Source organism: Budorcas taxicolor, chromosome 8, assembly GCF_023091745.1.
Source record: "Budorcas taxicolor isolate Tak-1 chromosome 8, Takin1.1, whole genome shotgun sequence".
In the NCBI taxonomy this organism is placed as follows: Eukaryota; Metazoa; Chordata; class Mammalia; order Artiodactyla; family Bovidae; genus Budorcas; species Budorcas taxicolor.
This window is the reverse complement of record NC_068917.1, coordinates 104,083,894-104,372,251: the sequence shown is the minus strand read 5'-3', so window position 1 is coordinate 104,372,251 and position 288,358 is coordinate 104,083,894. Positions and strand designations below refer to the sequence as shown.

At 41.1% G+C, this 288,358-nt stretch overlaps 4 protein-coding genes, 1 non-coding gene and 2 pseudogenes across 7 annotated transcripts; 5 read left to right on the top strand and 2 right to left on the bottom strand.

Annotated features, from left to right (window-relative positions):
• Positions 1-36,874: 36,874 nt before the first annotated feature.
• Positions 36,875-36,977, top strand: LOC128052931 (U6 spliceosomal RNA). Its single transcript, XR_008199882.1, has one exon. It is a non-coding gene; the product is annotated as a U6 spliceosomal RNA (small nuclear RNA).
• A 4,034-nt stretch (positions 36,978-41,011) lies between these two features.
• Positions 41,012-76,993, top strand: PTGR1 (prostaglandin reductase 1). Its single transcript, XM_052644848.1, has 10 exons — positions 41,012-41,192; positions 42,391-42,506; positions 52,595-52,640; positions 53,568-53,624; positions 55,925-56,092; positions 60,120-60,237; positions 62,833-62,988; positions 66,131-66,239; positions 73,154-73,272; positions 76,640-76,993. Exons 2-10 carry the CDS (start codon positions 42,401-42,403, stop codon positions 76,748-76,750), a joined length of 990 nt encoding a protein of 329 aa, XP_052500808.1. The 5' UTR covers positions 41,012-41,192; positions 42,391-42,400; the 3' UTR covers positions 76,751-76,993.
• On the top strand, positions 44,683-46,113 carry LOC128052325 (pleckstrin homology domain-containing family A member 1-like; annotated as a pseudogene).
• A 16,284-nt stretch (positions 76,994-93,277) lies between the features above and the next one.
• ZNF483 (zinc finger protein 483) lies at positions 93,278-109,587 on the bottom strand. The gene is made up of 6 exons (XM_052644563.1): positions 109,517-109,587; positions 106,970-107,373; positions 106,434-106,522; positions 103,260-103,386; positions 102,801-102,884; positions 93,278-94,800 (listed from the first exon to the last, which is right to left on the bottom strand). The coding sequence occupies exons 1-6, from the start codon at positions 109,585-109,587 to the stop codon at positions 93,278-93,280; spliced, it is 2,298 nt and encodes a 765-aa protein (XP_052500523.1).
• Positions 109,588-130,241: 20,654 nt separating this feature from the next.
• On the top strand, positions 130,242-242,195 carry ECPAS (Ecm29 proteasome adaptor and scaffold). Of its 3 annotated transcripts, none has more exons than XM_052645398.1 (49): positions 130,242-130,515; positions 155,400-155,530; positions 164,466-164,582; positions 166,088-166,206; positions 167,500-167,649; positions 170,429-170,597; positions 173,220-173,359; positions 177,531-177,612; positions 179,968-180,087; positions 185,844-185,929; positions 186,159-186,237; positions 188,068-188,117; positions 189,143-189,209; positions 189,304-189,426; positions 191,899-192,002; positions 192,386-192,509; positions 193,710-193,790; positions 194,802-195,027; positions 195,459-195,550; positions 198,259-198,393; positions 199,183-199,345; positions 199,786-199,958; positions 201,248-201,349; positions 204,069-204,192; positions 205,943-206,088; positions 206,516-206,570; positions 207,505-207,619; positions 208,182-208,250; positions 208,962-209,079; positions 209,371-209,538; positions 213,353-213,432; positions 214,074-214,179; positions 214,904-214,951; positions 216,043-216,164; positions 217,747-217,897; positions 219,602-219,667; positions 221,356-221,445; positions 222,206-222,272; positions 222,968-223,059; positions 223,139-223,205; positions 223,439-223,630; positions 224,501-224,709; positions 225,556-225,599; positions 225,694-225,886; positions 227,411-227,549; positions 230,312-230,417; positions 230,624-230,712; positions 233,031-233,102; positions 238,975-242,195. In XM_052645398.1, the coding sequence occupies exons 1-49, from the start codon at positions 130,494-130,496 to the stop codon at positions 239,112-239,114; spliced, it is 5,523 nt and encodes a 1,840-aa protein (XP_052501358.1). In that variant the 5' UTR covers positions 130,242-130,493; the 3' UTR covers positions 239,115-242,195. The 3 variants fall into 3 exon arrangements, with proteins under 3 accessions (XP_052501358.1, XP_052501356.1, XP_052501357.1); XM_052645396.1 differs by lacking the exon at positions 130,242-130,515 and adding an exon at positions 131,090-131,174; XM_052645397.1 differs by lacking the exon at positions 130,242-130,515 and adding an exon at positions 139,117-139,220.
• Positions 242,196-251,903: 9,708 nt separating this feature from the next.
• LOC128052528 (olfactory receptor 2K2) lies at positions 251,904-252,860 on the top strand. Its single transcript, XM_052645109.1, has one exon. It carries the CDS (start codon positions 251,910-251,912, stop codon positions 252,858-252,860), a length of 951 nt encoding a protein of 316 aa, XP_052501069.1. The 5' UTR covers positions 251,904-251,909.
• A 22,508-nt stretch (positions 252,861-275,368) lies between these two features.
• On the bottom strand, positions 275,369-275,472 carry LOC128052918 (uncharacterized; annotated as a pseudogene).
• Positions 275,473-288,358: the final 12,886 nt, after the last annotated feature.

Here is a 288,358-nt window from a genome sequence, read left to right as displayed (position 1 = left end):
TCACTCACTCAGTCCTGTCTGACTTTGCAACCGCATGAACAGCAGCACACCAGGCCTCCCTGTCCATCACCAACTCCTGGAGCCTGCTCAAACCCATGTCCATCGAGTTGGTGATGCCATCCAACCACCTCCTCCTCTGTCGTCCCCTTCTCCTCCCACCTTCAATCTTTCCCAGGATCAGGGTCTCTTCAAAAGAGTCAATTCTTTGCCAAAGTATTAGAGTTTCAGCTTCAGCATCAGTCCTTCCAATGAATATTCAGGATTGACTTCCTTTAGGATGGACTGGTTGGATCTCCTTGCAGTCCAACGGACTCTCAAGAGTCTTCTCCAACACCACAGTTCAAAAGCATCAATTCTTTGGTGCTCAGCTTTCTTTATAGTCCAAATCTCACATCCATACCTGACCACTGGAAAAACCATAGCCTTGACTAGATGCACCTTTGTGGGAAAAGTAATGTCTCTGTTTTTTAATATGCTGTCTAGGTTGGTCATAGCTTTTATTCCAAGGAGCAAACATCTCCAATGATTTTGGAGTAAAAAAAAACAAAGTCTGTCACTGTTTGCATTCTTTCCCTGTCTATTTGCCGTGAAATGATGGGACCAGATGCCGTGATTTTAGTTTTCAGAATATTGAGTTTTAAGCCAACAATTTCACTCTCCTCTTTCAATTTCATCAGGAGACTCTTTAGTTCTTCTTCACTTTCTGCCATAAGGGTGGTGTCATCTGCATATCTGAGGTTATTGCTATTTCTCCCAGCAATCTTGATTCCAGCTTCTGCTTCATCCAGCCCAGCATTTTGCTTGATGTACTCTGCATATAAAATAAGCAGGGTGACAATATACAGCCTTGATGTACTCCTTTCCTGATTGGAACCAGTCTGTTGTTCTACATCCAGTTTTAACTGTTGCTTCTTGACCTGCATACAGATTTCTCAGGAGGCAGGTAAGGTGGTCTAGTATTCCCATCTCTTTCAGAATTGTCCACAGGTTGTAGTGATCCACACAGTCAAAGGCTTTGGCATAGTCAATAAAGCAGAAATAGATGTTTTTCTGGAACTCTCTTGCTTTTTCTGTGATCCAGCAGATGTTGGCAATTTGATCTCTGGTTCCTCTGCCTTTTCTAAAACCAGCTTGAACATCTGGAAGTTCACGGTTCACGTATTGCTGAACCCTGACTTGGAGGATTTGAGCATTACTTTACTAGCGTGTGAGATGAGTGCAATTGTGCAGTAGTTTCAGCTATCTTTGGCATTGCCTTTCTTTGGAGTTGAAATGAAGACTGACCTTTTCCAGTCCTGTGGTCACTGCTGAGTTTTTCAAATTTGCTGACATATTGAGTGCAGCATCATCTTTTAGGTTTCGAAATAGCTCAGCTGGAATTCCGTCACCTCCACTAGCTTTGCTCATAGTGATACTTCCTAAGGTCCACTTGACTTTGTATTCCAGGATGCCTGGCTCTACATGAGTGATCACACTATCATGGTTATCTGGGTCATGAAGATCTTTTTTATATAGTTCTGTGTATTCTTGCCACCTTTTCTTAATATCTTCTGCTTCTGTTAGGTCCAGACCATTTCTGTCCTTTATTGTGCCCATCTTTGCACGAAATGTTCCCTTGGTATCTCTAATTTTCTTGAAGAGATCTCTAGTCTTTCCGATTCTATTGTTTTCCTCTTTCTTTGCATTCATCACTAAGGCAGGCTTTCTTATCTCTCCTTGCTATTCTTTGGAACTCTGCATTCCAATGGATATATCTTTCCTTTTCTCCTTTGCCTTTCACTTCTCTTCTTTTCTCAGCTATTTATAATGCCTCCTCAGACAGCCATTTTGTCTTTTGCATTTTTTTTTCTTGGGGATGGTCTTGATCCCTGCCCCCTGTACAATGTGATGAACCTCCATCCGTAGTTCTTCAGGCACTCTATAAAATCTAATCCCTTGAATCTATTTGTCACTTCCACTGTATAATCATAAGGGATTTGATTTAGGTCATACCTGAATGGTGTAGTGGTTTTCCCTACTTCCTTCAATTTAAGTCTGAATTTGGCAATAAGGAGTTCATGATCTCAGCCACAGTCAGCTCCTGGTCTTGTTTTTGCTGACTGTATAGAGCTTCTCCATCTTTGGCTGTAAAGAATATAATCAATCTGATTTTGGTATTGACCATCTGGTGATGTCCATGTGTAGAGTCATCTCTTGTGTTGTTGGAAGGGGTTGTTTGCTATGACCAGTGCGTTCTCTCGGCAAAACTCTATTAGCCTTTGCCCTGCTTCGTTTTGTACTCCAAGGCCAAATTTACCTGTTACTCCAGGTCTCTCTTGACTTCCTGCTTTTGCATTCTAGTTCCCTATAATGAAAAAGACATTTTTGGGGGGTGTTAGTTCTAGAAGGTCTTGTAAGTCTTCATAGAACTGTTCAACTTCAGCTTCTTCAGCATTACTGCTCTGGGCATAGACTTGGATTATGGTGATAATGAGTGGTTTGCCTTGGAAACAAACAGCGATCAGTCTTTTTTGAGATTGCATCCAAGTACTGCATTTCCGACTCTTTCATTGACTATGATGGCTACTCCATTTCTTCTAAGGAGTTATTGCCCACAGTAGTAGACATAATAGTCATCTGAATTAAATTCACCCATTCCAGGGTTTTAAATCTTGTATCTCTTTATGAGTTCTATAAAAGAAGAAATAATAAACATAGTAAACAGTGATTTCTTCACAGAAAACCTTCAGTTAAATGACCTCCATGAGTTAATAGACATATAGCCTAAAACAGAGTTCCTGAGCAGCAACTCAATCACAGATGAACTTTGGATTCTAGCAACTGAGATTGATCCCTACAGCATTTCTAAGTTTCAACAAACAGTATTGGGAAGTCATATGGAATATAATTAGTTTTCTAGTATCAATATGGACTTGAAACTTCCATAAATTTAACTTTATTCCATTTGATGTTAACTTGCCACAGACCAAACACACATACTTATTCCAAAAAAGAAAGTGAATGTTGTTCAGTCATGCCTGACTCTTCGTGACCCCATGGACTATAGTCCATGGAATTCTCCAGGCCAGAATACTGGAGTGGGTAGCTGTTCCCTTCTCCAGGGGACCTTCCCAACCTAGGGATCAAACCCAGGTCTCCTGCATTGCAGGAGGATTCTTTACCAGCTGAGCCACCAGGTAAGCCCTCCAAAAGAAAAGTCTTTATTAATAGCAACATTTGCGAATTTGTAAGTACATGCACAATTAATTCATGCACATGCAAGAAGTCTCAAAATCTTTCTTTTCCAAATGAAGAAAAAATGCTGCAATGCATGTATGTTTTAAAACAAAAGTCACAGATTAAAAAGCTAACTCAATTGAGTATGTGGGTGAATTTAACAACACAACACCAAAAGCACAATGCATGAAAGGAATAATTGAGAAGCTGGACTTCATTAAAATTTAAAAACTTCTGCTTTGTGAAAGACAGTGTCCAGACGATAAGAATATAAGCCACAGAAGGGGAGAAAATATTTGCAAAAGATGCACTTGATAAAGAACTGTTGGAATATACCGAGAACTCTTAAAACTCAGCAGTGAGGAAAGGAAAGTCCTGATTAAAAGATGGCCAAAAATCTGAACAGACTCATTCAGTTCAGTTCAATTCAGTCTCTCAGTCGTGTCCGACTCTTTGTGACCCCATGAACCACAGCACACCAGGCCTCCCTGGTATTACCAGCATTACCAAAGAACATATGCAGATGGCAAATAAGTATATGAAAAAATGTTCCACATCATATGTAATCAGGGAAATGCAAATTGAAATGACAATGAGGAGACCTCCCTGGTGGTCCAGTGACTAAGATTCCACGCTCCCAAAGCATGGGGCCCAGGTTCATCCTTGGTCAGGGAACTAGATCCCACATGCCGCAACTAAAACAACCAACCAACCAAAAAACAACAAAAATGAGATATCACTACACATCCATTTAGTTCAGTTCAGTTCAGTCGCTCAGTCGTGTCCGACTTTGCGACCCCATGAATCGCATTGGGAAGGCTAAAATCTGTAATACTGACAACACTGAATGCTGAGGAGGATGTGGAAAAATGGTAGTTCTTTTTTTTTTTTTTAGTGAGAATTTATTTATTTATTTTTTAAACTTGGGGTATAGCCAGTTAACAATGTTGTGATAGTTTCAGGTGAACAGTAAAGGGACTCAGCCATACATATGTATATGTATCCATTCTTGCTCAAATTCAGCAATGGGAGTGCTCATTCATTGCTAGTGGAAATACGAAAAAGGTACAGTCACTTAGGAAGATAGTTTGGCATTTCTTAAAAAAACTAAACGTACTCTTACCATACAGTCGAGCAGCTGCAATCCCTGGTATTTACCCAAAGGATTCAAATGTGTCTACACAAAGAGCTGCATATAGTCGTTTATAGCAGCTTTATTCATAATTACCCAAACTTCGAAGCGCCAAGTTTGTCCTGCAGTGAGTAGATAATTGAGGTACATCCAGGCAATGGAATATTATTCAGGGTTTAAAAGAAATGAGCTACCAAGACATCGAGGAAGCTTAAATGCATATTACTAAGTGAAAGAAACCAATGTGAAAAGGCTATATACTATATGATTCCAATTATATGACATTCTGGAAAAGGCAAAACTATGGAGACAGTAAAAATAATCAGTGATTGAGAGGGACTGGGAGAGAGAGGGATGATTAGGCGAAGCACAGAGTTTTAGGGCAATGAAAATACTGTGTATGATATAATAATGATGGATACATGTCATTATATATTCGTCCAAACAAATAGAATGAGAGAATGCTTTAGAGGAATGAATGAGCCCTAATGTAAACTAAGCACTTTGGGTATTGTGATGGGTCAATGTAGGTTCATCAGTTGTAACAAATGTCCCACTCTGGTAGGGGGATGTTGATAATGACGGAGACTGTGCATATGTGGGGAAAAAGGCATAGGGAAAATCTCCATACCTTCCCCTCAATTTTGTTGTGAACTAAGCTGTTCTAAAAATGTCTGTAAATAAGTATTAAGGCCATGACTTGTAATTTTTTATATTTCTGTAATGCCTTGTACATAATTAGCATTCAGTGGGTACTTCCTGAATGATGACTAAATTGATTAACCTTACAAGGCAAATAATCTGGGTAGAATAATTTGGAGTGAAATGACTTTGGCTGCATATCCAATGGCAAAACAATAAAGATAAAAACTGCTCTAATCATAAATTTTAGCCTAACGGATCTTCACTGTCATAATTCATACACGTAGAGAACCCAACACTTGTACACCTGTGCTGGGTGACTACTGATTGGCTGACCAAAACTCATAGACCTGTGCGCATGTAGCTATAATCTCCACTTACCTGAAATGAGAGAAGACCTCTTATTATAATTTCTAGGTATAAGACTTTTGAAAGGTCTTCCCATTCAAACTGAGTATACTTTTTTCATACTTCCATTGACCTGCTTGGCCTAAAAGTTGACTGTATTGAGTGAGCAAGAGTCATAACCTACACACTCACAAATCAATAGGTGAAAAACAACCATTCTACATATGACTTTGGGATATTGCAGTGTTTTAAAGTTCACTGTATTTATAAGGCATGGCATTGATACTACAAGATTATTTTTTAAAATTTTAAACTAGGGTGAGGGTGGCTAACTAAAAGCAAGCATTGCTCATCAACTTTCTTTTGGTTTTGTCTCCAGCACAGAGGTCTGCTAGTGGGAGTGAGTCAGTTTATGTAGTTGGAACATCATGAGTTTCATTGCCAATCCAGTTTATAAATTTTGTCAGACTGGTATGACTATAACCTCTCTTCTGCTCCCTTGATACATGCTTCCTTTTAAAAAAGAGTTAATATCTGTTTCTTTCTCTTCTATCAGTCATCCACTTGAAGAATGGAGTGGGGAGGAGATTCTGAAAATATTCGTTTCCTTTTTTTTTTGCACTCATTTGCCCTTTGCTGTCCAGCCCACTCAGTCACTTCTATGGAGAAACTCATTTACAATTCTCCCACTCCTCCAGCATTGTTATTTTAAGCAAATGAAAAAATCACACAACTCACACAGTCCACTCCTAGTGGGTTTATATCCTTGACCCACTAGGTCATCAAGGAGACAGAAGCCAGCTGCTTATTTGCTGACCACTAGAGAACCACTAGAGGCTTGTCTAGCCTGTCAAGACTAGAGGTCTTGACAGAGATCAAGACCATCTCCATGGAATTTAAATAATCTGTGAGTTAGGCAGACAGCCTTTTCATAAGGATTCTCTATAATAAGGTTTTACATGGGAAGCTTAAGGACATGTGATTACTATAAACTCCACTCAGGTGTCTGGCTCCAGACCTCAAGCAGAGGAGCTTTTAGTCTACAAGTAGTTTCTGTCTCTCTATTTGCAGTGAAAAGCTTCAAGTTGATACAGAAGTGGTTGGCTATGCAGGAAAAAAGAAACAATCCAAATAAGCCTAAGAACATTAGAAGATTTAAGATCCAATTATTACATTAGCCTTTTCTAGGAGGAGAGACACTTCCTCCATCATTGTAGGAAGAAACGGAGAAGGCAATGGCACCCCACTCAAGTACTCTTGCCTGGAAAATCCCATGGACGGAGAGGCCTGGTGGGCTACAGTCCATGGGGTCGCTAAGAGTCAGACACGACTCAGCGACTTCACTTTCACTTTTCACTTTCATGCATTGGAGAAGGAAATGGAAACCCACTCCAATGTTCTTGCTTGGGGAATCCCAGGGATGGGGGAGCCTGGTGGGCTGCCGTCTATGGGGTCGCACAGAGTCGGAGACGACTGAAGCGATTTAGCAGCAGCAGCAGCAGCAGCAGGGAGAAAAGAAAAAGTGGGTGTAGATGCAGAGAAGTTGGTAGCTTTGACCTTGAAAAGACAAGGTCTCCAGTCTAATGGCTTCTATTTTCCCAGTGAAGCATAAGGTAAGAGTATCTCTTGAGGGCTGAGAATAGAAAAGAAAATATAAAGCTGTAGCCACAGTGTGTGAGAAAGCAAGCTTAATAGAGAATCCTGGAGTTTCTGGGCAGGGTTGAGTGTGCATACACATTGTCTGTGATAATGAAAGTAAAACCAGCTAGTCTGGTTTTGTGGTTTGTCACAATGTTCAGCTGTCCATGGGAAGAAATGCAAAAGTCAGTAGTTGCTTTTATGCAGGAATTTATGCCAAGGTAATTGATGAACAAAGAAGCAAAGAGGCTGAAGGAATTTTCCAGGGAATAATTATTATAGGGCATGTTGGAATCTTGATTATAGTAATAAAAGGCCCAAATGTCAAAACAAGGGAAAGATGAGCACATAAAGGGATTTCTTCTCAGTCCAGTGGTTAGGAGCCTGCACTTTCATTGCTGGGGATCTGTTCAGCCCCTGGCTAGGGAACTAAGATCCGTCAAGCCATGCAGCATGACCAAAAAAAAAAAAAAAAAAAAAATAAAAGCACATAAATTAAAAACCCATGAAGAATCCTTAATAAGGATATTAAAATTGAGCTTTGTGCTCTGCCAACTCCTTATTGCTTGTTCCTTTCTTGGTAAGAGAATTTTTAACAATCCTGACAAGTGTGGTTGAGAGCATTAGTAAAAAATACCAGCATTGCATTTCAGCCTCGCCCAAAATAGGCACTCCCAAATGTGTCCAGGTAGACCGTTAAACCTCTGCTATGAGGATCCAATGAAGAGATGTTTCTTCTCCCAAGTCTTTCAGAAAGATCAAAGAATATAGACCACTTTCTTACTGAATCATTTTTTCTTGGCCAAAAGCTTCTAGCTGAGCAGAGAAACACGTTGGTTCAGTTCAGTCGCTCAGTCATGTCCAACTTTTTGCAACCCCAGGGACTGCAGCACGGCAGACTTCCCTGTCCATCACCAACTCCTGGAGCTTGCTCAGTTATGTCCGTCGAGTTGGTGATGCCATTCAACCACCTCATCCTCCGTCAGATGGCATCTGACAAGAGAAGCAGGAACTTTCTATTAAACCCCACACCAATGTATGCAGAATTAGGGAGGGCCAGCCTGGAGCTTGTGGGACACAGGCAGAATGAGGTTGTCCCATGGCCATGTGGAGGTAAGGAGATGCAAAGGTGGAATTGTGTGTAGTAATAAGCATCAGGTGCAAGATAAGGAGATGGCAAGCAGAGACCCCAGATTTCATGACTGCAGAATGCTGGGCAAGGGGCTTTCCTGGTGGTCCAGTAGTTAAGAATCTGCCTGCTAATGCAGGGGATACAGGTTTGATCCCTGATCCAGGAAGATTCCACATGCTTCAGAGCAACTAAGCCCTCAGTTTCTGAGCCCACGTGCCCTGGAGCCATGCTCCTCACAAGAGAAGCCATGCAGTGAGAAGCCTGCACACTGCAACTAGAGAGAAGCCCTCACTCACTGCAACTAAAGAAAATTCCACGTGCAGCAGTGAAGACCCAGTGCACCCAAAAATTAATAAATAAATGTTTTTTTTTTTTAAAAAAGCCAGGCAGGAGCTGAGAGACATTTCCTGGGGTGCTGGAGTCCAGTCCACAGTGATGTGGAATGAGGAGAGTATCAGAGGCCATTTAGATGACCTTATGTCCACTCACATACAGCCTCCCACCCGGATCACCATTAACAAAGCAGAACTAGATTTCCCTGGTTTCCCCACATTGAAAGCTTTAACACTGTACTTCTCAAACTGTACAATGTTCATTAGAATCACTGATGGATCTTGTTTAAAATCTTGTTTCTGAATCAGTAGGTCTCAAGTGAGACTTGAGATTCTGAATCTTTAACAGGCTTGCAGCTGATACCGTTGCTGCTGATCTGGGGACCACACTTGGAGCAGCAAGGCTCCAGGACTCTTCACAGTGTCCCATCCCCACGACCATTCCTCTGTGTCCTGGGATTTATGGTGAGTTCAGCTTCTCCTGAAAAACATTCTCTTTATATAAGATGACTTCATTGAATTTGGCATGCCAAAGAATAGTCAGAGACAGAGTAGATACCATGGGCTCAAAGGGCATCAGCCTGAGGATCTGCATCCTTTGAAGTAACCCAGGTGACTGTCCTCCAGCTTTGGACGTGGCCACTTTTGTAAACCGTGGTGGAGAACTAGCAGTGTACACCACTTGGATTTCCCTCTGGAGCTAGAGCGTGCATGCTAAGTTGCTTCAGTCATGTCTGACTCTTTGCGACCCTATGGACTGTAGCCGGCCACGTTCCTCTGCCCAAGGGATTCTCCAGGCAACAATACTGGAATAGGTTGCCATGCCCTTCTTCAAGGACTCTTCCCAACCCAGGGATCAAACCCACGTCTTTATGTCTCCTGCATTGGCAAGCAGGTTCTTTACCACTAGCGCCACCAGGGAAGCCCTCTGTAGCTGGTACCAGTCATAATTCTTCAAATAGTGTTTGACTCTCTGGAGGATTTTCTAGATGTTCTCCTGGGTGGCCTATATTCTCTTAGGAACAAGTCAGCCATCAAGATGTCAGTGGTATTGAGTGGGTTGAGGAAATAACAGAACAAAACTTCTACTTGCTGTGAAATGAGATGCTTTGGAGGAAGGTGTTGCAAACTCTGCATCGCATGCTGGAATAGTGAGCAAGGGGTCAACTGATATCCCAGAGGAAGTTCAGAAATGCAAATTCTCTTCAGACCTTCTGTGGCTGTACCATTTGGCTACTGATAAGTGGTTTTGAATAATGGCCAGATGGATTTAGATTCCAAGAGTCATTAACAGTACCCTTCAAACCAGAAGATAAGATGGAGACTGTGGTTGCATGTAGGAGAGGCTGGATGGTGCTGTGGTTGTTTAATAAGAAAATTATGAATTGAATCCTTTCAAATATTCATCTAGAAATGGGAGTGAAAAATAAAATAACTTCTTTTCAGCAGTGAAAGCATGGAGTCCTAGCCATTGGACCACCAGGGAATTCCATGAAATCATTTTTAAATTACTTTAATTAAATTACTTTTGCTTGCCATATTGCACTTCTTTAAACACAATTGCATGTTCTGTACTCTAGAATTATCCAGAACTGTGAGGGGCCTGAGATTTTTACCTCCCTTTGCAAGCTGGTCAGTCTGCCACACAGATGGTGGTAGAAAACACCAAATTCTTGGGTCAGAGACGAAGAGCTTTATTACTCACGGCACAGCAAGCAGCATGCAGTTCATGTTCGTGTTGATTTCCTCTTGCAAGTTCACAGACAAGACAGAGGGGCCCATGTGAATGCCATGCTTGCAGAGGATTTGCATTTCAGCCAAGAAGCTCTGGACTTAGGGAGCCCAAATCTTTTATAAAAGACATTTGCACCAAAAGGAGCCATCATTCCACTAGACAGAAAACCAACCTGCCCCCTGCTCTGGAGGGAGACCCTATATCTTCCAAGGCCATTTGCTACAAAAACATCCTGGAGAAAATGGGCCAGAACAAAAGTGGTCAGTGACCCTGCTTGCAAGACCGGCAGAAACATAGAGAATTGTCTCAGGACAAAAATAAGAATAGCTATACTCCTATAGTACTTACTGTGCATTAAGAACAGCTCTAAATGCTTTATATAGCTTATCCCAATTAATCCTCACAACAATTCTATGAGGTTATCCGCATTTCACAGATGAGAACATTAGATCCTATAATGATACAGAATGGTGGAGAGTCTGTAACGATTTAGATCACTGCAGACTCTGATCCTCCAGGTTTGGAAGGGGCTTGATGTTTATTTTTAACAAGCCTCACAGGTGATTCTGATAGACATCAAACCTTAAGAATGACTTATTTAAAAGATAAGTATCATCTCTTTAATCTCCTTAATTATTTAGCCAAACTTTAATTTTTCTCTATATTTATTCTTTTTTTTTTAATTTTTATTTTTACTTTATTTTACTTTACAGTACTGTATTGGTTTTGCCATACATTGACATGAATCCACCACGGGTGTACATGAGTTCCCAAACATGAACCCCTCTCCCACCTCCCACCCCGTATCATCTCTCTGGATCATCCCCATGCACCAGCCCCAAGCATCCTGAATCCTGCATCAAACATAGACTGGCGATTCATTTCTTTACATGATAGTATACATGTTTCAATGCCATTCTCCCAAATCATCCCACCCTCTCCCTTTCCCTCAGAGTCCAAAAGTCTGCTCTACACATCTGTGTCTCTTTTGCTGTCTTGCATACAGGGTCATCATTACCATCTTTCTAAATTCCATATATATGTGTTAGTATACTGTATTGGTGTTTTTCTTTCTGGCTTACTTCACTCTGTATAATCGGCTCCAGTTTCATCCATCTCATTAGAACTGATTCAAATGTGTTCTTTTTAATGGCTGAGTAATACTCCATTGTGTATATGTACCACAGCTTTCTTATCCATTCATCTGCTGATGGACATATTCTTTCTTAATAAAGTCAGGAATTTTATCTCTTTTTATTTAAAACATGGGATTTTGAGTTCTTACTGTGTAAGGATGATTTGGAACCAAAAAGGAAAAAAGCATAGATTGTTTGCAATAAAACTGTTTTTAAAAAGTACAAACTTTGAAGGGACTGGCTCATTAAAAAACACACTGGGCATTCAAATGAAAAGAAAATTACAAGGTTGCCAACATTCCCAAGTTTACAACTCAGGATGTTCTTAATGGAAAAATATATTTTGTCACATGATTGTGATACTCATGAAGGTTGCAAATTTGCAAAAAATTCAGCATTGAAAAATGCTAAGGATGGAGTTATGTCAAAGAGTAGGGAACTCACAGGAAAAATTCAGCATTCATTCATTTTAGCATGAAGAGTATTCAGGGTAAATGAAAGAAGTGTGTCGGGTGAGGACCTTGGGTTTCTGTTTGTTTCCTGTTCACCGTTCAGAGTGCAAAGTGGGTTAAGAAAGGCAGTGTACGTATTTCTCCACTCTGGTGACATGGCAAGATGTCATTTGCATCCATATATCTTTGGAATGGTTCCTTTTCCTGATTTTGTTAATTTAAACCATTTGTCTAAAATACCTTAAAAAAAAATTTTTTTTTTTCTATCCGTGTTAGGCTTCCCAGGTAGCTCAGTGGTAAAGAATCTGCCTGAACATGTAGGAGATACAGAAGACACGAGTTCAATTCCTAGATCGGGAAGAGCTCCTGGAGAAGGAAATGGCAACCCACTCCAGTATTCTTGCCTGGGAAATCCCGTGAACAGAGGAGCCTGGCAGTTTACAGACCATGAGCTCACAAAGAGTCAGATACTACAGAGGGACTGAGCGCAGCTGAGTGACTATGCATGCTCACAGCCTCCTAAGCAGCAGTCAGACAACTTACCCACCCAAAGGGCAACATGCAGGGAAAAGGGGAACCAACTGGGGCCTGGGAAGACCTCTTGGGCCCAAAGGGGTCAGGGCAGCGGGGCAGGCTGGGAAGGGGTTGTTGCCCAGCGGCTGTCTGAAAGAGCTGTGGCTTTTTGTTAGAAGGACACGGCCAGCCCTAAGTAATACAGGGAGAATCAGCACCAGACCCACCCAAACCAAGCAGAAGCTTGAGAAAGGAGCTGAACTTGTGAGGAACCGGCTGGAGAGTGGATCTGCAGGGGAAATGGAGGAAATGTGAATAGGATCGGCCGTTCCTGCCTCTCCCAGAAAGCGGGCATGTTTTGACTGTTTTTATCACAGATCACTTTGGGCCTATGTTATGAACAATTACTTGTACACCCCTTTGAGTTTGGAGGGCTTCCCTGTGTCTCAGACAATAAAGAATCTGCCTGCAGTGCAGGAGACTAAGGTTGGGAAGATTCCCCTGGAGAAGGAAATGGCTATCCATTCCAGTATTCTTGCCTGGAGAATCCCATGGACAGAGGAGCCTGGTGAGCCACAGTTCATGGGGTTGCAAAGAGTCAGACATGACTGAGCAACTAACCCTTTCACACACACTTTCACTTTGAGGTTGGAGATTGTTTCTGTGTACATTGTGTCACAACTCTGTCAGGTACAGGAACAGATTTGTATGATCTGGAGAAAAGATGTGAGTTACTCAAAGGTGCAAAGCAGGTAAAACCAGCCTTCAGATCCATAGTCTTCAATGAGAAAAATAAACTTTTTTTTCATATATTTACAATTTCAAACAAACAAACGAAGAAGACAAGGGTGATTAAAAAAAAAAAAGTCTTTGGTTAAGGTTAACCAAATAACAATGAGTTCTTGATTGATTATTTAATTTCTTGCCATGTCAGAGGCTGATTCAGAGAGCTGCTGCCTGAACTTGACTAGAACTGCAGGAAGACTCCCAATTTAAATTACGTTTTCTTTCATTCAGCAAATGCCTAGACACAAAAATACCATAGCAATTTATGTTAACAAAGTGTTACTGTATAATTTATGAACTCTGTATCACTGGTCACTTCAATCCCAACAGCATGAGCATTCTAAAAATAATTTGCCTTCAGGATTCCCCTGGTGGTCCAGTGGTTAAGAGTCTGCCTTCCAGTTCAGGGGATGTGGGTCTGATCCATGGACCAAAGATCCCACATACCATGCTCTGCGGTCAAGAAGTAAATAAATAAAAATAATAATTTGCCTTCACCCAAAGTTTTTGCTTTAAAACAAACTAAAAGAGCTTTGGGACAGATTTCCTTCTATGACACAAGAAGTTAGGGCAGTTTTGAAATGCCTCTGAATCCTGCCTCCTTGCCTTCCAAAATTTGGGGTAATTTCTCTTTTCTTTCCTCTTTTTGACTCCTTTCCTCTGTTTCTCGTTCTTTCCATCCCTCCCTTCCCCTCTTCTCCCTTCATTCCTTTCTTCCTTCCTTATACTTACTCTGGGACACAAGTGTTCCTATGAGTCAGGTGTATACATCAAAGGTTCTCACTGAAAGGTGATCTGTAGTAATCTATATAAGAGTAGCCGGCTGTCATCTGCATTTCCCAGTTATCTGCATGAAAATCTGAAGCAAGTTTGCTCTTGTCCTGTTGCTGTCACATCTCCCTCTTGAATCTGTTTACTCATTTCTCTGTGTTTTCTTTTGGGGAGGCTTCTAAGCCTTGACAGTGAAAAATGCCCTGAAAGAACCCTCGTACACTGTTGGTGGGAATGTAAATCGATGCAACCACTATAGAGAACAGTATGGAGGTTCCTTAACAAACTGAAAATAGTGCTACCGTATGATCCAGCAATCCCACTCCTGGGCATATATTCAGAGAATACCATAATTCGAAAAGATACAGGCATCCCAATGTTCTTTGCAGCACTATGTGCAATAACCAAGAGGTTTAAAAAGCAACCTAAATGTCCATTGACAGATGACTGGATAAAGCTCCGGTACACATATACAATAGAATACTACTCAACCACAAGAAAGAATGAAATAATGCCATTTGCAGCAGCATGGATGGACCTCGAGATTACCATACTATGTGAATGTCAGACAGAGAAACACGAATATCATGACATCACTTACACGTGGTATCTAATAAAATGATACAAATGAACTCATTTACAAAACAGAGACTTAGAAAACAAATTTATGTTACGGAAGGGGAAAACTGTTGTGGGGGATAAATTAGGAGGTTGGGATTAACATATACACACTTTGGGTGTGCTCAGTCACTCAGTCATGTCCAACTGTTTGCGACCCCATGGGCTCACAGACCAGCTACTCTGTCCATGGGACTTTTCAGGCAAGAACACTGGAATGGGTTGCCACTTCCTCCTCCAGGGGATCTTCCTGACTCAGGGGTCGAACCCAAGTTTCAGGCACCTCTTGCAGTGGCAGGTGGATTCTTCACCACTGAGCCACCTGGGAAGCTCCCATATATACATTACTATATATAAAATAGATAATCATGTTTGGGAATGCATGTAATAAAGATTTTAAAATTTAAAAAGAAAAAAGAAAGAACAGAGGCAGGTAGAAATAATTTATTAAAAAATAAAATGTTGGGGAGGGAGATGGGAGGGAGATTTGGGAGGGAGGGGACATGGGTATACCTATGGCTGATTCTTGTTGATGTATGACATAAAACCACAAAATTCTGTAAAGCAATTATCCTTAAATTGAAAAAAAAATTTTTTTAAAGAATAAATAAATAACCTGTTAAAAAAAAAATAAAATAAAATAAAATAGATAATCAACAAGGACCTGTGTATAGCACAGGGAACTCTACTCAGAACTCTCTAATAACCTATATGGGAAAAGAATCTGAAAAAGAATAGATATATAAGTATGTATAACTTGATCACTTCGCTGTACACCTGAAGCTAATGCAACGCTGTAAATCAACTATACTCCAATGTAAATTTCTTAAAAAATAAAAAATAAAATTAATTACAATCCAAAGAAAAAGTGATAAATACATACAATGAACTATTATACAACCTAAAAAAAGAAATCTTATTACATGGTACAACATGGATAAACCTTGAGAACATTAAGTGAAATAAGCTACTCAGAAAAAGACAAATATTGTATGATGTCACTTATATAAGCCATCTAAAACTGTCAAACTTATAGAAATTAAAAACAGAATTGTGGTTGCCAGTGTCTGGGGGGAGAGGGGAATAGGGAGTTTTTCAGTGGGCATAGAGGTTTAGCTTTCCAAGATGAGAAAGTTCTAGAGATCTATTACATAATAATATGGGCCATATCTTATAATGGCTTCCCAGGTGGCACAGTGGTAAAGAATGCAGGAGGTGCAAGAGACACAGGTTGGATCACTGGAAATGGAGACTCACTCCAGTATTCTTGCCTGGAAAATTCCATGGACAGAGGAGCCTGAAGGGCTACAGTCCATGGGGTCTCAAACCGAGCAATTAAGGAAAAAAACAAACAAACAAACACTTAGACATGTTCAGAATGGTAAATTTTATGTTACACTCTCCACCACAAATTTTTCTTTTTATTGTGAAAACCGTTCTTAGCTTGCAAGCCATACAAAACTAGTGGGCTGGATTTGACCAGAGGAGCATGCGTAGTTTGCTGATGCCTGATCTAATCTATGGGCATTCTGATTTCACAGTTGTTTCAATCACGCCCTTTATAACTATCCTTTTGCCCCAAGTCCAGTCCAGGTTCCTGCACTGCTTTTAGTTTCCTGTCTCTTTAGTCTCCTCTAATCTAAAAATCAGTTCTTCAACTTGCCCCTGACTTCTATGAACTTAAACACTTTTGAAGATTACCAGTTAGTTATTTTGTAGAGGGTTCTACAATTGGTATTTGTCTGGTATTTCCTCATAATGAAATCCATGTTATGCATTTCAATCAGGAGGCCACAGAATTGGAAGGACTGATACAGAAGCTGAAGTTCCAATACTTTGGCCAGCTGATGTGAAGAGCCTTCTCATTGGAAAAGACCTGAGGCTGGGAAAGATTGAAGGCAAAAGGAGAAGAGTGCGTCAGAGGATGAGATGGTTAGATAGCATCACCAACTGAATGGAGATGCTGCTGCTGCTGCTAAGTCGTTTCAGTCGTGTCCGACTCTGTCCGACCCCATGGATGGCAGCCTACCAGGCTCCCCCATCCCTGGGATTCTCAAGGCAAGAACACTGGAGTGGGTTTCCATTTCCTTCTCCAATGCATGAAAGTGAAGAGTGAAAGTGAAGTCGCTCAGTCGTGTCCGACTCTTAGTGACCCCATGGACTGCAGCCTACCAGGCTCCTCCATTCGTGGGATTTTCCAGGCAAGAGTACTGGAGTGGGTTGCCATTGCCTTCTCCGTGAATGGACATAATTCTGAGCAAATTCCATGAGACAGTGAAGGACAGACCAGCCTGGTGTGTTGCAGTCCAGGAGATCACAAAGAGTCAGACTCGAATTAGCAACTGAACAGCAACAATCACAGAATTGATGTTCTGTTCTCAATGTACAGTATCAGAAAGCATAAGATAATATCTGTTTGTCTCAAAACCCATGTTGACATTAACCAGTTGTCTGTGTGGTTATTCCACTGTAAACCTACCTTTTCTCCTTTAACAAATAATTTGTGAAGTTATTTTCAGTTCAGTTCAGTTCAGTCGCTCAGTCATGTCCGACTCTTTGCGACCCCGTGAATCGCAGCACGCCAGGCCTCCCTGTCTGTCACCAACTCCCGGAGTTCACTCAAACTCAGGTCCATTGAGTCGGTGATGCCATCCAGCCATCTCATCCTCTGTCGTCCCCTTCTCCTCCTGCCCCCAATCCCTCCCAGCATCAGAGTCTTTTCCAATGAGTCAACTCTTCGCATGAGGTGGCCAAAGTACTGGAGTTTCAGCTTTAGCATCATTCCTTCCAAAGAAATTCCAGGGCTGATCTCCTTCAGAATAGACTGGTTGGATCTTATTCCACCTCAAGTTTCACCTGCTTTTCTAGCGTCCATGACTTTTGCCTGAAAGAATTATTAATACAGTGATTACAAGGTGGTGACATTCTAATTTCATCATTTCACTCACATTTATTAGTTAGTACTCTACTCTAAGGAAGATCTTCTCTTTTAATATATATGTGTTTATTATTTGGCTGTGTTGGGTCTTTATTGTGGCACATGGGATTCTCAATGTTTGTTGAAGCATGCTGAATCTTAGCCATAGCTTACAAACTCTTAGTTGCGGCATGTGGGATCTAGTTCCCCGAGCAGGGAGGGATTGAACCTTGTGCCCTCTGCACTGAGAGCACAGAGTCTTAGCCAGTGGACCACTAGCGAAGTCTCTGTAGGGAAGATCTGTTCCTTAGCTCTTCATTTATGAACTCTTGGTAACTTATTCAATGGGTGATAGTATATTTGGAACCCAGCAGAAACCTGTGGGGACCCATCCCCCAGGTAAAAAGGATCTCCATGTTCCCTGCCTCTTGTTTGTAGAAAAACTGAAATCTCTCAGCCTTCCCTGAGTCCCAAATAAGCAGGCTCCAACAGTTAATGATTGGGACAATAGAATCACACAATTCTTCAGAGTTAGATGCACATCCCTGAGTGGTTTCATAGACACTGTAACTGCCTGCCAGAGGGAAAAAGCTAACTGCATGATGACCAGACTACAGCCATGATATAAGCTGCTCCAACGTGAGCAGTTCTGAATCTATGGCTACTGCAGTTCCAAGAACTGACCTCGAGGGAACGGAACTAACACTATTGCTCACAATAGCCTATATCTCTGTGTCATCAAAATAACTGGACCTTGGAACTCCCTTGGTGGTTCAGTTGCTAAGACTTTGCACTGTCAGTGCAGGGGCCTGGGTTCAGTTCCTGGTTGTAAAAGTAGATCCCGCATGTCACAACTGATAGTTTGCATGGCACAGCTAAATATTCCTTAAGCCCCATGAAGAGCAAAGATCCAGTGTGTTGCAGCTAAGACCTGGCATGACCTAATAAGTGAATAAATAAAAATAAATATTGAAAAAATAATTGTAGGGCTTCCCTGGTGGCTCAGTGGTAAAGAATCCGCCTGCTAACGCAGGAGACACGGTGTCCGATCCCTGATCCAGGAAGCTCTCACATGCAGCAGAGCGACTAAGCCTGTGTGCCGCAGCTGTTGAGCCTGTGCTCTAGGGCCCAGGACCTGCAGCTACTGAAACCCATTAGCGTGGAGCCGTTGCTTCTCCACAAGAGAAGCCACCACAGTGAAAAGCCCATGCATTACATCTACACAGTAGCCCCTGCTCGCCACAACTAGAGAAAAGTCTGCTCAGCAATGAATACCTAGCACAGCCAAAAAGCAATAAATAAATAGAATCTTTTAGAAACTGTTGCTGATTCTGTCCATAAATGTAAGAGGGCAATGAAAATTGTCAGCAGAGGTGCTATACACCCATACCAACATTTTCCACTCCAAGAATATGGTGCTGTTACATCATTCTGAAAAAGTTACAGAAGACAGAACTTTGCCCATAAGTCCAAAGAAATGGAATGATGTTCTGACAAGTGGGGATCTGTAAGCAGCTTTTAGCAGGAAAGAACTCTCTGCAGGAAACCCCTCTTGTCTTGTCACTTTGGCAAAGCTGTATTGTAGCTAACCATTAACCTGTCACTCCATGCTCCACTCATCTCCAGCCCAAAGACACCTTTCAAATCTTTGGAGCCCATAATACCTTGTGTAACTTGTTAGTTCCTTCCATAGATGAGAGAAGTAGAAATGAATAATAAGTAATTAACAGATGGTCAGATCTCTTCCCTAGTTTTACAGTCAGTAATTTCGTGTTTAAACTGTGTGAACAATATCCATCTAAAGAAAGATCACAAGGAATCAACAAGCCTGGATGCAGAGGGAGATGGCTAAGTGCCTAATCCCCTATCTCAGTGATAACTGGGATTACTTCCCCTTTCCCTTTAAAAACTTCCACGAGTAGGCAGAACCTTCAGAGTTGCTTTTGAGACATTGCCCACTCTTCTGATGAAAGCAACTTTCCTTTCCGCTAACACTTGCCTCTTGAGTATTGGTTACTAAAGTTAAAATTAGTCACACAGTCATGTCCAACTCTTTTTGATCCAGAGGACTGTGGCTTGCCCAGCTCCTCTGTCCATGGAATTCTCCAGGCAAGAGTACTGGAGTGGGTTGCCATTTCCTTCTCCAGGGGATCTTCCCGACCCGGGGACTGAGCCCAGGTCTCCTGCATTGCAGGCAGATTCTTTACCAACTGAGACACTAGGGAAGCCCATTGGTTTCTAAGTGGCATGTCAGCGAACCTGAGTTCAGTAACATCTTTTCCTGTCTAAAGTAACATCACTACTAGTAGTTTTCAGATCTCTCATAAGTATAAACTTTCCTAAATTTGCTTTTACCTATAAAAGGAATCCGTCTCGCCTGTATTGGAAGGTAAAATAGAATACTGTATAGTATAGGGCCTGGGAGCTTGTTAACTCAGATTCAAATCTCAACCCTGAGACTGATTACTTACATGAGGAGTCTAAGTTATTTTACCGCTTGGAATTGCAGTTTCCTTAGGTTGTGAGGAAGATAATAAGAACATGGGCTGCCAAGGACTTTTTTGAGGACTAGAAATACTAGGTTTCAAGAGCTGGTCTAGGGTGAGGCTCATAGTCGGTCCTCCACCAGCACATCTCCTAGACTGTGGAGAGAGGCATAAGTGTTCTCTTCCCAAATACTGTTTCCTTTGTGTTTTCAGGGGTTCTTTCAACAACGAGAACAATAATCCTACCCAGTTTTATAATTGTTCCCCAAGCATTATCTTACCAGGCCGATGCAACGGAAGTGGTAGAGAAGGACAAGGAAGTGAGTGTCTACTTTGAAAGTGCATGGCCAAAGAAAAGCAATGGAAGGAATCTCCCCAAACAGATAACAAAGGCTTGTTCTTCTCACAATGTGCACATTCACATTGTCTGAATTTTTTGACACGAGGCATTCTCTTAGTACTTGTGTGATTTATTGTTTTGAATGAATTGTACCCTCAGCTAGCTAGATCAGAGCTCCCTGAAATCTAAGGCTGGGTTAAAGTTTTATCTTTGTAAAGAAAGGGGAAATCTTTTCCCTTGACCTTTTACCTCACTTTCTAACTCTCTGTGTGTGATAACAACATTGACCTAATCATCATGACTTGGCAAATCTCATTGATTAAGTCTGACAGAAGCATGATGCCTAGGGCCTTGTTTGACTCGGTGTGGCCAGAATTTATCCATACCTTCTATTTGATATCAAGTAAGTAAATACTTACTCTTTTGTTGACTATGAGGGCTACTCCATTTCTTCTAAGGGATTCTTGCCCACAGCAGTAGATATAATGGTCATCTGAGTCAAATTCACCCATTCCAATCCATTTTAGTTCACTGATTCCAAAATGCTGATGCTCACTCTTGCCATCTCCTGTTTGACCACTTCCATTTTACTTTGATTCATGGACCTAACATTCCAGGTACATATGCAATATTGTTACACCATTGGACTTTACCTCCATCACCGGTCACATTCACAACTGGGTGTTGTTTTTACTTTGGCTCCATCTCTTCAGTCTTTCTGGAGTTATTTTTCCACTCTTCTCCAGCAGCATATTGGGCACCTACCGACCTGGGAAGTTCATCTTTCAGTGTCCTATCTTTTTGCCTTTTCATACTGTTCAGAAAACTAAGATCATGGCATCCGGTCCCATGACTTCATGGCAAATAGATGTGGAAACAACAGGAATAATGAGATACTTTATTGTTGAGGCTCCAAAATCACTGCAAATGGTGACTGCAGCCATGAAATTAAAAGACACTTATTCCTTGGAAGAAACACTATGACCATCCTAGACAGCATATTAAAAAGCAGAGACATTACTTTGCCAACAAAGATCCATCTAGTCAAAGCTATGGTTTTTCCAGTAGTCATGTATGGATGTGAGAGTTGGACTATATAGAAAGCTGAGCACTGAATTGATGCTTTTGAACTGTGGTGTTGGAGAAGACTCTTGAGAGTTTTCCTTGGACTGCAAGGAGATTCAACTTGTGCATCCTAAAGAGGATCAGTCCTGAATATTCATTGGAAGGACTGATGCCAAAGCTGAAACTCCAATATTTTGGCCACCTGATGCAAAGAACTGACTCATTAGAAAAGACCCTGATGCTGGGAAAGTTTGAAGGCCGGAAGAGAAGGGGACGACAGAGGATGAGATGGTTGGATGGCATCACTGACTCGATGGACATGAGTTTGAGCAAGCTCCAGGAGTTGGTGATGGACAGGGAGGCCTGGCGTGCTGCAGTCCATGGGGTCACAAATTGTTGGACATAACCGAGTGATTGAACTGAACTGAACTGTTCATGGATTTTCAAGACAAGAATGTTGTAGTGGTTTGCCATTCCCTTCTCTAGTGGACCACATTTTGTCAGAACTTCCCCCCATGACCCATCCATCTTGGGTGGCCCTATACAGCAAGGCACATAGTTTCATTGAGTTAGACAAGTCTGTAGTCCATGTGATCAGTTTGATTAGTTTTCTCTGATTGTGGTTTTCATTCTGTCTGCCCTCTGGTGGATAAGGATAAGAAGCTTATGGAAGCTTCCTGATGGTAGAGACTGACTGGGGGAAACTGGGTCTTGTTCTGTTGGGCAGGGCCATGCTCAGTAAATCTTTAATCCAATTTTCTGTTGATGGGCAGGGCTGTGTTCCCTCTCTATTGTTTGACCTGAGACCAAACTATGGTGGAGGTAATGAAGATAATGGCAACCTCTAAGATATGTGGTATCAAAAAAAGTGATACAAATGAACTTATTTACAAAAGAGAAACAGACTCATAGACTTAGAAAACAAACTTATGGTTACCAAAGGGGTAAGGTGAGGAGGAGGGATAAATCAGGGTGTTGGGGTTAGCATATTGGATATAGGACAGGCAACCAACATGGTCTGCTGCGGAATATACCTGGCATCAAATGTTTTTCAGAGTCTTTATTTCTGGCTCTTTACCATTAAGTATACATACCTGTTACACTTTACAAAGTTTCTGCTACTTTGCAATATTTCTGTTAGAGAACAGAAGAAACCAAAAATTCTCTGTGCCCCAGATGGAAAAAGGAATGTTACAATATTCTGCAACTGGATGTCACCATTTGGGCTAAACATCTCAGATGGTAAGAGAAAAGCAGGTTGTCTTATGTCCATGGATCTGGACTGAAACAAAATCTCGCTCTACACCATGCTAAGAAGATGGAGGAGGAGTGTCCTGGTTTCCTCACTGCTGGTATTTCATTTTGGAGCTGAGAGCCAGAGGGTTTTGAGTTCTTCATACTCATCAGAGTTTACAGTATAATGTCACCTCTAGCCTGCCAAATTCTCTCTCCTTCTCTCTCTCATTAATCTCTGTGCCTTAAAAAAAATCCCCATCCCCTACTCTTGTCCTCCTGATACCATAGGCAACTACTGTGCTGTATTTAATGAGTAGCTTGTTTTGTTTTGTTTTGTTTTGTTTTTGTTTGGTAAATGTTCTTGCATAATGGGCACTAAGGGTACCTGCTTTTAATTTATAGGAGTGATATTGGGTCACACTTGTCTTTCTGTTCCTCATGTTTCTCATACAATGTTGTGCTTTGGGGCTTTCCAGTTGGTGCTAGTGGTAAAGAACTCGCCTGCCAACGCAGAAGACGTAAGAGACGTGGCTTAGATCCCTGGGTCGGGAAGATCCCCTGGAGGAGGGCATGGCCACCCACTCCAGTTTTCTTGCCTAGAGAATCCCATGGATAGATATGTGGTCTGGCAGGCTACACTCCATAGGGTAGAAAAGAATTGGACATGACTAGAGCTGAAAGGGATTGGGGGCAGGAGGAGAAGGGGATGACAGAGGATGAGATGGCTGGATGGCATCACAGACTCGATGGACGTGAGTTTGAGTGAACTCCGGGAGATGGTGATGGACAGGGAGGCCTGGCGTGCTGCGATTCATGGGGTCGCAAAGAGTCGGACGCGACTGAGCGACTGAACTGGACTGAGAGCAACTTAGCATGCATGCATTGTTGCATTATGGTTGCATTGTTCCATTCAGGTTGCATTATTTCCATCTAACCCAGTGTTTCTTTCTTTTTTTTTTTAACCCAGTGTTTCTGATGGCTGCTTAATACCTCCTTGTGTGTGTCCACCACACTTCATCCTTACACTTTGTTTTGAGCTGAATTGTGTTCTCCCAAAATTCATATGTTGAAGCCCCAACCCCAGGACCTGACAGTGTAATCACTTCTGGAGACAGAGCTTTAACGAGGTAATTAAGAGTAAGCAAGATCCTATGGGTGGGCTCTTGTTCACATATTTGGAGACAGGGCCTTCAAAGAGATGATGAAATCCAACTGAGACTGTTAGGTGGGGTCCTAATCCATCATGATTGCTGTCCTTAAAGAAGAGAGATACTTGGGATGTAGGTGCACTGAGAAAAGGCCACAAGAAGACAAAAAGGCCACCACCTGCAAGCCAAGAAGCAAGGGCTCAGGAGAAACCAAACCTGCCAGCACTTTGATCTTAGCCATCCAGCCTCCATAACCACAAGAAAATAAATGTTTAAGCCACACAGTCTATGGTATTTCGTTATGGCAGTCCTAGCAAGCCAATATACACACTCTCAGAGACACTCAGATTTCTTTCAACTCTTTCATGGAAAATTTTTTTAATTTTATCTTATTTTACTTTAATTTTGGGGCTGCAAAGAGAGAGATGTGGGATTTTAGTTCCCCAACCAGGAATCAAACCTGTGCTCCCTGCTTTGAGTCTTAACCACTTGACCTCCAGGGAAGTCCCTGTGGAAAACTTTTGAAGTCAACAGTCTTTACTGCAAAAATGGCAATACTCTGTAGCTAACATCTGATTATTACTTAATGCTATCTTATACAGAAAACTGAGAGTCTGTCTCTTAGAGTTCTGAATTGTTCACTCAGTGCCTTATTAAGTGAAAGTTAAGCAAAGAGAAAAACAAACTGTATCCCAGATGTATGGGATAACCTAGACAACCTAGGGTTAGATAAACCAGGCCTAAGATATTTCATCTGGAAATTACAGTTAAAAAAAAAAAAAACCATGCATGATACCATCTTTAGAATGATCCCATATTTGTAAAAATGGAGGGGAAATTTTCTAAATGTATACATCTGCAAGACTGTGGAGAAGGGAGGGAAAGGGTCAACAGTGGACAAGTAACATTTGTTACCTTTCAGAGAAGGCAATGCGGGAAACGGGGCAGAGTTCTTTAAACATCTCTGCATTATTTCACTGTTTGTATGACTGATCAGGATTGGGTTCAGAACTGGAGGAGTGCAATTGAGTGAGACAGTGTGGGATGCCAGGCCAGTGGGAGGTGAAAAGATTTTTCAAGATCCAGCATTTATCGAGCTTACCATGCACCTGTACTTGCCTAAGTATTTGGTGTTAACTCATTTTATTCTTCAAAAAGACAATTTTCTTCTTTTAATTGAAGTATAGTTGATTTATAGGTTTGAGCTAATCTCTGCTGTACAGCAGAGAGACTCAGTTATACACATATATACATTCTTTTTTGTATTCTTTTCCATTATGGTTTATCATAGGATATTGAATATAGTTATCTGTGATACACATTAGGACCTTGTTGTTAATCCATTCTAAATGTAATAATTTGCATATAACAACTCCAAACTCCCAGTCCCTCCTTCTCCCTCCTCTACTCCCCCTTGGCAATCATAAGATTGTTCTCTATGTCTAGGAGTCTGTTTCTTTTTTAGGTTCATTTGTGCCGTATTTTAGATTACATGTATAAGTGATATCATATGGTATTTGTCTTTCTTTTTCTGACTTACTTCACTTAGTGTGATAATCTCTAATTGCACCCATATTGCTGCAAATGGCATTATTTTCTTCTTTTCTGTGGCCGAGTAGTATTCCATTGCATATAAGTACCACATCTTCTTTATTCATTCATTTGTTGATGGACATTTAGGTTGCTTCCGTGTTCTAGCTATTGTGAAGAGTGCTGCTATGAACACAGGCATACATGTATCTTTTTGAACTATAGTCTTGTCTGGATATCTTCCCAGGAGTGTACTTGCTGGATCATATGGTAATTCTATTTTTAACTTTCTGAGAAACTTCCACACTGTTTTCCATACTAGCTGTACCAACTTATATTCTCACCAACAGTGCAGGAGTGTTCTTTTTTCTCTACACCCTCTCCCACATTTGTTATTTGTAGACTTTTTAATGATGACCATTCTGAGTGGTGTGAGATGGTACCTCATTTTAGTTTTGATTTGCATTTCTCTAATAATTAGTGATGTTGAGCATTTTTCATGTACCCACTGGCCATGTGTATGTTTTCTTTGGAGAAATATCTTTTGAGGTCTTCTTTGGGTTATTTTTTATTATTGTTGTTGAGTTGTATGAAATGCTTGACTATTTTGGAAATCAAGCCCTTGTCTGTCACATCATTTGCAAAATATTTTCTCCCATTCCATAGGTTTTCTTTTCACTTTTTTGTTTGTTTTTATGTTTTCCTTTGCTGTGCAAAAGCTTGCAAGTCTGATTTGTTTTTATTTATATTGCTTTGGGAGAAAGGCAGTCTCAGGCCTGTGTCCCTCGACCTAAGAAAACATTGTTACTTATGTCAGAGAAGGTTTTGCCTATGCTATCTTTTAGGAGTTATATGGTGTTATATCTTATGTTTAGAGCTTCCCCAGTGGCTCAGCAGCGAAGAATTCACCTGCAATGCAGGACAAGGGGGCCAGGGGAAATCCACTAGAGGAGAAAATGGCAACCCATTCCAGTATTCTTGCCAGAAAAACCCTTTGGGTTGCAAAGAGTCAGACATGACTGATCACGAGTATGTCTTATATTTCAGTCTTAAAAAGATTTAATTTTCATGAAGTACTATCCACATCTTGCAGATGAGTGAATTGTCCAGGAAGAGGTTAAGTAGCTCATTCAGAGATGCGTCTTGATGAAGTGGTGGGTGTGGTGGGCATAGGCCTGAAACCAGAGCCCTGGAACACTTGCTGGATCAACCTTGCTGCACAACCTCTCCCTTAGACAACTCTGCTCCCTGAGGCCGGGGGAGAAAAGACCCTACCAAGGGCTGGATATTGTAGGGCTGCAGTGGAGTGGGGCACCTCAGTGACAGGGATTGCTCACTGGTGCCTGGGAGACTTCAAGACACAGAGGAGGTGACCTTTTGGCTCTTGTAAGGAAAATAGGTGTTCATCAGGGACACTTGGGGCAGGAGGGCAAGAGGCCAGCACTGGAGTGCCAGGGTGGCAGTATAGAAGCTGGCCAAGCATAATAGTCAATAAGAGTCTGAAATGCAGTACTTGGGTGCCATCTCAAAGATGACAGAATTATCTCTGTTCGTTTCCAAGGCAAACCATTCAATAGCACCATAATCCAAATCTATGCCCAACCAGTAATGCTGAAGAAGCTGAGGTTGAATGGTCCTATGAAGACCTACAAGACCTTCTAGAACTAACACCCCCCCAAAATGTCTTTTTCATTATAGGGGACTGGAATGCAAAAGTAGGAAGTCAAGAGATACCTGGAGTAACAGGCAATTTTGGCCTTGGATTACAAAATGAAGCAGGGCAAAGACTAACAGAGTTTTGCCAAGAGAACACACTACTCATAGCAAACACCCTCTTCCAGCAACACAAGAGAAGACTCTACACATGGACATCACCAGATGATCAATACCAAAATCAATTGATTATACTCTTTGAAGCCAAAGATGAAGAAGCTCTATATGGTCAGCAAAAGCAAAACCAGGAGCTGACTGTGGATCAGATCATGAACTCTTCATCAAATTCAGACTTACATTGAAGAAAGAAGCGAAAACCATAAGACCATTCAGATATGATCTAAATCAAATCCTTTATGATTATACAATGGAAGTGACAAATAGATTCAAGGGATTAGATCTGATAGACAGAATGCCTGAAGGACTATGGATGGAGGTTTGTGACATTGTACAAGAGGCAGGAATCAAGACAATCCCCAACAAAAAGAAATGCAAAAAGGGAAATGGCTGTCTGAGGAGGCCTTACAAATAGCTGAGAAATGAAGAGAAGTGAAAGGCAAAGGAGAAAAAGAAAAATATACCCATTTGAATGCAGAGTTCCAAAGAATAGCAAGGAGAGATAAGAAAGCCTTCCTCAGTGATCAATGCAAAGAAATAGAGGAAAATTAGAATGGGAAGGACTAGAGAGCTCTTCAAGAAAATTAGATATACCAAGGGAACATTTCATGCAAAGATGGGCTCAATAAAGGACAGAAATGGTATGGACCTAACAGAAGCAGAAGATATTAAGAAGAGGTGGCAAGAATACATAGAAGAACTGTACAAAAAAGATCTTATCATGACCCAGATAATCATGATGGTGTGATCACTCATCTAGAGCCAGACATCCTGGAATGTGATGTCAAGAGGGCCTTAGAAAGCATCACTACGAACAAAGCTAGTGGAGGTGATGGAATTCCAGTGGAGCTATTTCAAATCCTTAAAGATGATGCTGTGAAAGTGCTACACTCAATATGCCAGCAAATTTGGAAAACTCAGCAGTGGCCACAAGACTGGAAAAGGTCAGTTTTCATTCCAGTCGCAAAGAAAGGCAATACCAAAGAATACTCAAACTACCGCACAATAACACTCATCTCACACACTAGCAAAGTAATGCTCAAAATTCTCCAAGCCAGGCTTCAACAGTACATGACCCAAGAACTTCCAGATGTTCAAGCTGGTTTTAGAAAAGGCAGAGGAACCAGCAATCAAATTGCCAACATCCGTTGGATCATCAAAAATGCAAAAGAGTTCCAGAAAAACATCCATTTCTGCTTTATCGACTATGCCAAAGCCTTTGACTGTGTGGATCACAATAAACTGTGGAAAATTCTGAAAGAGATGGGAATACCAGACCACCTGACCTGCCTCCTGAGAAATTTGTATGAGGGTCAAGAAGAAACAGTTGGAACTGGACATGGAACAACAGACTGGTTCCAAATTAGGAAAGGAGTATGTCAAGGCTGTATATTGTCACCCTGCTTATTTAACTTATCTGCAGAGTACATCATGAGAAACGCTGGACTGGAAGAAACACAAGCTGGAATCAAGATTGCCGGGAGAAATATCAATAACTTCAGATACACAGATGACACCACCCTTATGGCAGATAATGAAGATGAACTAAAGAGCCTCTAGATGAATGTGAAAGAAGAGAGTGAAAAAGCTGGCTTAAAACTCAACTTTCAGAAAACTAAGATCATGGCATCTGGTCCCATCACTTCATGGCAAATAGATGGGGAAGCAATGGAAACAGTGAAAGACTTTACTTTGGGGAGCTCCACAATCACTGCAGATGGTGACTGCAGCCATGAAATTAAAAGACGCTTGCTTCTTGGAAGAAAAGTTATGACCAACCTAGACAGCATATTAAAAAGCAGAGATATTACTTTGCCAGCACAGGTCCGTCTAGTCAAAGCTGGGGTCTTTCCAGTAGTCATGTATGGATATGAGAGTTGGATTGTAAAGAAAGGTGAGCGCTGAAGAATTGACGTTTTTGAACTGTGGTGTTGGAGAAGACTCTTGAGAGTCCCTTGGACTGCAAGGAGATTCAACCAGTGCATCCTAAAGGAAATCAGTCCTGAATGTTCATTGGAAGAACTGATACTGAAGCTGAAACTCCAATACTTTGGCCACCTGATGCAAAGAAATGGCTTATTAGAAAAGACCCTGATGCTGGGAAAGTTTGAAGGCGGGAGGAGAAGGGGACGACAGAGGGTGAGATGGTTGGATGACATCACTGACTCAATGGACATGAGTTTGAGCAAGCTCAGGGAGTTGGTGATAGAGAAGCCTGGCGTGCTACAGTCCATGGGGTTGCAAACAGTCGGACATGACTGAGCAACTGAACTGAAGTGATAAATGATATCATATGATACTTATTTTTCTCTGTCTGACTTCACTTAGTATGATAATCTGTAGGTCCATCCATGTTGCTGCAAATGGCCTTATTTCACTCTTTTAAAAAGATGTCTGAGTGGTATTCCACTGTATATATGTACCACATCTTCTTTATGCATTCATTTGTCAGTGGACATTTAGGTTGCATTTATGTCTTGCTGACATGAACATTGGGGAGCTTATATCTTTGGAATTATGGTATTCTCTGGATAAATACCCAGGAGTGGGATTGCTAGATCATACAGTAGCTCTATTTTTAGTTATTTTAAGGGATCTCCATACTGTTCTCTATAGTGGTTGCACCAATTTACATTCCACCAACAGTGTAGGAAGGTTCCTTTAAGGCAATTTTGACTGCCAAGGATTAGAAGGCTCTTCAAAAGAAGACACGGGCAAATGGATAAGCGATTCAAGAGGAAAGTGTGAGAGCAACAGGAAAACACTAAGCCCATTTCAAATTTTCACTCAGATAACTAGAAAATGCAGAATATAGCCTGTCATTATTATATAGATTACTATAGATGGCCTTTCAGTGAGAACTTTTGATATATGAACCGACTCATATAGGAAAATGTGTGTCCTAGAGTAAGTATAAGGAAGAATGAAAAGAAGGAAGGGAGAAAGGGGGAAGGGAGGGAAGGAAAGAGGGAGAAAAGGAAGAAAGATGTCAAAAAAAAAGAAGGAAAGAAAAAATTACCCCAGTTTTGGAAGGTGCAGAGGCATGATTCAGAGGCATTTCAAGTCTGCCCTAGCCTCTCATTTCATGAGTCATTCTCCTTGACAGATCACCAAGTGCATATCACATTTCCCAGTTTAGTAAAGAATGCTGTGCACTCTGTACTGAAGGCAAACAAAACAAAAACCCAAGGCCATCACCCTGCAAACTTTTTTTTAAACCCAAATACTCTTAGTGCCAAAATGAATGAACATTGAATTTTTCCTGTAATTACTTACTCCTTCACATGATTCCATCCTTGCCTTCTGCAAATTTGCAACATTGATGGCTATCACAATCATGTGACAAAATACATTTTTCCACTAAGAACATCCTGAGGCTAAACTCAGGACTCTTCCTTATCTTGTGACTTTCTTTTCATTTAAATACATGCTGTATTTTTAATTTAATGAGCCAGTCCTTTCAAAGCTTCTACTTTCTTTAAACATTTTTATTACAAACAATCTGTAGAGACATATATATATATATAACTTTCTGATTCTGAGTCTTCCTTACACAGTAAGAACTCAAAGTCTTATGTTTTAAATAAGAGGAAATAAAGTTCTTTACTAAGTAAGCATAAATATAGAGAAGAGTAAAAACTTTGGCTAAATAGTTAAGAGAATTTAAAAGATGCTTATCTGCCTGGAAAATCCCATGGATGGAGGAGCCTGGTAGGCTATAGTCCATGGGGTCGCAAAGAGTCGGACACGACTGAACGACTTCACTTTCACTTTATCTTTTAAATTCGTGACATTCTTAAGGTTTGGTGTCTGTCAAAATCACCTGTGAGGCTGGTTAAAAAGAACCACCATGCCTCTTCTAAACCTGGGGAGTCAGAATCCCCAGTATCTGAATCATTATAGACTCTCTACTATTCTGTATCATTACAAAATGAATGTTCTGATCTGTGAAATGGGGATAACCTCCAAGAAACGTTGTGAGGACTGAGTGATATAACGTGTATAAAGCACTAAAGCTCTTAGAGCTCTTCTTAGGGGGCAGAAAGTAATACAGGAGGGTAGCTAATATTCTTTTTGTCTGAAGACAGTTCTCCATGTTTCTGCATATCTTGCAAGCAGGGGCACTGACCACTTTTGTTTTGGCCCATTTTCTCCAGGATGCTTGTATGGCAAATGGCCTTGGAAGATATAGCGTCTCCCTCCAGAGCAGGGGGCAGGTTGGTTTTCTATCTAGTGGAATGATGTCTCCTTTTGGTGCAAATGTCTTTTATAAAAGATTTGGGGGTCCCTAAGTCCAGAGCTTCTCGGCTGAAATGCAAATCCTTTGCAAGTATGGCATTCACATGGGCCCCTCTGTCTTGTCTCTGCGGAACTGGGGTTGCAAGAGGAAATCAACATGAACTTGAACTTCATGCTGCTTGCTGTGCCATGAGTTATAAAGTTCATCTCTGACCCGAGAATTTTGTGTCTTCTACCACCATCCATGTGGCTGGGTAACCAGCTAGCAAAGGGAGGTAAAAATCTCAGCCCCTTCACAGTTCTTGACAATTCTGAGTACAGAACATGCAGTCATGTTTAAAGAAGCTCAATATGGCAACCAAAAGTGACTTAATTCAAGTAATTAGGAGCTACTTTCATCTTTCACTCCCATCTCTAAAGGAATAGTTGAAAGCATTCAATGCATAATTCTCTTATTGCACCACCACAGCACCATCCAGCGTCTCCCTCATGCAGCCACGGTCTCCATCCTATCTTCTGGTTTGAAGGGTACTGTTAATGACTTTGGGAATCTATAAACCACCTGGCCATTATACAAAACCACTTGTTTTTGTTGTTATTGTTAAGTCGCTAAGCCGTGTCTGATTCTTTGTGACCCCACGGACTGTAGCTTGCTAGGCTGCTCTGTCCATGGATTTCCCAGGCAAGAATACTGGAGCGGGTTGCCATTTCCTTCTCCAGGGGATCTTCCCAACCCAGGGATCAAACCCCTGCATCTCCTGCATTGCTAGTGGATTCTTCACCCCTGAGCCACCAGAGAAGTGCTCAAAATCACATTCCAGTGGCCAAATGGCAGAGCCACAGAAGGTTTGAAGCATATTTGCATTTCTGAACTTCCTGCAGGATCTAGCTGACCCCCTCTTCACCATTACAGCATGTGATGCCTATCTTCCTCCAGAGTATCTCTATTGTCCCGTTACTTCCTCAGCCCACTCACTACCACTAACTTCCTGATGACTGACTCATTCTTAAGAGAATATAGATCACTGAGTAGGACATCTAGGAAATCCTCCAGAGGGACAAAGGCTGTTGGAAGAATGATGACCAGTACCAGCTCCAGAGAGAAAATCCAAGGGGTGAACATGGTTTTCCCACCATGATTTACACGTGGTGGCCAAGTCTGAAGCTGGAGGACAGTCACTTGGGTTCTTTCAAAGGATGCAAATTGTCAGGCCAAGGCTAAAACTCTGGACCTGTATCTATTCCATCTCTGGCTACTCTTTGGCATGCCAAATTCGATGAAGGCATGTTAAATAAGAAGAGAATGTTACTCAGGAGAAGTTGAACTCACCATAAAACCTGGGACGTAGAGGAATGGTTGTGAAGATGGGTCACTGTCAAGAGTACAGGAGCCTTGCTCCTCCAAGTGTGGTCCCTGGACCAGTAGCATTGGAATCCGCTACGAGCTTGTTAGATTCAGAATCTCAAGTCTCACGTGAGACCTACTCTTACAGAAACTAGATTCTAAACAAGATCTGTGGATGATTCAGATGAACATTGTACAGTTTGAGAAGTACAGTGTTAAAGCTTTCAGTGTGGGGAACCCAGGGAAATCTAGTTCTGCTTTGTTAATGCTGATCTGGGTAGGAGGCTGTATGTGAGTGGGCACAAGGTCATCTAAATGGCCTATGATACTCTTGTTCCACATCACTGTGGACTAGACTCCAGCATCCCAGGAAATGTCTCCCAGCTCCTGCCTGGCATTCTTTTTTTTTTCATATTTATTTATTTATTTTGGCTGCCATGGGTCTTCATTGCTGCATTCAGACTCTCCTTGCTGTGAGTAGGGGCTACACTTGAGTTGTGGTTCACAGACTTCTCATTACAATGGCTTCTCATGTTGTGGAGCATGGGTTCTAGGGTGTGGCGGCTCAGTAGTTGTGAAGCACAGGCTTAGTTGCCCCACAGCATGTGGAATCTTCCTGGACCAGGAGTCAAATCCATGTCCCCTGCATTAGCAGACAGATTCTTAACCACTGGACCACCAGGGAATTCCCCCTGCATGGCATTCTGAAGCCATGAAATCTGCTCTGGGGTCTCTGCTTACAAGCTTAGTCACTTAGTTGTGTCCGACTCTTTGCAGTCTCATGGACTACAGCCCACTAGGCTCCTCTGTTCTTGGGATTCTCCAGGCAAGAATACTGGAGTGAGTAGTCCTTCCCTTCTCCAGGGGATCTTCCCAGTCCAGGGACGGAACCTGGGTCTCCTGCACTCCAGGCAGATTCTTTACCATCTGAGCCACCAGGGAAGCCTGAGGTCTCTGTTTGCCATCTCCTTATCTTGTACCTGATGCTTAATTGTCTACTGCACACATTTCCACCTTTGCATCATCTTCTTATCTCCACATGTCCATGAGACAACCTCATTCCGCCTGTGTCCCACAAGCTCTGGGCTGGCCCTCCCAAATTCTGCATGGGTGGAGATGGAGTTTCATAACAAGCCCCCATCTGTCTGCCCGATTACTGAATGAAGTGAAAGTTGCTCAGTCATGTCCATCTCTTTGTGACCCCATGGAATAGTCCATGGAATTCTCCAGGACAGAATCCTGGAATGGGTAGCTGTTCTCTTCTTCAGGGGATCTTATCAACCCAGGGATCGAACCCAGGTCTCCAATTATTGCATGCTCAGCTATTTATAGAAGTTTTTGGCCAGGAAAAACGAGTCAGTAATAAAGAGGTTTGTGCTTTCCTGGTGGCTCAATGGTAAGGAATCCACATGCCAATGCAGGAGATGCAGTTTCAATTTCTGGATTGGGAAGATCCCCCAGAGAAGGAAATGACAACGCATTCCAATATTCATGCCCAGGAATCCCCTGGACAGAGGAGCCTGGCAGGCTACGGTTTATGGGGTTGCAAAAGATCGGACATGATTTAGCAACTAAACAATAGCAACAAGAAAGTGGTTTATATTTTTTGATCTCTCTGAAAGACTTGGGAGAAGAAACATCTCTTGGTTGGTCCTCATAGCAGAGGCTGGGGGTTCTCTCTGGACACTTTTAAGCATGCCTGTTTTGGGTGAGGCTGAAACGGAATGTGCGTGTTCTTTTACTAACACCCTCACTGCACTTGTCAGGCTTGTTGGAATGCCTTTTACCCAAAAAGGAACAAGTAATCAGGAGCTGTCAGAGCACAAAATTTTAATATCCTTATTCAGTATTGTGTGTGGTTCTTTTATTTATACGCTCTTCCTTGTCGGTGGAGTGGGGGTGGGGGTGTTCCACCCCCCAAAATGGCTTGAGGGATTTTAGTTTCCTGGCCAGGGGTTCAATCCAGCCCTCAGCAGTGAGAGCCTGGAGTCCTAACCCCTGAACCACCAAGGAATTCCTTAATGTGCTCTTCTTTCCCCGGTTTTGGCTTTGGGGACTTAATGCTCATGATAGTAGACATTAAGTTTTCGTCCGGTTCAGATAAGATTCCAACATGCTCCAGGAAAACTATTCCCTGGCACATGCTTTCAGCTTCTTTGCTTTTTTCTTCGACCATCGGTCATCTTGGCATAAACCACCAAATAAAACCAATTATTGACTTTTCAACTCCTTCCCATAAACAGCTCGACATTGTGAAAAACCACACAACCAGACTAGTTGGTTTTACTTTCCCTATCACAGACAATGTGTATGCCCACTCAACCCTGCCCAGCAACTCCAGGATTCTCCAGTAAGCTTGCTTTCTCACACACTCTGGTAACAGTTTTATACTTTCACTTCTATTCTCACACCTCAACCCTCAAGAGATACACTTACATTATGCTTCATTGAGAAAACAGAAGCCATTAGACTGGAGACCTTGTCATTTTGTGGTCAAAGCTACCAACTTCTATGCATCTGAGCTTCTTCCCTGGTAGCTCAGATGGTAGACAATCTGCCCATAATGTAGGAGACCCAGGTTCAATCCCTTGGTCAGGAAGATTCGTGGAGAAGGGAATGGCTGCCCACTGCAGTATCCTTGCCTGGAGAATAATATGGACAGAGGAAACTGTTGGACTACAGTCTATAGGGTCGCAAACAGTCAGACACGACTGAGCGACTAACACACTCTGCATCTATAGCCATATTTTCTTTTCTTCCTTTTCCTATGAAAGGTTACTGTAGTACTTGGAGCTCAACTCTTCTAACCTTCTCAGGCTTAAGGTGTCTGCCTGAAGACCCCACGTGGGGACCTGAGGCCCCACGTAGAGCTTGTAATTCACTGGTCACAGCTAGTCTACAGAGCGTAGTGGCTCTGGTTGATGCTGGGCCGAATGCAGCCTTCTTTACAGCAAGTCAGAGCAGTTTCCCGGCCCTAGTGCACTCACTGATGTCTATGGTGGCCAAAGAGATAAGTTGAAGACTGTGTCCTTGCCTTTCAAAATCGGATAACTCCCCTGTGCGGGTCCTTAATGAGAAACCCCACAGGGGTGGAGCTGCCCCTGTGGAAGCTCTCCTGCACCATGATGCCACACCTATACAGTTGCAAGTAACAACAGACGTTATGTTAAGGCCTGGATACGGAACCTGAGGCAATATCTTGCTGCCGGCTCCGACCAGGATTTCACAGGGACAGACAGTGGAATGGACTTGGCCATGGAAGATAAAGGCACCCCACATGCGGCCGGTGGCTCTTCTGGCCCCACGGGTTCTGCAACATGAGTTCTGTGTGTGTCATGACCAATATGATTGTAGATTGAGCACACACCTATGGGATGGTAGAGAATGTGTCGGCATGTTCGGTCTGCACAGAACTCCCTGTGGGGGCCACCCTGGGGCTTCCCTGGCACATTCAGCCTCCAACTGGGACTAACTGGACCCGGAAACAAAGCACCTTCTGGTTACATCAGAAGATGGCTGACTGCAATGAGACTAAGCGCCTGATTGTACAAGATGTGAAGAAATGGCAGCACATGCCTTGCCCCCAGGGAGAGCACGGACTGTGGGAAAGGCTTTCCTGCTTGCATGGGCTGAATTACGGGAAATTGCGTTCTTTTGTGTAGAGACAAGGGACGGTACTGAGCCAGCAGTGTGGAAACCCCCGTCCCTCTGTGCTAAAGTTAGTCTTGAGTAGGGTTATCAAGAGGCCTATAGTATAATCCTTGTCCTCATAGCACCGTGGGTATATGGGCTGTACGGGTGCTCACACCTGCCCGGGTATTGGATAGACGATGCACTTGGGGCTGGCCGCATCTGCCTGCCTCAGTATATGTAACCCTCCCACACCGACCTGCCAACTGGGCTATGGTCCATGCTCAGTACCAAGTGAAATGGGTCCTCTGGTGGTACTAACGCTTGGTCTTGTTTTTGCCCCAAGAGGCAGCTATAGTGTACCATGATGAAGGGTAGCCCCTACTCACCACAACTGGAGCATCCTGTGGGCAGTAATGTAGAGCCAGCAAAACTATTAATAAAAATATCTTAAAAAATAAATTAGATACAATAAAATGATAAAACAGTTATACTGTAGTAAAAATCTTGTGAGTGTGGTTTTTCTCACAAGATATCTTTTTATAACGTGCTCATTCTTCTTAGCATGATGATGATGTGAAGTGATAAATACCTATGTAATGAAATGAGGGAAAAGATGTAGGCAGTGTGAACAAGCATTTAGGCTACTATTAACCCTCGCTTCGGCAGCACATATACTAAAATTGGAACGATACAGAGAAGATTAGCATGGCCCCTGTGCAAGGATGACACGCAAATTCGTGAAGCGTTCCATATATTTTTTTTTTTTTGGAGCAGGGGGCTTCCCTGGTGGCTCAGACAGTAAAGCGTCTGCCTGCAATGCAGGAGACCCGGGTTCGATTCCTGGGTCGAGAAGATCCCCTGGAGAAGGAAATGGCAATCCACTCCAGCACTCTTGCCTGGAAAATCCCATGGACGGAGGAGCCTGATAGGCTACAGTCTATGGGGTTGCAAAGAGTCAGACACGACTGAGCGACTTCACTTCACTTCACTTCAACCTTTGGATACTGTGTCATAGGAAGGATCATCTGCTTTCAGTGATCCTGGATCATTGAACAATGATGATGCTGATGGGTGAATGTTGGCAGTAGAAGGTATTAATTAATGGTTGGGGATCCCCCGCAGGATACAACAGAAATCTCACACTAATCAGAATGGTGTGCAATTGGAAAACGTATGAAGGGCTTATTTCTGAAATTTTCCATTTAATATCTTTGGGCTGAAGTTGACAGCTATTAACAAACTGCACAAAGCAAAACCATGGATAAATGGGGGACTAGTGTAGTGTGGCAGCTCTGGACATCAGGTCCTCCCTTTTCTCAGAATTGGTAAAATAGGGCATCTCTGTGCCAGGGATCAGCCTGTGATGAAAGCCTAAGCTTTTCTCAGGTCGTTTCTCAGCCTGTCTTTCCCTGAGCAGTTTTCTAAATTCTTCCACTATTGCTCTTTTCTGGGGATAAATCATATTATCAGTAGTTTATTTCATCTCTCCAGAGGTTTTATATGCACACAGACACACACAATCACACACTTTTTCCTCTATCTTTTCCATTGTACTACAATTTAATCCCTCCTCTATTAAAAGGGGTGGTAGAAATTGATCTACAGAAGTAACGTTTTACTGATAGTGAATCTTCCAGTGCAAGAGCATGGTAACCTTTCCAAATGTTCAGTCTTCTTTTATACTCCTCAGTGATGTCTTAAAGCTTTCTTCATAATAATCTATCACATTTTTGTAGGTTTATAAATATTCCCATGTGTTATCATTTTTGTGACTGTTGTGAATGATAGATTCCTTCCTTGGTCTGTCATGTTAGACCCATCAGCAGAGGACCAGTGGGGACTTCCTTGAGGCCTTTGTTCATCAGCAATGGTTATTTCTCCTTGTGTAATCATCAGCCAAGGCTATGCCCCCACCAGTAATGTTGAAGAAGCTGAAGTTGAATGGTCCTATGAAGACCTACAAGACCTTCTAGAACTAACATCCAAAAAAGATGTTCTTTTCCTTATAGAGGACTGGAATGCAAAAGTAGGAAGTCAAGAAATACCTGTAGTAACAGGACAATTTGGTCTTGGAATACAGAATGAAGCAGGGCAAAGGCTAACAGAATTTTGCCAAGAGAACACACTGTTCATAGCAAACACCCTCCTCCAACAACACAAGAGAAGACTCTACGCATGGACATCACCAGATGGTCAATACAAAAATCAGATTGATTATATTCTTTGCGGCCAAAGATGGAGAAGCTCTATACAGTCAGCAAAGACAAGACCGGGAGCTGACTGTGGCTCAGATTATGAACTGCTTATTGCCAAATTCAGGCTTACATTGAAGAAAGTAGGAAAAACCACTACACCATTCAGGTATGACCTAACTCAAATCCCTTATGATTATACAGTAGAAGTGAAAAATAGATTCAAGGGATTAGATCTGATAGACTGCCTGAAGAACTATGGATGGAGGTTCATGACATTGTACAGGAGACAGGGATCAAGACCATCCCCAAGAAAAAGAAATGCAAAAAAGCAAAATGGCTGTCTGAGGAGGTCTTACAAATAGCTGAGAAAAGAAGAGAAGCTAAAGGCAAAGGAGAAAAGGAAAGGTATACCCATTTGAATGCAGAGTTCCAAAGAGTAACAAGGAGAGATAAGAAAGTCTTCTTCAATGATCAGTGCAAAGCAATAGAGGAAAACAATAAAATGGGAAAGATAAAGATCTGTTCAAGAAAATTAGAGATAGCAAGGAAACATTTCATGCAAAGATAGGCTCAAAGACAGATATGGTATGGACCTAACAGAAGCAGAAGATATTAAGAAGAGGTGGCAAGAATACATGGAAGACCTGTACAAAAAAGATCTTCAGGACCCAGATAATCACGATGGTGTGACCACTCACCTAGAGCCAGACATCCTGAAATGCGAAGTCAAGTGGGCCTTAGGAAGCATCACTAGGAACAAAGCTAGTGGAGGTGATGGAATTCCAGTTGAGCTATTTTAAATCCTAAAAGATGATGCTGTGAAAGTGCTACACTCAATATGCCAGCAAATATGCAAAACTCAGCTGTGGCCACAGGACTGGAAAAGGTCAGTTTTCATTCCAATTCCAAAGAAAGGCAATGCCAAAGAATGCTCAAACTACTGCACAGTTGCACTCATCTCACACGCTAGCAAAGTAATGCTCAAAATTCCCCAGTCTAGGCTTCAACAGTATGTGAACCATGAACTTCCAGATGTTCAAGCTGGTTTTAGCAAAGGCAAATGAACCAGACATCAAATTGCCAACATCCGTTGGGTCATTGAGAAAGCAAGAGAGTTCCAGAAAAAACATCGATTTCTGCTTTATTGACTATGTCAAAGCCTTTGATTGTGTGGATCACAAGAAACTTTTCAAAAATTCTGAAAGATATGGGAATACCAGACCACCTGACCTGCCTCTTGAGAAATCTATATTCAGGTCAGAAAGCAACAGTTAGAACTGGACATTGAAAAACAGACCTGTTCCAAATGGGAAACGAGTGTGTCAAAGCTGTATATTGTCATCGTGCTTATTTAACTTCTATGCAGAGTACGTCATGCGAAATGCTGGGCTGGTTGAAGCACAAGCTGGAATCAAGACTGCTGGGAAAATTATCAATAACCTCAGATATGCAGATGACACCACCCTTATGGCAGAAATCGAAGAAGAACTGAAGATCCTCTTGATGAAAGTCAAAGAGGAGAGTGAAAAAGTTGACTTAACACTTAACATTCAGAAAACTAAGATCATGGCATCTGGTCCCATCACTTCATGGGAAATGGATGGGGAAATAGTGGAAACAGTGGCAGACTTCATTTTTGGGGGCTCCAAAATCACTGCAGATGGTGATTGCAGCCATGACATTAAAAGACGCTTACCTCTTGGAAGGAAAGTTATGACCAACCTAGACAGCATATTAAAAAGTAGAGACGTTACTTTGCCAACAAAGGTCCATCTAGTTAAGGCTATGATTTTTCCAATAGTCATGTATGGATGGGAGAGTTAGATTGTAAAGAAAACTGAGCCCCGAAGAATTGATGCTTTCAAACTGTTGTATTGGAGAAGACTCCTGAGAGTCCCTTGGACTGCATAGGGATCCAATCAGTCCATCCTAAAGGAAATCAGTTCTGAATATTCATTGGAAGGACTGGTGCTGAAGCTGAAATTCCAATATTTTGGCCACCTAATGCGAAGAACTGACTTACTTGGAAAGACCCTGATGCTGGGAAAGATAGAAGGCAGGAGTAGAATGGGAAGACAGAGGATGAGATGGTTGGATGGCATCACTGGCTCAATGGAGGTGAATTTGAGCAAACTCCTGGAGTTGGTGATGGACGGGAAGGCCTGGTGTGCTGCAGTCCATGGGGTGGCAAAGAGTAGGACACGACTGAGAAACTGAACGACTGGACTGAACTGAACTGAAAGCTGCAAGGCTGAGAAGGAACTCTGGCTCAGGCCGCTAGGGGACCCGCCTTTGTACTCCTCGTCCCTGCCTGGGAGGCTGGGGAACGGCTGGTTCCCAGGCAGCCTCTTGCAGTGGGTTTAAGACACTGATGCAAATACAGTGCTACACGGGTAGGGCTCCAATGGAGGCTTTTAATGTTGCAAGAACCCAGACACGCACACGCGAAAGCGCGCACACACACAGACACACAGACACACACACACACTGTCTCTCTCGCTCACTCGCGCACCCTCCCTCCCTCCCTCCCTCCCTCCCTCCCTCCCTCTCTCTCTCTCTCTCTCTCTCTCTCTCTCTCTCTCTCTCTCTCTCTCCCTCTCTCTCTCTCTCTCTCCCTCTCTCTCCTGGAACCCTGGTTTTCACTCCTGTAAACTCTCCCAACAGTTCTGCCCTGGAGGAAGCCCCACCCTCTGTTGAGACCAGCCCTAAATATCTGCTCTGGCAACTCTGCTCCGCAGTCCCAACCTCCGGCTTCAGGAAGTGGCTCCTGCAGACTCGTAAGTAAACATCTCCCCACCACCTCTAGGGTACCTAGACCCGCCATGGCACAGCGTTTGCCCGGTGCTCGCCCTCTCCTAATGTTGGGTAACCTCTGAGTGCAAGGCTCAGAGGAAACTTGAAAGCAGGATGTCCCGGCCGTATTCCTGCTCCCTGCAGGTTCTTAGAGATCGCAGATGGCTGCCTAAGAGAAGGGCATGGCCTGGCAGCATTTGGGGTGCAGGCGTAGCCTCCTGCACCGGGGAGGGAGCTAGCAAGGAACTTGCGGGACAGCAAAAGTGGCACAAGTGTGGAAGAAAAAGGCAGGAGTTTAACGCCCGCGTATGGGCAAGGCGAGGAGGCGGGATCCGGGGGTGAGTGATCCTGGACCGAGCATCCCACCTGGACCCCATTCTCTGGCGGGTGGGACTTCTCATGATCCTCGCCTGCGTCTGGGGTCGTCCGCCTTCCAGGGGTGCTTTTGGACTTAACGGCGAGTCCAAAATTCTCAGCGGCTGCCTTTTTGGAGGGGAAGGGCAATTAGGAACAGTAAGGTTGTGGCTCGAACCACCTACATCGCTCCAAGCAAAGTATTCTGACCCAAGAGCTCGGGGTCACTTGAATTTTCTCCTGGCCTTGGGTGCAGGCACATGATTTCTTCTTTGCTGCCAAAGAAAACGCGCGTTTGAAAATGAGGCTGAGCAGCATCGCCACCCAGTGGCTGTCAGGAGTTTTGGAGACTGCTTGTCTTACAAGGCAGCGCTGTGTCTGAAAGATGTGCGTGGACTTCTAGTAGGTTCTTTGTGTTTGATGCTTTTTCTTAGAATTAGCTCCATATGAGGAGAGAAATGGAATATTTGCACTCCAGGTATCTGTTCACTTCCTAAGGAAGCCTTAGCAGTGGCCAGGAAAAGTCTGTGTGGGTTAATATTATTACTTGCCTTGGAGATTTCTAAGGTAGACTCATTTCCTCATCTGTACACTGTGCCCTGGCAATGATAATAATACCCCTCTTACAGGGAAGTTATGAGGGTAAAATGAGATAAGTATGCCGTGCTTAGCACAGCAGCAGGAACAATGAATACTAGATAAACATGATTGAGGTTAAATGAGAAAGCTGATGATGGGTAAACCCTCTGTTTGCCTTCGGGCAACACTCAGGGAGCTGTAAGAAATCAGTCACATCATGACATTGACTACATGTTCACTGTATTCTAGGAGCTTCAGGATGGTTCATGCAAAGAGCTGGACCCTGAAGAAACACTTTGTAGGTTACCCGACTAATAGTGACTTTGAACTGAAGACAGTTGAACTCCCACCCTTAAAAGATGGAGGTAAGTCATACTCAGGAGATTGAAGTTGGAAGAGACTGTGTCAGTTCACTTTTGCTGACTAACAAACCACCCCAACATTTAGAGACTTAAAACAATCATTTACTAGATCATGATTCTGTGGGTTGGCAGTTTAGGCAGGATTAAGTTGGCAAGCATTCCGTAGATCTTATCTGGGCTAAATGGTTCCTTCCGGCATTACTCACATGTCATGTTAACTGGCTTTCTGCTGAGGATGCACTCCTCAGTTCTCCTCTCTGTGGCCTTTCTAACATGCTGGTTTGAGCTCTTTGTTTATTACTGTGATTTCATAAATCTAGAGCAGCAGGAACTGGCAAGCTCCAATATGCAAGGACTGTTTGCTAATATGCTGTTCATCAAAGCAAGTCACATAGCTAAGCCCAAATTCATAGTATGGCCATAGACTTCTTTTTCCTTTTTAAGATTTTTTTTTTTAATGTGGACCATTTTTTTCAGCCTTTATTGAATTTGTTGGGTTCCCTGGTGGCTCAGAGGTTAAAGCGTCTGCCTGCAATGCGGGAGACCCGGGTTCGATCCCTGGGTCGGGAAGATCCCCTGGAGAAGGAAATGGCAACCCACTCCAGTACTCTTGCCTGGAGAATCCAATGGAGGGAGGAGCCTGGTAGGCTACAGTCCATGGGGTCACAAAGAGTTGGACACGACTGAGCGACAAATTACTAACTACTAAACTATTGAATTTGTTACAATATTGCTTCTGTTTTATGCTTTGGTTTTTTGGCCAAGAGGCATATGGGATCTTAGCTCCCTGACCAGGGACTGAACCTGCACCCCCTGCGCTGGAACGTGAAGTCTTAACCTCTGGACCACCAGGGAGGTCCCATCATAGACTTTTTGGTGGGAAGATGGCAAAGACGCTCTCACACAGGGATGGGTAGTATCTGTGGCCCTTTCACATCTACCGCAGAGACCTTTCCAAGGTTGTCTCTGTGAAGCCTCGATGTCATGTTGGAGGATCCCTCTTCTTTCCTTGGTGATTGCATGCCTGGGGGCATGGTTCTTCCTGACTTTGGCCAGCCATGGGGGAGGATTCCCTCTCTGTCCCAGTGAGTCCCATGGTAAAAGTGGGGCTGCACTGCCTAGCAGCTGTGTGCAAAGCTCAGACTTATCCCTGGAGCAAACAAGGAGGGGAAAGCCTCTTTACTGAGGGGCCTCCCATCCCCTTGGGGGAACTGGAGGGATGAGGCAAGCCTGAGGAAGTCGAAGGGAGAAAAATGGCAAGGCATCCCATCACGTGTTTGGAGATGAGCTTTCAGAGCATCTGCTAAGGGCTGTTTTCAGGTAGGTAAGCTTTGGGTAACCAACAGGCATTGCAATTAACTAACACGGTTACTGTTATCCATCCATCTAGGTTGCAAAAGCCAAAACCCAGAATCAAAATTCCAGAGGATGGGTGCATGAGAGTCACTCCAGGAAAATGCATGCATTGTGAAATACTAATGGGCTGATAATAAAACCCTACGTGAGCCCTGTGGCATAGCAGTTACAAATGTGGCCCTGGGCAAGATGCTTAACCTAAGCTTTAATAAAATGGAAACAATAATTGTTCAGAACATCATAGAAAATAATCTATGTAAAGCATGAAGTGAATGCTGAGTAAATAGATACAAGAGAAAGCACAGGGAGTGCCGGCTCCGAAATCTTGGCTGCGCCGGCACTGGTGCGCAGTGCGTGGGTGAGCCTTCGTGGGGGCCGTCTCTTTCCCCGCTCCCCAACCCGAAGCTCCGTACCTGTGGGACATGGGGCGGGCCTGCGCGGGTGCTCCAGGCCAAGGGCTGATAGGAAGACTGGTGCAATAATCGACCGCGGGGGCGCCGGGTCAGAGAGAGGCGCGGCCGGTAGAGCTCAGAGCTCGCTGAAGCCCGCTGGGCGGCTCGAGGGATAGGCGGGCCGCTGTGTAATGTTCAAGCTGGAAAAGGCTTTACGTGGCTTGTCAGAACCGCACTTGTGGTTTCTTAGAGATGGCTGGATGGTATCACTGACTCGACGGACGTGAGTGTGAGTGACCTCCGGGAGTTCGTGATGGACAGGGAGGCCTGGCGTGCTGCGATTCATGGGGTCGCAAAGATACGCTCAATCGCGGATACGACTCAATCGCGGATACGACTGAGCGACTGAACTGAACTGAGACAGTGAAGAAAATGAAAACAGTGGGAATATTTTTCCGAGGTACTTCATACTGGATCCCAGAGAAGAGAGTTTTGTTTGGTACATGGATCATCCACAAAACCTGCTTTCTGGATCCGTCATCACTGTTGGAGTCATTAAACTTACCCACATTTCAAAGGTCAATGAGGCAACTAAGGCCAAAGGCTGAGTTCTGTTTTGTTGTGAATGCAGGAAGGAGAAAATATTTCTTACAAGTCAGTGATCAGCAGGATCTAGTAGAATGAGTAAATGTGGTGAACCAAGCTATAAAAATTACAGTACCAAAACGAGATATTAATCTTTTTCTTTGTTTTAAATTTATTTTTAATTGGAGGGTAAGTTCTTTACAATGTGGTGTTGGTTTCTGCTGTACAATAATGTGAATCAGCTATTTGTTGTTTAGTTGCTAAGTCCTGTCTGACTGTTTTCGACCCCATGGACTGTAGCCCGACAGGCTCCTCTGTCCGTGGGATTTCCCAGGCAGGAATACTGGAGTGGGTTGCTGTTTTCTTCCGGGGGGTAGGGGGGGGCGGGGGAAGGCGGGGGAGTCTTTCCAACCCAGGGGTTGGACAGCACATCTCCTGCACTGGCACACGGATTCTTTACCACTCAGCCACCAGGTATATGTAGATCTCCTCCTTCTTGAGCCTCTCTCCCATCCAGCTGCCCATCACAGCCTCATTCTGATAACCCAGGTGGCCAAGGTGAGTGTGAAAGGAGCAAATGTCTTACAGAACTGACTCTGTTGGTGGTGTGCCCACTGTTACCCCAACTCAGCAAAAAGAAGTAAACGAATGTGGTGAAACTATTGACAGAAATAAGGTGATGTGGTCACAAAGCCATCTTCCTTACTTTACTCCCAAACTGCCTTCAGACAGTGCAGTGATCAAAGCTGGTTCTTATGTCGAACAAGGAGCAGTGATGAAAAACTGAAAGAGAAGATATTTTCGGTTGGATGGAGACACAATAGCCTACTTCAGATCTGAACTGGAAAAGGAACCTCTCTGGGTACAGCCACTTAAAGAGCTTCATCAAGTCCAGGAATGTAACAAAGTGACATGATGGTGAGAGACACCCTCTTTGAGACTGTAACATCATCTTGAACTTTCTATGTGCAGGCTGATGGCACAGTTGGATGCAAGCAGTTTTGGGTGCCATTGTAGTGCCGTAGGACCCGCAGATCTGCGTCTTCTATGCCGCAGGAAGAAGGCTGTGAAATCTGTATACACAGAAGAGCATCCAACAGTCCTTCCGAATCCAAACATGCGTTCCGCTCTGCCAGTGCTGCGGCAGCCACCCCACATTCCACAGCCTCTCGCAGCAACCCTTTGGAGGGAGGATTTTATGAATCTCTTGCCAAGGTCAAGCCAAGGAACTTCAAAGGCTTGACTGTCTTTTCCAAAAGAACCAGCTTCCACAGTGACTGAACAAGCTCTGCTAAAACTTCAAAGTAAAAATGGCCCTCAGGAACAAGTTTGTGACCCTGTGGACTTGGAAGACATGAGCCTTCCGGTCAGTGATGTGTATGTAAGGTGGAAATCTGTGGAGCCTGACCTGCCTTATCTGCTCTCAGTGTTCTTTCACAAGGCTTCTCGCCAGTCATAAAGGGGAAATGGCTTTTAATGCATATGGTATCCTGCATCATTGCTGTCCTCTCTTATAAGCTGGTAAGCCTAGAACAAAACGGGTTTAGAAAAGGCAGACGAACCAGAGATCAAATTGCCCACATTCGTTGAATCATAGAGAAAGCAAGGGAATTCCAGAAAAACATCTACTTCTGCTTCATTGACTACACGGAGGCCTGGCGTGCTGAGATTCATGGGGTCGCAAAGAGTCAGACACGACTGAGCGACTGAACTGAACTGAACTGAAAGCCTTTAACTGTGTGGGTCACAACAATCTGTGGAAAATTCTTAAAGAGACGGGAATAAGGAGACACCTTACCTGTCTCCTGAGAAACCTGTATGCGGGTCAAGAAGCAACAGTTAGAACTTTACATGGAACAACTGACTGGTCCAAAATTGGGAAATGAGTATGACAAGGCTGTATTGTCAGCCTGTTTATTTAACTTCTATGGAGAGTTCGTGACATTGTACAGGAGACAGGGATCAAGACCATCCCCATGGAAAAGAAATGCAAAAAAGCAAAATGGCTGTCTGGGGAGGCCTTACAAATAGCTGTGAAAAGGAGAGAGGCAAAAAGCAAAGGAGAAAAGGTAAGATATAAGCATTTGAATGCAGAGTTCCAAAGAATAGCAAGAAGAGATAAGAAAGCCTTCTTCAGTGATCAGTGCAAAGAAATCGAGGGAAACAACAGAATGGGAAAGACTAGAGATCTCTTCAAGAAAATTAGAGATACCAAGGGAACATTTCATGCAAAGATGGGCTCCATAAAGGACAGAAATGGTATGGACCTAACAGAAGCAGAAGATATTAAGAAGAAGTGGCAAGAATACATGGAAGAACTGTACAAAAAAGATCTTCATGACCCAGATAATCATGATGGTGTGATCACTCATCTAGAGCCAGACATCCTGGAATGTGAAGTCAAGAGGGCCTTAGAAAGCATCACTAGGAACAAAGCTAGTGGAGGTGATGGAATTCCAGTGGAGCTATTTCAAATCCTGAAAGATGATGCTGTGAAAGTGCTGCACTCACTACGCCAGCATATTTGGAAAACTCAGCAGTGGCCACAGGACTGGAAAAGGTCAGTTTTTATTCCAATCCCAAAGAAAGGCAATGCTAAAGAATGCTCAAACTACCGCACAATTGCACTCATCTCACATGCTAGCAAAGTAATGCTCAAAATTCTCCAAGCCAGGTTTCAGCAATACATGAACCGTGAACTTCCTGATGTTCAAGCTGGTTTTAAAAAAGGCAGAGGAACCAGAGATCAAATTGCCAGCATCCGCTGGATCATGGAAAAAGCAAGAGAGTTCCAGAAAAACATCTATTTCTGCTTTATTGACTATGCCAAAGCCTTTGACTGTGTGGATCACAATAAACTGTGGAAAATTCTGAAAGAGATGGGAATACCAGACCACCTGACCTGCCTCTTGAGAAACCTGTATGCAGGTCAGGAAGCAACAGTTAGAACAGGACATGGAACAACAGATTGGTTCCAAATAGGAAAAGGTGTACGTCAAGGCTGTATATTGTCACCCTGCTTATTTAACTTATATGCAGAGTACATCATGAGCAACGCTGGACTGGAAGAAACACAAGCTGGAATCAAGATTGCTGGGAGAAATATCAATAACCTCAGATATGCAGATGACACCACCCTTATGGCAGAAAGTGAAGAGGAACTAAAAACCCTCTTGATGAAAGTGAAAGAGGAGAGTGAAAAAGTTGGCTTAAAGCTCAACATTCAGAAAACGAAGATCATGGCATCTGGTCCCATCAGTTCATGGGAAATAGATGGGGAAACAGTGGAAACAGTGTCAGACTTTATTTTGGGGGGCTCCAAAATCACTGCAGATGGTGACTGCAGCCATGAAATTAAAAGACGCTTACTCCTTGGAAGAAAAGTTATGAGCAACCTAGATAGCATATTCAAAAGCAGAGACATTACTTTGCCGACTAAGGTCCATCTAGTCAAGGCTATGGTTTTTCCTGTGGTCATGTATGGATGTGAGAGTTGGACTGTGAAGAAGGCTGAGTGCTGAAGAATTGATGCTTTTGAATTGTGGTGTTGGAGAAGACTCTTGAGAGTCCCTTGGACTGCAAGGAGATCCAACCAGTCCATTCTGAAGGAGATCAACCCTGGGATTTCTTTGGAGGGAATGATGCTGAAGCTGAAACTCCAATACTTTGGCCACCTCATGCGAAGAGTTGACTCATTGGAAAAGACTCTGATGCTGGGAAGGATTGGGGGCAGTAGGAGAAAGGGACGACCGAGGATGAGATGGCTGGATGGCATCACAGACTCGATGGACAGGAGTCTAAGTGAACTCCGGGAGATGGTGATGAACAGGGAGGCCTGGCATGCTGCGATTCATGGGGTCGCAAAGAGTCAGACACGACTGAGCAACTGAACTGACTGACTGATTGATGGAAAGTACATCATGTGAAATGCCAGGCTGGATGAGTTACAAGCTGGAATCAAGTTTGCTGGGGGGAAATATCAACAACCTCAGATATGCAGATGATACCACTCTAATGGCAGAAAACAAAGAGAAACTAAAGAGCCTCTTGATGAGGGGAAAAGCTGGCTTGAAACTCAGCATTCAAAGAACTAAGATCATGGCATCTCTTCCCATCACTTCAAGGCAAATAGAAGGGGAAAAAGTAGAAGCAGTGACCGATTTTATTTTCTTAGACTCCAAAATCACTACAGACAGTGATTGTAGCCGTACAATTAAAAGATGCTTCCTCCTTGGAAGGAAAGTTATGACAAACCCCAGCAGCAGCAGCAGCAGACAGCATATCAAAAAGCAAAGACATTACTTTGCTGACAAAGGTCCATCTAGTCAAAGCTATGGTTTTCTAGTAGTCACGTATGGATGTGAGAGTTGGACCATAAAGAAGGCTGAGCACCGAAGAATTGATGCTTTTGAACTGTGGTGCTAGAGAAATCTCTTGAGAGTCCCTTGAACTGCAAGGAGATCAAAGCAGTCAGTCCTAAAGGAAATCGATCCTGAGTATTCATTGGAAGGACTGATGGTGAAGCTGAAGCTCCAATACTTTGGCCACCTGATGTGAAGAACTGACTCATTGGAAAAAACTGTGATGCTAAGAAAGATTGAGGGCAAAAGGGGTTGGCAGAGAGTGAGATGGCTGGATGGCATCACCGACTCTATGGACATGAGTTTGAACAAACTCAGAGAGATAGTGGAGGACAGGGAAGCCTGGTATGTTGCAGTCCATGGGGTCGCAAAGAGTCAGACAGCAGCAAGCCAAGAAGCTAGGGAGTAACCTGACTAAATGTAGTTTTGTAATAGTGGCCTACCCAAAGTGTGATGGGCGCTTTCTTGCTGTCTCCCTGGAGCCAGCTGGCATGGGCCTCTAAGGCAGAGGCCACTCCACCACAGCTGTAGCCCACCAGATCAGCCTGTGCCCACTGCCCACCCACTGTGCAAACGGCCAGGTGGGAGCTCCACTCTGGGGATGCCAGCTCCCTGGCCACTTCATCGGTCAAAACTGACCAGGGAAGCCAGCGGCAGGCGGAGCCCAGGGTGCCTGCCACGTCAGACAGCGATCCCAGTAACAGGCATGTCAACTCCTCCTGCGGGGCCATCGCGGTCTCTGCTGCCCACATGTCTCGCTCCTTGAGAGCTTGAGGATGACCTTGCCAGAGGAGCCCGTTACTTCCTGAGACCTGGCCGATTTCTTGTGTCCCATCTTTCTACTTGGGTGCAACAGCGGCTTTGCTTCACCCTTGGTCAGTGCCAGAGTGAGCTGAGCCCCTCCACCCTCTGGCGAGCAGAACGAGCTTGGGCTCAGTAACAGTTTCTTTTAAAAAGAAAAGAAAAAAGCCCTAATGTGTCTCAGGAGCAACTGTCTGATGCTTTGTTCTCACAGGGCGATAAAAGTGTGTGTGTGACATTTTTTTCCTAGTGAATTTGACAGTTTAAATGTTTCACAATTTAAAACATGAAAATGCTTCTGAAGTATTTTGGTTTTTTTTTAAATGCTACTGTGACTTCCAATGAGATATTCAAATTCTATGCATTCTTATTGGTTAATATTATTGAATGAAATAGTGCCAGAGATATCTAAACTCTTGACATCATCTGTGGCGCTGTAAAATGTACACTATAAACTGGACAATTTTGAAATTATAACCATTTTTGATGCTCTGAATCTCAAGGTGAGCAGTGAGTTTTGCATAGAGGATATTATTGGACTATCAGTAAGGGTTGTGGGTTATACTGGAGTGGAGAAAGGGGGAGAATTAGAATTCAAATAGCTATAACTTGGACATTTGTAAAACTTTAGTCAAGATGTACAGCATTTTGTGAAAAATCTTTGCTGTGAAATTTCTTGGAGATTTTATTTTCTTGTCAAAGTTTCGTAAATAGTCCTTACTTCCATGTTTGGGTAAGTGAAAGACTGCAAGTTTATATGTAAAGACTCCTGGAGTTTGCTCAAATTCATGTCCATTGAGTCAGTGATGCCATCCAACCATCTCATCCTCTGTCACCTGCTTCTTTTGCCCTCCATCTTTCCCAGCATCAGGGTCTTTTCCAGTGTGTCAACTCTTCCGCTCTTACTTCTATATTTGAATCAGTGAAAGACCTCATATTTATATGTAAGGACCTCAAGTTTATATGTAAAGACCCTTAGTCATGTGATCGTAGTCTCTGCTTTTTGTCACTAATAATCTATACTCAAGTGTCTGTGTGTTTTATCTTGTTTAGGAATGTTTTGAGATTAATGTACTCAAAAAAGTCCTACATGATGGCTTTTATACAATTGGGATAAAATTAATTGTCAGTAGCATAGGTTAACATGCTAAATAACATACCATTTTGTGTTAGAGATACTGGAATACTCTTATTCTACTATCTGTGTAATATTTATATTTTAAATGTGTCTTTTTTAAAGATTTTTTTTTAATGTGGACCAATTTTAAAGTCTTTTGTTGAATTTATTACATTATTACCTCTGTTTTATGCTTTGGTTTTTTGGCCCCAAAGCATATGGGATCTTAGCCCCCTGCTTTGGAAGGTTAAGTCTTAACTAGACTGCCATGGAAGCCCCTCAATATATGTTTTAAAACACAAATTTGAGTATACATTTAATCATGGGGATATCATAAACACAAGCGCCTCTCTAAAAAGTCATTATTTTCAGGAGTTGAATAATAGACCGGTATGACCAAGCAGTGTTCTTATGGTTCAGCCTTAAGTTCTTAAAGTTTGCTTTAAGAAAATAGTCTTGAATTTCACACGCTGCTGTTTTTATGATTTTTTTGCCACATTATAGTACTGTGTTGTTTTAAATTCACACGTCACTGTTTCTTCTTTCCATTTTCTAAGATGACTTCTTGTTTGAGAAAGAGAAAGAGGGAGTGGATTTCTTACTACAGTTTTGGGGTCTAGAAGTTGCTATCTATTTTACTACAATGATCATAGCATCAGTTTAAAAATCGAAATGCATGAAGAATGCACCACTCCACATTTTTATTCATAAGCTAATACTTTAAAAACTTATATTAGATTTTTTTTTCTTTTTCACAGTTACATTTGAAAATGATCGAATGAAAAGGCTTTATTCTCTTTCTCTGCAGATATATCCATTCCATCGGCTCTTTTAGAAAGCTCATTTTTCATATTTTTCACCTAAGACATATTGTGCAGACAGTTGTCAATATTCAGGACTTTAATACTGTTTTCTTTGGTACAGCTTCCACATTGCATGTTCATTTTAATATTTTGGTACGGTAATTTAATATACTTCAGAGTGGGAAAATATTAGCTTTATTTTGGGACTTTTTATAGAATTACCCTTGTATTCAATAGCATAGGAAAATGTTCTTGTGAGTTTCAGGGTCTCTTTATCTCAGTACTTTTATAATTCTATGAAAATTATTTAATTATTTTAAAACTTATACTTTTATTGTAAGTATGCCACATCTGAATTGTCAAAAAATTACTTTGAATACCTTAATATTTGCTGCATTTTTTTCTGTAAATATAACATGACTTCTTTCAGAATGGAAATATATGTGTGCTTCCCAATGTTTACTTTTATGTCTGATGTCTGTATATATCAAACTGTAATGATGAGAATAAATGTTCAAAATTAATTCTAAAACAAAAAACAAACAAGAAAACATCCAGAAAGCACAGATGAGAGCATAAGCCTGAAGCAGAAAGACTGTCTTTGTTCTTTGAGAAGGCCAGATATAAGGCACAAGGCCAAGGTTTCTAATTGCCTGTGGAATGCTTTATTTTGCAGAGGTCCTGCTGGAAGCTTTGTACTTCACTGTGGATCCTTACATGAGGTATTATTTTCCTCTGGAAAATTCTTATGTTGTGCATCAGATACTACCTTGCCATGGGCAATATTTTAGAATAATCCAGCTGATTCAAAACACTGTCACTTCCCCATTTCTCAGAGTATGATGTCAGTGATGGGATTCACAGATGCTCATCTTTTTCAGGCAAAAGTCTATGCAGAATGGTGGTAGACAACACTGGCCCCTTTATTTTATAAGCATCCCCTGTCTTATTGTGTTCAATTTGCCCCTCATCATTCATCAGAATTGCTTCCCAAAACACTAAAAGAAGAAATAAGCCAAACTCCAGTTTCTCCATGTCACTGTTGGCAAATAATTTGGGTAGAGGAAGATGGCTGAGACTAAAATTAGATTTTCTTGCCTTTCCTTTACATATATTCTTGTAATTTAGGTAATCCGCAGCTGACTAAACTGTGTGTACTTAGTAAGCAATTCGGGGTGGGGAGGGGATAAAAGCTTTCATTGGCCACTGACTCAATAACTTTTTGCCTAGGTGAACAATGCAGTCATCATTCTTTTAAATATTTTTTTTCACAGTTGATTGATAGAGATTCAAATCTAAAGTGAAAAATGTATTTCCAGATATTAATTAGCATTTATTTTTGCATGTCTAGTGTTTTGGGTCACAAGTGCCCAGTGGTACCTGGGTTATGTTTTCAAAGGCATTGGTAGAAATTCAGCCACAATTGAGCATGATGGTAAGATTCTCATGTTCATTTCACAGAAAAATACTACCAGATCAGAATGCCTGTAACAGCCTCCCTCCCCCATTCCACCAAGTTGTACTGCCCTCATGTGGCTGGGTTTTAGTTTTATATACACTTTCCTAGTGGTTTTCCATTTGGCTTGAAACTTAAGACCATTTTCTCCCAGATGCTCCTATATGTTAAGAATGGTTTTGTTTTGTTTCAGAATTATGGCAAAAAACTTGAAGGAGGGTGACATGATGATGGGAGAGCAAGTGGCCAGGTAGTGATATCCTTTTGTCCTAGTGTTTGGAAAATATGTCTCCCCTTTACCTCCTGCTGGGCCCTGTTTCTGTCCATCACTCCTACAATTTCTTCAGGTAGCGTGAGTCACTCACTGTTCAACCTCGGAAATTACTTGGGAAATCTGTCCTTTTCCTGACTAGCTGATGGGGAGGGAAGAAGGTAAAATTCTTATAATTGCAACTTAGCTTTGCTATCCTTACTTTTGAGGGCTTCCCTGGTGGCTCAGATGGTAAAGCATCTGCCTGCAATGAAGGAGACGTGGGTTCGATCCCTGGGTTGGGAAGATCCCCTGGAGAAGGAAATGGCAACCCACTCCAGTATTCTTGCCTGGAAAATCCCATGGGCGGAGGACACTGGGAGGCTACAGTCCATGGGGTCTCAGAGAGTCGGACATGACTGAGCGACTTCCCTTTCTTGGAGAAAGAATGTAAGGGAGGGAAGAAGGTGAAATTCTTATCATTGCAACTTAGCTTTGCTATCCTTACTTTTAAGTACTAAAAAAAAAGTGTATTCATGCAGTTCCTGATTATTATAAAAATTCAAATAAGATAAAAGTGTATATATTGGAAACTGAAAGTTCCCCCATCATCTGAACCTTAGAGATGACTGTCATTAATATGTTATTATTTCCAAAATTGTTCAGTACATGTACTAATATTTATAATCTTTAAGGGGATTAAAAGCCCTTCAGCAAATTGCTTTTCCTCAATATGTGATGGCTATCTTTTGTTGGCAGTGTATAAATATACCACTTACCTCTTAAAGGCTTGCAGATTACTCCATTGTTTTTATCGTTGTTCAGTCTCTAAGTCCTACTCTTTGCAGCCCCCATGGATTGTAGTCCTCCTGGTTCTTCTGTCCGTGGGTTCTCAGGTAAGAATACTGGAGTGGGTTGCCATTTCCTACTGCAGGGGATCTTCCCAGATCAGGTGTCAGAACTGCATCTCTTGCACTGGCAGGCGGACTCTTTACTTCTGAGCCACCTGAGAAGCCCATTCCACTGATACCTGACATTTAACTTATCTACTCCCTAGTTCTGCAAGGAATATGCATACATCGATCTGAGTATGTCTCTGTATTCTTTGCCTACCTGGATGACTATTGCTTTACGTTGAATCCCCAGAAGTGTAAATTCTAGGTCAAAGAAGATGTACATTTTAATTTGAAGAGATAACGACAGATTTCACTTCAAAAAAATTATATACCTTCCTACCAAGAGTGTCTTAAAGAACCTATTTCCTTGGTAACTATATGATCATTGCTAACTATCACTTGGCAATCTGAGGTGAATAAATGATACTTAACTGATCTTGCTTATTCGATGTTTAATTTAATTTGCATTTCTTTCATTATTAATGATGTTGACATTCTCTTTGAAAATTAATGGTTTTCTTCTGTGAATTATCTATTCATGTCATTTGCCTTTTTCTTTTAAGTCTTTTCATCTTTTAAATTGATCTGTAAAACTTTTTATGTGTTACAAATATTAGTACTGAAAACATTTGGGCCTTTCTTTTGTGTCCAGTCATAGCTGATAAAATTTCATGATTAGAATGGCATTCTCCCCTCCAAAATTGCTAGAATATTTATTCACTTTTTCTTCTAGTATGTTATATTTTATCTTCTAGACATTTAATTTTTATTTTGGAGCAAGGACTAAAGTGTTTATACTTCAAATGACTGGCAAGTTATAATACCATTTATTGATATCCTATTTGGATTTTTATTGGGATTTCAATGGCTTAATAGATTCATTTAGGGGAAACTGATTTATTTACAATATTTCTCTCCAAGCACAAGGTATATATCTCTTTATTTATCCATTTTTGTCTCATGGCCTATTAACAGGTTTCTTCATATAGGATGAGATTGGACGATAGTGACGTAGATCATACTTCCATGCTGAGGGAGAGGGACAGTGAGAGAGGAAATGCTGAGGACTGAAGAGAGAGGAAGGGCTAAGAGATGAAGGGCAGCCTCTGAAGAAGAGAAGAGGCTGATGTCCAGGTCACCTTGAGCCGGAGGATGAACTTCTCTTGCTTAGAGAGGAGTGAGTGATGACAGGGACAGATGCTGGACCAGTTGAGAATTCCTCTCTGATGGCCCATATTTTTTTCTCTAGGAAAGACCAGTGGCTATTCTGATGGAGAGATGTGGCAGGGTATTTGATCAAGGACTATCGAGCTCAGTGCCCCTTTGTGGACACTAACCGTGCAGCATCCAAACTCCCTTGAAAGGAAAGGGGTCTCATGCGTCTGGATGTGCTTTCTCTTTCAGAGTTGTGGAAAGTAAAAATGCAGCTTTCCCACCAGGAACTACTGTGGTGGCTCCTTCTGGCTGGACAACGCATTCCATTTCTAATGGGGAAAAATTGGAAAAGGTGCTTGCAGAGTGGCCAGACACATTACCACTGTCTCTGGCTCTGGGAACGGTTGGCATGCCCGGGTGAGTCTCATGGGTATATTTCACTCGTTTGAATCCCTGACGTTTTGGTTTCCCAAAATGGTTGGTCCAGAGCTTGATTAACAAGAAGAGGCATTCTAAGCTCAGGAGTGGATTAGAGAGGATGATGGGACTAAGAAGGGAAGAAGAGGGGCTGGAATTCACTTTGGGGCTGAAGGGGAGAGAGGCGGGCTCAGGTACAAGGAGGAAGTGACAGTGAGGAACAGCAGGGGGCACGGTCCCTCTCAAGCCTCCGGGAAGTGGTGACACAAAGAAACCAGCTCCTTCAGTTCCTGGAAAGGTCTTCCTTCACCCCTCACTCATCTGCCTCTGTTTCAGAGCTTAAAAGGGAGAGAGAGTTCAATGTACCTTGGCCTTTCTGTATCACCTCTGATTCCTCACCACCTTTCAACATCTGAGTTTCCAGAGGTGTCAAGGCATCTGAAATTTAATAACTGAGATGAATCACAATAGTTGTACAGTCACTCAGGGTGGATAGCTTTAAAATAGCCCAGTGTCTCTTGGCCTGGCCTTCAGGAAGACTCCTGAGCAGTTCATCCTGTGTCTGCTCTCCAGGCCCCAGCTGCTCTCTGCACCTCAAGGTTCTTCTCATGCCCTGGAGAAGTAAGGTTGACAGAATTCCTTTCAGAGTCCCCAAAACTTTTCTAGGCTGGAGAGTTTCTCTAAGTTATGTGATCCTTTTCTTCCTTCTTTCCTTCTTCCCACTCTTCTGCCCTCCTTCTTTTTAACCTTTTGGAGGACCTCTAGAGAATGAAATATTATTCATTTCATTGAAAGAATCAGCCTCCTGCATAACCAATCCCTTACATCTCAAGTTCATGTAACACTCAGAATGTGAACTCCTCAGAAGTACCAGAGTCAAGAGACAACATTGTGAGATTAGAGGATGCTTAGAGTCAGACACGACTGAGCGACTTCACTTTCACTTTTCACTTTCATGCATTGGAGAAGGAAATGGCAACCCACTCCAGTGTTCTTGCCTGGAGAATCCCAGGGACAAGGGAGCCTGGTGGGCTGCCATCTATGGGGTTGCACAGAGTCGGACACGACTGACGCGACTTAGCAGCAGCAGCAGCAGCAGCACCAATGCCTTCTTGGGCCTCCCAGGTGGTGCTAGTGGTAAAGAACCCACCTGCCAATGCAGGAGATTTAAGAGACACAGGTTTGATCCCTGGTTCAGGAAGATTCCCTGGAGGAGGGCATGGCAACCCACTCTAGTATTCTTGCCTGGAGAATCCCATGGACAGAGGACTCTGGTAGGCTACAGTCCATGGGGCTGCAAAGAGTCAGACCCTACCGAAGTGACTTAGCAATGCCTCCTTACATGCAAATAGCTGGCACTAAACAGAATGACAGCCCTTCTCGATCTTTCCTGCCTGGCCTGTTCCCTCTACAGTGACAGCACTTCCTCTCACCTTGTTATTCCACCCATCCTTCTCTCTAAATTGTGACCCAGGGGTAGGAGCACAGGGGTGAGGGCAGACACGAGGAAACCACAGGGTCAGTCTCCCATGACTTAGTTGGAGAGAAAGTAATTTGTAAAATATTAGGAGATTTGAATTCTAAAACAGAAGACAATTTATTCATTTGTGGGTATATTTCTCATTCACCTGTTCCAAGTTGTTAAGGAATATGTTTTTACTCCAATCAACTTCATACAGTGGTTCTCAAAGACTGAGTGGGAGGGGTTATGCAAGTCACATTTCTAGCCTCCCCTAGCAATACATCACCCATTCTTTGAGAATTTTTGCCTAGATAAGCTGCTTACCAACAGGATGGGTCAACACTTCCAGAATCCAGGAGCTTCCGCTAATCTATGAAAGAAGTTAAACTTTGAAACCTAGGGACTTTCACCTGTCCAGGCTCCAAAGATTTCACATCCTCCCAAAGTATTGCATTATTTCTGTCAATGGGACCTCTGTCTTCCTCTTCGGCTGAGTTTAAGTGTTTTTCTCTCCAACATGTTGATTCTATCCAGTCACCCTTCATCCAAAGCATACCTTAAATTTTCCCTATAGGATTTCTTTATTGTTGGCTTCTCCATCTTCTCTCCAGTTTTCTTTTATTTTTTATTACTTTTAAATTAATTCTGGGTGGGGGTGGGGGGGGGCGGTTGTGCTGGGTCTCTGTTGCTGCCCTCAGGCTTTCTCCAGTTGCAGCAAGTGGAGGCTGCTGTCCCTTGTGGTGCATGGGCTTCTCACTGCAGTGGCGTTTCCTGTTGTGAGGCACAGGCTCTAGGCACACGAGCCTCACTTGTTGAGGCTCATAGGCCCCAGAGTGCATGGGCTTCAGTAACTGTGGTCCACGGGCTTCAGTAACTGTGGCGCACGGGCTTACTTGCTCTGCAGCACGTGAAATCTTTCCAGACCAGGCATTGAACTCATGTCCCTTGCGCTGGCAGGTGGATACTTATTCACTGCCACACCAGGGAGGTTCTCCAGTTTACTTTTAAAAGACGATGTTTGGGAAAGACCTTGTATGTCTTAAGACAGTATATCTAATTAAAGGCTGATTTTGCAAATATCTAGAAGGGATATTGGGGGAGGGGGGCCTAAGGATTGTTGCGGGTGGCATGACCCTATCTGAAATATACCTTCTGCTTCTTTCTGGGAGTTAGGCTAACTTATCCATACACTCTGGAATCAGCGTCCATTAAGGTAGTGGTTCCCCGTTGTATGCATTCATAAGAATTACCTAGAGTCCTATTAAATTCAGATTTCCATATCCCGGAAATCAGTGGGACTGGGAATCTAAATTTTTAATAAAACTTCAGTTGATTCTGAGGCAGATGGTTGTTCCATCTATCTTTTGAAAAGCACTGGGTCAAGGGGACTTTAGATATTTGGGTCCTCAGAAAAAGTGCTGTCTGCCTTCTTTGCTTCCCTTCAATGCCCAACTGTATCTGGCCCTCAAATGTAATCAGAGACTGAGTAAGCTTAAGTTATGCCAGCGTGTAGCTTTGTTTTACACAGAAATAACTTTCTAAGAATCTGTCTGAAATTTTGCCAGTGGCTCCACAATCACCATGATGGAACAGGTTTCATGGGCTCAGACTCAGGGGTACAAAAATCGAACTTGAAAATTTTCTACTCCTGTGTTTCATTTCTATCTCCAGCTGATATAGTAAAATAAACCTTAGTCAAACCAGTGATTTCTCACATCATTTCAGGATCATACTACAATTTCCTTTGTCTTCTCCTTAGGGTAGATGCAAGGCTCCCGGGGCTAACACAAACCCAGTGCTAGTAGCGGTGGGGACAACTTCTTGCTCTTGATCTGTCTTAGCCTTATGCTGGTCATAAGCCTTATGCTTTGAGACTTCAAAGCGTAACTTTTCCGACTGACTCCTCAGCCACGTCCCTTCTGAACTGGGACTCTACTGAGGCGTGGTGGTTCCCTCACCTCGTCCCCATTGGTGCTGTCTGAGCTGTGTCTTTGCAGGCCCACTAGTTCTTTCCCTGCCAGCTGACCTTGGCATTTCACTTCAAACAAGATGGGGGAACTGTAGGAGTTCTTCCTCACACTTCAGAGCATGGGAAACTCAATGTGTTTCTCCCTGACCCCTCAGGCCTAGATACCATCCACACACAGTCATCTCTGCTCTGGGACTAGGGTGCCATGATGACATGGAGGCTTTCCCCATAAAGCTCATCGTCTCCCTAGAACTTACATGGGCATGAGGCATAAGCTGTCTGTTCTAGGATCCCTAAGGTTTAAGGGGAACCAATTTTCCTTCACCCTTGAAACCTGGCCTGGAGATGGACAAGACACTGCTCTTTTTGAGCCACCTCACTGTTCCATCCATAGTTCCCATCATCTTTGTTCCTCTCCTAGAGGTAAAGAAGGAGGAAGTGGACCATTGGTAGCTGGTACTATCCATTTCCTATATTTTCTGTCTTTTACCTGGACCCATGGCAGTGGGCTGCTGAGAAGGTCTTCAGGGATAAATAAATGAGATACAGAGGAAAGAAACAAATTTATCCACATAGTCTTGCTTTTCTTCCCTCAGCCTAACAGCCTACTTTGGCCTGTTTGACATCTGTGGAGTGAAGGGTGGAGAAACAGTGCTGGTTAGTGCAGCAGCAGGGGCAGTGGGCTCTGTTGTGGGGCAGATCGCTAAGCTCAAGGTAAGTGGCTTCCTCCATAACAACCACTCACTTGACACCCACAGTGTGCACTGGGAATGTAGCAGTGGACACAGCAGACCTTGCCTCATCTCCGGGAGTTTGGTCTAGTTGACCTCTTGTAGAAGTTGGATATTGGGAATGACTGAGAAACGGGGGGAACAGGGAAAATGGTGCAGCAATGATGACCTGAACGTTGTTATTTGATAACATTGCAGGTATCGCGTCAGGAGTGGACTCTGCTACAGTAGTGAGTTTGTGAACTATTCTCGTAGTTTTTACTGAATGTTTCTTGTTACAGCTTAATCTCCTTTCTTTGTGATTGCCCCAAACAACTGAAGAAGGGACTTGATCAGCCAACCAAGAGTCATTGCCCCTATGGCCCCATTTCAAAGCTTAGTGCAGTCAGCCCAGAGCAGTGGGGCCCTCGCTTGGGAACTAACTCATGGGAGGCACCCAGGCCTTGGAAACACTGGCTCTGATACGGACAGGTGTTTTTGCTCAAGAGATCTGATCTGATAGTGGGAGTACAAGACATCAGGCAGCTCAGATGTGGTCAGGATGTACCACGTTATAGAAATGTCCCAAGGTGATCTGGTTTGGTTGATCCTTTGCCAGAGGGTGGATGTAGGACATAGTTTCAGGGCCTGGTTTCTAGTGAAAGAGTTAGGGAGAATACAGATGAATACAGGGCTATGACCAACAGCCAAGTGTTCAGGCTGGTATCCAGTGCTGATGGGCACTTGGAATACAAATAGATGAGGCTATCATAGTGGTTGCAGAAATTTATTTAAAGAAGTAAATAAATAAGAATAAATGTTGAATTTTATTATACTTTGCAGTTAAAGAATTATGTTAGTTTCCTAATCTGAAGCCATAATAGCATTCTGGAATAATCTTTATTTACCTATGGTATATATTAAATTTATACTTTTGGAATTGATCTAATGACATTATACATAGAATTTTTGCATCTACACTCATAGGTGAGTTTGGTTTAAAATTTGGAACATATCAGTGTTTAGTTTTGGGTTACACTAGACTTATAAAATGAATTAGTAATATTTCCAAAATTCAAATTTTAAATGTTTTATTAAAATTTTAAGGGATTTTTTGAGGGGAGGAATTCCCTGATGGCCTTATGGTTAGGACCCTGTGCTTTCTCTGCTGAGGATCCAGCTTCAGTCCCTGGTCAGGGAAGTATGAGCCCTCACGCCACATGGTATGGCTAAAAAAATAATTTTTTTTAAAGGAATTTTTATTTCAAAAGTTTGATAGGACTTATCCTTAAACCTGTTCTTTTAGAAGCTTCACTAGTGACTGCTATGCTAAGAAGTCAGTGCTTAATCCTTAGAGGAGTGACATGCTTAACCCTTCATTTTAGAGAAATCACCTTGGCCTTTGGAGGAGAACAGTTCATAGGGACATGATGCTAGGAACAAGAAGTCAAATTAGGAGGCTCTTACAGTAATCCAGATGAAAATTATGATAGACTGACAGTGAAGACAAAAAGTCAGAAGTAGCTTTTAAGGATATTTGGTGAAAAAGAATAAAACCTGGTGATTGGATGTGGATAGAAGAGGGCGGAAAGCAAGCATCTCCTACGACTCATGTGTGTCAGGTCTGGTTAACTGGGTAACTGAGTATCACTCACTACAACAGAGAACAGAGAAGGAACACCAAGTAAGAAGCAAGGGAAAAAATACATTCCACTTCAGACACACTGATTATGAGGCTCCACGGGCTATCCAAGTGTAGATTAGTAGAGGTCTTCAGAAATACTGATTTGGAACTAGGGTAGAGGCCTGGCTGCAGTTAAGAGACAAGGGAATCATCTGTAGGAAGGTGGCAGTGAGGTGGTAAGAATAAATGAGATCAGCCCATGAGAGTGTATGTTTAGAAGGAACAAGGACCAAGGATAGAGACTGCGCAAAATCATTTCTTCTTGAATCAGGAATGAGTGGAAAAACTATATGGCAGCTGTTTGTGCAGATACATACATGTATGTACCCAGTCCAGGTGAAAGTGAACAGAGGCTGATATTCTGGTCTTCACGATGCATTCAGAATAGAACTTTCAACCAATATAATCTCTATTCTCAAGCTGAATGCACGCTACTTCCTCTATGATTAGGCAGCATCTAGTCCAACGCTTTGGGCTAAATCACAGAATATGGGGCAGTTACCAAGAGGTCTCTCTATGATGTGAGAGTTACAGGGCTGAGCCAAAATTACCGTCCAAAGTGCCACTGCACCAAGAGGTAGCATGGAAGTCACTGCAAGCAAGAAGCCCCAACATGAAGAAACAGGAGAGTCAGATGAGTAGGCTGTCAAGCCAGCAGGTTGAAAAGAGCTGCCAACCACCTAAACGTAGGACGGAGCTGTTGGGTGGGCAGAGGCAAGCTGAAGTTACATTTGGGTTGTATCATAGGCTAGTTTAGGGACTAATCTCACCTCTAGGGTCAATAGACCTAGACATTATATATGTGACTCAATACCTAGGAGGGTGTTCTGGGGGAACCTGGCCTTTCCAGTCTAGGAGGATATAGTTGGCCCTGGTTGTGGTTTATAAATGGTTACCATTTTTCTCCCCATTTAGGGCTGCAAAGTTGTTGGAACAGCAGGGTCTGATGAAAAAGTTGCTTGGCTTAAAAAGCATGGATTTGATGTTGCCTTTAACTACAAAACAGTGAAGTCTTTGGAAGAAGCTCTGAAAGTAGCTGCTCCCGAGGGTTATGATTGTTATTTTGATAATGTAAGTATAAATTAGACTTACTATCTGACTTACTAACAAAGTAACAAAGTACTATACCAGGAAATCTACTTCTAGAGTTTCCATCTAAAAATATATGCAGAAAGCCCATATGCCCTTTTTAAAACAAACAAACAAACAAACAAACAAACAAAACAGCTTTATTGGGACTTTCCTGGTGGCTCAATGGCAAAGACTCCCTGCACCCAGTGCAAGGGGCCTGGGTTTGATTCCTGGTCAGGGAATTAGACCCCACAGATAAGAGGTCACATGCCACCACTACAGATCCCACATGCCATAACTAAGACCGAGTGCAGCCAAATAAATAAATAATTTAAAAAAATTTTTGAAGGCATGTAACAACAACAAAAAAAATAAAAAACAGCTTTACTGAGATATAATTTACCCATTAAAAGTATAAGACTTGATATTTTTAGTGTATTCACAGAATTGTACAACTCTTTGCACAATTTTAGAACATTTTCATCACTCCAAAAAGAAATGCTGTGCTCAGTAGCAGTCAGTCCCCCTGAAGTGATCTTTGGTGACTGGCTTCTTACACTTAACATGTTTTCAAAATCCACCCATGTTGTAGCCTGTTTATCAGTATTTCATTCCTTTTTACACATTTTTTTATTGAAATGTAGTTGATTTTCAGTGTTGCTTCATTGCTTTTTATGGCCAAAATATTCCATTGTATGGATACACCACGTTTTATCAATCATCCATCAGTAGAACGGCAGATGAGTCATTCACACTTGGCTATTAAGTATAAGGTTATTTTGATCATTCATATGCAGTTTTTGTGTGGATATAAATGTTCATTTCTCTTGACTACAAGTAGAATTGTCAGGTCATATGGTATCACCACGTTTAACATTTTGGGGAACTGCCATCAGTTCAGTTCAGCCGCTCAGTCATGTCCAACCCTTTGCTACCTGACCGACTGCAGCACGCCAGGCCTCCCTGTCCATCACCAACTCTGGAGTTTACTCAAACTCATGTCCTTTGAGTCGATGATGCCATCCAACCATCTCATCCTCTGTCGTCCCCTTCTCCCGCCTTCAATCTTTCCCAGTACCAGGGTCTTTTCCAACAAGTCAGTTCTTTGCATCAGGTGGCCAAAGTATTGGAGTTTCAGCTTCAACATCAGTCCTTCCAATGAATATTCAGGACTGATTTCCTTTAGGATGGACTGGTTGGATCTCCTTGCAGTCCAAGGGACTCTCAAGAGACTTCTCCAGCACCACAGTTCAAAAGCATCAATTCTTCAGTGCTCAGCTTTCTTTATAGTCCAACTCTCACATCCATACCTGACTACTAGAAAAACCATAGCTTTGACTAGATGGACCTTTGTTGGCAAAGTAATGTCTCTGCTTTTGAATATGCTATCTAGGTTGGTCATAACTTTTCTTCCAAGCAGTAAGCGTCTTTTAATTTCGTGGCTGCAGTCACCATCTGCAGTGATTGAGGAACTGCCATATTATTTTGCGAAATGGCTGCACTATTTTACATTCTCACCAGCAATCATGAGGGTTTCAATTTTCCCAAATCTTTACCGTATTTATTATCTGTCATCTTGATTGTGGCTATTCCAGTGAGTTTGGAGTGATAATTTGTTGAGGTTTTAATTTGCATTTCTTCAGTCACTAATGATATTGAATTTCTTTTCATGTGCTTAGTGGCCATTTGTATGTCTTCTTTGAAGAAATGTTTGCTTAAATCCTTCACCAACTTTCAGTTGGGTTATCTGTTGTCAGTTTTTTATATATATTCTGGATACAAGTCCCTTATCAGATACAGTCAATTCTCAGTATTCCTGGTTGTTATATTCTACAAAGTTGCCACAAACACTGAACCATTGGTCCAACTGGAAGCATACACATACATGCACGTATCTTACATGGATTATAATCTTAAGTACTTCTCGTAGCTTCTATTTTCTTTCTTTCTTTCTTTTTTTTAAGTGAGGTTAAAAAGTGTTAAGTAACTTGTCTGAGTCTCTGCCACAACTAATCCCTCCCACAGCTGAGATTCATACCCCATCCAACCGGCCCCAGAACTGGAGCTTCTTGAACCATTCGGCACTGCCCCCTACTGTCTTCATCTTCCGGTAATCTCCGCATGAGAGTTGAAAAAAGAAAGCAGACCCTTGGCCTTTTTTGACCTTAGCTGGGAACTATGTCTGTGAATGACCAGAGAAAGCTCTGAATATTGATTCTGGAGTTATAAATAAATTTTAGCAAGTAATCCAACTCTCAAATATGGAATATATTAGTATATTTTTAATTAAAATACCTCCTGTATATGGTTTGCAAATATTTTCTCTTATTCTGTAAGTTGCTTTTAAGTTGTTTTTTTTTTTTCTTTTACTTTCTTGATGGTGTCCTGAAAGCACAAAAGTATTTAAATTTTGATGACGTCCAAATTCTGTTGCTTGGGCTTTTGGTGTCACGTTTAAGAAGGCTTCGCCTTATCCAAGGTCACAAAGGGTTTACTCATGTTTTTTTACCTAAGAGCTTAATCATTTTAGCTGTTACATTTAGGCCTATAACACATTTTAAGTTACTTTTTGTGTATCCTGTGAGGAAGAAGTCCGATTTAATTCTTTTCTTTGTAGATGCCTACAGTTGTTCTGCACCATTTGTTAAAAAGATGTTTTTTCTCCTGTTGAATTATTTTGGCGCTCTTCTCAGAAATCAATTGACAACAAATGTGAGGGCTCACTTTTGCACTTTCAGTTTAGTACTGTTGAGCTGTTTCTGTTCTCACCCTGTCTTGATTAATATAGCTTTGTAGTACATTTTGAGATCGGAAATTATGAGTCCTCCAACTTTGTTCTTTATATGGCTTCTGAGTTATTTTCCCATACTTCTGGATAAGGAAAATGAGATTATTCAACTGATAAGAAAACCCCAAAATATAATAAAGCAAAATGTATAAGTTATGTTCCTACAGTCAAATAAAAATGCCCAGTTTCTAAAAAGTCTTTTTCTAAATTCAGTTTTCAGCCCTGCCATACTAACTTAATAAGTGTTATTGCTGCTAAAACAAGTATTGTGAAATGATGATTGTGACTTAATGATTCCTCTGAACCTGGTAGGGTTTATTTAAAGGTTTTGGTTTTTGTTTCCCTGTCTGCTAGGTGGGAGGAGAGTTTTCCAATGCTGTTATCACCCAGATGAAGAAATTTGGAAGAATTGCTATATGTGGGGCCATCTCTGTATACAACAGAACCGGCCCACTTCCCCCAGGTAATGAGTTCATGCACACAATCAGAGGTGTAGAAAGATGGGAGGGAGAGATGATTCACAGATATGGTACAGGCCAGTGACTATTGAAATATTTTAAAAGATTTCCTAATATTCTTGATTAAATGGTATTAACTAAAAATGTGTAATTGTGTATATTTGGGCTAAGTCAGCTTATATTGGATTTTGACATAGAGAAAGAACAGGATCTGAAAATATGGATGAAACAGAGTTATTAAAAGTTTTAGTTTTTTTACCTACTGTTCTCTACAAAGTTGTAAAAAGTCATGATTTCATTTGGAAATAGAACACATTGGTCTGACGGGTAAAATATTAGAGGTCTTCAGGATACTGGGGATGTGCTGGAGGTTTGGGGATGGGTAGACTTGATGTGGGTACAGGGGAAACGGGCTGCCATTTCCTTTAGACAGTAGTGGGCAAAGCTTCCTGGAGCAGCAGAACAGCCAAGCCTCACCACGCTGACACTTTCCGCTAAAAGGGAAAGGAGTGTCCTTTCTCTGCATTCCTAGAATGTCCTTGTTTTGCTTCTCCTCTGCCCTGCCATGCCCTCTACTCCTGCTTCTCCACTCTTATGCTGAGACCTCCCCCTCCCACCTCCAGGCCCAGGTCTCTTATTGAAGGTGGGGAGATGAATGGGCAAAAGGACCAGAGACTCTTTCCTATTAGTGACAGAAAGTGAAAGTCACTTAGTTGCATCCAACTCGTTGTTGTTATGCCCAGTGTCTGAGTCCCCAAAACTGAGAGAATAAGACGTCCACAGCAATGCAAAAGCATAAAGGGGTTTATTGCTAGCTCGAGCTAGGGCTCAAGTCTCATCCAGCACAGTGGAGTCTTGACGAGAGCCCCGAGCTCTGAATCACAGCTGCTTATATACAGGTGGTCTTTTGTCTCAGCAATTGTGTAGTTGGCGTGTGGTGATTGACTCAACCTTGGGTCATTGTGGTGATTGACTTAACCTTGGCGTCATCGGGGACCTTGGTGGGGCTTCCTAGAATTATGACTCATGCTTACAAGAACCTGAGGCCTAGGCCTAGTGTGGCCTGTTGAGCCTGTCATGGCTCAGGTCAGGTCCCAACATTCCCCCCTGTCTCTTGATCATATAGAGGAATCTTCCTCTATCTGAGGGTCCAGGGTGATTCGTCTGGGTCCTGTTGACAGGTGAGCTTCATCTTTAAAGGGTTGGAGGGATGTGGTGTCACCTTCCATTTTCTCTGGGCCTCTTCTTGTTCTTCTGGAATGGCACAGCGCATGTGGTTACAGTGCACCCAAGGTCCAATGCCATCCACCTTCAGGGCAGTAGGGGTAGTAAGAAGAACAACATAAGGGCCCTTCCATCTGGGCTCTAATGTCTTGACTTGATGCCATTTGACCCAAACCCAGTCCCCCGGACCAATGTTGTGTGAAGGAATTGTTCCCTTCTCTTGGCCTTTATGGATTTTTTTGAGTAAAGTCCAGATGGGCACATGCACCTTGCTTAAGGCCAATAGAGCTTTTTGGAACTGCCGCAATGAAGGAGGCCGCTGGATTCTTCCCTTGAAGATAGGACACACTGGAGGGGGCCCCCCATAAACAGTTTCAAAGGGGGTTAGGTTTAACTTGTAGGGGGTATTACGCACTCGGAAGAGAGTGAAGGGAAGGAGAGTCACCCAGTCCCCACCAGTCTCTATTGCCAGTTTTGCCAAAGTTTCTTTTAGAGTCCAATTCATTCTTTCTACCTGTCCTGAGCTCTGGGGATTGTATTCGCAATGTAGTTTCCATTTGGTCCCCAGAGCTAAGGCCAGTCCCTGAACAATTTGACTCACAAAAGCAGGTCCATTATCAGAGCCAATAGTTACCGGCAGCCCAAACCCAGGCACTATCTCTTCTAGGAGTGTTTTAGCTACCATTGTTGCTGTTTCCCTCTTAGTGGGATATGCTTCCACCCACCCAGAGAAAGTATCGACCAGAACTAACAGATAACGGTACCCATACTTGCCTGACCTTAGCTCTGTAAAATCTATCTCCCAGTGATGTCCCGGCCTTTCTCCCCGGTACCTTATACCCATGTGCTGTCCTTTTCCTGGTCTCATCATCTGGCATGCCATACAGGCATGGACTATGTCTTGTATAGTTGCCTTTTGTCGGGGAAACTGCAGATGTGCTGTCTGTAAGAGTGCTAGAGTCTTTTTTTCTCCCAGATGGGTGGTCTGATGTAGGTGCGTGCAAAGGTGTCCACCCAAGTTAGCCAGAAGCAACAAGTTGTCATTTTGGTCTCGATACCATCTGTCTTTGCCCTCCAGACAGTTGGCATTTTCTTGAATCCAGCTTAGATCGGAAGAGGAATACTCGGGGGTCAGGGGCAAGGTTCCCATTTCCGGGGGTGGCAATCCCACAGTCAATATGGGGGTTTTACAGTCTCCGAGGGCTGCTTGAGAATCTCTTTAATGGCATGGGGAGTGTAGACCAGGAGCTGTTGTCCATATGTTAACTTGTTGGCATCATGGACCAGGAGAGCAGTGGCTGCGATGATCTGGAGGCAGGGTGGCCACCCCATGGCCACTGGGTCCAGTCTTTTAGAGAGGTAGGCTACAGGTCGCTTCCAAGGCCCCCATTGCTGCGTCAAGACTCCCTTTCCTACTCCCAGTTTTTTATCCACAAACAGTTGGAAGGGCTTAGACGGGTTAGGGAGAGCAAGGGCCAGGGCTTTCAGCAGAGCCTGCTGAAGTTCTTGAAATGCCTGTTTCATTGGCTCAGTCCAAGTCCAGTTTTTACTCTCTCTGCTCCCTTCATATAATGGCCGGGCCCTTTCAGCAAACCCCAAGATCCATAGCCTGCAATACCCAACAGTCCCAAGAAATTCTCTCACTTGACGAGGAGTAAGGACTGAGTATTGGGCCCCCATGTCCACCATGAAGCCAACCAGTTTCCCCTCCACATGTATAGTTACCCAGGACTTGGGGAGGGGGGCTGAGCCCTGACCCCCTTAATCGTTATCATCTCCTGCATATAAGACATGGGCCCCTGGGGAAGGTGCTTTTTCCCTGGTGGGCTTTTCCCCCGGTTTTCTTTTAGGGCACTCTCTTCTCCAGTGTCCTCGCTCCTGACAATATGCACATTGGTCCTTTCTTAGGCTCTGTCCAACTTGCTTTCCTTCGTCTCTCGGCCTGACTTTACTAGTTCCCTGAGAATTAGCTCCCTGTCTCATCCCTGCAAAGAATATCTGGGCTAATTCTTTCTGATTCCTGTGGTTTTCCTCAGCCCTGAACTCTCTCTTTCCATCTAACACGTTCTTTTCTTTCTTCTGGAGTTTCCCTATGGTTAAAAACCCTCTCTGCTGCCCTCACCAGGTCTTGTATGGATTGTTCCCCTAACCTCTCTATTTTCTGCAGTTTTTTCCTGATATCCGGGGCTGCCTGATTCACAAATGCTAGCATAACTGCCGCACGTGACTCATCGGCCTGTGGGTCCATGGGGGTATACTGCCTAAAAGCTTCCATTAATCTCTCAAGGAAGGCTGCCGGGCTCTCATTTGGCTCCTGTCTAACCAGATTTACCTTAGCCAAATTTGTTGGTTTTCTGGCGGCTGCTCGGAGATAAGCCATAAGAGTCTGGCGGTACACTCAGAGACGCTCCCTACCTTCAGCGCGCTCGAAGTCCCATCGGGGCCGCGCGTCAGGGGGAATCCCTCATCAATCAGATTAGGTTGCGTTGTAGGTCTCCCATCTACCCCTGGGACATTTTTCCATGCTTCTGACAATATCTGTTCGCGTTCCTCTGTGGTGAAAAGCACTTGTAATAGCTGCTGACAATCATCCCAAGTGGGGTTATGGGTGAAAAGAATGGATTCTAAAAGGTCAATGAGGCCCTGAGGCTTTTCCGAGAATGAAGGGGTTTGAGTTTCCCAATTATATAAATCACTAGTGGAAAAGGGCCAGTATTGGTACGTTCGTTCCCCGTCTGGGCGGGCTGGCCCCGCCTGAACAGGAAATGCCCAGACCGTGGAGGTGGGGGCTTCCGGGTTATTTTCGTCCGCCATATTGGGGACTCCCCTAGTTCTTCCTCGAGTTCCCTGGGCAGGGCCCCCTTCCTGGGTTGGGGCCGAAGGTTCGGTATCCCTTCGTGTTCCTCCAGACGAAATCTGAGGTACCTGAGGGGGCAAAGGCAGATGCGCACAGCGGGGTGGGGAGAGATCAGTTTCTAGGTCAATTAGGTGGAGGATTCCTGGAATACCAGCTTCACCCGGCTGTTGCGCTCTTTTGTGTTTTTCTTCTTTGGATGTTTCCATAACAAGTACCTGTGGGATGGACGAAGTGGGGGAAGGGGAAGTAAAGGGCTGGGGAATAAAAGGTCTAAGCTAGGCCGGTGGATTTTCTACTAAATCCTGTCAGACCGAAATATAGGGAGTTTGGTCTGGGTGTCCAGACGGGCCAGGAGCGAGCACTTTCTCTCTAACTGCTTGAATAATTGGCAGGCTGAAGGTTCCCTCTCGCGGCCAGCTGACATTAAAGGCAAGCCACTCGGTGGAACAAAAAATCATGTTTGTTTTTTTTTATTAACACCGATAGATTTCGTGCTCTAGACTTAAAATCAGAAAAGTGGTCAGTCATAAGGGACAAAGGAGTAGAAGTTGCTTGCCCCATGATTACAGAGAAGAACACAGGGGACAAATACACATCGGCCGAGAACACAGCACTAGGTTTTCTTGGGCACCCCCCCCCCCCCGAAACTTCCTTTCCCTTGAGGTTATCTTACCAACAAGGTGTCCACAGAGCCAGCTGCCTTCCCAGCACGATGCTGGGCCTCGGCCTTATGCCGGCTAGGTCGACCTCTTTCAGGCTAAGGAACCCCTTCTGCCGGGAGGGTGTTATTCCCCTCAGTTAAAAGGAATCCCGGACGAGCCCCCAAATGTTATGCCCAGTGTCCGAGTCCCCAAAACTGAGAGAATAAGACCTCCACAGCAATGCAAAAGCATAAAGGGGTTTATTGCTAGCTCGAGCTAGGGCTCAAGTCTCATCCAGCGCAGTGGAGTCTTGACGAGAGTCCGAGCTCTGAATCAGAGCTGCTTATATACAAGCGGTCTTTTGTCTCAGCAATAGTGTAGTTGGCGTGTGGTGATTGACTCAACCTTGGGTCATCGTGGTGATTGACTTAACCTTGGCGTCATCGGGGACCTTGGTGTCATCAGGGACCTTGGTGGGGCTTCCTAGAATTATGACTCATGCTTACAAGAACCTGAGGCTTAGGCCTAGTGTGGCCTGTTGAGCCTGTCATGGCTCAGGTCCGGTCCCAACAGTTGTGACCCCATGGACTACAGAGTCCATGGAATTCTCCAGGCCAGAATACTGGAGTGGGTACCTGTTCCCTTCTCCAGGGGATCTTTCCAACCCAGGGATCAAACCCAGGGCTCCCGCATTGCAGGTGGATTCTTTACCAGCTGAGCCACAAGGGAAGCATTAGTGACAGCCTCAAAACAAAGGCTGATCTTCTGAATTCCTCATACAGAACCCCTTTCTGCTACAAGGATTTTGTGCTGTTGAAGAGATTACAGATTTACCTGGTCACAAAAAAAAAAAAAAAAAAAAAAAGAGGAGGAGAAAAACAAAAAGGAATCATCCAGATCACCTTTAGGATCCTGACAACCATAAATAAATGGGTTATTCTTTCTATGATGGGCTTTACTCATGAGGAAGAATCTAGCTGTGCTAGTTAGCACCTCAGCTGCACTGAGACAGGTGGGTAGGAGTCGAAGGGGCTGAGGAAGGATCACTCGTAGATTCCCTGTTGGGTTGTGAAAGGTCAAAGAGGACACTCCAAGTGCACTGGGGAATCTTATTAGGGACTTTTTTTCCTCCATATTTTTCTAATTGATGCTAAGCTAGAATCCTGGGGAATCCTTCTCCTGCCAATTGAGCAGAGCTCCACGGTGCATTTTCCTGACCACAGGCAAATATTTTGGATACAGTAACTTGATCTAGCCTTTTTGAAATTCAGCTGCTCAGACAGGTTGTGAGATGTCAGCTGGTGTTGTCCATTCCACTTTAAGCAGGTGACATTCTGCCTGCCGGTGATCTCTAGGAACTCTAACACGTTTCACTATTAGGGGAGCTCAGAGACAAGTAATTGTTTCCACCAGCTTTCATGCCATATTTGTTTTCTGCTCACAATAAAGAAACGACATCCCCAGTAGCGTGGACAATCCCAGGAATAGTATTTCATCCTCTTCCAAGATGAGGAGATGAGGATTCCACTCCTTAACCCAAGAGAAATACAGCTGGGGCGAGTCTTCCAGCTGTGAGTTGTGCTCAGTCCTGTCTATTACCACAAACTTAATGACTTGAAACAACACAAATTTATTCTTACAGTTCTAGAGCTCAAAATGGGTTAGCAGGGCTACTTTCCTTCTGAAGGCTCAGATTCCTTGCCTTTTTAAGTTCTCGAGGCCACCTGCATCTCTTAGCTCATGGTCCCTTCTTCCATCTTCAAAGCCAGCAGCACTGATTCTTCAAATCTCCCTCCGTCTCTATGATCCCTGCTTCCATCATCACATATTTTTTTTCTCGATTCTAATTTTCCTGTATGCCTTTCTTCCTTACAAGGACTCTCATGTGAGCCCACCTATGTAATACAGAATAATTTCGCCATCTAAAGATTCTTCACTTGGTCCTGTCTGCAGAGTCCCTTTTGCCATGTAAGGTCACATAGTAAAGGCTCTGGGAACTAGGACATGGACGTCTTGGGGTAGTTACTCTGCCTGCACAGAGTGCATGTTGATTTGGGGGCAGCCCTGTAGTTCGGGAAGAGTGGAGGACACGGGCAGGAGAGCACTAGGGGAATGCTGACATGCCTTGTACCATGCGCATTTTCATCATGGCCACCTCCCTGCATCCTGCGGCTCAAACGTGCCCTCCTCTTCACAGGCCCATCCCCGGAAAGCATCATCATTAAGGAACTCCACTTGCAAGGCTTCAACGTCTACCGCTGGCAAGGAGAAGTCCGCCAGAAGGCTCTGAGAGACTTGCTGAAGTGGGTCTCAGAGGTGAGGGGCCCCGGAGCCACTGTGACACCAGATGCCCTTCCCTGTGGGGGTTTCAGATTTCACTTCCACTGTGAATATGGGTTCATTGCACTCTCCCCCTTTTATAACGAAACACCTGGAAGTCTTGTTTGCACTCACTGTCTCTAGTTCCTCTCCATTAAAAAAAATTTTTTTTTTTTTTTGATGTGGGCTGTTTTTAAAGTCTTTATTGAATTTGTTACAATAGTGCTTTTTCTTTTTTAATATACTGGGTTTTTTTGTTTTTTGTTTTTTTTGGCTGAGAGCCATGTGGAATCTTAACTCCCCAACCAGGGATCAAACCAGCATCGCTTGCACTGGCAGGCGACGTCTTAACCATTGGTCCTCCAGGGAGGTCCCTCTTCACTCTTTCTTAAACATGCCTGTTGGGTTTTGCACTGTTGCCATCCCACCAGCACTGCTTTTGTCAAGGTTGCCAATGCCCCTCACATGTAAACTCCCGTGGTCAGTTCTTAGCATCACTTGGCTGTAGGGAGTGGTGACAGAGGGCATCACTCTCTCTCCTTGCTTCCCTCGGCTCTTGGTTTTCCTCACTGTATTGGTCCTTCTCAGACTCCTCTATTAGCTTCTTTTCTTCTCTCTAAATTAATAACAGAGCTCTCCAATACATGGTCCCTGGGCCTCTTTTCACCTCTATCCACACTCTCTTCAGCTCTTAGTTATCTCATCCAGGCTCTTGGCTTTAAACATCACCAAAATGCTGATCGCTCCCAACTATCTGTCTCCAGTCAAGATCTCTTCTCTGATTTCTGGACCATTCAATAGCTGCACTTGGATGTGTAGCGCACTTCTTCATCTCTGTCTTAATGTATTAAAAACCAAATAGGTCTTGATTTTTCCTGCCAAACTTTCTTTCTATGTACAGACTTCACCATCTTAGTTATGGTGATCCTTTCCGTTGCTCAATTCGAAAACCTTGAAATCATCTTTGACTCCTTTCTTTCTCTCATACACATGTCTAATCTGTCAGGAAATTCTGGTGTCCTGAGTTTGGAAATACATTCAGAATCTGCCCAGTTCCCTCTCCTCCACTCCCACCATCCTTCTAGGTCACTATCTTGTCTAGCCCAGATGTTGCGGTGGCCTCTATTCAGCTTTTTCACTTTTTCACCTTGCAGGCAATTCCCAACAGAGCAGCCAGAGTGAGCTTCACAGCAAATCATTCTTATGTTCAAAACCCTACAAAGCTCTCCATTTCTCTTAGAATAAACCCTGCAAGGCTGGATACTGTCTGGTCTCTATTAGCTCTCTAATTTCATTTCTTTTTGTTCATCCCACACTCCTCCACATCTCTGTAATTGCTTATTCAATTCTCTCTCACACGCACCTTCAAGTTTTTGCTGAAAACTGTCTTCTGAACGAGACAGCTTTGAAAATGACCCTATTTTTAAATTCCAATCCACCTTCACTCATTGATCCTCCTTATCTTACTTTGATCCATAGCAATTATCATCTTTTGACATAATATATACTATAACTCATTTATTATATCTATTGCCCATCTCCCTTCCATGAGAATGTAACCTCCATGAGGGCATCAGTGTTCATACATTCTGATTTCTGATGTATCCCCAGCACCTAGAATATTCTGAATCAATATAGGCACTAGATGAATACTATTGAGTGAATGAGCATTGCAGGGGCATGTATTTGGGCCACAGCTCTTCCAGGTCCTAGAATGCAGTCTTCTCACAGTCACACCTCATAGATCCAGAGGAGGAAGCCAGCCCCATTGTCCTATGTGGTGATCATTCCCCACCTTACACCACGTGGAGCTTTAGTCAACAGAAATCTGAATACCAAGGTGCATTATTTTCATTTCCAAGGAGAAAAGTGGTCCCACATTTTCTAACTTCTGGCTTTATGACTGTCTCCAAATTAAAGAAATAGACTGCTCCTCTGGCAGCCCCTGGAGCTTGGCATCTCTCTCAGTCTAACACTCTTGGAGTGCTGGGCTGGGCTCTTTACAGGGAGCTGGGAAGAGAACGATGCTTTTAGAGTTCCCAGTGTGTAGCCTCTTTGTCTCTGTTGGTGAAATCAAATATGATCACAGCTAACAACAGACACCACTGTGCCAGTGTCCCTAACACTTTTTTCTAATGGAGTGAACCTACTTCTAATTTTGTTCTAAGTAACTAGCGAATTGTCATTCTCTCTCATCTACTTATTTTTCTTCTCCTTCCCCCCTTTTGTGTTACAGTAGTAATACAGAATAGTAAACTATCCTTTACGTTAGAATAGTTATAAAGAAAAATTCCAAAGAGAGTACAGAGACTTTCCATATACCCTGTATTCTATATCCTAATTTCCCATATCATTAACATTTTATATTAGTGTTCATCCTCTGCTTTTTTGTCTTATGGCTGCACCTCATGGCATGTGGGATCTTGTTACTTGACCAGGGATTTTACCCATGCCCCCTGCATTGGAAATGTGGAGTCTTAACCACTGGACCACTAAGGAAGTCCCTCATCCTCTACTTTTAACCTCTAAATGTCTGATTATAGCTTTTGACCCTTTCCAGGTTCTTTGGTCCTCAAGTACATGAATGAGCTAGGGTTTTCTAGTTAGGGATTCAAATCCCAGCTTGCCTACATACTAATTGAAGGACCTCAAGCAAATAAGTTATTCCATAAATCCATAAAGGATGCTAAACCATCACTGGGATACATCAGGGGAAAATGTTATCAGGTAACTTAGGTCCCCATATAAGACCCCCTTAAAATGTGAAAATGTGAGTTAGGTCCATTTAGGAGACTGTGCCTTACAGAAGGATAAATGAAAATCCTTCTTCACTAAATGAACTCTTCACTCCCACACTGCTAAATGAATGTTGAACACGTACTGAACAAATCTTGGCTTGAAGGAAAGACAGCTTATTAGACTGTCATGGTATTCGCATTTCCTGAACAGGTTCTGTGTCTTCAGGGGTCAGACAGTGGTAAAGATGCTACAGCATTGGGTACTGGAGTGACGAACATAGATGATACCCTGGAAGGGTGTCCCCTACTCCTGCTTCCACCTCTTCTGAGATCATTATTAAACTTTTCTGTTCAATTTACCTAGAAATTGGTTAACTGCTTCCTTGTGACTTTTTTCTATTTACTGTGACCTGATGCCTCTTATAAGCTATTATGCATAATCTGTTATATACACTATGTATGTGGATCATGCCCCCCCAAATGACTGTAAATTCAAAGAGGACAGGCTCTCCTCTTCCTAGTTCCAAGTTTCCTGTGATGTACTCATTAATTTGGTGCTAGGATGAGAAGAGTGTATCATTTAGAATATGAAACTAATCTATTTATATGTTATTGTTTTGATACAGGGTAAACTCCAGTACCATGAACACATCACTGAAGGATTTGAAAACATGCCAGCTGCATTTATGGGACTGCTAAAAGGAGAGAATCTGGGGAAGGCAATAGTGAAAGCATGAACAAAAATGACACATAGAATCCAGAAATCACCTAGATGATTGGTTTCTTTTTAATCATTTAGTTAAATATATACTAACTTCATAATGCATGAACAAAAGTGACTAGTGGAATCTAGAAATCATTTGGATGATTAGCTTCTTTTTAATCATTTAGTAAAATCTGTGTTGTTTTCATGATCTAAAAATCAGTAATTGTAATGTGATTTATCTACCTAATAAAATACATTGAAGTGGTATATAATTAGCAACAGAGAATGAAATTTGCATACTGAACAATGGCCAGTTGAACTTAACTGCCTGCTGTAGTTCCTTCTGGAGTATGATAGAAAATAATGGCTTTGGAGTCCAGAAGTTTCCTGCTTTCGTAACCATAAACTTCTGATTTTTCATCTGTGAAGTGCAGACAAAAGTGTCTGCGTCACATACATATCATACATTTATTTAGACCACCTGCATAATGCGTGGCATACTAGGTACTCAATAGTACCTCCCTGCAGAAATTTGTGAATTGGAAGTCAAGATTACTACTGCTATGGCTGATGGTTACACAAGGAGAAATAATCATTGCTGATGCACAAGGGTCTCAGGGCAGCTTCCACTGGTCCTCCACAGGTGGGTCTAACATGACAGACCAAGAAAGGAATCTATCACTCACAGCAGCTACAAAAACAGTAACACATAGGAATCTTTATAAGCCTACGAAAATGTGAGATTATTCTGATCAAAGTTTTAAAACATCACTGAGGAACACAAAAGACTGAACATGGAAAGGTTACCTAGTTCTTGGACTCGACGGTTATCAGGAAAATGTCAATTCTGTTAACCGATTCCGCCACCAAATAGAGGAGGGATTAAATTGTAGTACAACGAAAAAACAAGAGAAAAAAGTGTGTGTGTGTTTGTGGATGTATAAAACCTCTGGTGAGAGGTAATAAATACGATTATATGGTTCATCCCCAGGAAGACAAGTGAGGTGTGCTTAAAGGATGGGAATAAGAGAGAAACTATAATATATGCCCTTTGGAACTTTCTGAATTCTGAATCTAATGAAATTATTCAATATTTACAAATACAATTTAAAAAGTTCTGCCTTTTTGTGTCTTCCCACATGGGATAAATAAAACATATATATGAGAGGTGTCACCCCTAATACCGGGTGCCCCCTCATGTTTTTACGTCTCCAACTTGTCTATACAGAGCCTCCAGCAAACATGCCCCCTCTAGGTGAAGGTCCCTGAGCCCACTCTGGGTCCTGTGGAGGGTTTTACTTTAGGGCTTTGATCCCAGTAGTTTGTGACTCGGTATCTGACTCTCCCAACTTGGGGTAGCAGTTTACCCCATGACCTGAGGTCTCTGTTGCATCTCAAAGGGTTTTTTGGTTTTTTATGCTCAATGTTTTTATTGTTATGACAGACTGATGATACTAGATCAGAAACCTGATGTCAAGTATATGTGTGTATGTGTGTATGTATGTGTATACACACACATTTCCCTAAAATTTAAAATATCCTGGGCTTCCCTGATGGCTCAGATGGTTAAGAATCTGCCTGCAGTACAGGAGACCTAGGTTCAATCCCTGGGTTGGGAAGATCCCCCTGGAGAAGGGAATGGCAACCAACTCCAGTATTCTTATATGGGAAATCTCACAGAGGAGCTTGGTGGGTGACAGTCCATGGGGTCACAAAGAATTGGACACAACTGAGTGACTAACACTTTTACTTTCAGGCAGCCCTTATGAATTCTCTACAGTGCTCTGGGGACACCTTGGCACCAAACTGGGACCCATGGTTCTAAGCTCTGTTCAGGCCAGTGTTTGAAAACTTTGTATCATGTTCCAGGTCTTGCTTTCCTTACCTCTGAGACCTTGGAGGCTGTATGTTCCAGATGGCATTAACTAGCAAATGTTGGAAAGAAACTGTTGAGGCCCGACTGGGAAATAAACTTTTACTGAGTTACATCACTCTGATCTGTTGGGCTCTGCATCGTAAGCACTGCATTCTCCAACTCTGTACTATTCAGGGTGGTAGCCACTGGAGGCCACTGTGTTCCTGAAATATGCACAGTGCCATATTTCAAGGTTTAAAAAACAGAGGCAGAGTGAATATTTTTCCATTAAACACAACTTTATTATTTTGGTAGAACTACAATTCACTTCGACTGTTGCACAGCATAGGACATTGCTGTTGTACTGTAACGTTTGTATAGGAACGTGCATAATTTCTAGTATCACAGATAAACACTCCACCAATCTAATATCAACAGACTTGACTCAGTACAGATGATTTTTTTCTATGCACTGAAGTAATATCACGAAAGTGTTTACTTGGATATTTTATGCAGATAGTACAAGTGAGAGAACACCTATGCATACAGCACAAGTTACAGCGACACCTATATGTAAACCATAGTCATACACTGAGATAGTTATTATTTTCATTGCAATATATTAAAATTATTTCCTAGATTAAAAAACATGGAAAAATATTTAATTTTAATGAAGGCATATTACTGAGGCAGAATTCAGTGCAATACAGAAGCTAGTACCACAACTAGTACAGCAAAGAAAACCAGAGTGCAAGAAGGTACAGCGCACATTCAATGAGGAGCAGCAACTGCAACTCACTGCAGGCACAGCAAAATGAGAAGGCTGTTGGTTGTACACAAGTGTTCAATACAGTAGATACTACATACGACAGCAGCTAATTTTATGCCATTTTTTAAGCAACGCTCTAGTAAAAAGTATTTTCCTAATAGTAAAAGAAAAATCCATGAAGTCTTATGAAACAAAAATTACATTACCATCAAAACAATAAAACAATTTTTAACAGGATTTTGAGCTTATGCTTGGCCAACTATAAAACGGTTTGAATACTTGTGCACATGCGTGTGCACACACACAAATCTCAGATGGAGAGAAGACAGAAGAAATTACCATTTTAGTTATGGTAATCTAACTAGAAAATTATGAGGAAGACTTAAAAGGACACGTAAAAATTGACATTTTTAACTAACCCTTTAATTAATTTTGCTCCTAGAATACAAGAAGCTTCTCATAATATCAAAGATCAATTGGTTCAAAATTAGAAAACTTTCAAGTACTTAGCTTTAGGTGTGTAATATAAGACACTGCCAATTGAAAACTTTGAGTACATTCTGTCTCATCATCCAAATTTACAAAGAAATGTCAATTCATTGCCTAAAAACTCAAACTCATGACGTGTTTTTTGACATTTTAAACCTGACAAAGAAAAATTTCAGCAAGAGACAGAAAAATTAGTTTCTTTCATAAAGACAAGACTGAAATTATGTTAGGTCCAAAGATAAATATATTGGAATTCTAAAGCAAGAGAATAGTATTTCCACTCACTGCTTTGTTTCACTATATGATAGCTACTGAAAATATCTGTTCAGTTTTCCAAAGCAGACTTTGGGAGTCATGAATAGATGTTAAAATTCTTCAGTACATATGTGAAATGATGTAATCACTGCTAGTTTATGAAAATGTTGAAAATAATGTTTTAATGATTTTGTGTTCTTTACCAATGTTCCTTGGTTGAGTTATAAAAGAATTTCACAAAAATTCCTCTACTGGGAATTTCAATTTAACATCTTCTTGAATGAAAAGGAATGCTTGCAAAATATTCAATAATCAAAGACAAAAAGTGGCAGGATCACACTAAATATGAATGAGCTAAATTTCAAGCTCCTTAGAATGGGAAAAACTTGTGACCTACTTGGATGAGAAAAATTAGTTAAAATTGAAACATTTCATAATATAAACAAAAAATAATGACTTTACACACTTTTCTAGTATGAGTCAACCTGCAGATTTTCAAAGTAATCAACAGCACTGTATAATTTGGCTGCAAAACGTAAGAAAAATGTGAAGAATGGTTGATACTGATAAATTTAATTTTGTTTCCAGTTATGTAATACTTAATTGAATGTGATGTTAATAACAGAATTGACAGAAGAGTTGATTTAAACAGATACTGCTTTGAAATTGATACCCTTTTATTCAAAACCACATCAATTCTAATAAAAGATGATGAATCTTGTCAATGTGGATGCAAATATCGAAGGAAAATAATTTTCTAACACTTAAAAACTTTAGGTATATCTAGACTAATAACAAAGAACATTTGGAAGAACTATGTGCATCTACTTTTCATCTCTAAGTTTTATTAATATGGATAGAGTATGAATTAAGATATGCTACAACTGTAACACATGGGTTTTGGACACAGCACAAAAAATAATATAGAACAGCTCACCAATAATTTTTTATACTGACTATATGTTAATATAAGATTATGGATATACTGCGTGAAACAAAATATATTATTCACCTGTCTTCTCCTACCTTTTTAAAGTGGCTACTACAAAATCTGAAGTGTGCAGTTAGGGCAAATTTTGGACAAAAGATACAAAGAGATCAAAAGAGCCATCTGCCACTTCTGAAGAGCCTAGAGCAAAAGCAGCATGCTATGCATGCCCTCTGCACATAACACTACCTAAGGGGTTGGGAAACCACATAACCCACCCCTCTGGCCTGACCCCTGGACACCCCTACCCTCACCCCATATAAGAAGCTTACCTCCTCAGGGGAGCGAGCAAGCAAGGGAACCTGTTGTTTGTTCTCAAACACCCCTGCAGCAACAGGAGCCCCAATAAAGCCTTGCCTGAAAAAAATCTGGTATTATTATGAGGCTCACATTCTATAATTAGTGGACAGTGTGCTGCAGGAACTGAAACACCTTCCCTGTGGCTTTTTAGGGCCCTGTTCTTAAATATGAATAGACAAAAGATAACCAGAGATTTGAGGAAAGCCTCTAAGGTGAAAGAGAAAAACAGACAAAAATTACTCAGAGGAAAGATAATGCAGGGAGCTGAGTAACACTAAGATACCATATTAGCATCCTCAGAGAAGTGAGTATTTCACATATGAAACAGAGTATGATTAAAAAAAAAATAAGCAGAGTCAAAAATGTACTTGGAAACATAAAAATGACAACAGAAACAAAACACTCAAAACATTTAGTAGTAGAGTTGGAAGATAAAAGTTGACAACTTTCAGAGAGCAGGATAAAAATCAAAGACATGGAGGGAGTGATGTCAGGGAAGATGGAGCAGTAAGAAGTGCCAGGAATCCATCTCTATCTAGACAACTGCACTGACAGAAGTACATAAAGTGAGCTACTCTGGAATGCAAGGCTCTGTTTGAAGGATTTCAATGTCCAGAGGAAACCTTAACTGGTAAACCGAAACTAATAGCAGAGTATTTCAGCCTTTCAGTAGCAGCTACCACCCCACAATCAGCCAGCCCAAACATTCCTACTTGGACTTGCTGGAACCAAGATGGGCAATAAAGACCTTTTCCTCCAAATACGAGTCTGAGGTCCTGATTGTGGATGATTGCTTCTGATCATAAAGAAAGATAAGATACATAGGTGAATGGCCATTCTTCCACCCCCACCCCACTGCCTTAAAGTGATTCCCAGGGGATTTAAATGGACAACAAAACACCCGGTTTTGGGACTGATGCTGAAGCTCCGATACTATGGCCACCTAATGCGAAGAGCTGACTCACTGGAAAAGACCCTGATGCTAGGCAAAAAGAGAACAGGGCAGCAGAGGATGACAGTTGGATGGCATCACTGACACAATGGACATGAATTTGAGCAAACTCAGGGAGGAGAGCGGAGCCTGGTGTGCTGCAGTTCAGCTCAGTTCAGTTGCTCAGTAGTGTCCAACTCTTTGAGACCCCATGAATCACAGCACACTAGGCCTCCCTGTCCATCACCAACTCCCGGAGTTCACTCAAACTCAGGTCCATCTAGTCGGTGATGCCAGCCAGCCATCTCATCCTCGGTCGTCCCCTTCTCCTCCTGCCCCCAATCCCTCCCAGCATCAAAGTCTTCTCCAGTGAGTCAACTCTTTGCATGAGGTGGCCAAAGTAATGGAGTTTCAGCTTCAGCATCATTCCTTCCAAAGAAATCCCAGGGCTGATCTCCTTCAGAATGGACTGGTTGGATCTCCTTGCAGTCCAAGGGACTCTCAAGAGTCCCAACACCACAGTTCAAAAGCATCAGTTCTTTGGCGCTCACCTTTCTTCACAGTCCAACTCTCACATCCATACATGACCACAGGAAAAACCATAGCCTTGACCAGAATGACCTTCGTTGGCAAAGTAACGTCTCTGCTCTTCAATATGCTATCTAGGTTGGTCATAACTTTTCTTCCAAGGAGTAAGCGTCTTTTAATTTCATGGCTGCAATCACCATCTGCAGTGATTTTGGAGCCCCCAAAAATAAAGTCTGACATTGTTTCCACTGTTTCCTCATCTATTTCCCATGAAGTGATGGGACCGGATGCCATGATCTTCGTTTTCTGAATGTTGAGCTTTAAGCCAACTTTTTCACTCTCCACTTTCATCAAGAGGCTTTTTAGTTCCTCTTCACTTTCTGCCGCAGCTCATGGGGTCACAAAGAATCAGACATGACTTAGCGACTAACAACAAAAAGGAAACAAAAAGCCTGTATGTGAGAATTTGGAAAGCCACTGCCTCTGCCCAGGAAAAGATGGGCTCAGAAAAGACCTGAGAAAAGTTGAGGCTTTCACCACAGACTGATCCCTAGCACAGAAATACCCTAAAACAATTTAAAAAATTCTGAGGAAGGGGAGAAATTGATTTCCAGAGCTACCTACACTTTAGTACTCACGCCACTTACCCATGGTTTTGCTTTGTGCAGTTTAATAACTGTCAACTACAGCCCAAAAATTAAGTGTAAAATTCCAGAAATAAGCAATTCATAAGTTTTAAAATTGCATGCTATTCTCAATAGCATGATGAAATCTCACATCATCTTGCTGTGCCCTGCTGGAGATCCCCAACCATCAATACCTTCTGCTCCTGACATCCACCACACAACACTGTCATAGTTCAATGATCCAAGAACATCCAAAGCAGATGACCCTTCTTCTGACAGTGTCCAAAGGTTAATAGCAGCCTAAATGCTTTGTCACATTGCCTATGTCCTTCATTACACTACATTACATAGGAGGCATTTTATCATTTTTGTTAGAGGAACCACTAATCAAAACTACCCACCCTGGTACCACAGTAACCATCTGGATGAACTGTTTTACAACAGGAGGTCCTGGTAAAGACGAAGATACTAACAAGCTACCACCAAGCAGAAAAATTCAGTAAAGGTCAAAAGGAGACAGGAGACGCCAGTCCAAATGTCCTCCCAACCTCCCAGAATCCTTCGTGCTGGAATTCATTTTGGCTGAGTGATGCGCACACCCCCAGAAGAACCCTGAGTCAGAATGATTGGCCAGAGACAACCCGGAAACTAATCTCATCACCACAAAACCCGAGCCTGTGAGCCACATGGTCAGAACATCATCATCATGATAAAAAGAATGAGTACAGTATTACAAGACATTTTGTGAGAGAAGCCACATTCACAAAATTTTTATTACAGTGTAATAACCCCTTTTATTATTTTGTTGTACCTAAACTTTATCATAGATGTGTATGTATAGGAAAAACAAATAGTCTGATGCCCAAGATCTTTTGGTCTTACCTGTAACCAATTTCTTTTGAATTCCAAATATCACTGCCAACTGTGTCTAAAAGCCTATGGATGTTATCTATTGGGTTAGGCTATAACAGCCTATAATGAGTGTTCCTGGATCTGTTTTAATCTTTCTCAAACCACAGCCATATTAGCTCAACCTCGCTCTTTTTGCAAAATACGTACCTTTTAGAAACTAACACAACAGTGTAAAGCAACTATACTCCAACAAAAACTAATCTTAAAAAAGGGACTTCCCTGGTGCTCCAGTGGTGAAGACTTCATGCTCCCAATACAGGGGGCCTGGATTTAATCCTTAGTCAGGGAACTAAGATTCCACATATCATAACAAAGAGTCCATGTGCTACAACTAAGACCAAACACAACCTAAATAAAGTTTAAAAAATTAATTAAAACTATATACCATTTTATTCTTTAAATGCAGCTTTTATGTAGATGCAAGCTTGCTCTAAGTAAGACACAGCTATAGACTCTAATATGATTCAAGAAAAGGCAAAGTCATTATGTGACAACTTAGAGCAAAGCAAGGTAAAGGATCTAAAGGTGGAGAGTTTAAAGCCAGCAAAGTATGGTTTGAGAACTTTAGAAAGTGATTTGGCCTAAAAAAAAAAGCCAAGATAACAGGAGAAACAGCTTCTGCCAACCAAGAGGCAGCAGACCTTCCCAGATGCCACTAAGAAAAATCACTGAGAAAGTGTATCTGCCTAAACAGGCTTTTTAATGCAGGAGTTAGTGTCCTATTCTGGAAAAAAAAAAAAAATGCCACAAAGGACACTTTGGTAAGGAAAAGAAGCAAGCACCAGGATTTAAGGCAGGAATAGAAGGCCAACTCTCCTGTCTATGTAAATGCAGTCAAGCTTATGATCAGTCTGCCCTTAACTATGAAGCTGCTAACACCAAGTCTTGAAGGAAAAAGATAAACACCAGCTGTAATAAGAATGCTTTTTCTGGACTGGTTACATTGGTGCTTTATTCCTCAAGTCAGGAAAAACTCTTTCAATAAAGGACTGCGATTTAAAATTCTTTTTAATACTGCACAATGTCTCTGGCCACCCAGATCCCCACGAGTTCAACAACGGAAAAGTCAAAGTGGTTTACCTGCCCTCAAAACAACATCTCTAATTCAGCCCTTGGAGCAGGGTGTCATATGGATCTTTAAGGCTCATTCCACATGGTACTCTATGGAAAGGAATTTTGGCAATATGGAAGAGAACCTAGACTGAGAGGGCATCAGGACAGTCTGGAAGGATTACACCACTGAAGATGCCATCATTGTTAAAGATAAAGCTATGAAAGCCATCAAGCCGAAAACAATAAATTCCTGCAGGAGCAAACTGCTGTCCAGATGTACATGACCTCATAGAACTTACGACAGAGCCAACCAAGGAAATGATGAAAGAGACTGGGGTTATGGCAAAAAGGTGGGGGGGTGAAAGGTTTCAAGATACAATCTTGGGAAAATTTAAGAGCTAGTAGACACCACACCAGAGGAATTAACAGAAGATGACTTGATGGGAGATGGGTGTTTCTGATGGATCCAGGTACAGTCAACTGAAACCTTCTGGAAAGGATTCACTATTCTAGATGCCACTAAGAACATTTGTTATGCATGAAAATGAAAGTGTTAGTCACTCAGTTGTGTTCAACAATTTGTGATCCCCGTGGACTGTAGCCTACCTTCCAGGATCCTCTGTCTATGGAATTTTCCAGGTAAGAATACTGGAGTGGGTTGCCGTTCCCTTCTCCCGGGGATCCTGACCCAGGGATCAAACCCAGGTCTCCCGCACTGGAGGCAGATTCTTTACCATCTGAGCCACCAGGGAACCCTCATGTGATGCATGGGACGAAGCCAAAATATCAACACGAACAACAGGTGGAAGAAGTTTATTTCAACCCTCATGAGTGACCATGAGGGGCTCAAAACTTCAGTGGAGGAACTGCAGATGTGGTGGAAACAGAAGAGAACTAGAAGCAGAGATGGATCCTCAAAATGGGGCAGAATTGCTGCAATTTAAAACTTTAATGGATGAGGAGTTGCTTCTTCTGGATGAGTAAAGAAAATGGTTTCTTGAGATGGAATCTATTCCTGGTGAAGACCGTTAAAAGGACAACAAAGAATTTAGAATATCATCTATATATAAAGTTACTTGATAAAGCAGCAGCAAGGTTTGAAAGGACTGACTCCAGTTTTGAAAGCTCTAGTGTGGTGTAAAATGTTATCACACAGCACTGAGACTGAGCACTACCAAGAAACTGTTCATGAAAAGGAGAGTCAACTGATGCAGCAAACCTCAATGCTGCCTTATTTTAAGAAATTGCCCCAGCCATCCCAACTCAACAACCACTACCCTGGATCAGTCAGCACCTAAAAACAAGGCAAGACCCTCCACCAGCAAAAAGATTATGATCTGCTAAAGGCTCAGATGTATATTTTTTAGCAACAAAGTGTTTTTTAAACTGAGCACACACAATTGGTTTTTTAGACATAATGTTATCACATAATTGTCAATAATAGGCTACAGTAGAGTGTAAACATAACTTTTATATGCACCAGGAAACTAAAAACTCCTGTGAACCAATTTAGGAAATATTTGCTTTATTACAGCAGTCTGGAAATGAACCCACAATATCTCCAAGGTATGCTTGTAAACACAAAAATACAAAAATCTAGACAAATTATAATCAAACTGTCAAAACCCAAAGACAAAGAACCCTGAAAGAAGCAAGAAGAAAAACTTATTTTATAAAAAGGAACCTCAATGAAACTATCTGATTTCTTCTCAGAGACCTTGGAGACCAGAAGTGGGTGGGTTGATTTAGTTAAAGTGCATAAAGGGAAAAAAAAAAAAAAAAAACAACCCACAGTTCGTTGAGGATTTTGTATCTAGCAAATCTAGCAAGAAATAAAGGAAAATTTACTCAACTAGGGAATAGAAGGAAATTATCTCAATATAATAAAGTTCATTAATGAAAAGATCACAGCTAGCATCGTACTCAATGGTAAAAAAGAGAAACCTGTTCCTCTAACATTAGTAGTAAGACAAGGATACCTACTTTAGCCACTTCTTCTCAACACAGTAATTGAGTCCTAGCCACAGCAATCAAGCAAAATAAAGAAATAAAAACCATCCAACTTAGGAAGAAAGAAATAATATCTCTTTTCACAGATGACGTGATCCTATATGTGGAAAACTCTAAACATCACACAGACACACAAACACACACACACAAAAATTGTTAGAACTAATAAGCAAATACAGCCAAAGTGATAGAATATAAAACCAAAATTTACAAATAAGTTGCATTTCTATACAGTGACTGAAAAATCCAGAAAGGAAATTAAGAAAACAGTTCCATTTACACTATCATTAAAAAGAATAAAATACTACGGAATGAACTTAAACAAGGAAGTAAAAGACTTGTATACTGGAAACTACAAAACACTGCTGAAAGAACAGTTGACACAAATAAATGGAAATACATCTCATATTTATGGGCCTGAAGACTTAGTATGTTAAAATATTTATACTATCCCAAGTGATTTTTTACTGAAACAAGGGAAACCACCCACAAATTCATATGGAATCTTTACCCCCAAATAGCCAAAATTATTTTAAGAAAGAAGAAAAATGCTAGAGGTTTTTTCACATGTCCTAATTGCAAAGTGTATGACAAAGCTCCAGTAACTAAAACAGTATGGTACCGGCATAAAGACATACAGACCAATGGAATAGAGAGCCCAGAAATGCACTAGTACTTACGGCCAAATGATTTTCAACAGGGGTACAAAGACTACACAATGTAGAAACAAATGGTGCTTGGAAAACCAAATACCTAAAGACAAAAGGATGAAGATGGACCCTTATTTTATACCACACACAAAAATTAACTCAAAATGGATTAACGATCTAAACATAAGATCTGAAACTATAAAAGTCCTAAAAGAAAATACAGGGGGAAAATTTCACAACACTGGGTCTAGCAATGATTTCTCGGATATGACACCAAAAGCACAAGCAATTTAAGCAAGAACAGTCAAATGGACTGTATCCAACCTACAAAACTTCGGCACAGCAAAGAAAACAATGAAAACAATGAAAGAGTGGAACAGGAAATGAAATTTTTCATTTAAAAAATGGGCAAAGGACTTGAACAGACATGTCTCTAAAGAAGACATACAAATGTCTAACAGGAATATAAGAAGATGTTCAACATCACCAATCATCAGAGAAATGCAAATCTAAACTCTAAGATACCATCTCACAACCATCAGGATGGCCACTATCAAAAATACAGAAAATAGTTAAGTGTTGCAAGGATGTGGATAAACAGGAACCCTTTAAGCACTGTTGCTAAGAGTGTGAAATGGGTGCAACTGCAATAGAAAACAGCAGGGAAGTTCCTTAAATAATTAAAAATAGAACTATCATGATTTAGCAATCTTGCTTCTGTATATAAAGAGAAGGCTGGAAATAGATATACCTGCACACCCATGTTCACTGCAGCATTATTCACAAGTCAAAGAGGTAGAAGCAACTTAAATGTGTACTGAGGGATGAATGGATAAATAAAACGTGGCATATACATACAATGGAAAATTACTCATCCTTAAAAAAGGAAGGAAATCCTGTCATACACTAAGACATGGATGAACCATCCAGTAATTCCATATCTCAAACAATATGCAGGGACTCAAACAATATTTGCAAACCACTGTTCATAGCAGTGTTAATTACAGCCAAAAGATGGCAATAACCTTAAATGACCACTGAAAGATGAATGCATAAGCAAACAATGTGGTCTATTTACAAAAGAATACTATTTAGCATTAAAATAATGAAAAAATGAAATTCTGGCACATGCTATAATATGAACCTTAAAAAGATGCTAAGTGAAACAAGTCAGACACGGAAGGACAGTATTGAATGATTTCTTTTATACGAAGTGTTTGCTGCTAAGTCACTTCAGTCATGTCCGACTCTGTGCGACCCCATAGATGGCAGCCCACCAGGCTCCCCCGTCCCTGGGATTCCCCAAGCAAAAACACTGGAGTGGGCTGCCATTTCCTTCTCCAATGTATGAAAGTGAAAAGTGAAAGTGAAGTCGCTCAGTCGTGTCCGACTCTTGGCGACCCCATGGACTGCAGCCTACCAGGCTCCTCCGTCTATGGGATTTTCCAGGCAAGAGTACTGGAGTGGGGTGCCATTGCCTTCTCCAATACGAAGGGTTTAGAATAGTCAAATTCATAGACAGAAAGTAGAATGGTACTTACCAAGGGCTTGGGGGAGGGGAGAATGAGGAGTTACTGGTTAACGAGTGAATTTCAGTTAGGGACGATGGAAAAGTTCTAGAGATGTATGGTGGGGATGCGTGAGAAAGAACATGAACATATTTAATGCCATTAAATTATACATCTCAGAAGAGTTAAAATGGCCAATTTTATGTTATATATATTTTACCACATTACAAAAAAATTCTAAAATAAGTAAATAAAAGTGAATTCATTGACAAGAGAAGCCTTGTCTTTTCCTGAGACTACAAAGAAATTTCTTCAATAGAAACTCATAAAGAGGAAACATTTTAAAATGCCAGCTCTTCATTTTAAAGTAAAATGGGTAACAGATAAAGAGCATAACACAGGTTAATAAAAAAAATTCTATAAGGAATCAAAAGACGTTTAAAACCTTTTGACTGTTTGATATAACTCCAAAATGAATTTAAGTATTTAGATAATAGGCCAGATTAAATATCCTTAGGCAATCTTATATAAGCAATTACTGAAACCAAGCTTTTGATAAAAGCTGTACAGGAGGATTGGAGGTTGCCCTGTGGCTAGTACATGGTATTTAGAAAGCTCATACTAGATAAAGGACTTACTGTAGAATAAAAAGATCTATACGTTAATAATAACTTAATTTTTTAAGTGGGCAACATATTTCACCAAAGAAGGTACATGAACAGCTAATGAACATATGAAAAGATCCTCAATACCATTAGCCCCAAAGAGATACCACTTCAATCACCATATTAGCTATAATAAAATGTTTTAAAAAGATGAACAATTAACAAGGGTTGGTGAGGATATAACCTCATCAAGAACCCTCACACACTAAAGTCCAGAATTTAAAATAATGCAGTCACTTTGGAAAACAACTTGGCAACTTCTTAAAATAGTTAAAACAAAAATTTACCATATAATCCAGCAACTCAGGCATCTAAGAAAAGTGAAAACATTATGTCCACACAAAGACTTGCATGCTAATGTTCAGAGCAGCATTATTTTTCACAGCCCCAAATGGGAAACAACCCACATGTCCTTCAACTGGTGAAATGTACAAAATATGGCACATCCATCCAATCAGCTATTATTTGACAATAAAAAGGATTAAAATACTGATATGCTACAATACACATGAATTTAGAAAATAACACGAATGAACTTAGATACAAGTTAATGAACAACTAAAAAAGACCACATACGATTACATGTATATAAAATGTTCAGAAAAGGCAACTCTACAGAGACAGAGAGTAGACTGGTTAGTGGTTACCTGGGATCAGGGTGGGAATGGGATTACTGCAAATGGGTGTGAGGGATCTTATTAAGGTGCTAAAATGTTCTAAAAACAGACTGTGTTGCCAACTGTACAGTTCACTGAATTTGTTAAAACTCACTGAATTATACACTTGAATGACTTCCACAATATGTAATTTATATCTCAATAAAACTATAAAAAAAACCAAAAAACAGGTTTATGTTCCAGACTCCCAACTGGTACAGATATAAAGCATCCTCTTACGGATGTTGGGGAAAGTAACAAGTAAACATCCTGGAACAAGCCTCTTCTCAAGATTTTTACATATTTAATTCTCTCTATAGATTGTATCTTTCCAGAAAAGAAATCAGGATTTTCATCTTTTCACAAAAAAATTTCAACCGGGGTGAATAACTCTGATAAGCCATATTCCTTCCATGTCTAGAATGTCTCTGGCTGGTCCATTTAGAAGTAACTATACAGACCAATTTATCACTCAGCAATAGTTGAGCTACCCTGGGGAAGGAGACAAGGAAGAAACCAAAACCATTATCCAGAGGTAGCACTGCAAACTAAACCCATTAAATCCCAGCAAATATTGCTGAATCTCAGATGACCATTAAGCATGTCTTCACTTCCATAACCTGAAAGTTTACCCATTTCGTTCTTAAGAGCTGCCTCAAATTTCAACTTTAGGAACTCTGTACCATGTGGTCATTGGGGCTGCTTCAGGATCCTACAACTTGAGACCCAAATCTGACTGACCCAGGATTTTCAGTTCCTTTTTCACAGTTAAAGATTATCATTCAGATTCCACCACTAATATTTTTAAGGAATAACACACTAACATCTATTCCTTTCAAGTCTGATTTCATAAAGGAAAACTTGATTGAAAATTTATTCTGTATCATTTTTACATTCTTTTCCTGAATTTTACTACAAAATCTCTTTAGGTTTTAGGACAGGTAATCTCCAGGTGGTAGGGGATCATAATATCAGCTTCTTACAGGGGGCAAGTCAGGTTAGATGAATGACAGAACTTTGCAAGAATAGATTCCCCCTCTAAAGGTGGCAGCCGATACCCAAAACCAGTTGACTACCCCACAGAAATATGGGTCCATTGTTGTCAGCCCAGTAACTTTTCAAGACAAATTTCTTTTTGGTATGAAATTTCCTAATTTTTAAATGGTGACAACTACTTACACATGTGCACACACACACACCATGCAGACCAACTAAGACATATCAAAGGGCCCAATCTTAGCTTGTGACCTTTGCCACACAAAAATGTTTACACTCTGATTACAGGAAACTGTACTTACTATAGACAAACTTTTAAAAATAGAACTCTATCTTGCAAAAGACAATCCATCCAAAATAGCTGTTTTCAGTACCCATTTCCCAATCCCCTCCCAGTCCCTTGTCTGTTTTCCTAGGACAGTTACACTCTCACGGCTGAGACAGCCTGGAATATGCCATTTAATTTCCCAGTCCTCAGGGCCAACATCCAGAGCAAACACGGGGGTTGGGGTGCTTTGTCCAATCAAGACATTTCCTGATGGCAAACTTGTTTGACCTCTACTGACTTGATCCATGCATAGCTTTTGAGCAGTTCCAGCATCAAATATTTTAAAAGCATACTGCATTCTCACTATGCCAGAAGTTCAGTAGTTTAAATGAGTTATTTTCTATTACACTAGAGAAACTGGAAATGCCAATGAATCAAAAATGTTTTAACTTATTACCACAGCTTCAGAGGTTATCAGAGGTAGAAAAAGAAGGAAGAGAGGGAGGGAGGGAGTGAAAGAAACCTTAGAAATAATTAGTCCCACTCCTTCATTTTACCAGTAAAGAAATGAAAATTCAGAAAGGTCAAATGATTTATCCAAGGTTATACAGTGAGTTAGTTGGCAAACTGGGACAGAACTCAAGTTACCTGACTGCAGTAAGGTCCTCTTTCTGTAACACTACATGGCAGTAGAAGGGGAAGCTAGGAGAGAAAGAAGTCTGAAAAAAAACAGGTTAGTAAGGTGGGTCCCCTGTACCCCTCCCCTGATTTTTATATTCACATTTGGCCTTTTAGGATTATTTCAACATGCTAGTTTCCCCTCTTTCCACAGACTTTACCAACGCTTTGTCACTCTCTACCAAAAGTTGACATCCTTGCAAAGAAGGGTAAATGACAAAACGATACTTTTCCTAGCTGCCAGCCCACCAAAGCTGCAGCTACTAATCAATGCTGTGGCAGTATACACCCCAGGTTTTTAATAAGGGACCACTGTGACTAAATTTCCTACTAATCAATGCAGTGGTAGTTTACACCCTAGGTTTTTAATGAGGGAGAACTGTGTAAACCCACATCCCGTACCTTACTATATTTCCAAGAATTATTCTGCAGAGTGAAATCCCCGATGCCTGATGAGGCCAGAATTACTTTTGAATGTTTTCTCGCACTCATTGCATTCATACTCCCTCCTTCCAGTATGAATTTTCAGGTGTTCTACAAGGATTGAGCTCCGGCTAAAGGTTGCCCCACAGTAGTTACATTCATAGGGTTTCTCTCCAGTATGAATCCGATGATGTTCATTGAGAGACGAACTCTGACTGAAGGATTTTCCACAGTCCTTACATTTATAAGGCTTGACACCCGTGTGAATTCTCTGATGACGGCTGAGGAGTGAATGGGTAGGGAAGGCTTTCTCACACTGGGTACACTTGTAGGGTTTTTCTCCCGAATGAAGCCTCTGATGATAAATTACAGATGTAAAATGGCTAAAAGTCATCCCACAATCATTACACAAATATGGTTTTTCTCCAGTGTGAATCCTCTGATGTCGGGTAAGGCAAGAATTCTGTCTGAAGGCTTTCCCACACTCACCACATTTATAGGGTTTCTCTCCAGTATGAATTCTCTGATGTTTGGAAAGGGATGAGCTGTGACTAAAGGATTTTCCACAGTTGTTACATGTGTAGGGTTTTTCTCCAGTGTGAATTCGCTGATGCTGAATAAGAGATGAACTGTCACTGAAGGGCCTCCCACAGTCTTTACATTTATAGGGTTTTTCACCAGTGTGAACTCTCTGATGTTTAATGAGGTGGGCGCTTAGGGTAAAAGATTTCCCACAGTCATCACACTTGAAGGGCTTCTCTCCACTGTGAGTTCGGTGGTGTGGTGTGAGAGATGAGCTGTCACTGAAGGCTTTTCCACACTCATTGCACATGTAGGGTTTCTCCCCAGTGTGAATTCTCCTATGCTTGGTGAGTGAGGCGCTATAGCCAAAGGCTTTTCCACATTTGCTGCATTTATGGGTTCCTTCTCCAGTCTCAGTTCCCTCGTCTTTATCTATGGATGTATCTTGACCTAAATCTTTCAAACATTTTTCACACGTAGAGGAGTTTTTCTTACTGAGGGATGAGCTTTGAGTAAAGGCTACTCCACAGTTACTACACTTCTGAGACTTCTCCCCCCCACGGCTTTTCTGATGTTTCTGATGTTCAGTCCGAGAAGAAGAGTGACTTAAAGCTTTTCTGCCTTCGTTACATTTCCTTGGCTTTTCACCACTGTGTTCTTTGCGGTTTGGAACAAGGTCTGAATGAAAACTGAAGGGTTTCTTGCCTTCATTGTACCTCCGAGATTTCTTCCTTAAGTAGACTCTCAGATGTTTAATTAGATCGGAAGGTGGTTTGAAGCTACTTCCAAAGGGACTCCTTTCTGGGTCAAATTCTTCACCCTTACTGCCTCTCCCATGAGTTTTCTTCTGTGTGATTTGTCCTTGTGAATGTTCCCTATTGCTACAACCATCCTCGAATCTGCCATAATGTTTCCAGGATTCTCCCACAGAGTCACAATCGCTACTCATTAGATACCTTTCTATTATTTTATCCAAAGTCGATTCTTCCATAAGAACATCTTGACTTCCACCAGATTCCTTCAATCCACCACCAAGTTCACACTCTGAAAGAAATAACAAACAGAGTATTTCTTGTTTGCAATAAAGAAAGCTACTGCATTTGGGACTAGGAACAGAGACAACAGAAACTGTAAGAAACAGGGCCTGGAAAAATTTTCAGAGTCTCATAAAGTAGTGAAGGGAAAAGTGACATGGGGAAACTGAGGGAACTGAGAGTTTAGGAAATATACTGAGGAAGATGATAGGTTTGTGCTTTATAGTTAGAGATCCAAGTTCTCACCCTTGTTTCAAATTTCTGTAATAGGTTCAAACTTACTCTCCTTACATCAATTTATTCTCTTTCCAAATAGTAATATGATAGTGCAAGTGTTTACTGAATAATTACCAAATGCCAGAAAGTGAAGAGGAACTAAAAAGCCTCTTGATCAAAGTGAGAGGAGAGTGAAAAAGTTGGCTTAAAGCTCAACATTCAGAAAACTAAGATCATGGCATCCGGTCCCATCACTTCATGGGAAATAGATGGGGAAACAGTGTCAGACTTTATTTTTGGGGGCTCCAAAATCACTGCAGATGGTGACTGCAAACATGAAATTAAAAGACGCTTACTCCTTAGAAGAAAAGTTATGACCAACCTAGATAGCATATTCAAAAGCAGAGACATTACTTTGCCAACAAAGGTCCATCTAGTCAAGGCTATGGTTTTTCCTGTGGTCATGTATGGATGTGAGAGTTGGACTGTGAAGAAGGCTGAGCGCCGAAGAATTGATGATTTTGAACTGTGGTGTTGGAGAAGACTCTTGAGAGTCCCTTGGACTGCAAGGAGATCCAACCAGTCCATTCTGAAGGAGATCAACGCTGGGATTTCTTTGGAAAGAATGATGCTAAAGCTGAAGCTCCATTACTTTGGCCACCTCATCTGAAGAGTTGACTCACTGGAAAAAGACTGTGATGCTGGGAGGGATTGGGGGCAGGAGGAGAAGGGGATGACAGAGGATGAGATGGCTGGATGGCATCACTGACTCGATGGACGTGAGTCTGAGTGAACTCCGGGAGTTGGTGATGGACAGGGAGGCCTGGCGTGCTGCGATTCATGGGGTTGCAAAGAGTCGGACACGACTGAGCGACTGAACTGAACTGAACCAAATGCCAGGTCCCATACCAAGGAATTTACTTGAATGTCACTTAATTTTCACAATAACCCTATGAAGTAGGATCTGTCATAATCCCTGGTTTATAGATATGGCAACTAATCACACAGAGTGAATATAATTCACTTACCCAAGGTCACATGTAAGTGCTAGAGCCACCCAGACTGACATAAAAGCCCACTCTTTTGATCCCATCCCTATACCACACTGCCTCTCCTCAAAGCAGCCTAATACCACTAAGTTTATAGACAATGTTAACCACATCACAAACATGCACCACCACCTATGTTAGATTTTCAAAGGTTACCACCCATCTGGCCCTACCAACCTTGTTGTTTAGTTCCTAAGTTGTGTCTAACTCTTTTGCATCCCATGGACTATGCTCCTCTGTCCATGGGATTTTCCAGGCAAGAATAATGAAGTGGGTTTCCATTTCCTTCTCCAGGGGATCTTCTCAATCCAGGAACCAAACTTGCATCTCCTGAATTGGCAGACGGATTCCTTACCACTGAGCCACCAGGCCCCTACCAACCTTGCAGATACTCTAACCAAGCATCTATTTATTGTCCATGACAGGACTGCATTCTCAGTCCTGTTTTCTCAGTCTTAATGCTTCAGACTGCCTAGAATTCAACTCTGGTGCACCTTCACTATCACAAATATAAAAATCTGGTAAGGCCTAGGGTTCAAGTCCCAGAGTCTCTAATGCCATACTCTCAAGGTCTGTGCCCCTCTCTGAATCTTCAGTTCAGTTCAGTTGCTCAGTTGTATCTGACTCTTTGTGACCCCTGAACTGCAGCACAAAAGGCTTCCCTATCCATCACCAACTCCCAAAGCTTGCTCCAACTCATGTCCACAGAGTTGGTGATGTCATCTAACCACCTCATCCTCTGTTGTCCCCTTCTCCTCCTGTCTTCAATCTTTCCGAGCATCAGCGTCTTTTTCAAATGAGTCAGTTCTTTGCATCAGGTGGCCAAAGTATTGGAGTTTCAGCTTCTGCATCAGCCCTTTCAATGAGTATTCAGGACTGATTTCCTTTAGGATGGACTGGTTGGATCTCCTTGCAGTCCAAGGGACTCTCCAGAGTGTTCTCCAACACCACAGTCCAAAAGCATCAATTCCTCAGTGGTCAGCTTTATGGCCCAACTCTCACATCCATATATGACTACTGGACAAACCAAAGCTTTGACTATACAGACCTTTGTCAGTAAGTAATGTCTCTGCTTTTTAATACGTTGTCATAGCTTTTCTTTCAAGGAGCAAGCATCTTTTAATTTCATGGCTGCAGTCACCATCTGCAATGATTTTGGAGCCCAAGAAAATAAGGTCTGAATCTTGAATTCCTTTATTAATTCCTTTATTTATCATTCAGCTTGGCTCTTTTTTATGTTTTCTTTCATCATGGCTCTTAATCATGAGCTTACAGTATCACTTTCATAAGATTGATTTTTAACCAGACAACTATAAAATACAAAACGCTGGACAGCTCTGAAGACTTCATGGGGACTTCCCTCTATGGTCTCAGTTGCTGACATGCCATCCAGACTAAGGAAGATCTGGAAAATTAAGGGCCACATGAACCACAGGCACAGCAAACACTGGAAACCTCCTGGAGGCCAGGGTAACACTGGTGGCATGTGTTACCACAGGATCAATTTTGACAAATATCACCCAGGTAATGTTGGGCTTCCCTGGTGGCTTAGATAGTAAAGAATCTGCCTGCAATGTGGGAGACCCAGGTTTGATCCCTGAGCTGGGAAGACCACCTAGAGAAGGAAATGGCTACCCACTTCAGTATTCTTGCCAGGAGAATTCCATGGACAGAGGAGTCTGGTGGGCTACAGTCTATGGGGTAGCAAAGAGTCAGACACAACTAAAGGACAAATGTTACACTACCCTAATTTTGGGAAAGTTGGTATGAGGCATTACCACTTAGCAAGGAACCAGAGCTTTTGCCCAAATGTCAACCTGGATAAACTATGGACCTGAGTGAGTGAGTTGATATGAAAAATAGGAGTTGCTTCTCTCATGATGTGGTACACTGGGGCTACTATATTGAGTTCTGGGGAAGAGAAAGCTCCCAAAACAGCCCATCCCACTGAAGGCCAAATTCTTTAGCAGAAGAGCTGAGGAGAAGATTAAGGGTGCTGTCCTGGTAGCTTGATGCTACATGGATGGAGGTTCATTAAGTGCTAACGAGTGCTTTTCAAAAAAATAAAGACAATAAAATAAAAAATCCTATTACCTGGAAGTTAGCCATTATTAAAAATTCTGATTTTTTCTAGAAATTTTCTACATATTTTAGGATAGAAAATCTATGTGTATAATATGTAGTTACTTTTTTCATAATTCTTTCCCATCTCATTGGTTAATTCTTCATATAGATAATTTTTATGAGTTATATAATAATCCATCATATCAATGTTAATTATTTATGTATGGAATGTTTATCAAATGATTAATATTTCCTCATAAGTCAGTCATAAAAGTGACTGAACCGATGGGTAGAAAAGTTCTATCACCAGACAATACATTATTAAAAGTACTTGATTACTCATCGCTGGTCAAATGCTTTTTCTCTAAACCTTTGCAAATTTGATTCATAACAAATAGTGTTTTTTAAATGTAACTTACATTGCTGACCAGTGACTTGGAACGTTTTTTTCATGTTCATAGCTATTTAAAGTTTCTTTCTTTCAGTTACTCTGGTCAGCTATCTGTTGAAGTTCTTAGCTTATTTTTTCTAACAGACTCAACAGTTCCTTACTGATCTGCATGAGCTTTTTATAAATCATGGCTATTGATTATGGCTTTGTCTGTCAAAAACTTTTTCACCAGTAAGTTATAACTGACTTTTAATCCGGTCCCATCACATCATGGCAAATAGATGGGGAAACAGTGGAAACAGTGGTTGACTTTTATTTTGGGGGGCTCCAAAATCACTGCAGATGGTGACTGCAGCCATGAAATTAAGACACTTACTCCTTAGAAGGAAAGTTATGACCAACCTAGACAGCATATTAAAAAGCAGAGACATTACTTTGTCAACAAAGGTCTGTCTAGTCAAGGCTATGGTTTTTCCAGTAGTCATGTATGGATGTGAGAGTTGGACTGTGAAGAAAGCTGAGTGTCGAAGAATTGATGCTTTTGAACTGTGTTGGAGAAGACTCTTTGAAAAGAGTCCCTTGGACTGCAAGGAGATCCAACCAGTCCATCCTAAGGGAAATCAGTCCTGGGTGTTCACTGGAAGGACTGATGGTGAAGCTGAAACTCCAATACTTTGGCCACCTGATGCGAAGGGGTGACTCACTAGAAAAGATGAGACCTGATGCTGGGAAGAGATTGAGAGCAGGAGGAGAAGGGGACAACAGAGGATGAGATGGTTGTATGGCATCACCGACTCAGTGGACATTAGTTTGAGTAAACTCTGGGAGTTGGTGATGGACAGGGAGGTCTGGCATGCAGTTCATGGGATTGCAAAGAGACGTGACTGAGTGACTGAACTGAACTGAAATAACTACACATCTAAATGATACTTCTTTTACATAAGCAGCTTGGGAGGAGAGGCATGTATTTATACCAATGCTGCTAAATTTTACTCAGAACAGTTTTAGATTCCGTTTTCAAAACTACTCTACCAGATGTTACTTAAACATAGGAAGACAACTGCTTTCCTTTATTCATGTAATTACACTGTAAATAGCCAAGAGGTTGACTTAAATGCAGGGCTAATTGTGGAGAGGGTACTGTCAGTCTATGAGCCCAACGACCCCAGCAGGTACACGGCTCTGGCCCAAGGTCTGGTCCTGGAGGCCCAGGGCACCCCCTGCACCTGGGACTGTGGTTGGCATCTCCCCAACAACAAGATGGCTTCTAGGGATGACATCTAAGTCTCCATCTTCTTCCTGTAAGGGCCAGGCAGTTACTCCTGAGGGGTTCAGCCCTAAACCTCCCTCTACTATCCCAGTTTCTCCATGCATATGTCTCCCCCAACCCAAATTCTAAAGCTGTTTTCCTGACCTTCTTTACTGGCAATTTAACTGAAGAAGGGGGGGCTTCTCTGATAGCTGAGTTGGTAAAGAATCTGCCGGCAATGCAGGAGACCCTAGTTCTATTCCTGGGTCGGGCAGATCTGCTGGAGAAAGGATAGGCCACCCACTCCAGTATTCCTGGGCCTCCCTTGTGGTTCAGCTGATAAAAGTATCCACCTGCAATGTGGGAGACCTGGGTTCGATCCCTGGGCTGGAAAGATCCCCTGGGGAAGAGAAAGGCTACCCACTCCAGTATTCTGGCCTGGAGAATTCCATGGATGTACAGTCCATGGGCTCTCAGAGTTGGACACGACTGAGCAACTTTCACTTTCATTGTGACTGAAGAAGGGGTGCCAGTTAGATCCAAAATTACAGCTCATGGCAAATAAAAAAAAAAAGGAAGATGGACTAGAGAAAAGTGTTGAAGAAGGCTCTTGAGAGTCCCTTGGACTGCAAGGAGATAAAACCAATCAATCCAAAAGGAAATAAACCCTAAATATTCATTGGAAGGACTGATGCTGAAGCTCCAATATTTTGGCCACCTGATGCAAAGAGCCAACTCATTGGAAAAGACCCTGATGCTGGGGAAGATTAAAGGCAGGAGGAAAAGAGGAGGACAGGGGATGAGATGGTTGGATGAAAAGATATGAGTGTGAGCAAGCTCCAAGAGATGGTGAAGGACAGAGAAGTTTGGCATGCTGCAGTCCGCGGGGTAGGAGAATCAGACAGGAATGAGCAACTGAACAACAAAAAGCAAAGTAAATTACTGTTTTTTCTTAAACTAAAGTATTGATATATAGTGAAAGTGTAAGCATTACTCACTCAGTTGTGTCCTACTCTGAGACCCCACGGACTGTAGCCCACCAAGCTTCTTTGTCCATGGAATTCTCCAGGCAAAAATACTGGAGTGGGTAGATTCCCTCCTCGAGGGGATCTTCCTGATGCTAGGATCATACCTGGGTCCCCTGCATTGTAGGTGTAGATTCTTTACTGTCTGAGCCACTGATGTATAAATAATCATTTATTGTAATTTTTAAAAATCTAGTGAAGATTCATTATTAACGTTTAAGAAAGAGAAGAATAAAGAAAAAATGTAATTCCTCAAAGATAACCAGTATTAACATGCTGCTGCTGCTGCTGGTAAGTCGCATCAGTCGTGTCCGACTCTGTGCGACCCCATAGATGGCAGTCCACCAGACTCCCCTGTCCCTGGGATTCTCCAGGCAAGAACACTGGAGTGGGTTGCCATTTCCTTCTCCAATGCATGAAAGTGAAAAGTAAAAGTAAAGTGGCTCAGTTGTGTCCGACTCTTAGCGACCCCATGGACTGCAGCCCACCAGGCTCCTCTGTCCATGGGATTTCCCAGGTAAGAGTACTGGAGTGGGGTGCCATTGCCTTCTCCAAGTATTAACATGAATGCTCTCCAAATGTTAATAGTAAAAACCCGTATCTATACATTTAGACATACATATATATGTATGTTTTTTTCTTAACAAAACTGGATTATAGTAAACATGCTGTCCACTGGATGAATTCCTACTTATTCTTCAAGATTCAATTGTTAATTATCCCCTTGCTCCTATGTTTTCCCATTGCTCCTTATACATGCCATCATTATAGTGTCAGTTCAGTTCAGTTCAGTCGCTCAGTCACGTCTGACTCTTTGCAACCCCATGAATCGCAGCACGCCAGGCCTCCCTGTCCATCACCATCTCCCGGAGTTCACTCAGACTCACATCCATCGAGTCCATGATGCTATCCAGCCATCTCATCCTTGGTCGTCCCCTTCTCCTCCTGACCCCAATCCCTCCCAGCATCACAGTCTTTTCCAATGAGTCAACTCTTCGCATGAGGTGGCCAAAGTACTAGAGCTTCAGCTTTAGCATCATTCTTTCCAAAGAAATCCCAGCGTTGATCTCCCTCAGAATGGACTGGTTGGATCTCCTTGCAGTCCAAGGGACTCTCAAGAGTCTTCTCCAACACCACAGTTCAAAAGCATCAATTCTTTGGCACTCAGCCTTCTTCACAGTCCAACCCTCACATCCACACGTGACCACAGGAAAAACCATAGCCTTGACTAGACGGACCTTAGTCGGCAAAGTAATGTCTCTGCTTTTGAATATACTATCTAGGTTGGTCATAACTTTTTTCCAAGGAGTAAGCGTCTTTTAATTTCATGGCTGCAGTCACCATCATTATAGTGTACATCCCATTATAAACACATTTTGTCCTGATTTCTGTATCTATAGCATCCACGGAAATTTGCCCTTCAAATCTCCTCTGGGGCACTTGATAGCCCCTGTTGATGCTCACTGACTCCACCACAGCATCACACCAAGGCCACTTCACTAGAGGTGCTCCCAGTCAATGACAAGAACGGCAATTACACTTGGGCCCATTTCTGTGAGGCATACGACTCTGCTAGATGACTTTGTCAGGGAGGTTCATTTTTGGCTTTACTAAAATCTTCTCAACCTGCACTTCAATCTAAGACTCTTCCGACTCAGCCTTCCTTCCTTCCCTCTCCTGTCACAGGTATCAGACCTGCATCACCTTCATAGCAATCCCAGCCTCTTCCAGTCCCTGGAATTATTCCCCTCAGTAAGTCTCTGATGGGGCCAATCTTGGCATCCTTCTCAGAGGACCCAAACTGAGTGTCTCTCCTATTAAAATGAATATTCCAGGAAGGCAAGGCAGAAATTTTCATCATCTATATTAGCACGTAGTCCACCCAACATTTCACAACCTCTTTCAAATGACTTGGTAGGCAACTGTTTCAATGTCCTTCTCTACTTTTCACCAACTCACCTGGTCTACAGCCTTTGGAGACTTCTTTTTGCAGCAGCCGTGGTAGTCCAGCCCACTTCAGCTGGGAAACCAAATCTAACTTGGAAACTGGAAAGCCTGTTCAGAGAAAATAGAAAATGTCTTTTTTTTTTGTCTAAAACAAAGACATTCCAACATTCATAGCCTTTAGTTCTTCAGGGAAGAGAAGAAGTTGTCAAAAGTAGACTTCAGCACTGCAATTTGAGGAGAAAATTGGGCAAGGTATGGCCTTGATGGCAGCAAAATGGTGCTCAACATTTTCAGTTCAATGGAGCCAAGATACTTTTTTTTTTAGAAAACACTATATAAAAGTACATTTTTAGGACCCATTTTAAGGTTTAGGCATATGACTCCCATAAACTCAGCTAAAACCTTTAATAGCACTTATCTTCCAATGTTAGCGGACAAAAAGATACTCAGTTTAGACACTAAATCATGAAGAGGTGTCTTTACCCAGAAATTCTAGGTTCCTATAGTTCTCCAGCAGCACTTCCTTATATATCTCCTTCTGAGAAGGTTCCAGTTTCCTCCACTCTCCTCTGGAAAAGGTGACAGCCACATCTTTGAGTGTCATGGATTCCTAGAACACCAAAGACAGCCTGTGTGCATTGTGTTTCTCCCAAACAGATCCTAAGAATTCAGAAAAGTAATAGATGTGATGGTTTTCAAGTCTTTAAGAATTTGCAAGCAAACTACAAGGTAGCTATTATACGACCATAACAAGTGATATAGAACAAGATTATGATACAATCCCCTCCTTTTCCATTCAGTCCTTGGTGTGAAATGCTATACAAGGATTCTCTGGAATGACTAACATTGATCAAATTTGCCCTAACATGCTGATTTCTAGAATTAACAGAAAATATTAAATGAAGAACACAAATTACATTTCCCAGTCCCAAAATCTGCAGAATCAATATAAGTTCTATAAGCTTTAAACATGAAAAAGTAACATCACTGACTACATTCCAAATTATAATTTCCAGTTGATTCTGAAAAGTTGTTGCTGAATGAAACGACACCAGGATTCTTGGCCTCTGGAAAGAATTCAAACCAGGGCCAGAGATGAGGCCTGATCGCTCAGAGCTTTTGTGTAATAAAGTTTTATTAAAGTATAAAGGAGACAGAAAAAGCTTCTGACATAGGCATCAGAAGGGGGCAGAAAGAGTACCCCCCTGCTAGTCTTCAGCTGGATGTTATATAATCACTGCTGCTGCTGCTGCTAAGTTGCTTCAGTCGTGTCCAACTCTGTGCGACCCCATAGATGGCCTCCTACCAGGCTCCTCTGTCCCTGGGATTCTCCAGGCAAGAACATTGGAGTGGGTTGCCATTTCCTTCTCCAATGCTAGCAGTCTGTTAATGAAAGAAAGGAATGTCTTAAAACTCAGAATGGCACCAGGCCCCTTATCCATAAGATGCATTTTGGGATAATGTTGGCACCAGATGATTCATCCTGGCCCATTAAACGATTGACTTTAATGTTGCAGAAGGGTAGATTACCATACAAATAGTTTCATTTACATAGATTGGGGGAACAATATCTGAGTATAACTTACTGGTCAAGTAGGTTCTGAGCCATTAGGTAGAAGTGACTTAAGACAGAGTCTGGGGTAAATGTATAGTACATTAACATAGCTTAAGACAAACATTTTCATAAGAAAAATGCATTGGTTAACTCAAGGTTTGAAAATAGTTAACTTCAAGTGAAACCAGGTGTCATTATGGCAACACAGTATTTTAAGAGAAACCTCCTTTTAAATTTGTATAGAGAAGGAAAAAAATATCACCAGTTTGTTTCCTCCTTCCTCTTATGAGAGATAAAACTGCCTGACACTTGCACCCTATTTCCTCCATTTGGAGACCCCTGGCCTTCCTGCCTGTTACCCTCTCAATTCTAAGTAGCAATTACTTTCTCACAGTCAAACAAGGATCTGTGTTCAATAACATACACTTACAATTACTTTAAATTATAAACAAGCACAATTAATCGTTACAATACACTTTTCATAGCATCCTCTATAGCAAGACATTTTGAGAGGCAGTACCGCAGAGTGGCTATTAGCACTGGTAGTAGCTTTCCTGTGGCTGCTGTAACAAATTACCATAACTCTGGTGGTTTAAGAAAACAGAAATTTATTTTCCCGAAGTCTGGAGACCAGAAGTCTGAAATCCAGATGTTGGTGGAACTGGGCCCTCTGAGGGAGAATCCATTCCTTGCCTCTTCCAGGTTCCTTAGTTGCCAGCATTCCATGGTGTTCCTTGGTTTGCAGCCTTATCATTCCAATCTTCACATCGCTTTCTCCTGTTCCTGTGTTCAAACTCTAAGTACACTTTAATGTCACTGAGGGCCCACCCACACAATCCAGAATAACGTCCTCATATGACCAATCCTTATTTTATCACATCTGCAAAGACCTCTCCTCCAGGTAAAGTAACATTCTCAGGTTCCAGAGACAAGGAAGTGGATGTACATCAGGGAGATATGTCCCTGATACATGTCTACTCAGAGCCATTACCTGGTAATCAGAGCTATTACCAGGCTACTGCTGCTACTGCTAAGTCACTTCAGTCGTGTCTGACTCTGTGCGACCCCATAGACAGCAGCCTACCAGGCCCCCCTGTCCTTGGGATTCTCCAGGCAAGAACACTGGAGTGGGTTGCCATTTCCTCCTCCAATGCATGAAAGTGAAAAGTGAAAGTGAAGTCGCTCAGTCGTGTCCGACTCTTGGCAACCCCATGGACTGCAGCCTACCAGGCTCCTCCGCCCATGGGATTTTCCAGGCAAGAGTACTGGAGTCGGGTGCCATTGCCTTCTCTGACCAGGCTACTAGGGCACTATTATTTACCACTGTGAGTAAGAATTTTTCTTCCTGAAAATTATTGGTATATAGAAAACATTGATTTGTAATCAGCTACTTTTCTCAGCCACTAAATGGGTTTCAGTACATGTTCAGTTGATTCTCTGAGGTTTTCCAAAAAGACTACATTATCTGTAAATAATATACATCTTCTTCCATATCCATACTTACCTCACTTGTTTCTTATCACACTGGATTGGCTAAAATATTCAGAAAATACTCATTAATATAGTAAGGTGAGACATCCTCATCTTTTTAATGGTATTGTGAGGACTGCTTTTTATTTTGCAACACTATCCAGATGTGTTTTTTGGTCATGTTCAGGAAATATAATTCTATTTCCACCTGACCAGTCTTATGAAGAATAATTGCTGGATTTTAGTAAATAACTTTGAGCTTATTAGAGTCAGACTTATGACCAATTCTGATAACTGAAGTAAAATAGCATTTGAAGAATGAGCCCTAAGAATGTGAAGACTGAGAGGAAAAGGAGATGGTCTGAATTAGTCTAGTGTCTTTACAACACCCAGGAAGAGCTCAGTGAGCATTTACTTAAAAATGAAAGGTCTGTAGCCATATATGTTAATATATATTAAGTAGACTTACTGTGGTGGTCATTTCACAATATACACAAATATCAAACCATTACATTATATACCTGAAACTAACACAATGCTGGGTGTCACCTAGACCTCAATTTAAAAATTAACTTAAGAATGAAAATTTATGGTTTAAAAAAAAGAATGAAAACCAGTGAAAGGAAGCTTACCTGGGACTCAGTATTTGGAAGAATAGAAACAGTTTTATCTTCTTCAGGGTTCTCCTCTTGGGAAATAACAGAATCTTGAGAGACTGGTTCTAGGAAGGGGAGAAAAACAATTCAGCCTTTCAAATGGGCTCCTCAGACTAAAATTATTATATTTGTCACTCTGGAGAAAAAGATCAGATTAAACAAAGAAAAAGTTTTCCCTATACTCTTAAAACACAGAGGACAGCCACACATACATTTTCATACTGAAACCCAAGCTTTCCCCTACTACCCTCTAAAATATTCTTTCAATTCTTAGGCTCACAAAATCTGATTTCCTTCATTCCATATACCCACTACTTTAATGTATTTACTTTTCATAATAATCTTTATGAGATGTATTACGGTGGAACATCGTATGTGTAGTATCATATGGTAATTTGCTTCTTTCATTTTGCACAAAAGTCACTTACTGAATGAAAACACTCTTTTGGGGAGTTTACTGTCATATCTTGAGATGATCTCCCCCACTTCCCCCCTTTACCTATTAATCTCACCTTCCTTTTCTTCAAGCACTTGGGTCAAATCCTCTACTAGGGTCACCACTTCCTCACTACTCTCAGGATGTTGTGATTTGACCCAAATCCTGATCTCCCCAGGCAAGATGGTCAGGAACTGCTCAAACACCAAAAGCTCTAGAATCTGTTCTTTCGTGTGGATGTCTGGTCTCAGCCACTGAACGCAAAGCTCCCATAGCTGATTCAGAGTTTTTCTGGGTCCAGCCTCTTCAGAGTAACAAAACCACCTGAACCTCTGTCTGAAAGACTCTGGGTCAGCAGTGTCTCTTTTCATGAGAGCTTCTGGATTCCCGGGAGTCTCCATCCTAAGGACTTTGTTCTGTTCACTTGAGACCAGAGTGTGAGGATCTGGGGAGACAGCTGTCATCTTGTTTAGGCTACTCCTGCTTGCAGTATGTATCACCAACAGAAATCCAGTCTCCTTTTAGACTCTGAATGTCAGCACAGTCCACCAACAGGCACTCTCCAGCAAAATACCAAGTGTTCCAAGGATCCACTTTATGGTCCTGCAGAAACCATCAGGAAACGTAAGAGATAAAGTAAGTGAAACAAATTGTGAATCCTAAAAAACATTGTTCTTTGGTTCTGTTACACACACACACACACACACACACACACACACACACACACGTTCTCAGAGGCGTAGAACTGCCCTGCCTGACTACTATATTAAAAGAATGATTTTCTCTGTTACATGAAAAGCTGAGAAGTTACTTGAGGGTAAATAAAGGTGTGTACCTTCCAAGAAAACAGTTTCTTCAGATACTCATCAGCTAAACATATCAGAAAAGGCTCACTGCTATAAGAGGCTCCAAACTGACTCCACTCCTGCCCTCTCTTGGTGAATGGCCACACAGTTCCCCACCAGTTGTTCAACTCAAAAACCTGATTTATATTTGACTCTCAAATTTCTCACACAATCAATAACCAAGTTCTGGCGGCTTTATTTCCTAAGAACCTCTCCATTCTCTCCTACTGAAATTACCTAAGAACAGCCTCATTCAATTTCAGTCTTACACTGAAGCCTAAGGATTTCTTCTAATATGCAAAATACGGTCTTGTAATTCCCCAACTGTCTCAACACAAAATTCAAACGCAAAAGTCACACATGATGATCTTGAAACCCTGTCCTCATGACCTCACCTTCAGCTGCAGCTGCCCCAGATGGACACTGCAGCCATAAAGAGGTATCTCTCCATTTCCAGCAACTCTACCCCCTTCTGCCTTTGCACTAGTCATTCATTCCCTCCCCTTGGAATGCTGCCATTTTTTCCTCTACCAAACTTGCTCCTTCTTTAAAACCCGACTCCACTGCCACCTCTTGTATGAGGCTTTCTCTGATCCCCAAGTACTCTTCTGCGCAGTCTGCCCTGTGTGGCATGCATTCTCATTCCACAAATAACTGACCATCTACAACGATCTGGAACCAGGGACTATGGATTCAGACGTGAACGGGTCAGACGGGACCCCCACCCTCACAAAGCACTCAAGAAATGACAACAGTCTTGGATGTCTTAGATGGGCTACACTGCGACAAGTGAGGACACTCTCCTCCAGCTACAACGTCAATTAATTACCCACCTCCGAGGGGCACAGAGTGCCGCGCACACTATGCATGACGTCATTTATTCCTCTGCCAAATATTAAGCGCCCACCACGTACCTAGAGCCGCTCTGGACACCTGGGACTCTGCAGTGGCTAAGACACTCGTTCCGATCTCCAAGAGTTTACGGTAAAGGCTCCGTGAAAATATGACGCAGGCAGAAGGAAGTTCTCAAAAGAGGAGGGGGGGAGGGATTTGCCCCACGGGGTGCGTTTGGCAACGTCTGAAGACGTTTTGGTTATCACGACTGGAGAGGAGGGATGCTGCTGCTACCTAATGAGTGGAGCCGGGGATGCTGCTAAACATTCCGCAATACTCGGTACAGCCCCCCTTACCCTCAAGCACACACAATAACTTTTCCCGCCCAAAATACCAAAGTAGCGAAGTTGCAAGACCGTGGGCTCAGGGAAGGGATGGAGGAAAGCTCCATCCAGGAGCGTGCTTATCTCCGGCAGAAGCTGCAATGTTGGGAGTGCACAGCGAGACTGCCCTCGGCCCCCACCCCGCCCCAGGTACGCCCTCAGAACTGGCAACCTGGCCTCGGCCCCCAAACTAGAGGCCAGGGGCAACCGCTACCTGCGTCAAGACCCGCAGCCAGGACCAACGCCACCGCAATGAGCTTCTAGAAACTGGTCCTGCAGGAGCTGCGCGCGCAAGGCGGCGGGGAGCTGAATGCGCCTGCGCAGGGGCGCAGAACTACGATTCCCGGGATGCGCTTGTCCAGCTTTGCGAAAGGTCTGTGGTTTCCATAGGCTCCCACCCCGGCCTGTTGCGCATGGTCTTTGGGAAGTGCTGGTGGTCTCAGCTGTGGAATTATTGCTGCGCCAGAGGCCTAAAGGCCTAGAGTCATCTCAGGTTTTCAGATCTATGATGTTCTGTTTCCTTGGTAACCTCAAAGCATCCTTCCCCTCTTCCTTCCTCACCCTTCCCTGAAATCCAGGCTGCAAAACCCCCACCGCAGAAGCATATTAGCAACGCATTCAATACAAGTCATAGTGCCGCAACTTGAATTAAATGTCAAACGTATTACTTTTACACCTGCCACCATGATTGTCCAATCCGCCATCATGCCTCGCCTGGATTATTGCAATGGCGTCTTGATTTCACTTTTCTTCTTTTGTCTCTTCACATTGCAACCAGAGAGACGCTTAAAATACGAAAACAGCTTATGAACTTCCTCTGCTGAAAACCCTGAAAATGTTTCCCATTTCACCCAGGGTAGAAATTCTAATTTTTACAGTGACCTACAAGGCTGATGGAATCTGGCCACTGATAAACTCCCTGACCTCTTCCTCTACTTGTGTGTTGTCACAGTGACCGTCTGGCTATCCCTCTCCCTCCAACCAGCCTGGTACTTACGGCTGACTTGCCACCTGCCTAGATATCTTGTATGGCTCATGTTCTCACCCTTTCATATGTTCTCAATGAAGCCTTGGGTCAGGAAGATCCCCTGGAGGAGGAAATGGCAACCCACTCCAGTAATTTTGTGGAGAGAATTCTACGAACAGGGAAGCCTGCCATGTTGCAGTCCAGGGGGTAGTAAAGAGCAGGATACGACTGAGCAACTGAACAACAACAAGAACAACAGAGTAGAGCAATTTTCTGTGTTTCCATACTTGGAACCTAGAGCCTAGACAACAAGAATCATCACATGGACTCTGGATATAGCTCCTTTCATCTGCATTATGTCTCTGAGATTTATCATTATTGTTGCCTGTGGTTACAAATCAATGAAAATCATTTATTTTCATTGCTGCCTAGTATTCCCCTATGACCTTTTATGTACACTACAGTTTCCTGTTTTCACAGTCCCTTGCCCAGCTTCCAGGCCATATCTTATATGGAAGTGAGGAGGAAGTCTGTGTGTCTGTCAGATTTTTCTGCTTCCTCTAAAATCACCCCACGTTAAAGAAACTAAAAAGCCATGGTCCTGCCTGCTCGTCTCCACCTCTGGGTTCCAAAGGCAGCCTTCAAGGTATCTCCTTAGGATTCTGGGGATCTCTGAGCTCCTGCAGCTGTGAGCTGCCTCAGGGATATCAAGACCTTGTTTCCGGTGCCTATGGCCCTGGCTCAGCTGGGACTCCGAGGATTCAAGAGCCAGTAGAGGCCATGATTTCCTGTCTAGGAGTGCTGACTCTTGCCTGAAAAGAAAAAAAAGAAAGCTCTCCTGCCTAACCACACGTACTTAAAAAATTCAATGTAGACTTAACTGTCAGTTCATTCATTTCAGTCACTCACTAGTGTCTGACTCTTTTGACCCAGCCTACCCCATTCCTAGGTATTTACTCACCAGAAATGAAAACATATGCCCACAAAAAGAGCTGTATGGGAATGCTTATGGCCACTTTATTAATGCATATGCCCCAAACTGGAAACTATTCAAATGTGTGGCAACTAGTGAACAAATTGTCTTACATTCACATAATGAAATACTACTCAGTAACAAAAAGGAGTGAACTGCTGAAATATTCAGCAGTATAGCTGAATCTCAAAAGCTGTAAGTGAGAGATGCCAGACAAAAAAAAAAACAGTACATACAACGTATGAGTCCATTTACATGCCATTCTAGAGAGACAGAGCTATAGGGACAGGAATGAAATCAGTGGTTGCCAGTTACCAGGAGTGGAAGGAAGGGACTCAGGGAACGTGTTGGAGTGATAGAAATACTCTATAGCTTGATTATGGTGGTCATTACATAATTGTGTATGCCTGTCAACTTATATGGGTTTCTCTGGTGGCTCAGATGGCAAAAAATTTGCCTACAATGCAGGGGACCTGGGTTCAATCCCTGGATGAGGAAGATCTCCGGGAGAAGGGAATGACACCCACGCCAATATTCTTTCCTGGGAAATCCCATGGACAGAAGAGCCTGACCATTATATAAATAGACTTGTACCCCTTAAATATGTAAATTTTATTATGAGTGAATTATACCTCAATATAAATGAAAGCATAATTTTATGTGACTGTTCACAGCAGCTTTTTGTTGGTAATGGTTAAAAACTGGAAACATCTTAATGACCAGCAAGTGATGAATGGCTACAAAATAAACAATAATGGGACAGCCATACAATGGAATATAATGAAAAGAAGAGTTTATTGAAACATGCTACATCCAGATAAATTTGCTGGAATATTCAGTGCAGCACTTTCACAGCATCATCTTTTAGGATTTGAAATAGCTCAACTGGAATACCACCACCTCCACTAGCTTTGTTCGTAGTGATGCTTCCTTTGGCCCACTTGAATTTGCATTCCAGACTGTAGGCTCTAGGTGAGTGATCACACCATTGTAATTACCTGGGTCATGAAGATCTTTTTTGTACAGTTCTTCTGTGTATTCTTGCCACCTCTTCTTAATATCTTCTGCTTCTGTTAGGTCCATACCATTTCTGTCCTTTATCGAGCCCATTTTTGCATGGAATGTTCCCTTGGTATCTCTAATTTCCTTGAAGAGATCTCTAGTTTTTCCATTCTTTTATTTTCCTCTGTTTCTTTGCACCAGTCCCTGAGGAAGACTTTCTTATCTCTCCTTGCTATTCCTTGGAACTCTGCATTCAAATGGGTATATCTTTTCTTTTCTCCTTTACCTTTTGCTTCTCTTCTATTCACAGCTATTTGTAAGGCCTCCTCAGACAGCCATTTTGCCTTTTTGCATTTCTTTTTCTTGGAGATGGTCTTGATCCCTGCCCCCTGTGCAATGTCATGAACCTCCATCCATAGTTCTTCAGGCACTCTATTGGATTTAATGCCTTGAATCTATTGGTCACTTCCACTGTATAATCATAAGGATTTGATTTAGATCATACCTGAATGGTCTAGTGGTCAGTTTTCATCCCAATCCCAAAGAAACACAATGTCAAAGAATGCTCAAACTACCACACAATTGCACTCATCTCACATGCTAGTAAAGTAATGCTCAAAATTCTCCAAGCCAGGCTTCAACATTATGTAAACTGTGAACTTGCATTTGTTCAAGCTGGATTCAGAAAAGTCAGAGGAACCAGAGATCAAATTGCCAACATCCGCTGGATCATTGAACAAGCAAGAGAGTTCCAGGAAAAATCTACTTCTGTTTTATTGACTATGCCAAAGCCTTTGACTGTGTGGACCACAACAAACTCTGAAAAATTCTACAAGAGCTGGGAATACCAGACCACCTGACCTGCCTCTTGAGAAATCTGTATGCAGGTCAGGAAGCAACAGTTAGAACTGGACATGGAACAACAGACTGGTTCCAAATAGGGGAAGGAGTACATCAAGGCTGTATATTGTCACCCTGCTTATTTAACTTATATGCAGAGTACATCATGAGAAATTCTGGGCTGGGTGGATGAAGCACAAGCTGGAATCAAGATTGCTGGGAGAAATCTCAATAACCTCAGATATGCAGATGACATCACCTTTATGGCAGAAAGCGAAAAAGAACTAAAGAGCCTCTTGATGAAAGTGAAAGAAGGGAGTGAAAAAGTTGGCTTAAAGCTCAACTTTCAGAAAACTAAGATCATGGCATCTCGTCCCATCACTTCATGGCAAATAGATGGGGAAACAGTAGAAACAGTGACAGACTTTTATTTTCTTGGCCTCCAAAATCACTGCAAATGGTGACTGCAGCCATGAAATTAAAAGATGCTTGCTCTTTGGAAGAAAAGTTATGACCAACCTAGAGAGCATATTAAAAAGCAGAGACATTACTTTGCCAACAAAGGTCCGTCTAGTCAAGGCTATGGTTTTTCCAGTAGTCACGTATGGAGACTACATGAGAGAGTCATGTGAGAGTGGGACTATAAAGAAAGCTGAGCACCAAAGAATTGATGCTTTTGAACTGTGGTGTTGGAGAAGACTCTTGAGAGTCCCTTGGACTGCAGGAGATCCAACCAGTCCATCCTAAAGGAAGTCAGTCCTGAGTGTTCATTGGAAGGACTGATGCTGAAGCTGAAACTCCAATACTTTGGCCACCTGATGCAAAGAACTGACTCGTTGGAAAAGACCCTTTTGCTGGGAAAGACTGAAGGCAGAAGGAGAAGGGGACGACAGAGGATGAGATGGTTGGATGGCATCACCAACTCAATGGCCATGAGTTTGAGTAAACTCTGGGAGTTGGTGATGGACAGGAAGGCCTGGTGTGCTGCAGTCCATGGAGTCGCAAGGAGTCAGACACGACTGAACAACTGAACTGAACTGAACATCTAGATAAAATCTCGAAGTGAAAGAAGTCAAACAAACAAAAAAAATACACAGTATATTATTCCATTTATATGAAATTGTAGAAAATACAAATTTATCTATACTGCATGTATGCTCAGTCGCTCAGTCATGTCCAGCTCTTTGTGATCCTCTGTCCATGGGTCTCTCCAGTCAAGAATACCAGACTGGGTTTTCACTTCCTCATCCAGCAGTTATCTATAGTGACCAAAGCAAATCAGTGCTTGTCTGGAAGGAGAGAGGGCATACAGGAAGAGAGGTAGAAATTACCATGAGGGAACTTTTGGAGGTGACAGACATATTCATTATATTGATTGTGGTGATATTTTCATTGTGTACACATATGTCAAAAGTCATTGAATAGTACTCTTTAAATATGTCTAGCTCAGGGACTTCCCTGTTGGTCCTTGCTTCCAATGCAGGGTGCCTGGTCAGGGAACTAGATCCCATGTGCTGCAACTAAAAGCTGGTGCTGCCAAGATACATAAATAAAGATTTTAAAAATGTTAGTGTATAGTTTATTCTTTATTGGTTAAACCTGGATAAAGCTTAAAATTTTGTAACTCAATAAACCTAACTTTCTGAAAAGAATAAATATTGGAATACTTGAGTGAAAGGCAGAAAGACAGGCTAACAGGTGGCCTAAAAGATGGGAAGGCTTAAGCAGTAGAAAAGTTGTAAGTGGTGACCAGGTCTACAGTGTGCCCATAGGAGTGGGTCACTGCAGTGGAATAAAGGGGAAGGTGAACAAGAAGACACATCCAAGGAAAGCAAAGGCCAAGTATGGATGGGTCCATCAATGGATATTGACATCCAAGATGCTCCAGGACTTAGAATGGAGAGGAACACCTCACCTAGGTAGAACACTGGTCCACAGGCAGCAGTGAGGAACCAGGAGGATGCTGATTGTACCACCTGACTAGTGGAATGTGAGGTGTAAGAGATTTCGCACTTTATACGGAAGAGGGTTGCATGAAGAAAGCCATTATCAGACAAGGTAGGAAGTAGAAATGGGTTCTGTGACACTGAAGTTGGAGGGGTTTTCAAGGTTCCAGAGGGCTCAGTAGAGGGTTTGGGGGTAAGAGAGTTTGGGTCAGCCTCAGAGAATGCACAGAAGCACGGAGTTTGTAGTTCAAGACCAGAAAGATTCTCTGCATTTCCTCAGTTCAGTTCAGTTCAGTTCCGTCGCTCAGTGGTGTCCGACTCTTTGCGACCCCATGAATCGCAGCACGCCAGGCCTCCCTGTCCATCACCAACTCCCGGAGTTCACTCAGAGTCGCATCTATCGAGTCAGTGATGCCATCCAGCCATCTCATCCTCTGTCGTCCCCTTCTCCTCCTGCCCCCAATCCCTCCCAGCATCAAAGTCTTCTCCAATGAGTCAACTTTCTTTTTGGCATGATGTGGCCAAAGTAATGGAGTTTCAGCTTTAGCATCATTCCTTCCAAAGAAATCCCAGGGCTGATCTCCTTCAGAATGGACTGGTTGGACCTCCTTGCAGTCCAGGGGACTCTCAAGAGTCTTCTCCAACACCACAGTTCAAAAGCATCAATTCTTCGGCGCTCAGCCTTCTTCACAGTCCAACTCTCACATCCATACATGACTACTGGAAAAACCATAGTCTTGACTAGACGGACCTTAGTCGGCAAAGTAATGTCTCTGCTTTTGAATATGCTATCTAGGTTGCTCATAACTTTTCTTCCAAGGAGTAAGCATCTTTTACTTTCATGGCTGCAGTCACCATCTGCAGTGATTTTGGAGCCCCCCAAAATAAAGTCTGACACTGTTTCCACTGTTTCCCCATCTATTTCCCATGAAGTGATGGGACCGGATGCCATGATCTTAGTTTTCTGAATGTTGAGCTTTAAGCCAACTTTTTCACTCTCCTCTTTTACTTTCATCAAGAGGCTTTTCAGTTCCTCTTCACTTTCTGCCATAAGGGTGGTGTCATCTGCATATCTGAGGTGATTGATATTTCTCCCGGCAATCTTGATTCCAGCTTGTATTTCTTCCAGTCCAGCGTTTCTCATGATGTACTCTGCATAGAAGTTAAATAAGCAGGGTGACAATATACAGCCTTGACGGACTCCTTTTCCTATTTGGAACCAGTCTGTTGTTCCATGTCCAGTTCTAACTATTGCTTCCTGGCCTGCATACAGATTTCTCAAGAGGCAGGTCAGGTGGTCTGGTATTCCTATCTCTTTCAGGATTTTCCACAGTTTATTGTGATCCACACAGTCAAAGGCTTTGGCATAGTCAATAAAGCAGAAATAGATGTTTTTCTGGAACTCTCTTGCTTTTTCCATGATCCAGCAGATGTTGGCAATTTGATCTCTGGTTCCTCTGCCTTTTCTAAAACCAGCTTGAACATCTGGAAGTTCACAGTTCACGTATTGCTGAAGTCTGGCTTGGAGAATTTTGAGCATTACTTTACTAGCATGTGAGATGAGTGTAATTGTGCAGTAGTTTGAGCATTCTTTGGTATTGCCTTTCTTTGGGATTGGAATGAAAACTGACCTTTTCCAGTCCTGTGGCCACTGCTGAGTTTTCCAAATTTGCTGGCATATTGAGTGCAGCACTTTCACAGCATCATCGTTCAGGATTTGAAATAGCTCAATTGGAATTCCATCATCTCCACTAGCTTTGTTCGTAGTGATGCTTCCTAAGGCCCACTTGACTTCACATTCCAGGATGTCTGGCTCTAGATGAGTGATCACACCATCGTGATTATCCAGGTCGTGAAGATCTTTTTTGTACAGTTCTGTGTATTCTTGCCATCTCATCTTAATATCTTCTGCTTCTGTTAGGTCCATACCATTTCTGTCCTTTATTGAGCCCATCTTTGCATGAAATGTTCCCTTGGTATCTCTAATTTTCTTGAAGAGATTTCTAGTCTTTCCTATTCTGTTCTTTTCCTCGATTTCTTTGCATTGATCGCTGAAGAAGGCTTTCTTATCTCTTCTTGCTATTCTTTGAAACTCTGCATTCAGATGCTTATATCTTTCCTTTTCTCCTTGGCTTTTTGCTTCTCTTCTTTTCACAGCTATTTGTAACGCTTCTCCAGACAGCCATTTTGCTTTTTCACATTTATTTTCCATGGGGATGGTCTTGATCCCTGTCTCCTGTACAGTGTCACGAACCTCATTCCATAGTTCACCAGGCACTCTATCTATCAGATCTAGGCCCTTAAATCTATTTCTCACTTCCACTGTATAATCATAAGGGATTTGATTTAGGTCATACCTGAATGGTCTAGTGGTTTTCCTTGTTTTCTTCAGTTTGAGTCTGAATTTGGTAATAAGGAGTTCATGATCTAAGCCACAGTCAGCTCCTGGTCTTGTTTTTGTTGACTGTATAGAGCTTCTCCATCTTTGGCTGCAGAGAATGTAATCAGTCTGATTTCGGTGTTGACCATCTGGTGATGTCCATGTGTAGTCTTCTCTTGTGTTTTTGGAAGAGGGTGTTTGCTATGACCAGTGCATTTTCTTGGCAAAACTCTATTAGTCTTTGCCCTGCTTCATTCCGTATTCCAAGTCCAAATTTGCCTGTTACTCCAGGTGTTTCTTGACTTCCTAATTTTGCATTCCAGTCCCCTAGAATGAACAGGACATCTTTTTTGGGTATTAGTTCTAAAAGGTCTTGTAGGTCTTCATAGAACTGTTCAACTTCAGCTTCTTAAGCATTACTGGTTGGGGTATAGACTTGGATCACTGTGATATTGAATGGTTTGCCTTAGAAACGAACAGAGATCATTCTGTTGTTTTTGAGATTGCATCCAAGTACTGCATTTCGGACTCTTTTGTTGACCATGATGGCTACTCCATTTCTTCTAAGGGATTCTTGCCCACAGTAGTAGATATAATCCTAGCCTGGGGTAAATTCAGTGGTGTCAACAGCTATTCTTCTGTCTGATAGTGTGTATAGCATTGTTTGCCTATGAATCTTCCTTGCCTCATAGATCCAGTTCCAAAGATGAATCTGGGCAGAGTCACAGTATATTTCTCTGGGTGGGGCTTAGAATTAAACGTTCTTTGAGCCCCTGAATACAAAACTGGACTCCTATGAAACATGCTAGGCACTCATGACCCAGGAATCAGTTCTCATCCTTGGAGCTGGCTGCTTACTAGACACTGGATGCCAGTTTTGCTCCAAAGGCCCCACTGGCTGGCCTCTGAGGCTCTTGGGGACAAGAAACAAGGACAGGCTGCAATGTGGCCAGATGATTTTCTGAATGTGTTGACCTTACCTAGTTACAGTGGATGTCCTTACTGGTTTAGGAATGTTCGCCTTTGCATTGACCTCAGCCTGCCTGTGTTCCTGTTTGCTTTACAACTTGGATTTCTCGTTAATGACAATCTTTGTTCTTCCATATAACCTCTCCTATATTTAAGGCACTTATAGTACTTTTTGAAAGTAAATAGATAGGAAGGGGGAGAAGGCAATGGCAACCCACTCCAGTACTCTAGCCTGGAAAATCCCATGGACGGAGGAGCCTGGTGGGCTGCAGCCCATGGGGTCGCAAAGAGTTGGACATGACTGAGAGACTTCACTTTCACTTTTCACTTTCATGCATTGGAGAAGGAAATGGCAACCCACTCCAGTGTTCTTGCCTGGAGAAGCCCAGGGACGGGGGAGCCTGGTGGGCTGCCGTCTATGGGGTCACACAGAGTTGGACGTGACTGAAGTGACTTGGCAGCAGCAGCAGCAGATAGGAAGGGAGTGATAATCAATAATGTTTACTTAAGACAGCTCACATATTCAAAACCTAGCCTCTTAGCTTTTTTCTCATCTCCATACCAATTCCTCTACCTTGATTTGTCGTTGTTCAGTTGCTCAGTTGTGTTCAACTCTTTGTGATCCCATGGACTGCAGCATACTAGGCTTCCCTGGCCTTCAGCATCTCTGGGAGCTTGCTCAAACTCTCATCCATTGAGTTGGTGATACCATCCAACCATCTCGTCCTCTGTTGTCCTCCTCTCTCCTGCCTTCCATCTTTCCCAGCATCAGGGTCTTTTCCAATGAGTCAGCTCTTCACATCAGGTGGCCCAAGAATTAGGCAAGAATACTGGAGTGGGTAGCAGTTCCCTTCTTCAGGGGATCTTCCCAACCTAGGGATCAAACCCAGGTTTCCCGCATTGCAGGCAGATTCTTTACCGTCTGAGCCACCAGGAAAGCCCCTACTTTGGTTAGTGATATTAGCTACTCTGTCACTTCCTGGAAACTTTCCTAAACTGGAAAATTCAGGATTCGTCTTCCTGTTCTTGAATCTATCTCGAATTGTCTCTTGAATTTGAAGCTCAGCTTTCCATCTCTACTATTTTTCATCTGGAATACTGCAATACCTGCCAAAATAGTTGCTTTTCTTTCTCCTTTCCTTCAATTTATTTCCATTTATTAAACATCTGAGTATACAAATGAATTGATATGTTATGAGTTTAATGTAACAGGACATTAACAATCAAGTAAATCACAATGGGTTATTTAATTCTGATTGTCTCATAAAGACAGAATAGAAGTTTCTCTGAGATTCAAAGTTTTTCTTGGTACCAAATTATAGGAAAAGCTATTCCTTGGGTGAAGGACACTGGAAAACATAACAGTCAATTTCTTCAAATGGATTTTCTTTTTAGAAAAGAAAAAAAAAAAGTTAATAATGAAGCAAAGTAGCTCTGGAAGCCTAAATAAAAGCCTAAAGCAAAGTCCTACCTTTGAAGGCTAGTGGATTTAGCTCAGCTGAAGGAAATGAGGCATTTTGGAAGGTAGAAAAACATTGAGCAGTACCTCCAAAATTATGAGAAGGTATTTCCAACTTAGAATTCTATTGCAGTCATTCTGGTTGTTAAAGTGTAGATACAGATGTTTTCAGACATGCAGGTCCACACTGTTCACTTGCCAGACTCTTTTTTCTCAGGACTCTCCCAGATGAGAAGCAAACTATGAGCCAGGCTGCTGTCTTTGTAAATAAAGCTTTATTGGAACACAGCCAGGTTCCATTGTTTACAGCTACTCTCAATGTTATAATGGCAGAGTAACTCAGAAGCGGTATGATCCACAAAACCTATTTACTAGCTAGTTCTTTGCAGAAAAAGTTTGCCAATAAGGTGCGCTGTATCTCAAATATAAATAAATCTCTGATAGTGACAGTAGCAGTTGTGATCTTTTTCAAAATGAAACGAAGTTAGAATGCAAAAGATGAAAGAGAGGACTTCTTTTTACCAAAAGATGTCTTTAAAATAAGTAGACCAAAGCAAGGTACGGAGAGGAAGTGACAGATTAAAGCTTTTTTTGTGGGGGGAGGGGCACACCATACAGCTTGCAGGATCTTAGTTTAACCCCATCACCCCATCCCCTCCCTGAAATGGAAGTCCTAGGCCTAACGACGGGGCTGCCAGGAAATTCCCAAATAGAGCTATTTTAGGGAGAATGAATATTTGCTCTTCAGACTAGTGGGATGTGGTTATTACTGTTTGTTTTATTGCTCAATTTTGCCATTCCCTATCACAGGGTGGGTCAGTGATCTAAACTAAATCAATCAACTCTCTCATCCCAAGCTTTTAAACTTGACACTGTCAAAGAAATGAAACTTTGTTTTGGGTTTGAACCAACTGAGGTGATTTTAATTTCTACAGCTATGAGAAAAGGGAATTCAGAATACCCTTGGGCTGATAAAAAGAAGCCACAGAGTATATTCAGTGCCTCAAAGATTTGTGAATTCATTTGTGATGTGAATAAGAAAATTCAACTGCTTAAGACAGGAGTCTCTTACTAGGTATTAAAGAAACTATATCATAATAACAAGAAACAGAACTGACATATGTTGGAAATTTAAACATGATCTTGGTCCATTTAAGAGTTAATCTCTTATTCATTGTGCTCCTCTAGTCATCAGAATGTAAATTTTTCTAATCATCTCTTCTGTTATTGAGAAATATTAGACCAACAGAGTACCTTGTGTTTTCTGTTGTTATTGTTGTTTTTGTTGTTTCGACTGCACCTTGTGACAGGCGAGATGTTAGTACCCTGACTAGGGATTGAACCTGTGCCCCCTGCAGTGGGTGCACGGAGACTTAACCACTGAACTACCAGGGAATTCCTCAACGGAGTACTTTGGATTCCAAGAGAATTTATGTCAACAATACATAAGTCTCACCTATCATCATTTCAACCTATGGTCTGTTTTAATTTCAATGAAGGTTGAATCAAAGTTTGGGATTTATGATTCTTATTCTGCAACATCTGGAAGTGAAAGGCTGTGTTGTTGCCGAATGAATCATTTGGGGGCAGTTCCTTGAGGGATGATCTTCAAGTTTCTGTTATGGAGATCCTGAGAACCGCCCAGTTTCTATCCTTCATGATGTGTAGTTTTTCTTTGTTTCTGTAAACTACGTCAGTGCAGTGTGTGCTGTGTTTAGTCACTCAGTTGTGTCCGACTCTTTGCTGCCCCATGGACTGTACCCCACCAGTCTCCTCTGTCCATGGGATTTTCCAGGCAAGAATACTGGAGCAGGTTGACATGTACTCCTCCTCCAGCGGACCTTCCCGGCCCAGGGATCAAACCATGTCTTTTCATCTGCATTGGCAGGTGAGTTCTTTACCAACTAGCGCCATCTAGGAAGTCCAGACTACTCTGGTACTCTTCTTCACATACTGTTGTACATACATGAGCTTTTTTCTGTACCAGGAACCAGAGAAACTGCAACTGATACTGCTGCTGCTGCTAAGTCGCTTCAGTCGTGTCCGACTCTGTGTGACCCCATAGACGGCCTCCTACCAGGCTCCTCTGTCCCTGGGATTCTCCAGGCAAGAACACTGGAGTGGGTTGCCATTTCCTTCTCCAATGCATGAAAGTGAAAAGTGAAAGTGAAGTCGCTCAGTTGTGTTTGACTCTTAGCGACCCCACGGACTGCAGCCTACCAGGCTCCTCTGTCCATGGGATTTTCCAGGCAAGAGTACTGGAGTGGGGTGCCATTGTAGGACATCTAGGTAGAGATGACTTAACTGGAGAAGGAAATCAAGGCTATTTAGTAATTGAAGATGAGGGAGTAGGGATTGCAAAGAAGAACAGGTGGAGTGAGAAGAGGTCTGTGTTTAAAATCCAAAGAAATGATGATTTTGAGAGGGTGGCAGAGAAAGAAGACAACGAAGGTAACTGATAAGTAGAAAAGAATCAGGAGAAAGTGGTGAAGGAAAATCAACAGAGGAGAGTTTTGAAAGGGATGATGGAGTAAATACTACTTACTGAGGTTGGAATGAAAAGTAACCACTGGAGTTTGCAGTTGGCTGGTCTTCAAGAGATCAGTTTCAGGGAAGTCCAAGTGGTTGAGGAAAGAATAAGGTGCAGCCTGGATATGAGAATGGAAAGAAAAGTATTGGGGTAGGTTATTTTTTAAGGAGAGACTTGGAGACAGACTAGGATAAGAAGGAAGAACACTGAAGGTGCATTGTTTCTGGAACAAGGGTCCTCTGGGAGAACATGATTTTCTTAGGATATAGAAACATGGATAGTTTTAAGAAACTCAGTCTCTAGATGATATATATTCTTCCTTCAAATTGCTTTGTCTAAGAATGCCTCTAAAATCAAGGTTTCTATTTCACAACAGCCCTTCTCTCACATTAAAAAAGCAAGCCATGCTTCTTAGCCATCTCCCAGCTAACTAGGGTTGTTTTCATTTAGAGGGGAACAGTTCCACTACTGTCATCAAAGGGATAATTGGATATATCAAATCAGGTAATAAGGAAGTGAATGAAGGCAACTGGGTACCTTTTTAATTTCCTGTCAAAAGCTCCTGTTTCTTTCACTGAGATACACTGTCAATAATATTTTACTTTTTATGTTTAATAACTCAAAAGTTGTAACATTAAAAAATATGTTAATCAGTAATAGTTGAAGCCTTAAAAATGCTTGTAATGTATTCATGTTGTTTTCATAAATTGTGTACTATTAATTATGATTACTTGCAATGGCACCCCACTCCAGTACTCTTGCCTGGAAAATCCCATGGATGGAGGAGCCTGGTGGGCTGCAGTCCATGGGGTCGCTAAGAGTCGGACGTGACTGAGCGACTTCACTTCACTTTTCACTTTCATGCATTGGAGAAGGAAATGGCAACCCACTCCAGTGTTCTTGCCTGGAGAATCCCAGGGACGGGGGAGCCTGGTGGGCTGCTGTCTATGGGGTCGCACAGAGTTGGACACGACTGAGGCGACTTAGCAGCAGCAGCAGCAGGTCATAATACTTTTTTTTAAAAAACATAGAAAAATCTTTAAATGTTCAAATTTATATATATATTTTTGTTGGAGAAAAGGATGACAAAGTAAAACAATAAGATTTTTAAGATTAAAACTATATTGCATTAGTATAAATTATAAATTGCTTCCAGTGCAGGAGATGTGGGTTCAATCTTGGTCAGGGATCTAAGAACCCATATGCCATGAGGCCAAAAAAATCGCTAAGAATAACAAAGTTATTCATGAGTACAGTGAGCTTTTAAAGTAAATAAAGTACAAGTTCCATAAGGAAATGCAATTATGTAAAATTTTCTTATTACTAGGAATATATTCATATATTTTTTTAAACAGATGATGGTGAACATCAAATCAATATCTTATTTAGAAAAAGATCTTGTTTAGAATCTATATTTTTTTAAGTGATGGAAGAGTACTCTTGCCTGGAGAATCCCATGGACGGAGGAGCCTGGTAGGCTGCAGTGGATTGAGTGCTTCGCTTTCACTTTTCACTTTCATGCATTGGAGAAGGAAATGGCAACCCACTCCAGTGTTGTTGCCTGGAGAATCCCAGGGATGGGGGAGCCTGGTGGGCTGCCGTCTATGGGGCTGCACAGAGTCGGACATGACTGAAGCAACTTAGCAGCAGCAGAGCTTTTATTTTAAAATGCAATTATTTACAATAGAATCCATTGTTAAAATTCTTTCTTTTCAATTCTTTAAGTTATGAGAGGACGTTTGAGATGCTAATCGAAAAATATGTAAATGGGTTACACTGTTTTCCAAAATTTTAGGGGGAGTGGGGGAATGTGAACAAAACACTATGAAGTCACTCTTTTAAGGAAATAAGAGGAGATAGAATCATCTGGTATAGGGATAAATCCTATCCTTAAGAAAATAGGTTGCCTCATTCTCTAGAATGCAAGGTATGGTATTCTCTTGGACCAGGTAAAGTTTTTGCCTTTTCCCAGTGATATCTGGGAGGGAAAAATAAAGTGAATGGTTAGGGCTTGCCCAAGGTTGGGATTGATTGTCATCTTTTGTAAGATAGAAATCAAGGAAAGAAAGGCTTGAAGGTTCTAATAAGAACTCATTGCCATAAGCAGAAAGTGGTGAAAACGTCTGAGGTGAGAATGAGGATCTAAAACATACACTATGTCCCTAAAAATAAAGGCTTAAACTAATTAGGATTTTCTCTTTCTCATTCAGTAACAAAATTGGAAACAGGCTGACTGTAGGTTGTATGGCAGCTCGCACACTATTCAGGGACCTGGCCTCCTATGGTTCGGCTTCAGTGGCCTTCAGTGGTAGGTATGTCATGTTCACAACATGGTGGCTGGAGCTCCATCCGTGTCTAAATTAACTGAAGAGGCAGGAATTAACAGAAAGGACAGGAAGCAAAAATGACATATCTGTTGATTCAGACCTTTCTAAACAAATTATGGCTACTGCATTAGTTTGCTGCCGTTGCTAAGTTGCTTCAGTCGTGTCCAACTCTGTGGGACCCCATAGACGGCAGCCCACCAGGCTCCCCCGTTCCTGGGATTCTCCAGGCAAGAACACTGGAGTGGGTTGCCATTTCCTTCTCCAGTGCATGATAGTGAAAAGTGAAAGTGAATTTGCTCAGTCGTGTCCGACCCTCAGTGACCCCATGGACCGCAGCTTTCCAGGCTCCTCCGTCCATGGGATTTTCCAGGCAAGAGTACTGGAGTGACGTGCCATTGCCTTCTCCATTTAGATGCATTTAGCCATTCCACAATTGGAATTGCTTCAAAAATTCCTTTCCCACAATTTTCTATGTTCTTTCCACCTAGTCTTCTAATAAAGAAGTTTGAGGCTTCTGTATTTTCAAATTCATCTTTTTTTGTGTTTTTCCCTCCTCTTAATCTTTCTGAAAGACATACTTTTAGCCTTCCCCTATCTCTTAATTTGCTACTTCTCTAGTTTGCTGTGTCAAGCCTACTATTCTCTTGGTTATTAAATTAAAAATAAAATTTTCAATTGACTAAAAAAATGTACTCCAAATCTATAGGAATTAGTAAAACAGAGGAAAGATTCTATATGCTGGTTAGAGATCGATGTTTCTGAGCTTGAGTTTTAGAAAGTAGAATGTTTTGAATCATGACGTGGTTTTTTGTGCAGTGAAATATGTCTTCAATCAATAACTGGCTGAAAAGAGCAAAGATGAAGATCATTAATGTTGGGCCTCTGTTGGCAGATTGGATCCAGTCCCTGACTTTTTCAGCAACTGAAACGAATACCAGATGCGTCTTATTTATTTACACAGAATTTTGGTTTGTCTGGGACTTTGGGAATGGATAACTGAACCTTTTAGGGTAGTTGGATTTTCTAGATAGTTTAGAATTAAATCTTTAAGGCACTAAAATTGCTTACTTATTATAATCACTTTAGATGAAATTGCTTTGTAAACTATTCTAATTCCTTGATTTTTGATGCATGAAATTAGACAACATTTCATCTTTTTTTTTTTGGCCATGCCATGAGGCTTGTGAGATCTTAGTTTCCTGACCAGAGATTGAATCTCAGCCCTCAGCAGTGAAAGCACGGAGTCCTAACCACTGGCGTGTGAGGGCAAGGTCATTTCAATTGTGCCGGCTCTTTGCGACTCTGTGGACCATAGCCCGCTGGGTTCCTCTGTCCATGGGATTCTCCAAGCACGAATACTTAAGTGGGTTGCCATGTGGTCTGTCCTCTAGGGGATCTTCCCAACCCAGGGAATGAACCTGTGTCTTTTATGTCTCCTCCATTGGTGGGAAGATTCTTTACCACTAGCACCATCTGGGAAGCTCCCCTAACCACTGGATCACCAGGGAATTTCTTATTTTACCATTTCTTGATGTCAGGATTAGCACCACGAGCATCACTTATTCAAGTGAAATGATTTCAGGCTTATGGGATGGGTAGTGCTTTTGGTACTTTATAAATAACCCCAGTATGCTTTGCTTTTCAAGTTCTTACAGCTTCTTTTCATAGTTTTCCTGTATCTCCCCTTGTTTTTAGGGTGTACGTTAGAACTTTTGTCATATCCATGTACCTGCCCAGAAGAGTGCCCCCTAATATTCTGCTTCTAATCTACTTTGACTGACTATGGAAGCAAGATTGTTTATGCTTACTGTATCATAACTGTGCATACATTTAGTGTGAGTAGGACCTAGCAGAGGGGAGAATGACTTCTAAGGTATAAAAGACATATTTTTAGTTCTTGGATTTAGTGATGTATTATTATTTTTTTAGTGGCCTTTTCCTGGCCCCCTTCTTAATCTCCCCGAATTATTTATCTGGTTTTTAAAGTATAGTTGATGTGTAATATTATGTTAGTTTCAAGTGCTAGCTAGTTAATTAAGTTGCTTAGTTGTGTCCGAATCTTTGCAACCCCGTGGACTGTAGCCCACCAGGATCCTCCGTCCATGGGATTCTCCAGGCAAGAATACTGCAGTGGGTTGCCATTTCCTTCTCCAGGGGATCTTCCCGACCCAGGGATCAAACCCAGGTCTCCAGCATTGCAGGCAGACGCTTTAACCTCTGAGCCACCAAGTGTACTACATAGTGATTTGACATGTGCATACATTACGAAGTAAATGATCACCAAAATAGGTCTAGTAACTATCTGTCCTAATGCAAAATTATTATATTATTGACCATATTCCCTGTGCTGATTTATTTTATAACTGGAGGTTTGTACCTCTTAATCCCCGTCACCCATTTTACTGTCTGTTCTCTTCCCCTCTGGCCATTACCTGTTTGTTCTATCTATGAGTCAGCTTTTATGTTTTGTTTTGCCTTTTAGATGACACATGTAAGTGAAGTCATACAGTATTTGTCTTTCTCTGTCTTATTTCACTTAGCCTAATAGTTCAGTTCAGTCACTCAGTTGTGTCTGACTCTTTGTGACCCCTGGTCACAAAGACCCCTGGACTGCAGTGCACTAGGCTTCCCTGTCCATCACCAACTGCTGGAGCTTGCTCAACTCATGTCCATCCAGCTGGTGATGCCATTTAACCATTTCTTCCTCTCTTGTCCTCTTCTCCTCTGGCCTTCAATCTTTCCCAGCATCACGGTCTTTGCCAGTGAGTCAGTTCTTTGCATCAGGTGGCTGAAGTATTGGAGTTTCAGCTTCAGCATCAGTCCTTCCAATGAATATTCAGGACTGATCTCCTTTAGGATGGACTGGTTGGATCTCCTTCAGTCCAAGGGATTCTCAAGAGTCTTCTCCAACATCACAGTTCAAAAGCATCAATTCTTCAGCACTCAGTTTTCTTTATAGTCTCTCACATCCATATATGACTACTGGAAAAAACATAGCTTTGACTAGATGGACCTTTAGCATAAAGCCACCTATATTCATCCATGTTGTTGCCAATGGCAAAAAATTTTTAATGGCTGAATACTATTCCTATATATCTATATCCATTTCTTTACACATTCATCTATTGATGGACACTTAGGTTGCTTCCATATCTTGGCTATTGTAAATAATGCTTCTATGAACATTGGGGTGCATGTATCTTTTTGAATTAGTATTTTTGTTTTTTTTCAGGTAAATTCCCAGAAGTGAAGTTGCTGGATTGTATGGTAGTTCTATTTTCAAAAAAAAACTTTTTTTTTGGCTGCACTGTGCCACTTGTAGGATTTTAATTCTGTGACCAGGGATTGAACCCTAGCAGTGACAACATGGAGTGCTAACCACTGGACATTTTTTGAGGACCCTCCACACTATTTTCCATAGTGGCTGCACCAATTTCTATTCCCACCAACAGTCCGTGAGGGTCTTTCTTGTTTGTTTTTTAAAATTGAAGTAAATTCTAGACAGGAAGTATCCCAAGGCTACTATTCAAAACCAAAGTCCCTAGTAAGATGATGATACTATTTAGTGGGGAAAATGTACTATTAATAGTTTGAAGGGAGAAGCACCTATTAAAAAAAAAAGCTTAGAAGCAGCATTATAAACTGCTATAAAGTACTGTATATAACGAAATGGTAAAGCCATCCCCCCCCCAACAATTCCAAGTCTACATACAGAAATATATGACTTCATAAATATACAAGAATGTTTTACAGTAGCAGTTTTGCAGAAACCTAAATGCTCAATAGGCTTCCCTGGTGGCTCAGAGGTTAAAGCGTCCGCCTGCAATGCAGGAGACCTGGGTTCAATTCCTGGGTTGGGAAGATCCCCTGGAGAAGGAAATGGCAACCCACTGCAGTATTCTTGCCTGGAGAATCCCATGGACGGAGGAGCCTGGTGGGCTACACTCCACGGGGTCGCAAAGAGTCGGACACGACTGAGCGACTTCACTTTCAAATGCTCAATAGGGGAATCGTTAAATTTTGTCATGTACTCATCATGAAGGTTTTCTTTTTTTTGCAAGTCTTTGTAAAGAAGACTATCATGCAGTCATTTAAAAGGATAAGGTAGTTCTCCACATACAGGTCAGAGTGGTTAAGAATGCAAATTCTAGAGCCATGCTATTTGCGTTCAAATTCCTCCTTAACCACTTACTAGTTTCTGGCACTTTAGAGTTGTTCCTCAATCACCCTATCTCATAAAAATTCCTACTTCATAAGATCTGTAAGGATTAAACGAATTCATCCAAGTAAAGCACTTTAAGTAGTGTCTGGCACAATTAGTATTAGCTATTATTACTGATAAAGAAGGATACCTGTGATATATTGTTTGAAAGGTAAAGTTACAGAACACACATCGTAGGATTCCATTTTTGTGAGAATGAACATACCTATATGTGATTTGCACACATGTGGGAATCTGGAATTTCTACATAGGAGGAATTTATAAGTTGCTAACTGGCTTTGTTTGAAAGTCAAAATTACAAACGACTCTTTTTTGAACTTAGATTCTATACTTTGGAGGTTACAAAGAGTTAGATACACTGAAGTGATTGAGCACACACAACACACACATGTACTTTGGAGGAGGGGTAGCTTCAAAAGGATCTATTGGAGGTTTTGGGAAATGAAAATTTCCCCATACTAGTCCTTGGTAGTCATGCTATCTATACATTCATAGAAATGATCAGGAAAGGTTGTATACACCAAGCTGTTAACAGGAATCATCTCCAGTAGGTAAGACGAGGGGATGGCGAGCAGGGAGGTGGGGGACAAATTACTTTATATTTTCGGTATTGTGTTATTTGCAACTAGTTCGTCGACTTTCGTGTCACCATCAAACAAAAGAAGCAAAACGTCCTCAAAAAAAGGGACTGATTAACTTAACATACTATGAAGTCATCAACAAAAACAGTGGTGGTGGTGTAGAGCTTTTTGAGTTAACGCGGCACAATATTTATGGGGGAAAAACAGTGATACAGAATTTTTATCATGAATCTGAACCCCCTCCCCACTTATTTACTTTGGGGGCTTTATACATGTGTACACAGAGACAAGGCCTTGGAGGATGTACATTCAAGTGCACCCGTTAAACTGCAGTTTTCTCTGGGGAGTGAGATGGTGGGAGGGCGCAAGGGCTTTCTTTCACTTTCAATTTTAAATTCTGAATATTTAAAAATTTCGCAAAGATCGTGTATAATTTCTATAGTAAAAGCAATAAAGGACACAAACGTCTTTACTGTTGTGTAAATATCTTGTACTTGTACAAGTTACATCTGGAATGGTACGTATTCATTTTTCAAGAGATTAGCTAGGTTTTTATAGATTTCTTTTAGAGATAAACAATTTCAACTCACTTAGGATCTTAATTTCTTCTTATACACACACAAAATGTACCTGATCTTGTACCTAATTTGTTATGCCAGTACTATCACTTGAAGTAAAGCAATTATGCAAACGCCTTATCTAAGTGACGTCACGGGCAAACAAGGCGTAAAGTTTAAATCACTATATTCAAACTCAATCACTCGGGTTACCAAAAAGAACGTAGGGATTGCAACAAAAATGTAAGAAAACAGCTCCTGTAAGCATACAAACTTGCATTTGAACTTTAAAAATCCTAGTTTATTGAACTTTTAGTTGGAGTAGTGATCTTCCCTCACTGGGTAGTCCTAGTTCCTAAGAGCATCAGAAACCTACACTCTGTGACTGCCTTTAAGTATAAAAGAAGCCCAGCGAGCAGGGTCGAGGGCCGATCGCCGCGCCAGGGCTCGCCCGGGACTGAGTCAGCTGCAGGGCTGAAAAGTTCGGCGGGAGGCGCAGGGCGGGGCTTCCTCCCGCCGACTCTGAACCCAGCTTTACTTTTCCGAGTCCACGTCTCTTCCTTTGGACGGGCGTGTTTCTCCAGGTCGGGACCAGCCAACGTGACAGCCACAGACCTTTACAGAAAGAGCTCCGGCCCGGCCTCGAGGATTTCCCCGGTCGGCAGCCCGGGCCAGCTCGGCCAAGCCCCTCACGGACGGCGGCGCGCGGCTCCCCGGGGGCCGAGCTCGCCGCTCGCCTCACTTCTGGGCGCCCGCGTCGCGGCGCCGAGCGCAGCATCGCCGGCATGGAGACCGGCTCGGACTCAGGTCAGAGGCCCGCGCGTTTGTTTCGCTCCGGGGCCGCCGCAGGCTGCGCGGGCGCGGAGGGGCGGGCGAGGAAGCGGCTAGGCCGGGCCGCCCGCGCAGGCCGCCGCGTGCGGGGTCCGCGCGGGGAGCGCACGCGGGGCCGGCTCCCGCGCGCGGGGCGGGCGGCGGCAGGTGGGCAGGACGAGCCGCGAGCGAGCGAGCGAGCGAGGGCGGGCAGGCGGGCGCGCGAGGGGCCCGGCGGGGGGGCCGCTGGGAGGATGGCTCAGCTCTTTCTAAATATAAAACCGGCGTGAGTCGGGCGAGCGCGGCGCGGAGCCGCAGAGCCGCCGCGCGGGCCGGGCGCACGGGGGACTCGGCCGACCGACGGCGGCTGCTCCGCAGAGGCGCCGGGCTGCGGGAGCGCCCCAGCCGCGAGCTCGCGGGGGACTGGGAGAGCGACGCGTGCAGCGAGGAGGACGCAGGCGGCGGCGGCGGGCGGGCGGGCCTCGCGGGCGCAGCGCGGCCCACGCCGAGCGACCGGAGGCGGCTCCCGGCCCCCGCCGCACCGCGAGCGGCGAGCCCCCCGCGCCGCCCGTCCGCACCCTCCCCCTCCGGCCCCTCCCTCCCTCCCCGGCGCAACATGGCTGCGGCCGCCGCCTCCGCCTCCCAGGACGAGCTGAGTAAGTGCCACGGCAAGCCTGCGGCCGCGAGCCGGAGTCAGCGCCGCGCCGGGCCGGGGGTGCGGCGGCCGGGGCCAGACGGGAGGGTCGGGTCGCCGGGCGGGACGGGCTGGACGGACGGACTGGCGGGCCGCGGCTGCGGCGTGTGGGGGGCTGGGGCGCTCGGGCCTGGTGGGCGGGCGGGCCGCTGCCGCCACCGCTGGCGTTTGTAGGCCTCAGCTTTGCACCGTCACGTTGCGAAATTGAAACCGGAGCCCCGGGAGGAGCCCTCTGTGTGCGATCCGCCTCGGCTCGGTGTGTCTGGGGGGGAAGCCTAGCTCCCCTGCCCGCTGAGGCTGGGCTGGCGGAGCGGCCGGAGCCCCAGGGTGGCGGGCTGTGCCCACCGTCCCGTCTGACCTCTCCGTGGATTTCTCCGGTCCTAAGTGTGGGGCGAGTTCTGGAAATAGCGCTTTCGGGGAGGGGGAGAAGGTGCCGTGTTGTGACACTTTGGAAATCAGCGGAAGGTCAAGAATAGGCGGTGACCCTCAGGTGGAGCAGGAAGGACTGGGGGGCAGAGAGGGTCGCGGCGCTAGCTGCAGGGGAAGCCTCGGGGTGACAGCGCTCTGGGAAAGGAGAGCCAGTGCACACTTGACCTTAAACGTTGCAGTTTTCCGGGGGACGGCGATCTACGTTCGGGGAAAGCGGTGGTCACCCTGAATCACAGGCCGCTCCGCCCGCCGCCCGGGTTCGCCTTGGTGCTTTGTGGGAAGTGTAGTTCCCGGGCGCCGCCGGCCCACGCTGGGGGTCAAAAAAAAATCGAATTTTCCTAGGACTTGTAAGATAATTTCTGATTGCGTTTGGGGGTGTTTGGATATAAAGCTTTAAGTTGAAGTGTTGGGTTTCTCCGTGCTGCCCTTCAGTTTATGATCAAAAACAAGAAAGGTATTATTTAGGGATGCTGTGCGTTTTAAATGGAATGAAACCTGGGACAGGTGTAACAAGCCTTGGGAAGTTTCTGTTGTTACAGCCCCCTCTCTCAATTTCCATATGAAAGTAGTTGTACACATAATAATAATTTCTGTTTCTTTGGTCTTTGGCTGTTTAAAGCTACTTTAATATGCATGATCTCACTTTTCCCCTGGTAACAGCCTACTAAAGCAGGTAGGTAGAAATTATCTTTGTTTTAAAGAGGAGGCGTGTTTAGAGAGTTAAATTTCCCTGCTGCTTTGACACAAAACTGGCGTAGCAGTAGTGGTGTTTGGTCATTTTGAAGCTGAAATAAAGAATTGATGTGACCCTGGTTAGGATACAGAGCCTGAGTAGATTGGGTCTCTTGCGGTGGTTAGAGATAGACAGGGGCTGATAGTCACAGAGTTGTCGCTTGCCTGTTATTGTCAAGCTGGAGCACCACCACCAGGCCTTCTGGGGAGGTCAGCTCCCTGATCTTTTTTCTTCCATTTTTGGTTATTGTGGTAAAATAAACGTACCATGAAATTTACCATCATAACCATTTTTAACTGTATAGGCCAGTGGTCTTAAGGACATTCATATTGTTATGCAACCATCACCACCATTTACCTTGAGAATACTTTTCATCTTGCAAAACTGAAGTTTACTGCTCACTAAATCCTTCCTCCCTCCTCCTCTTCCTCCTCCTCCCAGCCCCTGACAGCCTCTATTTTACTTTCTGTCTCTATGATTTTGACATCTCTAGATATTTCATGTAAGTGGACTCATACAAGATTTGTCTGTGACTGGCTTATTTCATCTGGCATAATATCCTTAGGGTTCATCCATACTGTAGCATGTGACGGGATTTTCTTCCTTTTTAAGGCTAATATTCCATTGTATGTATATTTCATATTTTCTCATCCACTCATCTGTCTGTTGATAGATACGCTGGTATGTTTTATCTGTTGTGACTATTGCTGATATGAATATGAATGTGCGTGTATCTCTTTGAGATTGTGCTTCCAGTTCTTTTGTATGTATACCCCAAAGTGGGATTGTTGTGTGATATAATTCTATTTTTAATTTTTTTGGGAACTGCCATCCTGTTTTCCACAGTGGCTATATCATTTTATGTTCCCACCAGCAGTAAACAAAGGGCTCCAGTTTTCTTCTAGAACCTTGCCAACACTTGTTATTTTCTGTACTTTTGATAGCAGCCATCCCAAGGAATGTGAGGTGGTCTGACTTTTTAAGTGGTTCCACTGCTAGATACCTGAATTCATGTTATACCACTAAACACATTAAACTATAAATTACTAGTTGGAATGGGGAACAAAACTTGAGGAAGAATTGGATCTCATTCTTAAGTGGCTGATGTATTTGTATACATGTGTACTCCTGTACATCAGTACCTGTTAAGATGTTTGTAGTTCTTCTGGTTAAGGAATTTATTGGCTTTAGCAGCTACTGGAAAAGTTAGGAGGAAGTTATTCCAGTCCTTGCCCTTTCATTCTGTTTGGCCAAATCCCCAGTCATTGACTACAGATGTCTGTTGACTTGGTTTCTGTATTTAAGGAGAGATTAAGTACTTGGTAGTTGATACCTTAGAATAATTTAACTTGAAATTACAGTCATAATATACTGCACATATATATAAGGAACTTAAAATCACTTTCAGTTTCAGAAAGGCTGTAATAAAAGGAGAGATGGCTGTAAAAAAAAAAAGGAGCTAAGTATCTGAATATTTGCTGGTTGTTGTTTATGACTAGTAGATGCTGTGTGTGCTCTGTGCTTAGTTGCTCAGTCGTGTCCGACTCTGTATGACTCTATGGACTGTAGTCCACCAGGGTCTTCTGTCCATGGGATTTCCCAGGCAGAAATACTGGAGTGGGTTGCTGTTTTCTTCTTCAGGGGGTCTTTTGGACCCAGGGACCGAACGGCACATCTCCTGCCCTGGCACATGGATTCTATACCATCTGAGCCACCAGGGAAGCCCCAGTAGATGATAATAAAAGCAAACTACTAGATGCCAGCATTGTTCCCTCCCCCCGATATTTTATTATAAAAATCTTCACAGACATGCAGAAAAGTTGATTCTACATATGATGTTTCACTACTGGCTTTATCACATATCTGTCCATTTTCAAGCCACACTTTACAGTATTATTTTAATTATTTTGTTATTTTTGTTTAAAAAAGGATTGTGGTAAGATATACATGCGTAACAAAATTTACCATCTTAGCCATTTTTAAGTGTACCGTTCAGTGGTATTAAGTACTCAATCCATCTTATTTTGATGCATTTCAAAGTGAATTGGAGACAACAGTACACTTCAGTATTTCAGCACTAGCATTCTTTAAGGTGCTTTGTATAGATTGTTTTATTCGTCAGTATAATCCTAAGAGGTAGGTAAAGTTATTACTGCTGTTTTATGGCATGGAAAACAGGCATTTTAGATTCCCAAGATCCCACAGCTCGTAGGTGGTAGAGTTAGAGTTGGATCGCAGATGGCTCACGGGCATCTGTAGCCAGCCTTTAGGCTGTGTACCTCGGTGTACCATAGCGCAGCAAGCCTCCACCTTTTGGGCACCAGGGACCGGATTTGTGGAAGACAATTTTTCCATGGACTGGAGGTGGGGGGTGGTTTTGGGATGATTCTCATAAGGAAGGAGCAAACTAGATCCCTTGCATGTACAGTTCACAGTAGGATTTGCACTTCTTTGAGAATCAAATGCTGATCTGACAGAAGGCGGAGCTCAGGTGGTAATATGAGCGATGGGGAGTGGCTGTCAATACAGAGGAAGCCTCGCCTGCCTGCAGCTCACCTCCTGCTGCGTGGCTGGCCTCCTAATAGGAACCTGGAGGTGGGGGTCCCCTGTCGTAGAGTGTTCATGCTGATGAAGAGATGAAGTCAGATGCATTCCTAACTTCTCAGCGACATGTTACTTTAGTCCAGTTATCTGACTGCTTTTTTACACTGCTGTGGGTGACAAAAGAAGTCTGCTGATGAAATTAAAATACTGTTGAGAAGAAAGAGGAAGAATACATGTAAAGAGATATGTCGGGCCCAAACTGTATGAGTTGTTATAAATTATACTAGAGTAATATTAACAGTTTTGGTCCTCAGGTCTGTTATTTTGAGATGTGTAGTTGGTAACGCTGCCTTTCTATCGATTTTAAATCATTGCGTTTTACCATTGCACTTGAAGTGATATGCATGTTAAAAATTTAAATGGAATCTATAGCTGCTCTCAGTGTATCTGCTACCACACTCTAGGAGCTGCTGAGGAGGAAAACTGATGGGTAGGCTTGTCTTTTACTCTTCTCTTCTCTTCTCTTCTCTTCTCTCCCTCTCCCTCTCTCTCTTTCTTTTTTTCCGAGTAGTGTCTTGGAGTGGTATCATGTATGAAGGTTGCCGAAAGGTAAGCAGGATAATCTTGGGTTGGAATTTGTTAAAAATTTTTTATCCTTTCATAAACATCCTGTCATTGTCACTTTGAATCAGGTGATTGTAATAGAACAATGGTAAAGCTAATGTTTATTGAGAACTTACTGTTGTGTTCTGATCACTTTGTACATGTTAATTGGTTGAATCCTTACAACCCTGTGACTTTGGTACTGTTACTGTCTGGTAAAGCTGTCTCATATTACAGAGCTGGGGCTTGAACTCAGAGTCTTTGATTCCAGAGTTTATGTTAATCCCGTGCCACTGCTGTACTACTGTCTCTGAAGGGGAAAATACAGTTTATAAGAAGATCAGCATGGCTTTTTTCCCGATGTCTTGCTAGCCTCCAGAAGAAACCTTTTATAGTGTATAAAATGTTATAAGATTCTGATGTTCATTGAATAGGACATAATAGATTTTTGGGGAAGATGCTGAAATAGAGAACAATTATTTCTGACTGCTAAAGGCAGTTCTGAAATCTAGTTTGTAAATTAAGATCACAGTCTGTAGTTTTCTTTCTTTATATTTAGGGTAATGTAACTGTTTGGAATGGGATGAAATTCAGTGCAAGGCATGTCTAGTTTTTCTTCCAATATTATCCTCTGCCACTGCATGGAAATGTTGACATTGTAGTTATATTTTAGCAGTGGATAGGGAGATCTGACTGAGGAGAGGAAGCATTTGAGACTTTTCACCTGGTCAGCTGTTCATTGGTTTCATATTTTGGGCTGTATAATTCTAAGGCATCCTTAGAACCTGATCTTCTTTGGGGTAAAGGCAACTCAGGAAGGAGCAACAGCCTGGACTCTCAAACACATGGATGCTACTCAGCTTGACCGCTCGACACAGCCACTTTAGTTTTCAGATGTTGGCTGGATAGTCATCATGTCATATGTCTTCTGAGAGAGTCTCTGCCAGTGCCAGGCATCTTAGTGGCTCTTTTAGGGAATGAGACAGGGAGGCTGTGTGTGTAGCTGTGTAGGTGAACATGAGTCTGTGAGCACACTGAAACAGCCCCCGAGAGACGGCTGTTTTAATGGCAGCCATGCATGCAGCTGAGCTGAGCTGTGTAAACAGGCCAAATCAAGCCAGTATCATCTCCGTTTTGATTACTTAGCTAAAAAGGAAGGTTAGAATGGAAAATAGTGATGGTATTTCTGCTTTTTATAACTTGTCGTTTTTCACTTCTACCTCCTCTTGTTTTAAATTCTGCTTGCACTAACTTGTAATGTTTCATAAGGGCCAATGTAGGCGAGAATAATTGGCACTGGGGCATTCGACTTTGTTCAGAAGATAGATGTTAAAATTGTAGGCACTGCCAGTGTGCCCAGATGGTTTGATCCAAGTTGCTGGTCTCTGGTTTCGGTCCTGACAGTCTCTGCCATGATACTTGCTGTCTTAAATGCCTTGTTTTCCCCACACATTTTCTGGTTCAATAAGCAGACTTTAAAAATGGAGTAACTAGCTTATGGTCCTGGCCTCACGGAGCTTATCATTCAGTGTAGTATTTTTTGTTAGTTGCTCATTCATGTCTGACTCTTTGAGGCACCATGGATTGTAGCCTGTCAGGTTCCTCTGTCCATGGAACTCCAAAGATTGGAGTTAAGAGATTGGCCCTTTCTGCCTTTTACAGTTTGAGATCTTGAGCAAAATATATTTCCTTACTAAGTCTCCGTTTCTTTCCCATAAGAAGTTCATGTTAATGCAAGGTACAGACAGTTAAATTCTATATAAATTATTATTCTTGGTGAGGGATGGCGGTAGGAAGTAAAGCTGGGAAGATAGGTTGGGACTGGCTTGCATACGAATGCCCACGCGACTAGTCTGAACTTTGTTCTGTAGACAGTAGAGGACCATCAAAGGCTTTTAGGCAGGGAATGTAACATGAGTAGGTCCTTTTATAAGTTTAACAGGTGGCCGTGATGTTAACATTGATTGCAAGGGTCCAGAGACCAAGAGCAGCAAGACTAAAAGGAATATTTACTGCTGTAAATATTACAGTAGCCAAGTTAGCAGAAGCTTGAGGTCTGAACTGGGATAGTGGAAGTGGATTCAACAGGTAATATATCTAAAATCCTGAAAATAGGCAGAAACTGTTGGCTGAATAGTAGGGAGTTATTCATTGGAGGAGTTAGAAATGATTCCAAGAATCTACCTGAGAGATTACAAGGAGAGAGAATGTAGCCTCTAGACAGATTTTGGGAGTTAAGAATAGAGATAAGAGAGAACAGGATTGTGTTCAAGAAATAGTAAATCTTTTGTTGAATGAATGGGTTAAATTATTGAGGCACCCATGTTGAGTTGTCTAGGGAGACTGTTTTGAATAGTGACTAAAACCTCTGGCCTTGAAGTCAGAGCTAGTTTTGAATCCTGACCTTGCCACATTTTGGTTTTTTTAGGTATTTATTTGGTTGTGTCAGGTCTTAGTTGCGACTTGCAAGCTTCTCTCTAGTAGCGTTGCACAGGCTTAGTTGGCCTGCAGCAGGTGGGATCTCAGTTCCCAGACCAGAGATCCAACCCACATACCCTTCATTGAAAGATAAGATTCTTAACCACTGGACCACTGGGGAAATCCCTGCCATTTTTAAGTTTTAATGTCAAAGGACCTAACTTTGGGGCCTGGATTTCTCATTTGTACAGTGGGATAACAGAGCTATTTTACAGGGTTGTCCTAAGAGTGGAAAGAGATGATACATGCTAAGGACTTTGGTACAGTGCTGGGCACATGGGTTGCAGATGTGTGGGAACTTTGATTCTGAGGCTTGGGAGAATGTGGGGTGATGTGGACAGATTGTCCAGAAGACAGCTGTCTGGGGGCTATGCATAGATAAGGATGAGAGGAAGTCAGAAAGAACCAGGGAAGGGGATCAAAAGTGTCAAAAGAGGGCAAAGGTTTCCCAGGGTAATGACTATCGACCATTTACATTCTCAATTGTTGTAATGTGTTAATAGCATGTGTGCCCATCCACTAATGCTCCTATAAAAATATGGTATAAATCAGACACTTTGTTCTAATTTTAATGTAAAGTTTTGTATGTTTATGATATATATGTACACGCACAATATGTATGTTTATTGGAGTTTTTAGCCTTAATAACTACCAGTATGTGTGTGTGTGTGCGTATATATATATGTGTGTATATATATAAAATATATAAAGTATTAGCATATTACTTCTACGCACTCAATTTTTCTTTAACTTAGCATACTTTATTTACAATGTTGTGTCTGGTATACAGCAAAGTGCTTATTATACATATTTATTCCTTTTCATGTTATTTTACAGTATGGTTTATTACAGGATATTGAATATAGTTCCCTGTCCCATACAGTAGGACCTTATTTCTACACACCAAATTTTATTTATGGACATGTTCCTTACTATTTCTCCAATTTGGTAATGACTATAATTTCCCCCCTTATTCTGAATTTGCAAAAGCAGGGCATGCATCAAAGTAGGAGATCTTAGCATAAAAATGAAAATTGCTTAATTTGTTCTTTTAAATGGTAGCTATAAATATAAATCTTTTAATTGTTTTTTTTTTCCCTGGTGTTCTAAATAATAGATTCTTTATACAATTGCATATGTACGAGTGGATGAACATACCATTGGTGATCCAGAGGATTTTTGTCAAGACTGGATAAACCATGTATCACATTGATTGTAGAGGTTAGTAGATTTAGTTCCTTAGGATGTGTGCATTTTTTGTAGTAGCATTTAAAAATGCATAAATTTATCAAGTAGCTTTCCCCCACAAGATCTTCATGGGTTTTTCTCCTCTGACTGTCCTGAGATAACCAGTGAAAGTTCATATTAGTTTTTATTTATGTGAAGCTTCTATTCTCTTGTCATCACATAAACATTAACATTTAAAAAAATTATCAAGAAAAAGATAAAACTTAAAGGTGCTACTCAGCAGTGTGTGCAAGGAAGAGGGTGTGGGTGTCAGTTCACAAGTAGCATTGTATACCAGAACCAGAAAAGCATTACTTTATGTGCTCCAGGAGGGTCATCATGGGTTTAATTGTTTTATTTATGAAAAGAGGTGTTGAGAAGGGCATCATCAGGATGATTGGGTATTCCTAATTCTGCCAGTTTGACATGTACTGTGATGGAAAAGCTATTAATTCTACTTCATTCTGAGGCTGAACAAGAATATGGTGTCAGGTTCACTCTTGGGTGACGCTGGATAGTCCTGTGATTGAAACTCTAAATTCAGATTGTAATTCTCTGGTATTATGAGTTCAATATCCATGAGTACCTGAGATTTTGTAGCTTCAGTCCGAAGGTACATTTTGTTGCTGTCTTTCAATTTAACTACTGGATTCCTCTTCGCCCAGTTCATTCTACTGTTTCTTGGTGTGTACTTTGCTGCTAATGGCGTATGATGCCTTAATTCATTTAGGTGGAATTTTGAGTGACGGAATGAATGGAATATTTTATAAACCAAAGTTCAACTTTAGAATAAACTTGAGTTTATTTTTGCTATTTCACATATTTTTGTTCCATAACAGAGAAGTGGAAAATTGAAAGGTTGGGGAAAGGGTTTAGGAGAGAAAAGAGGACATTATTTGCGCCTAGATTCTTTTCTTGGAGCTTTTTCATGGGCCTACATGGATAGATGTGTTAATTACGATAGACTGAAGGCAAGCAGGTCAAACCACAAATGCTGGGATTTAAATAATGACTTAAATAAAAAGCTTTCCAGCGTTTACACATCCAAGTGAGCGTTGTCGTAAGTAATTAACTGCTTTGGGTGGATCTTAACCAGCACACATTTGACTTTTATGCAGTCTGACCTCTTGCATAGTATGTATCATCTCCTTTAAGCCGACTTTCATAAGCTGAACTAATCTTTCTGCTCATCAGTTTACTAACACTGATTTCTGACTGGGCCTCTGCCAGCGGCTGTCTCTAGGGGAAAGGGCCTCTTTGGGGGTTGGGAGTGTTTGTGGGCCTCAGTGCATCTGGAGTTTGGCGCACATTCATTAAATCTAGGGTACAAGTGAGCACTGCTGTTTCTTCACTTGACCCAGCCCTGCCAAGCCGACTGTGATTTCTTCCACCCCACCCTCTTTGTGTGTGCTGTTGCACGGGTTGGTCAGCGGGGGAGTGAGGGGCTGTGTGTGTGTGAGCAGGGAGGGAAGAGCATTGCTCTGGGCTATCATGGGTTGGTAGTGGGCTTAAAGTAGCCTGACATTTGCAGATGGCTAGGACTTCTGAAGTAGCTGAAGAAGAAAGGCCACTTTCCTCTTCCCTGGAAAGAGTCTAGTCACTAGTGCATCCTGATGCAGGGGTTTCCACACGGGAGTGTCTGCTGGGGCCCTGGGGGTATTTGAGGCTGGTGGATTGGGGAACAGGAAGATGGCTTGTCTGATTGCCTTGGTTCTGGGGCGAAGGAGTCTCAGCAGGGACTTTGGCAGCTGGAACCTCCTGCTCAGGACATCATTGCCTGAGAAGGCTCTTATCTACTGCCTGCTGGGTTCTTGGGCTGCCCTGGCTGGAGGGAGGCAACTGCTGTAGGCAGCATGGTGGATTATCTCCTACTGGGAATGGATTCCGCACCTCCCCCTCCCTCCCCGCCCCCCCTCCCCCAACACCCATCTTAATATATTTGTGTTTACTGCTGGACTCCTCGACATTTTCTTTTTAATACATTTGTGTTTAATGAGTTCCTTAAAAAAAACAAACTGGGAAATAGGGTCAAGCCTGTCTTTAAAAACAGAATGACATCACAGTTGTAAGCATTAATTCCCAAAGAAGTATCCTACTGACCTCATTTAGATTTTGCCAAGTATTAGAGTGACATTTGGTGACCCAAAATGGGTAATAGGAATCTATAGATGTGAAGTTGTTCAGTCGTGTCTGACTCTGCAATCCCATGGGCTGCAGCCCACTGCAGGCTCCTCAGTCCATGGACTTTTTCAGGCAAGAGTGCTGGAGTGGGTTGCCATTTCTTTCTCCAGAGGATCTTCCTGACCCAGGGATCAAACCCAGGTCTCCCACACTGCAGGCAGCTGTCTGAGCCACCAGGGAATTTCAATAGATGATGTAGACTGACACTTCCAGTTAGTATGTGGTTAGATTTTTAAATTCTGGTAGATTGATCTACCGGAAGAGATTGAGTATTACATATAAAATCTAGATTCCAGCTAGGGCGTCCATGTTCTTCGTAGTTTTAGCCTTTATCTCCTAATTGCAGAGATTGTCAAAGTCCAGAGGGCCTCACTGCACTATGCCTGTACTCTATCACATCCAATTTTTGTGAATTTTTTAGTTTAATTTAACTTAATGCTTTTCTTAGCTTCTGGGCCCCATTTCTGAAAAAAAGTGTTTTGGTTCCACCCTTGTCAGTTTGGACATGAAACCCATGTGTTTCGCTGGTGATACAGACAGACACAGACACATACACACCCTTGTTAATTTGGACATGAAACCTAACGTGTTTCACTGGTGACACACACACACACACACACACAGATACACACAGATACACATAGACACACCCCTGTTTCCCTAAGCATTTCAGGAATTCACTTAGCTCTAAAGCAGCTCTTAACTCATAGATGTAGTCAGTCATGGGGAAAGGCCTTGACTTTCTGCCCTTTCCTGGTCTGTCCTCCCCTTCCATCTTTCTTTTTTTCTCCTATCCTTCTCTTTGCGATAACTTCTGTACTCCTCCTTATTTGGAGCAGAACAGATCTGTCATCTTCAAACCTTCTGGATTTCTCTCCACCTCTTCTTTGTTTTTTTTAAAAGCCTTAAGCACTTGTCATGATATTAAAAACATACAGTCCCTTTCCCAAGAGATTCTGATGTCATGTGTTATGAATTGCTACCAATCCCCTCCTTTCCTTTGCTGCAGAGTTATCAACCTAAATAGCTTTTCCAATGCACGAGGAATTAATATTGCATACACCCAACAGGAATTTGAGCAGCTTCTTTCTGTGAGGCACTGAGTTAAATGCTGGGATACCAAGAGACTAAGTCACAGTGTCTCAGCCTGCAGAGTTCTGGAGATGGATGAACAAATGGGTACCGTCATGTGGAAGCACATCTCACAGAGCTGTACGGTCTTGGGAAGGAAGATTGGCCAGTGGCAAAATGCACAGTGAAAGATAACAAGTGCCAGGGGAGATGTAGAAAAGGGCTTTGAGAGTTTGTGGAGCCAGAATGGGGTGTGTAGGTATGAAGCATGTAGTATTTTAGCTGGACCTTAAGTGGGGAAGAGTTGGGTATGTGGAGATGGAGAGATGGTCAGGGGAGGTTGGGAGGGCATTCCTGGATGAGGGACTAGGTTGATAAAAAGAGCTGGGCAGAAAGAACACATGGCGCACTTAAGCAGCTCTTGCAGTGTGGACTTCTGGTGGGGAGCAACGTGATGCATGGTTGAGAAGGTCCTTTGTGGCTGGACTGGTCCACTCTTAGGAAGGACTTCCTGTCTCCTTTGATATTCACCCCAGGCATATGCTACGTGTTCTAGCTGATACTTACATTTTTAATGTCCTTTTTCCTTGGAGAAGGAAACGGTAACCCACTCCAGTATTCATGTCTGGAAAATCTCATGGACCGAGGAGCCTGGGAGGGCTACAATCCATGAGGTCGCAGAGTCGGACATGACTGAGCGACTTCTGTGTGTGTGTGTTTCCCCTAAGATTTTTTTTTTTTTTTTTGATGCGGACCAATTTTAAAGTCTTTTAATCTGTTACCATATTGCTTCTATTTTATGTTTTGGTTTTCTGGCTGCAAGGCATGTGGGATCTTGGTTCCTTGACCGGGAATTAAACCTGCATCCCCTGCGGTGGAAGGCAAAGTCTTAACCACTGGACCACTAGGGAAGTCCCTTTTAATGTACTTTAATGGAAGTGGATCTGTTTTTTTTTTTTTTTTTGCCTCTTGGCAAAGGCCGTCCATTTGCGTTTGGACCCAGTGGTAAGGTGAATTTCCCTGAGGCTTCCCTGGTGACTCAGTTGGTAAAGAATCTGCCTACAATGCGGGAGGCCTGGATTTGATTCCTGGTTTGGGAAGATCCCCTGGAGAAGGGAACGGCTTTCCCACTCCAGTATCCTGGCCTGGAGAATTCCATGGACTGTATAGTCCATGGGGTCGCAAAGAGTCAGACACAACTGAGCAACTTTCACTTAACTTATCCGGTGGTAAGGTGGTATAAGCAAAAGTGGGATACTTACTATAAGGAGTCAGGGAGTCTTACGGATATAAGAGGGGCTCTCAGGAGGGGTTCAGAACTAAGAATTAGAGGTCCTCTAGTTCTTCCAGCTTCTCTGTGCACCTGAGGAAGAGATGGATGAGTCAGGGGCCATTCCTGTCACATTGGCTGTGGTCAGGGTACAAAGTCACCTTGTACATTGTTGTCTAGCAAGGCTTAGCGTCATCCCCGCCCACTTTCTTGTAATGTAGCATATCAGAAGGAGCATTGGGTTTGCAGTTGGACCAGGAGGTTGAGTCCTAGCCCTGCCACTTCCTACGTTTGTAAGCTCTGTTTCCTCATCTGTACGTTGAAGCGAATGTTCCTCCTTCAGTAAACAGCAGTAATACTTTAGAGGGAGGTAACTGTGTTCTGTTGTGCACTTGGAGGTTAAAGACCTCTTGGTTCAACTTGTGACTCAATGTCATTAGCTTTGACCTTTGGCAAGTCAGTCAGGATCCTGAGCCCGTTTTTTCATCTACAAATGCAGACAATAGCTGCTCACCTCGCAGGGTTTTTCTGAGGCTCAAATGGCCGTGTAAAACTGCTTTTTGACTGTAGTATGTTTACATACATGTGAAGCAGAAGAAGCTGAGTACTTTTAGGGAGTCTGTTTCCTTGTGAGATTATTCTATTATAGTCTAGTGTATTTCAGTGGTGACTTGACAGATCTTTCTCAAAATATCCTGTAGTGTTGGACTGTTAATTGGTTAATGATGCTGTGAGCCGTGGTCCAAGTATTTTCAGCTTTCCTTTTCAATCTCATCTTCCACTTCAGGCTTCTCAACCTCATTTATAATTTAAAATTTGCTTTCACATTCAGGAAAAAAAAAGTAATGTTGTTTGTAGAGAATTTAAACAACTGTAAAGAAATCTGAAACCTGTCCCCCTGGAATAACCATTTTTCTCTTTTTAATTTACACAAGTAATTCATGCTCATGAAATACTGATAAATTAGTAATGACATAGAATTAAACCAGCAAGCCAGAAGAGAACCCTCTGAAATTCCACCACCTAGGGGTAATTACCACCTTAAATGTAGTCCTGGTCCTTTTGACAGAAATGCTTTTCTTGCATACTTTCTAAGGAATGTTTTGATGTGTAAGTTGTCATGAAGAGGTGGTTCATCTAAGGAAACTGAGTTACTGCTTTTTCTTTTCTTCTTTCTTTTTCATTTTCTAAAATATTTTTTCCTTAAGTGATGATACGAGTGAAAGCCACCTTTTATAATTCTGTGAGAAAATAGCGTTTCTTCCCTGACTCAGAGGCCAAAGTTATATTTTTTGGAGAGCTACGAAGAATGAGTGATTTATCTGGACAGTTTTATTTCTCAAGGATAATGATATGTTTTCAGAATTATTCATGACTAATGGTAGATAACACTGAAATGAAGCCCTTAAACGTTTCCTGGGTTATTTCTTCCGTGAGGGTTAGGAGGAAGGAAGGTCCTTTTCTATCCCTTTAGCTGGAGAAATTGGAGACAGGTGAATAATAAGAATCAGAATTATTTAATGAAAAGTGAATGAATATATTTATTCTTAGTAGATTTTTTTTTCCTACATGAATGTAATAGCTGATATAAGCTAAACTGAAAATTGTTTATTTGGGGATTTAAGAATCTCAGTTTCTGATGTGTTTCCTTCGATACTAAGTGTTTTTTACAGGCTTTTTTAGGACAGTTTTAGGTTTGCAGCAAGACTGACAGGAAGGCACAAAGGTTTCCCATATGCCTCGCCCTGCCCACCAGATGGCACGTATCTTACCAGGGATGGAGCTACACTGACGCATCATAACCAGCTCTCTTCTGAAGTTCACAGCATGGTTGACTCTGGGTGTTGTGTATTCAGTGGGTTTGGACAGATGTATAATGATACACATCCATCATTGTAATATCGCAGAGTATTTTCACTGCTTTACAATTCTCTGTGCTTGTCGTATTCATCCCTCCTTCCCTCTTCTTCCCTGGCAACTGCTGGTCTTTTTACTGTCTCCTTGAAGAACATCAAATAGTTAGAATCATGGTATGTAGTGTTTTCAGATCGTCTTGTTGCACTTAGTAATATGCTTTTAAGGTTCGTTCTTCCATGCCTTTTCATGGTTTGACAGCTCATTTTTGTTTAGTGTTGAGTAATATTTCATTGTCTATGTGTACCAGTTTTTTTTTTTTTTTAAATCAGTATTTTTATTATACATTGACATTGAAGTCGCTCAGTCGGGTCCGACTGTTTGCGATCCCATGGACTGTAGCCTACCAGGCCTCTCCGTCCATGGAATTTTCCAGGCAAGAGTACTGGAGCGGGTTGCCATTTCCTTCTCCGTATGTGTACCAGTTTATTCATTCACTTGCTGAAGGACCTCTTGGTTGCTTCCAAGTGTTGGCAGTAAGACTGAATGAATAAAGCTGCTGTAAACATCCGTGTGCAAGTTTCTCTGTGGACATATGTTTTCAACTACTTTGGGTAAACACCAAGGAAGGCATTTGGCGGATTGTATGGTAAGAGAGTGTTTAGTTTCCCAAAGTGGCTGTGTCGGTTTGCATTTCTAACAGTAAATGTTCTTATTTTTGTTCTCCCGTATTCTTTTAAGGCTCCTTTCAAGTTTTAAATTTCTTTATCCTTGAAACATAGATTCTTTAAAAAAAATTTGCTCTGTATGATATTTTTCCTGAAAGAAATATATTTTTACTGAAGAATATTTGAAAAGTACATGAAAATATAAAGAGAAATTACTGATATATTTTCTTTTTATATAGTATCATAAAACAATTATTATGGTATGTGTGCATATTCTTTTTTAACATAATGAAATATTTCTAGTATGAAGAAAAATATATCGAATAATCTTAGAAACAGTTATGTCTCCACTCATCTTTGTCAGATCTGTACATTTTTTGCTGTTAGCTTCAGGTCTTTTATTTTTTAATAAGACTAAACATTACTGATAAGATTCAAGCTCCCTGTGTTACCCCATACAAATTTTCCTTTTTTCTCCTCTCCTCTCCCCTTCCCTTCCCTTTCACCTAGGGCTTGTCATTCCTGTGCAATGTATATCATAAGCAATACACACACACACACTGAAGAACTTGACATGAGTGGAATTATAATGTACAAATCCTGCAACTTGCTTTCTTTGTTTGATCTTAGTTTTTAAGATATTGTTATGTTGGTCCATGTGACATGTGACTCTTGCGTATTTTCATTGTTACATGCTGCTGCTGCTGCTAAGTCGCTTCAGTTGTGTCCGACTCTGTGCGACCCCATAGATGGCAGCCCACCAGGCTCCCCCGTCCCTGAGATTCTCCAGGCAAGGATACTGGAGTGGGTTGCCATTCTCTTGTCCAATGCATGAAAGTGAAAAGTGAAAGTGAAGTTGCTCAGTGGTGTCCGACTTCACTGTTACATGAGCCTGCCACATTTGCTTTATCCATTTTCCCAGTAACTGACATTTAGATTGTTTCTGTTCTTTCTTTCATTTACTGACCCTGTGGCAGTGAATGGTTTCTTTCTGTTTTTAAAGTTTTTATTTATTCACTTATTTTCAGCCGTGCTGGGTCTTTGTTGCTTTGCGCAGTCTTTCTCTAGTTGTGGCAGGCGGGGGATTGTCTTCTGTTGCGGTGTGCCAGCTCCTCGTTGCAGAACGTGGGCTCTAAGCACGCAGGCTTCAGTCATTGAGGCGCATGGGCTTAATTGCCCCGCAGCATGTGAAGTCTTCCTCCACCAGGGATCCAACCCATGTCATGTGGTCTGCATTGTCAGGTGGATTCTTATCCACTGTGACACTAGTTAAGTCCCGGAGCAGTTTCTTACAGGTGTCCTTGTGCTTGTCTCTCCCTGGGAGTTTTTCTCCAGGACTGTGATACACAAGTTGTTTTCTGAGGACTGGGGAATTATGTCTTGCAGATAGGGCATTCATGGCAGAATGTAAATCAACCCTCACTGTTATTTTATTTAACATTTCTTAGGCTGGTAAGACTTTCCTAGTGAAGGAAGAAGTGTTCCTTCTCTCTTAGGGGGCTGGTGGACTAGTTTGACCAGCACTGCTCTAGAGTATATTCCGCTGGAGGAGGGCTGCCAGGTTGAACGGATGTGCCTGTTGAGCTGCAGTGGAGACTGCTTACCTAGAGACTTGTTGCTTGGAGATTGTATCAGTGTAGCCTATTAGGCTCCTCCATCCATGGGATTCTCCAGGCAAGAGTCCTGGAGTGGGTTGCCATTTCCTTCTCCAGGGGATCTTCCCGACCCAGGAATCAAACCCGGGTCTCCTGCATTGCAGGCAGACGCTTTACCGTCTGAGCCACCAGGGAAGCCCTCTGTCAGTGTACACCGCATGAACAGTGAGCCTCAGTTCCTCCTGGTTGGTTTCCAGTCCTTACCAACATTTGAAGATTTTTTTCTAATGCGAAGTGAAAGTCGCTCAGTCGTGTCCAACTCTTTGCAACTATACAGTCCATGGAATTCTCCAGGCCAGAACCCTGGGGTGGGTAGCCTTTCCCTTCTCCAGGGGATCTTCTCTACCCAGGGATTGAACCCAGGTCTCCCGCAAGATTCTTTACCAGCTAAGCCACAAGGGAAGCCCATTTTTCTAATGTAAAAGGTGCGAAATTGTATCTCATTATTGTGTTAAGTTTGCGTATTCCCGATCAGTGTGATTGAGCATCTTTTTATGTGTTGTTAAATATATGACTCTCATCTCTGAATTGCCTGCTTAATGTCTTTGTCCATTTAAAAAGTTTGAATTAATTTGCTTTTCCTTGATTTGTAGGAGTTTTTAAAGTATGTTCTTTGCTCAAGTTCTTTTCATATAATAACATTGTAGCTATTTATAATTTATTCTTTTACTTTATGGTGTGTTTTATGATATTTTAAAATCTTAACCTATTAGCCTTTTGTGCTTTGAACTTTTCTCTTAAAAGCTTTAAAATCTTGCTTCTTACACTTGTGTCATTTATTTATCTGATGGAATTTTAAAATTTTTTGTTCTTAATACAGGCAAGCAAATTTTTTCCAGTTCTTCCTGACTAGTCCATTTTTTCTTCCCTTAGTTCTTATGACCTCATACTCCGTTTTCTTCCTGTTTTTGTGTGGTGCCTGTCCCTCCCTTTCTCAGACTCTCCTTCTTCCATCCTTAAATGCTCTTGTCTTGAGCAGTCCGTCTCAGGCCTTTTGTTGTTGTTTTCTGCTGCAGATGCCATACATGTGTGCTAAGCGTGAACACCAGCCTCACCTCTTTCTTCTCTACTCTGTACCCATGCCCACCAAGCTCTGGCACACAGTAGGGTTTCGATTCATGCTGGGATGAGTGTGTGAGTGAATGAGTGACCTAGATAGCGAGTCTGCTTCACAGGGTGAAAGTAGCAGGGTGCTGGGCCTGGGAGGAGGGGCAAATCTGGAGGAGCAGGCAGAAGGAGGTCAATTATAGGTTGTCACGTTTGGTCTTAGCTTCTTATTCATAGTAATGAGCTTTCTCTGGTGTTGTTTTCTGACCTTTGAGTTTGTACATTTTCCCATTGTCACAGATACCACCTGAATCTGGCAAGTTCTTATGACCTTCTGGTGATTCTCTCAAACAGGGCTCCTTGTAGAAGGTGCAGTGTACAGGAACCCTGCCCTATAAAATACAGGACGGTTGCATGGGTGGCTGTGTTCAGCGGCTCAGTCGTGTCTGACTCTGTGACCCCCATGGACTGCAGCATGCCAGTCTTCCCTATCCTTCACTATCTCCTGGAGTTTAATCATACTCATGTCCATCGAGTTGGTGATGCCATCCAACCAGCTCATCCTCTGTTGCCCCCTTCTCCTCATAGGGAGGCAAAGGTTTTTAGACTGAACATCAAAAGACCCCGTTCTAGTTCATACATGGCTGTAATTACCTCTGTGATCTTAGATGACGTTGAAATTCACAGTGCTTTTGAGTGTTCAACAGTCTTTTAGTCCTCTCTAAGTCGAATAGAAACCTTTCTTTGTGCGAGTTTCGAAACAAATTTTTCTTCTTGACTTGGGCAGTAGCTACATACGTGTTTATAATAACTTATTAAATTATACTTACATCTTGCACACATTTCTAAATGTTTTATTTCACAATAAAGGAGATTTAGAAAACCCACAAAAGACAAGGTTTCTTTACATCCCTCATGAGCCAAAAAAAATTCAAGTTGGATTAAAGAAAGGAAAATTGTAAGAGCTAGAAGAAAACACAGGTGCGTGTGTGTGTGTGTGTGTGTGTGTGTGTGTGTGTGTGTGTGTGTGTGTGTCGGGGTTGCCAGGACCACCCGCAGGCTCCGTGACTTGCTGGGATTCACAGGACTATGCACTTACTTGTACTCATGGCTAATATTTATTACCATGAAAGGATAAAAAGCAGCAGTCTGGAGGAAACCAGGTGCATGCTTCTGAGAGTCCTCTCCCAGTTGAAGCACGTGGGACATGAGTAATTCTTCAGCAGTGAGTTAGGACAACTCACACAAGTTATGACAACACGTGTGAAGTGTTGTCTGCAGGGGAGGTTCATTAGAGACTCATTACTGAAGGCTTTTATTTGGTGCTCTTCACGTTGGCACCTTCTGCCTAACACATTCCAAAATTCCAGATTCTCAGGAGGAAAGCATGTGTTGAGCATACAGCATATTGTTTGCACAAACAGTTCAGACACAGCGAGTCAGTCTTCATCAGCCCTGGCAATGGTGGGAACCCTCCTGAAATCCAAGCTTTCCTGTGGCAGCCAAGGACTGGCCTTGACTGACAAAACCTCATAAGGACAGCAGTCTCAGGCCCGCTGTGTTAACTCTTTGCTGTAGAATATCGTGTTTTCATAATCTTTGAATTAAAAAGGTATTTCTAAGCATGGCTAGAAACTCAGAAGCCATGAAATGAAGGAATGGTACATTGATATTTGAAAAACTTACATACAATAAGAAAAAAGTCACTAGGCATACTGGGAACAAAGCATTTTAATTTAAGGGGGAACAGGTGGAAATTTTTTCAATATTATATAGAAGCTTTTAGAACTTAGCAGGTCAAAAGAATAAGGTAATTCACTGAAGAAGAGATTTCAGATGACCAATAAATATTTAAAAAGATACTTTACCTCAGTAATAAAATATATATGAAACAATAGTGTGGTTCTTTCTCATCTATCATATTCAGCTAAGATGGATTACTTACGATCTTGGTAAGATTGATTAGATTACTCAGTGTAGGCGGGAATACAGGGAGATTGGTATTTACAAGTACTGCCAGTGGTACAAAGGATCATAACCTTTTGAAGGGCATTTGTCAAAAATCTCTTAAACTTGACACTCCTACACTTTACCTCAGTAGTTCCATTTCTAGGGTTTTAGCTTGCAGAAACCCATCCAAGTGCACGGATACACAGGGATAAAGATGTTCGTTGGAGCATTGTTTGTGGTACTGTAAATCTGGTAATGGGCTTCCCTGGTGGCTCAGAAGTTAAAGCATCTGCCTGAAATACAGGAGACCCGGGTTCGATCTCTGGGTCGGGAAGATCCCCTGGATAAGGAAATGGCAACCCACTCCAGTACTCTTGCCTGGAGAATCCCATGGAGGGAGGAGCCTGGTAGGCTACAGTCCATGGGGTCGCAAAGAGTCAGACACGACTGAGCGACTTCACTCAAATCTGGTAATAGCACATAGTTGAATAAATCATTCTTCTAAAGTTGCTATTATCAATTTGATCTTTATTTAGTGTCGAGTGACTGAACTGGACTGATGGAAAGATACTTAAAATTTTATACATATCTCAAGTTTTTTGTCTTTTTTTTTTTTTAGTGTAACTCTTTTGATATTAAAACCTGACCTGAATGGATGTGAGTGAGGTTCTTTATAATTGACTATCCCACATAGTAAGACATATCCATATGTCTTACTGCAGAAATCTGAATGTATCTAATTATAGGAACTGCCCTAGAACACACAGTGTGGTTAGGGTTATATGAAATATAAAGCATATACACTTTATTTTAATTAAAAAAAATCTGAAAAGTCCTGAGACATGCATTACTCCATGTATTTGTGTTAATTAAAAGGAAAAAAAAAGGCAAATTGTAAAATGGTATATGTTATATTCCAGTTTTTACGTTAAAATAATGTTAGTGTATGAACAGGAAAAAGTAATAGTTCAGAATATATTCCCCACATTGAACAGTGATGATCTGAGGGTATGGTGATGTCTTTAATTTACCCATAAGTGAAATTAAGTCAGTATGGGTTTGACTAAGAGGAATAACATCACTGTTGATGGAACTTGCTCTTGACTCTAGAATAATGTCTGTCATACCTCAGATGCTTTGGTGATGACCTGGAGGATCTCAATTCCTACAACTGAACACTAAGTCTTTGCGAAGGGTGAACTTGAACGTTGGATTCCTCTTGAATTTTCAGAGCCTGTGTTTATGCTTCTTGTTTCTGAATAGGCACGTCTGGGGTTAGAGGCCTGATGCCGACTGCCACTTTCACGGGGCTCAGTGTCCAGGGTTGAGGGGAAAGGCACAGGTTCTCCTCCTCTTGTGCCTCTGACAACAGGATTCAGCCACCATCCTGTTGCCAAATGTTTCCCCCTATTTTCTTGACTTTGTAGGCTGAAAAGGTCAGTGGTTGATTATACCTGCATGTTTATTTACATTTCTTTTCATAAAGTTGAACAGGATTGATGATGGCTTGTTGAAAGTGCTGCTGTTACTCAGATGAGGCATCAGTGTGATGCTGACCTCCCCAAAGGGTGCAGAGGCATCGCCTGTTCCCTAAGGGCGCTCGGCTTCTCCGACCAGGACCCCCATGTGACGTCTGAGGCCCTTTCTTTCCGTTCCCACATTCCCATCGTCCGCAATTTTACTATGTTGGGATGTTATCTTTTCCTTTCTAGTGAGGGAGAAAGTGTTTGGTGCTCTGCTGGGCATACAGAAGCAGCACCCAGATGATTGTATGAAAAATGAAAGGGACCAGATGTCACTTGATTTTTTTTTTTTTTAAGCCTTTGGCAGAGGTTCTGCAGATGAGTTTCTTATGAAGAATCTAGCCCTGCCTTCTTCCACCGGACAATTCTAAGTTTCTGTAGCTAAAATCTGTAGTTTCCACTGCCTGAGATCGGTGAGGCGCTGAGGCAGGGCAGAGACGCCTTATCTCTAGTTTCCACAGATAGACTGGATGAATCCATTGTTCTTAAAAGCTACTTTTACAGCAGTGTTTCAACTACTAGCAAATCGAAGGGTTTGGTCTGCTAATCTCAGAGGCAGCATGCGCACCTCCCCTCCATTCCTTCCTTTACTATTTTAGAAGCTGAACTTGAGACTTTATTTGGATTTCACCAGTTTTTCCACTAATGTCCTCCTGCTGTTCGGGGATCCAGTGCAGGTTGCCACACTGCGTTTAGCTGTCACGTCTCCCCAGACTCCTCTGGTCTGTGACGGTTTCTTAGTCTTTCTCTTCCACGGTCTTGAAAATCTTGGTCAGTACTGGCCATGTATCCTGTAGGCTGTATTTTGACTTGGTGGTGTTGGTTTGTTTGTGTTACCCCATGTCTAGATGGAGGTCGTGAGTTTTCGGAAGGAATACCCCAGAGGTGAAATGCCCGTCTTGTCACATTTGGGAGCCTGATACCCAACCATGGCATCACCTGGTTAAAGTAGTGTTTATCCAGGTTGTAGTTGTACCACTGTGAAGTTAACGTCTTCCTCATTCTCTCTTCTATTCTTTGGAAGCAAGTTGCTAACTCTAGTCTACCCTACAGGGGTGATGGGTAGAGGCAGGAATTAAGGTCTATCTCCTGTAGGGGGAAGTATCTACACAGAAATTCATTGAAATTCTGTAAGAAAGACTTGTCTCTTTTCCTCCATGCATTTAACCATTCAGTCATTTATTTATATCACTGGGTCATGTAGATTTCTTTTATACTTTGGGTTAGAATCCAATACTGTGTTATTAGTTCCTCAATTTGGTCCAGCCTTGACTGTGATGGAGCTCTTTCAGGGTGGTTCCTGCATCCTTTTGACTCATTCCAGGCCCCCTTTCCTATCTGGCCCCCTTTCTTTTCTGCAGGACGCTTCAGGTCCACCTGGTTTTTTCCTCACCCTGACCCTAGAGTGGGGCTACTTTGCCTGGAGAATGTTTTTAAAAACTAAGATCTGGGCACTGGGTGTGCTTGTTGCTACTCGATTGTGCCAGGTTGTTGTTGCCTCTAGGCTCCCCATAGAGATACATATCTACATACCTGTATTTATGTATCTATATCTTTATGTGTGTGTGCGTGCATATATATATAAATCTTTCTCTGAAAATTATTATGGAAATTTCAAGTATACTCTAAAGCACAAATTCTCAGTATCTATCCCATAGCTTATACAGTTATCAACTAATGACTAATCTTGGTGTCATTTATATGGCTTCTCTCTATAGCTCACCCCAGCACGCCCAATTATTTATTTATTTTAAAATGAGAACCTACCTGAATGAAGCCATGGCTATTTTTATTTTTACTTTTTGAAGTATATATATTTAAGGTGTTCAACATGATAATCTGATATACATACACATAATGAAATGAGTAGTTCAGTCAAGCTAATTAAAATATCCTTCTCACAGTTGCCTTCTCTTTTTGGTGAGGTGAACATCTGAAATTTACTCTTTCAGCAGATTTCCAGTACATCTTTGATTATTTGATGTAAATCTAAGTTGCTATGTTTTTTCACTTGTAGATATTTCAGTCTTTATCTCTGGAAGGAAAGAATTCTTTTACATTTTTAAATAACTTGTAAAGTTGAAGTATAGTAGATACAGTAGAAAGTATGAAAATATAGAGATTGTGACTTTCTATAATATATATTTTCATAATCACCACTCAGAATGTGAGATGTAGGACATTTTCAGCCCCTTAGGCTCCCTAATCACTACTGATCATTTTTATAAGAACCTCTAAAAAAATGAACATAACCGCAATACAATGATAACATCTAAAAAATGAACAAAAGTCAAATATCCAGTCATTTGCCATTGGTAAATTCCCCTTTCACCTCTCCGCTCCGCTATAGTGTATTGATTGAACAGATGTAAACTTTGAGTGTATTAGTTATTTATCCTAAAGTTTATCACAGACTGGGTTTTGCTGAAAGCATCCCTGTGGTGTTAAGATGTTTCTCAGTGGCTTTCTTGGTGGAAATTTATCTTTCACAGTCTGGTTGGCTAATTCTAGTAGTAGTGGGCAGTGATTCTGTCTTTGCAGAAATTTCATCAGTAAGGTGGTTTCACCAAAGATCTATTATCCCTGGTATCTGATTAAAGTTCCCCTCCCTGACTCTCTTATCTAGAAAAGTTCTTAAAAACTTTTGTATCTTTTCTGGTATCCACATCCTTTAGAAACACTGAATAGTTTTGTAAGTAGGAGAGAAATTTTGCCTTGCTTCCTTCCCTTCTAGAGGTTAAATGACCAGGACAGTTCTAAGACAGTATAATTAGCTAGTAAAGCTTTTTAGTGTTGTTTCACAGCGGGGCCAAAATCATCCGTACACAGGGCCAGCTATGGTTAAAGTTCTGACCGCAGGATCTGCATATAGAAAAAAGGATTAAGTAAGAAAAGTGATTAGTCTCGGTCCTGTTTGATTTGCTAAGTTCTCCTTTTTTCTTTTTATGTTATAGATCAGCTTGAACGAGTCTTTTTACGACTTGGACATGCTGAAACAGATGAGCAGTTACAGAATATCATATCTAAATTCCTTCCTCCTGTTTTGCTCAAGCTGTCCAGCACCCAAGAAGGCGTGCGCAAAAAGGTAAGCATGCTGGGATTATTGCGGGTGAATTAAATGGGGAATACATGGATGTATTTTATGAAGTGAGTTTTCTGTTCCCATTATTGAAATCCAGCTTCATGAACCCAGTTAAGGCCTTTCACAAATGGACAGTGAGTCCATAACCTCCTTCCATGATTTCAGAGTACCTTTTGAATGCTTAGCACAGCTACTTTTAGCTCCAGCTGTAAACTTGGCATCAGTACTAGGTGATAATAATTGAGATAATTGTTCTGGAATGTATGGAGGCCTGATCTAAAATCCATGCTCCTGAGTCCAGTATGAAAAGTGGTGGTTGTTCAGTTGCTAAGTTGTGTCCCATTCTGTGACCACATGAACTGCAACTCACTAGCTTCCTCTGTCCTTCACTATCTCCTGGAGTTTGTACAAATTCATGTCCATTGAGTTGGTGATGCTCTCTAACCATCTTATCCTCTGCTTCCCCCACTTCTCCTTTTGCCTTCAATCTTTCCCAGCATCAGGGTCTTTTCCAGTGAGTCAGCTCTTTGCATCAGGGGTGCCAAAACTTCTTTAATCATTGGTTATGAATATGAGCTTAATTTAAAGGGATTACCAAGGCACCAGGGATTCCCTGGAGAAGGGAATGGCAACCCACTCCAGTATTCTTGCCTGGAGAATCCCATGGACAGAGGATTCTGGTGGGCTACAGTCCGTGGGGTCACAAAGAGTCAGACATAACTGAGCAGCTAAGCATGACAATGAATATGAACTTAATTTAAGGTAAGCAAAAGAGATGTTTTTAAAAGCGAGGCAGTCTTGCATAGCTCCTGTTTTAGGATTTTTATAAAGAACTATACTAGAAGTTGCATAACCATGACATCAAGATGTTCTTTTATAACCTAATGTTCTACAGGGAACATTTGGACTCCTCAGTTTAAAATAGTTCATTAGTCTTCCAGTGTATTTATACTAGACTTTCGGGTTTTTGAGCTATCATCAGATTTCATCCCTTGGGCCACTCTAATTGATTGGCGATGACCTTCCTGGAGGTCTGCCCTGAGAGGGATTTTGAGTTCAGTGAAGAAAGAGTATCTTTCAGAATGTCAGTTATGTTTACAGGAAGGAATAGGACATTCTTGTTATATATTAATATTTGACATGCCTGTTGTTAATAACTGCTTTGCTGAGATAGATATGTGTTTATGTCATTTTCCTATTTAAAACTCTCCTATGGCCTTTTTTTACCCTCAGAATAGCAAGGTATAAAAGGCCTTCATGCATTGGTTTCTGTTTCTTTATTTAGTCTCATTCATTTGGCAAATATTTGCTGAGTACCTTTTATATGCCAGGTGTTAGGAATACCTTGGTGAAGGAAAGAAACGTCTAGCTAGGGAGACCATTATTAAACCATCAGGCAAATAGTATAGAGTTAAAATTGCAGTCAGTGCTAAGATGGAAAAGGATCCTATGAAAAAATATATTTGGGGACTTGATTTAAGTTAAATGTAGGGTGAAAGGGAGGCCTCTGTGATGTGTAGGAAATAGCCAGGCGGAGAAATGGGAGACCAGTAAGGGCAGAGAAGGCCCCATGCAGAGATTTTGAGCTGGAACTGAGTGTAAGGCCAGCGGGGAGCTGAAGAGGGCCACAGAGCTGCACCCAGCGCATCAGAAGGGGTGGGAGGTCGGGCGTGGGGAGTCCAGTGGCAGCTTGCCAAGGGTGTTGGTGATAGTGACTCCAGCACTCTGGCTGTGGCGTGGAGAGAGACTTGCGGTGGCGACCAGGAGAGGAAATAGGAGGAAGTTTCTGCATTAGTCAAGGTTTCTCGGCTGAGTATTTTCAGTAAGGTTTTTTTTTTTTTAATTTATTTACTTAGGATTTTTACGTTTCCTTGTGTTTTTATCTTTTATAGAAAATCATTTATCTCTAACCATCTATATGTTCCACTGTTTATTATTCACCTCTGTCATACTATTTCTCTTAATATTCTGTTAACCATTCAAGTGGAAAAATTCCATTCTTGTTTCTACTTTGTTATTACCAAACCTTTGCTTTTTTTTTTTTTTAAAGGGGAGAGAACACCTTTTAAAAAGAATTTGCAGTCTTTTTAAAAAATGCACTTGTTTATTTATTTGACTGCATCAGATCCTCGTTGGCACCGTGCAGGATCTGTCTTTGTTACGTGCAGGCTCAGTAGCGCTTGCGGCAGGCTGTCTCTAGTTGTGGTACCCGAGCTTAGTTGCTCTGTGGGATGCAGGATCTTCTTTCCCCAACCAGGAATTGAACCCTTGTCCTCTGCATTGTAAGGCAGATTTTTAACCAAGGACTACCAGGAAAGTCTCAAAAAACAGCTTTTAGATTTTTTTAAAAGAGTATTTTTCTTCTGTTTGTATTCAAATATTCCTTTTTTGGTTTTCCTTTAGTATATTTTTCTCACATAAGATTTCAGTTTATATAGTAATGATAAAGGTTATTATGTGCCAGGAAAAGTGCTAATAACTTAAATCCTCACAAGATTACGTGAGGTATAAATATGATTTTCATTTTATAGACTAAATTGAGACTTGGAATGATTGTCATTTGTTTAGGGTCAGATTAAAGAAAAAAAGAAACAGAACCAAAAATGGGTTCAGCTGAGGATTTCTTTTTGATTACAATTTTGGTTATACTCCTTGGGCTTCCCTGGTAGCTAAGCTGGTAAAGAATTTGCCTGCAATGCAGGAGACCCTGGTTTGATTCCTGGGTTGAGAAGATCCCCTTGGAGATGGGAATAGGCTACCCACTCCAGTTTTCTTGGGCTTCCCTGGTGGCTCAGGTGGTAAAGAATCCATCTGCCTGCTTTGCAAGAGACCTGGGTTCAACCCCTGGGTTGGGAAGATCCCCTGGAGAAGGGGAAGACTACCTACCCCAGTATTCTGGCCTGGAGAATGTCATGGCCAGAGTAGCCTGGCAGGCTGTAGCATGGGTTGCAAAGAGTCAGACACAAATGAGCAACTTTCACTTTCACTTACACTCCATTGTTATACTGATGAGCAGTATTAGGTTATTTTAATTTTGACTTAATAATTAGTTTATAAGAATATTGTTTTCAGTTTCAAAATTGTGTAAAATTTGCATGGTTTTATTGCATTCTGATTGGAAACCACAGTGAGCAAACAAACGCTCTAATCTTTTAAAGTATATAATTTCTGATGTTCATGAAAGCTATTCATAAGATTAAAGAAAACAGTTCCTCTGTGTGGAATATGGGAGCTCAGTGTGTGGAGAGGCCACTCAGCACTGCGCCCTCATTTCTTGAGAAGCCTGTCCTCTAGTCCTGCTGTGAACTGATGGTGAATTACGGTCTCCTGCTACTGTTGTGAGCATAGTCATTTCACCTGGATGCCTTTTGGTGCACAAATTGAAGATCTTGTCTTTCTTAGTAATTTATAATATGTTACATACTTTTCTTATCTTTTAAATCCCATTTAAGATTTTTTTTTTTAACCCCAATACCTCTCATCTGAGATAAGTATTGTAACCAGTGTTTTCCTTCCAGGTAGGTTTGATTGGTGAATCTTTGGCTCAGCTAACCAGTTTAACTTTATTGACTTTGGCTGCGTCTCTTCATCTATATAATTGACATGTCAGTTTCTTTCTTTTTTTTTGATGTTTGGATGGAGGGCATTTTACATCGGTTGCTCTGGTTATTAACCTTGCTCATCGCTTGATCCGTTCTCAGTGTCTCCATCTCTCCCCCTTCTCTTTCCTTACCTTCTCATCCTGCCACACGTTTTCTGTGTAGGCCTTTGGTCACCTGTATTCTGTTTTAATATAATGATTAATCAAACCAATCTATCCACATTCTTAACCTTTTAGTCATTAATTTGTATCCGAGTAAACAAAATGTTTTACTCAGTTACCAGCAAACACATTATTTTATCTTGATGAGATTTCTCCCCTCTCCCTCTGCCCTTCTATTTCTTCCTTCTTTAGAAAGCACGGAGGATCTGGTGAGCTGTTTTGTGGTTGGATCCTGTCTGAAACTTTGAATCACTTAACTATTGTTAGAATTCTAAGCAATAACCACCTTTTTTCTTCATTTTACTTGTTAACATTTGTCCTCTTACTGCCTCCCCGCTCCTCACTGTATGTTCTCCAAGATATTTGTCAATAAAAATATGTATGTTAAAGATCTTTTCCAAAGAAGGCGTAGCTGTTTCTTTGTTTTTCAAGCTGTAGAATTCAGAAAAAAATATTTCATTTTTATATTTCATTGTGTAGCATGTCAGGTTTTTAGAAACTTGCTAATTTGAAAAAGGACCTTTGGAGCCTTTTCCCTAGAAGTTTGCCTTTGATTTTCTTCTCATATTCCAAACAATGCTGACTTTGATCTATTGGTGAATTTTTCTAACCTTTTTACAAAAAGCTTGAAGGAAATATGTGAACATGTATTTACTTTGAGTGATGAATAGTACAGGTGAGTTTTTGAAAACAACTTTGAATCCTGTGGAATATTATGCAGCTATTAACAAAGAATGAGTTAGGTCTAAATTAAGAAGCTTATATATTTTAAACTGGAAACAAAGTGGACTCTGTGCTGATGTTAATGATATATAGCTCATTTTTGTAAAAAGTAAAGATGTAAAATCTAAAGATGTAAATATGTTTGTAGAAGTTTATGTGACTGCAGAGAAAGATGTGAGGAAGAACACCAGATGGTTAACACTGGTGTCTTTTGAGTGGCTGTGAATGGGCTAGGGAAAAGGGATGATTACTTTTTTTTCGATTTATTGTAATAAATGGGTTTTTCCATTATAATTTTGAAAAGCAGCAAAATAGAATAAAGTATTAAAGATGTAATTATTATGAACTTTGTTTTATATTATAAAACATCGATTTTATTTGCTTTTTTTGCATATCATTTCTGTTGATAAAGAGGTTTTGCTGGTAAGTAAGTGTGAAAACTTCCGGCCTAAGGGAAAAGAGATTTAAGAGCTGAGATACCTGTTTACATTCTAAGCAGTGTGCTAGACTCTGACATATCTTTTCATTTAATCCTCACAATGGCCTGTGAAGTGTTATCATTTGATTTCTGCAAATGAGGACAAGTGGTTCTGAAAATGATATAATGCAAAGCATTAAATGCCTATGTGATCATTGTCTCTCAATTCATTACAGCTTACTTAACAGCTCTGCCGGGTATAGATGCTCATGTTTTTCCCATTTTATTGAGGAAAAAGCTGAGGCTCAGGGAAGCTAAATAATTAGCTTTGTGGCACATGGGATTTTATACCTGAGAGATGATCCTAAACTAAGTAATTTCTGCCAGGCTTTGCCTCCACTTGATGGCAAACACGTTCATTGTTTCTCTTACGTATGAAAGTGAATTCAGTACATGAAGGGTCAGTGAATGAAAGTTGGGGATGAGAGAATGACTGAGAGCTGTAACATAATTTGCCTGCATGTTGTTTTGACTCCGGGCTTCCCTAGTGGCTCAGCTGGTAAAGAATCTGCCTTCAGTGCGAGAGACCTGGGTTTGATGCCTGGGTTAGGAAGATCCCCTGGAGACGGATAAGGCTACCCACTCCAGTATTCTGACCTGGAGAATTCCATGCACTATATAGTCCATGGGCTTGCAAACAGTCAGAGACAACTAAGCGACTTTCACTTTATTTTGACTCCAGGTGGTGGAGACTTGATGTATGTTTCCCTTTTATTTGTTTCGAAGTATGAGATACTTGGTCAGATTTTTAATTATTTTGAAATATGGCTATTTGGTCAGACTTTCATGATTTGTACAGTCCTGTGCTTATACTAATACCTTTTGCAAATAGAATCAATATAATAATTGGACTTTTGATTATTATGTAATTGTTAATAAAGGATATAGATATTTGTCACAAATCTGGAATTCAGTTATAAACATTAGACCTTTTTTTTAATTATAAAAATAAGACTCCTATAAAAGCAGGGTAGTTTTTAGTAAAAGCTTATGTATAAATAGTTTCAGCATGTAAAGTTTTATCATCAGTGAAACTAGGAGTTCCTGACCAGGGATTGGATTTGGGCCATCTCAGTGAAAGCTCCTAGTCTTAATCACTGGACCAGCAGGGAATTCACAGGAAAAATAAGTTTTAGATTTCTACTACCACATCATTAGAGTACATTTCCTGTTTTAAGGAAAGTGAGATATGTTATGAAGAATTCTAGTTTACGTAAAATTAAAATTAGAACTGACCACTGCTGGTGGGAGTGTCAATTAGTATAACCACTTTAGAAAACTGCTTGGAAATATTCTAAGGTTTATCATACATATACTTCATGACCAAGCATTTCCAGTCCTGGGTTTATATACAATAAAAATGTATATACGTGTGCACCAAAAGACATAACTAAGAATGTTCATAGTAATTATTCCTAATGGTCCAAACCTGGAAATAATCTAATATATATCATGATGGAGGAGAATGGATACATTCTGGTTTTTTTCCTAGTAGAGCAGTGAAAGTGAACATTACTGTGAGCAACAACATGGATGAATAGCAGATATAATACAGAATGAAAAACACATGAGTTCATCCTATTTCGTTTATATAAATTTAAATCTGGTATTAGAAGTCAGGAAGAAGCATTAGTGAGTTGAGTGCAGGAACTTTGTACTTCTGGTGTTACAAAAACGTGTTTCCTTTGTGAAAATTTATTAAGCCATACACATTCTTAACTTTGCTCTTCAGCTATATGTTATACTTCCATTAAAAAGTTGGCTAATGAACAAATGAATTTAAATGAATGAGTAATAAGAAGAACTGATAGAGACAAAATATTATACACCCATGGCTAATAGTTCTGGAGGTTTACTGACAGAGGTTAACTGTTGTTGATTTTAGCTGGGGGAAGGACTGGTTCCGTGGATTTCCTGATTTTTACGAGTTTATAAAGGGTTCCAGGCAGTAGATAATCTACTACTATAATCTAGTAGTAGAATTTGGAAAGTAAATCAATATTTAAGGTGATAATATTACTAGAAGAAAATTAATTGACTTTAATTTTAAAACTGTGATAAACAAGAGAGTATGTAATTCTGGGCACTGTTGTTTATCTCGGGTCCTTATAGGAATCAGCCCGGCTTAGATTGTCGGAAGAGGGCTGTTTCCTTTGGCCTGTCTCCTCCTGATTTTTTTCCCTGTCATCCAGCTGAATCATAAATCTGGATGGGCAGGAGGTTGGGTGAGGTAAGCATGGTAATGTAGAATTCTCGGTCTTTGCAAAGTACCAGGGTCCTGAGGGTGTCTCACAGTGACAGACCCTTTAGATACATTGAACTCAACTGTCAGTGTGTCTGATAAGGTTAAAAATATGGATCCTGGAGTCAGATCTTGACTATGCCACTTGCTGTCTCAGTCAGCTTGAGCAAGTTACTTCCCTTCCTGAGCCTCTGCTTCTTCCTGGGTCAAATGGGAGTGAAAACAGCGCCTCTCCCAGTTGTTTTGAGAATCAGATGAGACAGGAGTGCAAAGTGCCGTTCTGCATGGAAACTGCTTGATAAATGTCAGCTATTTTATGATTATTATCACTTGTTTAATGAATATTATTAGATTTGTTCTTAAAATGCACTTATTTCATGATTGCTGTAAATAACTGAACTTTTGCTGTGAACATCCCTATAAGCTCTCCTTAATACTTGCTTTGAAACTAGAGCTCAAATTTCAGAAATGATGGAGAATAGTGTAAGCCATGCCCTCTGGAATAGTCTCACTTTAAATTCTTGAGTCTTTAGTTAAGGCTTTCTAGAAATCTTATATCTAAATGCTCCTTTATTAGTTAGATAAAATGGTGTTATCCCACTTTATTGTTAAGACTGGGGTCATTTGACGTGAGTCTGTGTGGCTTCCTTTTTTCCTGTGAGAATCGTTGCTTGTTGACCTCGGTTTCTGCCGTCTTTTCCCACTTAACGGAGAGGAAGCTTGGTGTTACTTACTTTAAACTCTTGAATAGAATCAGATGATCTTCAGAATAAAGCAAAAACTTCTCAGCATTTTACCCAAATCCTTTTTATAATCTAAGCTGCACTTTTATCTCTTACGAGCCAGACATGACTGAGCGACTGAACTGAACTGAACTGATTCTATGTTTCAGTCAGATACAGTGCACCGTGTTTGTTTAGACCTCTTATACCTACTTATAACTGATCTTCTGCTTGGAGTTTCATCTGCTCTTTAGGACTTCGTTTCCTGTCACTTTCTCCTTGAAGTCCTTCTTGATCTTGGCAGACAAGTTTTCTTCTTGAAACTCAGAGTACCTTGAATGCTCCTCTTTCTGTAGTACTCTTAGTCGGTCTATAGGTGCTGCTGGAACAGTGTACTGCAGACTATATGGCGTACACAGCGTTTATTTCTGACAGTTTTGGAGGCTGGAAGTCCATGATCAGAGTGCCGGCGTGGTCAGGTTCTTCGTCAGGAACTTTTCATGGTTTACACAGGGCTGTCTTCTTGCTTTATCCTCAGAGGACAGAGACAGGAAGAACTGATATCTCCACCCCCTTATAAGGGCGTCCGTCCCTCACATGTGAACTCTACCCTAACGGCCTCATCCAAACCTCGTTACCTCCAGATCACAGTGGGGATTAGGGCTTTGCGATACGACTTTTGGGAGACACAGGTATTCAGTCTGTAGCATGGTGTGTTGCAGTCATTTGCTCACCACCTTCTGGGGGACTGTGCCTCAGTACAGGCCTCTGTGGAATCTCAACTTTAATTAACTTAGAGGACATTGTGAAATACATTGCCTAGTAAAATTCTGGTGTATGGATTCTTGGGGATAGCATTTTGGAACAAGATTCCAATACTCTATACTCCCTTTCTGGGATGCCAAATTTACATCCTTTACCAGAAAAAAGTAAAATAGGTAACACTTGAGAAATGAATTTGTTTTTAAAATATGATCAAGAATTTCAGTTCACGCCTTCCTCTATTTTAGGTAATGGAACTGTTGGTCCATCTGAATAAGCGCATAAAAAGCCGCCCCAAGATACAGCTCCCAGTAGAGACACTATTGGTTCAGTACCAGGACCCTGCTGCAGTCTCCTTTGTCACAGTGAGTATTGTCTTGGACTATTTTCTGACTTGCCGTAAGTTTTCTTCCATAATGTTTAGTAGATGTTATCAGTATATTGGCCAGCCTAGAATTTCATCTTAGACTATTTCTAAATAAAACATGAGATGTTTTTCTTCAAACGGACACACTGTTTTTCCATTGAGTATTGACCTGGAGGAAACGGTAGGAACGGGTTAATGTATGGCCGTTTTACACAGGGCGAATGTTGGTGTAGTGATGTGTCAGGTATGTTGATATATAAAGGAATGATTGATTCTTAGTAAAAGATTATGAAACATTGGTATGAATAGAAAGAGAAGGGTTATGTAGTATAGAATAAGTAAAGGATGATAGAAGAAGAAAAAAAGGTAAAAAGACAGGAAGATAGGAAGGCTGAACTAAAAATAATATATTTGATATATATATATTATATATTTAGAAAGATATTCTTTTTAAAAGTGGAGTAAACTGGGGCTGGTAAGAAATATTCCTATTAAGTGTTCTCTTCATGAAAATGAAGTGTAAAAAATATTGATGCTATGTAATGGCAGATGATATTCTTTTCCTGGTCCTTGTGGTTGTAGCATTGGGGCAGAATTCTACTGGGTCTCATCTAACATCTGGATTCCAAACCTTCGGAGCCACCTACTGGCCCAGACCATCTTGTCTGTTCCTGCTGTGGGCATACAGCTCCATTATACATGTGTCTTCCTCTAAGCAAATAGGAACAGTGTGTGCCAGTACAACTGCCAAATAGGATGTCTTTAAAGGAATAATTTTACGAAGTCTGTTCTAAAGTCCTTCAGAAAAGCAGATTTCTGTCTTATGTGTAAATCTGGATATGCATTTATGGGTTTGCTTAAAATGAGGCATTCACATGGTTTATAGTGATGCTCGCACACTGACAGCATGCAGCTTCCCCTTGCTTCATCATCCATCGGTCAGATGTTGGAGTGAGGAACCACAGTGCCACAGTGTACTGAGGTTATTTTAGTAATTGACCAGCTTTGAAATGACAGCCTGAAACTTAACATGGGCCTCCTCTCAGCTTGAAAGGATTAATGTAACAAACTGGGAGATCTGATTCTGGTGTGTAGTATGTCAGTTTAGGTAGGTCAAAGGATTACTTTTTTCTTTTCAGTGAAAAGTAACTGCACATGTGAGTACCTAATTCCCCGCCCAGGTTTATTGAAACATAGAATTGACAAATAGAATTGTATATGTTTAGGGCGTATAGCAGGATGATGTGATGCATGTTTCAGTGCTCTAGACTAGGTCATGCTCCCTCCTGTGAAGCCCATCTTAAAGCAAGCACTTTGAGTGAGTGGGGCTGGAGTTCTTCCTGAGACAGATTGGGTGGCCAGGCTGTAATAGGTGATAAACATGAGGAAGGAGGATTCAGTTTCTTCCTTATAAGATAACTACCTAGGCTATCAACCATGCATTTTTGTTGAAATCCTTGAATATTTCTTTTATACTAACTTGCCTTTCTCTCATTGCATCAGAATTTTACTATAATTTATGTTAAGATGGGCTATCCTCGGCTACCGGTGGAGAAACAGTGCGAGCTGGCTCCTACGCTTCTTACTGCCATGGAAGGCAAGCCTCAGCCCCAGCAGGACAGGTATGCTGTCCCCGGCTACCTGCTTCCCCACCTCTGAGAGTTAGTGCTGCCGTTCAAAAACAGATCCACACGTCTGGTTTCACCCGGTCAAACGCAAAGGCTTAAGCTCTTTCAGCCGACATTGCTGTGTTACCTCAACATGGCTGTTTGGTTAATTTTGTAAATTATAAAATATCTTGTGAGCATATGGGAAACTGTGCAGAACCGTTAACATATTTTTCAATCTAAATGCATTTTCAGTTTGGTCAGTTATTTTGAAGCAACTGATTTTCTTGATTGCAAAACTTAGAGCTTGTGATTGCAAAAATTAGAGTTCTAATATGCTTTTCATCAAACCTTTCTGTCTTGGAGGATATAAAGTTTCAGAGCAGTTTTCTTAAGAAACCGATTGCTTGTTTGTATTCATGTGGGAATTGAAGAGATGAAGAGGTTTGGACTGTCATCCTTAGTTTCTCGGTGTAGCCGCAGAGTCCTGTATCCTAGCCTTGTTGTAGTGAGAAACATGAAGAGAAGCTATGGAGGGAAGAGTTAAGTCATGTTTTCAGTTCGTTTTTTAGAGCATAAACATTTTTAAAACATCTTAATGCTCACATTTACAAGTAAAAAAAAATTTCTTTGGGGAGTGTGTGGTAGGATCCCTTTAATGTCTGTGTGTGTGCGTGTAACAGGATAACAAGGTGCAGAGAGCTGTGTTCTTGTGGTAGCTAGTGCTAAAAGCCTTCCTACAAGTAAAATTAATAGACATTGTAAACATTGTTTGAAATTGTTTTCATAGCAACAGGTATAGTGAAAGAAGGAATTACTGAAGCTGTGTTACTTAAATTCACACAGTGGAAATTTAATATTCCAAATATTGATGTGATTCATGTTTAATTTCTTTAGCTTTCGAATGACTCTATTTTTAATTAAACGTGAAAAGGGGAAAAAAAAAAGATTGACAGGACATGTTGTCAGTTGAACTTTACCTAAGATTTCATATTAAATCTCTTGTGGTAATAGCTACTAACATTGAGCTCATATTATATACATTTTTCTCAGGTGTTTTTGTGATGAGTCAGGTTGGCTAAAATGTCACTTATCACTCAATATACTGAGGTTTCAATAAGAAAGAAGAATGAAATCTAGGCCAGTCCCTAGACTTTGTAAATGAGTAATTTTGAAGATGAGTGGTCCTTGCTATTATTGCCATTTTTTGTCATGTGATTTTTTTGTTGTTATTGTTTTATCTGTTATTTGCATGTATAAAAAACCCTTATTTTTAAATAGTTGCAATAAATGTAATTGTTTTTTCAGCTTAATGCATCTTTTAATACCAACCCTTTTTCATATGAAATACCCTGTTGAATCATCAAAATCAGCTTCTCCATTTAATCTTGCTGAGAAACCAAAGACTGTGCAGCTGCTTTTGGACTTCATGCTGGATGTCCTTTTGATGCCTTATGGGTAAGTAAACCAAAGCAAAACAAAACAAGTGCCCTTGTTCTTGACTGCTTTTACTGTGTGGAGTCCAGTACTCTTTTCAGTGATTCAACTTTCACGTGAAAATGAGTGTGTCTCAGGTTTGCTTTGGTGCAGCCCTGACCTCTCCTAAACTCCAGCCGCACTGCTTACTGATCTTAACGGCCTGGAGCCGCTTTTGTGCTTTCAGGCTTGACCCATCCAAGCTGAAATCAATCTTTCCCAGTAAACGTAGTTTCTCTCCTTTAATTACATCAGTGCTGTGATGATTCTCTTAGCCATGTAGGCATGCAGTTATAAGTTGCTCCAGCTTTCACTTCCTGGTTGCTTCAGTGTCAATTCCATAAAATCCCCTACCACTGCCTCCATGTGCCCTGGAATCATTCGCATTGCTACCTTCTAGTTCTGGCTCCTTTCACCTCTGTTCACCTCTCTTCACGTTTCTCACCAGCTTCTCTTCTTTACTACTGTCTACACTGCCGCAGAGTTTCCTGATTTTTCAAGTGCAGATCTTACCAGGTTACACTTTAAAATCCTTGGGCTGTTATTTTCCAGTCGTTACATGCACTTGTGCATTTCATGCACTCCATGCACTCTATCTCCTGGCCTGTCTTTGTTTTAAGAGCATACAGTTCCCTCTGCTTAGAATGCTTCCCCATCACGAAAGAAAGGAAGAAGGAGAGAAAACAGCAAGAAACGACAGCTAAGAAAATCACTTTGAAAAAGCCTTGCGAAGGAGCTTAGACGTCAGCGCTGTTGTCTCTGACGCAAACGCCTCGCCCTAGGCAGAGGACGCTCTCCTTGTCCGCATAACACTAAGCACCCGTCTGTGGGGCCGCTTGGTGTTTTGGTGCGGTGTTGACATGTCCCTCTCTCCTACTAGGCTGGGAGCTCTTTGAAGTCAGGAGCTGTTTGTTCCAGCTCAGGCTCCTGGTGCCCATATAGTGCTTCCAGCCTGCTCATTGTTTAGGTTGTCCTGCTGCCAGAGATATTTTTCTGAAGTACTGCTTCCATTGTGCTTCTTTGGTAACCTACACCACGAGCGTGGCATGGGGGGCTCCCCATAGTCTGTCCCTCCCTCAGCCACAAGAGAGCTGATGCTGTTCACTTTCTCTCCTCTCCCGTTTGTTCTCTTGCTCTTCTGATTTGGCGGTTTTATTTTCTGGACCTTCCACTACCTCTGTGATGTGTGTGCTCAGTTGCGTATGACTCTTTGTGACCCCATGGACCGTAGCCCGCCAGGCTCTTCAGTCCGTGGAATTTTACAAGCAAGAATACTGGAGCAGGTTGCCATTTCCTCTCCAGGGAATCTTCCCGGCCCAGGGATCAAACCCACATCTCTTGTGTCTCCTGCATTGGCAGGCGTGTTCTTTACCAGCTGAGCCCCCAGGGAAGCTGCCGTGGAACTTGTGTCATATGATTTCTTATTTCTCTGCAGTTTCTTTGTTGTCTGATAACATCCTGTGCTGTTGCTCGTGTTGTGTTGTTATTTTCTCACCTTGCTCCAGTCGGCAGACACTCAAGTCTTACACCTCCTGTTGTTCCTCTGTGTTCCTGGTGTTTGGGTTGGTAGTCTGTACAATATTAGTTGTCCAGTAATTGATTGGTTTACTTCCCGTGTACTGCAGTCTTGCTGAAACTTAGGAATAAATGAAAATCTCCTTTTATAGTTGTTAAATCAGGAGGCAGCCAGAATTGGCAGGTGATGATGGCTTTGGTAATTTAACTTGGAAGTCCAAATTTTAACTTAGGCACACAATGTACCCAAGCCAGTGGTCCCTCACATTTTTCTTCCCAGTGAGAATTCGCATTGTTTATATACAAATATTAAAGTGGTTCTTCAACAAGGTTTAAAAAAATTAGATGAATTTAGGAATGAAATGAATATAATATATAGTAATGTGGAATAGTTTACTGTGCTGTTAGGCTCCTAGTGTTTAATTTTTACTGTAATGGATATTTTAATATCAAGTCTGGGAATTTGTCAGCTTAGAATTTTAGATTTCAAATGGACTTGAATCATTATTTATATCAAAATTTTCATTTTGTAGATGAGAAATGCTTAATTGGTTTAAATGCTTAACCAGTTTAATTGGTTCAAAATGAATTTACCAGAAATCTTATTTTTAATCTATAGAAGCTAAAAATGAAATAGGATGATAAATCAATAAATAAGTATTTGTGAAGCTGTATGCTTTGAACATATAATGGAAAAAGCTGATCCTTATGATTTTTTTTCTTTGGATCCTTTTGAATTTTTTCATTTTGGGGGCATTATATGCTTGTGTGGTAAGTGGTTTGGAGGTTTTAGTGGGTGTTCTAATGGAGAGATACAAGAAGTTTAAGGAGAATTGAGAAATGGGAATGAATATAAAATTATTCTCTGCTTTGGGTATAAAACAATAGCATTTTTTTTTAAATGTCCATTACAGTCAACAAAATGTAGTGGGTTCTTAGTGACTTTTAGAATAATAATTTATGGATTGAGCATGAACAGAATACTTATATTCATTATTGGTAACTGTAATGGTTCATTTGTAGTCAAATTGAGCAGATATACTCTAACGGTTCATTTGCTGAGGATGTGGATACCTTTTAAAGATACCTATTTTTAAAACTCTCCTTTATGATGAAATTTTAATTTCAAATGTTTATTCTTCAACAAAAATTCTGTGGGAGGAAAATTTATGTAACTGAATGTATTACATATGCATGTGTTTGCTTGTGTTTTTATAGAGGGGTTAAATTCCCATTTCCTTTCCAGATATGTGTTAAATGAATCCCAGAGTCGCCAAAATTCATCTTCAGCACAGGGTTCTTCTTCAAATAGTGGGGGAGGTTCTGGAATACCACAGCCTCCCCCAGGAATGAGCTTTTATGCAGCTAAACGAGTTATTGGAGATAACCCATGGACACCTGAACAGTTGGAACAGGTATCACACACTGTGTGTTCATATGGAGCTTAACCCTGCACACTTGCCCCTGTGAAGTCAGTCCGTGGAAGCATGTGTCAGAGAATTCCAGTTATTCAGGCGGTCTAATGAAATACATTTGAGAGGAGCGATTGATGTAATGTGCTCACATCATCATGTCATTTATTGGTTAAAGCCCCAGGGAGAGGGAGGAATGGGAAAAACTCTTCAGGTTTTCAAATGTTGCTTCCATATTTCACGTATAAAATACAGCCCACTTACAGATTGAATGTCTTTAACTTCTTTCATTTTAGTTTTTAATTATAGGTTTAATGTTTAGCTGCTTTGCTGCAGTTAAAATACAATTTATCTTATGTTATTCAGCTTTTTAGGGCTGTACGTTTTGTGTAAAGTGAGGAACAAGTGACCATATGGGGGAGAAAGCATGATGCCCCTTTATATTTCTTCCTGGGAATTGAAAAATTGGCATTAAGAATTTTATTCTGGATTTAAACAGGACACAGATGTTCTCTGAGCAGCTTTTAAAAAAGACTGGTGCTCTACAGAGAAGGTGCCTCACTGTGTCTGTGTCATCAGGCACCTCAGGGAAGAACAGATGAGATCAGTATGTAATTATTTTGGAATTCAAGCAACATGGGTTAGTCTTCCAATCCTTCCTTTATCTCTCCATGGCAGTCTAAATGATTTGGTCCTTTTCTTTCTGGCAATGTAAGTGATCACTGATCAAAACAGTGTTCCCAGGAAAGGGAAGAATTCAAGTGGGCATTCTTGCCGCTCATGAATTTATAGAATGATTTGTTCAGCAAGGGTTCTATGTGATTAGATTAAATCTTCATATTTTATAGATCTTTTTTCTTCTTAAACTGTGATGTAAGAAAGAAAGGTAAATACTAGCAGAAGCTACTCTTTTAAGTGTGATCTATGTGACAGGCACTATACTGAGTACTTTGAATACATTATCTCATTTAATCCTCACAGCAGAACTGACAAGGCATAGAAATTATTGGTTCCCTTTTGTAAAAAGAACTGAGTTTGGAGATTCACCACAGTCTCACTGCTAGTAGGAGGCTTTGCACCTAGGTGTCTCTGAGCGCTAAAGCCCTCAGTGCCGGAGAATCACTGTTAACATTAAATGGTAATCTTACATTGGTCATGATTTGCTGATTCCTGAGGGCTTCTGTATGCCTTTTGTCCATTTCATGGTCGAGCCTTGAAGAGTTTGGTTTCGAGGATGAAAGCTGTTTTCCTCTAACTTTTAAATATCCCTTTTGTTTTTCACATTTTTTCTTTCAGATGAAACAGCTTTTCTCTTTTTCAAATGATAGTGTTAGTGATAGTGTAAATATTCAGATACTACAGAACATTATAACAAGAAATTAAAAATCACTCGGAATCCCACCACCCTAGTTTGTCGTTCATCTTTCACCTACGTTATATACATGTGTGTGTACACAAATGTAATTTTACACGTTACATTTTTATATATGTAATATACTATTTGAACTTCATTTTTTTAAACAAAATGTCAGGTTTTAAAATAATGTCTTTTTAAATGTCTGTATTAAATAATGCATAAGTCACACATGTTTTAAACTAGTCTCCTATTCCTAGACATGAGTATTGTTCTCAGTTTCCTTTGAACGCTTTTTCTAGAAACCTTTATGACTCTCATAGCTGCAGTAAATGCTTGCATCTTCTCTGTTGTAGCTCTTGTTGCAAGTCAGTTGTATTGAACACACAGAGGGAAGGCAGGCATTTTTATGATCGGTTTGTCTGCTTTTTAAAATTGCATCCTTTGTCATTTAGTATTAATAATTGTAAACTTTATCGGTCCTATTTCATATACATGAGAACTATTATGTAACTGATTTTAAAGGTAAAATTTCATTTTTCAGACATATTTATCCTAAATTCAGTTATTTGTGGTGAAATTCATAGCTTCTTCATGTTGCATGAAGTTCTTAGCAGAATCAAAGAATCTCTTCTGCAGTCATTTTAGCCAGTTAGATTGAATGCTGTTTGATTAGAATTTTCCTTACGTTTGAAATTCTTGCATATGTTTGAAATCATGTCGTTTTCAGTATGTAAGAATGTAGAGGGCACAGTTCGTATGTTAGCAGTAGAACAGAACTCCATGGACTGTGAGTTTTATTTCTTTCCGAACTGTCACAAGAATCCATGGAGTACTTCACTCCTCATGTACCACACTCTACCTAGAGGCTCCAGATTTGGACTTCAGTTCAAGGCTTCACCTTTCTAGAGAGGGTTTTCACCCAAATAGGAAGGCTTTGTATCATAGTGGCCTTGGAGTCTGAGAGACTTGGGTTTGGATTGTGCCTTCATCATTTATTAAATGTCTTAATCTCTTCAGCCTTGCCTCAGTTTTCTTACCATAAAAATGGGTATAATGATACTCATTTCGTAGATTGTGAGGGTTAAATGAAATCATGAATAGGTATGGTCTAGTATGGTCCCTGGCACACTGTATGGCTAAATAGGAGTGGCTACTGTTGTTCTATTAATCTTTGGTTTATGACCATAGTAATATGTTAAACAGATACTTAAGGTTGGTGGTCTTTGTTTCTCTGATCGATGTTTTTCCTTCCCTTCATTTATCTACAGTGCAAATTGGGTATAGTGAAATTCATAGAAGCTGAGCAGGTGCCTGAGCTCGAAGCTGTTCTCCACCTGGTGATTGCTTCTAGTGACACACGCCACAGTGTAGCCACCGCAGCAGACCTAGAGTTGAAAAGCAAGCAAAGGTGAGCTCCTTCCCCCTTTAAACTTTAAAAATTGAAAAGATGCTAGATTTCTAAAAGCTTGCCCAGCACATATTCTTTTCAGCTTTTGCATAATGAGGCATTCAATTTATGAGATTGTGAAATATACCTAATTTGTATGAAAGACAGTGTGCTGAGGAGCAGAATTCTATATAAGGCAAAGAGGAAAAGCTGTTTGGAGAAGCAGTCTAAAATTGGAATGGATAAGGATAATTACCATAAGAACTGAGACCTTTGTTTAGGTAAATGAACTTAGAGAACTAATGTTAAGAAAAATGTCGAAACCCAAAAGTTACTCATTTTTGATTCTTCCTCTAAAATTCTTTGAGATGGCTTTTAATAAAGGATATGTAGGTATTATGGTTAATATGAAAATCAGGTCCCATGAAAAGAGATACTGAATAATGTACACAGGAGAAAATACATATAATAAATAGACTCATGGAAAAAATTGTATATAAGAAATCAAATCATGCACAATAAAACAATAGTATGCCAACTGGTAAATAAAATTGTGTAACAGTTGATTACTCCATTTAAGTTTCTGTTGAAACTGCTGTGCTTATACCCTGTTGATTGACACTGTAAGTTGAAATAATTTTTGGAAAGCAGTTTGTAGTAGGTAATGAATCATAAAAATACTTACAGTATTTTTTTTATCTGAATCTTCTGGGGCTTTATCCTAAGAGAATCACTCAAAAGAAGAGAAATATTATATTTAGAAAAATGTTACAGATTCATTAATTGTTTTATTTCCTATAATTGTTAAAAAAGGAAAATCAGATTTCTACAGTGGGTAAAGAGTGAAATTAAGTACGTGACCTATATAGAGTATTATATCTATATAGGTATTATTATCTTCCCAAATAATTATAAAAATAATACAGCAACATGTAAATTGCTCCAACATAATGACAAGTGAATAACACATAATACAAAATGATATATGTCCTGATTTTTAATAAATGACATGTGCAAAGACTGGAAAATACATGAAAAATTGAAGATACCTTGTTTTAAAAAATCAGACTATGGAATACTTCATTCTTAGATTTATTTTAATTCTTAATGTAATAAAAAGACCATGGAATGTGGGTAAGATGATAAAACTTTATGAAGGTATATATCACAGTTTTCCCTCTCCAAAGAAATATAAGTAGGTGTCACAGGATAATGAAATTAACTTCATTGTGTCTTAGTTTGCTTGTTAAAACATAAGTGATCTGTGTCTGTGTGGTGGTGGTTGGGAATGCATGTCTGTCGTGGAATTAATTCTGGTCCTGCCTCTTGCTGATTGTCTGAATTTGGAAGACTCACTTAACCTCACTAGACTTTGGACTCTGTAAAATGAGAAATTTGGACCAGATTGTACTTAACATTCCCTACCAAGTCTAAAATTCTTTCATGCTGCTATGACTGTGTCTTCCTGGTATCTCCTTCAAGAAACTTATTTGGTTTTGAAGTGTTAAAAAACCTTTTAAAAAAATTTTATTCAAGTATAGTTGATATACAGTGTTGTGTTAATTTCTGCTGTATAGCAAAGTGATTGAATTATGTATATATTTTTTATAGTTTTATAAAAATATAAACTATATTTTATATATATATACTTTTCTATATTCTTTTCCATTATGGTTGACCACAGGATATTTAAGATAGTTCACTGTACCATACAGTAGGACCTTGTTATTTATCCTTTATATAATAGTTTTATGTATTTATATTTTAAAAATTTAAGTATAGTTGATTATAGCATTGTGTTTATTTTCTGCTGTACAGCTAAGTGACTCAGTTATACATATATTCTTTGTCATATTCCTTACCATTACGGTTTTTCACAGGATGGTGAATATAATTCCCCATGCTATACAGTAGGACCTCGTTGTTTATCCATCCTGTGTATAATAGTCTGCATCTGCTTATCCCAAACTCCCAGTTCTTCCTCCCTGCTCCCCCTTGGCAACTGCAAGTCTGCTCTCTGTATCCGTGACTGTTTCACAGATAAGTTCATTTGTGCTGTACTTCAGATTCCACATACAAGTGGTAGATCATGTGGCATTTGTCTTTCTCTTTCTGTCTTACTTCCCTCACTATGATAATCTAGGTCCATCCATGTTGCTGTGAATGGCCTTATTTCATTCTTGTTTTGTGGCCGAGTAGTATTCCATTGAATTTATGGGCCACATCTTCTTTATCCATTCATCTGTTGATGGGCATTTAGATTGCTTCCACGTCTTCATGTCTTGGCTGTCATGAACAATGCTGCTGTGAACATACGCATGCGTGTATCTTTTTGTATTATTGTTTCGTCAGGATGTATACCCAGGAGTGGGATTGCCAGGTCCCACTGGCAAGTCTTTTTTTTTTTTGAGGACCCTCCAAACTGTTTTCCAAAAAAACTTCGTTTTGTTTGGACTGGCTCCATTCTTTACACCATGCAATAGATTGGATTGTTGGACATATAAATGTGGTGCTAAAGTATTCTGATTAGTTTTGGTTTTGTTCATTAAAACAAGTGTATTTTCAAAAAAAAAAAAATAGTGTAACATTGTTAAGAGGTAAAAAGTGAGTTGAGAACAATGTGTAGTTAGCCCATTTTGTTAAATAGAAATCCCAAAGTATCTCTTCAAGCGATCCTTGTCTATATTGATCTATCTACCTGCCATACCCATCTAGCTATTTTATGTGCATAGGAAAGAAGTCTAGAAAAAGATACACCAAAGTTAGTGGTTACTGAAAAGAAATAGAGAGGGTTAGGGTGCAGAGTATAAGGAATTGTATTCTCTATATTAATAATTTTTGAATTTTCATAAGTGTGTTCAGAAAACTAAAGCTAGAAAGGTGACAAGAGAAAAGTAGAGGAAACAGTGAAAGTTATCCTTATTAGTTAACCACTGTTAGGTTTTTTGTTTGTTTTACTAAAGTGTGTGTGTTTTGTCAAATCTGTAAACTTGAAGTATTTATAGGAGAGAAACAAAGGTGGAACTCAAGGATTAGTTAGTAGAAATCAGCCGAGGAAAGATATAGGTAAATATAAGTAGGATTGTAGACTGTCTTTGAGGATAGTAGGATTGTGGCTATCCAAATGAGGTATTTCGATAAGAGGTGAAAGAAGAGCTGGATTAGGAAAACAGTCTAAGCACCGTGGTAACTTACATTTGCACAGATACCACATGGTTTGAAAGCAGAATCAAGGTCAAAAGAGAGAAGATAGTGTGGTTAAATCTTACTATTCAAGTGAAACACAGAACTGCATTATCACTTGGTTTATAGAATGACTGGCTGGCAGCTGCTGCAGAGGGTGGGTGTACATCACCAGTCACATTATATTTCTAAGTCAGGGGTCCCCAGCCTCCATACCATTGACCAGTCCTGCTCTCAGATCAGCAATGGCATTAGATTAGAAATAAACTGCACAATAAATGTATTGCACTTGAATCAGTCCCAAACCATCCTTCCCTCCACCAACCCGTGGTCTGTGGAAAAACTGTCTTCCACAAAATCAGTCCCTGGTGCGCAGAAGGTTGGGGGGTGATGTTCTAAGTCACCTTATTGTGGGGCCCAATTAGGAATAAGTCTTAATGACTAAATGGCAGCAAGACTGCTCTGTAGAATTAGGTGCAAGTGTGTGCTGGTAGATAAGAGGGGGATGCTGGAGGTCACAGTGACACAGGATTTGGGAAATGCCATGGGCTGCAAGCTTCCTAGGGTTGTGGCTTTAATGGGTAAAATGGTTTTTTTGGTCACTTTCCATATCACTTTTGAATTTCCAAGTGGCTAAACAGAAGAACCGTGCCTCAGGGCTCTTTGAACAAGTGTAGTATGGCTCTGCTTTGTTGGACCTGCTCCGTGTCATTGACCCTGAGAATGGAATATAGTCCAGATTTCTTGAGTGGTACCAAATCGGGCCGCTGGCTGCAATGATCTATGTTACATTGAATCATGGTGGGATAAGGGACTTTATTTTTCCTGTTTGAAAACTAACTTTGATAGAAATTAATCCCCTTCCTTCTCTTTTGCAGTCAATTGCCTTCTCTTCATTTGTGTATTTATAACATTTTTCTTTAGTACTGTATTGAGGTTACGATATTTTGAAATTATCGAAGTGGGAGAGAAAAATAATTTTAACAAGCTTTGTTGAAACTTTCTGTAGCTTGATTGACTGGAATAATCCTGCCATCATTAATAAGATGTACAAGGTATACCTTGGAGATATACCACTGAAAACAAAAGAGGTAGGTTGTTTTGGTTTATTCTTACATCGTCATAAAAGCATTTTATTGACGTGGTGATACTTGAACATTTTCTCCAGGTTATTTTGATTTAGGCTGAACATACGCTATAGGAAGGTATTAGTTTGAGACCATACTAGTGTCGGTAGGTAGAGTAAAACCTCCTGAAGTAGCTTAGTTTACCTGATGTGGTGTTTTTTATTCAGCTGCCTAGACTAGGCCTCAGTAAACATTTTTTGTAGATATTTTCGACTTTAATGGCTTTATAGTTCTGAGGCTGCAGCTCCTCAGTTCAGCCATAACGTGGCAGCAGCCAGAGAACATAGCTGAAGGAGCATGGCCGTGTTCCAGTAAGGCTTTATCAGTAGTGAAATTTGAATTTCTTATTATTTTGTGAAATACAATTTTACAGAATATCGCTTTGATTTTTAAGAAGTCGTTTGAAAATGTAAAAACTTCTTTTAACTCACAGACCTTACCAAGACATAGTAGGCTGGATTTGGCTCATGGGCTGTAGTTTGTTGACTCCTGGTCTAGAATCTAGGACAGTAGGTGGGTTCTTCTGAATTTTCAGAGTAAGATGTTGCTTAATAACATAAGTTCTTTTTAGTTCACTGTGTTTAGAAGTATTCCAAGTCTAAACCTAGACATACAAAATTATTTGTTTGCTTTATAAACCATAAATAGTTGTTTTAAAAATCGTATTAACTCCTGTTAGATTAAATTGAGTGTAATAGAGACTTCCCTGGCTGCCCAGTGGTTAAAGCTTCCTGCTTCCACTGCCAGGGGCAGGGGTGTGATCCCTCATTAGTGAACTGAGATCCCTCATGCTGTGACACAGGCCTCCCCCCACCTCCCCGAAGAAGAAAAAGTTGTGTGCGATATAGCAGAAAGAACAGTGAGTTGGGAATTCTCACCCCGCCCTGATTGTCCTCCTGAATGGATGTGTATAAATGTCTTGGACAGGAGAGATCTGGCTTATTGCACAACTTTTTTGGGCATCCTGTTCTTCATGTAGAAGAACCACTAGGTCAGTGGTTCTCAGAGTGTGGTCCATAGGTCACAGAGGGTCAGAGGTTCACAAAGCCAAGACAGTTTTTGCCTTTTTTTTTCCTGTGTTGAATTCTGCACTGATGGTGCAAAAGCAGTGATGTGTGTCACTACTGGGACCTTAGCATGAATCAGAGCTGTGTCATTAAATAATTATTAGGAATCGTTCTGTTCCTCACTGTCAGCACTCTTGGTTAAAAAGGAGAGAGGAAATAAAACTCAGCTTACGAATATCCTTGATGAATTCATGCAGAAAAAATTATTTTATATTAAGAGTAGAGAGACAAACTCTGGTTATTAAGATGAGTATTTGGCATGAATTTGCTCTTTTAAAATGAAAAAAATAAGGTTCCAAGAGAAACAGTTAACATGCTCTGTTGGCAGTGGTGAAAGTTGAGCTTTTTAAGCAAAAATTAGAATTTTGGGAAATTTGTATTCATTGTGTTGAGCATGACAGCTTGTCAGTATTTACAGAGTTTTCTGATAAGATTGGTCATGATATTAACGTGTGATTTGTGTGTGTGTAGATGTTTTATAATGAAATATTTGCGTAACTCAGTGAGCCAATATTTTCCAAATGACCAGTGTTGTTACAGAAGCATACAAGGGTAAGGGAGCCATTTAATATAATTTAATAGAGTGGTGGAATTTAGTATACTGTAACAGAGTATGCAGAGGTTCCATTGATACATTTTCAAATCCGCATGACAACCTTTAAGAAACTGTTGTATATCAAGTTTGTGGAAGTTTGTGGGTGGTATCCGTATTTAGAATATCTGTAATTAAGAATATCTGTAATGACCTGAAAAACCTAGTAAAATCATCACCAGTTTTCCAGTCACATATCTGTGTGAAGCTGGCTTTATTTTTTTTAAATATACTTAAACCAAAATAACATATCACAACAGATTAAATGCTGAAAAAGATACAGGAATCCAGCTTTCTTCTGTGAAAGTGGATAGTGAAGAGATGTATAGAAAAAACAGTACAACTCTCTCAGTGCAGTTTTTTGTTTTGAAAAATGTAGTTTTTAATTTGTCTAAAAATATGTATTTATGAAAATATATCATGGCTTTAATACTGTTTTTAAGTGAATAAGTACTTAAATTTTTTTCAGTTTTAATTTCTAATATAGTAAGTATTCATAGATATTCCAGTATAAAAGAAATATCTTTGGAAGCTTCAGTAGTTTTTAAGAGTATAAAGGGATCTTGAAACAGAAGTTTTAGAGACCATTGATTTAGATGATCTCTCATGATTTCTTTCAATTGATAATTTTGAAGTGCTGAATTATAATGTTTTCAACAGGGAGCGGTTCTGAAGCCAGAGCTGAAAAGGGACCCAGTCAGCACAAGGGTCAAGTTAAAGATTGTCCCCCACCTTCTTCGTTCTAGACAAGCTGCTGAAACGTTCCCAGCTAACATTCAGGTAACTGATTTTTTTTTTTTTTCCCAAAAAAAATACAACCTGTTTACAACTTCTATGTCTTTGTAACTAGAGAAAGAACTGTATTAATGAATATTCAGGAGGTAGGTTAATATGTATAACAAGATTAATGAGATTCTTTTTTCTCTCTCAAGTTTAGCTGTAGAAAATACTTAAAATTTTTTATTGTTGAAACTTCCCTGGTGGTCCAGTGGTTAAGACTTTGTTTTCCAGTACAGGGGGTGCAGGTTCCATCCCTGGTCGGGGAGCTGAGATCCCACATGTCTTGGAGCCAAAAGACCAAAACATAAAACAGAAACAGTGTTGTAACAAAATCTGTAAACATTTTTAAAAAATGGTCCACATGAAATATAAAATTTTTTGATTATAGAATATATACTCTATATGGTTACCATTCACTGTAAATGTATGGTGATAATCCCTTTCAAACTAGTGCTTTTCTGAGTGGTGTTTTTCCAAAAATGGTAGTAGCAGAAACTTGTAGAATAAGTGGAATAATGAGTGGAAATAACGAGTCATCCTTGCTTGGAGCCCCACGTGCAGGCAGCGGCCACAGCCTCTGAGCTCTGCCGCCTCAGTATCTTCGTCTCCCTAGGGCGGGTGCTGATGTTAATGGAGCTTGTCACTTCTGGTTTTGCTTGTCTTCCTTCCAGTTCTCTTCCTTGTCGCCCCGTCTTGCCCACAGTCAGTCTGTTTTCTGTGTTGCCACCAGAGTTATTTTTGCACTTGGAAATCTTTGTACTCTTTTGGTATGGGATATGAGCCCCTCCGCTAAAGCCCTTGCCTTTCATCCGAGTGATGACCAGTCCAGCTCTAGAGACAATTTATTTGAGCATGGTTTTGTCATTAGTTACTTGCTTTTGATCTTAAATAGGGCTTCCCTGGTGGCTCAGTGGTAAAGAACCCACTTACCAGTTGTAGGAGAGGTGGGTTTGATGCCTGGGTTGGGAAGATCCCTTGGAGAAGGAAACGGCAACCCACTCCAGTGTTCTTGCCTGGGAAATCCCATGGACAGAGGAGCCTGGCTGGCTACAGTCCATGGGGTTGCAAAGGGTCAGACATGACTTAGTGACTATAAACAACAACAAGTACAACTTTTCATCTTAAATAAACCTTAAGGTTTTTTCCCTATTTTTCTTTAAACATTTTAAAAAACCCTGTAGAATGGGGTGTAATGATAGTAGATAGCTCATAGAAGTGTTGTAAAGACTTGAGTGGGATAGCCGATAGAAGATTTAGAGCATGCTGCTGGAACTCATTCAGTGAGAAAGTTCTCAGTAAATGGTGGAAAGGCAGCAGTTATTTCCTATCTGGTCCCGTATCTCAGCACCCCTCGCCCTATAGCTTACGCACCAGCAAAGATCGTTGCTCTTGAGCGTGCCGTTTCCATGGCTCTGTTTCATGCCTCCTGGTGCAGGGCCCCTCCCCCTGTAGCCTGGTAAACATCTCCTCCGGTTTCAGGATTTTCTCTAGTGTGCCCCCTCCTCTCTAGAATGTCCTTATTTCCTGCCTCTCCTTCCTTTCAGTCCCAAAGTAAGAACACACTCGTCTTGGTCACTGTATGTGTATGGTGGACATTGACTTCTGTCTTCACGTCTCTCCCTCTTAAGACTTATTTAAGTGGCTGCTTCCTCTTCCTAACTTCTGTCTTCGTCTCTCTCCTTCTTCAGGCTTATTTGTTCTACTTCCTCCTCCCAGGTGATACAGCTTTTATTCCCAGTATCTGCTCTCCAATATTTAGTAGTACTAGTGTTAGTCACTCAGTTGTGTCTGACTCTTTGCGACCCCATGAACTGGAGCTCACCAGGCTCCTCTGTCCATGGGATTCTGCAGGCAAGAATACTGGAGTGGGTTGCCGTTTCCTTCTCCAGGGGATCTTCCTGACCTAGGGATTGAACCTGGGTCTCCTGCATTGCAGGCAGATTCTTTACCATCTGAGTTACAGGGAAGTCCTTAACTGATTTCAAATACTGTGTTCTGTGTTTCCATAAACAGAAAATAATCACAGAGCTTCTTCCATTTTGCATACTAGACACTGTTCTCCCTCTTAGTGCCTTAATAATTTTGGTTCAGAAATGGTGGTGGTAGTAATGCTACATTATATAATAAGCAGCTAGAATTATGTGGCAGAATACTCATAGACCTCTTGTAGGTCTACACTTAGTCAGTTCAGTTCAGTTGCTCAGTTGTGTCTGACTCTTTATGAGCCCATGGACTGCAGCACACCAGGCTTCCCTGTTCATCACCAGCTCCCGGGGCTTGCTCAGACTCGAGTCGGTGATGCCATCCAACCATCTCATCCTCTGGTGTCCCCTTCTGCTCCCACCTTCAATCTTTCCCAGCATCAGGGTCTCTTCAAGAGTCAGTTCTTCCCATCAGGTGGCCAAAGGATTAGAGTTTCAGCTTCAGCATCAGTTCTTCCAATGAATGTTCAGGACTGATTTCCTTTAGAATGGACTGGTTGGATCTCCTTGCAGTCCAAGGGACTCTCAGGAGTCTTCTCCAACATCACAGTTCAAAAGCATCAGTTCTTTGGTGCTCAGCCTTCTTTCTAGTCCAACTCTCACATCCATACATGACTACTGGAAAAATTGTGGCTTTGACTAGATGGACCTTTGTTGGCAAAGTAATGTTGCTGCTTTTTAATATGCTATCTAGGTTGGTCATAACTTTTCTTCCAAGGAGCAAGTGTCCTTTAATTTCATGGCTGCAGTCACCATCTGCAGTGATTTTGGAGCCCAAGAAAATAAAAGCCTGTCATCGTTTCCACTGTTTTCCCATCTATTTGCCGTGAAGTGATGGGACCGAATGCCATAATTTTAGTTTTCTGAATATCGAGTTTTAAGCCACAATTTTCACTCTCCTCTTTCACTTTCATTAAGAGGCTCTTTAGTTCTTCGCTTTCTACCGTAAGGGTGGTGTCCTCTATATATCTGAGGTTATTGATATTTCTTCCAAAAACCTTGAACCAGCTTGTGCTTCATCCAGCCCAGCATTTTGCATGATGTACTATGCATAGAAGGTAAATAAGCCGGGTGAGAATATACAGCCTTGACGTACCCCTTTCCCAATTTGGAACCAGCCTATTCTTCCATGTCCATTCCAACTGTTCCTTCTTGACCTGCATACAGATTTCTCAGGAGGCAGGTCTGGTGTTCTGGTATTCCCATCTCTTGAAGAGTTTTCCAGTTTGTTGTGATCTACACAGTCAAAGGCTTTAGTGTAGTCAATAAAGCAGAAGTAGATGTTTTTCTGGAACTCTCTTGCTTTTTTGATGATCCAGCGGATGTTAGCAGTTGGATCTCTGGTTTCTCTGCCTTTTCTAAGTCCAGCTTGAACATCTGGAAGTTCACAGTTCATTTACTGTTGGAAGCCTGGCTTGGAAAATTTTGAGCATTACTTTGCTAGCGTGTGAAATGAGTACAATTGTGCGGTACTTTGAACATTCTTTGGCATTTCCTTTCTTTGAGATTGGAATGAAAACTGACCTTTTCCAGTCCTGTGGCCACTGCTGAGTTTTCCAAATTTGCTAGAATTTTGAGTGCAGCACTTTCACAGCATCATCTTTTAGGATTTGAAATTGCTCAAGTGGAATTCCATCACCTCCACTAGCTTTGTTCATAGTGATGCTTCCTAAGGCCCACTGGACTTTGCATTCCAGGATGCCTGGCTCTAGGTGAGTGATCACACCATTGTGATTATCTGGGTCATGAAGATCTTTTTTGTACAGTCCTTCTGTGTATTCTTGCCACCTCTTCTTAAAATCTTCTGTTTCTGTTAGGTCCATACCACTTCTGTCCTTTATTGTACCTATATTTGCATGGAATATTCCCTTGGTATCTTTAATTTTCTTGAAGAGATCTCTAGTGTTTCCCATTCTATTGTTTTCCTCTGTTTCTTTGCATTGATCGCTGAGGAAGGCTTACTTATCTCTCCTTGATATTCTTTGGATCTCTGCATTCAAATGGGTATATCTTTCTTTTTCTCCTTTGCCTTTTGTGTCTTTTCTTTTCTCAGCTGTTTGTAAGGCCTCCTCAGACAGCCATTTAGCCTTTTTGCATTTCTTTCTTGGGGGTGGTCTTGATCCCTGCATCCTGTACAGTGTCACAAACCTCCATCCATAGTTCTTTAGGCATTCTGTCTATCAGATCTAATCCCTTGAATCTCTTTCTCACTTCCACTGTATAATCATAAAGGATTTGATTTAGGTCATACCTGAATGGTCTCCTGGTTTTCCCTACTCTTCAATTTAAGTCTGAATTTGGCGATAAGGAGTTCATGATCTGAGTCACAGTCAGCTCCCAGTCTTGTTTTTGCTGACTGTTTAGAGCTTCTCCATCTTTGGCTGCAAAGAATATAATCAATCAGATTTAGGTGTTGACCATCTGGTGATGTCCACATGTAGAGTCTTCTCTTATGTTGTTGGAAGAGGGTGTTTGCTATGATCAGCGCATTCTCTTGGCAAAACTCTATTAGCCTTTGCCCTGCTTCGTTTTGTACTCCAAGGCCAAATTTGCCTGTTACTTCAGGTATCTCTTGACTTCCTACTTTAGCATTCCAGTCCCCTATAATGAAAAGTACTTCTTTTTTGGGTGTTAGTTCTAGAAGGTCTTGTAAGTCTTCATAGAACCGTGCAACTTCAGCTTCTTTAGCATTATTGGTTGGGGCATAGACTTGAATTACTGTGATATTGAATGATTTACCTTGGAAATGAATGGAGATCATTCTCTCGTGTTTAAGATTGCATCCAAGTACTGCATTTCAGACTCTCTTGTGGACTATGATGGCTACTCCATTTCTTCTAAAGGATTGTTGCCCACAGTAGTAGATATAATGGTCATCTGAGTTAAATTCGTCTGTTCCAGTCCATCTTAGCTCACTGATTCCTAGAATGTTGATGCTCACTCTTGCCATCTCCTGTTGACCACTTCCAATTTGCCTTGATTCATGGACCTAACATTCCAGGTTCCTATTCAATATTGTTCTTTATAGCATCGAGCTTTACTTCCATCACCAGTCACATCTAGAACTGGGTGGTGTTTTTGCTTTGGCTCTATCTTCATTCTTTCTGGAGTTATTTCTCTACTGATCTCCAGTAGCATATTGGGCACCTACCAACCTATGGAGTTCATCTTCCAGTGTCTTGTCTTTTTGCTTTTTCATACTGTTTGGGGTTCTCAAGGCAAGAATACTGTAGTGGTTTGTCATTCCCTTCTCCAGTGGACCACATTTTGTCAGAACTCTCCACCATAACCCATCTGTCTTAGGTGGCCCTACACAGCCTGGCTCACAGTTTCACTGAGTTAGACAAGGTTGTGGTCCATGCTATCAGTTTGTGATCTTTTGTACTACACTTTGTTCTTTAAAATTAATGCAGTCTCTTTCATACAAGTATTCTAGCTGATGGCTGTAGGAAGCCAACAAGTAGCTTCAATAAACCGTCTGGATAACAAACACAGTGGAAGCTACCACTAGGAAGCAACAGAGAGTTCATGCTGCAGTGGGCCACCACTCTCATGCAGAAGACATCAGGAGATTAAATTATTTGGGAGGTATTAGGTTCCTTAATTACATGTGGATTTATTTTGAAAGCATCTTCTCTGCGGGGGAGAGGTGGCCCACTGCAGCATCCACAAATAGTGTAATACAAAAGACCTACTGTTGAATCCTCAGTCGTATTTGAAAATAGTTAATTGCTGTTCTTCTTAATTGGTATTCTTGATATTCTGTTTTCATAGGTGGTGTATGATGGACTCTTTGGTACAAATACAAATTCAAAATTAAGAACATTATCCCTGCAATTTGTGCATCACATTTGTGTAACGTAAGTTTTTTGCACTGTTTATGAAGTTTTCAAGCCGTTCGGAGCGATGAAGGGATGTAAGAGCATCTCACCTAGAAAGAAAATGTGTTTGCTTACCTTAAAATATGTCACATTTTGATAGATTATTTAAACTTATGTCATTCATATCTGTTTTAAGTAATAATCTGAAACAACATGTAATTACGAGATTCTTACATCTTGCTTTGTGTATGTGTTGTTTTTTAACAAGCTGTCCAGAAATCAAGATTAAGCCGTTAGGTCCAATGCTTTTGAATGGTCTCACCAAGCTAATCAATGAATATAAAGAAGTAAGTGACTTGGTTTTTTAAAAAAATTTTTGTTAATATTTTAGTTTTAAAATTCTGTTTTAAACTTTCCTGGTCTGTATGTTGATACAGTTAAAGTTGTTCCATCACTTCTTAACATTTTGAGGTGGTGCAAATTTCAGAAATTACCACCATCTTTTGCCCCTTTTTGGGGAAATAAGCATTAAAAATTGATATGGACCTTGAGGTGGTCTTATCATTCCTTTATGTAACATTTTAAAAAGCTGGTACATTTTATTTTAGAAACTGCACAAAATGGAATGAAAAGAATTAGATTTTATTTTATGATTTATTTCCATATAGGTCTGTTTGGATTTGCTTGTATTGAGAAACTGTTAATTCTTAGAGACTGAGATTTTATTGATTCAAAACTGTCAAAACATGCATTCAGTAAATTTTTGATTCCTTAAGCTAAGTGGGATGAGGATTCCTGGATTGTAGTTTTTCAAATCCTGTTTTTTCTTGCTATATCACTCTTACCATTTCTAGTGTTTCAAGGGAATTGGCTAAAAAGAAAAAAAGGTAAAGTTTTAAGAACTCTAGTTAATGTTCTTTTCCTGAGTCTTAGCTAAATATGAATGCATGTTTGCAGTAGTATAGTGACCAGTATTTTGCCATTTGGAGTTAGAATTGAGTTTGAATCCTAGCTTTGTTCCTTTGTGAGTAACTTAAATTCTTCGGACCTCTGTTCTTCATTAGAAGAATGAGGCTAATAGTATCATTTCATTGAATTATGGTGAAGATTAAATGATTATAGATGATTGTGAAGATTAAATGAGCTAATTTAGCATAGTGAAGCCATGTTAGTAGATATTATTATTATTGAAGACTGTTCACTTGCTGTGCAGCTGTGCTTTGGGGCAGTCCTAGGCCTGACTCTCCTGTCTTCTTCTGTTGAGTGAACAGAGCTTGCATGGTGCTTAAGGCCTTGGGAACCTTTCAGATTATTTTTATGGCATAGATACATGCTTTGGATGGCTGGTAGAAATAAAAATGCTTTGGGGCTTTTGGGGGAGAAACTATATATTTGAGACTAGATTAGAGTGGCCAGATAATCTATGGGGCTGTAATGATCTTAACCTCCAGATGACACCCGCATGTCTTCCCAACAGATGACCCATAAGAGTGGCCATGTGGGTGTGTGAATCCTTTGTGAAGTGTATAAACCTCACCTCATAGAAGTGCTGCTATGTTCCGAGTAGTGTCAGACTCCTGATTTTCATAAAGCAATGTAAAATTGTATCTCTATCTTTAGTGGAACCCTCACTAACTCACCCAAATACTATGATCCCTTTAACTTTTTAAGGTGAAAGATATGAGAAGAAGCAATTTACTATAGTGCAGATTTATAGACAATTGCTCTCCTGTGTCCTGAAATTTGGGGTGAGAGAGGGTGGATCCTAGTCTGTTGGGCAGTGATTAATTCTCTGATAAGTTAAGCTGTCTTCCTAGTATGTTGGTGGTGAATTTTGGTATTTGCAGGTTACATAGTATTGAAAGGATCCTGAAGTTACCATCAGTGGAGAGAAACTTTTCTATCATATGACCTCTGCATTTTCCTTTTGGAGTGAGTGGGGGATGGAAAGTTTTGTTTTGTTTTTTCTTTTAGGAGTCTGATGCATCCTGGGTTTGGACATTTTTATTTGTTTTGTTCAGATTCTGGTATCATGTCGTTAGGCACAGTGAGACTTAGGTTTAACAAGGAGTAAAATAATGCATTTCATTGCAGCAAAAAGGTTTTGCCGTTTACTGTGTTTTTGTTCTGTCTGCTTTTTTGTTCTTTTTTTTGTTTTTTTTTTTCTTAATTTCAAGGACCCTAAGCTACTGTCTATGGCATATTCAGCTGTTGGAAAACTCTCCAGGTGAGTAAACTCCTTTTCAGTGAGAGAAACCTTGTTGGTAAACTAAGAAAAATTGTGGCATTTAATAGTGGATGGATAATAAATTTGTTATGATTCTGAAAGGAAATTATTTAATGGCCGCAGGTTGTTTAGAAATGTCTTCCTTGTAGAAGGATAATGATGTGAGATGTCTTAATTTATATTTGAAGATATGTTACTGTATTAAATGGCAGTATTGAAATGAGATTTTGAGCTGGGTTGTGTCCTAACGTGTTAGTTTTCTTGCACCCTACATAGAGACACTTGATTGATCTTAAGTGTTCTTGTGACTTACTACTAGTGATTATCATATCAATAATCAAGGGTTTTTCCAGTGATTCTCTTTTCTGATAGTGTTAACGATTCTTGAGTTTCCAAAGGTGGATTTTTTTTTTCTCCTTTGTTTAGTATGGTTTCTTGCACCCACTTCTTCCTGGTTTCCTCTTTCTTCACATATTTCAGAGCAGGGGGTGAGAGGAGCAGCGTCTTCAGTGGCCCTAACCGCTGCCTGCACCCCTGCACAGGTTCTTTACTGGCCTGTGGAGACTAGGTCGGGCTCTTCTGCACTGTGTAGGGAAGGAGTTTGGGGGCTCAGAAGACAGTCATTTCAGATCAACTGATAGAGCACAGCGTTGTCAACAGACCTTGTCCCTTGTGTGCTGGCATGCAGTTGACAGAACTTCTTGTCACCGTAGTCTTTAGTTTAAATAGCATTTAGTCTCATCTCTTTTCTTTATTTCAAAATCAGAAATGTTAACTGAATGCATGGAATATTCTAGTGAGACTGTCTGGATAACATGTATATTAATCTAGAGTTACTTGGATTAGACAGTAGAATTAAATATGGACTTTAAAACAATGTTTGGTTCTTTGGGGAGGTAACCCAGTGATGCTCACATGGTGCCCAGGGGTTAAAGTGCAAGTTCAGGAACATGTGTGTTTAGTTTCGTTCTTTTCTGCCCTATGGAAATTTTTGATAGTAATGATGGTCTCACGTTCTCTTGCAGTCGAATGCCACATTTATTCACTAAGGATATAGCTCTCGTGCAGCAGCTTTTTGAAGCCCTGTGTAAGGTAGGGAAACACCTGGCAAGTGTGTGCTTTCTGTTTGGATGCTCAGCTGGAAACTCGACCGTGAAGGAAACACTGTTTTTATCATCTTTCACAGGAAGAGCCCGAGACGCGACTCGCTATTCAAGAGGCATTATCCATGATGGTTGGAGCTTACAGTACGTTGGAAGGCGCACAACGGACTCTCATGGAGGCACTTGTGGCCTCGTATTTAATAAAGGTAGGTCCAACTGTGTGAACCATAATGGCTGGTAGTGTACACATTTTATATTTTTATGATCAAAATTTGAATTGCTTTTTTTCTTAATAATGAAGAGGAGTATTTGCTTTCCCTTGGATTGTGGTTTATGATTTGTTTTTTTTTTTGCCCCTGTAAAGTCTTTTATTGTCAGTCTTGCCTTTCAAACCAAGGTTTCTAGGCACAAACTAGGCATAGAAAATAGCTGTTTGAATGGAAAATTCTAAAGTGCTGTGTTTTTAATTCTTCGTTATGGAAATATGATTTTAGAGAAGGAGTAGTGATATGCACAGAGGCCTTATGTTTAAAGCCTTCCTTGTTGGAGAACTGTTTTTAATGTCACGTTCTCCTGCTTGGAAGTGTTTTGTTTTAACTGGTAGTTGAGCCCTACAGTCCCTTGTAGTGGAGTTCTGTAGGTAACATTGGGGGAGAAGAGCAGAAGGAAATACACATTTTATGTATCAAAATGAGTCTGTAGGAAATAAGCCAGTACCGTCATACATACTCTTCTTTCTTTTAGCCCTCTTTATCTGCCTGTTGTGGAAGTTTGTAAGAGAATTTTTAATATCTATGGTTATATACACATAGTGTTAATCGCTTAGTCATGTCCAACTCTTTGTGACCCCATGGACTGTAGCCCACCAGGCTCCTTAGTCCATGGGATTCTCCAAGTAAGAATACTGGAGTGGGTTGCCATGTCCTTCTTCAGAGGATCTTCCCGATCCAGGGATCAAACCCAGGTCTCCCACATCACAGGCAGACTTTTTACCATCTGAGCCAACAGGGAAGCCCAATATACATATACACGCGTGTATATATGATATATACAGTATAAAATAATATATTATGTATTGCTTTAGTCAGTTTTTTGACCTCTTTCTAAGAATAGAAAGAGAGGGAGATTAAAGAGGGAAAAATGTCAAATGTTGGTGAGATTGATATGATTTGCGTGCCACTGAATTTGGCTTCCATATTTATATTGAGGGAATTACTAAAGGTTCAGAAACGTGTCTGGCTTCTGTTGAAACAGAACAGGATAATTATGAGCATTCAGAAATCTTATTATATATAGAGTCCCATTGTCAAATGCTCTTGGTGTCCAGTGTACCTGGTTCATGGTCATATAACATGAGCAAAGTAGTATAGGCTTATTTGGAAGCTCATTAGAATCAAATACTTGAAACTCTTCATCAGTAACCTCATAAGAAAATGGAATGCTTGTAGAGTGCACAAGGGTGCTGGTTATACTTATGCAGACCAAGTCACATAACAATATTACCAAGTCATAGGTGATTTGGTTTGTTTTCCCAGACTACATGGAAGGCAGCCAGACTGAGAGCTAAGTCATACAGACTAGTCCTTAGTATATTGCCCTATAAAGGGAGTGCTGAAGAGTAAGAACACCTGAATGAATGAGGTGGCACATGTTTCTAAGCACCTCTCATCTCACTTATGTTGTGACTGGAGGATTGACTCAGGGGGAGGGTAGATGAGAACAAAGCTTCAGCATCATTAGACTCAACAGCTGCTTTTTCTGGTCGAACTTTGTATTTATAGATTGAAGTCTCAATCTATTTAAGTTAATTGGATATAGGTGAAATTGAAAGTTGCTGTCATGTCCGACTACCTGCAACGCCATGGACTGTACAGTTCATGAAATTCTTCAGGCCAGAATACTGGAGTGGGTAGCCTTTCCCTTCTCCAGGGGATCTTCCCAACCCAGGGATCGAACCCAGGTCTCCCGCTCTGCAGGCAGGATTCTTTACCAGCTGAGCCACAAGGGAAGCCCAAGAATACTGGCGTGGGTAGCCTATTCCTTCTCCAGCGGATCTTCCCGAACCAGGAATCGAACTGGATTCTCCTGCATTGCAGGCAGATTCTTTACCAGCAGAGCTATCAGGGAAGCCCCAATTGGATATATAAGCTGATATTCTACTTTGGAGTCATTTATAATTTTAGAGCTAACCCGAAAGTGTTGGCGATATTTTACTTTAAATTTGTAGGGACTCCAGGTAGGCTCTGTTTGTGTTCCCTGCAAACTATATGAATTTCACTCATGTGACTGAGAGCTTGAGAGTTGAGGAAACAGAGGTGGTGGCCGGAAACCGCCCCTGTGACCTTGGTCCCATGGTCGGGCTGAGTATGGGCATCTATAGAGAGATTCTCTGATAGCGGTCTTGGTGGGGTTTCCTGCTTTACTTGGAAGATCCCCTTAGGTCATAAAAGCACTTTTAAGTAATGCCTTTGTCCAGAGACTTTTAAACAACATGGTTAAGGATCTTGACTAAAAAGATTTGTATTTATTTAGATATATTTATTGAAATATCAACTTAAATTTTGATTGTTTACAGTTAAAATGACTTACCTTGACTGGAATGAGTTGTTACTTGAATTTTTCTTTTTTTAATCTGTGTTATGTGTCTGTGTGTGTGTGTGTGTTTATGTGTCAAATAGCCTGAAGTTCAAGTTCGACAAGTGGCTGTGAAATTTGCCAGCACGGTGTTTCCCTCAGACCATATTCCTTCTAGATACTTGCTCTTGTTAGCCGCAGGAGACCCGTAAGTTTCAAAGGTGTTGATATGAACTTGGGTTTATTTCACATTGCGTTGAAAATCAAATAAAATTTATGTTGCTTGTAGCATTAGTCTGTGGAATTTAGAAGCAATGTATTAGAGTTAAAAATATGGCCCCCTTGACACAGCATGCAGACCTGTAGTCATACCCTGTCTTGTTATTTCCTGTGGGTAAAATTCGAAGATGCAAGCCATGTGGCTAATGAAATTTCGAAAAAGAAGTGATTGCTTCTCATGTATTTTATGATTTTTTGCATGTAGCCAAGAATATACTTAAGACAGGTGCCAGATAAAAGTGCTGATCTTCGTCTTCATATGATCACTCTCCGGTTGGTGAAATTTATTTATCTTTCTTCTCTTTCCGGAAGGCGGGAAGAAGTTCATGGAGAGGCGCAGCGAGTTTTAAGGTGTCTTCCTGGTAGAAACAGGAAAGACAGTGCTTCTAAGCAGATGCCGTCTTTCCCAGAAATGGTGTACTATATCCAAGAAAAGGTATGGTATTTACTTTCATATTTTTAGTTTGAGTCATATAGTGAATGATGAAAATAAACATACTGGGTTTTTTTTTGGTGACACTTTGTAAAATGCTAATCACTAAATGCTGAATAGTAGTAAAGTTTCTAACAATGTTAATATTTACAATAAGAGGGAGGTACAAGATGAGAAAAATATAAATCTCAAATGTAATTAATCTGCCCAAATCTAAATTATTTAGTTTCTTTTATGCTCTTCAACATTTTGGCTTTGTTTAAAATTTTTCCCCTTGGCAAGACATGCTTAAAAATATTAGCTCTTATTATTTTTGTGTTTATTTTTTGAGTTGTGCCATGCAGCCTGTGGGATGTGGGATCTTAGTTACCCTACCAGGGATTGAACCTGGGCCCTCAGCAGTGAGCGCATGGAATCCTAACCACTGGATTGCCAGGGAATTCCCCCAAATATATCTTCTTATTTTTAAGGGCATTATTTAAGGCAGTGTAAGTTTAAGAACACTTTAGGGAGCAGTTCAGATTTTTTTCCCCCTGTGTTCATGAGAGAACATCATACCTGCTCTTTGCAAGTCTCCTATTTTACTGGTAGATCAGAGGATTGGCAGCCACAACCCAGACCTGTCCAACTTTTTACACGAATGTTTCTGAAAGTGTGCTGGGGGACAGCTTACTGCCTTCATCTCTACTGGTGGTCTTAGCTTTTTGCGTAGGCAGACATCTTACAGGTGTTGGAGGGCAGTTTGTGGCAACCATGGTTCTCTTCCCTGTAGCACTGCCATAACTGGGGGCAAAAGGTGTTTTCATGCTAATGTTTTTCTTCTACTTTCATTATTAATGAAAATAGCCGGCATTCAGTGCCCTGGTTTGGCTGTGTCAGTAGATGCCCGGAGTAGGTTTATTCTTCTAATTTTTACTCTAACTGTGTCATCTTTGGAGCTTTTTCTTGTTTTCCTTTCTTTTAATGAAAGTGTAGGTAATTTGTAGGTTTCTTCTTTTTTAAGAAGCCAGTCAAAAGGCAACACATCTGTCACTTAGGGTTTGAGGTCTGTGCACAATCAAGCATGAATAATGTAAAAATATTTGACTAGAAAAAACAGTAGCAGACAATAATGTAGCTGGAAATACAGTTATCTTTGAGTCAAGAAAAGGTACATGTGCTTTGTTTTTCAGTAATTGGTTTTGGGGGGTTTCTTCTTATTAGGCTTCCCATCGAATGAAAACACCAGCCAAGTACATGACTGGGACCACTGTCCTTCCATTTAACCCAGCAGCGTTTGGAGAGGTAGGACCGGAGTATGTTTCTGTTTCGCTTTTGCAGAACGTTCTTAAAGATAATAATGTCACAGTCAAAGAGATGTCTGTGAATTTTTTGTCTTCTAGGTAAAAACCCATACAGTGATGTCATTGTTTTATATCAGATTGTTTATTAGGAAAAACAGTGCGTGATAGTTGGTATTGTTTCAGTTCACAGCAGAGTCAAGAAATATATTTATCTCAGTGAGATTCTCTTCACGAGAGACCTAGGTACTTTCCATTGATTGCTATTGGGAATTCACAGCAAATTAGATTTGAATTTTAAAGCCAACGATATATTGAGGTTATTTGGATTATCTAGCTTTGGAGGTTGGAGGGTTAGATTAATTTACCTCATTTACTAAGGACAATTCTATTGTTTCAGTCATTGGCTTGAGATAAATGGCAAGAGGTAATCTTGTTCACAGTGAGTGAGAATACTCACAATGGAATTGCTGCCAGTCCTGTCCCAGCTGTCAAGGAAAAGTGCTTCCAGAGGACTCCTGAGCAGCTAATTTGTGTCAGAGGTTTTTAATGACATCGTAGCTACTCTTCTGTAGATGATTTGAACCCATTTTCTCAAATTTCTATGCTGGTGGAGATTAAATTCAGCTGGAGTTCCATAGGAGTAGATCACTGGCCCGGGTTTCTGCCTAGTGTCTGTCTGTCTGTCTGTCTCTCTCTCATGAACACACACACATCTCTTAAAAAAAATGATTTTCATTATACCTGTTTTAGACTTTAAAAGTTGAGTGTGCATTTTAACTCCATTAAACTCTATTAAAAAGCACTCTCTGGATTATAAAAGCTGGTTATGTAAAATTATAGTTTTTTCAGTTCACATATTGAGTCATGTTTTCCAGCTACTGTGAGGATTATTGAATAGCTTTGTGAAGGATAGTGGGGGCATCAAAGCTGGGAACTGTCACTTTGAAGAACATCTCCCACCTTGATTTTTTTGAGAAGCTTATCTGGGTGTCCTCCTTTCTTCCATCCATAGATTGTCCTGTACTTGCGCATGTGCCTGGCTCACAGCGCGGGGGTGGTGCCTACCTCTCAGAGTTTAGCTGATATGCAAGACCACGCCCCAGCCATTGGACACTACATACGGACTTTAATGTCAGGCAGCCAGGCGGCACCTTCCTCCTCATCTTCCAAGAGTGGGGAAACCAACCCTGTGCAGATCTACATCGGCCTGCTTCAGCAGCTGTTAGCAGGTGTTGGAGGTAGGAGGTCATGATGCCGAGGACGGATACTAAAGCACTGAAGTAAAAATCTTAATTTTAAACTCAGCTGACAATTTTCACCAAAATTATTTTCTCTCCTCTCTCCTATAACCGAACGTGAATCTTTCTTTTCTAAACTTGTCTAATTTCAGCTTTGATACACTATTTCTCTTTGCAGAAAGAAATGCTAACAATAGATAATATATTTTTACTTTGGAAGTGGGAGTGAAGAACAGGGCATCTTTTTATAGACAATAAGGCTGTAAATTTGCTGTATTGAGTCACATACTGTATTCAGGTTAACATTTGTTTTGTAAAACTTGGAAATGCCTCCTAAAGATGTAACCTTATGCTTTGAAGGAATTTAGTGATCCCTGTATGTGTATCACTTTTCTTGACATTAAAATGCTTCTGAATTCCTTCTTCTTTAGGCTTGCCAGTCATGTACTGTCTATTGGAGGCTGTCTCAGTGTATCCAGAAAAGTTGGCCACCAAATTTGTAGACAAAACTGAATGGATAAAGGTATATCCTTTGCCTGTGTGTTTCTTTTTGATTCTCTGTGTTTTCAACTTCAGTGTCATGATTTCGCCTTCCTACCAGGGTTCTTGTGACCTTTTTTGCCTTTAGGTCACTTTGAAAACTCTGATCATCAGACATTTCCTAGGAAGCTTGTAGGTCAGTGTGCAGCAGTGATCCATTTAGATGAGGGGGGAGATGAATTGAGAGTCATATAAGTAAAAAAGAACTATTTTTCTGCTTTAAAAGTAAAGAAGTAATCATTTTGTGTAGTTTAAATAAAACATTATGTAAAACATCTTTCTCTGTCTCTCACCTGCCCAGATTCCTTCAACTTCTGGCCTCTTCCTCTCTCACCTGACAGACATATAGGTCATCACTTATTTGTATATGGTGTCCCTTCTAGAGTTTAGGTACATGTATACACGCAGATGAAATCAGCATTTAAAATTTTTCTTCCTTTTTTCACATACAGGTGTTACACAATACTTTTTCACACTGTTTTGTACCTTCTTTCACTTAGCTTTAGAACATGAAGTTATTCCTGCATGACTGCAGAGAGAACATCCTCTTTGTTTTAACAACTTCTTTATTTTCCACTCTATGGCTGTGGAATTATTCTTGTTGTTCAGTCTTTCAGTCGTGTCCAACTCTGCGACCCCATGGACTGCATTACACCAGGCTTTCCTGTCCATCATCTCCTGGAGCTTGTTCAAACTCATGTCCATTGAGTTGGAATTATTCTAGATCCTTATTGATGGTCATTTAGGGTACTTTAAGACTGCTGCAATGAACAGTCTGTCATTTTGAATACGAGTGGGTGTATTTTTAGGTGGATTCTGCAGAAATGGAATTGAGGACACATGGATGCACTTTTAATAGACAGTGCACATCCTCCATATGAGAAGCTGGAGTCTTGCTCAGTCATGTCCGACTCTTTGCAACACCGTGGACTGTAGCTTGCTGTCCGTGGGCTACACACTCCTCTGTCCATGGGATTTTCCAGGCAAGGGCACTGGAGTGGGTTGCCATTTCCTTCTCCAGGAGATCTTCCCGACCCAGGGACTGAACCTGGGTCTCCCGCACTGCAGGCAGACGCTTTACCCTCTGAGCCATGAGTAGTTCCGGTTCACACTCCCACCAACCATGTGTTCCCATGGTCACACCAAAAGAGTTGCCAGGGTTAGCAAATAAAGATGCAGGATACTCAGTTACATTTGAATTTCAGATGAGCAGAATGAATCATCTTTCTTAGTACAGGTCTGGCTTCTGCAGCTTTGTGTACCTCTTGTGCTTCATGACGCAGTTCTTTTTGGAAGGTACAGTTTGAATTATGGTAAAATGTACAGATTCTTGTAAGTGTGAATGCGTGAATGTGATTTACCAAGAGGAGTGAGTTTTACCCTTCTCTAAAAAAATCTAGTCTCATGAAATTGCATCTAGTTCAAAAAGATTTTTTACTCTGTGGACATTGGCTGATTTTAAAATGATTTTAGACCTTTGGTCTTGTAGATCAGGGGGTCATTAGCCTGCGGTCTGTGTGCCAAATCTGTCCCGCCTCCTGTTAGTGTGGCCTGCCAGCTAAGACTAGCGTTTACATTTCTTAAGGGCTGGAGGAAGAATCAAAAGATGAGTAAAATTTCCTGACATGTGGAAATTATAGCATCGATGAAATTGTATTGGAATCCAGCCACACCCATGTGTTGTCTGTGACTGCTTTTATTAATACAGTGGCAGAGTAGACCTCCTGCATCATTCGAGCATGTAAACCTCTGTTTTAGATCAGCTGTATGTTAATTCCAACTGCTTTATATTTTGTACCTTTGATGAAAATGCACATGAAATTCTGGTCTACCATGTGTGTGGTCAGTCGTGTCCGACTCTTTGTGACCCTATGGACTGTAGCCCACCAGGCTTCTCTGTCCATGGGGTTCTCCAGGCAAGAACTCTGGAGTGGGTTGTCACACCCTCCTCCAGGAGATCTTCAGGACTTGGGGATCGAACCCACATCCCTTATGTCTCCTGCTTAGCGGGGTTCTTTAGCACTAGCACCTTCCAATCAAAAAAGAAAAAAAGCATTTAATCCTGGGAAGGAAATCCTGGCACTTCCTGCCCTCTCCTGGCCCATCCACAGGCTCTCCAAAGATGAAGGTGCATTTTGAGGCAAGGCACTCCTCTCAGAACAGGACATGCCTGCCTCAGGCCTGCAGTGACTCACTGTTATTCAGAAATGGTAACATCGGAAGTCTGCTGGCCCCTTATCCTGCAGTGACATTCAGGCACATGCAGGTCCCTTTCTTTCTTGAAGAGGAAGAAGTTCCCAAAGAACAAATTGGGGTCGGGAGGGGAGTGTGGTCCTCTGTGCTAAGGACCCAGGGAATTGCAGGAACTTGCCAGGAGGGAGAATGAATGCCCTTGTGGTCCAGAGGGCAGAGCAAGGGCGCCCCCATGTGACCAGAGGTGCCACCTGCAACCACGTGTTCTTTCCCATGGGCCGCATCCATCAGATCCTCAAAGCTAAAATGCTCATTCTCAGAAAGGGAGGGTAGCTGGGCTTCATTTTGTTTTGAAATAATAGGTTGTTTTCCTTTCTCAAAAATACCAATAACTTGAACATTGTAATGTATCATGTGTTCTTTTAACTTTAAATGTTAGAAGTTGTCAGCAGGGAGATGATCCTATATCATGTACATATTTCTTTCTACATTGCTCAGAGTCTCATGAATAGCAGTAAAGAAGAGATGCGTGAACTGGCAGCCTTGTTTTATTCCGTGGTGGTATCTACGGTGTCGGGAAATGAGCTGAAGTCAATGATAGAACAGCTGATAAAGACTACAAAAGACAATCACGTATGTCATCAGTTTTGCCTTTCTCTTTGTGTGTGTGTGTGAAATAGAAATTTTACAAAAGCATCTAGTCTTATTTTTTTCTATGTTCTCATTTGTAAAATGAACACATAAATTGCTTGCTTTTATGATGGTAAAGATGAAATGAGACAGATAGCACTTGGATGCAGTCAGTTCAGTCAACAAGTCTGAGTGCCTTGTGTCTCACAGGCACTGTTCCAGGGGCTAGGACGACAATGGGGAGTAGATACATGAGAAGCTCTGCTAGTGCTTGGTGCTCCTTCCCCATCTCCTCCCACCTCTCTCTGTACCTGTCCCATCCGGAAACACTGTTGAAGTCATGTGCTTTTCAAGTCGTGCCTGCCCGTGTTTGGAGGTTTTTGCAATTAGAAATAGGCTTTAGTTCATTGTATTTTGTTGGCAGTAGGGGAAAAATCATGCTTGGAAATTATGATGGTATAGTTATATAAGTGTTATAAGGGAGAAGAAAACATATGTGCTTATCAGAGCATTGAGGGAGTCACCTCACCAGAATTGAAGTACGGGATTAGGGAATCCAAATATAAGTCATGACTCAACTCAACTTGTCAGAATTCTCTGTGTTTGAAACTCTAGGTTTCTCTTGTTCGCCAGCTGATTTATTAACATCCCGTGGAGCTTCCCATGATCACTTTATTCTTTGGCCTTGTGTTTTGTGGGGGAGATGACTGTGATAAGCACAGTTATTGCAGTGCATTCACACACATGTGAGAGAGAGACACAAGACATACGCTGTTGTGTTGTTAAATCCAGAGCCCGGAGATACAGCACGGATCCTTGCTTGCACTGGGATTCACAGTAGGAAGATACTTGGCTAAGAAGAAGATGAAAATGGCAGAGCAGCCACACTTGGAGACACATGCTGATTTCATGCCCGAACAAGAGGAGCTCATTCAGAGTGCCACAGAAACAATCGGTAATTAATGCGGTTGTGCTGATGTGGATGTCAGCATAAATAGGTTACAAGATTTTGAATGAGGTTAAAATTTATTGTAACATTTTAATTTCTTTTTATAGCATTGTACTCTAAACACACAAGCTTTTTCACAAAATCTTGATGCTAAATAAATTCTGTTTTTAATAACTGAAGGTATTCTCATTTTTCTGTATATATTTTCTATTTGTGTCTGTTTAACAGAGATGATTCCATTATGGGAAAAAGTTTAAATGTCAAGAAAGGACCCCACTCTGTGGTGTTTTATTACTAAAGAAATGATAACAAATTATCAACTAGAAAATATATTGTAGACTTTGATTTTTATTTGCTGTCTTTAAGAAAATCTCGATTACGTCTCTGGTTGCTTTGGATTCCAAGGGTGATAAGTATAATTCTCTTTTGTGTAAATGTGTTCACAGGCTCATTTTTGGATAGTACCTCCCCTCTCTTGGCGATTGCTGCCTGTACAGCCCTGGGGGAAATTGGCAGAAATGGTCCCCTCCCAATCCCCAGTGAGGGATCAGGCTTTACCAAGCTGCATCTTGTGGAGAGCCTGCTAAACAGAATACCCTCCAGTAAAGAAACAAATAAGGCACGTCTCTTCCTTTTACCCTTCTCTTCTAAAAACTGTTTAATTTTGAGTTGTGGGTGATTTGTATATAGCCTTTGTGTGTGTGCCGTTTTGACCCAGTTACTCCAGTTAAGGCCCATAACTTGTTAAGATTAAATGCATCAAGTTTATTCTTCTGTCATGCAAAAGGTAGATAATAAAGTATTAAATAGTTATATGATTTTTATAATTTCAGACCAGCTCTAAATCTTAACCTCCTATAACCAGGTGGGTTTTAATAAGTTTGGGCATTGGTAAGCAGTGTGAGTCATCTCTGAGGAAAAGGACCTTTGAATGTGAAAGTGAAGTCGCTCCGTCGTGTCTGACTCTGCGACTCCGTGGACTGCAGCCCGCCAGGCTCCTCTGTCCATGGGATTCTCCAGGCCAGAATACAGGAGTGGGTTGCCATTTCCTTCTCCAGGGGATCTTCCCAACTAAGGGATCAAACCCAGGTCTCCTACATTTTGGGCAGTTTCTTCACTGTCTGAGCTACCAGGGAAGCCCAGAGGATCTTTATAGTATTTTAATTTTAGATAAAAACCTTCATAGACTTTATTTATTTTTTTCTCTTTTTTCTTTTCTTCATAGACTTTAAATTTTTTCTTTGGGATAAGAATACCTCAGTGTTGAAATGTAAGATGATTTAATGAACAGAAAAACTCAGTTTATTACAAGTTTAATAAATATGTAATCTTCTTCTCAATCTAGCTAGTTTTTAAAACTTACCGAGAAGATTGCAATGTAATTTTTATTGGCTGTTATTAGCTAGTCATTACCATCCAAGCATATGCTGAGTGCTTCACCTGCTTTTATTAACTGAATCCTCAGAAGGCCTAGTGAAGTAGGTATGCTTGTCATCTCTGTTTTCCCAGAGGAGGAAAATTCAGAAAAGTGAAGTAACTTGCCTGAGGTCACACAGCCTCAAAGGCTACTAAAAATGGTCTAGCTGTGACCCGATCTTAGGTTCTTCTGGGCCCAGAATCTACATTTATAACTGTTATGGTTTGTAGGGTACTGAGCTAGTTAAAGACTTTGTGCTTCCTTCTTTTGTAGTGGTGGACCTTTAATAAACTTAGTTTCGTGTCTTTCAACCTCCAGTGTCTTATAGACGTAATTCTGTAAAATTGGATGCTTGAAAAAAAAGAAAACTTGCATGGATGCATTTAGTTAGACAGACTCCTCCTCCCTACCTTCTCATTTTTCTCCCAGAAGACATTTTTCTGGGACCAAGCTGTTATATACTTCCTTAAAAAAATTGTCTGTTCTTCCAGATGAAAGAAAGAGCTATCCAAACACTGGGGTATTTTCCAGTTGGGGATGGAGATTTTCCTCACCAGAAGCTCCTCTTGCAAGGTCTGATGGATTCTGTGGAGGTATTTATATTGCTATCTGATTGTTAAGTCATTCAGATGAAAGGCATTTTTTTTTGTTGTTGGAATTTTGCATGTTGTGAGGTTTTAAAATGAGACTTTTATTCATTCGTTCCCCAAGTGCTTAGAGTACCAGCCATGGGCGGTGCTAGTCATAGCATTGATTGAGCCACCTGTGCGGGGAAGTCCTTATCTCGCGATTTGTTCTGTAAAGTGTGGTGCAGGGTGAGTAGAAGGGAAATACACGCAGTCACCTGGCTGAGGGGAGTGGGTGCCGGTGTTCCGGTTGCTCTTGAGTCTGAGGTCTTTTAGATAAACGTCCAGTGTGGTGGAGAAGACCTCCAAGTAGCTGCTAGCCAGTGTGATCAGTGACTCGACACAATTGGCCCCAGTTGGGCTTCGGTTGTTTTCACTGACTCACGTTTTTCTTCCCCAGCCTCTTTGTCCGTCTTTGTTCTGAGCTTTTGAAAGACCCTCGTGTACTTCTTTCTCAGGGTGTTGCTGCGCCTCTTTGGAGACCTCCCCTGACCCTCACCCGAGGGTGGATTTGCTCGTTCTTTGTGCTTTCTTGCTTCTCCATGCTTTCTTCACATTCACCACAGTTTCTGATTGCCCACTAGGCCGAAGGCAGAGCTTGCTTTGTACTCTGCAGCCCATAAAACTGGGGCCAGGCGGTGTGATTGGCAGAGTCTTGATGAAGTATTTTTGAGGTGAAATTTTTTGACAAGAAATTAAACTCATGTCAAATTCTCCCTGGATGTCACTGACATTGTAACCTCTTGGGGAAAAGTTTGTGATGTCTGGTTTCTCATCCTTTTTCTTTTTTTAAATCTGTGATATAGATGGTTTTCTTCCAGTTTTATATAAATAAATGAAGGTTTGTCTCGATTCTTAACTTGCTACTGAAGACATTATAAGAGTTTAGAAATTTAGAAATATGAAGAGCTTGAAACATGCTGGAGAGATTAAAGGATTAAAAAAAAAAAGAGCAAGAATCAGAAGCAAAATATCTTCACGGTCAGCTAGGACAGAGTTCTAAATGGGGTGTGTGTGTTAGGGTGTGTGTGTGTGTCTCTCTCTTCACGGCCCCGTATGTGTGTGTGTGTGTGTGTATCTCTTCGCGGCCCCATGTGCGTGCGTGTGTGCGTGCGTGTGTGCGTGCGTGTGTGTGTGAGTCTCTTTGTCATTTCCGACTCTTCGTGGCCTCGAGGTGTGTGTGCGTGTGTGTGTCTGATGACTCCGCGCCCCGTGTGTGTGTGTCTCTTCGTGGCCCCGTGTGCGTGTGTGTGTCTGTGTGTGTTCGTCTCTTAGTCGTTTCCGCTTCGTGTGTGTCTGTCTGTGTGTTAGTCTCTCAGTCGTTTCTGATTCTCTGTGGCCCCGAGAACTGTAGCCCACCAGGCTCCTCTGTCCATGGCAGGCAAGAATACTGAAGTGGGTTGCCATTCCCTTCTCCAGGGGATCTTCCTGACCCAGGGATTGAACCCAGGTCTCCTGCATTGCAGCAGATTCTTCACCAGCTGAGCCACCAGAGACTGAGCTTGGATTAGCTAAACTGTCGTCTGTCTCCGCAGTGTCCCCATGGCCCTCATGCTCTCTGCTCTTCATTCTCTTCCTATTCTCTATGCTTAAGTCTCTTCCGGTTCCTAGCAGACACAAGAGAGAAATGCCAGAGACTGGCCCAATTCCAGATCAGTTGTGATTCACAATTGTGAGATGTGTTAGTTTCCAAATCTGATTTTAAAAATTTGGGTATATGTATACAATATGCATAGTTTTGATTTTTGAAATAATTTCAGATTTAAAGTGAAGTTGTATGAATAATTTCAAGGACTCCTCTATATCCTTCATCCAAATTCACCAAATTACATTTTACCACATTTGCTTTTTGGTTCTTTGGGTTTTTTCCCTGAACCATTTAAGGTGGTGATTTAATCACTAAGTTGTTGTGTCTGATTATTGCAGTCCCATGGACTGTAGCCCGCTAGGCTACTCTGTCCATGGGATTTTCCAGGCAAGAATACTGGAGTGGTTTGCCATTTTCTTCCCCAGTGGATCTTACCAATCCAGGGATCTAACCCGGGTCCCCTGCACTGCAGGCAGATTCTTTACCGACTGAGCTACCAGGGAATCCCTAACAACCATTTGAGAGGATCTTGCAGATATCATGTAATTTAAGTGTACAGAGAGGAGATGTCTGTCAGTGATAAAGGCCAATGTTATTGTGCAGTTACTACCAATCAGGTGTCTACTAGTCGCCGTTTGTATGTTAACCGTGTTTAATCCCTATGGACTGAACGAAGTGGGTGATGGTATTATTTATGCTCATGTTACAGATGACGTTGAGGCTCAGAGTTTAATGCTGTTAAACTTCACTGGTGAGAGACAGAATTTCCCTCGAGATGTGTATGGCTTCACAGTCTGTGTCCTTCTCCCCAAGTGAATGATTCCAGTCTTCCAAAGATTAAAAATCGCTGCTTATTGGTTCTCTGCTTAGGTGAAAAGTGTAGCGCAGACTTGGGAAAAGATCTTCAAGTCATTCTTGGGCGCTCTGTTCCTTCACCCTGCCCCACTCTCCAACCATCCTGTTAGAGCGTTCCAGGCAAAAGAGTGGAAACAAACAAAGCACACTGAGAAAGAAGACCAGTAAGCAGCCTTTTTATGGAAATGGATGATTTTGGGAAATGTTCTCTCTGACCCCTGGCTTTTGTCCCCTTCATTGCAGGCCAAGCAAATAGAACTTCAGTTCACCATCGGTGAAGCCATCACCAGTGCCGCGATAGGAACTGGTTCTGTGGCCGCCCGGGACGCCTGGCTGGTAACCGAGGAGGAGTACACGCCCCCCGCCGGTACCTTATAGTCAGCGAATCAGTTTATTCCCGCCATATAACTCTCTTCTGTTCTTGTTCCCACCTCTGAAGCCAGAGGGAAAATATATACATTCCATTTTGACTCTTTTTTCCAGTAATTGTATATGTCTCCTGAGTTCAGCTCAGTCAAGAAAGATAGCTGGTTAAAGGAGACGGAGCACAAAGTGAGCAAGAGCCGTTCCTTTAGTCCTCTGGCAAGGAGGCCAAGGAGTTAGCTGTTGATTCTCTTCAGACCTGTGCTCTGTCCGTGAGGATTCCTTGGGGTGTTCAGCCAATGTCAGAGGTCAAGGCCTAGCAATCTCCCAAGTTTTGTGTGCCCCGATTCTTTTTTTTCTTAATTTATTTTTTAATTGGATGAAAACTGCTTTATAATGTTGTGTTGGTTTCTGCCGTACAGCAATGCAAATCAGCCATAATTAGACATACATCCCTCCCTCTGGAGCCTTACTGCCCTCCTGCATCCTGCCCCCTGCATCAGTAATTTTATTTATTTATTCTTGGCTGTGCCAGGTCTTCGTAGCTGCGTGTGGGCTTTTCTCTAGTTGGTGGCAAGCAGGGGCTCTTCTCTAGCTGCAGTGTTGGGCTTCTCTTGTTGTGGAGCATGGGCTCTAGGGTACTTGGGCTTCAGGAGTCGGGGCATGTGGGCTCTAGAGCACAGGCTGATAAGGCGCCTGGTCTTAGTTGCTCCTTGACAAGTGGAATTGTCTCAGACCAGGCGGTCGAACCTGTGTGTCCTGCATTGGCAGGCAGATAGTTTACCACCGGGGAAGCCCACCCCTGATTCTTTATCTCACAGTGCCAATCATGCTGCAGGTGCGTCTCTCCACTAAGTTGCTCTGGCTTTCAGTGACCGTGTAGGTGAAGGAATGTGCACTTTCTGACTGCACGTTACAGGTAGAGTGACTTCACATCTCTTGTGTGCTGTGAACATCCTCCAGGGCGCAGGATGGCTCCTACAGCAAGGTGTCCTGCTGAGGCTAATCCTGCCGGCCGCAGTAGTGCCGAGGCTGGGGAACTCTGAAGGGACAAAAGGAGAACAGTGGTGTAGTAGCGGGAGGAGGAAGGCGAGGTTAATAGAGGTTGGTTTATGTGTTAGTTTTTAGATGGGAGATGGGAAAGATACAACAGAGAAAGAAAAATTGCTGACACCAGAGAAAATGGGGATAATGAAAATTAAGACAAAATTAACACAGCATTGTAAATTAACTATACCCCAATACAAATTTAAAAACAAAACCATTTATTTTAAAAACTTCATATGCAGTTAAGGTTCAAAAGGGAATATGAAGGAGGGGAAATAACTTTTTCCCCCTACAGTCACAATTTCAATGAGTAAAATTACATGAATCATATGGCTATTAAAAAAATCAAGATAGTGTCCTAGAAAGAGAAGTTTTAGGTTCAGAGCAAAATGAAGAGGAAGGTGCAGAGGTTTTCCACACCCCCCACCACTGCACATGCCTAACCTCCCCCATGTTGGTGATAATTTTTCACTCTAGGAAACTAAAGGTGTCTGAGTACATTTGAATGGCTATTTAGTTTATGCTAGATTCTGAAGTGACTGATGATCAGTTCCTTCAGCAGTTTATTTAAACACCTTATTTGTTTAGATATTAATATGTTGTAGGATTGTTCTCTTGAGTAAATGTTGACTAGCATTTAATATTTTTTTCGGAAGCTCTATTCAGTTATTTTAATTTGCTTCTTATCATTCTTTGCTTTTCCCTAGGAGCCAAAGTTAATGATGTGGTCCCCTGGGTGCTGGATGTGATTTTAAATAAACACATCGTCAGTCCCAACCCACATGTGAGGCAAGCAGCGTGCATCTGGCTCCTTTCCCTTGTGAGGAAGCTAAGTACCCATAATGAAGTGAAGGTAGGCCATCTATAAATGTGATCCAGCTCTATTGCAGTCTATTTATGAAATATTTATAATAGGTGGTCGGAAGGGAAATGTATGGGCGCAAGGGCCATTAACCTGTAACAGATACTTTGGAATAAGCTACACATGAAGGAATGAAGGCTGATACCTGGTATATATGAACTGGAGGATGATTCTTAACTTGAAGGTGTAAAGTCAGAGGAAGTGATGAGGACGGGGAGGTTTGGACTGTGTGAATAGACTGCTGTCAGTGGTACAGCCTTCAGGTAATTTGGCCACCTTCACAGATGAGAATACAGCAGGGTTTGTGACTGCCTCAGGTTGTGAGACTTCACAGGTGGTGTGTACCCTGAGAGCAAGATTCTCAGTCTCCCAAGGGGGTAGAGTTTCAGTGTTCTGAATGTCTCTTTTCTTATTTCAGTCTCATCTTAAAGAAATCCAGAGTGCATTTGTTTCTGTTCTGTCAGAAAATGATGGTAAGTTATTGGCAAATATTTGATTTCCAAACTTCTTTAAACTTGTATCTTAAATTTTGAAAAATCTGGATTATGACCATAAGAGAAGGCTACAGGAAACTTGATTCTTATGCACTTATTCATTGTGTGTGTTAATTGCTCCGTTGTGTCCAACTCTTTGCAACCCCATGTACTATAGCCTGCCAAGCTCCCCTGCTCATGGTATTCTCCAGGCAAGAATACTGGAGTGGGTTGCCGTGCCTTCCTCCAAGGTATTTTCCTGACCCAGGGATCAAACCCACATCCCTTGGGTCTCTAATGTCTCCTGCATTGGCAGGCAGGTTCTTTACTAGAGCGCCACCTGAGAACCCCATTAATTTTATTCATTAATGAATCATTTATTCATTAGATCAGTTTTGCATTTGAAAGTAGAGCCGAGGCTATCTTTAACATGCGTAGCTTCTACTAAATAATAGCTTTCTTCTACTTAGGATTCATTTTTTCCCTTTGTGATTTAAGCTAGGACAGGGTGCAAATGTATGTGTTAGATATTTAAATAGTAGCTTTGTTTTATAGATTGTTTTAAACATGTGATATAATATTGACCTTTCATTTAAAAATTACCCGTGGGTTCTCCTGAAATTGATTACCTCTCGTGTGCACCTTGCATCCACTGACCATTTGTCACTGTGCACTGCACACTGAGGCCCAGCCGGGGTGGCTCGATTTGTGAGTTGGATATTGTGTGAATGCAGTTCTCATTTACAGGGACTTGGCTGGTGTCCTGTCCACTCAGATGATTTAATACATTTTTTAACAAAATAGGTTGATGGTGTTTTCATATCTTTGCTTTGATATCATTTTTGGTTAATGTTGCAGGTTTATTAAAGTTTTTTTCACTTGATGGCTAGAGAACAAATTTTTCTTAATATTGTTTTGTCTGACTTTTGTGTAGAACTGAGCCAGGATGTTGCCTCAAAAGGCCTTGGGTTGGTGTATGAATTGGGCAATGAACAAGATCAGCAGGAATTGGTTTCTACTCTTGTAGAAACACTGATGACTGGCAAAAGGTACGGTGAACTTGAAAACTTCAGATTTGAACACGCAGGGCAAGTTTTGTACACACCAAGAATATGCAGTGAAAGAAGGAGAGTTCAGCTTTTGATTTTCCTGTTTATTAAGCCTTTTCTAAATTGCAAGTCATCAACTGCTATGCTGTGGACAGCAGTTTAATTATCCAGTGGATACTGTTTAGAAAGTAAACTAAATTACTGTTCACAAACATGCAAATAACTCAGGCTTTGAAAACTGAATGCTCTCGGGACAGGTAAAGCATTGGATTACAGAAGTACCATAATTATGATTGGCTAAATGGAAATGAAGACAGGAGAGAGGGCTTGCATGTCCTTCACAGTCTGATCTGTGAAGAGAATCGATTTGTTCTTCCTGGACTTTATTTTACAGAATTCTCAGGCTAATGGGAAGGGCGAGTTGGCTTTTACATCTTGCTCACTGTAGATACTTAGTAGGGAATTTGATTTTATCGGTTTACAGCTGAAATGTTTACATTAGTTGAATGGCAGTATGAAAATTCTGAAGCTCATGTAAATTCTTGCTGTTGTTTTTGTTTAGAGCTAAACATGAAGTTTCCGGAGAGACAGTGGTGTTTCAGGGAGGAAGCCTTGGCAAAACCCCCGACGGGTAAGTGTGCCAAATCCACCCATCATTGGAGACGCCTTCCGTCCAGTGGAGAAGACACTCACCAAGTTGATTTCCAGCCTCGTGGGAAGTGTTGTGTGTTAGCGGAAGAAGACCCTTCAGAGAAAAAGCATAGGGTTTTAGATTCAGTTTCCTGGAAACCAGACTGAGATGGAACTCTATGTGCTGGAATTTGATTGAAGGGGACCTCGGGGTTCTCACCTGGGGAGTGAGGGGGCAGGACGCGGCCAGGAGCCAAGAAGGAGCTGAACTGCTGCCCACATGTACGAGGTCCTGACCCATCGAGGAGCCCGGGACTGGACTGGGAGGGCGATTCAAAAAAGTTCTTATCACTCTAGCTTAGAAAAGACCTAGGGAAGACAGAAGTTGTCTTCAGACGGCTCTGTCAGGATCCACAGACTTTGGTGCACAGTGTACAGAAGGATTATCGCTGCCTCGGAGGTGACGAGGGCTGTACCCACACGGGCGTTGTACGTGCCTTAGGTCATTCACCAGCTGTTGCTGAGAACTGAATTTGGCAACTTCTTATTTTCTCTTCACCCTGGTTCTCTGCCTCTGTGGTAAAGCGATAACTCAATATTGGAAGTTTAGTGGAAATAATTTTAAAATGTCCTAGTGATATTGGTAGTGTAATTTTTGTTAGACTGGAGGTAGAGAAATACATGACTGTACTTTTTGGTTCTTCTTTTCAAGCCAGGGCCTCTCTACTTACAAGGAGCTCTGTTCTCTGGCAAGTGATCTTAGTCAGCCAGATCTGGTGTATAAATTTATGAACCTAGCCAACCATCATGCAATGTGGAACTCTAGGAAGGTAAGTGGCTGTTGCTGGACAGTTTTGTTTTTTTTTTTTGTCTTCCCTTCAAATCAAACCTGCCTCACTGGCAGACAGTGAAAATTGATAACGCAGTGTGTTTTGTACAAGTCTGTGGTAAGAGAGCTCTATCCCACCCCAGAGCTGATACAGTATTGATACTGGACACTCAGTAAATCAGGCTGTCTTCAGAGACCAGTCTAGGAGGGAAAATTTTGTGGTATTTAATGCGTTAATATTTTATTGCAGTAGGTGTGTCTGAGCTACTTCATCTTGCTACTGTGTTTCTAGGGTGCTGCTTTTGGTTTTAATGTAATTGCTACCAGAGCTGGAGAACAGCTGGCTCCTTTCCTGCCTCAGCTAGTTCCGCGTCTCTATCGTTACCAGTTTGATCCCAACCTTGGCATTCGACAGGCCATGACAAGCATTTGGAATGCACTGGTCACTGACAAGTCAATGGCAAGTATCTGTGAACCCTGGTCCCAGGTTACAGGCGCGATGCAAACCCAGGCTTACCTTCCTTTCTCCTCTGTATACCTGTTTACAAACGAATAGACTTTCTTTCATCTTTTTGCTTTCTTCCTCCTTTCAAGGTACCGAAGATGCTCATGGCAACATTTACTGAAACCTCGCAAATGGAAGTAGTGAAATGTCTAGTGGGTGGATGGTTAAGGAGATGGCAGTATATATCCCCACCAGTGGGAAACTATGTCTGTAGCACTGATGCAGTGGGGAACAGGAGGTAGATGAGGAGGCAGGCAGCTACCGTGTTTGGCTGCTTCTCTTATTCTCTTGCATTGTTAGATACTAGGATTTTTCAGGACTTGCCTCTGAGTACCTTTTTCTCTCTCCACTTTCTCCTTTGAGATGAGCTCTCAGTTCCAGGGCTTGTAAATGTCACCCTGACTGTGACGGTTCCCAGTCTTATTCTTCTGACCCAGGCAGGACTTGTGTTCCTGACTTGTATTGATATATCTCACTGCCTGCTTGACATTGTCACTTGGATGTCATTTCAAGATATGTTGGACATACCACGTTCAGAACAGGTCTTAAGAGAAACGGCCTTCCCTTGGGACTTCCCCAGAGGTCCAGTGGTTAAGACACTATGCTTCCACTGCAGGGGATGCGGGTTTGATCCCTGTTCTGGGAACCAAGATCCCACATGCCACGTGGCCGAAAACAAAAACTATTGCAGCCTTCCTGCTCTCTTCTTCCACTTTCATCTATTTTCCGAAGCTGCAGAACTCAGCAGCATCTTGGTTGCTGTCTGTCTCATCCCACCCTCAATTGAATCTAGTAGCAAATTCTGTTGATTCTTCTTCCAAGGTATTTCTTTCTTTCCTTTCTATTTTTTTTTGACTGCACAGTGTGGTTTGCAGGCTCTTAGCTCCCTGACTGGGAATCGAGCCTGAGCCCATGGCAGTGAAAGCACTCAGTCTTAACTACTGGACTGCCATGGAATTCCCTGCAAAATATTTCTTGAATCTACCCTCTTTTTTCCCTAATTCTTCCCTAATGACTACGTTGTCATCTTTCTTTTCTATTTGCCCTCGTTCATTGACTTACCAGCAGTAAAAGTGATTTTTAAAAATGCAAGTTGGATTGTGTTTGGGGTTGAAATCCTTTGGTGGCTTCCTAGATCACTTTATTTTTTATTGATTTATCTTTTCAAGCAGATAATATTTTTATCCAAGGATGGGGGTAGGTTAGGGAGCGTTCCATGGTGAAAAACATGAAAATATCCTGGGCTGAATAATACAGTTTCCTTCTGTTGTTGATTATTGATGCATTATTATTTATTATTATTCCATTATGATCAAACACGTTTTGTGTGATTTCAGTCCTTTTAAATGTTTCGAAACACTTCATGACCTTGCAGATAGTGACCCTGGAGAATGTTCCATGTGTGCTTTAGAGGAATTTGCATTCTGCTATTATTGAAAAGAAAATGTTCTGTAAATGTCTGTTGGATCTAGGTAGTTTATCTTGGTGTTTATCTCCTGTCTAGTTATTCTTTTTCTCTGTTTTGTATTTCTTTAAAAATTTTTTAAAATTTATTTTCAGTTGGAGGGTAATTAGTTTACAAGATTGTATTGGTTTCTCCTGTCAGCAACATAGATCAGCCATAGGTCTATGTATGTCCCCTTCCGCTTGAAACTTCCTCCTACCTCCCATCCCATCCCACCTCTCTAGGTTGTCACGGAGCACCGAGTTCAGCTCCCTGTGTTATACAGCAAATCCTAGTTCAGTTAAATAAACCCCATGACCCTTACTGTGTCTTTCCATCCCTAAGCATGATGCAGCCCGTTCCTCTCTCTCCAGTCTGGTGCTGGAAGGCACTGGAGGGTTTCCCTCTGAGGGTTCGACGAGTTCTGTTTGCTCTAGGAGAGTACTTGGTACAGATGAGTCAGCTGAGATCTTGGAGGCTGAGTTCAGGGCCCAGGCCGAGGCTCTTAAGATGTGAGTGTCATCTCTGTGCATGGAAGGTAAAGCCACAGGTGTGGATGGGATCACTGTGAAGGCTGTCTAGAGACATGGATTAGAAAGGTGTCAGTTTCTTTCATCTTGGATGAGTTATTCCCTTCCTCTCTTGGTTTTCTTGCATATCAGTGAGGATAACAAAACCTCTCACCTATGAGAGGAAAAGTGGAAAAGCCATACGTTTTGAAGTTCTGTTATTGTTGTTTAGTTGCTAAGTCCTGTCTGACTCTGCGACCCCACGGACTGCAGCATGCCAGGCTCCTCTCTCCTCTACTATCTTCCAGAGTTTGCTCCGATTTGTGTCTGTTGAGTCGGTGATACTGTCTAACCATCTCATCCTCTGCTGCTTCCTTCTCTTTCTTCCTTCCCAGCATCAGGGTCTTTTTCAATGAATCGGCTCTTCATATCAGGTGGCCAAAGTATTGGAGCTTCAGCTTCAGCACCAGTCATTCCAATGAATATTCAGGGTTGATATCCTTTAGGATTGACTGGTTTGGTCTCCTTGTTGTCCAAGGGACTCTCAAGAATCTTCTCCAGCAGCACGATTTGAAAGCATCAATTCTTGGGTGGTTTGCCTTCTATATGGTCCAGCTCTCACGCTGTATATGACTACTGGAAAAACCATAGCTTTGACTATACTGACTGATGTTTGCAAACTGATATCTCTGCTTTTCAGTATGCTGTCTAGATTTGTCATAGCTTTCCTTCCAAGGAGCAAGTGTCTTTTAATTTCACGGCTGCGGTCACCATCCACAGTGACTTTGGAGCTCAAGGAAGTAAAATCTGTCATTGCTTCTGCTTTTTCCCCTCTTCTTTTTTGCCATGAAGTGAGGGGACTGGTTGCCATGATCTTAGTTTTTTGAATGTTGAGTTTCAAGCCAGCTTTTTCACTCACCTCTTTTACCTTCATCAAGAGGCTCTTTAGTTCCTCTTCACTTTCTGCCGTTAGGGTGGTGTCATCTGCATATCTGAGGTTATTGATATTTCTCCCAGCAGTCTTGATTCCAGCTTGTGATTCATCCAGCCTAGCATTTCACATGATGTACTCTGCATATAAGTTAAATAAGCAGGGTGACGATATACAGCCTTGTCGTATTCCATTCCAGTTTTGAATCAGTCAGTCACAGTGAATCTGCTATCAGTGTGGTGTTGTTATCAAATGAAGAAGTGTATAGCAAAACTAAAAGGTTAAATTCATCTTCATTCTGAACAGTCTGATCCTTCTTCATGTGCCAGACACTGTGCAAGGTACCAGGGAGGCAAACACAAGTGAGATGCTGTCCCTGCCCTTGAGGTCTCAGTGTGAAGGGGCAGGACCGTTACCGTGCCGTCTGATATGATGCACTTAAGCAGGTGCCATGGGCATATATGGGGCAGGATGGATGATTCTTGTCTGTCAAGGTGATGCCTGATTTGAATCTTGGAGAAATAGAAGTTAGCCAGGCAAGTAGGTGATAGAAGAGCTCGAGGTAATATGTGCCAAGAAGTGGAGGTGAATGAAGGTGAGATAGGACATGAGACCGTGGGAGCCAGAGAGCCGCAGGAGGTCTTCATATCCATGCTTGGGTGATTGGACTTTATTATCACACACTGAGGAAAAGAAGAGATCATGCTTGCATTTTAAGATGATTGGTTGGGCAGCTTTTAGCAACCAAAGTGGGGAGAGAGTTGTGGACTGAAAGGCCTAGAGAGACACTTAGGCTGTTACATATAGAAACACAGTGTGGTAGAGATGCACTTTTGACTATTAATGGATTTTGCATTTTAAATTTTACCCTTTTACTCTCATTAGGTGGATAAGTATTTGAAGGAAATTCTTCAAGATTTGGTTAAGAATCTAACCAGCAATATGTGGCGAGTTCGAGAATCCAGGTATCATTTTTGGAAATACAGCTAGTCAAAACTGCATTTTTTTCCCCTTCAAATTTCCAAGTTTTATACCTTGTGCAAAAAGAATGAGTTAAAACCACTAAAAAGCATATCTGTGGTTGGGTTAGATCATTAATAACATTTAAGCTATAGCCAGTGGTTTTCCTAAGTTGTCTTAGTTTTTCCAAGTATGATTTATTGGGTTGGCCAAAGTTTGTTCAGACTTTTCCATGCCACTGTACTGAAAAACCTGAATGAACTTTTTGGCCAGCCTGATTAAAATAGAAGATCACTTGTTAAATTAGACATCAGGGTGCATTTATATAGTCTCATAACTGTAGGCTAGCATTCATTTCTGCATAAATAATTTAGGTCTACTCAGTGTCTGCTGTGTGCTTGGTAGTGTGTGCTGGGCTCTGGAAGTATATTGCCAAGTGAAAAATGATGATGACATTTGATGGCTGTAAACGCCGTATGCCTGTGGTATATCTCAGGCATCAAGGAGACTCATACCTATCTTGGAGTAAAGGGGTTAAGACTACAGGTATAGGCAGAAACCATATTCTTATCTGATATGAATATTTTCTAGTGAAAGACTGAGCTTTTTTTAATCATATATTTGAAACCAAATTGTTTATTTTCAGCTGCTTAGCTCTGAATGATTTATTAAGAGGAAGACCCCTAGATGACATCATTGATAAACTTCCAGAAATTTGGGAAACCCTCTTTAGAGTGCAAGATGATATAAAGGTACTGTATAAATAAACCTGCATTTATTTGTAGACTAGCACAGATTGGAATTGTTAAGATATGTATGTTACATATTTCAAAATTCAGTATCCAGACAATTTTTTAGAAGCCCAGAATTTTCCGAATTTTCCTCCAAAGTCTCAGTCTTGATCTGTCTGTGAAGTGGTAAGGTTAGATATCTTTAGGTCTAAATTTAATTACCTTTTTTTAAAAAATAAAGAGTAGCTACTGCTTGTCCAATATAACTCTACTTTGATCAGTTTCATAACTTGCATCAGTCATTCCCAAATAATGTGTCCAGTTTTTCTCTAAATTTTGCCTTGACAATCTAAATTTAAGATTTTTCAATCTTACAATCAAAATTAGATGCTTCTTTTTTTTTTTTTTTTCTTCATCAGAGATTTTTTTAGGTCTTTGAGAATCTTCACATACATCTTCACACAGTTGCTTTTATAATCAATTTAGTTTCTAAGCTGTTATACTTAATATCCATATTTTTGTATGGTCAAAATCGGTTGTATCTAATTAAAAAAATAATAGTCTATCATGGTAATATGCTCCTTGATGGGTACAGAGCCTAGTGAAAGACTGTTTTTACTTGTTAATGAAAGTAAGGTTTTTCATCAGTTTGTGTAGATTTGGGGGCAGTTTAATTGCATATTTGGGGGTAGATGAGATGGAAACTCTGACTTGTACGATATCAGACTTCTCTTTTTTTTTTTAGGAATCTGTACGAAAAGCAGCAGAACTAGCTCTGAAAACTCTAAGCAAGGTGAAAACTCTTAATCTTTTACTGGGGGTGAAATGGGGCAGGATTCTATGTGACAATGAAAATAATAACAATTTTTTGTCATATAAAGTGACATTTAGTTGCATTGTAATTGACTTCATGTTACAACCTACTGTTCTTAATGATGAATGGAAAAGTGAAAGAAAGTGAAAGTCACTCAGTAGTATCCCAACTCTTTGCGAACCCATGAACTGTAGTCCATGGAATTCTCCAAGCCAGAATACTGGAGTGGGTAGCCTTTCCCTTCTCCAGGGGATCTTCCCAACCCAGGGACTGAACCCAGGTCTCCCGCCTTGCAGGCGGATTCTTTACCAGCTGAGCCAGGAGGGAAGCCCAGTGAATGGGAAACTGGGTGCTATGACATTAGAATACGAGCATTTCTAACAGAGACTATCTCTGGGCTCTTTAAATGGTCGGCTTCTCTGGGCCTTTATATAAGATGCGGCTTTCTCTTGACTCTGAAGCACGCATTACATTTAGATCAAGCATCTGTTCTCTTCATTATTGCTCTGTTTATGTGTTAACCTGCCTTTCATAGTTACGAGGTTGGCAGCCTTTTTAAAACTAGTTTCCCATTTGTATTTTGTTCTGTGGTGTATCAGGGCCTTCTAATGTGTTCTAGCTGTATACACCTTGCTGTAAGTCACATGACTAGTACGTAGTAAAACTGGGTTTTAAACCCAGGTGTTTCTTCTTCCACATTTGTGTTCTTGACCTCTGTGCTATGCTGCCACCCAAAGGTATTGAGGATCATCATGGTGACAATACCTTAAGCCTCTTCAGAGTGCTTGCTTAAATGGTTTCTCATTTCATCTTCAGCTGTTGCCTGTTTGACAGATTAGAAGACCAAAGCTTAGAAAGTAAAATGTGTTACTGGATTTTCTGTTTAGTTATTGGCAGCCCTAGGACTCAACCCCAGATCATGAGGTCTTCTTTTTCTCTCTTCGGTGGTAGAAAGTATTGCATCACTTGCTCTCTTCTGTGGCTGTAGGAAGTAGGAAGTGTTTTGTCAAATGAACGCTTTATCAGATGAGGGGTCAGGTTCACTAATTTCTATGCTCTTTGTCTGTGAGGTCTGTGTGAAAATGTGTGACCCTGCCAAAGGAGCAGCTGGCCAGAGAACCATTGCTGTCCTCCTGCCCTGCCTGCTGGACAAAGGAATGATGAGTCCTGTGACAGAAGTTCGAGCCCTCAGGTTTGAATCAGCTAATGAGATGAATATACTGGATTTACTTAGTTCTTAGCCATCCAGTAGAAATTGGATTTCTTCAAAGGTTAAGATTCTGGGACATATGGAGAAGGGAGTTGAGGAGAATCCATTGGGGTGACCCAAGAGCGTGTGTGAGAAGTGGTGAGTCGGAACATTTTTGCAGAGACATTCTCTTGGGAACCTTGCTTCTGCCCAGCGTTCTGCCACCCTGCCTCAGCCAGGAGTGCAGGGTGGTCTTTTCTCGTCACTGGCCTCTGCCCCCATAAGGCACATCTTATTATGCCTCTGTTAAGCAAGGTCTTGGGAAGCTTGCTTGTTGATTATATTACTTAGTAACATTTCACCGATTATTAGATTTAAAAATAAGCTGTTTACTACCTGTGAATTATTCAAGAAACATGTATTTAGATTTATATGGCTCTTCTAAGTTAAAGTCAGTAGTGAAAGATTCTAGTTTCGTTTGTTTTTTAAACTAGAATACTATCTAGAATGAATTCCATTTTTATTTCACTCTTTATATTAGATCAGATTAATAGTATCAACACTGTTTTGTGGTAATCAAGTAGTTGGTTTGGGAAAGTTCTTTTTAGAACTTTAGAAGGATTCAGCTAACAAATGCAGAGGAATGATAAAATTAGGATACCACCATTTTGCTGTCATCAGTAAGATGACCCAGGTAATGATCGTAAGTGGCTCTAAGTCCACTGGTGAAAGGCTGATGCGGAGAGTTACAGTGGATGGTTGGTTTGTGCTGACCAGACTTGAACCCTCTGATCACTCTTTGAGAGCACAGAAAAAGATAAGCATGCTAATGTGATGGGATAGGACATGACCAACCATCTATGAAAGATTCTTATTTTAAAAAAAATTTGAACTAAACTTGATTTAGCCTGCAGATCTGCATAAGCTACAGAGGGACATGTTAAGTGATACCGTCAGAATACGGTCAGTGAGGACAAATAAGTTATAAGAAAAAAAGGAAGGAGGGCCCTGTGAAAAAAGATTCAGGAAATGCAGTAGATTGCAATGTGTGGATGGACTCTGGATTCAATTCTGTCAAACCAGCTCTTAAGGACATTTGGGAAACCATCAGGGAAATTTGGATATTAGATGATATGAGAAGAATTCTTAATATTTTGGGGGTGTGAAATGGTATTTTGATGATGATAAAGAGTCCTCCTTTCTTGATGACACATACTGAAGTTAACTTAGGGATTATGCGTCAAAATACTACGACGGCAGGGGTAAAAATTATATGTATGATCTGTATGCCTGGTGGATGTATAAGTGAGACAGAATTGGCCAAAGGTTATTAATTGTTGAACTGAGTGGAGAACATAATAGAATTTCACTTATGATCCTCTCTGCTTTCATACATACGTGAAATTTTCTTTAATCAAAAGTAGAAACAAAATCCAGAGAAACAACACAGAGCTAAGACCAGGCTCTGAACCCAAGAGAGAATGTTCCTTAATGCAGGAAACTGCAGAATATCCTCATGATTAGACTTGTAGGGCTTCTTCTTTTTGTTAAAAGAACTCAAGAGTTGTGTTTTGTGTGTCTGTAGTATCAACACCCTGGTGAAGATCAGCAAAAGTGCAGGAGCCATGCTGAAGCCACATGCGCCAAAACTCATCCCAGCCCTGCTGGAGTCCCTGAGTGTACTGGAGCCCCAGGTTCTCAATTATTTGAGCCTCCGGGCTACAGACCAAGAAAAGGTGAGTTGACAGCACAAGCGTGTTGACAATTATTGTGAAAGGAGAGGCCTGTTAAGATACTGAATAGGTCCTCCAGGGGCCTTGGTCAAACTACAGGACTCAAATGATACTTTCGACACTCAAAACAACATGAAGTTTTTTTTTTTTTAGTAGTGGGGTGGGCAGGGAGAGGACTCATACACTGTTATGTGAAAAATGACACTTCTAGCCAAAAAAATACGTCAGTGCATTGATTTAACAGAGTTTTGGGTACATGTTTGTTTATTTTTTAGGGGTTAAGGCTACACTCTCAGAGTCTTTTTCTATGAACCATTCTTGCCCTACAAGTCAAGAGGATTTCTAGCTAGACTTTGGCATGGTTCAAAAGTATCTTGCTTTTTATGTATACTATAGTTCCCTAGTCTCTTAATCAGAGTGTTGGGTTTTTTTTTTTTTTTCCTTTAAATTACAGATGAAATATATTTATTGTGAAAAATTAAAACAACACAGAAGTGTAGAAAGTATCCCGCTGGGAGTCCCCTCTTCTCCGGCAGCACAGTGTCATTCCCGAGGAGTACACGCTGTCAGCAGTTCCCTGTGTCTCCTTTCAAGTTCTTTTGTAGTCACAGGCTACAAAATCAACAAACACATTAATTTAGAAATAGAATCAAGCTACAAAAGTTGTTCTGCAGCTTGATTTGTGTTTTTAACAAAATACCATGTGTGTACGTCGATCTGTTTCATTCTTTTTAGTGCGTGTGTAGTGTTCAATAGTGAGGTTATTTTGAGCTTTTGTGCGGGAGCTTTTATAATATCATAAGTTAGGAATGTTCTGTTTCCCTCCACGTCTGTGCCAGCACTGAATAATCTCAGTCCGATAAGAATCTCATTCTAATTTGCAGTTTCCTGTTACTAGTGTTGTCCATTGTCGTTTCATATTGTGTTAGCCATCTGTATTTACTTTGTGAGTTGTATTGTTTCTTTTCCGTGTTTATTTTTCACTTGTTTATATTTCTGCATTTGTCCTTATTAGAACTGTCAGGCTCCTGTCATGTGATTGTAAAAGCTTTCTCTAAGTTCTGTTTGGTTTTTAGCTCACCTAAACTGTTCTCTTCTCATTCCCTCTGCCTCTTTCTTCTTCAGTCATTCTTCCTCTTTCAGCAGTAATCTTGCCCTTTCCTGTGTTCCCACCTAATAGGTGTTGGGAATGAAGAAACGTAAACTGTAGTTCAGACTTTGCAGCCGTAGGCAAGTCGCTTCTGTATGTCTAATTTTTCTTGTTATTATGTCTGGATAGTGTCAGCCCCTCCTGCTCCTTAGTTCTTGGACTAAGACACCATATGAGGGCCCTTTCCATAGTTAAAGGAAAACATGTATAAAAATTAAAAATCATGTCTTAGATGGAAAATTATTTGATCTGTCTATTTATTGGATGGAGAACCTGAGGCTCCGGAAGGCTGGATAACTTGCCCAGAGCCATACTGGGGGGTGTTCTAGTGGTGGTTAATACTGACCTCTCGTCTGCATGTCTAACCTGTGATGAGATGCTGCCTTTACATATCTGTGGTTGAATGCAGGCCCAAAGAAGTTATTTCAACTTGTGTTTTAATTTGTTGTATCTATATATTCTTTTTGAAAATATTCCTTAATTTGGCAGTCTCACCCAACGGGAGTCTGAGGAGGTTCTTCTTGATTGATCCAATGTCCTTGTATTTGTGTTCTCAGGCTGCAATGGATAGCGCCCGACTCAGTGCTGCCAAATCCTCTCCCATGATGGAAACAATCAACATGGTCAGTGCCTCCTATAATGAGAACGTTTGTCGGCTTGCTTTAGAGTGTAATGTTTAAAGTCTTCAGGTTACAGTGCCTTGAATGAACTAGAGATTTAAGGGACGAGTCAAGCAGCTGTTGTGACTCTAGTTTTTTCTTAAGAATTCTTTTTTCTTCTCCTATATTGCTAAAGGAACACATACTTTACCCAATACTAGACTCCATTAGTCTAGATTTGTCTCATGCAGGGAAACAATATATTAAAAGATTTCCCTGTAAATCTGTATCTGTGTGTCTTTTGGCCTGCCTGTCTAAAGAAAGGTTCAGGTATTTGTCTCTGCCTGAGCACTGTCTTGGGGACCTAGGAAGGTGTAAGCTGGAGGTGTTCAGAGAAGTAGACAGCAGAAAAGGTAGGGAGAGAGAACTGAGCACCTTTGATAGGTTGTTCAGTTAAAGGAAGGGGATTTGCAGAAAAGAGCTGCTTAGCACCAAGTTTCAAAGTTCCAGTGTTTGTGGAGTCGTAGATTAAGAGTCCCTAAGGTCACAAAAGCCGACTCTCCTGTGCCTGCCCTGGAGTGGTTAACTGGGAACTTATGAGCTACTGGAAATTGTGGTGCTAGGCAGATCACAAGATTAGACAAAAGAAGAAATTTTTCTAGTGCTTACTGGGGAATTATTACCAAAGTTTGGTCTAAAGATGTTATATTTTAGTTGGGTGATGGAGGAAGAAAGATAAAAGAAATAGAAATAGTTAGCAAACTTCTTATAGATATGTTCATCAGTGATAGAACATAGTGGTTACACTGTCAAAAAAACAGTATCACAAATTCAGCCTACGAAGTCAACTTTAATAAGATGGCTTGGTAGGTCAGTTTTATTTTATTTTATTTTATTTTTAGTATGATACACTTATATTTTAAAATTTTTCTATTTGTATAAAATTTTTAAAGATTACTTCCCATTTGCAGTTATTACAAAATACTGGCTGTATTCCCCATGTTGTACAATACAATCTTTTTTTTTTTTTTTTTAACCTCTTAAACATGTTTGTTTATTTATTTATTTTGTTAGGCTTTATTTTATTTATTTATTTATTATTATTTTTTTAATTTTTATTTTTACGTTATTTTACTTTACAATACTGTATTGGTTTTGCCATACATTGACATGAATCCACCACGGGTGTACATGCGTTCCCAAGCATGAACCCCCCTCCCATCTCCCTCCCCGTAACATCTCTCTGGGTCATCACCGTGCACGGTAGGTCAGCTTTAATCTGGACTGATAAAGAGGAAGTAGACCCAGAGAGATCCTTTCTTCTTGGGTGCTCATTGTTTATTTTCTCCTTTATAAATGGGTGCTTTTTATTATTTTTGTTTCTAATTTTGAACCACTGATAAATGGCTTTCTTGTGTGTAGTATAATGGTGGTTTTAACACTGAAATTAGAGCAAAATCAAACCAGTAGTTTTTCAACTTCATGTCAAAACCAGTGGGGTGCACAGTTGACGTGGGCAGTCTTTTAAGGGGTAGGGGCGTGGCTAGTTCCCCGACCAGGGATCACACCTGCTCCCTCTGCAGTGGAAGCTCAGAGTCTTCACCACTCGACCACCAGGGAAGACCCGGGCAGTTTTTAATTGAAGATGTGGTACTGATTGACTGACTGACTTATTTCCTTAAGTTAACTTTATATTTATTCTCTTCCCAAAGTGCCTGCAATATCTTGATGTATCAGTGCTGGGTGAGCTAGTTCCTAGATTATGTGAACTGATCAGAAGTGGTGTAGGTCTTGGAACCAAGGTAAGCAAGTGTATTTTTTACCAGAGAAATTTGCATCTTCATTAGTTTGGGCCACAAACATAGAATAGACGTCATGTGTGAAATACATTTTTTTTTTCTTAAAACCTAATACTATTTTACATTAACTATTTTGTTTCTGTGACTGCATTAGTAACTTAAAACATGTAACTCATTCAGAATATAAAACGCATGATTTACTCAGTAAATATCATCTCCTCTGTCCACGGGAGTTCTCCAGGCAAGGATACTGGAGTGGGTTGCCTCCTGGTGTCTCTGTGTGCATGGATCTTACACAGTGCCTTCTTTAATGGCCACATGATACTTATTCTCTTGTGTGGCTGGAACATCATTTATTTTAACCCATCAGGGAACCTCTGATTGGTTTTCGGCTCTTTTGATTCTCCACAAAGCACTGTGGTGAATGTCCTTGGACACATCTGAAGCTACTTCCTTTGGTTAAATTCCTAGAACTGAAAATGTTAAAACAAGAACGGAAAGGATGGCAGGTTGCCCTCCCAAAAGATCGTATGAGTCCCCTCCTCACTTGCAGTGTATGAGAGCAATGTACATTTGTGCTACAAAGGTTCCTGCTGGAACTCTTGAAGAAAATCTTCATGTTAGTAGTTTAAGAGTTTTCCTAGATGGTCTCTTGGAGGGGCTGTTAGGCTTTGCATATTTCTGTAAATCTTTGACTCCTAAAACAAAGTTTGATAGAACACGTGACCATCAAATTTAGACCTTTGCCTTTGTGACCCTGCAGGGAGGCTGCGCCAGTGTCATCGTATCATTAACTACTCAGTGTCCCCAGGACCTAACACCTTACTCAGGTGAGTTTGTCTAAACCGTGTGGGGCGATGTTTTGGTATGGCCATGTCTTGTGTGACAAGGTTTTAAATGGAAAAATAATGGTCATTGAGCCACGCTTGAGATACTGTGTACTTCTTCTTCCCTCAAGCTCCCCCGCCTCTGCCTTTATCTCTCTTTGCAAGAGGTACAAGATGATCAAGTTTGGCACGTTTTCACTGGTTTACAGATTTTATTTCTTGCTGGTATAAGGAAGTGAAAGTATCTCCTCTTCTGTAGGATTTGTAATGTTACATCAACATTTTCATCTTGGATTGATTTCCAGGTGGGGTTGATGGACTTTTGTAAAAGTAGCTCACTCATTTTTGCAGCTTCCCCCCCAGTATTCTAGGCACAGATTATTATTTGTTTACTTTTATTTCTTGACACACTGTGCCATCTGCAGGATCTTACTTAGTTCCCCCTGGTACCTCCTGCATTGGAAGCACGGATTCTTAACCGCTGGACTGCCAGGGAAGTCCTGATGCAGTTTAATTTTTAATTTTGCACCAAGCAAAGAGAAGTGAATGGATAGTACAAATGTAACGTGCAAGAGCTCTAGGCTACCATGGAATAAATCAGATACTAACTACAGGTTTAAGTTTGTTTGGGTCCTGGGAACAGAGCAGAGTGGTCGTTCAACCAGGTGTCAAGATTTTCCTCCTTTTGTTTGCGCCAGGTAAACTCATGAGTGCTTTGCTTAGTGGCCTGACTGATCGGAACAGTGTAATTCAGAAATCCTGTGCATTTGCCATGGGCCATTTAGTTCGGGTGAGTTGAATTTCTTACTTAGTTAAATAAGTATAGTGGCATAGTTATAGAGAAATGACTGGGATCGTTTCTCTTCCAGACCTCACGGGATAGCAGCACTGAGAAACTCCTGCAGAAGCTCAATGGCTGGTATATGGAGAAAGAAGGTGCCTTTCTTTTCCTATTTCAGTTACTGTTAATTTAGATGTAAACAGCCTAATGTAACAGGACAGATCAGGTCTTACCCTTTCTGATTTTATGTGCTCTGTGAGGAACATTGCTGGTTGATTTTACTGGTTTGTTTTGTTGTGGTACAAGTTCTACGGTGGTCTGTTTCAGCCAGTTACTCTTACAGACGGTACGAGTCATGAAGATTGTGGGCTTTTCTGCTTCTCTTTAGAACCCGTCTACAAGACCTCTTGTGCTCTGACTATTCATGCTATTGGACGATACAGCCCCGATGTACTGAAGAACCATGCCAAAGAAGTTCTGCCTTTGGCATTCCTAGGCATGCATGAAATTGCTGATGAGGAGAAAGCAGAAAAAGAAGAATGTAACTTATGGACTGAAGTGTGGCAGGAGAATGTCCCTGGTTAGTAAACAGTGTCTATGAATTAAACCTCTTCCTTAAGAACCACAGTTGAAATTTATTTTTCTCTTTTTTTAAAAAAAAACTTTTACTGGAGTATAGTTGAAATGGAATATTGTGTTAATTTCTGCTGTGCAGTGAAGTGAATCAGTTATACATACACCCCTTGTATTTTATATTCTTTTCCCATATAGGTCATTACAGAGTGTTGAGTAGAGTTCTGTGAGTTATACAGTAGGTTCTCATTAGTTATCTGTTTATATATAGTAGTATATGTATGTCAGTCCCAATCTCCCAATTACCCCTCCTGCCATACCCCCCCAGTAACCATAGTTTGTTTTCTACATCCCACTGTTGGAATTTCTAGCTCACTTTTTATTTGCAAACTTCTGTAGTTACTTTTCCCGGCACGTTAACAGGGTGTGTCCCGTTGGGTTCTCAGCCTGTCCAAATTGCTGAGTTCTCAGGTTGGCACTCAGAGCTCTTTTGTTTCCTCTCTCATTGCTGCCCATGTGAGAACAGAAACTGCCCTAACACAGCAGAACTTGGCTAATTTCAGTTGAGAGTGAACAGTGGTTTTTCTGTTGCTCTGAGTAATATTTTAGCATAGTGCTTCTCCACTCTGCTTTTCACCTGGACACGCATTCATGGGTGACAGCCCAACTCTGGGCGCGTCCAAGTTCGTAAAGTCCTGCTGCTGTGAAGACTCCTCACACCCCTCCTCCCTTTCTCTTCCTTTCAGAGAGTGATGTGGTGCAGTGTTGCTGCTGAGTCACTGCTTTAAACTGATGTTCACCGAATTTTATTCCAGACTTAGGGGAAAAAAATGCATTAGTTTTGGGGGTTGCTTTAATTTTGCTTTTCATAATCTAGGTTCCTTTGGCGGCATTCGGTTATACCTGCAGGAGTTGATTACCATTACCCAGAAGGCTTTACAGTCTCAGTCCTGGAAAATGAAAGCGCAGGGTGCAATTGCCATGGCGTCAATTGCAAAGCAAACCAGCTCCCTGGTGCCTCCGTATCTGGGAATGATACTGACCGCATTACTACAAGGCCTAGCTGGAAGAACGTGGGCAGGAAAGGTAAAGGAACCATTCATGCCCAGTTAAACTTAAGGTATCCTCAAAGGATTATGACTTCGTCCTTCACATTTCATTTTCTATAAAAATTAAAATATTGTTTTGTGGGACAAAAGATGGATGGTTTTTGTGAAACTGATCTCTTAGGCAGTGGGAAGCCTTGCGTAAACTTTGATTAAATGTGATATTTCATCAGAGTATAACCCACGTGTCCTTGAATAGTGCACAGTAATGCTGGGGGTTGATTTTTATTTATCCTGTTCAACTTTGCAAGATAAGTCTTAAACCAAGTGGTCATCCTTTTGTCCCTGTTGACCTCACGAGCAGACTGTCAGGACTGGGCATATGTGAAGTTGAGTGTCCAGGCCAGTGTGTCTGAACCCCCGGGTTCAGGATGCACGTCTCTGGGGCCTGTGAATTGGTCATGTTTTATAGACGGTTGATGGTAGGCTGCACACAGTGACCGTTTATGGGGAGCAGGAGACTGTGATCGTATATAGTCTGTGTGACGTGGTGGAAGCCCTGGTGGCCCGTGGAGAGCTGTAAATGAAGTGGGGGCCTCGGAGTCGGAGCCAGTTCTGATCCCATTGTTAATGCTTCTGCCTGTCTGCCCTTGGGCAAGTCGGTTCTCTAGGCTTCACGCAGTGGAGATGAGGACAGTTATCCTGCTTCCGTGGTCTGGAACAAAACTCTGTGGATGTGCTCATTAAACGAAAAGTGTGTTATAGATGTGGTGACTGGTTCATTTTTGTTGCCATAATTTTTAGATGCTTCTGAGGTAGTTGTAGTCATGTGCAGAAAATGTAAATGACACATGGGTGCTGATCTTTTCCTCTTTCAACCCTTTAGGAAGAACTTTTGAAAGCCATTGCCTGTGTGGTGACAGCTTGCAGGTAAATGTTCCTTCAGTGAATCAGATGCCATTTCTTAAACTGAGCTGGAAAGCTGCAGCCTTTATTGTTTGATGCTTTCATGTGGGTCTTACAGTGCAGAGCTGGAGAAGCCTGTGCCTGGTCAGCCCAGCACAAATGAAATCCTGCAGGCTGTTCTGAAGGAGTGTGGCAGAGAGAACCCCAAGTACAAGATTGTAGCAATCAGTTGTGCAGGGGATGTCTTAAAGGCCACCAAAGAAGACAGATTCCAGGAGTTTGCCGACATTGTCATACCTCTCATCAAGAAGGTAATGACTGCCATCTTCTTTCAGGTTTTGTTTATACTTTAAAAAATTTTTAAAAAGGAGGAGAAGATTTTCCTGTGTCCTCTTTGTACATTTTGTTAGGATTCATGTAGCTGCAAATTGCAGAAGATCCCAAAACATCATGGCTTTAAGCAAGACAGACGTTTGTCTCTCACATACTAGTTTTGGGAGTCTGGCTCTTTACAGCTCCCAGCTCTGCTGGCCCTTGGGGGTGGCCACTATCTTCACAGTCCACCGTGTGTCTGCGTTCCAAGCGGGTGATGGCAGGGGAGATGGAGAAAGGATGAAAGGTCAGAGTAGGCACATCAGATCTCTTTTAAGGGGAGCTTCTGGAAACTGGAGCAGGGCCTTTTCACTTCTCCCATTGGTCAGTGCTTAGCCAGATGGCCATACCTGGCTGCAGATGAGGTTGCAAACAGGAATCTTCATTTTAGGTATCCATTTCCCCTCCATGGGATAATGGTGGATTTTTTTTTTTTTTTTCCAACAAAGCAGAGGGCTTCCCTGGAAGTCCAGTGGTTAAGACTCTGGACTTCAGTGCAGGGGGTGTGGATTTGATCCCTGGTCAGGGAACTAAAATCCCACATGCCATGTGGCATGCCAAAAAAAGAGAAAACAAAGCAGAAAGATGAGTTTATTGCAGAGATTTCATCCTGAGAGCCAGGAAACTTAGGGCTGCGGGACCAGTGAGTTCCTGAGTCTGGTATTGGAGTAGACGAATAGTCTCTCTCATGGTGGTAATGAGCTTTGCATTGCAAGTCTGTGCAGCAGCCAGCCCAGGCATCCCAGAGTGAAGACAGGGAGCTCAGTGTGCCACTGCTGACTACTTTTGCTACAGATTGGGGGACTTTGATCAAAAATGGACCTTGATTTATTTTGGATAATGAAGTTCTCGTTTTTAAAGGTTGGACACTGATTCAGAGAAAGAAGGGTATGGTTTACCAATTTTTTTTTTTTGGTGAAACATAAAATATTTAAAATAACATTTTTATTTGGTTTCTTGTGTTGCTGCTATTTTGCAGTTGTAAAAAAAGTTGTTTAAATAATTTCTGTTACACACATAATGGTAGTGTATGGATTTGGGAGACCTGTATTTTAAATGGATTATTTCACCAGCCAGCTGGACAAGTGACTTCCTAGCTTGTTTCCTTATCTTATAAGTACAGAGTTTGGATTTAGATCATTACTGAGTTCTTTCTCCTTTAATTCCATGATTGTAATGCCACCCTTTCTGTGTTGTGCTCAAAATACTATATATACGATAGGTTTTTTCACCTTTGCCCACAGAGTCCTTTATAGGATCACCCAAATTTATTGGAGAGATGTAGTCTTCCTGTTCAAAATTCTTTTAATGAATAGGGCGACCCATGGTAGAGAATTTAGCATTTAATTCCTGGTTAATATCTCATACTCTGGTACCCTGAATGTTTTAATAGTATACTTGTAACTTCAAAGAAAACATTTTTTTTAATTTGCTTTCTTTTTTTTTTTTTTTTCGCCTTTCAGAACTCACCTGAAAGCATTGGAGTACAGACAACCAAAAATGAAGATGAGAATGAGAAGGAAAAGGAGCTCCAGCTGGAATCTCTGCTGGGAGCCTTTGAGAGCCTGGGCAAAGCCTGGCCCCGAAGTGCGGAGACCCAGCGTAAGCAACAGAAGCTGCATTTCAAGAAGGGCTGCTGTAGTCAGGAGTTACGTCACAAGAGCAGAGGCATTCTGTGTGATGATTTATAGCTGCAGTTTCCTGTAGAGCCTGACTGATGGATAGAGAGGATTAGCCAATATAAATCTTACTTCTGTGTTGACAAATAACCTCATTGACTATTAATTTGGTACGGCTGCTGTAACATAGTCCTGCAGACGGGGTGGCTTCTTTTCTCAAAGTCTGGAGACTAGTAGTCTGAGACCAAGGTATCACCAGTGTTGAGGTGTCTTCTGGGCTCTTTCTCCTTGGCTTGTAAATGGCCATCCATGTCTCTGTGTCCTAGTGTTCTTATATCTTATATACCAGTCATCTTGGATTAGGGCCCTAATGGTCTCTTTGAAAACCGTCTCCCAGCGCAGTCACATTCTGAGATACTTGGGGTTATTAGGACTTCAACATGTGAATTTGTGGGAAATGGCAACCCATTCCAATATTCTTGCCTGGAGAATCCCATGGACAGAGGAGCCTGTCAGACATGACTTAGCAACTAAACCACCATAACAACTGTGATACATTTTGTGTAGATAATTTGACTATAAAAAGAATTCTGTTGGTCTTGTTTATGGCACTGTATTCTGAGATATCCATGGAACTTATTAGTAGAGGGTCTCTGTCTCAAAATAAATAGCCTTGTTGCTCAACCTTTAGTAAGCAAATGAAATCTGTCTGCTTGAGAAACTTGTAATTTTCTGAGAGATTTGCAGATTTGAGCATAATCTTTCCAAGTGAAAAGTGAAAGTGAAAGTTGCTCAGTGTGTCTGACTGTTTGTGACCCCATGGACTATACAGTCCATGGAATTCTGCAGGCCAGAATAGTGGAGTGGGTAGCCTTTCCCTTCTCCAGGGGATCTTCCCAACCCAGGGATCAAACCCAGGTCTCTGGCATTGCAAGTGGATTCTTTACTAGCTGAGCCACAAGGGAAACCCAAGAATACTGGAGTAGGTAGACCTCTTCTCCAGCGGGTCTTCCAACCGAGAAATTGAACCGGGGTCTCCTGTATTGCAGGCAGATTCTTTACCAACTGAGCTATCAGCGAAGCCCAAGGTTTAAATAAATGGTAAACCTTTACTCACGGGTTAGGTTGTAGTTAGTAGGAGTTTGCCTTGTATTGGTTCTTGCAGTGCATCCTACATCTGAATATTCCTGAATCTTATGAAAAGCATCGTTGACTCTGTGATTCAGTTCAGTTCAGTCGCTCAGTTGTGACTCTTTGCGACCCCATGGACTAGAGCACACCAGGCTTCCCCGTCTATCCCCAACTCCAAGGGACTCTCAAGAGTCTTCTCCAACACCACAGTTCAAAAGCATCAATTCTTTGGTACTCAGCCTTCTTTATGGTCAGGTCTCACATACATACATGACTACTGGAAAATCCATAGCTTTGATTAGACGGACCTTTGTCGGCAAAGTAATGTCTCTCTGTTTTTTAATGTTTTGGATGTATCTAAAATCACACTTAAGAGCGTCATTGAGCCTTGCCATCCTTTGTGTGAACTTCAAAAAGTATATTTGCTATGTATAGGATGGGTTTCCCCAGAGATACAGATTTGTAAGAGGTTTTATTTCTTGGTGTTAAGTTTGGACTGCAGTGGAAGCCCACTTATTTGATTTCATTAGGACTATTAACTTTTGCTTGATAGGTGGAAAAAATTCAAATAGGGAGTTATAGAAAAAGATGATACATATACAAGGCAGTCATCAGTTCAGTTCAGTTCAGTCACTCAGTTGTGTCCATCACCAACTCCCTGAGTTCACCCAAACTCATGTCCATTGAGTCGGTGATGCCCTCCAACCATCTCATCCTCTGTTGTCCCCTTCTCCTCCTGCCCCAATCCCTCAAGGAATAGAGATGTACATTCATATATCAGTTACAGGGGAAGGGCAAAGACCTTTGAGAATTTGTTCCACACTGGCTTGTCATATACATCTTACTCTTAATATGTCATCTTCAATTTCTGGTTTTATTTCCTTTTTTTGTTTTTGGTTTTATTTCTTTATAGTGGAGAAAGAAAGCACAATTTCTTAGGAAGCAGTTCAAATGCAGAATCTAGATTCTTAACCCCTATCCATCTTTACATTTGTGAACCTTACTAAATTCTGCAGCATTTAAAAAATAACTACTTTGTTGAGTTTTATGCTCCTGTTTCATCACTTAGCAAAATATTAATTACATAATTATAATAAGAGTGCAATTGGCATAACAGGTTTGGAATAAAGCACCATTGACTCTAGTTAAGTCTGCAGTATGCATAAGCTTGTGAGTGTCCAGCAAGGACCCCCCAGCCTCCAGAGTCCTGCTTTCTTTGGCCGTCATTTATGGTATTTTACAGGGAACATGCAGTGTGGTTGACTGTCAGTTTTGTAGAGAAGGATATTGCCTTGATGGTGAATAGTTATAACTTTTGAACAGTTATATACAGTTTGAGGGTGGGGGGTGCATATTTCTGATCAAGGAAGTTTGTGGGAATTTAACAAAGTCATGCTGAAGTGTTTTTGAAATTTCATGGCTTTAATTAAAGGCATTTGTTTTGTTTTGTTTTGTTTTCACTTTTTCCTCTCTCACTCTCTCTTCCACTTACCTCCCAACCCCACCCTCTCTCTGTTTGTCCCTCTCTCCCTCTCTTTGTTTCTCTCACTTGCTCTGTCTCTTGATTCTTCATACTCTCTGTCCTGCTCTGTCCCAATCTGTCTTTTTTCCCAGGTTGTTATCGTCAGGAGTTGTGCAAACTGATGTGTGAACGGCTGAAGCTCAGCACATGGAAAGTGCAGCTGGGAGTCCTACAGGCAATGAATGCCTTTTTTCAGGGGTAATTCGTTTCATAGTTCAGTCATTTATTTTACTTTCCCCTTCCCCTTAGCATTTTATGTGTAATCAGTGGAATTCTTTTACATTTCAAAAAGCTAAAATGACATCTAAAATAATACATACAGATAGGAATCGTTTGTGCCAGGAAAGGCTTTAGAATGTTTCTGAAATAACTGGTATTTGGATCTTGCTTTCTGATTTGTACAGATTAATGCTTTTAGAAGAAGAACATGCAGATCCTGAGGCTCTGGCTGAAATTCTCCTTGAAACTTGTAAATCAATCACATATTCTTTAGGTGAGTGGCAAACTGATATGGTAAAGAGTCTGCTTGCAGTGCAGGTGACCCCGGTTGGATTGCTGGGTCAGGAAAATCCGCTGGAGAAGGGATAGGCTACCCATTCCAGTATTCTTGGGCTTCCCTTGTGGCTCAGCTAGTAAAGAATCCGCCTGCAATGCAGGAGACTTGGGTTCAATCCCTGGGTTGGGAAGATCCTCTAGAGAAGGGAAAGGATACCCACACCAGTATTCTTGGCCTGGAGAACTCCATGGACTATATAGTCCATGGGGTCCCAAAGAGTCGGACATGACTGAGTGGCTTTCGCTTTCACTTTCAAACTGACATGGATAAGGGGGTTTTCATTTTAAAGCTCAAGGAGTTAAAGTTCAAATATGTCCTACCTTGTGCTGGGAACTAAATTCATGGAACCAACTACTGAACTCTTCTATTTAATAGACTCAGTCTGTGCCCCCAAACTGGAATGTATTAATCTGAAACTAATTAGGATTTCAACACCTAGATTAGAAAAACCTTTGTGATCAGTATTTTTTAAAACCTTGTATTTGGAAATATTTCAGACTTAGAAAAAAGTACAGTAATAGTGCATATGATACTTGTATATGCTTTACCCAAAGTTACCTGTTAGCATTTTGTGCCAGTTACTTTGATTTGCCTTCTGTAGACATATAGTACTTTTCCCTGAACATTTGAAAGTATATTTACATCCTGCCCCTCTTCTCCTAAGTTCTTCAGTGTGCCTGCTTTTACGTAATCATAGTGTAGTTGCCGACTTTAGACAGTGTAATGAGGCAGTGTTTTTAACCATTCATAGTCTAGGTTTTCAGTTGACTCAGTAATGTTTTTATATAATTTTTTCCTTCTCTTCTTAAGGAATCTGGTTCAGTCATTTAGCGCATTTATTGATAGTTGTCGTGTCTTTTTAGTCTCCTTTGATCTGGAATGGTTCCTCGGCCTTTTTCCATCTTATATGACATTGGCAATTTTGAAGAAAAGCCTCGGCTTGCCCCGCTTGAAAACCAGCGTGTTTCTCATTTGCCACTTGTCTGGTGTTTCCTTGTGGTCAGATCCAGGTTATGAGTTCCCAGCTGTGCTTCTCTGTAAGGGGTGGTGTGTCCTCTCCCCTCAAGAGGCACGCTGTCCATCTGCCCTCACTGGTGAGGTTAATTGGGATGATCCAGGCAAGGTATTACTCCGTTTTCTCTGCTGTGTGGTTACTGTTTTTTCCCATTCTGCCTGGTAAGCAGCCTGCGGGAGAATGTATTTTAAGACCATTTGAATAACTGCTCCTCTTCAGAACTGTGTCTTCTAAAGCAGTCTGGGAGAAGACGCTTTAAGACCACATACATGTACTGCTGGTTTTCAAAATATCTTCTCTAGCTTCAGCAGGCGTTGATAGGTTTTCCTGAGCCAGCTTTTACTAAGGATTTTCCAGCTCCAGCACTGCCTCTGCATTCACCCTTTGACAGCTGATTTCCTCTCATAAGCCAGGTCTCTCTCCTGAACTCTTTATTATTTGTTATCCACATTGTTTCATGCATCCCTTTATTTCCCTATTGGTTTATAATTACTTTCCTGAATTAATATGTTGATCAAATTATCCCAAATTTGGCCTGCGGAAGCCCCTTTGAGCTGACTGCAGTGTCCAGTTATCAGCTCACCACCATTTTTTAAGCATTTGTGTACTTCGTAGCATCACAACCTGTTATAACCTCATTTTGTTCTTTCTTTGACTCAGGTCTGGTTATGTGTTAGTTTTTTCTCTAGACAGTTTCACTGTGAGCTAGATGCTCTGTGTAGAGTAGAGACTAAGGAAGCATATGATCCTTGGAGGTAGCCACATGGTTTTGGATAAAGAACTGGCAGCTAAGAAACTAGTCCTTGTGGGGTTGGGTCCCGGCCAGGTTTCCCTGAGTTGGCTCTTTACCCCTGGGTTGTGTCGTGTTCTTTGCTAAAATGAAGAGGTGATGAAAACCTTAAGACTTTTCTTAGGTATCCTATGAGGTCAATATGTGTTTGAGACACTGTCTTTTGATTTCTGACTTCTAAAATGGGTCCTTTAAATATTGCCATTTATTGTGGAGATTGGTATATTTCACTGATAGCTTTTTTTTTTGAAGTAAGGAATATGGACTTGTAACATATTTATAGTATTTGATGATAATTGGCAAAGGGATGCTTACTTAAGAATAAGTATATCTTTTTCTGAATTTATAATTTCTGAATGTCTTTTTTTCGGTAACATTAACTTAATCTTAAAAGTACTGTTTGTAAGGCATATAAAACGAATAATGTGAACTGTATGATTTCCTTCTTAGAAAATAAGACCTACTCATCTGTGAGAACAGAAGCTTTATCTGTGATAGAATTGCTGCTTAAAAAACTTGAAGGTGAGTTCTTGATACTTCTGATTGGAGGACCAGAAAGCCAAGGAGACTTTATGGCAGATGTTTTAGGAAATTTTTTTATTTTCTGTTTTTATTTTTAATGAAGCATATATTCCAAAATGTAAATTAATATATTTATACATGAAAGTTGAAGATACATAGCTAAAACCTTCAATGATCTCTGTTCGTCTCCAAGGCAAACCATTCAATATCTCTGTAATCCAGGTCTATGCCCCAACTACTAACGCTGAAGAAACTGAAGTTGAATGGTTTTATGAAGACCTACAAGACCTTTTAGAACTAACACCCCCAAAAGATGTCCTTTTCAGTATAGGGGATTGGAATGCAAAAGTAGGAAGTCAAGAAACACCTGGAGTAACAGGCAAATTTGGCCTTGGAATGTGGAATGAAGCAGGGCAAAGACTAATAGAGTTTTGCCAAGAAAATGCACTGGTCATAGCAAACACCTTCTTCCAACAACACAAAAGAAGACTCTACACATGGACATCACCAGATGGTCAACACCGAAATCAGATTGATTATATTCTTTGCAGCCAAAGATGGAGAAGCTCTATCCAGTCAACAAAAACAAGACCAGGAGCTGACTGTGGCTCAGATCATGAACTCCTTATTACCAAATTCAGACTTAAATTGAAGAAAGTAGGGAAAACCATTAGACCATTCAGGTATGACCTAAATCAAATCCCTTATGATTATACAGTGGAAGTGAGAAATAGATTTAAGGGTCTAGATCTGATAGATAGAGTGCCTGATGAACTATGGACTGAGGTTCGTGACATTGTACAGGAGACAGGGATCAAGACCATCCCCATGGAAAAGAAATGCAAAAAAGCAAAATGGCTGTCTGGGGAGGCCTTACAAATAGCTGTGAAAAGAAGAGAGGCGAAAAGCAAAGGAGAAAAGGAAAGATATAAGCATCTGAATGCAGAGTTCCAAAGAATAGCAAGAAGAGATAAGAAAGCCTTCTTTAGTGATCAATGCAAAGAAGTAGAGGAAAACAACAGAATGGGAAACACCAGAGATCTCTTCAAGAAAATTAGAGATACCAAGGGAACATTTCATGCAAAGATGGGCTCGATAAAGGACCGAAATGGTATGGACCTAACAGAAGCAGAAGATATTAAGAAGAGGTGGCAAGAATATATGGAAGAACTGTACAAAAAAGATCTTCACAACCCAGATAATCATGATGATGTGATCACTAATCTAGAGCCAGACATCTTGGAATGTGAAGTCAAGTGGGCCTTAAAAAGCATCACTACGAACAAAGCTAGTGGAGGTGATGCAATTCCAGTTGAGCTGTTTCAAATCCTGAAAGATGATGCTGTGAAAGTGCTACACTCAATATGCCAGCAAATTTGGAAAACTCAGCAGTGGCCGCAGGACTGGAAAAGGTCAGTTTTCATTCCAATCCCAAAGAAAGGCAATGCAAAAGAATGCTCAAACTACTGCACAATTGCACTCATCTCACATGCTAGTAAAGTAATGCTCAAAATTCTCCAAGCCAGGCTTCAGCAATACATGAACCGTGAACTCCCTGATGTTCAAGCTGGTTTTAGAAAAGGCAGAGGAACCAGAGATCAAATTGCCAACATCCGCTGGATCATGGAAAAAGCAAGAGAGTTCCAGAAAAACATCTATTTCTGCTTTATTGACTATGCCAAAGCCTTTGACTGTGTGGATCACAATCAACTGTGGAAAATTCTGAAAGAGATAGGAATACCAGACCACTTAACCTGCCTCTTGAGAAATCTGTATGCAGGTCAGGAAGCAACAGTTAGAACTAGACATGGAACAACAGACTGGTTCCAAATAGGAAAAGGTGTCCATCAAGGCTGTATATTGCCACCCTGCTTATTTAACTTCTATGCAGAGTACATCATGAGAAACGCTGGACTGGAAGAAACACAAGCTGGAATCAAGATTGCTGGGAGAAATGTCAATAACCTCAGATATGCAGATGACACCACCGTTATGGCAGAAAGTGAAGAGGAGCTAAAAAGCCTCTTGAAGAAAGTGAAAGAGGAGAGCGAAAAAGTTGGCTTAAAGCTCAACATTCAGAAAACGAAGATCATGGCATCCGGTCCCATCACTTCATGGGAAAAAATGGGGAAACAGTAGAAACAGTGTCAGACTTTATTTTTTTGGGCTCCAAAATCACTGCAGATGGTGACTGCAGCCATGAAAGTAAAAGATGCTTACTCCTTGGAAGAAAAGTTATGACCAACCTAGATAGTATATTCAAAAGCAGAGATATTACTTTGCCGACTAAGGTCCGTCTAGTCAAGGCTATGGTTTTTCCTGTGGTCTTGTATGGATGTGAGAGTTGGACTGTGAAGAAGGCTGAGTGCCGAAGAATTGATGCTTTTGAACTGTGGTGTTGGAGAAGACTCTTGAGAGTCCCTTGGACTGCAAGGAGATCCAACCAGTCCATTCTGAAGGAGATCAGCCCTGGGATTTCTTTGGAAAGAATGATGCTAAAGCTGAAGCTCCAGTACTTTGGCCACCTCATGCGAAGTGTTGACTCATTGGAAAAGACTCTGATGCTGGGAGGGATTGGGGGCAGGAGAAGAAGGGGACCACCAAGGATGAGATGGCTGGATGGCATCACGGACTCGATGGACGTGAGTCTGAGTGAACTCTGGGAAATGGTGATGGACAGGGAGGCCTGGCGTGCTGCGATTCATGGGGTCGCAAAGAGTCGGACATGACTGAGTGACTGAACTGAAAACCTTCAAACTTTATGAGGTGTTAAATTTGGTACACTTCTATTTTATATACTTTTAATGCACTATGAACTATGATTATCTCAGTAAAGTTTTAGTTTCCAACACAGAAAACCTCAAATAGCCAAAGCAGTCTTGAGAAAGAAGAATGGAACTGGAGGAATCAACCTGCCTGACTTCAGAATATACTACAAAGATACAATCATCAAGACAGTATGGTATTGGCACAAAGACAGAGATATAGAGCAATGGAACCAAGTAGAAAACCCAGAGATAAATCCATGTACCTATGGACACCTCATCTTTGACAACAGAGGCAAAATTATGCAATGGAGAAAAGACAGTCTCTTTTACAAGTGGTGCTGGGAAAACTGGTCAACCACCTGTAAATGAATGAAACTGGAACACTTTCTAACACCATACACAAAAATAAACTCAAAATGGATTAAAGATCTAAATGTAAGACCAGAAACTATAAAACTCCTAGAGGAAAACATAGGCAAACACTCTTTGACATAAATCACAGCAAGATCCTCTATGACCCACCTCCCAGAGCAATGGAAATAAAAGAAAAAATAAACAAATGGGACCTAAGTAAACCTAAAAGCTTATGCACAACAAAGGAAATTATAAGCAAGGTGAAAAGGCAGCCTTCAGAATGGGAGAAAATAATAGCAAATGAAATAACTGACAATCTCCAAAATGTGCAAGCAGCTCACGCAGCTTAATACCAGAAAAATAAATGACCCAATCAAAAAATGGGCCAAAGAACTAAACAGACATCTCTTCTAAGAAGACATAGAGATGGCTAACAAATGCACGAAAAGATGCTCAACACCACTCATTATCAGAGAAATGCAAGTCAAAACCACAATGAGGAACCACCTCACACCAGTGAGAATGCCTGCTATCAAAAAGTCTACAAACAATAAATGCTGGAGAGGGTGTGGAGAAAAGGGAACCCTCTTACACTGTTGGTGGGAACGCAAACTAGTACAGCCACTACGGAGAACTGGAACTAGAACTGCCATACGACGCAGCAAGCCCACTGCCGGGCATCCACACCGAGGAAACCAGAGTTGAAAGAGACACATGTAACCCAGTGTTCATTGCAGCACTGTTTACAATAGCCAGGACATGAAAGCAGCCTAGATGTCCATCGGCAGATGAATGGATAAGAAAGCCGTGGTACATATACACAATGGAATATTACTCAGCTATTAAAAAAAAAAGCACATTTGAGTCAGTTCTAATGAGGTGGATGAAACTGAAGTGAAGTACGTCAGAAAGAAAAATACCAATACAGTATATGAATACATATATATGGAATTTAGAAAGATGGTAATGATGACTCTATATGCAAGACAGCAAAAGAGACACAGATATAAAGAACAGACTTTTGGACTCTGTGGGAGAAGGCGAGGGTGGGATGATTTGAGAGAATAGCATTGAAACATGTATATTACCACATGTGAAGTAGATGACCAATCCACGTTCAATGCATGAAGCAGGGCACTCAAAGCTAGTGCCCTGGGACAACCCAGAGAGATGGGGTGGGGAGAGGTTTCAGGATGGGACACATGTACACTACACCCATGGCTGATTCATGTCAATGTGTGGCAAAAACCACCACCATATTGTAATTAGCCTCCTCCTGAACATTCACTGGAAGGACTGATGCTAAAGCTGAAACTCCAATACTTTGGCTACCTGATGTGAAGAACTGACTCATTTGAAAAGACCCTGATGCTGGGACAGATGAAGGCGGAAGGAGAGGGGACGACAGAGGATGAGATGGTTAGATGGCATCACTGACTTGATGGACATGAGTTTGAGTGAACTCCAGGAGTTGGTGATGGACAGGGAGGCCTGGTGTGCTGCAGTCCATGGGGTCACAAAGAGTCAGACACGACCGAGCTGCTGAATTGAACTGAACTAAAATTAATTAGTTAAAAAAAAAAGATTTCGTTTCTATAGTGAATCTTGAGTTAATCTTGGTGAATTACACCTCACAGCTAACGGTGGCGGGCAGAACTCACTGCACACATGTCAGTAAACAGAATGACGCACTGAAAAGTGAAGTTAGGAAAACATTGAACAGTTAACTTCCGGAATCGTCAAATTTGATCGCAGTTTTCCCAGTTGATTTTTTTTTTCTGTTTTCCTTTTTAGAAGCTGTCTTATACAGAAGCGAGTTTATCTCATGGTCTGTTCTATCACTGGTGACAGGAGACTGGTAGCATTTCTCCAGTAGTGTATCTGCTACTGACTTCAAAAGGAGGCCTCTTTACTTTTTTTTTCTGTTTCCTGGTCTTTGTTATTTTAGCCATACCAATAAAGAATGAGGAAGATGGAACAGCTTTCTGTAGAGCCTTATGTATTTGCTGTTTCTCATTCTGTCTCTGACCTCGCCTAGCAATTAAAGCACCTCTCAAGGCTCCATAAAATAGGCTGTTTAGATTCAGTAGCATTGCACACCTCATAATCCCATTTTCCTTGTTGAAATGAAAGCTAGGAACTTAGATATATCCCTGGATTCTCAGGTTTGCCACATATGTATGCATACATTCTAGATGAGGAAAATGAAGCTGAACAGTGAAATATCTAGCTTGAAACTCCATCACCAGAACGTATCAGAACCTCATAAACAAGATTTAGTATCTGACATACTTTCTGAATTTCTAAAATTTTGAGCATGCATGTAGTTCTTGTATGCTTCTCTTAAAGGTGTAATAAAGTATCATCTGTTCAAACTGTCTCTACAGTTTTCAGATGTATTGATTTTTTTTTTTTTACTGAGCTTATCTTACAGAGATATATTCAGCTCAGTTGCTGTGATGGCTTTTTGTCACTGTGTGCCCTGTCTCCTGAGTGGCTTCAGTGTTCCTTCATTCTCTTTGTCCCAGCAGCTCTGAAGGCAGAGGATGAAACCCCCTGATAGTCCCTCAGGTTATTGTCAATAATTAGATTCTGAGACAACTATTAAACCTGTGATCATTATATATGCAGGACAGTTACTGCATTTACTTCAGGGATAGGATGTGTGGCATAAAAGCAGAAAGAATAGTTTTGGGTTTTCTGCTTGCTTCTTCTATAAGGATTCTTTTGTGTTTCTTCTTTCCATTCAGAATCGAAACAGTGGGAAAGTTTGACCCCTGAGTGCAGAGTGGTCCTGATTGAGTCTTTAGGAACCATGGAGACAGACAGCAGACCTGAGCTGCAGGAGAAAGCATCGTTACTGAAGAAAACACTTGAAAATCTGGAATAAATTAGAAGGGGAAGAAACAAAACAAGTGCCATGTTCATTGGGGTTTGAAACGGTGGTGTTCTTTGAAAAACCAAGTGGGGAAAAGTAAAGATTAATCTGTAGCATGCATCATTCCTTGGCTGAAATAAAAAAAAAAATGCCTTAAATTTTGTTCCTTATTAGCTTTATTTTACTTGATGTTTTAAAAGTATCTGGACTGGATAAGCTAAATGGAACCTTGGATGATATTTGAGAGATGGTTGTAGGTGAAACTGACAGAAATAGCTGTTGAAAGAATTAGAGCTGTTATTAAAGAAATAGACAAAGTTACAGCGGGAACCTGCATAAAAATCTTAGAACTGCATCCAAATTTTACAAAGTCCTTTCAGGAAGAGGGGCTGTGTAAATCGCTTAGTTTAACCCCCTTCTATAACCTGAAGAAATAGGCTATGAGATGATGTAGTTTCCGCTCGGAGGCCTGTGCTGAGGCTGGAACCTGCATGTTTGTTGACCTACCCAGGACACTTTTCTTTTACACCCTGCTGCCAATCAGTGCTAACCTTGATCTGCCTGAGAAATTCCCAAGATGAGAAGGTACAGCCGTCCTGGCACCAGAACTGAACTGACCCATTATGTAAGCACTCTCGGATTCTTGAAGTTCAGAAGCTGAACGTTTTGTCTTATCATTTGTTTAGATGGTTGGCTTTTAGAATGGTTATTTACCAACCTTATAGATTGAGAGGGAGGGGAAATTCAGTTTTTATGTGATAATCGTCCTCCTTTTACAAGCAGATGAAGGTAGATTAGGACAAAAATGTTCATTCTGTCGTGTGTATTTTGCAAAACTCCAACAACGATATCGTAAGTGCTTTGGTTTAGATCATTTGTAATCTCAAAACTGTAAAGGCAAATTAAAATTTTCTACCCACTTTTATGCTAACAATATGACTGTGGGACAGAAAGAGAACCATTTTAATTAGCCATCTGGGAATAACATGGTATCATTCAAAGTAATTGCAGCTAGGGAGTCTTTCCTTATACTGCTCATACTCCTGCCCAGGGATGTCAGGTAAGGGGGAAAGAAGTTTAAATAAGTGTTTATCAAGGTGAATGGAGAACCCTCTAGCTCACCTTGGATTCCAAGCACAAAATTGACTTTCACTCAATTCTGACCCCTTACTGATGTTAACAGCAGGGTGGAAATTCCATGTTGTTAATTTTGGGGGCCTCTGTTAACCGACGTGGCGCTTATGGTAAAGAATCCGTCTGCCAATGCAGGAGATGCTAGAGACATGGGTTCGATCCCTCGGCTGGGAAGATCCCCTGGAGTAGGAAATGAATTTTCTTGACTGTGACCCATAGTCAAAGTAACTTTTTACATCATGACTCAGAACTCTGTGTGTTTGTATGTGTGTGTGAGAGAGAGATAGAGGATGAATAGAAAATCTTTAACTTAAATAAAATGTTTTGTGAAATGATATACTCTTTAAGTGTGATCTGCTTTGATCCCTTCCCACCAGCTCCCCACCACCATTCTGAATGCCCTTCAGACCCACTAAATTCATTTTCTGACTCATAAGTGGGTTATTTATAGTTTGAAAAACACTGCCCTAGATAGTACCTAAGCCTAGCTGTATATGCTATGTTTTGCGGTTGCTTCTGATTGGAAAAGGAGTTTACAAATGAAAATTTAAGTGTTTATTACCAAAATATCCTCCTAGCTGATACTAAATATAATTGTGAGTTTTGGCAGCATCATGAATTTTAAGTAAACTATCGTGGATTTCCACTTGAGAGTGGTGTGTGTTTGGGGAAGAAAAAATAAACCCCATTTTTTGGAAAGCTTATGTCCTCATGGGACTTGGTGTTTTTCGGATCAGTATTACCCCTTCCACTAAGTGCCCTCTGACTTTAATTTTCAGTACCTGGGATACTCTTCCTAGGCAAGAATGCAGTGTAGGTCAGGTATTGTCAGAAAGTAAGAGTGTAAGGGCAAGAATTGTGCTCTTGGCTCGTATCAAGTTTAAAACCTCATCAGATTTTATGCTTTTTAAACTTTTTGTTACTCAATAATGGGAATTTCCCATGGTGCTGAGAGAGGTGCTAAGATACTTGAACCTTAGTGCTTAGTGCTATTGAATTAATTTGTTTTCGTTTTCTAAGCACATTTCTAAGTTTTACACTTTGCCTTCATCTTGACCAGCCGAGTCATTTGCACAGCTAGTCACGTTATTCATGGTCTCCCGATGCAGCTTGTGTTGGTGTGCATATGCACACACAAATTTAGTTAAAAGAGTTAAAAACTGAGAGTTTGTAATTGTGGAATAGTGATACTGGTGAACAAATGACAAAAGGACCTGTGAACATCTGTATCTTTGGCCTTCACCTTCCAAAGCTATCTGAAACAGATCTTTATTATTTTTTCCCTAGGAACATTCAGTGCTACTCATCACATAAGCAACTGATTTAGAGGGTCTACTGAATTCCTTATTCCCGGGATACATATCGTCACAAATTTAATTGATAATGTGAAAAGGAGGTACCTGAGATGTGGCAATTGGAAATCAAAACAAAGTATAAAACTGTCTTTTTGGTGATAAAGAGCAGCCATTTCTTTAATGTTTGTGTCCAATTTACAATTGCCAGTGTGTCTGCCTGTAATACAGCGTACCTGCACAATAAAAACCGAGTGCCACCGAATCCCCGTTGCTTTACCCTCCCATCCTTTACTTGTGTATTCACTGATGAGAAAAGCAAAGAAAAAAAGATGTGACTGTCGGTCTGTGCTCTAGTAGCAATTGCACTGTGTAGAACACTGTCTGCCCATTGGGGGAGGTTCCTATCTGCTGCTGCCACAATATATTCATGCTGCTTGTGAAGTACAGGGAGTTGTTTTGACACTGGCACCCACTGTAATGTACAAACTGTTGTTAATGGATGTATATGTAACAGATTTTTGTATTTTATATGCAAAGTCTTCATAGAATCCTCTGCAATATGTACTGAGCTAGCGAAGCATGTGATAGTCTTGAAAGGAAAATCCTTCTGATGCCCAAGGAGATATTAAGTGGTAAATAAAAGCTGCATGATCAGTTCTTTGAAGTGGTCCATTAATTTTTACTGGTTCTCTTGGAAAAGAGTTCAACTTCCAAGACATTGCTTAGTTACTCTTTAAAGACCAAAAAAGGTCCTACTGCCTGCCATATTCTGAGCTACTTCTAACCAAGCAGAAATTGTTGGCTTAGGTGTCTGGGAATTTCAAGGCAAAATAGAAACAGTCAAGACAGCTGAATAATTGCTGTCAAATATGTGGAGAAATGCAATCATTGAAAGATTGGATTTTTTGATAAAAGTAATCCCAGAAGTGATTCTGCTTTTGATCAAGATTAACATACCTGGCTATATACATAAAATATCAGAGATTTGGTTTCATCCTATATTGTAAATGGACACCAAAAGTTTTAGGCTGTGGAAGATAGCCTTGAAGGTGAGAGATAACTTGCTCTTTCTCTCATAGCAGATAACAAGCCTTAGATGCTCCCTTTTCTGTTATGCTGTTTTTTCTTTTTCCCGCTAGTTCCAGATGAACTGATTAGAATAACAGTTGAGTGTTTTTTTTAAGTGGAACGTTCACAACTAGAGAGATGAAAATCACTAAAGGAAAAATCTCATTGTTAAAGGCAAATATACAGCGAAGGTAGTAAAGCAACCCTTTGTAAAGCTGTAGGAAGGTTAAAAAAGTAGTAAAATCATCTAAATCCACAATAAGTTAAGGGATACACAAAGCAAAAATGTAAAATACATAAATAGTAAATGTGGAACAGGTAAAAATGCAGAGTTGTTAAAATGCATTCAAACTTAAGGGATCTACAGTTTAATCATGTATTTGTATAGGGTGCTATATATAAACATAATAGCCACAAACCAAAAAGTATATAATAGATACCCATACAGAAAAAAATCCAAACAGTACTAAAGATAGTCATCAAATCACAAGGAAACAGAGCTAAAGAAAAACAAGAAAGAAGAAACAAGAAAGAGCTACAAACCAACAAAATATCAGTAAGTATATACCCACCAATAATTACTTTAAATGGACTAAATGCTCCAGTCAGAAGACAATAAAAGTGACTGGATACAAAAACATGACTTGTAAGTGAACAGCTGAAATATTCATAAGAGGTCAAAACTGAAGACCATCTAAATGTCTATCAACTAGTAAATAAACCATTGTGATTTACACAGTGGAATACTCAATACTGATGAATATAAACATAAAGCAGTATGCTAAGTGATGAGGCTGTTTATTATATAATTCTATTTATATTAAATTCCAGAAAAAGCAAAACTAGTGACAGAAATCAAATCAGTAGTTTGGAGGCACAGGATCAGAGGAGATTGCAAATGGGCACAAATTAAGGTCTTAGGTGTTGGGAGTGTTATTCTTGATTATGGTCATCAACCAAATTGTGTTTCTAATGTATTTAAAATCCCAAGGACAGAGGAGCCTGGTAGGCTATAGTCCATGGGGTCGCAAAGAGTCCGACACGACTGAGCACACTTTCACAATGTATTTAAAACAGCTCTCCTTGTCCACAAAATTAGATTTAACCCATTTCAGTTGAGTTCAGTCGCTCAGTCATGTACAACTCTTTGCGACCCCATGAATCGCAGCACGCCAGGCCTCCCCCTCCATCACCAACTCCCGGAGTTCACAAACTCACGTCCATCGAGTCGGTGATGCCATCCAGCCATCTCATCCTCTGTCGTCCCCTTCTCCTCCTGCCCCCAATCCCTCCCAGCATCAGGGTCTTTTCCAATGAGTCAACTCTTCGCATGAGGTGGCCAAAGTATTGGAGTTTCAGCTTCAACATCAGTCCTTCCAATGAACACCCAGGACTAATCTCCTTTAGAATGGACTGGTTGGATCTCCTTGCAGTCCAAGGGACTCTCAAGAGTCTTCTCCAACACCACAATTCAAAAGCATCAATTTTCTTCACAGTCCAACTCTCACATCCATACATTACCCATTTAATTTGGTATAAAAACCGTTTATGATGTCATTACCACTTAATTTTAATAACTTAAAAATTTATGCTTCTACCTGACTCTTGTCAATGGAAACAACTTTCAGAGGCAAGAGTGCCAAATTAGAAGTTCTATGTTTAGAAAATAAGGCTTCTTGAGACCCCTGTTCACCATTAATTCCATTGTGTGCTTGGAATCTGGGGAGAAGCCTCCATGGGACCTTTGTACATTTGTGCTCACAGAATTCCATCTTGAAAAGTATACAATCTGGGTGCTTTATGTAACTCCCAATATAATACTTTAAATCCTTTGACAAAATAACAATCTGTTTAAATTCTTGGAGAATATTGATTCACAAAACATATCCTATTTAATTAGTTTTACCAAAGGTTTTAATTTTGAGATCAGCCCACCGGTTCTGCCCCCAGCTTGCATTAACTCCTGTGCAAAGGAAAAAAGTCTCTAATCCAAAATCCTTATCAAGTTCATACTATACGTCTCACAAATACCCTTAAATAGTCTGAATTCCTGACCTAGGCTCCATAGGATTTAAGAAAATGACTATTGTTTTGAGGCACTAAGTTTTGGTTACTTTGTTATGAAACAATAGGAAACATATTTCTGATAGTAAATTTTCCTATGTTGGAAAGTCACTTAAAATCCACTAAAGGTGATGTAAACATGTTATTTCACATATCAGTTTCACTTCTAATTATATACTCAGACTTGTACCAAAAGATACACATCAGGTTTGTAATAACATTGGTTGAAGAAGACAAAAAGTGAAGCCAATTAAAATGTCTAGTGTCTAAAAACAGAATAGTGGATAAAGTATGTTATGATCATAAAATAGACTATGATATAGCAGTAAAAAATGAACAAACAGCAGCCACACTCATCAACATGGATCTTGCAAGCCTACCATGGAGGGAAGGAAGAAAAATGTGTACTGCTTAATGGCATAAAATCAGCAGATGATGTTCCACGTGTACTTGAGAAGAATGTATATGTGGATTTGTATGTTTTGTTGGATGGCGTGTTCTATAGGTTGTGTTAAATCTAGTTGATTTATAGTGTTATCAGTCTCATATCTTTATTGATATGCTACCTCATTTATTTTTAATTTTATATTGGAGTATAGCAGATTAACAGTGACAGTCTCAAGATGGACAGCAAAAGAACTCAGCGATACATATACATGTATCCACTATTATTTAGTTTGTTTTTTGAGATTTCAGTATTAAATTCTTCAACTATTACTGTTAATTGTCTAGTTCTCCCTCTGTCAGTTTCTGTTTTAAGTGTTTCGGGGCTCTGCTTTTCATATGTGTATATATAATTGGTATGTTAAGGCAACAAAGGATGAGATAGATAAAGTGCATCACCATTACAGTGGACATGAATTTTAACAAACTCTGGAAGATAGTGAAGGACAGGGAAGTCTGGTGTGCTGCAGTCCATGGGGTCCGAAGAGTCGAACATGACTTAGCGGCTGAAGAACAACAAACTGTTACGTCTTCTTGATGGACTGACCTATCATTATTAAAAATGGGCCATATTTTCCTGTTCCTTTAAATGTCTCTTTAAATGTCTCTTTTGTTGAAAACTGGACATTAAAACATTATATGGCAAATCTGGAAACTGGAATCTCCTCCCATTGCACAGTTTTTTGCCAGTTGCTCTGTTCTTTTTTAGTTACTTCCTGAACCAATTCTGTAAAGTCTCAGTTCTTTATTGGACTTGATCACCTAAGTCTCTGTTCAGTTAGCCTGGTGGTCAGCTAATGATTGGACAGGGATTTCCTTAAATGCCTTGCAAACCACAAGTTCCCCATTCTGGCAACTACTCCTGTTCCTCCATTAGCCACAGCTCCATTACCAAAGACTGTTGTGTTTATACGACTTTAACTGAATTTTTGGGAATAACAGAGGGAGTAGAGAATAGCTAAGACCTGCCAACAGCCTAAAATTCAATATAAGGTATCTCTGTTTTTATAGATCCGTAGCCTTCCCTCTCCAGAGAAGGCAATGGCACCCCACTCCAGTACTCTTGCCTGGAAAATCCCGTGGACAGAGGAGCCTGGTGGGCTGCAGTCCATAGGGTCGCTAGGAGTCGGACACGACTGAGCAACATCACTTTCACTTTTCACTTTTATGCACTGGAGAAGGAAATGGCAACCCACTCCAGTGTTCTTGCCTGGAGAATCCCAGGGACGGCGGAGCCTGGTGGGCTGCCGTCTATGGGGTCGCACAGAGTCGGACACGACTGAAGCGACGCAGCAGCAGCAGCAGTAGCCTTCCCTCTCAGACCCTCAGGGCTCGGTCCATCTTCCCCGCTTTGTTGAGCAGCTTCACCACCTCGTCGTGGATGATGAACACGAGGGCCACGTCCAGATAGGCTGGGGCGGGGGGTGGTGCCATTGTAAATTGCCTTGAGCCCCTCACCCCTCACTACCAGCGAGCAGCCGTCCACGTGTTTGTCCACGTGTTTATTCACGTGTTCGTCCACGTGTTCAGTGTTGTTGCGCCTCCAGGCCCTGAACGGGGGTCTTGATCTCTTGCAAAGATGTGTTCCCGAAGCCCCTGGCTGCGCTCGCGATAGCTCGAAAAGCCTGTGGTCGGCGGTTTCAGGGGCTCGCTGGAGTTCGGCCCTGGGCACTTGTCTGTCGTGCAGCGAGCTACTGACCAAGAGGCGGATGATCTGGTGAAATGTGGCGGCTGGAAGCCGTGGTGAGTCCGCTTTCGTCCTTGTTTCGAAACAATCTCCCTGACCGTGTGGAAGAATCCTCTGTACCATGGGTTTAGGGGCGGTCTGGTCGCAGATAAGCTTCACCTGGATGGTCTCCATGGGCGCACAACCATCAAGGCGCCGGCCTTGTGGGCGTCCCGGCCTCCCAGCGGCCCACCCTGCTGTCCCGCGGTCCCTGGCCATCTCATGCGTGGGTGCTGAGGGACGCAACCATCTTGGATCTGATGGCTGGAGCTGTAGAGCGGGGAGGAGGCGTTGGTGCAGCGCGGGGCACCAGGGCTGCGGACCTTCTGCCACACTCAGGACCAGGCCATGCAAGCGGGCATAGGTCTGCTCCTGCATCATCATGCACCCTGTGGGCACGGTGATGCAAACTGCCATCTGAGCACTAGGCCACCTGCCGGGACTTGGCCTTGATATTTTTGAAAAGTATCAGCTGGTTATTTTGTGGAGTATCCCCCAGTTTAACTGACTAGTTTTCCCTTATGATTAGATTCAGGTTACATACTTTTGAGAGGAATACCCCAGAAGTGCTATTGTGTCCTCAGTGGAGGCACGTGGATATCAGTTTCAGTTCAGTCCCTCAGTCCTGTCCAACTCTTTGCGACCCCATGGACCGCAGCAAGCCTGGCCTCCCTGTCTGTCACCAACTCCCGGAGTTTATTCAAACTCATGTCTGTTGAGTCCGTGATGCCATCCAACCATCTCATCCTCTGTCGTCCATCCCCTTCTCCACCTGCCCTCAATCTTTCCCAGCATCAAGGACTTTTCAAAGGTGTCAGTTCTTCACATCAGGTGGCCAAAGTATTGGAGTTTCAGCTTCAACATCTGTTCTTCCAATGAATATTCAGGACTAATTTCCTTTAGGATGGACTGGTTGGATCTCCTTGCAGCCCAAGGGACTCTCAAGAGACTTTTCCAACACCACAGTTCAAAAGCATCAATTCTTTGGTGCTCAGTTTTCTTTATAGTGCAACTCTCACATCCATACATGACTACTGGAAAAACCATAGCTTTGACTACACGGACCTTTGTTGGCAAAGTAATGTCTCTATTTTTTAATATGCTGTCTGGGTTGGGCATAACTTTTCTTCCGAGGAGCAAGCGTCTTATAATTTCATGGCTGCAGTCACCATCTGCAGTGCTTTTGGAGCCCAAGAAGATAAAGTCTGTCACTGTTTCCACCGTTTCCTCATCTATATGCCATGAAGTGATGGGACTAGATGTCAGGATCTTCATCTTCTGAATGTTGAGCTTTAAGCCAGCTTTTTCACTCTCCTCTTTTACTTTCAAGAGGCTCTTTAGTTCTTCTTCACTTTCTGCCATAAGGGTGGTGTCATCTACATATCTGAAGTTACTGATATTTCTCCGGGCAATCTTGATTCCAGCTTGTGCTTCTTCCAGCCCATCATTTCTCCTGATGTACTCTGCATATAAGTTAAATAAGCAGGGTGACAATATACAGCTTTGACGTATTCCTTTTCCTATTTGGAACCAGTCTGTTCCATGTCCAGTTCTAACTGTTGCTTCCTGACCTGCATACAGATTTCTCAAGGTCATGTGGATATATGTCCCATTATTGGTGATGTTAAGGTATCTGCTATAAAGCTATTACTATCTTGTTTTTGAAATTAATGAGTAGTTTGTTGCGAGATACTTTAACATCATGTAAATATCCTGTCTCTTATCCAACTTTTGCTTGTGCAACTATGATATTTACATTTACCTGCAGTAACACTTTACCTATGATAATCTATTACTGTAACAGCCCAATCCTTGACTGATGATTTTCTAACTACATTGTTCTTCCATGTTTATAGTTGAGCATTCTGCTGTAAGGAAGACCCTGCCTTCTTCCCTTCCTTCCAAAAGAATTCATGCACTTATCCCCTTCTATGGATTATAATCCACTTTTACTATTATTTATTTTGATGCTCAAAATAATCTGTCCCAGATCTGGCCAATGGAAGGCTCATCAAGTGGGCTGCTAAAGCCCTTTCAAATATCCCAGTTGTTCTTTGCATACTTTCTTACTGTTCTAGTGCAATAAACTACTGCAAGCTACTCTTGTCCTTTACCTGCTCTAGCCTTGACATCAGCCATTTCTCTAAGGAGCTATGTTTCCTTTTAACTGAGAATTGCCTTTAGAAACAAAGGTGTGGGTGGGTGGGGGTGTGTGTGTGTGTCTTTTGTTTTAAGGCCTTCTCAAAATATGTAATTGAATAATTTTTTTTTTAAGTTGCTGAGATGAGTCGTGTTCGACTCTTTGTGATCCCATGGACTGTACAGTCTATGGAATTCTTTAGATCAGAATACTGGGGTGGGTAGCCTTTCCCTTCTCCAGGGGATCTTCCCAACCCAGGGATCAAACCCAGGTCAGATCTCTGGCATTGCAGATGGATTCGTTACCAATTGAGCTATCAGGGAAGCCCAATTGAATAAAAGTTCTGATCATTTGTTGGGACAGGTGGCTTAATGAGTACACTTTCTTCCTTTAATCTCCGAAAACTAGGGAGCAGTTTCACAAATGAAAATAGATACATGTAGTTTCACAAGTAAAAAAAATACAGGTTTTAGAATTTTAGGGCTCTCTTTTCTCTATACACTGTGGAGTACTCTAACTGTAATCTTTCAAGAAGAAACTCTTCATTGGCTGGATTGGACAGAGAGGAGAAAGAAAATTCTGTTTTTATGAGTTCTTTGAAATTATTTTGGGAGAACTGTGGTTCATGCTTCGTCTCAATGTTTAAAAGTTTGATATAATTGGGTCTTTGGGACTTTATCCCTGAAGTGTATAAAGTTTCAAACCTCTGCATGAACTTTATAGCTGCTGAACTTTAAATTGTTCAGGGACAACAGGTATTCCCCCAAAACAACAGAGCATTTAAATTTGCATAGTATTTCAATTGTTATACATTGGGATTTTTAGTTACTGAGGTAACAGACAATTCTTCTGAAAGAAATGATTTGCATTGTTGACTTTTAAGGAATATGTTTAACATTGTAAACAGCGATGCAGTTCATTCTTTCTTGCACAGAGCTAAGTTTATGATGTATTTCATAAACAATATTTTAAATGGCATTGGTGATAGGGAATTCAAATTTTCTTGGCTACTATTTTTAAACTATAGAAGATATCAAGTCCCAGGCAACTGAGCTGATTTTAAATTCTTGAAAAAACTGTTTTCATTGCTAGTCTAAAGAACAGCAGTCTTAGAACCTGTTTTGTTGAAATCATCTCCTGCAGTAATATAATTTTTGTAGGAAATTTGTTAAATATAAAATCTGGTAGAGAAGTTTCTAAGAAGTCATCTCTTAACTAACAAATAAATAAGAACTAACTCCTAGGATGTAGGAAAAATGAAGTTCTTAGGAAGAAAGGCAGAAACTCTGCCTGCTCAGTTACCACAGAGGGCAGTAGTACTGACAAGTATTCCCTAAAATACTCAGAGTATTCAGGATTACTGATAATGTTTGGATCTCAGTGTAAGCTGTTGGAGGTCTGATAACTTAAACAGGAAAAAATATTGACAGGTTTGATAACAGACTGGATATGCGATACAGTGAGGAAGAGGTCAGAGATAATAATGTAATAGAATGAAAGGTATTTGACAAATATGTCCCTGTTATATAGCCATGATATAGGGTATTGCCCACGGCATTATTATTTTCACCATCACCATTTAGGCCAGGTTTTTACATAAGAAGAACTGGAAGACAAATGATAATATTGACTGAAATTAACAAATAAGTGATGAGAAAGTGAAGAGTGAATTGCTGCAAGATAAACCATATAACTGAGGAATTTACCTGTGAAGGGAAGAGCAAAAATAGGATGCAATTTGCATATGTAGCATGACAATGAAGGGAATTTTTAAGAACAGTATATTGGAAAATAGAAAGGAAAGAACTAGTGGGGAAAGGAAAAACATTGATGGTGACAAAAGAGCAATATCAGTGCATAAGCAAGGTAAGTTTAAAAAAAACTTTTGGTTAATTATGTGAAATGTAAAAAGAAATAAAACCTTAAGTGTCTTATAGATAATTAGATGATCTGTAATCTTTTATTGTTATATTCACTCATCTGTTTTAGATTCCACTATTAGTGATATCATACAGTATTTGTCTTTGACTGATTTTGCCAAGCACAACATCCTCCCAAGTTTATCTGTCTTGTTGCAAAGAGATTTTAAGATAAGCTTTAAAGGGAGTTTCATTTCTACATTTCCTGAATCTTCATGAGTTTTAGTGTATAACAGGGTATAGTGTATTGCCTGGGTATAATTTTTAGAACTATTTACATACTCACAAAGATATGGGTCCCTATAATGAATAAAACTTTATAGTGGGTGTAACAATTTTTAAATGAGGTGAGTTATTTTGCATGACTTGTAAACCGGCTCTTACGTAGAACCAGAATGGGTATCTGCAACACTACAAACAATGTCACCATTTTTGAAACAGGTGTATGGACCTCCAAGCTGTTAGCTGGAAGATCATTTCGACCCAGAACTTCATAGGTGTTAGTTTAAAATTCATTTGCTTGTTCCTTCCAAGAATTCTCCTTTTCTTCCAGTGAAGATCATTACTGGTTTTTATTTTTACAAATGTGCTTTCTTTTCCTCATTTATTTGACTGACTTTTCTAATTAGTGCTCAATAATATATACATTGTTCTTTCATATTTTTCATTACTGAGTACTTTCAACTGTTTACTGAAAGCCTGCTGTGTGCCAAGCAAAGGATTACAAGCTGAGACTCACATATTAAATTTGTTTATTCTTGTTTTCAGATTCACTCTTCTCTAAATTTTGTTTTGAAAGAATCAACTTTTTATGTAGATCTAACCTGTTTCCCCTCCTCTTTGATCAATAGATACATTGTCCTGTGACTTCTTGTGGTAAAATTGTGTTTTTAATAGTGGAAATAAGTGCAAAAGTATTTTCGTAAGTCAATGAACATTATACTTGATCCATCCATTTTTGTCCTCAGATAAAGTGAATAGAATCATATTAGAATAACTACAGGTAAAAGGAAGCAAATGCAAGGCGAAAATCTCACCAGCTGGAGTTTCTTTTTCCTGGAAGGTTTTTCTAAATACCCAAAGTTAGAGATTGTTCTCTTCATCTTCAGCCTTTTAATGTATCTGATAACCCTCTTGGGCAACAGCACTCTTATTTTAATCACTGTCGTAGACGCACGCCTTCAGACTCCCATGTACTTGTTCCTTGGAAATCTCTCTTTCATGGATATTTGTTACACATCTGCTTCGATTCCTGCTTTGCTGGTGAACTTGCTGTCATCCCAGAAAACCATCATCTTTTCTGGGTGTGCTGTACAGATGTATCTGTCCCTTGCCATGGGCTCCACGGAGTGTGTGCTCCTGGCTGTGATGGCGTATGACCGTTATGTGGCCATTTGCAGCCCTCTGAGATACCCCATCATCATGAACAGACAGGTCTGTGTGCAGATGGCCACCATCTCCTGGGTGACGGGCTCTCTGACAGCCCTGCTGGAAACCAGCTTCGCTCTACGGATACCCCGCTGTGGGAATCTCATTGACCACTTCACTTGTGAAATTCTGGCAGTGCTGAAGCTAGCTTGCACACGATCTCTGCTCATGGACACAATCATGCTGGTGATCAGTGTGCTCCTCCTGCCTGTTCCAATGCTCTTAATTTGCATCTCTTATGTCTTCATCCTTTCCACTATTCTGAGAATCAGCTCAGCAGAGGGCAGAAACAAAGCTTTTTCTACTTGTGGTGCCCACTTGACTGTGGTGATCTTGTATTACGGGGCTGCCCTCTCCATGTACCTAAAGCCTTCTTCATCAGGCTCACAAGAAATAGATAAAATCATCTCGTTGCTTTATGGAGTGCTTACCCCTATGCTGAATCCCATAATTTACAGTTTAAGAAACAAAGAAGTCAAAGATGCGGTGAAAAAAGTGCTGGGCAAAATGTACTTGCAACAAACACAGGACCATCTCTGACTGTGTGTCCATGATTTTTTCCAGGGGTGTGTCCTTGGCGGAACTCACCAGAAAAATTCAAGACAATACACTCATGCTCAGTAAACTAACTTGTGCTTGACCTTTGTCATCTTACAGTTGTGAGATAGGTGTATATAGAGTGATTGCCTATGGACGACAGTAGGTTCCAATTTGCACTTAGTTGTAATTTCTGTCTTTTCTGTCTTACGGTGGTGAGAAGTTTGGGGCTATAGAGTCATCACACGTTTGTTCCAAAAGGAAACTTGGATGAATTTAGTCTGTAAACTCTGGTGCCAGAAGAAACTTGTCTGTCATCTCTGCCCTAAATCCTTTCCAGAGTGAAGTGGGAGCATAAAGAAACAAAGACACAATGGCCTTGGTTACTTAAGCAATAAAACAGAATCTTTGAAAAATTAAAATACTTGGCTCATCATCACACAGTTGTAAAATTGGAACTGTAACCCTCATCCTTTGGGTTTCTTCGCCAGAGCTTGTTCTATATGCTGAGTGGCTAACTACCCTTCCTCATTGAAAACTCCTCATTAAAACTCTTGACTTCTTGAGTAAGGTTGTAATGCCTGCTTGATTTGCTCACTTGCTAACTTTGCTTTTTCAAGCACCTAGATACTTGGATAACTTGTATGTGTTTCTATGTCAATATACCACCAGTACTACTAATTAGACCTTTTTTGTATGTGTATGTCTTTCTTTCTTCGTTGGATGATTGACTTCACAAAGTCATGGATTCCTATTATTTTGTATCTTTTATGTTTACATAAGTCAGTAAACTAATAAATTTATCATCTTTGAATTAGTCACTGTATTTGAGAAGTAAATACCACTCGTGAAAATTATGAAGAAGAAACAGCATGGGCAATGAGGTCTGTTGCTTTATAAACCATCTTAAAGTGATATTTGATAGTAGAATTTTATTAAAGTAGCTGAGCTGGATTTTAGAATGAATTTTCTGTCTCCTGGAGTTAGCTGTAATATGTGTGATACCAGATATAAACAGGAAGAACTGGAGTTATAGAACCTTGAAATCTTAACTTCAGAGAGTGAACTATGAGAATTTGAAGACATAGACACTGAATACCCTTAGTAATTAGTATATCAGCTTTGACAAAGGGAACTGAGCTAGTTGACATGAGTCACTGAAGTAGGTTATAAATGACCATTATGTCAGAAGAGGACTCAGGATGGAACCTAGGCAGATACCTCCCTAGTAGCTCCTGGCTAAGAGATTAGGAGTTACAGTATTACAGCCATATGTTACCTAAAGTTGCTGTGAAAAATGAAGTCAATATAAATATAAATGTGTTTCATATATTACAGGCGGTACTAAAGGAAATTATTGGCAATTGGTACATTCTGTCATTTGGATTAGACTCCATATCAATCAGTTTGGGTTAAACTCTGTCTCAATTACAATCCTTAATTTTATAGAGTCTCGGGTGAGGGATTCTTGTCAGGTATTAAAAAGAGGAATATATTTGACAAGAAGGTAAAACCACCTCTGACAGTCAGTTCCTGAAAAATTGGTAAGATGACCAGATTTATGCTTTAAAAAAAAAATTGAATCATGTCACTTCCCATTTAAACCCCTTATTGGCTTTTTATTACCCTAAAGCTTGAAGTCCTTAAAATGACGTGATGAGCTTTCAAAATCTGATTACCTACCATTTATATTCTTTGCTTTGGGAAACTCAGATTGCTTTTCATTCTACAGAATTGTTGTGCTGTGTCTTTTTATTGAAAGCATTCAACAAAATTTGTAATCTGATAATAATTTATGGGTTTGCTTGTTTAATATTTCTCTCACTAGTCTGTAGGTTCTTTGAGGCAGGGACCGTATCAATTTCATTTACCACTGGAGACCCAGAGCTTAGCGCAAAGTCTGGCACAGGAAAGGCATTCGGTGCATACTTTTGTGAAGCATCAAGTGCTCAGTGAACATCTGTTGAATACAAATATGCATATAATAAACTTTTGATGGCTATTCAATTAAGTACTTGACCATTCCTGTAGTGAGAGAGATGAGGATGTCAAAGGTGGCTTCTGGGTGTCAGAGAAGCCTGATATGTCATTAACTGACATGGGGAATACTTGACCAAGTTTAGGGGTTGAAGGAAAACCATGAGTTATAATTTAGACATGTGGAATCTGTCATGATTTTGAAATGTGTAAGAGATGTCAGTTGGATATGCTGGTTTAGAATTAATGAGAAAGATCAGCCTGGAGATATAAACTTGTGACATATTTGCATATATATATAATAATTTAAGTATTGAACATGGTTAACATTAACTAGGGAGAGAGTGTACAGTGTGCAAAACACTGAATATTCATTGGGAGGACTGATGCTGAAGCTCTGGTACTTTAGCCACCTGATGTGAGGTGCCAACTGATTGGAAGAGACCTTGATGCTGGGAAAGATTGAGGGCAAGAGGGGAAGGGGGCAACAGAGGATGAGATGATTGACACATCATTGACGCAATGGTTTGAGCAAACTCTGGGAGATAATGCAGGACAGGGAAGCCTGGTGTGCTGCAGTCCATGGGGTCACAAAGAGTCAGACACAACTTAGCGACTGAACAACAACAAACAGTGTGAAAACTGCCTAAGTGAAACTAGGAGAACACTAATATTTAAAGCCCCTCAAATAGGAAAAGCCAACAAAGCGGCATTGAAAAAGAGCAACTTCTAAAGCAGGGAGAGAGCAAAAGCCAGAAGACACATTCCAGTTTTCATCAAGGTAAGTAAGCCCTCTCCAACCTGCTTTCCCGCCAAATGTAATTAAAAAGTTCAGATAGAAATGCATGGAGCAGTCATCTGAGGGCTCTGAAAAACAAATGGTATCATGCATACCTGAGAAGGAAACTGGAATGCAAGGTACCAACAAACTCACGGTGAATTTTTTTTTTCTTCTCCACCATCCAGCATCTCTTGGTCTAGACTCAAGGGCAGCCTGAAGCCCAAACCTACACACTGGGTTCAGAGAGAAAGATAGCATGAGCTCCAAGGGAGGCTCCCTTTCGGTGGTCTGAAATGAGAAATGGGGAGCAAAGGAAATTTACTAATTAAAAAAAAACTTATCTCTTGCCCAAACTCCCAGGCAGTCCTGTGGTGACAGTGGCAGCACCAGCAGTGGTGGCTGGGCAGGGCCCCAAAACCCTTAGGGAAGAGACCCTTCTTCTTGGTTTAGAGGAACCGTGGTCCCATGAACTTGGGAAGGGTCCCCATTGCCTTTTTCTCTTTCTATCGTGTCCTGTTTGGTACTTGAGGCAGAGACTTCCGGCCTACAGCACTGTGGGAAAATACGTTTCTGTTATTTCAGCCATCCAGTTCAGTTCAGTTCAGTTCAGTTCAGTCGCTCAGTCGTGTCCGACTCTTTGCGACCCCATGAATCGCAGCACGCCAGGCCTCCCTGTCCATCACCAACTCCCGGAGTTCACTCACACTCATATCCATCGAGTCAGTGATGCCATCCAGCCATCTCATCCTCCGTCATCCCCTTCTCCTGCCCCCAATCCCTCCCAGCATCAGGGTCTTTTCCAGTGAGTCAACTCTTCGCATGAGGTGGCCAAAGTGCTGGAGTTTCAGCTTGAGCATCATTCCTTCCAAAGAAATCCCAGGGTTGATCTCCTTCAGAAGGGACTGGTTGGATCTCCTTGCGGTCCAAGGGACTCTCAAGAGTCTTCTCCAACACCACAGTTCAAAAGCATCAATTCTTCAGCCATCCAGTCTGTGGTATTCTGTTATGGCAGCCTGAGCACTCTAATGCATGGGCCTTGCTTCCATCTCCAAAGCCAGCAAGATGAGTCGAGTCTCTCTCATATTGCTTCATTCTGACCCTGCTTGTGTCATCTCATCTTTCTTTTCATTTCCTTCTTCCACTTTTAAGGACCTGTGTGATTTCAGTTGGGCCTAGACAGATAATCTCTTTAGGGTAAGCTGATTACAACCTAATTCTGGCTGCAACCTTAATCTCCTTTGCCATCTAATCTAACATATGCTCTGTTTCTGCATCCTAATCGGATATAGACCTCTTTGGGACCATTATTTTTCCTACTACATCGTGATTTCAAAATGGCTGTACCAAGAAATGGAAACACTTTCAGATTCTTGGACATTCATGCAGAACTTCCTCCAATTGCTAAAGACCCAGAACAACACAGTAATGTAGATGTCAGTGAGCCTGCCTGTGAGTCTCAGGTGATTGAGATTCACTTCAAAGTTCACATTTGGAGACTCTGAAAGCACCCCATGGTTTTTTCTTCAGTTTGCATGTAGTATTTGGAATAAATACTATCAACAAGTGGCACATCCCCACACTGGCCCTGTGAATTATGGAATAAGGAGCATTGTAGCAGGAAAATATAAACTGAGCCTCCGGAACTTCTCTTTTTCCCACCAAATAAATACACTAAAGACCATATTGCATTCTTGGTGAAATCATAGAAACTAAAAGCATAGCATAAAAGAGAAGAAAATAGTACTATTTTCATGGCTGCATCTAGAGATATCATGCTAATTGAAGTTAGAAAGAGAAAGACAAATACCATATGATCTCACTTACATGTGGAATTGAAAATATGACACAAATGAACATATCTATGAAACCCAAACAGAATCCTGGACACAGAGAATAGACTTGTTTGCCACGGGTGAGGGGTGGGGAAAGGATGGATTGGGAGCATGGGGTTAGCAGATGCAAGATAGTATAGATAGAATGGATAAGCAACAAGGTCCTACTGTATAGCATAAGGAACTATGTGCAATATCCTGTGTTAGACATAATGGAAAAGAATATAATTGAGCCACTTTGCTGTACAGCAGTAACATTGTAAATCAACTATACTTCAATTTAAGGATGAAATCAAAAGAAATCTTGGAAGATTCAAGGAACAGTGATTTGATTGTTAAAAAATGCATACATAGAATTTATCATCTTAACCATTTTTGAGTGTACAGTTACCATAGTGTTAAGTATATTCATGCTGTTGTATAGCACATCTCCAGAGTTTTTCATTTGCAAAACTGAAACTCCGCACACATTGAAAAACAATTCTCTGTTTCTCCTCCTCATGGCAACCATGATTCTACTTTCTGTTTCTATGAATTTGACTAGATGCTTCATAAAAGTGGAATCAGACAGCATTTGTAATGTGACTGGCTTATTTCACATAGTACAATGTCCTGAAGTTTCATTCATGTTGCAGCATGTGACAGAATTTCTTTTTTTAATGAGGTTGACTATTCCAGGATATGCATATACCACATATATATGATGGTATATGCATATATCCATCCTTCCACTGGTGGACATTTGTGTTGCTTCCACCTCTTGGCTGTTGTGAATAATGGGGCAGTGAACATGGGTGTGCAGATATCTCTCTGAGATCCTGCTTTCAATTATTCTGTATCCATATGCACAAGTGAGATTGCTGGGTCATACAGTAGTTCTGTGCTGTGCTTATTCGCTCAGTCATGTCTGACTCTTCGTGACCCCATGGACGAAGAATGCTGGACTGGGTGGCCATGCCCTCCTCCAGGGGACCTTCCCAACCCAGGGACTGAACCCAGGTCTCCTGCATCGCAGGCAGATTCTTAACCATCTGAGCCAGCAGGAAAGCCTAAGAATACTGGAGTGGGTAGCCTATCCCTTTTCCAGGGGACCTTCCTGACCCAGGAATTGAACCTAGGTGTCCTGCATTGCAGGCAACATTTTTACCAGCTGAGCCACCAGGGAAGCCGCTTACAGTAGTTCTACTTTTCGTTTTTTGAGGAACTTCCATAGTAGTTGTTATGTTTCCTGTAACAGCTGCACCATTTGATATTCCCACCAACCGAGCACAGGGATCAATTTCCCACATCCTCGCCAACACTATGTATTTTTTGTTTTGGTTTTTCTTGTATTGGCCATCCTGATAGGGGTGAAGTGATATCTCATTGTGGCTTTGACTTGCACTGGTCTAATGATTAGTAACGTTGATCATTTTCCACAAACTTTTTGGACATTTGTGTATATTTTTTACAGAAATGTCTATTCAAGTCTTTGCCCATTTTAATTATTTTATTGTCTCAATTATGTCCTCAATTAACTGATAAATTCTTCAGTATGGGTTACTTTGCTCTTTTTTTTTTTTTCATTAAGTGTTTTTGTAGAGTAGTTTTAGGTTCGTAGCAAAATTTAGAAGATAACAGAGATTTCCCATATAATCCCTGCTCTTGCCCCCTTAGCCTGCACCATTATCAACATTCCCATCAGAGTGGTGCGTTTATTGATGAACCTACACTGACACATCATAGTCACCTCAAATCCATAGTTTAAATTAAGGTTCACTCTTGGTGGTGGGTGTTCTGTGGGTTTGTACAAATGTATAGTGGTCTGTATCCATCGTTATGGCATCAAACTGTGAAACTTAATGGGATTTGTAATTTATAAAATGGAGTAGATTTCTTAAACTTGAGTAATACTTCCCTTGGACATTTTATGAGTACTTTGAATCACCCCCTCCTCTCTACTCATAAATAGGATCATTTCACTTTGAAGACACTTCAAATCCCCCTCAGGAAACTTTCTGAGAAAAGTAAAGTTCTCTTCCTAATAAGTCTCAGTTGAATTTTCCCAAGTTCACTGCAAACCTATTGCCTACTCGTGGGACTAAGTCCCACACTGCCTTATTTAACCTGTGTGCACCTCCAGGGAAGCAGGGCCACAAGGGTTCTAAACTGTAATGAAGCCTAGTGAAACACAGGGCAGTGAGAACTGGTCTGTGACTTGTACTTGTCTAGTGGGAATAGTGTCATAATGAAGAAGTGTTGCAGAAAAAGAGAAGCATTATAACTGTCTTGATTGGAAAATGCTCTAGAGCTATTTGGAGAGCTAAGTAGTTGTTCCTCCCAAGGGGCCATGGGAAGAGCTTCTCAGAGGGGTAGTGGAGCATCTGGAAATGAGAGAAGGACTAGGCAGAGTGGTGTGCATGCATTTTCCTGTTTCCTAAGCATAGAAGTACCTCCCCAGGATGATTCTTCCCTCCTCATGTTTCCTTTCTGCAAATGGGCCTTCAGATTAACCTATGCAACATTTTCCCCCACAGACATATTTTGCTTTACTGTGCTTCATTTTATTGCATGTTGCAGGTAGTGGGTTTTGTTTTAAAACCGAAGGTTTGTGGAAAGCCTGTGTTGAGCAAGTCTATGGATGTCATTTTTTTCCAGCAGTGTTTGCTCACTTCGTGTGTCTGTGTCACAATTTGGTAATTCATGTAATGAACTTTTGCATTACCATTAGATTACTATGGCGATGTCTAATCTTTGATATTACTATTGTACATTGTTTGGGGCACCATGAACTCGTGCCCATATGAAATGATGGGCTGAATCCATAAATGTTGTGTGTGGTTTGACTGCTCCACCAACCACAGTTACCCCATCTTTCCCCTTCTTCTTGGATCTCCCTAGTCCCTGAGACGTAGCAATATTGAAATTAGGCCAATTAAAACTCTACAGTGACTTCTAAGTGTTCAAGTGAAAGGAATATTCAAGCATTTCTCACTTTAAGTCAAAAGCTAGAAATGATCAAACTTACTGAGAAAGGCGTGCCAAAAGCTGAGGCAGGCTGAAAGCTACGTCTCGTGCTAGTTAGCCAAGTTGTGAATGCAAAGGATAAGTCCTTGGAGGATGTGAAAAGTGCTACCATAGAGAGCACATGAATCATAAGAAAGGGAAACAGTCTTGTTGCTGAAATGGAGAAAGTTTTAGCAGTCTAGATAGAAGATCAAACCAGCGACAATACTCCCTTACCTAAGCGAGAGAAAGGCCCTAACTTTCTTCAATTCTGTGAAGGCTGAGAGAGGTGGGGAAGCTGCAGAAGAAAAGTTAGGAAAGCTAGCAGAAAAGAAGCTAGCAGAGGTTGGTTCCTGAGGTTTAAGGAGAGAACCTGTCTTCATAGCATGAAAGTACACGGTGAAGCAGCAAGTGCTGATGTAGAATTTGCAGTAAGTTATCCAGAAGATCTAGCTAAGATAATTAATGAAGATGGATAAACAACAGCTTTTCAGTGTAGGTGAAATAGCCTCCTATTGGAAGAAGATACCATCTAGGATTTACATAGCTAGAGAGGAGAAGTCAATGCCTGTTTTCAAAGCTTCAGTACACAGACTGGCTGTCTTGTTAGGGTCTAATGTAGCTGGTGGCTTAAGGTTGAAGCCAGTGCTCATTGACCTTTCTAAAAATCCTAAGGACCTGAAGAATTGTACTGCTTCTACTCTGCCTGTGCTCTAGAAGTGGAACAACATAGCAGGGGTGATAGTACATCTGTTTACTACATGGTACTGAATATTTGAAGCCCACTGTTGAGACCTACTGCTTAGGAAAAAAGATGACTTTCAAAATACTAATGCTCATTTGACAATGCACCCAGTCACCTGAGTTCTGATGGAGATGTATAATACAATTCATGTTGTTTTCATGCCTGCTAACACAACATCCATTCTGCAGCACATGGATCAAGGAGTAATTTTGACTTTCAAGTCTTATTATGTGAGAGATACAACTCATAAGGCTATAACTGCCATACACAGTGATTCCTCTGATGGATCTGGGCAAAGTCAATTGAAAACCTTCTGCAAAGGATTCACTATTTTAGATGTCATTAAGAAAACTTGCGATTCACAGAGAGAGGTCAAAATGTCAACATGAACAGGACTTTAGAAAAAGTTGATCCAGCCCTCAAGGATGACTTTGAGGGGTTCAAGACTAGTAGAAGTAACTGCAGATGGGTGTAAATAGCAAAAGAACTAGAAGGAGAGGTGGACCCTGAAGATGTGGCTGAATTGCTGTAGCAGCATGATGAAACTTTAATGGATGAGGACTTTCTTCTTCTGGATGAGCAAAGAAAGAGATTTCTTGAGATGGAATCTATTTCTGGTGAAGATGCTGTGAAGGTTATTGGAATTACCACAAAGGATTTAGACTGTTAAATAAACAGTTGATAAAGCAGGGTTGAAAGGGAATTGATTCCAATTTTGAAAAATGTTCTACTTTGTGTAAAATGTTATCTAACAGCATTGCATGCTACAGAGAAATCATTTGCCAAAAAGTTAGTTGATGCAGCAAACTTTATTGTTTTATTTTAAGAAATTGCCAAAGCCCCCCCAACATTCAGGAACCACCACCCTGATTAGTCAGCAACCATTAACATTTGAGGCAAGATCCTTCACCAGAAAAAAGATTATAACTTGCTGAGGCTCAGATGATGGTTAGTTAGTTTTTTTTTTTTTTTTTTTTTTTTAGCAATTATGTATTTTTAAATTAAGGTATGTCAACTAAAGAAAAATGAGCATCCTTAAAATTGTGGGTTAAGATTTATTAGGAAGCCTTACTTAGGATTTACAGAGCCTTACTGAGGACTGGGCTTCCCTGATAGTTCAGTTGGTAAAGAATCCACCTGCAATGCAGGAAACCCCAGTTCAATTCCTGGGTTGGCAAGATCCAGTGGAGAAGGAATAGGCTACCCACTCCAGTGTTCTTGGGCTGCCCTTATGGCTCAGCTGGTAAAGAATCCACCTGCAGTGTGGGAGACCTGGGTTCAATCCCTGGGTTGGGAAGATCCCCTGGAGAAGGGAAAGGCTACTCACTCCAGTATTCTGGCCTGGAGAATTCCATGGACTGTATAATCCATGGGGTCGCAAAGAGTCAGACATGACTGAATGACTTTCACTTCACTTCACTTCACTGAGGACTAATAGCCCTGGAGAAAGCCTGTCAGCTCTGAGGAGCTACTCGGTAAGGAAGGAGCCAGGACATAGAGGAGAAAATGCTGAAAAACCAACAAAACCCGAACAAACCCATGTAGCTGAACATCAGAAGATTACTGCTAATAAAAAACAGACCTCTCAAGTTAATGATTTTAATGCTTTTCTGTGTGTGGAAGAGGGAAGAGTCTGGATTACGGAGATGGTTCCTTAGATAGGCATCTTCTCTATCTTGGGCCAGGATCCAGAGCACAGAAAATGTTTCCTGTTTTTCTCCATCTTGAATTCCCCTCAGAGTTCACTGTGGTGGGGGGGTGTGTATGTGAAGGGATGTCTTCAGTGGCTGATGGCTTGATGGTGGGCTGCATTTACTGTTTACTGGAATGTCAGGCCCATTTGGTTTCCCCTGGTATGTGCATTTTTTTTTAGCCATTACATTGCACACTTAATCGACTGTACAGTAGAGCGTGAACATAACTTTTATATTCACCTTGAAACAAAAGAATCACGTGACTACCTTCATGTCAAGGTTGGCTTTATTGTGTTGGCCTGGAACCTAAGCCACAATATCTTGGAGGTTTGCCTGCATCTTTATCATCTTAACCCACTGTAGGAAGAAGGTCCTTTAATATCGTATGAATAGTGGCATACAGCCCAGAACAGATCAAGGGCTAGTCCTCTCCTACTGCATATGGGTCAGAGCTATGTCCACAATGCCTGTTAATTTTAGATGGAATGTACCACCTACTTTAGCAATTATTCTGAGCAACCATGGTCCAGGGATGGCTACTTCCAGTATCAGGTTGCCTACCAGCTGTGCTTCAACAAGAAGAAGTTTAGTAGCTCATCAAAATTCTTCAAAAATTTCCTTCTAGCATTTGTTGTTTTTCAGCCACAGGCAAAAGTTAGCACCGGATGGATGGAATTTACATCTGGAAAATGGCATTCCAACTCTAAAGAGACATTGATAAACAAGGGCTGGCTCATATTTATGCAAATATTTCTTAAGCATATCCTCAAAAAATTATTTTACTTTCTGTTGTACTGCACAGTGAATAAATATATTCTTGTAAAAACCATTAAAAGTGAAATGCTTTAGCAGAATTCCCCTTTAAGTACTTTCACACTGGTCCTAGTCACCCACCTGACTTAATTCCTCTAATCAGACCTTTATGCAATACTTAGTTCTTGAACTTTCTGCTGCTTGAGAATCACCTGAAGGGCAAGTAGCTTGATTCTACAGCCCCTACCCAGAAATTCTGGTTCAGTAAGTTTAGGGTGGAAAGTGAGGATGTGCTTTTCTAATGAGATCTCAGATAATCAGTTCAGTTCAGTTGTTACTCAGTCGTGTGTGACTCTTTGCTCTTTGTGTCTGACCTGTGGACTGCAGCATGCCATGCTTCCCTGTCCATCACCAACTCCTGGAACTTGCTCAGATTTATGTCCATCAAGTCAGTGATGCCATCCAACCATCTCATCTTATCCTCCCCTTCTCCTCCTGCTTTCAACATTTCCCAGCATCAGGGTCTTTTCCAGTGAGTCAGTATCTCAGATAATGCTGATTCACAAACCAAATTTTGGATAATGTTACTATTGGCATATGGTATATGGCTCAGATGGTAAAGAATCTGCCTGCAATGTAGAAGACCTGGGTTCCATCCCTGGGTTGGGAAGATCCCCTGGAGGAGGGCATGGTAACCCACTCCAGTATTCTTGCCTGGAAAATCCCCATGGATAGATGAGCCTCGGGGGTTACATTCCATGGGGTCGCAAAGAGTTGGGCATGACTGAGTGACTAAGCGCATATAGAAATATTTAGTACAACTTTGTATATACAGTTTTGTGCAAATGTTTTACTCTTTGCATTATTGTATAATTTACTTTTAAAATTAATAATGTGTATTGGAAATAGCATCATGGAAATGCATAAAGATTTGCTGTACTTTTTCAAGTTTTTGCAGAATATTGTATATTTTCTTCTAATTTAATGGCTACTTATAGTTTATTTGAATTACTTTTCTTGCACAATAATTTGTGTTCCTTGAAGTTAATACTTGCCTTTTTAATGCTTATTTTTAATGTTATTTTTAATTAACTCAAACCCAAACACCAGAGAGTATATATTTTCTCAATATGTTCACATACATAGTTGTATTAATTTTGAAGAAATCTTTCCTCAGATATACTTCTAACTTGCTAAGTCTTTACTGACTACTCTTTAGACTTGGTGTAGAACTGTGATTTGAGGGGTCTCTTCTGTTAGCCCAAGGGTTGCTTTTGCCTCTGACTTGGGTTGCATTCCCTGGTTCCTGACTTGACATCTTCCTCCTTCCCTGGTGGTTCAGAGGTTAAAGCGTCTGCCTGCAATGCGGGAGACCTGGGTTCAATCCCTGGGTCAGGAAGATCCCCTGGAGAAGGAAATAGCAACCCACTCCAGTATTCTTGCCTGGAGAATCCCATGGACGGAGGAGCCTGGTGGGCTATACAGTCCACAGGGTCACAAAGAGTCGGACACGACTGAGCGACTTCACTTTCTTTCTTTTTCTTTCCATCTTGGCTTACTGCCTTTCTTGTTTAAAATTTTACTTATTTATTTTAAATGGACGACAGTCACTCCACAATGCTGTGGGGGCCCCTGCCACACGTCAACACGGATCAGCCACAGGCGCACACGCAGCCCACCCCCAATCCTGAACTGCCCTCCCGCCTCCCTCCCCACCCTATCCCTCTGGGTTGTCCCTGACCACTGGCTTTGAGTGCCCTGCTTCATGCATTGAACTTGCACTGGTCATCTGTCTTACGTATGGTAACAGGCATGTTTCAGTGCTATTCTCTCATATCATCCCACCCTTGCCTTCTCCCACAGAGCCCAGGAGTCTGTTCTTTACATCTGTGTCTCTTCTGCTGCCTTGCATATAGGATTGTTTTTACCATCTTTATAAATTCCATATATATATATATATATATATATATGCATTAATATACTGTATTGGTGTTTCTCTTTCTGACTTACTTTACTCTGTATAATAGGCTCCACCATGCTTCAGTAGCTTTCCAGAAAAAGGTGCATGAGTGCTATTTTTTTTTTTGAGACTTTGAATGTCTGGACATATCTCTTCCTTTGAAGATTTGTCTTGTTATAGAACTCTAGATGTTTTGAAATTTCTTGATGATATGCCTCGGGATGGACTTTCTTCACCCATTGTCCTAGGTACTATTTGGAAAATTTTAATATTAGAACTCACATTCTGGGACATTAAACAAAATACTTTGATGATTTTCTTCCCTTTACTTTCTCTGTCTTTCTTTGGGGAACTTTTATCATTATATTGGATCTTCTGGATTGATGCTCTTAATTTTCTAATCTTTTATCTCCTTTTGTGTTTTTGGTTTATCCTCTGGGAGATCTTTTAAATTCTATCTTCCAACTTTTCTGTGTAATTTTTCCTGGCTTTGGTCATATTTTAAATTTTCAAGAACTGTTTTTATTCTTTGCATGTTCTTTATATGTCACAACTTCTTTCTCTATTCATCGGTCAGTGGACACTCAGGTTGCTTCCATCTCTTGGTTATTATAAACACTGCCATGAGCAAGGGGCTGCAGATGTCTCTTTGACATAATGTTTTTGTTTCTTTTGGAATATTCCCAGAATTGGAATTGCTGGACCATATGGTAGTTAAATTTTTATTAAGAAACCTCTAAACTGTTTTCCATAATGACCGCACCAATTTACATCCTACCAACAGTACGCAAGGGTTCCCTTTTCTATACAACCTCACCAGCACTTATCTCTTGTCATTTTGATGATAGCTGCTGTTAACAGATGTGAGATGATATCTCAGTGTGGCTTTGATTTGCATTTCTCTGATGATTAGTGATGAGCACTTTTCATCTACCATTCTTTGGAAGAATGTCTATTCAGACACTCTGGCCCATTTTTAAAACTGATTTTATTTCTTTTTTTCTTTTGCTGTTGAGTTGTGTGAATGCCTTATGTATTTTGGAAATAAACGTCTTATCAGATGTATGATTTTCAGACATTTTCTCCCATTCTATATGTTGCCTTTTCATTTCGTTAGTGATTTCCTTTGTTGTGCGAAAGTTCTTTATATTAGATTTTATATTATATTAACCTATTCAGTTAAATCCACAAAAAATCATGACTATTGTGTCTTCCTGATGTATAGCAATGTGCTTACATAGTTACTAACATATAATAATCCTCTTGGTTCTCTTGGTAAGTTTCATCCTGTATTCAATTTGATATTAATATTGTGGTGTTGGAGAAGACTCTTGAGAGTCCCTTGGACTGCAAGGAGATACAACCAGTCCATCCTACAGGAGATCAGTCCTGGGTGTTCATTGGAAGGACTGATGCTAAAGCTGAAATTCCAATACTTTGGCCACTTCATGCGAAGAGTTGACTCATTGGAAAAGACCCTGATGCTGGGAGGGATTGGGGGCAGGAGGAGAAGGGGATGACAGAGGATGAGATGGCTGGATGGCATCACCAACTGAATGGACATAAGTTTGAGTGAACACCAGGAATTGGTGATGGAGAGGGAGGCCTGGCGTGCTGCAGTTCATGGGGTCGTGAAGAGTCGGACACCACTGAGGGACTGAACTGAACTGAACTGAATATTGTTACAGCTTATTTTCCTTTAGCTATTTTTGATATATTTTTTTAAAAAATTGAAGTGTAGTTGGTTTATAATACTGTTAGTTTTAGTTCTACACCAAAGTGAGATGTATCTTTTCTCATACCTTTATTTCAACATTGTCTTGTTATTTTAAGCCTGTCTTTTAAAAATAGCAAAGAGTTTATTTTTACACCCCCTCAGTCAGGGAGTCTGTCTTCCAATATAAATTTTATCTATTCATGTTGATGTTTTTAGGCTTGTTTTTATGCCTGGTGGGCTGCCGTCTATGGGGTCGCACAGAGTCAGACACGACTGAAGTGACTTAGCAGCTTAGCAGTTACTCTTATTTATTTGCTCAGCCTTTCTTCTCCCCTTTTTTCATTTATCCCCCCACACCCCTCTATTCATTTTTAAGTTTTCTCTTTTTTCCTGCTAATATATTAATATTAGAAGAAATAATGCCATACACATAATTAAACTTACATTTTCTAGCTATCTATCAATTAATATGTATATCATTTGGCCATTGCTATAATGATGTTTTGTAATGAACTATCTCACAAATAAACCCAAATAATAGCAACTATTTTTAACCATATATGCAGCTGTGCAACTGAACTGAGGCTCAGTTGATGTAGACTGGGTTTGGTGATACAGCTCTGCTACACATTGTAGCTCTGTGATATTGTTATACAACTGTGTAACTATGAGAGCTTTCCTTATTCTATCAGGCCTAGATTTCTCAAATAATTTAGGTTCCATTAGTGTTTTTCCAGATAGTGGACATGATGAAGCTTTATTTGCATAACATTTTTGAGGACATTGAGATAGAGTACCAGCCTTGGAAGATTTCTTCAAAATTGTAAAGGGAGTGTTGATGGCCGTAGAATTTGAACCAAGAGGAGATAAGAACTCTATAGAAGTTCTTGGTGAGACAAAGAGAGAATGAAGTTCTGAGAGTAGAAATGCCTGATGTATGCTCCATCTTGGGATGCCATTTGGGTCCAGCAAGAGGAATTCTTTTGAACATGACTTTCTAGAGTTCTTAGATGCCTTTGGCTCAGCTGAATATCTTTTTTCTCAGTTATCATAGCATTACTTCTCTTCATGACTCCAAAATGTTGTAAAGCCCCAGATATCAGAAACTTTTGGAAAGAGCTATATGATCATTTAAGCAGAGAAAACTAATTTCCAACTTCAGGGACCTTGGTGGAAGGTACCAATAATTTCATAGATGTATGAAGAGCACCGGTGGTCAGAGATTACCGATGATAGTAGGTGGGCAAGAACATTGATAATATGAACTCTTGTGAGAAACTAACAAAGCTGAGTAAAATAAATAAGTTGCGAAAGTAAAAACTGACAAAGCTGGGAAAAAAATGTATGCCGAAGACGAATTCCTTTATTGTTTAAAAGAATACATTTTTTAGTGTCTTTTGGGGATGCCCAGATGTCTCATTGGTAAAGAATCTGCTTTCAGTGCAGGAGACGAGGTTTTGATCCCTGGGTTGGGAAGATCTCCTGGAGAAAGAAATGGCAACCCACTCCTGTATTCTTGCTTGGGAAATCCGATGGACAGAGGAGCCTGGCGGGCTACAGTCCATGGGGTCACTAAAGAGTTGGACACAACTTAGCGTCTTTTAATTGACCTTTTTCCAACCAGATTCATTTTGAATCTTGGACTCATGAAATTCTTTAGAGGCACACTAGAGGACACTGTTGAGTTATAAATATCCCAGTGCTGTTTGCCTGGTTCCTGTTAATGCTGAACTTGCAACTACTTTCATTGATGTCAGTATTTCACCTTCTGAGCTAGCAGTAGGATTTGAAAAAGACATGGAGATTTGCTTCCAGTGCAGAAAGAAAAAATGACTTAAAACAGTGCTTGTTGAAAAATAGGGAAGAAAAATGCATATTTGTGAAGGAGTACTGATTTTTTTTTCTTTTGGCATTTTTTGGTTATAAATTCACATTACTGATACAGCCAATATACAAAACACAGTTGTAGCAACCAGAGAAAGAAACAGGATATGACCCCCTTTATGAGATGCTCATAATATTCCCAAGGAGGCAGGGGAAAAGTCCATTCATCTGCATTTTATTCAGAAGGCTCTTTTCTTTTGCTTGTCATTTTGGAATGGGCTTAACTGTTGCTAAAAAGTTACAGGAACAATAGAGCTAGAAATCATCTGTTTCTTCACAAAACAAATTCACTCCAGATCAGCCATGTGATCTGCCCCTGCAGTGCCCAGCCCTCTGACCTGAGTCTTGCTGGAACAGCATCTCTTTGGGGACTGACAAAGAATTCCTGTTCTAAGTTCTTCATGTTATTTCTTTCAAGTTTGGTGCCTGCTGTAGTACTGAGTCCTCTTAAACCAGATACTGAAAAGTAAAACTAAAAGCCCAAATCCATTCAACAGAGAACTCACTGTGCAGATTTGAGATAAAATAAGCCACAAATATTTGAGCAGTATCAGGATATACATTGCACAATTTAAAAAAAGTTGGTCGGGATGATTTGAGTTTTCTCACTGGCAGAACTGGGGTCGTTATGTGACCATTTAAATTGCTTCCAACATTTTATTCACACCAATCTCAGAAGATTCTTAATTTCAAAAAATATTTCGTATTAATAGAATCAGCTCTAAGTCTGTTTTTTTTTCTATCAACACTTAATACAGTTATATCAGTTTAGAAATATTTTAGGAATGATGTGCTCTTATTAATTTCTTCTAAAAAGCATTTATTAAAAACATGGATTTGTTGATGCGGTTACTATACACAGCTAGTTTTGTGTGACTCCTAGTCACCTGATGTCTGCCCTCCTCTGAGGCACCAGATAGACCTGGAATTGCATCCCAGCCCAGCAAGTTGTTCATCCCAGGGCTCTCTTGGGCAACTTGGTTGATTCTATAATAATTTTTTTTTTTTTTTATCATAATGGCTTCGTAAGGGTGAAATGATACATTGCTATGAAGTGGACAAGTTTGCAAAGTATTCAGTGGAATCTAACAGCTTCCCTTTTGCAGCCTCTTGAAGCCAGCAATGACGCAGTAGGAACAGAGTCCAAACTGCTGCGTCATTGTGTGTCCCCACATCAGCCTGCAAAAGTCTCACAAAGGAAGAGAAAATACTACAGATGGGGAGACACATCTCATGCACTATCATGTCAAAGGAAAAGCATAGTTCCTGTCCAAAACCTGGAATACATTTGAGCTATTAATAATACATGCTGCACTCCAGGGTATTTTAATCAAGTCTTGTGAACGACTTTGGATCAAAGAAACGAATCAATCAACAGAAGCAGAGCCTCTAGGGGACTTACCTGGCAGTCCAGTGTCTAAGACTGCCTTCTGAGCTTCCCTGGTGACTCAGTGGTAAAGAATCTACCTGCCAATGCAGGAGACTTGAGTTCGATCCCTGGTCCAGGAAGCTCCCACGTAACTTGGGGCAACTAAGCCAGTACACCACAACTACTGCAGATCACCGTGCCCAGGCCCTGTGCTCTGCACCAACAGAAGCCACCTCGATGAGAAGGCTGCACAACTCAGCTAGAGAGGGACCGCCACTTGCTGCAACTAGAGAAGAGCCCCTACAACAACAAAGACCCAGCACAGCCAAAAATAAGTAAATAATTAAATTAAAAAAAGACTTTGCCTTCCAGTGCAGGGGATGTGGGTTCAATCCTTGCTTGGGGAGCTGGGATCCCATATGCCTTGTGGCCAAAACCCCAAAGCATAAACAGAAGCAGTATTGTAACGAATTCAGCGTGTGTGTGTGTGTTAGTTGCTCAGTCATGTCTGACTCTTTCCGATCCCATTCGATAAAAGACTTTAAAAACGGTCCATATTTTAAAAAGAAAACAACTTTAAAAAAGAAGTAAGGCTTCTGTTTCCTTAGTGGCTTATATTCATGCTGAGAATATGGTGCTTTAAAAAATTTTTATTTGAAACAAATTTTGCAAAGATGATAGGGCTCAAAGTCCAAGAAGTGCAAATGATGAAGATACATGGTATAAAGGAAACCGTCTCCCTTATACTCTACTGATCATTGCCCTTCCTGAAGGCAGCCTCTGTCGCATTCTTGAGTATCTTTCTATTAAAAGCTATATAGTAGATAGCTTTTATATCTACTATATATATTACAAGCTATATAGTAGCTAGATGGATGGATGGATATGAATATGGGCATAGTTATAGATAGAATATTTTCAAACATGTGAATGTATCTTTAGGCTAAAGTGCTGGAAAAAATATATTATCAACAGTGTCTGTATTCTTCAGTAACACCATTTGTTACTTTTTTGGTCATAACTTGATGGTGAAAATATTTCAGTGCAAGGTCAAAGAATACTTTTATTATGAATGATATTAGTCACCTTTTAGGAGACATTTTCTTTTTTCCTGTGGACTGTCTTTTTGTACCCTTTACCCATTTTAGACTGAATTCAGTCTTATTGAGGTATTTAAAAATGTATTAGGGAAATAGGAACTTTGTAATCTGGGTTACGAATGTTTTCCTCAGTTTTCTATTTATCTTTTGGCTTTTCTTGTGTGAGTCTTAATATGCAGACACTTTACATTTTTCTGTGAACAAGTCACTCTAAGATTATAAAAACATAGAATTTGCCACATGCTGAATTTCTAAGTGTATTTTGCTGTTTTTAGTGTTCAGAACATTGCATTTTAAGACAATTTTTTTCTTCTTTTTTCCCTGAAATTATCATCTCTCACTCTAAAGAAAGATAATAAACATATTTCTAAAAGAACTGGCGGAGACCAATCTGGATTATAGAAATGGATTGCGTTAAAGACCGCACAGTCTCTAAGACTAGATTAAGGCATCATAACTCACTTGATACCCTTAGAGGCCTTGCTTGGCAAACATAGGCAAGTGATTTTAATTAGCACATTGCGTGCCTGTAAATGGATGCTTCTAAAGGGCCTGAAATGAGTCCTTTTCTTAACCGATTCTTTTAAGATGCCTTTAGTTTAGAGAGAAGCTCTGTGAGGTACTCTGACACCAGGAATATCTTGTTGGTGTGGCCAACTACTTTTACCATTTCTGGGCATGTCTGTCATAGATGGCAGGCATATCTTGCCCTGTTCAACAGCAAAAAAGTTGCACTCAATATAAATTGAGAAAAATGTTTTATTAATGGCCTTGTTTATATTATTGATATATGTAGATATGTGTATATATAGTTCTCTAAAAGACAACGATGAACCTCAGCAGACAGTTTCCAAGATATTTCTCACAAGCCAGTGGAGCCCAATCTGATGAAGTTTCTCTGTATTACTTGCAGAGAATCAGATCATCATGTATTATATTGGTAAATATTTAAACAGTGTCATTGGGAGAAATTTTGTTTCATAAAATTGTTTTAGAATTGAAGTTATCTTAGACTTAGAATTTAGGTAGAAGAAACCTACTTGAAAGCCATTTGTATAGTCGTTAAAAAGGTCCTCAGTGATTAAAAATCATTAAAGAGAGGTGAGGGGTGGGTTCTCTTCACTCTCAGCCCCCAGAGGTCTCTGGCTTGCGTTACTGCATGTCTACCTATTTCTTTATTCAACTGTTGTAACTTAAGACTCACAGGGCTGGTTTCTTTGAGTGAAGGCTGCTGGATTTCTCTTTTCCCAATAAATACAGAGTCTGATTTTTTTTTCATGGTAAGCAGACAAAGATTCCCTTTGAAACATGTAGTCTGAGCGCCAAACACTGGATCCATTGTCTCTGACACAATGAGTGCCACATTCAGTCTTTAGAAATGGTGAGCAGTTTGCTTGTATTCGAGAACCAAAGACGTTTTCCACATCCAGAAAAGTGATGCACAGCTGAGTTTTCAATAATGCTAGCACTGTGTGTGAGTGTGATTTCACACGGCGATGTGTACAGTGTTGACTGGTATATGCCTCTCATGGATCAGCTTTGGGCTGCTCACGATGAGTTATTCACTGTGTTGTACCAATAGAACTCAACCACTTCAAATGAAAATAGAAAGGATTTCTGCTCATGTTTCATATTGCGTGTAAGTGTATAGCTTTAGATTACATTTGTCCTACATATTTTGGGTGTAATGTGGATTCAAAATTAAGGATTGCCTTGTGTCAGGTTCTCCAGAAGCTGACTCTGAGTTGAGGATTTATGTGCAAATGATTTATTAGCAAATTGCTCCCAGGAGAAACAGGTAAGGGAGTAGGAGAAACAGATCAGTGAAAGGAATGAATCCAAGCAGGGCACAATTTCTGACAAAGTTCTAGCCTCAGCTGGATCATATAGGAGAGCTTTACAGATCAAGTTATAGCTCCGATTTTGTCCCAAATTGAGGCAAGGGACCTGGGCTTTCATAAGTCACTCACAGTAAGAGCCACCCAATTCTAAGGGGGGACCCAAACTCTCAGATACACTCATGTACTTCTAGTTCTTGGCACAGGCAGGCAAAGTGGCATCTGTGGTTGAGGGCAGTCTTCTGAAGATAGTCAGAAATGTGGGTCCACAGAAGCAAAAGCACAAAGAAGCTAGGGGTGGGGAGGGTGCAAAGAAATGGCCAGAGTGCTTCAAGGGGGTAAAATACCAAAAGTTGTTTGCTAGAGGGATTACTTCTAAATTCTGATTAAAAGATTCTCAGTCAATGAAAAGAGATCCTTTAGTGATTCTGATACATTTTAAAAGAATTGTTACTAAATTGATAAATGATTCTGGTTGGATATTGGCTTAGTCAAAGATTATACTCCAGGCAAGAGTACTGGCGTGGGTTGCCATTTCCTTCTCCAGGGGATCTTCCCAACCCAGGGATCAAACCCAGGTCTCCCGCATTCCAGGCAGATGCTTTAACCTCTGAGCCACCAGGGAAGCCCATAGGATATCTTACTCTTGAGTATTTCTCAGGTACACCAGGCACACTTCTGCCTCAGGGGCTTTATACTTATTTTTTCTGCCAAGGTCTTACTCCACAGATTTATATTTTGATAAAAAGTGAGAGAAAGTATGATAGAAGGATTTGGCTGTTTCACCCTGTTCTAACCTTGCCATCATTGACTAGATGTTCTATGCTGCTTAATGTGATGCAATTTGAAATACACAACATCTTCATGAATATTCTTGCCCCAAACTATTTAAGCAGAATCTGATCAGGCCTCCTTTTAACTTCCCTGGTGGCTCAGACCGTAAAGCGTCTGCTTACAATACGGGAGACTCGGGTTCTGTCCCTAGCTTGGGAAGATCTCCTGGAGAAGGAAATGGCAACCCACTCCAGTATTCTTGCCTGGAAAATCCCATGGGAGGAACTTGGTAGGCTACAGTCTATGGGGTCACAAAGAGTCAGACACAACTGAGCAACTTCACTTTAACTTCCAGTTTACAGCATAATTATGGTAGTTTTATACATTCAATATCTTTTGGATATGGGGTTTGCCCATACACTCACTGCTGGAGGAGGAAATGGCAACCAACTCCAGTATTCTTGTCAGAAAAATCCTATGGACAGAGGAACCTGGTGGGCTGTAGTCCATGTTGCATACAGCTGGGCTATAGTCCAGGCTGCAAAGAATTGGACACAAATGAATGCGCAGACATGAATCAAGAACTGAGTACACACATATGTGTTTCCTGCTTATCTTGTCATCCTCCTTTCTTGCATCTCAGTTCCTTTTACCTGGAATCATTTCCCTTGTATCTGGAGCATATCTTTCAGTGTTCTGCTGACCAGTGTGGTAACCACTAGTCATGTGGATATTAAGCACTTAATTTATAACTACTCTGAATTGAGATTTGCTGTTAGTGTAAAGCTCATCCTGGATTTCGGAGACCTAGTACAAAAGTGTAAGAGATCTCATTAATGATTTTTGTATTAATTACATGTTGAAATGATACAATCTTGATATATTGGCTTAAATAGATCACTATTCAGATGGATTATCCTTTTATTTATTTATTTATTTAGCTTTTGAAATTGTGGCTATTAGGGGATTTAAATTTGTGTCCCTCATATTGCCTTTCTATTGGACAACTCTGTTTTAGAAGTTTCTTTAACAATGGCCTATTGGTGGCAAATTCTTTTTTTCATATTTATTTATTAAAAAAGTTAACCATGACAATTTTATTATTGGGTGATTATTTTTTAAACTATTATGTGCCGTGAGTGTGGACAATTAGATATTAAGCTGATGAGAACAGATACTACACGTGATCTTAGACTGAGAAGCACTGTGGCAAATTCTTAATTTTTTTTTTTGTCTAAAAATGTCTTTATTTTGCATTTGCTCTTGCAGGAGTTTTGTTTTCACATGTACTAGGCTAAATTGAGTTATTTTTTCTTCTCTTGAGGATATTATTTCACTGTTTCTGGTTTCCATTTTTGGTGATAGGACCATGTTAGTCAACATGATCACTCCTTTCGCTCTAATTTGTGTTTTCTCTGACTGTAGTGTGAAAAATCTGGTTTTTACTCTTCTGGTGTATCATCATGATGAATCTAGGTATGGGTTTCTTGTTAGTTATCCTGCTTGGGATTCACGAGGTTTTCCGAAACTATGTATTTGGTTTCTTCTGTCAGTCTGGGAAATTACTAGTTGTTATCTCTCAGATATCACCTGGCCCCCATTCTGTTTTACCGCTTTTTCTGAAATGCCAATTAGACCTATGCTAGACTTTTACTTTATCTTACATTTTCACCTACATTTTATGTTTTCCTTATTTTTGTCTCTGTAAGGTGTGTATTGAATTAACAGTGGCTTAGATGGTGTATGGATGTGAGAGTTGGACTGTGAAGAAAGCTGAGTGCCGAAGAATTGGTGCTTTTGAACTGTGGTGTTGGAGAAGACTCCTGAGAGTCCCTTGGATGGCAAGGAGATCCAACCAGTCCATCCTAAAGGAGATCAGCCCTGGGTGTTCTTTGGAAGGACTGATGCTAAAGCTGAAACTCCAGTACTTTGGCCACCTGATGCGAAGAGTTGACTCATTGGAAAAGACCCTGATGCTGGGAGGGATTGGGGGCAGGAGGAGAAGGGGACGACAGAGGATGAGATGGCTGGATGGCATCACCGAGTCTATGGATGTGAATCTGAGTGAACTCCGGGAGTTGGTGATGGACAGGGAGGCCTGGTGTGCTGCAATTCACGGGGTCGCAAAGAGTCGGACACGACTGAGTGACTGAACTGAACTGAACTAGACGGTTAAGAATCTGCCTGCAGTGCAGGAGACCTGAATTCAAGCCCCGGGTTAGGAGGATCCCCTGAAGAAGGGAATGGCAGCCACTCCAGTATTCTTGCCTGGAAAATCCCATGGACGGAGGAGCCTGGAAGGCTGCAGTCCATGGGGTCGCTGAGGGTCAGACACGATTGAGCGACTTCACTTTCACTTTTCACTTTCATGTATTGGAGAAGGAGATGGCAACCCACCCCAGTGTTCTTGCCTGGAGAATCCCAGGGACGGGGGAGCCTGGTGGGCTGCCGTCTATGGGGTCGCACAGAGTCAGACACGACTGAAGTGACTTAGCAGTAGCAGTAGACTCCTATAAGAAGCAAATATAAATCCTTTTGAAATGACCCAATCCTCAACACAAGTCTCAAAGAATTTTCAAAATAAAAGAGAATCCCAAAGAATATAGACAGTGAATAGTCAAAATCACAAAGTATATAAGGAAAGAAGATACTACCAGAGAAAGTCTTCATTAATAGCAGAGAGCAAAATCAGACTCTGCAAAGAGTACAGATATTGGGGATTATGAGACACAGAATATAGAAAAGTATATTGTATTAGAATCTTTAAACGAAAAGAAGTGTTTAAAATATGATTAAATAACAAGAAATAGAGACTAAATGTGTCACTCCCGAAATTCGTATGTTAAAACCTAGTTCCCAGTGCAATCTTATTGGGAAGTGGGGCCCTCTGGAGGTAATTAGCCCATGAGGTGACCATCCTCATGAACAGGATGTGTGTCCTTATTGAAGACACTCCAGAGAGCTCCCACACCTCCTCCTCCACGCAAGAACAGTTTATTGACTATTTAAAAATAAATTGTAAAAAGTTATATTTTATCCAATATTTTTAGTCATTTTTACCAGGAAGGTCAGTCATGAATTTTAGCTCATCAAAAATACTACTAATGACAGTCTTATGATTTTATAAAAATAAAAATAAGGCTCAAGAAGTAATTTTTAACTCTTATTAATTTGTGGCGTGGAATTTACCTAACGTTTGCATCCTCTGTCCTTTCTGTGATTTATTCTCATAGAGTTATTTCTAAATAGTTAGTGTTGTATTTTAACCAATGAATGTTTCCTTATAAGCTTTTTTCCTTTGAGTTAAATTAAAAAATTACATTTGCAGTAAGTTTCCTACTCATTTTCCATGTTGAATTGGTTTTTATACTGACATCACTGCCTTTATATTTTGACTTTTTACTCCTTTTTTAAAAAGGGTGTATAGTTGCTTTATAATGCTGTTAGTTTTTGCTGTACAGCAAAGTGAGTCAGCTCTGTGCATCGCGTCTCTTTTTGGATTTCCTTCCTATTTAGGTCACAACAGAGCGTTAAGTAGAGTTCCCTGTGCTATATAGTCGGTTCTCATTAGTTATCTATTTTATACATAGTAGGGTATATATGTCAATCCTAATCTTCCTCATGCATTCCCACCTTTCTTACCCCTTTGGTTTCCACACGTTTGTTCTCTGTGTCTGTCTTTATTTCTGCTTGGCAAATCAGTTCATCTATACCATTTTTCTAGAGTCCACATAAATGCATTAATATATTATATTTGTTTTTCTCTTTCTGACTTACTTCACTCTGCGTGACAGTCTCTAGGTTCATTCACGTTTCTGCAAATGGCACAGTTTTATTCCTTTTTATGGCTGAGTAATAGTCCATTCTATATCTTTACCACATCTTCTTTATCCATCCCTCTGTTGATGGGGGCTTCCCTGGTGGCTCAGAGGGCAAAAGCGTCTGTCTACAATGCGGGAGACCCAGGTTCCATCCCTGGGTCGGGAAGATCCCCTGGAGAAGGAAATGACAACCCACTCCAGTACTCTTGCCTGGAAAATCTTATGGACTGAGAAGCCTGGTAGGCTACAGCCCATGGGGTTGCAAAGAGTCGGACAAGACTGAGCAACTTCACTTTCTTTCACTTTCACTTTCTGTTGATGGACATTTAGGTTGCTTCCCTGTCCTGGCTATTGTAACTAGTGCTACAGTGAACACTGGGTTCATGTGTATTTTTGAATTATGGTTTTCTCTGGATATATGCCCGGGAGTGGGATTGCTGGGTCATGTGGTAGTTCTATGTTTAGCTTTTTTAAGAACCTCCATACTGTTCTCATAGTGGCTGTATCAGTTTACATTTCCACCTACAGGGAATATAAAAGGGTTCCCTTTTCTCCACACTCTCTCCAGCACTTATTGTTTGTAGATTTTCTTTTTTTTTTTTTTTGGTGATGACCATTCTGATCAGTGTGAGATGATACCTCACTGCAGGTTTGATTTGCATTTCTCTAATAATGAATGAGTGATGTTGAGCATCTTTTCATGTGTTTGTTAGCCATCTGTATGTCTTCTTTGGAGAAATGTCTGTTTAGGTGTTCTGCCTATTTTTTAATGCGGTTGTTTGGTTTTTTAATATTGAGCTGCATGAGCTGTTTGTATATTTTGGAGATTAATCTCTTGTCAGTTGCTTTGTTGCAAATATTTTCTCCCATTCTGAGGACTTTTTGTCTTGTTCATGGTTTCTTTTGCTGTGCAAAAGTTTTTAAGTTTAAATAGGCCCCATTTGTTTATTTTTGTTTTTATTTTCATTACTCTAAGAAGTGGGTCAAAAAATATCTTGCTGCACTTTATGGACTTTTGATTTCTTTAGTCCTCTTTCAACTTCTTCAGTTGTACAATGTACTGCAGTTTATTTCTATGAAGGGTATATTTGTAACAATCTTGCTGAAGCCTTGCATGAGAAATTCTTTCTGTTGGCTTTTGTTTGTGAAAGAAAAGTCAGTTAAGTTTAGGATTTTGGTTCAGGATGTTTTTTTCCCCTGAAAATATTGCAGACACACCTCCATTTTCTTCTGGTTTTATACACGTATTGAAGACTGAGGCAAGCTTGAATCGTTTCTTTTTCAGGTTACCTTTTATATCTTATAGTACTTTTCTTTATCTATATAATTAAAATAATTTGTCCTTTTGTGTCTAGAAATGGTTTCTATTTCAATAATTTTTCATAGAACAGGATACTGTGGTTATTTATAGACTCAGGACTCATTTTTTTTTAAAATTCTGAAATATTTTCTTCATCTTCCTTCTTTCTTATTTATTATTTATTTGGGGGTTCTAATATTTCTGCTTTCTTTCTTCAAAACATTATTACTTGCAGGTTGAATATTTATTCCTAGTTTTTAATTATTTAAAGTCAGCACTCCATATCTGAAGGGCATCGGTTCCAGGACCCCTCTGGGAACCAAAATCCCCCACGCTCAAGCCTCTTACATAAAATGGCATAGTACATTAGCCCTCCATATCCAGGCACTGGGCATCCGCAGATGCAACATCTGCATACATGAAGGAACATTAAATGTTTGAATCCACAGACGCAGCACTGCAGACATAGAGGACCGACAGTGTATCTGTTAAGTCCATCTGATCTAACGTGTCTTTTAAGGCCACATTTCCTTATTGGTTTCTCCCTGTATGGTCTCTCTTGTTCCCTATTTTTAAAAATTATTTTTTTCATTGTCATAGTTATAATTTTTATTTTCATCACATTTCTGTGCAGGAAATCTTGCCATGTTTGTCTTCAGTATTATTGTTGTAGTTTTATTCAGAGTCATATCTGCTGTTTACTTCCTGCAATGGAGATTTTAACTTTGTTATGCTATAATGGACTTGTGCTTTTTTCTAGTTTCTTTGGAATCGCTTTTGTCATTTAACTGTATTCTTCATTAAGGCTTGCATCTCTTTTGTCGTTTAACTGAATTCTTCATTAAGGCTTGCTATTTTATAAAAGTCATGTCTTCTTGTATCTTTGGGAACATCATGCAACTAGTTGCCAGGATTTTCCTCTCATTTTTCTAGAAATTGTTTGATTATTTTTAAGAGTCTACTTTTTCTCTTGAGTTTTCACACCTTGTAGTTGGCTTCTTTATTTGCTGCAATATTATTTTCATTGATTCTATGTCAATTTATTTGTTGTTCATTTGATTTTAATATTTGGTCTATGCATGCATGGCGTGGTCTCCAAATCAGAGTAGAAATCATCAACATATTTAACATATGTAAAGAATTCAGATTCCTTTAGCACAAGTATTTTCGAAATGTGGTCCATAGATTTCTAGATTTCTGGAAAGGTTCTTCTGGGCAGCCCAAGGGTCAAGAGTAAGCACAAGCCCATCTATCTTGATTCTCTCATCTCTGAAAACAGAGCCACTCCACTTTTACCCATTTTGTATATCAAGTTTCTGTGGTATATATCATTTGAAGGAAGGAATGAGCTGTTTAAGACAGTTCTGAAAACTGCTCTTTTCTTGTGTAACATCTTAAGTTAGTCACTTTTGGAAGCTTTACTTACTATTTCAGTATACCAGAAAGTATGAAAGCTGAAGGAAATAGGTCCCAAGAGAAAACAATGGGGATTAAAATTGCCTAAAAGGACTTATGGGAGGGGCAGATGATCTTATAAGAGGAAATGGATATAAATCACTTTAGCAAAAAATTAACCAGTTACCATGAAGATGGGCTTAACTAAAATGAGCTATAACTTACATATGAACTCAGATCACAAGTGGGTTAGTTTAGGGGTTGATAAAATGTTAGCTTCTTTTGCTTCCACTCATTCCTTTGTGACAGTGTCTAAAATACAGCTCTTCCTGTACTGAATACACCAGGATAGGATGCTGATAATTTCTGTTAAGGGCATACACAGGCACTGATTGACTGAGATGGGCAGATGACTTGAGAATGTCCATGGTAGGGACCTCAGTGGGCATCAGTGGGATTGAAATCTCAGGGTGGAAGGCTAAACTTAACATCTAGACCACCAAGAGAAGAAGTTTTATAGCAGTGTGCTTATTATAGGATGACAATTGAGTGGTTTAAAATACAAGGCTAAAATTTGAGGAGGACCTAGAATGAACTGTAGGGTTTAGAAACACGGTTGAAAATGCAGATGGGAGTGTAGTCTTGGTAGCTTGATCATTTCCTGTTTGGCACTTGACACTGACTTTCACAGGGGTCAGTTTTATTGTGGGAGTAAAAAGCACATATTGATTCTCTTCTCCTTTCTTTGTTTTCTTCTTCCTAATCATATCATATTTTATCTATTTTATACCTATCAAGGTGTAAAAACGTTTTCATTTAAAAGCCTTCTCTTTCTATGCAAAAGATTGATTTTTTAAAAAGGTATGAATAATTTAGCATATACACGCATGCATGCTCAGTCACTTCAGTCGTGTCCGACTCTGTGCGACCCTATGGACAGCAGCCCAGCAGGCTCTTCTGTCCACGGAATTCTCTAGGCAAGAATACTGGAGTGGGTTGCCATTTCTTTCTCCAAATTTAACAGAAGTTATATATATGTGTGTATATATGTATAGTGTTCCCATATATATATGTGAACACTGTTTTATCTGTAAAGAGTTATGAACTCTAAGATAAATTGAGGCCAAGTGGCAGAAAATGATTGCGCTACTGAAGGAGTGGGATTTACCATGACTCAGGGTTGCCTTTGACAAAGGTGGAACTTTGAGGAAGGTCCTCTTAGAAGAGAACCCTGGCTGGTGTGTTGATATATTCCAATACTTCCAGCCTGAAACACTTGACTTGGGAGGGTATCAGCTAAATGCCTGGAGGCGTGGGCTTCCCTCTTTGCGATATCTGACTTCTCTACTGAATGAGTACTGGGAAAGCTCTGAGGCCAGCCGGCGCTCCGGCTCTCAGGTTGCAGCATTAGGAGGAGAGTGAGGATTTCCCATCTCAAGAAGCTGCATTTCTTGTAGGTAAGAATGCTGCCACTGTCTCTAAAACTGGCCCAGGGGGTCCAGAGGGACCTGTTCAGCTGGAGTGATTTTCACCTTCAGCAAACCCTCATCGCAGGTTGTGATGGTTTTTAGTGGCCTTTCCTGATATGGCATCACCTAGAACACACTACTGAAACTGTAGCTATGTGGCAAGGCTTAGGAGTTTGCACTTTTAATAAGTATTCTGGTGATTCTGATACAGAGAGACCAGTACTCTTTGAAAAGATGTAGCTTGGAACCACTGATTTAATGCACAGACAAATGTGATATTACATCTTCAGAAAGCATAGGCCTGGAGGTTTATGAAGTACCTTTAGCCCTGTTCACATTTTCTGATTTTCCTATTCCAGGTATTGGCTCCAGGTATTGGCTTCTGGCCATCTCCTATTTTGCAGATCCATTCAGACTCCCTTGCTCTGGTCTCCTGATCCCATTCCCCTGCTCATCCCTGCATCTGGATGCTTGATTGTGATTCTGGGTAAGAGATGTGTTGGTGCAGATTTTGCACCTAAGCATCTATGCTGCTCGGCCTCCTTATCATCAGATGGCACTAGGCCATTGAAACTGCTTGGGGAGGTGATGCATCCTCCCTATTACCAGTTTTTTTAAGGAAGATTTTTTTTCCCCTAAATACTCCTCTTAGATTCTTCCGTTAGACCCAACTCACATAGCCATGAGAGGAGTAAATTACTTGATTTAGATTTTGAGAAAGGAACTGGGCATGCTCAGCCCAGCCCCCATGCCCTCCTTTTTTTTAAGAGCAAACTGCCTGAAGGAAGTCCACATAGCGTTCAGCTCCTCTGTTTTGTATACTCCACAGGTACCAGCCCCAAAATAGAAAAGTCTGAGTTTGTCCAGTTGGCCTGTGGTGGGTAGACAAGTCCTACCTAATTCTGGGCATACACACTATGTTAGTGAGCCCACCCATCTGGCTAATAGCTGGAGAGCCTTGTCCTTCCATCTCGCCTGTATAGAAATACAGGAAATGTCTTGGCCCTCATCTATTGTTTTTTTGGCTCTCTCAGTGGGTTCAGAATTCAAGTAGGAAAAGAGGAGAGCCATTCATTTGGGTTTCCTTGTGTGTGTGTGCATGCTAACTCACTTCAGTCACATCCGACTCTTTGTGACCCTATGGACTGTACCTGCCAGGCTCCTCTGTCCATGGGATTCTCCAGGCAACAAGACTGCAGTGTGTTGCTATGCCCTCTTCCAGGGAATCATAAGAATGAAGCTTTCTTAATAGCTTAAGGTAATTTGAAATCCTAATGTATTATGCAGATGAAGTGCAAATCCACATCTTCCTCCCTACACCTACTGAGTGTTTTCTTATGCCGAAGAATATGAGCCAAACATAAGACATAGACTATGTACATATTTGTACCTTGTGGAACACACAGCTCATCTTGCTAATGACTTGTAATGGGAGAGTGGAAAGGTGGTATAGTAGGCATTGTGGTCCAATGAAAAAGCACAGGAGATGAATAATTAGAGAAGTCTAAGTATAAATCACACTCCATCACTTAATACTGGGTTGGTGAAAAAGTTCGTTTGGGTTTCTCCATCACATCTTACAGAAAAACCTGAATGAACTTTTTGGTCACCCCAGTAGTTGAGTGGATATTTGGATATTTTACTTAAGCTTTAGAACTTTACTTATTTTTTCTTAAAATGAGACTAGTGACACCTAGCTCTTAAGATTGTAGTGATAAAATTAAATAGTATACTTGAAGGACTTGCTGTATATTATAGAGGGAACTCAGAAAGGATAAGTTTCCACTTCCTGTGCGGGTCCATAGAAACTAATCTCTTGGTTTTCACTATAACAACATTGTGCTGAATTTGAATTCTTTCTAAATAACATTCTACCCTGTCTAGTAAGAAGCTTGGGATATTCTGTTTTATTCTTATTATCTTACGGAACTTACTCCTTTGAATATGATTAAAAAAAAAAGATTTTCCCAGGTGAAGGAGTGAAATACACTCATCTGCCAAACAAATTAGCTAAATACTATTGTTTTCCTTTGTGCAATGAATATTTTATGAATGGATTTTGGAGATAGGTTAAAATTAAGAAATGCAAAAATGTCCCTTTAAATTGATCTGAAATTAAACTGGATTTTGCTGTGTTTCATCTTATATCAGTAGTTTACAAAGTTTTCAAGTCACAAGTGTCATTTTTTCCCCACCTTAGTTGATTTTAGGTTATCTATCTGCTGAAAAAAAGGCGTTTGTCAAATCGGGTTGTAGACTCCTTGATCCAGTTTGCAGCCCTCACAGTTTCAGATCTCCCAGACTGGTCAATATTGCTTTTGAGGAGACAGTTTGGGGTTGACAGGGTTTCTTTTCAGATCAGGGAACTCGAGTGCTTCCCTTGACCTGATGCCAGCTTATTTTCCAGGGCACTGTGCTTTCTCGCGCTCAGATGGATTGTCAGCATTCAGATGATGCCTCCAGTCCTGGCACCCTGCAGGGCCAGCATTCAGGTGGGGTCAGATGGAGGGGCATTTCACACCCTCCTGTTTTATCTGTCTCCGGCTGTGGCAAACAACTTCTCCAGGATGTTAACAGGCTCACAGTTTGTTATTTCCTTCAGTTAAAAGGTAAATGGAGGATTACATATTGTCAGGCCAAAGTAATGAGATTACATTCTGTGTCAGTGTGTGAGAGAGAGAGAGGGAAGGGGGGAACTTACTGTTTTCTCTAATTTTGGCTTCATGGGACTGATGATTTATAAAAGTGTCCTTCCTTCTATTCGAGCCCAAATGTTGGGACCCATTCGAGAAATTCATACGTTTAAAAATCAAAATAAAAATACAAGTGTTAACTAAAAACATTAAAAAACAAGTTGATTTTTACTGTTGTTTTCTTGTAGCTATGAGAGAAAGGGTTTCAGTGTGTGCCTTAGAACAAAACTTCTTAAAAGTCCTCTTTAAACATCTTTTGTCCCTAAAATTTCACCCCTTTTACTAAGTCCTGCATGTCTTTTCTTTTTCTCATTCTCACCCTTTGCCTGAAGCCCTTCATCCCTTTTTTCACCGCTTATCAAAAATCTACCAGCAGATCTCTTTCAGGTATTACTCCAGAAAACAGGCCGCTGAGGGCAGTGAATCAGATGAAAACCCAGGTCTGATCATCCATGTCCCCTAAGCATGCCTAACGGGAGTCCCCCTTCATCTTACCAGTCTGTCATGGACTAGCACCATGGAATGGTGAAAACACTGAATTAGGACTCAGAAGCTTCTGCCACCAATTGGTGTAGCTTCAATGAACTTATTTAATGCTGAGCACCATCATCTCCATTCTAAAATGGGACTAATAATACTTACCTTCCTTACCTCATAGGACTGCATCTTCATGAATCTGATCTTCATCAGATTCAGTGCTGAAAGTCCTCTGAGAACTGGGAACCACTTTGATGCTGCTATCATAACTCACTCAAGGCTATAAAGACAGTTAAAAGCAAAATCAAGTTAGAGCCAGTACTCAAAATACTATGTACTAGAGCGTGAAAGGGTTTTCAACTGTTCATTAATGAATCAACCACAAATTGATCTTGGCTGTCACTTCCAGAAGTGACTTCCCTGGTGGATCAGACAATAAAGCATTTGCCTACAATGTGGGAGACCTGGGTTCAATACCTGGGTCAGGAAGATCTCCTGGAGAAGGAAAAGGCAACCCACTCCAATATTCTTGCCTGGAAAGTCCCATGGACGGTGGAACCTGGTAGGCCACAGTCTATGGGGTTACAAAGAGTCGGACACGACGAGTGACTTCATTTCCGAAAGTGATGCTTTCAGATCAAGGCTGTAATGGAGAAACAGAGACATAGACATTGCTGATAGTGGACAAGGAAAACAACATGAAATGGTATAGGAAAGAGGGATGAGTTGTCACGAGAGGGTGGCTGGGGACTTTAATGAGGTCGTAGCATTTATTATTCCACCTGTTCTGAAGTGCTACACAAAGATTTCTTTTGAATATTTATTTATTTTGAATGATTAATGATAGATGGGGAAACAGTGGAAACAGTAGCTGACTTTATTTTTCTGGGCTCCAAAATCACTGCAGCTGGTGATTGCAGCCATGAAATTAAAAGATGCTTACTCCTTGGAAGGAAGGTTATGACCAACCTAGACACATATTAAAAAGCAGAGACATTACTTTGTCAACAAAGGTCTGTCTAGTCAAGGCTATGGTTTTTCCAGTGGTCATGTATGGATGTAAGAGTTGGACTATAAAGAAAGCTGAGCACCAGAGAATTGATGCTTTTGAACTGTGGTGTTGGAGAAGACTCTTGAGAGTCCCTTGGACCGCAAGGAAATCCAACCAGTCCCTCCTAAAGGAGATCAGTCTTAGGTGTTCATTGGAAGGGCTGATGTTGAAGCTGAAACTCCAATACTTTGGCCACCTGATGTGCAGAGCTGACTCATTTGAAAAGACCCTGATGCTGTGAAAGATTGAGGAGGAGAAGGGGACAACAGAGGATGAGATGGTTGGATGGCACCATCGACTCAATGGACATGGGTTTGGGTGGACTCCGGGAATTGGTGATGGACAGGGAGGCCTGGCATGCTGCAGTTCATGGGGTCGCAAAGAGTCGGACATGAGTGAGAGACTGAACTGAACTGAACTGAATAATAGATTAGTCACTCAGTGTGGGAGATCTGGGTTTGATCCCTGCATTGGGAAGATCCCGTGGAGAAGGGAATAACAACCCACTTCAGTATTCTTGCCTGAAGAATACCATGGACAGAGGAGCCCAGCAGGCTACAGTCCATGGGGTCACAGAGTTGGACATGACTGAGTGACTAACACTTTCACTTCATAGCCCCTCAGACTGAACTAATTCTGAGTCTTAATTATGGCTATGCAACATCTGTGGATATGTGTCAGAAATTTATTTACTGGAATGAGAAAATTCCCCTTACTCATGAGTCATGAGAATCTTCTTGCCTCTGGAGTTTTATTTTAATGAAGCAACTGGTAAGTTACTTGGTTCACGGTGAGCAGATTCTCACAATCTGCGTACATGCGTTACTTATCTTTTAGTCTTTGGTTTTCTCCCCCTTGGATGGATACTCCTCAGATGAGGCAGATGACCAGAACATTCTCTCCTTGTAACAGGCAGTGTCAACCGGGTGACCTCTCTAGACATCATATTGACATGTGTTAGGAATGGTGATTGCTGGTTTTCCTCTTGTTTTCTTTCGTGCTTTTTCCATTTAAATGGCACATGTATGTATTCTTTAAGTTTATTCTATTATCAAGTGTAGTATTTTCCTTCAGCACTTTCTTCAAGGGAAGTTTCATTACGTCTTTCTTTGAAATGATACTCTCCATCTGTTTTTCTTGGCAACGTAAGGAATAATTTCCAGTACCCAATTAAAATTATGTGGGCTGACTTTCATTAACATGCCACTAAACATTTCTGACTATTGTGCATTGTTTACTTAGAGAATTAAAAATCAAGGTCCCTTGATAGTCATTTTCTGAAATTTCTAGAATTTACATGTGTTCTGAGGCCCTTCTTTGAGGTACTAATGCTTTTTTTGTTGTTGTACAGATAGCAGTGCTTAATATGAGAAAGTTCCTTGGAGAGCTCTGTTTTTAATAGGTGAGAATAATAAGCTTATTCAGGTTCTTACTGTGAGTATAAATAGATAGCTCTGGTTCAAGTGTGGAACTTTAATACATATTGATGGTTTAGATACTTCTTGTACAATTTGGGAATTCTTATGTTTCAAAGCGTATTTTATCTCATCACTTTCCAAACTACTGAACCTATTCTCAAGATGGACTTAGGTACAAATGAATTCACCTGCTTCTTGCTAGATTCCCAGTTCACCACAATAAACTTTGAAACATAACAGACTCTGAAAATAACCTTTCCAATGATAATATGGTTAGATTTTCCTTAAAAAATTGCCCCTGACAAAAGAGAAAACGGGGACAGATCTTGTGAGAAACATCACATCCTAGTAATCTCTAGTTAGTGTTCTTTATCTGAAAAGGAATTTCTACTTATTTTGAATGTAACAAATATATCTAGGATGTATGTTGGTAGGTAGAAACAAAGTTTACAATTCTAGGGCTTTAGT

Coding starts and splice junctions, on each gene's coding strand:
- PTGR1 (XM_052644848.1), top strand. CDS start 42,401: ATGGTTCATGCAAAGAGCTGGACCCTGAAGAAACACTTTGTAGGTTAC. Junction 56,093..60,119: donor GGAACGGTTGGCATGCCCGG/GTGAGTCTCATG, acceptor TTCTTCCCTCAG/CCTAACAGCCTACTTTGGCC. Junction 60,238..62,832: donor GGCAGATCGCTAAGCTCAAG/GTAAGTGGCTTC, acceptor CTCCCCATTTAG/GGCTGCAAAGTTGTTGGAAC.
- ZNF483 (XM_052644563.1), bottom strand. CDS start 109,587: ATGACTTGTATTGAATGCGTTGCTAATATGCTTCTGCGGTGGGGGTTT. Junction 107,374..109,516: donor AGCCTGGATTTCAGGGAAGG/GTGAGGAAGGAA, acceptor TACTGCAAGCAG/GAGTAGCCTAAACAAGATGA. Junction 102,885..103,259: donor TAGGAACCTAGAATTTCTGG/GTAAAGACACCT, acceptor TTCTCTGAACAG/GCTTTCCAGTTTCCAAGTTA.
- ECPAS (XM_052645396.1), top strand. CDS start 131,135: ATGGCTGCGGCCGCCGCCTCCGCCTCCCAGGACGAGCTGA. Junction 185,930..186,158: donor GTGCATCACATTTGTGTAAC/GTAAGTTTTTTG, acceptor TTTTTTAACAAG/CTGTCCAGAAATCAAGATTA. Junction 214,180..214,903: donor GAGTGCAAGATGATATAAAG/GTACTGTATAAA, acceptor TTTTTTTTTTAG/GAATCTGTACGAAAAGCAGC.
- LOC128052528 (XM_052645109.1), top strand. CDS start 251,910: ATGCAAGGCGAAAATCTCACCAGCTGGAGTTTCTTTTTCCTGGAAGGT.